This window comes from Chelmon rostratus, chromosome 21 (assembly GCF_017976325.1).
Source record: "Chelmon rostratus isolate fCheRos1 chromosome 21, fCheRos1.pri, whole genome shotgun sequence".
NCBI lineage: Eukaryota > Metazoa > Chordata > Actinopteri > Chaetodontiformes > Chaetodontidae > Chelmon > Chelmon rostratus.
In genome coordinates this window covers 18,635,822-18,924,179 of record NC_055678.1, presented here as the reverse complement: position 1 = coordinate 18,924,179, position 288,358 = coordinate 18,635,822, and the positions used below count along the sequence as shown (strand labels likewise).

Sequence of the window (288,358 nt, the reverse complement as noted above, 5' to 3'; positions counted from 1 at the left end):
ATTGCAATTCAGATTCATTCTAACCACATATCAATGAGAATGTGATACTTAGCATGTGTTTTTCTTCCATATTGGAATAATCTGAAACACAATAAATGCAATACAGAGACTACCATTAAGCATTACATTACATACTTATATTAAAAAACAATATTTTCATTTTAAAGTAATCAAATAACACAAAGCTGTGGTGAATGCAATAATTGTTTTATTTACTTCACGGGGTAACAGTGTTACATTTAATGATCATCAGCTCTTCAAACGTTTTATCATTGAGGCGGCATCGCTCTGGTCGGAATATCTTTCCACCAACACTAAATATCCTCTCAGCAGGTGCAGAGGAAGCAGGTATGGCCAGATATCTGCATGCAAGTAGAGCAAGGTTTTGGTTTTCTTTCCAGAACAACAAGGGGTTGGTACCCTCTGCCACCCCAACATGGGACGCTCAAGTAAGCTGGGAGCTCATGTGAGGTTGCATCAGTTGGCACAGAAGTTGTTTCAGTGCCCATGTAGGAAAACAGTCTGGGACGTTTGTGTGGTTGGGTATTCATGTCAGAAGTGGCTTTTGGACGTACAGAATCAACTTTTGCAGCGAGGAGGTTTCTGATTGTTTTCTTTTCTCCACCATTACACCAGTCTAGTTTAAATCTTGGATCAAGAGTTGCAGCCATCTGGAAGCACTCCATATCTTCAAATTTTACAAGTACCCCACCTGACACTATGCCCAAATTGGCATTAGCATTAGCATTTTGGGTGGAGTGTCAGGTGGGGTACTTTTCTCTAACACTACTCTATTACTACTTTATTACAACTCATTTCAACACATATGTCACATTATCTATGCAATAACTAAAGAACCAAAGACCACATTGACTGAAGATGTTAATGTTATAGCCTAGCTTAAGGAAGTGTCATTTTAAAGTATAGCTTTTTTTGGATATTCAATATTTAATATTAGAATTTCTCATAATTCATACTCAGATCCCATGTTGGTTTTTGTAATTTGTAGAATCAAAGAGCTTTCAAACAATATCAAAACCATCTCTGTGTGACTTAAATTGACTGAAATAATTAAAGATGAATGTATAGTGTCCTTCCATCTTAATTAGGACTTTTTTTAGTCTGTTTCTCCCTTAATATTGGCGTCAGATTCATGCAAATGCAGTTGTGGGGTTCTACCTTGCCGCTAAAATGCCACCCTAAGTTAAATTAAAATCATGCCGGTCGGGCTCCAAAGTGTCTGATTTCATTGAGGCCTACATATGGTACTTTAAATATACAGATGTCTCATTAAAGAGGGGGTAATGTAGAGATGCTATATGAACAATTATACAGAATTTTACAGAATTTTACAGGCCTATTACTGACTACCATGTCCCAGATGTACAATGTACTTATTACTTATTGTGTCATGGTCAATAAAAATACATCAAATGATTACAAATCTGTTACCTTGAGGTGTTGTTTGAAATTTGAGGTTGCCTTTCTGGAACCACAGACTGGGGTACTGCAGTGATTACAGATTGCGCTGTGGTTTCCATTTGTCGAAGGAATTGGCTCACCAAAGTGAACGAGCACAGATGTCCTTTTAGTTGTGTTATCATTTTGCGTGTTGCTGTAATCAGAAAACTCAAAAGTACAAACCAGCTATAGCCCTTAAATCGGGAAGTACACAACAGTCTACCCAAAACAAAATGTCCGAAATGTTTGGACAACCTTTTTGAAGACTAGGATGAAGTAAGGCATTCTGGGAAATGAAGTCTTGTCTTTTCTAATTCTGCTCCATTTCAGTGTTTACAATTTTAAGGATCAGTTTTATTGAGTATATATTTGTAGTGACAAATTGTGGTAAAAATGGGGCCATTTTCTGTTAAAAATATACAAAATTGTGCTGTGGACATAAGGTAAGGCCCAATATTAATATACTGTAGATATTAAATACATATTGTAATCATATAAGTCTGTACAGAATCTTTGTTAACTTTACTTTCATTATCATGAATTTCTTTGAATTTCATGGAATTCCAATTCTACTTCCTGCAATTCGAATTTGAATTGCAATTCCACTTCCTGTTTTGAATTTCAATTCAAATTCATATGGAAATTCAAGAATTGAATTTGAATTTGGGGGTCATTCTCAATTCTGTTCCGAATTTTGTACAAGCCTGATTCTTTCCTCCAACTGTATCTTGCAGTGCAACATTTTCCCACCAGCCAAAAGTGGATATTTCATGTTGGAGCGAATTTGTCATTATAAACCGTAGAAAAAAAAAAAAAAAAATATATATATATATATATATATATATATATATATATATATATAATTGGGCTATGTGCCATTTTTTCTGTGTTTCTTGGTGATGACTTCTTCACATGGAAGCAGAGTGGCCTTAACTCAATGAAACAGCACTGCTTTACACGGTTTTGCAGTGTAACTGGGGGCATAATTGGGTTCCAGGTCAGAAATTCAGGTTTTGGCGTTTCCTTTTACCTCTGAAGCTTCTTGCTGCAGTGCTTGGATGTAGCATTTTGCCACTAAGTTATGCTATCATGACCACTGAGAGAACACAAATGGGGACCGGCAATCTCCCCGATGCTTTTGGGAGAGTGTGAAAGACGTGAGTGAATGCTGCTGGGGGAAAGTGCTGCAGGGAGTTTCTTTATTAGGTTTGCTGATATCAGAGGAAGTTCCAAGTTACAACACTAAAAAAAAAAAGACAAAATTTAGAGCATTCTTCAGGCGGGAATACAAAGGAATTTGTAAAGGTAAACAGCAAATCCCTTGCTTTGTCACGCTAATCCACCAGGAGTGATGTGGGACTATTTCCTCCCCTCGACGCTGAACGTGAAGGCTACCTTCTCTTTTTCTCTCAACCTCTCTGTAATTTCCAAAACACAATCATCATGTATCCTCCACGGTGCTAATGAGTGATGATCAAAGTGTTGTAATCACAGGCCACAGAGCTAGGGCGGGTGGGGCAAACAACGGGATTAATACGTACCAATTACCCCGTCATGCGGGCCAACAGTCCATCCCTGTGTTAATTCATCATGTTCCATAACAAGATGAGGGTCATGTGAGGAGATCAGCGTGGCGGGCGCAGGGATGTGTTTTCATGTTGACTGTATTCCTCAGCATGATGTGTGGTTCTGGGGCTTGCTCACGGGAGGGTAGTCTGCCTTTACTGAAGAGCAAAGTATTGAGATTTTATTTCATTCTCCCTTTCTTTTATTACATAAAAAGTTCATATACTTACACAACACAACAAGCAAAAATGGTGGGTTTTCTGTTTGCTGCATAAAGTTGAAGGGCTTAACTTTCAAGTCACCTTCATTACAGTCACTCCTTGATTCAACTCCTCTGTAACCAAGACGTTTAAGGCTTTGTTTACACACTTTGCAGGGCCGGTGCCTGGAAATAAGCAGCCTTTGTTTGCCATAAACTTGGCAATTCCTAATTTCACTTGTAATGTGAGACTTGGTGGCACACATTTTGAAAATGACTGTTCAGATATGGAGGGCTCTGCTTCTCCTCGACTGCATTTGTCCAAGGACCAGACAGTGTGAGGGCTGGACTTGAATGAAAAACAGTGAGCCTGTATCAGTGTTAACAGACTCCTAAAAAACACGGACAATCCATAATGATAACTAGATGCTGAACCAGAAAATGCTCTCAGACGTTCACTAAGGAGGCAGTCAGTTTCAATACAAAACCCACAGTTCAGCTACCAATGAATGAGTCCATACCTCAACCAAAAAAAAAAAAAAAAAACCTCCTTCAGGATCCCAGGAAGCAAGCAAAAATGCTCATTTGAGCCTTTATGCTACGGTTGGCCAGTGAAAATAAACCCAAGTGATGCCTGTTGCATCTACTAGACAAGCTTTGTGATCCGAATTATTCTCTAACTCCAGGGGGTTCAGTTTTGTAGAACGGGTGAACTATGAATTACAGACTGGTTGGCTCATGGCCATGACGATCACTCTCGGGTCGCACTGGGCCTCCTCCACTGGTGAGTAACGTTAGATGCGAGCATTTTCTGAATTCATTAACATTCTGGGAAGCTTTGGCGCGCTGGATGTGATGACGATCGGCACTCTGGTGGGAGGAGAGGTGTGGTCGTGAATGTGCCGCTGCCAATTAAGTGACATTTTCATGACCTCAGAAATGACCTAGTGTGAAATTTTAGAAAAAAGCACTGAAAGTGTGTCAGCATGCCTCTGATACACTGCACATGACACACCTGAAGGTTAGTCACAATGCGCACAGCGGTTCACAAAAATGGAGGCATAAATGTTTGGTGCATGATCTTTAACTCTTTCTCCACATTTCTCCTTTTCATTGGGTTAAAGAACTAGTCATCCAACCAAACCATGACCAAAAACCTGCATGACAGTAGCATGGAGTTAGAACTTAGTCTTCTTCAAAGGAGGAACATAAGGCTCAGCCCTCCTTCCCACCCAAATTATTATTTTTTTTAACAGCTACACTTGTTACTCTAAGCATAATTCACATGTTTCCCCACAGTTAGGCTCTTGATTTGACATTGTTATTGTACTTACAGCCACGCTGTCAAGGTTTTCATGTTTTCCTCCCGTCGGGATTAGGATGCACCCGCAGAGAGCTCTGCAGCAGCACTTTCATTAATCATGGCAGAGCACCAATGAAAAACCTAAATACCTTTCAGGGCAAAGTTTGTATAATGAGAGGTGCTTTACCTTAGCAGGCTTCTTAGACAGTCAAATGAAGAGCAGAGAAAGTGGATTTGATTTATGTGCATTACATACTGGCCGGACTGGCTCGTGGGCTGAATAAAATGCCATGCAAGGTCTTACTGTAGCTTTCAATGCCGTGTTTGTGCAATATTGCAGCTGCCACTCATGCTTATTAGGCGTGTTGTGTTCTCAAATAGTCATAAAGTGCTTCACTGACAGCCGACTAAGGCCACTTAATTTCTGTGCAGCATTTTGTTGCCTAAATTTCCACAGCATGGCAGGGCCGACAACTAAAGCACCATCAGCTCCCCTCCACAGCAGATGACCTTTCCTCTCACCCAACCTGCTCTGAATTAGCAGTAAGTGGTCCAATCAGTGCTCGGCTGTCAGGTAATTGGAAGCATTTCCAAACTGATCTTCAGTTGAGAACTATTTAGTGGTCTTTTAAGGCCAATTACCTGCTCAGAGGTTTTATTCAAACTGCAGGCAAATCAGATTAATTTCTCAAATCAGTTCTTTAAGACAGACTGTCTGCACTGTTTTTTTTCTTTGCAAGCGTTTAGATCCAATTTTTTTGTGCGTCTAGATATCGCCGAGCTGGGCTGCTGCGGTTTCAGTGTTAAATGGGCGTCCATCATCTCGCCCTCCGAACAATCACGCTGTTGCTGCTATGCAGAAGACTGTTGTTCTCTGTGCTGTCCTCACACCACTCTGCCAGTGGCAGCATGGATTATGCTCAGCTGCTCAGCGCACTTCGCTCTGGTCGTTGTGTGTCATGTTGCGACAAAAAGGCACTTTGAAATCTGATTTGAGCTGCCGGAGGGTTCTGACTGAGACGCATCTGTAGGAATCCGACTGGAATCACATTTCAACCTGTTGATTTGGCCAAAACCACGGCCCAATATTCCCCCAAAGAATGCTTACTTACCAAGCAGGGATGAAACAGGCCATGATTAAACAAACAAAGGTGGCATCATTTGCTAAGAGATGAAACATAAGAAGTGCATGACACATGAATAGACAGAAACAATATGTGCCCTTGGCTCTTCCAGCAATGGCTTATGGTCAGCAGAGACCTGGAATAGCTTAGCCTGCAATAGCTATGGACAGTACGCCCTGCTTGCAATGAACAGGCTTAAAGGATAACTTTCGTTTTTTACAACCTGGACTTTATTTGTAGCATTAAATACGACCATTTACTCACCCAGACAACTTTGGTGGCATTTGGAGTTGTTTTGAAGAAGATCCATGCGCAGCCTCTATATAACGCATAATCTATTGCTATTCCCCTCTCAGCCGGCGGTCGGCTAGTTTAGCTGTAGTTTGGCACAGCTATGGTTCGTTATTGCGTATTCGTAGCCGACCGCCGCAGAGTCAGCCGTGTTGTGGCTGGCTGCTCGCAGCGCGCGGTGTTCGGTAATGACATCATCCACTTCAGAGGTAGTTGTCTAGATGTTGATAACATGCCACCACGGGCTCAGAGGGGAATAGCACCAGCATATCACAACAAAATATTGGAATATGAACAAGCTCGCCGCAGATTATGCGTTTATAGAGGCTGCGCACGGGTGCCCCGATTACTCGCATTATACGGATATACGCACCGACTCCAAATGCCACCAAAGTTGTCTGGGTGAGTAAATGGGCGTATTTAATGCTACAAATAAAGTCCAGGTTGTAAAAAACAAAAGTTATTCTTTAAGACAGCAATGGCTGACGGTTAGAAGAAGGGCTGAATAAAAAATAAAATTCAACAAATCAATCTGTCCTACAAATCCTATTCTCCAGATGTAAGGAAACATGGTTATTTGGTACAGACCCCAGCAACACACATCAGATTTCTTTCTTTTGTAGATTTTGTAACACATCATGCGGTATGAGAACTTACCAAGGCAAACTGGAGAAAATGAAAACACTAGGTTTTATGTTAGATATGAGTAAATACCTGCACAAGAATTTAGATATACAGGCCCATCTCTTGGCTGCTATTCCTGCTGTAGAGCAGGAACTGACTTGGTAACCTCCAACGAGCATGACCAGTATTAAAGTGTGCAAAGAAGGTGTGATTGGGATTATAGAGAGCGAATCATGTCAGGGTAGATGCAGAAAGCGACCGGGAACTCGCTGGTGATAGTCCCACTCACCGCTGTGATCTTTTTGTCACACAAAAGGGAATGATGAGGTTCATTAAATTGCGCCATGGAAAATTATATGACATAACAAGTGGATAATGCTGTTTCCCACCTGAGGGGCTGAGGCGTGGAGGCCCGAGCGACATATGGAGCTTGGATATAAGTGCTACTGAACATGACGCAGGCTGTCACGAGGCACGGCAGCGATCAGGGAAAGAACTAATGAAGAGAAAGAATCATGTGAAAAAAGACAGCGGCGAGATGATAGGCTAAAAGTGAAGGTGTGTCGCTCTGCTATTGGATATTTGTGACCAGCTGATGAGAACAACTGACATCTTAATTGGCAGCCCAGACAATGACTGCAAAGAAATTACAGGCATGCATGGAAGGAGTGAATGCCGGATGAATGCGAATAAGATAGAGGCCTAGGCATGCAAAAGAATAGTCCTCCTGACTAAATTTTCACTAGAGGTTCATTTCATGTGGTTTTTTGCAAGTGTTTCTAAAATCAATCTGGATACAATCTGAATACGCGAGAAAGTGGAATTGGTCAGTTGACATTTGTAGTTTTAAGTGAAATGGCTCAACTATTGCCCCTGGTATTTTGTGAAGATACTTATATTCCCAACAGGATGAATGATCAGTTTGGTGATCCCTTAAAATTCCCACCAGGTGCCGTCATCAGGTCCAAATTTCTATTTGTCCAATACTTTGGTTTTGAAAAAATACCTGCAAAAGTCTTGAAGTGCTAATCAGCATATGCCAGCATGCTAACACCCTGTTTCCCACGGTGAGCACAATAAACATACCTGCACGACATGCACTTTGTAAGCATTGTTATTGTGAGTATGTTACCATGCTAATGTTAGCTTTTAGCACCGCTGTCAGTAAGCACAGCCTAACAGAGCTCCTGGCATGGTTGTAGACTTGTTCCCAGTGTCCTCACAGGAGGTGTAACATGAAAAGCTTGTTAGCAGCGCAGCAGCAGCCCCCTTTGTGCTCCATCTGCGTCTACACGTGATGCATTCAGGGACAGAATTGAGTGTAGGTCCTCTAGTCTCATTTTTATAGCAAAAGAACGACAAATCTGAACTCCCCATCTACTACCTTTTTATTTAGCTATCCATTTATCTGAAAAGTTGACAGTTGAACCTGTAAACAGAAAATGATCTCCTTTATTGCAGTAAATGAAGCCATAGTGCTACCATGAATGCCTGTTAACTTGAAAGACACTGGTTACTGCACATTCACATTTGTGAAGTGCATGGATATAGGAATAATCAAACTGCAGCATATGAGTAGAATGTCAATTTGTCTTCCTCATATAAGATATTCCAACATCTTTTTATCTTGTAGTATTCTGCGAAATTATCCTCGTGTCTTTATTCTTCTTTTATTTTTTGCCACTATTCTGAGTTCCTCTAACAGCTCTGAACATCCCTTGTGTGTGAATACTTTCAATTTACCACCTCTGCACAAAAGCCATGTGAAAAGCAATGCAGGCTAAGACACCAGTCATGGTCGTGGGTGGGTGGGTGTGCAGCACGTGTGACTTGTATGCTGTAGAACAGACATTGTGTCCTGTCACACATACTTAAGCATTATTTTAACCACTTGTTTGTGGTATTGTGTGACGTTGGTGTTTTAAAAGGTTAGCTTGGATCCAAACTAAGATGTTAAAACACAAAGTCACACAATAACACAAACTAACTAACTGATCAAGGCAGCTGTAGACAAGCGACTCCGTGTTCTGTGAGGTAAAATGACTGTTTTTGTCAAAGGAGTCTGGTGGCTTTGAACAGGGATTTAGGCTGAGACCATCTACTGGACCATACTTATCTATACTGTAGTTGTGATAAGGTCCATTTTGGACTGTCTCATCCACTGTGTGGGAAACAGTCCCATCCATAGGAAACCATTAGGGAAGCAGCTCTTTGAAGCATTTCTTGGTTTTCCAAGAGAAATGACTTGAAGGCCTAACGCCTTGATTCCACCTGGCACGGGTCTATGATGTCTGTTCTGTTCAATCTTCTTCATACACCACCAGGAGCTCTTCAGAAACTTTGTCTTTTATAGATTTACTCAGATTTTGCTGATTTGTTCATTTTTCCTTGATTTTTGTGCTTCTACCATGGATGAGTAGGTTACGTGGTTAATATTGTCTTTTTTTTTTTTTTTTTTTTTGCTGTTTTTACAATCAGAAGGGTGTTTTATTTTGAAAATCAACCGGGTTCTCTATACTGTCCTGCATCTGACTTCCTGACAGACTCAGTTTGCTTTGTGCAGCTTGACTGGCTTCCGTACAAAATAGGCAATGCGTATCTTAATTGGAGCAGAGAGCTTCTGGCCTCAATTAGCTAAGGTGGCCCAGCTGTGCCCAGTGGAGTCAAGCTTTAACTGGTTTGGTAGACAAATACAAAAAGAGTAATCCATTTTTAATATGGGGACAATCCAGCTGTTCACATCCTTTATTTTGCTTGTGTACAAGCCATGTAGCTTGCTTGCTTTAAAAAGACACACAGTTAAAATACTCCACTGGATAGTAATTACGGGACAGAGATCTGGAGTAAAAGGAGAACAGAGTGATAATTGTCCTCCTGCTTGAACTTCAGCTAAAAACGTAATTTCTGGTATTTGTTTTGTGTAAACACTGATTGGAAATCTTTTCTGTCAACATTAAGAAAGAAAACCCAACAGAACTCATCAGGTTATTTGTCTTGGGCTTGGTGAAAAAATATTATTTGCATAAATCCTTCACAAACTGGGATCCTAGAGTTTAGAGGACATTTACCAGGCAGAGTGGGTCTAACAAAACATCAAACTGAGTTACATAATAGGAAATGTAGGATCCAGTATTTTAGGGTTTGACCTATGGTTGAGAATAAAAGAGTTTCTGCACCTTTGATTGCATTGATTGATTTTCACACAGGGCCCCTTTAAAAGACAGGGCCTCAAGATTAGGCAGCAATACCCGTCAGTCTGTCCTCACCAGACAAACGTCCATAAAGCTCATCCATGCAAGCTGATCATCACAAGCCATATTTCCTTTTACTGTTAGGCAGACCCCTCTTGTGGCCCTGTGACAGGAGCAAAGAAGGAAGTCAGGTGACGTTGTATAAAGAGCAAGAAAGTCTGCATATGGTGGAAGGTGCAGATGGATGGGTTAAATAACCACTGAACGTTGACCCACGAGTTGCTGTTTGTGTCCTGTGTAAAACGTCAACACAGACCTAATTTAAGTCAATTTAATGTCACATACATAATAGCAATTGTTACTATGATAATAATAATTATTATTACAATTATTATTTAACCAATGATCTTTTCCGAAACCCAGCCATGGATTTTTGCTGCCTTCATCGTACTGGCCTGTCACTGGTACTCTCCTGTAGTGATAAACTGAATGTTGTTTGGGGAGTCATTGGCAGATCAATTCAGCCCTATGGTATGAAGATGTGTTGACTTGCCACACTGTACCTTGGCCATTGGATTGGGACCTGGAGCCCTTGGGCAGTTTCTGGCTTTGTCTCATTGCTAATCCACCTTGCAAAGCGGGACCAACACTTTCATCCTGCTGGCATAAAGCACAGACCAAACTCCTTCAATTAAAGACAACATTCAGTGTTTACTTGTGACTGCCATTTGGAATGAGCAGTGAGTAAAGCTGCCAGGTGCAGCTTTTAAAACCTGACTGTTGTTACGGTGACTCAACTTCCTAAAGTGCTTCCCACACAGACAGGACGACCAGAGGTTGGTAGGGATAACGTGGGAGTTTCCATGAATAAGCCTCCACTGCAGTGATTACGTACCATTTTCTTTACCTATTAATGAGATTAAGGAAGATTTCATCACCTTTTAATCTGCCTGGGTTTTTTATTGGTTGGGTGGCATCACCAGTCATCTCAGTGTGATTCTTGTCCATTCCAGGTTTAACTAAAACCCCCAACCTTTAAAGGGCTTTTGTGAGATGTCATGGGAAATCAGCTCCAGTGCGTATTGTGCTCATCCATTCGACTTGCTTTCATCGCAGAGCCCTTCATCGTGAGTCTCTGCAATGCTGTTGGCTGGAACGAGACACGCGCATATTCAGATCTTGCATGGATTGTGTCACATGTTACACGGCTGCAGCAACGAGCAGCGAAAAAAGGAAGCGATCAAAGAAGTTGCACAGTCACCCTCTTAATAGACCCGCGTTTGTTATGTCTGAAAAACTCCAGACATAAATAAAGCCATGTAGGCGGCACTGCCTGAAGAGCTCCATCCTTTGGGCAAGGCATCCATGCCCTGTGGCTAGGATTGGATAACACAACCTAATTTTGCTTGAAGTGTCTCTTGACGCAGAGTAAGTGTGTCCAAATAAAGGGCCGTATCTAACATTTTCTGACACTCACTGAATGATGCATACATTTCGAGCTGCGGTGAATACATTTCGTTTCTCTGAAATGAATGTAATTAAAGTCTGCTCATTTGTGAAATAATGTTATTTGATTCTCTCAGCCTGTTCAGTTTCCACTAAAAGGAAACGGTGCACCAGGTGTAATAGGTAGCAGAAGGTAAACATGAAGTCATTAAGACGCCATATACACAGCTTACATCTCGTATGAACAAGACGTCAGATATCAAAAAAGTGCATCCGAGAAACGTTGGAGACTGACTGACATGCAAGGCGCATTTCAATTGGTGGCTGACAAGGTGTGAATGCATCCATCTCTGCAATGTGCATATATAATCTTCCATCCCCCTCAAGTGCGTCAGTAGGCTGTTACTGGAAATAGCCACCAACAGGCTCTAAACACTGTATAGCAGCGCTGATGTTGCGCTGAAATTAGCCATTTTCTCTCCATCTCATTAAAATGGAACGCCTCCAGTGATTGTACAGAGCATAACGAGCCGCTGTAGCATCGATCTGATCCCTGATCAGTGCAGCCGCTCAGTAATCTGAGGGATTGGAGTGAATAAGGATGATAAGATCTTTGTTTCACTCGTAGTTCATGTGTTGGTGCTAGTTGAAGGATAGCTGTTAGCTGGACTGTTGTTGTTGAAACTAAACTGGTGAGATACGTTCTTCTTCCTCTGGTGGTTTTGTCAGTTACCAAACAGCTTCAGGTGCATCACCACCACCTTGTGTAGTAGAGTAGGGCCAACCCTGAGTTACATGTAGCCCTGAAAGAAACAAGGTGGTAGAACTGTGATCTGAACACTGGAGCCCCACATACTGTACATTTTCAAATGATGTCCAGGGCCTTTATTTGGCAGGGGCCCTTATTTCTAATCCATCTGTCCCCCAACAAATGCAAAGTCAAAACGACCTGCATTTCTACCCGTTGTCTTGATAAAGTATAATATTCATTTCCACAGCACTAATTCCATCCATCCACCAAGAGTCTTGTCATATCTGATGTGGTTTCAAACTGTATTTTTCAGTTTTGCAAGAGTAAAGACTTCAAGGATGAAGGGGAACAGGATGTGCTTAACTTATTTACCTCTGATAAAGAGGAATGAAGAGCCACTGCCCTATTTTCATGGGAACGACACGCAGTGGATGGGATGGGGTATGCCCATTTTGAAAATCAACATTTTGTGTACACTCATTACTGTATTCTTTCATTCTTTTCACGACTTTTTGACAAACCCTTGGTGCATAAACTGACAGTCTGTCCTGTCCAAGAAAGTAGAGTTTGAGATGTAATGAGGTGGTGGAAAGTCTGAAGGTGAATTGTAAAGCATATACAAACAAGAGTGGCTGCACTAAAAGCTGCAGCTAATAAATAATACAGGAGGGACGAAGATGATTTCCAACTGACCCCGCTATTGTTCTAGTGCAGAAACATAAAAAGGTGGTGTGTTCGTCTCCTAAACAGAATAAAGACATGAGGTGGAGATTCTGCTGTTGTCCAACGACAGATGAAGAGTATGGATGAGGAGGGGAGTGTGCCAGCCAGTCTGATCATCTTTCAAATTGGGTGACCACTTTAATTAAAAAATGATCTCCCATTTATCCATCATGTTCAAAAAGCAATATATCACACTGAAAAAGGAATAAGCAGTTACAGTTATCTTGCTGTTGATTATTTGACTGTACATATTTAGATGTTTTCTGCAGTTTATGTAGTGGCCATGACTCCGGCACAAACATAAAGGTATGGTTATTAACACGCATATGCTTTCAATACTTGTTCTCAGAGAGTTAGCCAATGGACTCATGTTGTTCACAGAGCTTCAGTCAATTAGTGCATGACTGTGAATTTCAATGTTCTGACCACAGACCCAATATGGAGTGCTGCGATAAAATGCTTTAATCTGAGGTGTTCACTGGCTTTCCTCAGAGAAGGTCTGTTCTAACTGGATTATAGTATTGATTATATTATTATAGTTTTAAGCTTGTCCGGAGAAGCAGTTGCCTTTTTGTGTCAGACACGTTCTCTCTTACTGGAAATGCTCTGTTTGGTTCAGGTGAAGGGTAATGGAGTACTGGTGACTGTTTTGCATTGATAGTTCTTGCATTTGGACGTATCCAGAATATCAATGGAAGAGTGGAAAGCAACATAAAGCCAGGTAAAAAAAAAAAAGAGTATAAAGTATTTATGAAGCAGCTGCACTGAAACATCAACTTGCTTCTTCTCTTGTCTCAATCGGACGTTACAAGGACTTCGTACGAGGGAGCTGGCAGGATAAAGGCCACTTAATATCCAGTTCAGCTGACTGACATTTGCATTCACACATACAGGTCGTCTGGGTGATGTCAGGAAAAGTTTAGGGTAGCAGTGCATGTGTGAATATGGGGCTCCAGTCTCACAAACGTACGTAGTCCCAGAGAGCTACATTGGAAACTTTCCTTCTAAACTATTTTACATTCTCTCGCAATAACTTTTGCATTCCTGACCCATTGGAATAGCTTGTTGTTTATCATAGGTTATTGCTAGAGCTATGGCTGCTATGTTTTTATAGCTGTGCGTACTTCCACAGCTGTAGCTGTCACTGTGGCACTAACGTTAGCCGGAAGAGCATCATAAATCCCGACCCACGCCGCCGCATGCTTTTATCAGACGTGGCGGACACAACGTATGTTGCACCGAATGGGTTCAGGAACAGCTTCGCCACAATGCTCAGCCAGAACGGCCATTTCAGTTCAGCGCATACACAAATCCCCTGCATGTAGTTAGTGCAGCAGCCATTAAAAACTGAAGTTATAAAAGCCATAATTATAACAACCAAAGCACAGGCAGCTGCACAGAGCACACTGTACAGAAGTCATTAGTAAGTATTATGAAACCTAAATTTAATGCAAAGCAACGCAGTAGAAGATTTAAAAACAAACTTTTGTACATGCTGTGTGTATCTTTTATGGGGCAGTGACTGGTTGGCATTGTCAGATAGGCTAGTTGTTCATTCCAAATAGATCTGTGGGTCAAAATTTGGATTTGGTATAGACACTTGTTCTTACAGTATTCTTGGGCTGGGTCAAAACCGGCTTGGACCGCACTGTGAAAAATCTTCCAGCTCGTCATCTTCAGCCAATTTCGATATGGTGGCATGAATGTAATGCGACCCAGAGCGCGTCACTTGCAAAGCACTGTTACACTTAAAAGCCGCGCAGCCACTTTCCTTTTTATGTTGACACTGTAAGACATGAATAAATGAAGCAAACATGCCTCAAAAAATAAAATATTAAGTCTGGGGGAGGCTCTGCCTGCACCCTGAAGACAACTGCTGGCGTCCCATCTCCCACCAGCACAGCTGAACTTTGAGACAGGCTGGTGGATCTCCAGCACATCATGCAATAACGAACAGATACAAAGCATTCTATCACAACAACACCAAAACACTGATTTCTGAATATGATGATATAGAATAATAGCCATGCAAATCAGCCGGTATGATGCAGTCCCATAAGCAGGACTGACACACCCACTCCGAAGAAGTGCATCTGAACACATTCTGCAGATCACGGTGTGGCCGTCAGACTGACTTTCAGTTATTTCATTATTTTCAACCCTGCTGCTGGATGCATCAGGTGCATTTGGCTTCCAAACTCACCACAGGGGCTGAGGATTTACCGGGTGCGACGGGACCCGAGGTGTGATATAATACTACGACGATGTAACACTTTCCCTTTCCTGGAAAAAGATGTGTTTCATTTGCTCTGATTCATCCTCTCTAAAGATACTTTCATGGCTCATAACCACGGACGGATTATCATGAGCATGGACCCCGGGCACAAGCTCGCCACGGGGGCCCCGCCTACACACTGATGCAAGCGTTCACCGTGCATGCGCTCTCCAAGCACACACAGAGCTTGTGTTTCTTTAAAAGTATATTTGTTATTTTGACATGTTGCCTTAATTTTTGTCCGTTTTGTTCTACACACAGCTACGTAAATCATTACTCATCTTTCAGAGCCAAAACAAAACACACACCTGAATAATCGACCTACAGAGAACACGTAAATGACAACAGCAGGAAGCGTGCAGCCACAGCTGCTACCACACAGCACAACGCAGCACAACACCACAGTGGAAACGTTCTTCTGGCCCTCTTTGAAGAGAAGTCATCCACCTTAGATTCAATGTGTTTTCCTCGTCCCCGAATTTGTTTTTAAGCCTTGACATTTGCGAAAAGCTTCTTCCTCGCAGTTGCTGAAGTATTTCAACTTGTTCCTACATTAAGTAAGTGACTATAGTCAGGTGGTCGGAATTTGATTCCTGGTTGAAAGTGAAATTCTGTGACTTTATACATGCACGATGTAAATGAAAACACAACAGGGCCTGTAAATTCAGCACTTGCTTTATTTATGTCTCGCAGGTGCACACATCACTTACACGTTATGCATCTGTTGTGATTCTGAGAGAGGCTGCTGGCAGGAGAGACAATTGGTAGAAGAGGGTGATTGTGAAAATGGATGGCAGAGATAGCATAAACACAATCAATGGTGGCGCATGTTCCTGGGCCTCTTGGGCATGGTTATGGTTGGAGGATTAGTCCTGCTGGCTCACGTCCCTTTCCCTTCCGTGTAGTACGAATCCGTGTGGCACGTTTCACAAAAAGCATGACTCTGACCGGGTGAACCTCCTCCCATTTGGTGAGATACGTGCACGGATGTTGCATGTAGCATGTACTCTGCACCCACACACGAGCAGAACCCCTGATGAGCTACGTCACACACACACACACACACAGGTCAACCACAAGGCCACCAGCCTTAAACGGAGAGGCCGGGCTGTTAAGACACCCCTCCAGGGGTTTTCCTGCCTCTGTATGTACTTCACCTCCAGGCCCTCGCTCCTAACCACAGGGGTTTCACTTCAGGACCACCAACATATTACCATTTAAATGGTGCAAAACCAATGTTGTTTTCACCACCTTTGTGCTGACTTGCTCATATTTAGTGAAACCTATGATTTAAAAAAATGTCATGTGACCCACCTGTTGGTACTGTAGGTAATTCACTGGTGACATTGAAAAGCTCTTTTTCTTCGTCATTCTTGTCTTCAGTTTTTCCCAAAGGCTATGTCCCGTTTTGTTTTAACAGAAAAACAGAGCCACTGATTTATTATTTTTTAATGTTGATTCCTGTGTTGATTCCTGTCATGTGGATATTGTTGTCTATCAAATCAAGATTTATTCGACTAAAGCGCACAGCACTCTAAAGGTGAATGCACAAGCTGTGTACGTCTCGCATGCTGCACGCCTTCTCTTTGGCCCCTCTCTCTCAAAAAAAATCCAGAGGAATCCTGTCCTCTCCTGTCCATCGTCAGTTTTGTCCAGCATCATGTAGCTCTAGTTAGCACAGTCCACATCATCTCTTGCAGCACAGCCAATTATGTATTCCAGCCAAGTTCTGCAGCAGTGAATTACTGAAATAATATGCAGCCATTGCTCAACAAAGTCAATTAGATATTCAGCCTCTGTACCTTGTTATGACCTTGGCTTTTCATATTTGCCTACATATAATGTGTATGGTCTTATAGTAAACAATCAATCTCATTTCGAAGGAAACTTGATCATCGAAGCAACAGTTTCTTGTTTTCAGTCTTGCCCTCAGCTAAGATAACTTTGAATTCTTAATGAGGCAGGCCAGCTCACAGAATTAAACCTCCTGAAAAAAATCATTTATTTGACAGCCAGAGGACCTTGGCACTCTTCTTTTATCGTCACAGCAACTGATTTGGCCCTAAAGGTCTGCAGGTAACAAGGCCACTCTGTGTCAGTCTCTGATCGAGAGGTCGCCATTTATACAGCCAGGCCTGCCAGGCAACTCCGCTGACAGACACACAGCGCGCTGTTTTGGTCTCAATAATTTAGATGGATTTGCCCCAGAGTACATCTGCACTCCACACACACACACACTACCGCCACCAGCCTCTCTCAAGCTTCCAATATATTTCCCTGCTTTTCAGCTCGCATGTGATGCGGAATGATTCCAGCGGCATTCTGTATTCTATGAAATTGTGGTTTTGCATCGCAAATATGAGTAAGATCTCATGTGACAAGTGTCTGTGCTCAGAGTGGCAGAGAGCAGGCAATATATTTCCATCATCATGAAGAGGGAGCTCAATTCCCCCAGCTGAAAATCACAAGCCAGTTCCAAAACAACCCGGCTGAACTTCAGAATTGTTGGAGCCTGCAAAACAAATGCAGGTGTTTCAGTATATCTTACAATGGGTTGGACAATAATTTTCATCCGTCCCATTTTTCTGTTTACTGCTAAATTTGATCATTAATATTAAGGATGATAAACAGAGATTTCCCCAAAGTGGGAGCTGAGTATTGTCACGCTCCTCTTTGCTGTGGTGAGTTTGGAGTTTCCTTCAGGGGACTGACAAGGTCAGAGCCTGGACGTTGAACATCAAGCTGTTCATATTCATACATATTCTGCCTGATAATCTGTTCCAAACTGGTTGATTGACTGAGCTAAATATTTTGAAAGGACATTCAAGGATAAATGGCTTCAATTTGACAGAACACTGGCACAACCTGCTAGCATGCCCTGACCATGTAAAGCGATATGATTTGAACAGCTAACATTCCAAAATGTTGCTAATGAACCACAATTACACAAGAAAACTGTAAGCACACAATTGTGGTAAATGCAGCACGTCAAAGCTGACACATGAGGTTGATCTGTAAGCTGTAAGGTGTGTTTACAACGGACAGTCTGGACTGCTAACCTTTGTTTTTGCTTCCCATAAGTTTGGTTAAAATGTCCGATCATCTCACTACTCATGCTTCTGTACCTGTTGGTCTTCTTTCGTTTTGGATGTGTTCACAGGCCTGAGCAGTTAACTTGGTGCCGACAGTTCCATCATTACTCATAGGAAGGATGGCCAAGACAAATAAGTTGTAATAAAATGGAATTATCCTTCAACAAACACAGATTCATTTGCTTTGTTCTTAAAACTCTACAAAACATGATGGACACATTCCCTTCAGAGGGTCAATAAAACAGGCTTCCTTGAGCGCCTAGTGCAGATCTGTCTTTGGCATGTTCAGTATTCATAATGTATTTACAACAGAGACGCTGTTAGAAGTGGGTATGCCCTGAAGTAAAGCTGTAATGAGACACCTATCTGATCTGTTGACAGTATGAGAACCTCTGGGATGGAGCTCTGCAGTGCACAACGAGCGACTCCTTTGCATCTTTTTAATGTGTTTATACTGTATGCAGCTGAGTGGGTGCACACACAGCGCCGTACGTACACAATCCATATAGGTCAGGTGTTGAATAAATCAGCTTAAGTCAGCACTGCAGATCAGAGGGTTTCTGCGTGGGCTAATGCTTCCAAACTACACACAATACAGATAAAGTGATCAGGTAAACGCACAGTGGACCTTCACAATGAGATGAGCTCAGCTCTATTTTAGGTTTAGTGGAGGATGCTAAAGATACAGGAAACACACTGCCTGCCGCATTCGCTGAAACGCTTGCAGCTCGGAGGTCTCAAGGAGACAATTAGACCTAGATATTCACTATTTTTCACCATCATTATTTCATAATCAAACGGAGTTCTTGACAGCGTGACGCCTTTCTGTCAGTCATACTCACAGTTCACTCACACAGCTGTTGTAGGTGCATGTGAAGGAGGTGAGGGAGATTTAAAACCCCGAACTCCCACTTTCCCCGTTCTCGTTTCTCAACCAGCCAACAGTCACGCACGGCTGACTGACAACTGGGAGTAAAAACCTCCAGCTCGAAAAGTGACCTCAATTGGTCAGATGCCAGAGCCAGAACATTTACACAGAGAGTAAACAGCGGAGCAAAGGCACGAAGTCAGCATTGTTGAGACGGGACAAGTTCCTACATTTTCATGTTCGACAAACACGGGCGTCACTTTTGCTGAACCCAAAGAAATGTTAATGACATCAACCTGCAGTAGCTTGAGGCAGAAGGTCGGTGGGTTATCACGTATCATACAGTCATCAGTGGCCTACAGGCAGACAGACTGCTCAGATACTATGGTTGAGATTTGGGAAAGATTATGGTTATGGTTAACCCCTTAACGCTGATTGTTCACATCACACCGCTTTAATCCACATTGCAGCAGAATCGCGCATGCATTCCTGTAATGCCGGTTTGTGCATATTCAACACACACCTAGAAACCTTTTGCAAACACTGGTTTATCGTCGGACCCGTCAAAGTGAAAACTACATCCGTTGTGTTGTTGTTACAATGCAATGGTTGTAAGCCAATTTTGTGTCTGTTTTGATGAAATAAATGAATTTTGAATGGCTTTTATGATGCACATTTATGAATTTTGAAAACATTTTTATTGCATTTAAGCATTAACGGCTGTTGTCACTAATTTGCATTATACCTAAATTTATGTTTCTGTCCTACAGAAAAATTAACAAACTGCTCTTAATTTAGGATCAATTTGAAAGCAAAAACACAAAGAATTAATTTTTTTATATAACTCTAAATAAATTCAGGCGTCAATGGGTTAATAACTGCAGGGCGTTAATGGGAGGCAAACTCAGGCCGCCTTCACACGGCCATCCACCACCCCGACCTCCACACCCTCCACATTGTCACGTCGAGGGCACGCTTCCTTCACTGGCACTGAGCATTTGCATTGGACATAAATTGTTAGGTCTTGAATCTTCCAATATGGACGTACTTCCAGTGAATGCCACGCTGGACTGAATTTGTAATGTATATGAAGTGGACTCCGCTGCTTTTTTCCTATTTAGTTTGGTTCATTTTGGCTGGTGTCAGAACTGTCAATCAAAGTCCAGCATGGACCAAACAAGCGCACAGAGGCTGTGAACCGCGGCGCGGAATGAGTTACCTGTCAAGGGCCAGTCAACACTTTGCATTTACCTCTTTCCTGCTCAACATGATGATGTCCCTGTGGACAAGCTCAGCTCCATGAAAGAATGGCTTCCCTTCCCCGGTTTGCTGTGGAAGAACATGTCCGAACTGCAGAGAGCCCGTCCAGCACCTTTATCAGGAGTTGTAAAGCAATCCAGCATCGGTGCTGGACGTCGCTAGCGCGCGACTGGGAGCGAATCCTTACAGCCAGGTTCAACAGAGAGAGAGCGGAGGCTGTCAGAGCAGCAGATAATCCCATATGGATGTAACTGTGTCTCCACGTACCTTTGGCTGTGTCGTGTGACTGGGAATTAAAACCAATGGCCATATGTTATATATATGATTTGAGTGAACTGTCCCTTTAAGGGCAGCAGCAAATACGCTTATATCTTCTGCAGAATTATAATATGCAAACTGAACATTACTGTGTTGAGCTTTATTGTTGTAACTGTGGGTCAGGAGAGAGAGCAACCATCCACGCCTCAGAAGGAAGTGATCTGATCCCCCGCAGTCTACATGTCAAAGTGGCCCCTTGCATGGTAGCCTCTGCCACCAGTATAGGAATGTGTGTGTGCGTGTAAGACTAGAAAAGGCAGTCCATTTACCACAAACCATAATAATCCCACTGTGGACTTGTTTTTTTTCTTGGCCAATCAAATGACAGCACACTTAAATGAAAAGAAGAAATCAATAACCGTCATATTTAAAGAGTAAACAGTGCACAATAAAGGATTATGGAAGCGTGCAATTACATTTGTTAGGGACAGGCAGGTATGTAATGTGTTCAAACAGGCCTTCAGCCATTCTCTTTTAAGTCTCTGGATTTATTTGCTGCACACAACACTGGCACTATTCTGGTCATTTTGACTGAGAATGTGCATCACACTGACAAAGGGACTTCCTGCTATTAATTCATCAGCTGCTCTTGATGCTGAAAATCCCATTAGTTTCCCAGATGCAAATGTCAACTCAATTTCTTAGACCGTAAATTCTCATAATAAAAATCCATGTTGTTTGTTTTTGTAATTCATGAATGCTAACACTTTCAAGGCAAAATCTCTGCTTGGCTGCATTATTTCAAACAAACAAACAAAAAAAAAAAACATCTGCACATTAAATAAATGTCACAACACGTCCTTTTTCATTTTGCTGAATTTTATTAAATAGCTTTTTTTTTTACTTGCATTTATCTGTCATTTTGGAAGCTGATTTAAATTTTAGCTCCGCCTTGCAGCACATCCAGCCACTCACTGAAAAAGAGAGATTCAGCTCATTTTGATACACAGGTCAAGGGCTTTTTAATTCCAGCCTTATGAATAAATAATGAGCCCTGCTGTAATATCAGATTTGTCACTCTGCCATCGTGGGGCAAACACATTAAGCACTGGTCATGAATGATGGCCCACACACACAAGCATTCACTTGGCGGTTATTTGTAGGAAAATGCAACAGTGTAAACCTCAATCACTTGGCCATGTGTTTCGTCATGCTTTTAGATAAGCAAATAGAGAGTGTAATATAGAAAAGTGATAAATCTCAACCGAACAGGTTTGTCACAAAGCTATTGCAGGTGTCCTTGGCATTTAAGAAGGTGCATCATTCTTTGTTCTGTTCTGATTAGCGGATGTCCGCATGCTAACAAGCTAAACTAGGATGCTGAAGGTGGCAAACATTGCACCTGCTTCACATCCGCATGATGGCATTGGCAGTGCGAGCATGTTAGCATGCCGTTAGCATTTAGCCAGTGCCATACAGACTGTTTCTTCAGTGGAACACCAATGAAAATGGAAGAAAGTTATTGTTGTGGATTATCTGTTCAGCTCCACTGTATTGGGCACTAATTCTGAAAAGAGATGTTGAACTTTAAATGCTGTGCGCATAACAACGACATTCCATCCATCTCCAAACCTGTAAAACTGGGATAAATACTGTCTGAAATGATGGCTTACAGAAGAGGTTGTTGAGGAAATAGAAATTTTTAGGAGTAATTTGGGTAAACTGACCTTCCCGACAGCACGACAGGAGGGAGCACAGAAAAAGTTCATGTTTGTGAGGCATGAAAACATAATAATACCCCAATTAACTCACACCCCAGGTGTGCTGTCTGTGTTGTCAACAAAACCTTTTAATCGGTTTATTTTCTGATTGTCTAAGCACTGACAATGCTGCCCATGTCTAACAGAGCTTCATCAAACTACAGTAACATCTTGAATGATCAGAGAGGTCTCGTCCTGTGTCGGAGGACCGTGAGCCTTGAATCTACGCAGCAAACCTGAAAAATCCCCATGACGATAAACCTGACAGGACGGAAAAAATGTTTTTGACTTTCCAGAGTAGACAGATCAGACTTTAACTCAGTGTAAATTAAAATGTCCAGACAGTGCTGATGGAGCTCCGGAGGACAGCCGCTGTGTGACAAATGATTTGACTGTAGCCTGTGAAATTACAATCTGTGTGTGACTGTTTACCTGTCTGAAGTGTAGAAGAGTACAGGAGGTCATTTGCTGTTAGATCCTGACCCGTCCTCTTTGCAGGGTAGCGATAATTAATAAGTTGCCACTGCTGTGCCAAAATTTACCACATGTTAGAAAGGCTGGACTTTAGATTTCAATGAAAGTGTGATGTGATTACTGTTTAGAGAGTCATTGTGGTGTTTCTGCATTTTGGCTGCTTTGTTTTAAGGCTGACATGTATTTATACAAACTAATGTGATACAACCCTACACTACACGTGCACAAGTGAGCAGAGTTGAGTCAGCACCTGCATCGGGGCGGCCATGTTTCTTTAGAAGAGGTTGTAGGAGGGAGCTGCTGCAGTTTATTTGCTGGGAAAGTTTGTCTTCGACCCTTCCGGTGACAGCCTGTGCTAATCACAGTTATGTGAATTCAATAACACCAGCGACGTCTGAGTAATGAAGCAACGACAAATTGAATTACTACTACATGGTGGAGATTCACCAGTGTCCGTATCATTCATTTTCATGGTTGTGCTGAGCTTGCAGTATCATGTTAGCTCAAAATTAGCTAATACAAATATGCCGTCAGTCTAACAATGCAATCGCGAAGATAATTATGGCCGCAGGGGTTATCCGTGAACACGAGAAGCACTGAATGGAGCGATAGTTCAGGCCGAGCGCTGAGGGAACACCTGCATTCTCAGATTAGCATCGGCTGCCTCGCTCTCGCTTCACATTTAATGTCTCATTGATCAGAGTGATCGACGAGCAGCTTGTGTGCAGGTGCTGCGGTCATTTCATGTCCCTTTTGCATCCTTTTATAGTCATTTTGCATCCTCCAAAAAATCCCTTTGAACAGATGCTGGTCATGCTCCCAGTAGGCCCGCTCAGTAATCCATCCATGAATGTGTGCTACAGTCAGGGTGGTGCTGGGTGGGTATGGGTGCAGTTTGCATTCCACCAGAGACCTTCAGGATCTTTCTCTAACCTTAACTACTAGCCTAACTTTATTTGTCATAACCACATTTTTTCTTCTCGATTAGGTTAGGAATCAGTTGTGGTTGTGACTCAAAGAAAATGCTGACCGCTGGTAAAAGACGAGATGCAAACTGCAGTCATTCACAAAAGGCTTCCACCACTTATACTTTCACCCTTGCATTTGAGAGACAACAGCTGATATTTGCGCTGCCAGAAGACGCCATCTGTCAGGAAAACCTGAACACACTGAACATTGTTTGAATTATTTAACCACAGTGCGCGTCTGCAAACCCAGATACACATCGGCCCAACCCCCAAACGATGGGAGCGAAGAGACGATGATCTCGATTTCACTTCCCAAACAACTGTTTCAACTTGGTTGCGTGAATATCAAACGATGCATGGAAGAGCTTTTGATGGGTAGAGCGTGAATGAATGGATTCCACACTGAACATCCGAAACACATGACAGCCTTCATGTCGGTCTTCCGGAGTGAGGACGCCGCAGGGATGTTCAAGTGAGCGTCAATCATCTATTGTACAGCTTAAATTAAGTGACGTCTATATTGATTATAATGTTGCGACAGCAGAGGTGCAGTTCTATGTATTACATCTGATTATCTACCAGCGTCACCTGATTTCACCGTGTGACAGAGTCTTTATGGTTTTCCATTCATTATCATGATGCTAAATTAAAACACTGCAGTGTATGAGTCTCTGCACAGCCATGAGGCTCAGTGGGTTGATGCTGCACACTCCAATCCCCGCAGGCTGCAAAACAATCCCTTCTCTTTCTGGAGATCTGCCAACCTCTAATTAACACAGAAACTTTTTTCCCTCTGATTTTAACAAAGCAGCATGTGCAGTTCTTGTGCCCTCATGCAGAACCAATCAGCCAAACACAGCTTAATCAGTGAGAAAAATGGGCTAATATTACTGTACCTGTAGTGCTCCGCACAGAGCTGTGAGGTGGCCCCGTCTGATTACTGTGCGCCCCAGCAGCTAATTTGGGATGGTCGGCTGAGGCGGGATCAAAACAGCCCAGAGCCGAGAAGCGACGGCGAGGTCGCCGCGATCAAAGTGATCAGCGGTGTGGATCAAAACGTTTTAATCCAGCGATGCTTTCTCGATAAATTGTGCAAAAATCTTTTGTTCCTGCAGTCATCCTCCAGTTGTTTGGCACCTGCTCCTTCACACCTGCTAACTGGAAAAGCCTAGCAGAAAAAAAAACTGACAAGTTGTCAGACGGAAAAAAAAATTATCTCCATCGTTAACCAAGCAGTTTTTTTTTCTCCTCAGCACCATGGCAACAAGATTATGTCTTAAGCTGGAGCAGCGACTTTCAAGGACATGGCACCTTTCTGTTTGGCAAGCCACGGGATGTACCTTGGATTGAATTAAAGCAACTCCGAAGCATTGTTGATGCCAACACGTCGTGAGTCAGCGGATGTCTCAAAGAAATTTATTTCACGTCATCCTGATCTCAGAGCAGGGTTGAGCACAAACATCTAGACTCATTTTCAGTCACAGTCTCGCATGAATTCAGTAGTGCCAGGATGTCTGCGGCTTTTGTCATTGACTGTGCTGCAGTGAGGGCAGGTGAGCAAGCTGTGACCTATAAACCTGATTAAACAAGCAATCGCTAATTCACGAATGTCAGTTCTTCCTGCATTAAAAACATTGATTTATGGCTTGATCCTTAAAAACACTGTATATATTCCAAGGTAAACTGGTTACTGTAACACGTTTTGAGGCTTTGATTGACTTGTAATGAAAGGGCTCTTTGTCTTCAGTGACAGAAAGCCATTGTTTATCCGGTTTTTGTGCACCAATACTACACTGTGTTCTGTACTTCAGCATGAATAACTGGTGACTCAGCTAAGGTGGGTTTACTCTCTGCTGAAATCTGACTTTGAAGCAATGAGAGCCAACTCCTTCATCTTAATAATTAGATCCTCTTTGTGTCGGCTCTGAAAGTGTCTCACTTCGGCCGTTTGCAGTACTACCCTCTGATCGACTGGTGGCAGCGGTGAGGCTGCCCCCGCCTGTCGACCCACCTCAGGTTGGATTCCATTTGGTGTCTGTATTTCCATTTAAAAACGTGCCACCCTTGTGGATTTGCAAAGCTCCAAGGATAATCAATCTTTTGCATTGTTTATTGTGTCACCTGTATCCTCGTGCGTGTGTAAGACGCAAACAGAACAGGGGCCGACATGTGAAGACGTGGCTCCATAGTGCTGCATGTGGTCAAAAACAACACAGGATGCCTTTATCATTTTTGAATTAGGACCTCTGTTGTTTGTTGGATGTAATTATGATGTATTGCATGTCTTTACTGGTTAATCTCGTTTGCACATTTGGCTTCATTTAATCAGGCTGCCACTTAAAACTGTCTCTGCCTTCTCAGTCAATGAAGCAGATTGTGAGTTGCGTGCCCTCACTTTTGCCTCTCAGGCTTCATACAATCTATCCTACCTTATTGTGTGTGCAGCCTGAGAGGAAGACCTGCAGTGGTCCACCGTGTCTACCTGTTTTTCAGGAAAAATACTGTCAAAAGACACTCAATCAATCATCAATTAGGAAAATAAGGCAGCAAAGGATGGTATGTTCTGTGGTAAAGGTACAAATAAATTATCCATCATAAAGTGTCAGATCTCTATCAAGGAAAGTCAATGTGATTTTAATGAGGGTGACTGCATTAATAATACAGATATATTTCCAAGGGTTTCCCTCATTAACTCAAGAAATAATACAGTGGTATACACAGACTTTCTGTTTTTGTTATCGTATGGGCTCATTCACCAATTTCATCCTAATTTGTGTGCGTCTTTGCTTCACTTTGTCGTGCCCCCGCTTGTCTGTCACGGGCCTCTTAGTAACATTCCTGCGTCTTTCTATCCATTTCCCATGACTGCCCGCTTCTGACACCCCCTGTGATTCCAGATCAATTACAGCCTGTCCATCACCACTCGTCAGTGTGTTCCCGCCAGGTTCCAGTCACCTGATCCCCACACCCGACTCGGCTCCTCATTTATTCATCAGCCCCGGCGCTCGAATCACAAAGGCACTTTAACCGTTTCTTTCAGCAGGCTGCTGGTGTAACCTCTCCTGCCACTCCACCCTCGCCATGATGAGGTCTGTAACCCCGGTGGGGTCGCTTTTGGAATATTCTAGGACGGTTTCAGTCAGTACGATCTATTCTTCTCTTCCAGCAGACGTGTAACACAATTAGTTCTCAGGCTTTTAAATGTGTTAAATGGCCTAAATCTTGGTTTGCTATAAATGCCATGTAAATGTTACAGACTATTAACAGTCCAATAAAAGTCTCAGGAAACGATTCTGCAGTTAAAGATAATTTTATGAATCAGTGCCACATTAGATAAATTAGAAACCATATTTTCCATCCCTGACACTTTATTTTTTCGCCTCTATCAAAATGATTACACTGCGTAAGTGAACAGCGACTTAAGAAATGATTACCTCATACGTAGAAGTATGACTGGCTGTTTCTGTTAATTAACGGCACACACTGACGACATTAAAATGAACTATTTTAACTCGCAAACCAAACATCATTCATTTATTTAATGGGCTTTAAATAAGGAGCAGCGCCGACTCGTATTGCTATCATACTCCCTTAAACTCTCTCTGCTGGTCTTACTAGCTTCCCTACGCGCCCATAACCTCAATGGAAGAGCTCCCAGCAGGCTTCCTTCAAGTGATAATAGGCGGTGGGGAGGGCTGGCAGCGGGCTTTGAGGCGGATGACGTGGGAGGGCTACATGCGTCAGAAAATGGATGAGGGAGTGAGTGAGGGAGAGGCACTCGGATCCACACTATCTGACAGTGCCGATTCGACGGTGCTCTCCTACGAGCTTCCTCTGATCAGGCAGAGATGGGTGACAGGCTCAGCGTGAGGCAGAGCCGCGAGCTGAGGAAGCTCAGCGCTAAAACTCACCGCTACACAAAGGAGCATGGGCGTAAGCTACTGTTCTCCGCAAACATCCGGGTGCACGCGCTCTTGCTTAGACAAAAGACGAGTTGGTGAGTTACAGTGCGAAGGCTTGATGGAGGAGTGAGCGCACGCATCCATCACATAATCAGCTCCTGAGCCGTTTTCTGCATTTGGTCATATCTCGCTCATGTTAAACCAGCATCTCTTTTATTAACTTTTTTGTCGGCCCCTTTTACATTTTGGGATTTTAGAGTGTCTGAGAGTAAAAATTTACAATCATGAGAGAAACTGGCTGAAATCTTTGGTCGTAGCCATGTGGTGCAACCTGCAGGAAAATTCAGAAATTCTCTTAAGTCAAGTTTAGGGAAAAGAAACAAAACGTACACAAACCAAAACGATGAATGCAAAAAAGGGGGAAAAAAAGGATTGTGGGACTCCTGGCAGAGCTTTCTAAACATAAGAACGGTGGAGATGAATGACATAAGCTGATGTGTGTGCATCTCTATTCTACTACACTTTCTTTTATGTACATCATGGGGCTATGACTCATCACACAAGCTCATATTCCTCACACTGATGTCACACAGTCTGACAAAGATTGCGACGAAGACTTGCCACAAACGTGCACCATCATTGCTGTCCTCAGGAAGTCCCAGAGGAAGCTTCGGCACGCGGTCATCGCTGCTTCCAAAACCTGCAGGCTGCTCTTCATCGCCCCCGGCTCACGGCTACAAACAGCACATCATGAGCACAACACAGTCGGTTCTGACCCCTCATATGCTGCCTGTGAGCTGCTGCTGTTGCTCCCTTCTGGGAAACGTTGCCACTCCCTGACCAGCAAAAACCACCTGATGCAACAACACTTCCTGTCTGACAGAACTAACAGCATTGCAACACATCCTATGTATCTATGCTTGTCTTATACAAGTCGGATTACTGTGCAAATGCTGCTTAAATGGGAGGAAGATGATTTTTTTAGTCAGTAGTCTTACATTTCATTTTAAGAGGCCTCTCAGAGCTTTGAGGGTGTGACATCTCCCTCACTCTCCTGTCAGGGTGAGCACACTGACACTGTCATCATTTCAATTGGTCCCCAGAGTTGTGTGATATTGCATAACTCCTAAGTAGAGGTCTAATCAGAGCCTTTAAATGACCACTTTTCCCCCTCTCTTCGGTCTTTTGTCAGTTGGGATAGCTCCAAAACGTGACACGCACTCGTTCATGTGTAGCCTTTTTGACATAAATTGCTTGTGAGGCACATTATGCAATTGCACTCAAATTGAGACAGGAGGTCGCCCTACAACAGAGGTTAATGTGATATATGTGTTTAATAATTTAGTATGGCCAGGGGCCTCCCCGAGTGAGCCCACTCCTCCCCTTATCGCATATGCATAATAAGCTTCTCAGGTACTGGCTCCCCTGCTGTAAAACAAAAATTTCTGGTGAAAACCTCCTGCATCAACAGTATATTACGCTAACATATTCTCTCGTTTGCTTTTCAACTCTGCATTTTTTTTTTCACCGCGCCTGTTTCTCGATGTTCCCTGTCACGCTTTCCTTCAGATCGTACTGTACTCTCACTCGCCAAACTCTGCATGCAGCTTCGGTGAAAATTGTCCCTCTCTGGAGCGCTGCACCGGGGACGTGTGACTGTAATTTAATTTCAGCCACTGAGGGCCATTGCCTCTGTTAATCCCAGCGTACAGAAAGATCATTAGTGTTTGGGAGAAAGACAGGGAGAGGATGACTAAAAGCCAGAGCTGTAATTGTGAGGAGTGGGGGAAAGGGAGGGGGCAGACTGCTAATGAGACATGCTGAAAACAGCGCTGGCTGATGTAACTTCTTACCAAATCCACACTTTTGGGGTTTAGGGTTTTAGGTGACGTGCTGCAAAGGAGATGAGGTTGTACAGAGGTACCAGCGTGAGAGTGTCCTCAAGTTCACCCTGTTCCTTGAGGAACCATTTAACAATGGAACAACCTGCATTCCAATTTAGACCATTATCACACTGTTAATTTTAGGATCCTAATGTGAGGCAGCAGGATGTACAATGATGTGGATGTTAATTAGGATCATTGCTGGTTTGAACCATATGAAAACATCCAGTTGTGTTATTGTTTGTGTTTTGATAAATGGGCCATTTTTTTTTAAATAGAACAGCTAAAAGTGAAATGAGAAATAAAGTAAAAATGATTTACCTGCCCTTCAGGTAAAAGCAGTATTTCAGATGGTTGGTCCTGAGCTTAGCCATTATTAGCTGCTCTATGTCTCCTGGCATTTTCCCTGCCAATTTCTGCTCTCCCTCCCATTAATGTCCACAGCAGAATTTTATAATTTCCTTTATAACCCTTAAAGTACTAGCTGAGCCAAACATGAACCCACTGAAATCTTTCTGAAATCTGAAGGTTTTTTTTAACATCCTTTCTTCAGCCCTCGGTCACAATAGGTGCCTTTTATTTAATTTTGCTTGAAAACACCTCTGACAGGTCAGGAATATCAGATCTCCACATTTTCTAATAATAATGTTGACTCTTACAATAAAGATTCAAAAAGCAAAATCTGTTGCTCTCTCTTGGTCCAGTACTGACATGGTGCAGACCTTATAGACATTTTATATTGTATTCCAGTGAGAGTTTGAAAACACAAAAGGCCTATAGATATATAAATTCAGCACTTATTTATGTATTACTTGAAGGGTATGTACACGTCACTTACGCATTATGATTGACCTGTGATTTTATGAGAGGCTGCTGGCAGAGACAGTTGTTAGTAGAGGGTGATTATGAAAACGGTTGGCAGAGATCGTAAAAATGCAATCAACAGTGGAGCATGTTTCCGAGCCTCTTGGACGCTCTTACTCTTGGCAAATTTATCCTGCTGGCTCACATCCCATTTCCCGCCGTGTGATACATGAAAATTTCTGTGGCATATTTTACAAAAAGCGTGACTTTGACCGATGCTGCTCTTCATTAAGTACCGGCGAACCTCCTCCCATTTGGTGAAAGACATGTGTAACACTGTGCAACTCTACATGGAGCAACATCTCCTTGCAGACTTTGCACAACTGAATCGATCGCCTCCAGGTCTGACTCTAGGAGGGAGTGAGATGTGGCTTTTTGCTTTGAAAAAAATCCAAAACTTTTATTCACAAAACTTTTACTAACTTTTTTTCTCTGGTAAACATCTTTATTCCAAAGTCCAATCAGTGAAAAAAAGAAGAAGTCGTTGTGTTTGTGTGCTACCTGGGTAGTATGTGTATCTCATGAGTTCAGTTCATCTGTTTCAGCTGATGTAGCTACAGGTATGATGAAGTACGCTGAGCAGTAGATACGCACAATATGCGCAGACTAACAAAAGGAAAAAAACACAATCTGTACATGGCAGGAAAGGGAAACCATATATTACTGTACAGCAATTCTTCTACAATCTATACTTCTCTATTTTTTCGATGTAAATATTATACTGACTGAAATTACAATAGCAAAAATAAATGCCAGGACGTTTTTTCCACAGGATTCAATCACTAAACTTGTTTAACGATAATTAAACATAAATTCAAACTCATATCTTCGAACAACATATCTAACTTACAGTTCTTGCATGCATTAAAATTCCGATTGCAACAAACTATTCTATCTTATCAACCTTTAACCGCTTTAGCTGCAAGAAAAAATGTCAACCTCCTGCTTAACAGAAGTAGTAGCGTACCAGTTTTAGCTGCTAGCTTGAATTAGGATGCACAAATGGCTAACAGCTAGCACGGTTTAACTCATTCAACATTTTTTCCAAACGAAAACAAAACTGCTGACATCCAGCCGATCTTTCTTCTCAAAACACCTTAAACAATATACTCCATTTGTCTTAACATCGCTCTCTCTCTCTCTCTCTGACTTTCCTAATGTAACAAACTTTCTAGAAGATGCTTCCTGTTTCCAATAACAAGCAAAGAGGGTATTAATGCGCCATCTGGTGATCTCATAGTGTAACTGCACTAACTTAAATTTACTGGCTGGTCAGTTTATGTGGGTTACACATGCACAGACTTTTAAACGGCAGATTTTGTGCCTCCAACAGAAAGCATATGTGGGCCTTTTCTTTAAATACATTTGTTAGTCATTCATGGGTTTTTATAGAAATCCTTCATTGGATTCCTCTGTTAGAAGTAATTAAAGACCCACCTTCATCTGCCATTTTTAACCAAGATTTCAGAAATCAACTGATTTCTTTCATGAGCTACAATTGTATTTCTGAAAATGTTGGTATTTTTGTTCTCCACACAGCAGTGAGACCACTCTGCTCAAGGTCACTTAGGACTTTCAGCTTACTCCTGCAGATGCAGGCCTGTAGTCTGTTTTAATTTCCCGTGACCTCGGCTCAGCCTTTGACACAGCGGACCAGAATGTCTTAATTAGCCATCTGAAAAACAAGTGCATCAGCGATGGGGTTCTGGATTGAATGAATGTATCCTGTGTTTTGTCCTGCCATAATGAAATTTAGAATTGGGATGTTCAAAAATGTCCTGCAGTTGAATGACTGTGAATCAGGAAAAAAAGATATGATAACTCCTTGTAGCCCCAGCAAGAGCACCATTACCAGTCAATGATGTAGTCTGGATGCCTCAACTATAAGGTTAATGAAGAGGCCTGTAACCATAGATGTTATTTTTGACCCAGATTTGTCTTTTGATGCTCAGGCGGTAAAGTCCAGCTTTGCTCAACTGAGACATTTAACCAATATCAGGTCTTTACTTTTCTCTGCAGACCTACAAAAAGTTCATCCACGCTTATATTTCCTCCAGTCTTGACTATTGCTGTGCACTTTACTCTGGTATCAGCATAAAACATCAAACATCCACAGACTGCAACTTAAACACAACGCTGCTGCCAGGCTTTCAACATGTTCTAAGAGAAGTAACCACATCACACGAGTCATCGCTGCCCTTCAAAGGCAGAGTTCAAACACAGAGGAACTGAGAAACTGAGGCTGAAACTGCATGACCCGAGCAAATAGCATCCTCACATTTTGATGATCCATTGAATTGAATAATGAAAGTTTGAACACACTGGAGGAGAAACTTTTTTCGCCTGGAGAATTTTTTTTTATTTTTGTTTTTGCCAATAGATGCTTGCAGATGAGTATATCTGGCACTTATTAGGTGGAAAACACCATGAGACCACAGGGTGAAGCCTCAACAGAAAACTTTAGGTGCTATTAAGATCAAAAATGTAGCTTATTTTAATATCCATCTACAGAAATATCTATATTTATATTCATGAAATCTAAATTTTCATATCATATCATCTACGTCCATATTCATATTTAAGATTTTTTAAGATATTTTGGCTATATATGTTTTTATTGAGGCCATTTACTATGTTAATCACTTCAAACTGTATGTAATATTAGCACTGAATTCTGTCATAGCTGTAAACCTAATGCACTGAAGCGCTATATTAACGTATTCAGAATTTCATTGGCTTTTTGAAGCGTCAGTCATCTGCAAACTCGGTTGTGATTGGCTTGATCTTCAGGAAAGGGGCGGCCCTTCTGTTCAACTCAGACTGCTATTGGCTTCTCTGGTTGCTGGGCCTTCACATAGCAGCTCTGCTCGTTTCAGGAAGTTGTAGCCAAATACAGAAGAAGAGCACATGGCCTGCGATTTTGAAAGGAGAAAAACGTCTTTCTGTGGATTTTTATCATGTTTGGATGAAACATTTTCCCCACGGTGGATCGTCTGAACCTTTGTCGGTGTTACGAGACCGCTTTTGCCAGAGTGTTATCGATCTGTGGATCACTGAGAGACGTGACAGGTGAGTTGCCTAAATTTTAAATGTTAAAAAATTAATTTTGTCTGCTGTTAGCTTTGTTGTGCCTCCTGTTGTGACTGTATCTTGAAATTGCTTGAATCACGTCTCATTCGTGAGAAACATAGCTTTCTAACGGTGTATGATATTAGCATAAACGTGAACGTAGCTTTTGTGTCAATAGACAAGAAGAAAAATAACCAACAGTAACTTGTCCTACGGCCGCGGGCGGCTGCCAGACTGTAAGCCAGGGCTGTCATATGTGTAACTGCAGACGCTGTCCCATGTGCACCTCGTCTGATTATAGCAGAATAAAGAAGTGTTAGCTATCAGATGAGCAAAGTGTTTAGACACATTTGGTTAAGGAGAGATTTTCTCTTACGCTTGAACTAACATTATCCACATTATCAGTTACCGTATTTTCTGGACTATAAACCGCACCTGCATATAAGCCGCATCCGCTCTATTTTTAAAAAATAATTTAAAAAAATGATATACAAGGCGCATCCGCTCTACTTAAAAAAAAAAGATATGCAAGCCGCAGATATTTATGTTGTTAGATTAGATATTTACTACATGTACAGAACGATTTTGAACTGTAAATGTACATGTATGTACCGAAATAGATCCTTTCCTAACAGTGTCTTTTAACGTGGCAGCAACTTTGCTGATTAAAACGGGACAGAGCCAAGAGAAAATAACCGGTATTTATTTATCTTCATTTCCCCTGTGTTTGAAATCACGTCACTTTAACCATCTTCGCTGAAACCCACGAAGCCGTCTTCTTCAGTGTCGGAGTTGAACAAACTCAGCAGCGCTTCGTTACATCTGTCTCCATCAGTCTCGCTCTCCGTGTCACTGTCATCCTCCGGTGAGGTTGGCTCTGAAGGTGCGCCGCTCTCTTCGCGTAGCAGTCCAGCCTTTCTGAAAGCGTTGGTAGTTGGAAGTAGCGTATTCTTCTTTGCATTTATTTTTCCCTAGTTTTGATTCTAATTCCAGTTAGAGCGCCCCTAGCGGTGGAAGAAAAATCCACAGAATAGCCGCACCTTTGTATTAGCCGCATGGTTCAAAACCTATTAAAAAAGTAGCGGCTTATAGTCCAGAAAATACGGTACATTAATGGATCATTATACTGAGTTGCCAGCTTTGTAGTTAAACATATAGTTTGGTTGCACTGCTTGTAAAAATCGTTCAATCTGCCAGCCCTGCAGCACATTCATACAGTCTGTTGTATTCAGGCTCTGCTGACAGTCTGTCAGAGAAGTATTGATTCAACTCACTTTTGTACTGAAAAGCGTTTCCTCTATTTAATCCACCCCTGTTGAAGTACCGTAAATGGATTATGAGTAATGAAACCTAATGATTGTGTGAACTACCAATGCAATCGAAATGTCTGGTGGAGAGGATAGACGTCAGACGTGAGAATATTGTTTTAGAAAGGAAAAGAAATGCATTTAATCAAATGCTTCAGATGTTCGTCAACAACAGTGAGAAGTGCAGAGTCATCGTGTCTCATGCTTCAGGTTAATATTCGCCAAAGTTTAACCAAAAACGCCACCTTTTTCCTCACTGCAACCCCTTCACACCAGGTTCTTTAACCCGTAAGAAAACTTGAGTTTACTCTTTCCCTTCTCATGGATGGCTTCACTCAGACAGGACATAGTTTTAAATAAAGTCATTTTACTAGTTTTGTCAGTGTACATTTATTTAATTTTACAGTTGGTTTAAGGCCAATCGGTGTCTGCATATCATTACAAACATATCAGTTGGTGCACAATGCCATACTCATGTAGGTGTGACTTCATCCAAAGTGGCTGCTAACTCTCCCTGACATATTTCACGCTGATCCACTGTTTTGTGGACAAATGTTCGATGAACCTCGTGTTACACGCTGCATCGTTTTCCTGTGAATGCGCCCGTGCTTCGTAAGCCAATCAGAGTCCTGTGCAGAAATTACAGACCTGGCCACTACCAGAAAAAAACATTATATAGAATGCAAAAAATTAGTTTGGAGGCCAAAGTAAAAATTAAAAATTGGACATTTTAATTGGCTAAGACCTATAAATATTTGATGTCCATTGGGGTCTGAAGTTGGACATATATCATAACCATGAGCCCATAAAATGCTGAATGTTGTCCAGAGTATATTTGCTAATGCAAATTAGTTAATAATGTATAACTTTCCTCCATCGCAGCATGTAAAGCCCCTTCAGATTCGGCTTCATATAAATAAAACCGACTTGAACTGACTCCGCTGAGCAGGTGAATGAGACTTTCTTGTAACACCTGTGGGGGATTAAAGTCCCGTCGTTCAAGTCGAGTGTTGTTTATCAGATTGACAGATATCACTGCCAACTCTAATGTCTCCCCAAGTACTGTAATCACATTAATTTCCCAACATGCAGAAAGAAAAATAGACAGGATGTATGCAGACATGTGCGCTAAATGAAGCTGTCACAGTGAGACAGGTGCTCAGACTGTCAGTACTAATGAACAATTAGACAGAGACTTTACCAGGATGTCTCCGCCCTCAGTCAGGTCATCTTCAATGGGCTGGAACAGATGCCACGCAGGCAAACGGCTTCCTCACAGGGTTGGCCTTTAACATAATATTAAAAGCTCTGATTGAGTCAGCATTAGCCCGTGAAGTGTGTTCAATACATGAATGAAACAGGAGACAATTTTTTATTTTAAGGCTCTTCTGGCATGACTATGTTTGAGCATGTTCATCCAGTGTGACTCACACTCGGCCTTGAGACGCACAACACGTTGAAATGTCGCTGAAAGAGTACCAGGTTCACCTCAGTAAAAATGACGTATCACCAGGCTGTATTCGGCAGAAGCAAAGAGGCTGCGGCTCTTTCGTGAATGACATCGATGAGAGTTTTTGGTCGCTCCGGATTTGCCGTGGAGCCTTTATATATGAGCTTTAGGTGAGAAGACAGCCACTCAAACTCAGGTCACAACACTTGAACACGTGTCAACACTTGAAGAAATTCTGTGTTCTTGCTTCATAAAGATAATCTTCCCATATCAGTTCACCATGAACAGTTCCCTGCAATATTTAGACAAGATTTTCTTTCTCAAGCTAACAGAGCAGAGGCAATATTGCGGCGACACATCGAATCGTTTGACGTAGAATTGTCCCGATTAGGGCCTGTCTCACCGTTACTGCATGTCCAGTTTCCACATTACTGCTTGCTTTATCACTTGAACCACTCGCACGGAGGATCTGAAATTGTCGTAGTGGCACAGGTCATGAAATTTCATGATATGAGGACGACCATAATGAGTCCATCCACAGGCGTCATCTTGTTATGGCATGTGGACTTTCAGGATTACAAGGTGAATTTGACTGGAACAGAGTGTCGGAATAATCTTCCCCTCGCTTCAAATAACAACATCAATCACTTCGCTCTGAAACTATTCGTCAGTTTTATGTATCACAGAAGGCCCACTCCCTATTTGGGATACCTACAAGCCCGGTTTGTCCTCATTATAATGTGGGAATGCCTCTGTTGTATAATTTGAGTGCATGTTTTCAGCTGTGCTTGGTATATCGAATACAAAATAAAATTTACAAATGCTGTTAAAGGGACAAACTAATGATAACTATTTTGCAAGTATTTATTTTGTCTAAAAACTAGCACTGGTGCTGAACTGGAATTAAGTGTAAATTTTCTTATTCATGCTTAGTGTTTTTTTTTTTTGCATTGTTATTTTGTGGATTCTGCAGGCTGGTATTCTGCTTTACTTTACGAATAGTCATTTGATCCACTGTTGTAAAAGTATAGATAATAGCAACGGAGAACAACCCGAGTTTTAGACCGTGATTACACCGAAACCAGAGATAAATGAAACGCAACTAGACTCGAATGAACACGTGTGAGATTTGTCTCCTCAACACTTTTATTTTTTATTTTTTATCGGGCTCAGTGTCGGGGTGGAATTGCTCGACTGTCCCTGAGCTGTTCAGTGACAATAAAGGATGGCGGGATGTTGATGTCAGCTTTCACCGCTTGTTTTATCTGCGTGTTCTTTTCCCACGGCGCCTCATCTTATACCGTCAATTCACACCATCACTCCATGGCAAGCCACAATCAGAGGTTTGAGTGGCAGCCGTGGGAGCTCTCCTCGGCTCTAAGCTCGAAAAAAAGAGGAAATATGGCTTTTTGATTGAGCCTTCCACTTAAACAGCCGCAAAACTGACCGACTTTATGTCTTAATTGACTTACATTAGTGTGTTTGCAAATAATTGTGATGTTTTTAAGGCTGTGTATAGTCTGCTGTTGTCATACAGAAACACAATAATGCAGCTATTATACAATAATAGCCTCAGGTGGCTATACAGCAGGCTGTCATAATGGGCTCTCTGGATTGCTATTGCTTTCTGTGTACACTGTCTGTACCCTCATGATGATAATGTCCAAGCAGCAACTGAATGACAAACGTGCATGGTGAGCTGAATTGTGCGTTTTTTTGTTTTTTTTTTAGCAACGGCGTAGCATCTGTGAATCACATTAACGCATTAGGAAGAATTACTCGAAAGTGCCACTCCACCCATGTAATATTGCCCTTCCATGCGGTTGGGGCACTCACAGGACACACGTTTACGAAGGAACAGTCAAAATGAAAGCGGCAGACGCTGAGATGGCTTTACTTTTAGCCACGTCTGCTGTTAGACGCTCCAGGCTGACGCCCCCAGATTGTGAAGCAGGCTTTCTGATGCCAATTTGTTGCTGTCGAGACCGACCCAGTTGTGATTGTGGCTTTTGTTAAATATTTATTAAAACCAGACAGATCTTTTCCTAACTTTAGCTTCGTCTGTGAGCGCCTTACCATAACCATGGAAGTGTAATAATGCTGCGGACTTTATACGTTATACATCTGATATTCTTGCAGAAAACAAATGAAACGTTACATGTTAGTGATGTGTGGTAGACAAAAAGTTTTTAAAGGTTTTGTCCGAGGACAGCAGCTCGACGGCAGCGCCTCAGCTCCGTCCTCGGCCTCCACACTTTCTGTGGAATCCTTTGTGTGATGAATCTGTGAGATTTCGTCCGGCTTTCTGCTCTCCTTAACTCTGTAAGTATCTGTGTGACTGGTGATAATGGAATAGCTCGCTTTTGTTGTGAATAGCACTGAAGCTGTAAGAGTGAGGGACATCCTGAAAGCCTGTCGCTCCTTCTGACAAAATTCTTTAAAAAAAAAACCCCATAGAATTGTGGATTTCCAGTTACAGACTAGATTCCTTCACAAAGCATTTTGGCTCCTGAGGGAGCTGCAAGGGTAAAAAAAAACCTGTTTGGAGTAGGGCCGAGGACTTTTTAGAGGTCTGACAGTTTCTTAAGCAGAGGAAAAAATTTCAGAGAGACAAAGAGGTTGGAGAAATGTTCTCCAAGCGCTGGATGACAGTGATATAAGATTAGATCGTGCAGGGATAATGTTTGTGGTTGATCTCATGAGAGATGTGCTTACATCTCCCACCCGATGCAATAACGCTATAACACCAGCAATCAACGGACACTGATGAAAGCTGAGCCATTTCTCTCCCATTAACAGGCCTATCAAGCAGATCACGCACTAAAATTACCAGCATGCTAAACAAACAGCAAATGAATAGAACATCTATCAGTGTGTGAACAGGTTACTGTGCACATAAGGCTGTGCTTTTGAACATTTTATAGGCTACTTTTATAGTATTCCTCGCCAATGGATATTTAAAATATTTAAAGAACGCCATTTCCCATAAACCCTACACGGCAGGTCTATGGGTGAGAGATCTGTGGTTTGCTCAGATATTGCAAGTTTTCAGACAGCACTTCTGCAGCGGTGCATTCATGGGAGCTGTAGTTCTTCTCTGCTTGCTCAGTAATTGTTATCCAACTCAGGGAGGCTTCCATTTGTAATAGAAACTGCCGGCGTCGGCTCCACGAGGGGACACTGCAGTGCCCTTTCACTTCATGCACTGTGCCCCCTCACTTGCCACTAATCTCGTGCCCCCTACCCGCTATAAGCCTTGTTCCCCCCTTGGATATATGTACAACACATGATCCAATGATCACTGTACTGGATTTATATCCATGTGGCCAGAAACACTCCAGATGAATGCTAATATTGTGTTGCTGCTGTTCTGTATGTGTAAATGGGCAACTATTTGCCTGAATGTAATCAAGAATTTTGCAGACATTATACAGTTTTTTCATGAGTGAACTGAACTTAGCATGTAACGCTGATGAAGTACCCCATTAAATGCCAGGAAGAAACTATAGGGCATTCGACTTCTGATGTGATTGCATGTGTTTGTGGCAGTAAAATGCTTTAATTACATTTACAAACCAAATGTCCTGTGTTTTTGAAACACTGGTCCTATGCATTACCAACAACATCTTTTAAACAGTCTTTGAAATGGGGAAACGGGATTGGGAAAAATACGTTATCTTAAAGGAAAAAACATGTAAAAAACAATGTTTCCAGCAATTCTTGCACTACAGCACACCACATTGCAGCCCTGCCACAAATCCACTAAATAACAGCCACAATAATACCCTTCCTGAACTCCCATTGTGGATCCAATTTCACTGCAGAGTATGGCAATGCCATTAAAGAGGAGAAAGTCATGAAAATACGACACACACACACACACACACACGTCACACACGCATGGGTATTGCATGGTGAACTCTCTTGGGAGGTGAGGCAGTTCCACCTCAGGGAGCTGTGAAGGCCAACGCTCGGCAGACTCGACTGAAGCGGAGCCACAGAGGCTGGGTGCATACAGATGACTGGCTGCTTGTGTAGGTGTGCTGCTGGAGAGAGATGGGGGGGGGGGCTGCTCTATGCAGTATGTATGTTGGGGTAAAGGGCAGAGCATGTTACCAGAGGGCCTCGGATACAGATGGCGGGCTCAGCCGGGATTTGGAGCGGGCTGCAGGGGAGGCCGTGAGATGCAGAAAACAGCTGGGAGACTGATAAGACGCGTTATCAAAAACCAGCACGCAGTTTTCGCTCTGCTCAGGTTTGGGATGTGGAGGTCAGGTTTTGACACATGCAGCGCTGTCACGGATGTCCGGTGGCAGCGTTCGCTCAAACCCCTTCCTTTACCTGATGAAACACTGCTACTTTTTATGTTTACAATATGTTCATTTTAAATATATGATTTAAAAGCAATCACAAAAAAAATGTAGGGGACCAGAAGCTTGTTTTTGTCCATTAGCCCACTGGTTAGTCCAGCTATGGGCCCATGCATCCATGTTTCCTTGATCATGTCTGTCGCTGCGGAGACTACAGACCTGCATTACCAGATTTATGGACGTAAATGTAAAAACGTACTAAATTTAAAGCACGTCGTTGTTTGTGAAAAATAAATCCAATACTGAGACATCAGGTCCGATTCATGGGGGATCGGGGAACTCCTGTGAACGCTCAATCACTCCCCTCTTAACTCCGCGCTCGTTGCATTGATTTGGAAGGCAGTGCATGAGTCATCCTGGACCTTGCATTAAAGTGCCCTACAAGTAGACGCTATTAGTCATATCACTGGCTGTCTGACAAGTCATTTTCCTCCGCGGTGTTCAGCACATTTTTTAAAAATTGACAAAAGATGTTTCATTTATCTCAAAACCTTTTTTAACACTGAACTTGCCTCAAGGCTAAAAACATATATTTCCTGATACCAGGATCTGCAAACATTTGACAACGGCGCGCTCTAAAAGTCAGCTCAGGAGTAAAGTTTCCCCCCGCAGGGCGAACAATAGGTTTTAAATTGTAATTTGTTAACTGCTGTTGAGTTAGAAGAAACCAAATTATCCCCAGGGTTAATTTAATTAGCGCTTGGCCCGAGGAGAAGAAAGGAGAAGAGGCAGACACATTATCCTTTAAAGTGCACTTGAGTGCTTTGGCATCAGTGTGGTTGTCTTCTGTGGAGCAACCGTTCACCAGGTAGCATTCGCCAGCACAGTCTGTCAGCCTGGGAGTGAATATGACGGGCCACAGAGACTTTTTCCTCCCTTGTTTGTCAAAGGGGGAAATTAGTCTGAGAATGAAATCAAAAATTGATTTAAGATTTAATGATGTAATTATTTATTCATGAACACACTTTGTATGGCACAAAAGTTTAAGTTTGGAAATTCATCTGCACTTGCTTCTGTTCTCTGCTGCACCAAACTCCTTTTAAAAATCTGGCTCTTTTGTTGCAAATTAGTTTACCTTGCTCTATCTTACATATAGGTCTCCATGCTAAAACAAAAGAGATTAATCAGCACGATATACTCTCTTTAAACTTGGATAAAGCCTGAACTTTCACAGTTGGACCATGGTATTTGCTGCCCTTGTTATTGGTGGAAAGAGGCAGGAGCTTAAAGGAGAACCGACGAAAAAGAGGTGCAAAGCATTGAAATATTGGAGAATATGCACTGGATTTAAAAAAAAAAGTGCTTCACCAGATTTCCATTTGACAAAGCTGTTCGCAACTAAAGAGCCAGAATTTGGTTTCCCGTATCTTCCGCACTATAAGGCGCACCGGATTATAAGGCGCACCTTCAATGAATGGCCTATTTTAAAACTTTTTTCATATATAAGGCGCACCGCATTATAAGGCGCATAGACAGAAACTACCGTACTGTGGTGTCTGGGGTTACGTTATGCATCAATTAGATCCGGGGTCGGCCACCCGCGGCTCCGGAGCCGCATACAGCTCTTTCATCCCTCTGATGCGGCTCCTGAAAATAATTAAGGAGCATTTATTTAAAATGTATTTTATTTTATTTTGTTCGTTTTGAAACAAACACCGCGCGCGCTCACAGATGACAGCTTTTCCTGAGTAAAGATGCAGGTGACGGCGCACAGGAGCAGAAATCACATTAACCACATTTGATTAATATTTTAATTGCCTATTATTTAGCATATATCCATATTTTTTCATTGTTCAGTGAAATAGTCATTTTATTATTCAGGTTGACAGCTGACTACACGCGCCAGTAAAAGGATGACGGCATGCAGAGAGAGGAACGCCCTTTACACTTATACCGCTGTTACTTCGGCCACGCCCCCTGACTATGATAACCATAATTAACCAATATTGATCCATATAAAAGGCGCATCGGATTATAAGGCGCACTGTCGGTTTTTGAGGTGCGCCTTATAGTGCGGAAAATATGGTACTTGTATTCTGGTTGTGTAGGAACATTCTCCTTTTCTTCACTGAAGCCGATTCTTTGTCGTTCATGTTCAGTTTTTATGCTTTCTAAGCATTTTTGCGACCCCAGCTGTCGCCATCTTTCTTGCATGCAGTTACCATGGGTTACGTGTTGTCTGTAACGGGGTGAGTGGGAAAAGGCACTGTGCTCTGCGGTGACAGAAAAGGCCAACTCTCCTCGGGGAATCCTTCTCTCATTACAAACTGAACCGTTCCCGCTCACCCGGCATTAGCGTTAGCAAAGCAACGTGTCTCTCCACAGCAGGAAGGCGAATCACTCACTTCACTAAAACGCCGCTCACTGTCCGGGTTGACTTGAGGGGAGAAGCTGAAACGTCAGATAAAGTGCTGCTGTTTCTTTAGCGAGCATGTAGGAAGATTTAGATGGCTGACTGCTGACATAAATGCTGGCTCTTGCACATTTCCTCTGATCAGTGTTGGGAAACTTACTATGAAAATGCAACGTATGACATACTAGTAGTTACTTTCATTCTAAGGTAATATGTTACTTTACAATAGCATTGTCCAAGTAGAATAATGCATTACTTGTTACACTACTTTTGCATTACTTTAGCCAATATATCCATGGTTCATAATAGCAATATGCTGCTATATCGGCATTACCTGGTTTCTATGGCAACGTTGCCTTACCTTATGATTGGTTCTGACATGACTTTTGTTGACAGGCTTCATCAGATGCACTCTCATTTGAATCTATGCAGCTGTCTGCAGCGCCTCTGCGCAGACTCACGTTCCAGCTGTGTCTCACGAGCATAACCGTGACCTGTAGTGTTTCGTCACACTTCAGGTCTGTTGAGCTGACACTAGGCGTGCAAACACGAGGTTGATGCTGAACATAAGGGGACTGGATAAATAGATGTATCACTATTTTGCAACCGAGGCGGAGCAGAGTGCGCTGCTGACCGGCCACACACACACATATGCCCTTTTTGCACCAAGTTAACTGAAAGCTGGAGCTACAGTGTTGGCTGACACTTCCCATCATGCTGTGCTGTGCTGAGTAGTTTGTTAAGCTTACTGTTACGTGTTCTAAAATGCAAATGTTACTTTTTTTGTTGTGCTCAGGACGTGGTCATTGATGTTGGTCATTGTCGTTTTTTGTGCTTTTTGTCTGTGCCTTTAACCGTTCGTGAGGTGGCACTACCTTTTTAACCTTTTTATAAACATTGGCCTGCTGCTGCATGTTTTTGGAGTTTGTCTCGTTGTTGCTTCTTGTGTAATTCTCAGTGGATTGTAGATGAATTTAATCCATAAATGCTTTTCTTCTGAAACGTCACATTGCTGACAGGCAGGAAGTTACTGATTTTAAGGTGCTTCTTATAAACGGCAGTGCAAACAGGTCAAACCGCTAAATCAGCTTCTGAACTGGAGGTATTTTGGAAGGCACAGGACGCTGTGTTGCTAATGAGGAGCTGCAGATGGATGCAGGTTGTAGAACATGACTTTGCATTAAAACAGTAATTAGTTCATTTGTCCATCATTTATTATTTTTAATTTCTTGATGAAAAATGTAATACGTTTCATCACAGTGCTTGTTTTCAAAGGCTGCATTTTTAATTTTTCATCTCAATTAACACTGATACTGAGAAATTCAGATGAGCCTATAATATCTGCCAACCAATTTATTCGTCTGGTTAGAACAGACAAAAATCGAACCCAGGTTAACTAAAAGAAGCAGTTTTTCCCTTTACGAGATCACACAGGAGAACCACACATAAAAATGGTATAGGAATTCAATAACCTGCATAATACAGGACCCAGAGAGGGAGGCTTTAAAACACAGACAAAGCAAAGGTTTCGGTAGAATAGCAGCAGATCTGGCAGCAGCTGCTATATGACATAACACATTAAGGCTATTCAGGCGCAGTCTCTCTACAAACATGTTCCCAGAAATCCATGCATCAGGGCACGCCCACCATTCTGACCTGAGAGTATGTGTTACAGCCCGTGCTGCAGATATAGAAAGTGTTGGTGTCAGTGCATTTGTAAACGGCGGACTCCAAGTTAGCAGAGGTTAAGTGCACTCCTCTACCCATCCACTGCACAGCAGGTCCACTAAACACTCAATATGTGGACTGCACTACAATAATGACCCCATGCTGAAGGATGAGAGAGCGTGTGTGTGTGTGTGTGCGTGCTCATGTCCACGAGTGAGGAGCATGTCAATGGATGTTTGGGGATGGGTGGATGTATAGCGGGTGACTGTGCTGGTCTTTTTGTTAACTCCCGCGTGCATTAACATTCCGCTCTGCTCGACGCGCTCTGAACCTCACCATCAAAGGAGGGCCGGCTCCTGCCATCGCATAAGTTCTTATTGATCCTGGGTTAAGAGGGATAAACACATTGATTCATGTCATGTACTGTGTGTAAGCTTGATTTGTGCTCGGCTTGTATTGCCTCTGACCTGGACGCACGGCATCGTTTTGGCTCATACAGATGAGGTCAGCCACTCCGGAGAATGACTGAAGCTTCTGCGCTCAGGTTGACATTTTCAAGATTGAACAGCCTCTACGAATGTTTCTCCTGCCGACCTGTATTGGCACCTGTGCTTTAAATGAAATGAATTTAAACGAATATATCACAACTCTGATCCAAGGTTGGACTGCTGACTAGGAAAAGCAACTGTCCAGGGACCCCGAAGCCCCAGACGTTTGGTGTGTGCTTCATTCATTTTTGATGCAAACATGCCCCACTTTCGCTACATTCATGTCATATTGTTCGGACAGTAATTGCGAGCAGCTGAGTTAGAAAAACTGTTCTCATCAGCCTCCAAGTTGTCACTCTAAACCGGAGATGTTTGGGATGGGAAATTATATTTCTTCTTACTGGTCTGGATGAACACATCTGGACAGGTGTTTCGCAGCGTGACAGTCTGGAGGATGATGAGTTTCAGTCAGTCACCTCAGTTTGTGGTTGATTTGTCGCTGCTGTGAACCGGCCAGTGGAGGCCAGCACGTCGGATGGTTGCCTCTGCGGGGTCCGGTAATTCCTGATTATGTGCACCTTGAAGGGGCATTATCCTGCTTACGCCACGGTCACTTACCAGAGAAGAAAAATAATACCATTAATTATTTTCATGCATTCTGCAATCAAAAAAGTTTTTCACAAGCCATAACTCAGTTGTCATGGTAACACCTGAGGGTTCGACTAATACCTGGAATAATCATTAATAATCATTTCATATGGTTCATATGCAATGGAAACACTAACCTTAGATGCAATTTGGTGACGGGGAATGTTTGGAGTCTGTTCAGCTCATAGAAAGCTAACGTTACGCTAACAAGACTCTTAGTCAGTAACGCTACGTAATAATTTGACAGCATGTTTAACTACAAGACTAGCGAGCTATCCAGCATTGTCATTGTCCCCAAATCGATACCAAGATTTTCACGAACAAATGATAGGCTACTGAAGCATTGAGTTGAATAGGGAACTGGATTTCAGGTGATATAAAGCATCAGTAAGTTCAGAGGGGCAGTGTACTTCCTGCAGCTTGGTTTAGTTTTCAAAGCTGGACTCCATTCGTTATTGTCTCGCAGTGCATTAACTGCAAATTTCATTGTTTCTTGTGTGTGTGTGTGTGTGTTGATCTCATCTTTTTCATCTCGTGCTGTAATTAGCTGATAGCTTGTTAACACGTTGTAATAAATTGTAAATGGGGGCTTGAAGGCATCGCTGTATTAATCCTAACGATACAGAGGCATGCTTAGTGTTGTTCACAAGCTGTCCTGTAAAGGCTGCGGGTCAGGTGTGTGCACATCTGGATGCAAATACATATAATATAGTACATACACACTGAAGATTTTGCCCTTTCGCTTGCCAGTTTTCGCTGTAACTAGGCCACTGTGTTCCCAGATCTCAGCAATTTCTTTAGTGATTGCAATGTTATCATAATTGGTGTAAATAATGGACAAAACTAAGAGAATAAGATCAGAATTGTAGTAAATGAGAAAGGACCTGTCAGGTGTATGCTCAGAAATAAACTGCATCCTTTCATCTATCAGATCCAGTCAGATCCAGTCTCTCTCTCTCTGGCTCAGCTGCATATTAGCTGTGAAGAAAAGGCCAAAGGACAGCATGTGACAATATGTGGCAGTGTGCGAGGTGTGAAACGGCTCCTGTCACTCGGACATACAGACGCCTCTGACCCGCGGTGACCCGCAGCAGCAGCTTGTCACAATCGTGTTACGCTCTTTCATCCCAGATTAGACCTTTAGTGTTGTGAGGTTATGAGCAGGTAATCGGCTTGCACTCTTTAATCAGACAAAATGTGGGGTATTAGGGTAGATGCGCTTTACAATTCAGGCCTGCACTGGTCAATGTCACCGTTTGTTCCCGAGTGAAAAGCGAAAGCTCTTTGCCAGCTTTGTCACAGCAACACGAACGACTGGCTCGCATGAGTCTCGTGGCGTCAGAGGCACTGTCCGACGTAAACCTGCGAATGATCGTTTGCAGCCACCGAGCGTGGTTTACACTCACCAAATGGCGAGTGGGTGCAGTTTTCAAATATGCGTTCGCAGAAACCCACCACCCCTGCGGGGAAACTTGTTTATGCAGCTCTTTCCGTGAAGCGGCGAGGAGCTTTCTAATTCTCCCGGTCCTCTGGTGAAGTTCACGAAACGATAGCAGCAGCTCTGACGCCCTGCTGGAAATTCAGCAGGAATCACAAACGCTGCTTTTGCGCCGTCTAAATTGGCTGCCGTCTGTGTCAGCCCCTATTTTCTAATGAACGAGACACCACGTTTCACTCGTGGATTGAATACGTCTTAAACATATCTTCTATAATAACTAATTAATGTTCCTTCTGCAATACGTACAGAGTAATATCAGCATCTGACAAAATGCTGCCTATACATCAATAAATGGGAGCTAGACTTATTCATCACTCCACCCATTGAGCTGAGTCACTCTACTGTTTCCTGGGCTGCCACATCCGATCATCACCCTCACTCTGCCTACGAGGAGACACATCAACAATCAACCTGAGGAAGAAAAGCAGTAGATTAGTCCAGGTGGCTCGAGCCATCGCTAACACTACTGGAAAAGCTTACTCAACAGATTAGGGTACATGTCTGTGGAAAATGGATCCATCTCTCTGATTAATTTCCCACAATCCCGATCCCATTAGTCTTGTTTTTTTAAACCTAACCATATATGTAGTAGTAATATATGTATGTATCCAATTATCTGCCTTTACAAATATAAAAGATGTGTGTAGGTGCATTGTTGCAACATTACCGGCTCTCAGTCATTGTTGGAACGCACCCACTCACATCTACACCCACAGCACATCCGTATATATCATTACCTGCATCTACATGCACACATCCGCACGAGAGCACAAGTGCAGCTACAGCACAGTCGCAGTGGTTATTACTAATATCGTTATCGATTCTTGTTTATTTTGTGTGTGTGCCTCGTATCATTATAGTGGTGATGGTGGTGGAAGTGATGGTGCAGATAATTCTGACTGTGTTGCTCACATTATTATTGTTGATATTATTGTCTAATATAACAATAATGACAATAATGGCATAATTGTATGATTGCAGTGGTGAAAATGGCAATAATGATGTTATATTTTGTGGATTTATTATTATTATTATTATTATTATTGTCAGGGCAGTGCTCCATCTTGTCCCTCGCTTTCGTGGCACTCTGGCTGATCTCTCTGGAGCAGAGTCACACACACACACACACACCACAACTGAAACCGACTGCCAATCTCCAATAAACAGACCCCCTCCTCAGGATGTTGGAGTGCTTCAATAAGGGATCAAGCCCACACTGTTCCTGCTCCTCCTATAAGTTTTTGGGGCAACCTGAAGCTGGGTCACAGTCACAATAAACACAAATTACAATCAACCAGATCAATAATAACAGTCCTGCTGACCCAGCAGGCCTGACCCTGCTCTCTGAATCTCCTGGTGCCCTAATCCCTCTTCACCGCCAGGGTCCTGGGGACAGTGCTGCCAACACTCTCCCCTGACTTTTTTATTGTCATTATTATTAGGAGTAGTGCAGTAGTACTATGAGTATTAGTGTGATCATTGGTGTTTTAGTGGTAAAATTGGTCTTAGTGTGTGTTTACTTACTTTTCCCCAACATCTTACATCCCCCAATAAAGTTCACATCCCATCCGTCAATTTTTCTTAGTGCTTTCTTGTGCAACTTTGTTGAATAGTGTATTTACATTTGGATGGCAGCTGGAAACGCACTTTTGTGTAACAGGTGCACATATTAGTATGTACTTCATTGGTATCACACTGGGGTGCACATCGAAAATAATAGGGGTTCAGACGTAAGTGACTGGTCAAACGCATGAGCAATGCCTTTTTAAAAACCCTGTGTAAAACATTAGCCATAATCTACAGCTTGTAAAAAAAATATGGTGCAGTCTCCTGGTTGTTGTTGTATGTCGTGCAGAGGTGACGTTGCTATACCAACCTCATGCTGGCTTACATGGCTTCTGCATTCTTATGAAGGTGCAAATGTAAACAGAAAAACAGCCCTTGTAGGTATGTAACTCTTGATGGGAGCTCCCAGTGGGCAGTTCCTCTCAGGGGGGTCCCCAGAACTGCTTGGTCTGAAAACAGCAGTAGAATAAAGGACATGTGGAAAATATGTCAATGGGGCTTTTGGTCAAGAAGATTAAGAATATTTGGATGTTTTTTTAATATTTCAGTGCGGTACATTCATATTTGAGGTGCTGTATATTTCAGTCGCTTCATGTTTTCTGGCTCCGCTCCTCCTGGAACACAATCATCATCCTCTTCCATGTACCCTCTTTTTCATTACAAGTATGTCAGCATGCAATAGAGGAGAGTGCACTGCTTTTACAGGGAATGAGAGGTGCTGATTTGTTTGGCTATGCCTTTTGCCAGCACTTCATGCACCCTTTTCCATTTAATCCAGCCCACATGCATAGGGGGTGGTGGGCCTGGGCTGCACCTGTGCTGCCCAATTTTTTTGCAAGAGCCACTCATATGAAATTTACAAATGAAATAAATATTAACTCCGAGAGAGGAAGTGGGGGAGTGCAAGCACAGGTTGCATCAAGTCAAAGTTTACAGAAGGTGAACAAACGTCCCCCCAGCCCCACTCACAGAGGGCTGAGGCCGACACTATCACTGCCTGTAAGGCTGGATCTGGTCCAGGTGAACATAAGTCAGCCAGAACTAAAGTCACTCCCTACGACACAATCAGTAATTGCTGAGGCAAGATATTTATGTTTACAAGCTACTCTACATGAGTTGATGTAGCTGCCAGGTATATGCAGAGTCCTCTCTTTTAGTATGGAGCTTTTAAATTCTGGTATTGAAAAATAAAATTTGGCACTGAAAACAAAACCTGAGCTGAGAAAGGAAACGTTGGCATTGGAAAAAGCACCAAAAAAAGTTCCACTGAAAAACAAAACGCAGGCATTACAAATTATTTAATTTTATTGATTTGTTGAGATTTAAGGTTGCATTTTGTGGGAATTGTACAGTCTCTTTTGTGCACACTCTGCTCAAGCTCAGTGTAGCTGGTATTCAGCATGTGCATACAATAAAACCTTCTGTTGTATCTTACAGCTTTATTTAATATGTGATTGAAAAGGACAGAACTTTCCTCCTCCAATCCCATTTCAGATTTATAGCTTTATGTCATTGTGCCCCCAAATTATGTGCAAGGCCCTACCATTCAGCCCAGTATGTTCGGCTCTGAAAAGCCTATTTAGGACTCAGACTTTAATCTACCAGGACCAATTAAGAACGAGCACCACAGCCTCTTTAACCTGCAGCTCTGCCAGAGACAAACAGAATATTAACGCCAGTTGTGGGTGGCAAAGGCTTGGGAGCGACGCTGAGAACTCAGCCTCAGTGTATTAGCTCACTACTTGAGAGTGAGGAGGGATGAGCTGAAGGGTGCTCACAGTCTTTTGGCCCTCTGTCCTGCACTCATCACCAGAATTCAGCCTGCTGTGATGCTAGAGGGGCTCTTCCATCCAAAACAGCCTAAAAAATTCTGGGACTCACTTTACCACAAGCTACTGTATCTGAGCTCAAATACCCTGCAACCTCGAGCAAAAATGAGTTATTATTTTCTCCCCTTGCCACCCCTGAGACTCCCTAATAAACCAAATGTTTATTGTTCAGCTGCTTGTCTTGGCCTCTTTGCTCATGAAAGGTGAAACATCAAAACACGGCAAGAGACGAGGTGTAATCCAGCAGCTGAGCGGTAATCAGGGGGTTCGTGGCTCAATTCTGTGGGTTGACTGGGGCGTGGACTGGCTGATAAAGCCGAGTGCTGTCTGTCTCCTCGTACAAACGCACAGGAAGTCATCAACAGCCGCACCAAGTCTAAAGGAGGGGTAGATGAGTGGCCTTTTCCACAGCAGTACAGTCTTAAACAGACCTGAAATCGCTTCTTCCAGAAATCACATTTATATACCACTAATTTGTTTTACCAGTGGATATCTTCGGAAAACAAATTAAATGCGTTGCTCATGCTAATTGGCAGTATATAAACATCATTTGTAAGAGCTGCCTTGGTTACACGTTCTATTAACACGAATAGGAAATGTTAATTAATATATCTGGCATGCCACAGAAATGTTGATACAAAGTACATCAGAAAAATGTTCACTCACAACATATTTCATTTATTTTTCGTTTAAGATCGTGGTCTGGTTTAATGGAGGAAAAGCGAACCGTGACGTGAGAAGACCGTTAACACTGAACCAAAACCAGGATCTTCCCCTTACCCTGACCACACACAGGACTCTGGTGGCACAGTCCTGCACTTTGTATGGCCACTTCATAGATGCTGAACTTAATAAACTCAACAATAATTCACTATTTAAGTGTTATTTGCAGCAGACAGGGTTCGCAGATTGCTGACTTCACTTGCAATTTTACGTTATGCTACATTTCTCGTAAAGGCTTTCTTTCATTTTCATTGCATCACAAGCTGGTTGTTCAAATACGTATAATTACATATAATTGTTGTGGGTTTCTTTTGTAGAGTGGTATGAAATACTTGGTTTGGTTCACACGATGAAAAAGTAGAAGAATGAAAAGCTGCTTCTAGTTGCTCAAGTCTGAACCCAAACACAATAACTGTGGCTTGAAATACAGGCTGAAGAAGAGAGAGCAGAAGAAAGTCTGCTGATCCTTTAGCCATGTCCTATCTGGCAGAGGTAGAGAGCCTGGTGATGAATGCTAATTCATCCGACCTCTGACCTCTTCTCCCACTGGACCTCCTAAACTACAATCGAAAGGTGGAGATAATATATACACAGTAAACGACTGCCTGAAATGAAGAAGCAGGGACTCGTCTCTAATATTAAAGTGGTAAAAATGTCCCATTAAACACAGATAAGAAATTACAATTATATTTAATAGAAATGCACATTTTCATTTTAATTACTGACAAGTGATAAAATATTCACATCAAATGACGGAGCCATTTGCGTGCAGATGAACAATTCCCATTAGTGGCACTAAGCTGATAAGTATTGCCGGCAAGGTGGTTATTTTTAAACTCCATCATTTGCTGATGGATGGAGGTTAGAGGTTTTTGTGGTTATCAGGTAATCTCTTTCTGACGGACACTCTGATTTGCACGACTGAAGTTTGTGTGTGTGTTAACCATCACAAAGTGCTTAATTAAAGGGCTTAGTTTTAACTTAGTCGAAAGAGTTGTTTTAATGAAGGAACAGCCAGCAGTCTGAGATCGTCTGTACTCGGGCCGGTTTGATGTTCTAACTCATTCAAACTATCAACTTGGATGCGGATGTGACCCGATGAGAGTTATCAGACAGCGAGGAGAGCCGAGGGAGAGCTCTTCATTCCTTTCTTCAATGTCATTTGCTTCTTTTTGCAAGTAGTTTATCAACAAATAGGTCTTCACAAAACACTTTTCAATCCAGCGAGTCATGTCTTGTAATTAGATCTAATGATGAAACATTGAAAACAGAAGAAAGGCGATAAGAAAAACAAACTTTCATGCCATCAAATGCTTCATATCATCATCCCATTAGTCAGAGGAATCTGTCCGTGAAGAGCTCTCATTTCATCAGCCAATGACGACAGTTACCTACCATCCTTCAGAAGGTGCCGTTTGTTTAAATTTTGTGCCGTCACTCAACTTGCAAGAGTAGTTTTTTGATTAAACTGAGATCTCATTACAAAAAACCAGCCTCTCTCTGAAATGTAGATTTATGCTGACAGAATACTGTCCCGGTGATTATTCCAGTCACATGAGAGTCAGACGCAGTGTAGTTTCTCATCAAGAATGAAATGAAGTAAAATATGATTCGATAGCAATTGATGAAAGTAATTGCTGTAAATGCTGTGTTCATCTGGCACATAGAGGCAACTCAGAGCGAATAAATCTATTGGTTTTTATCACTATAATCAAACAGAAGTAACCACATGGGCCACATCGGAGCAGCCAGACAATTTGTGATCAAAACATGATATATTATCAATTTAAGAAGTTTTATGCCGAGTGCTAGCACACAATTACTCCTTTAAACAGCGGGTGGTCAACCTTAAGCCTTCAGGCTGTATACGGCCCGCAAGAGCATTTGATCCTACACGCAATGCAATTAATGAAAGCAACTTGGAAATGCTAAATTATTCCCTGGACAGCAATTGCCTTTTTTTTCAGCCTGTGTTAGTTTGTGGGGACGTGCTTGCAGTGATGAAAAAGGCCAATCTCAAGACAGCTGCCACCATGCTAAACTATATGAGCTGCAAGGACAGGTGCGTTCGAATAAAGTTAGTTAAAGTTAAAGTTAATTAAGTTAACGCTCTTCTGCAGAGTTTGTGTGACCAACAAGACCACATTCTGACAGAGGCAGTGTTGTGCAGGCAGGTTTTGTGGCGAGCGAGCTAATAGCTAAGAAGCCGAAAACCCCATTCAGAAGGAGAATTTGTGAACCAGAGCCTTGTTGCTGCTGCGGAGCTGCTCACACCAGACTGAGCAAAATTGCTCCAAAGTATCATTTTGTGTGGAATAGCACTGCATCTGAACATGCTACTGAGTGCAAAAACTCCTTCAGGGATTTGGTGAGAGGTTTCAGGACATGAAAAGTCAACAAAAGGAACTGAACATATGTGCTGCACCGTTTGGAACCAGCTGACGTGGCTGACAACCTACAACATGAACTGAATCCACTCCTCCAATGAAATGTTCCCCATGCCGCTGGCTGCAGCACAAGCATCACTCCACAGGACCTGTTTCCGAAATGCATCAGACTTGTTTCGGTGATCCTTTGCAAACATCCGGCGCTGAATTTTGTGGTGAGGATGTGGGAAAGGTTTTCTTCTGAGGACTCCTCCATGAAGGCCATATTTGTTCAGCGGTCACTGCACAGTGGAACAGTCCACCATCCCCGCGGAGGTCTTTTGCAGTCAAACAGGTGCTTTGATTTACCTTTCCGGCGTTCCTACGAGCAGTTCTCCGCCGTTCCTGTTAACTGTCATTTCTTAATTACATTACGAGCTGACGAAACAGCTACCTGAAAATTCTTTGCCAACTTCTTCAAGCCTTCTCCTGGATTATGGGCATCATTTATTCAAATTTTCAGAGTGCGAGGCAGCACTCTGAGTTCATGAGTGCTGTTTGTGGAACAAGGCTTGAAGAATCTGAGTATTTATAAAGCTATGAGATTCACATCACCTGGCCTTTCCTAACTCTTGGCTATGAACAAACCAAAGTCCTGACAAGCTAATTTGGGAGCGACACTTAGGTAAAAGTTAGCTGAGAGCTCTAATCTCTTGGGGTGCCATAAATTTTGAGAAATGTGATCTTGCTTAAAATATCTTGACACACTGATCTTGCTTAAAATGTTCGAGTCAACCTTTAATCGCTTCGCAGTAACAGAAATTGCAACCCAGACTCTTGCATGCCACTGTAGCCTATGCTCATTTACATACGGGGTGAGTCTGGTTAACCCTTCAGTGTGACAGAGTCTCAATTCTCTCTGTGACGGACACTTTGAATCCTCCGGGGGCCGGTGAAAAGCTGCCTGTTTACAGCTGCACCATGACTGTCACCACGAGAGAAAAACAAAACCCTGGCTGAATAATAATGAGACCTGGCCCTCTTTGAACAGATACATTCTGAATTAATCATAATTAGCCCAAATGAAATCCTTCAACATGTTGCATTCTCTCTCTCCTTTCCTCCGTGCAGCTAATCTCTCTCTCTGCCTTCCATTCTCCATCTGTTTCTGGAAAGGCAAAGTCATTGAAGAAAAATAAAATCATTTGGCTGTCCTTAATGTGTTTTGATTTTCCCATTAGCAACCCAGTCATTCTTCCTCATGAGCATAATTAGTGTCTTTCATCTGCATAAATTTGGCCTCTGAACCACTAGAATATCGATCAGGCTTGCAAGCACAGTCTTACCTGCATATTATGAAGCCTATGGCGGCGTCCTGTGTGCACAGCTCCCAGGATGCCTTTCCTTTCTTTTATCCGTCAGAAGCACATTGACAGCGCGAGCGCTGGCTGGACATCTGACTGTCACATATTGGCCTTCTGCCAGTCCTCCTACTTAATTTGACGCCGCGTCTTCTTTGAGTGATACAATCAAACCTGAGATGTCATTTCACAGAGGCACCACAATTAGCATTAAAAATTCAGTTTTCATTATCCTCCTCGTATTCATGCTCCCCCCATGAGCCAGCATGGTATAATTGATCTCGCCACAAAATCTCTCTGCTATCTCCTCGCCCGCTGAAGGCTTTTTAGATGCAAGGAAAAGGCTGGCTATAACACTCGTCTTACAAAGCCAGTATTTGAACATTTGTTTGAGGGTATCTGATATACTGTATCTCTAAGAGAAGTCCTTAAGCTGGAGGTGCAGTACATGCATAAATACACTGAGTGATCATATGCAAAAGGCTCCAAGCTGTTTAGAAGCTCCATTTAACCCAAACTAACCCCATATGTATTTCATAACCAGAGCACCAATAATTCATTCATAACTGCTCAATGCAAAAGATATTTAAATAATTCATACATACACACAATACAGTAGTGTCATACTGCCTCTTTGTACATTCACAGCTCCTTTGTTTGTGAAGCTGTTTTAATTCTGGAACAACATGCTCACATCTTATGATCTTAGTTTGTTTCTGGAGGCTTGTCATTCAAGAGTTTTTTTTCCCTTTTCCTGTGTCAATAAGAACTTCCTTAGCCAAACTTTCTGAAGAAAAAGTAAGTATGATAGCTCGGGCTGCAAGAAATCATTTCAAAGACGAAACGAAACGTGAAACCATTTAAAGGTTTTAAAATGTTGAATAGTATTTGCAGAAGAATGATTCCTGAGGTCGGGAGCTGAAGTTGGAGCTCTGAAAGAGGCTGAAGTTAAAATGGAAACACTCAGAAGAGGCTGAAGTGGAAGCAAGTGAAGCCATTTAAGTTTCAGTTTCTATGCACTGAATGGAGTTGAAGTGTAACCTCAGCGGGGAGTTAAAGTGAAAGCACTGAGGACAGTCGTAGCTGTGGTTGAAGTGGAAGGCCTGGGCTATGATAGAGAATCAGAGCCCTGATTTAATACTGTGTGATGCTTTTTCTTAGTGATTTTATAAACAGCAACTTGAGTTTTTCTTATTTGCTCATGCCATGTCTCAATTCTCCTTCTCCGCTAATGTACTAAATAAAACTAAAGCAACATGCGTCTTAAATAGAACTAGTGAAGTCGAACCACAAAGTATCTGTTGCCACATCCATCACGAATGAGCTGCACACATGTTCCGAATATGCTAATAAACCCCAAAAGACATACAGCAGCTCCAAATAAACCTGGAACTGTATCTGGGGGACAGACTGAAACACCTAGTGGACATCAGGGGTAATACTCCCCACAATCAACAGGATTTAAGTGTAACGTCTTAACCGTAAGACAGGCCTGGTCTACATCCTACGAGCTCCTCTCCCCCGCTCCAGCAGTAGTTGTGATGCTGTTTGACTGTGCCGCCTGGAAGTGTTTCCAAGACTTTAAAGAGATCATAATATTAATTGCTTTATTTACAGTGAGGATGCACGCTTGATCATGTTGGAGTTCATCCTAACATCTGCCTGCCCCCTAGTATCTGGAATAAAGTCTACAACAGGAATTAGGGAACTTCTCACTTTTAATGCAACTTTTAATTGCAAGTAGCTATGAGTGCCAACACCGAATAGTGAAATGATTCACTTACAACCCTTTTAAACTTTATACCTGTCTGATATGTTCTTGTATGTGTGTGTGTGTGTATATATATATATAAGCCTGGTTGCTGAAACCTAGCGGCTAGCTGTCACTCAATGCCGCCATGCCCATAATTCTGCATAACTTTAAGCCTTAATAGAATTTAAATGAGTGACGTACTGTATGTAAAAATGCATTCCTGCGCAGCTGTCACGAGCACAGAAATTAGCCACAGAGACCAACGCTGTTTTCTTGTACCAGGCTGCCAATATGTTCATTTCTGCTGTAAGATCGGCATTTTAATATGGGGGTCTATGGGGACTGACTCGCTTTTGGAGCCGGTTGTAGCAGGAAGTGCGTCAGTGAACTTTCCTCTTTTATTTTCATTTTCTCATCCGAATAAAACCGGTTAACATGTGGGTTTGTTGTCTGATCATCTGATCAATGTCACTGCGTTCCCAGATGTCTGCAAATTGGTGAGAACAATGTCGTTATTACGAGTAGGTGATCCACGCTTGGAAAAAATAAAATGATGGTTTGGCCCAGAAGTCGAGGCTTTGTCGAGAACAAGTGCAGTGCTCCAATCAGAATTTTTCAAGGGGGTGGTTGTGTTTGCCGAGTCTGCTTTTCTGTTTTTATTATTACTATTAATATTCAACATTATTACTGATGGTTTTTTTTCCTCTCTACACCTTGCCTATAATTATGGGAAATATATTATTCACTCCTCCGCCCAGTGACAGTAGAGTCCAGCGCACCTGCAGAGCAGCTGTCCCACGCTGATCTCCCCTCATGTAGATGTGAAATCCCGGCAGACTGCGGAGCATCTCCCCTGCCAGGCTGCTGACAGAGCAGTCCGTCCCAATCGTCCATCACACCGGACAGCAGTGGAGGAGGTTGTGTCAGTGCCTGGTTCAAAAGTAATTTACCCAACTTCACCAACATTCAGCCCCGGAGTCGGCAGCGTCGGAGCAGAGAACAAAAACGAGTGGCGCTGCCCTCCGTCTCCATCGACCTTCTCCACTTCCATTATAGTTTTGTATTTAGGTCTCTGTCGCCATGGGTACGATGATGCAGCTGAAAAGGAAAATGAAGGAAATGAACATCCTTTCATGGGGGGGACCCCTTTAGGAAGCATCGGCACTGGGCGGGAAATAGGAGGCTGTCTGTTCTGATGAATCTGAATCTGATCTACACAAAATCCTTCATCCCCTCTGCAATAGCTGTCCTGAATAACACAAAACATCAGTAAACTGCACCCTTATTTTTTTAAGGTACTTTTTTATATGCCACTGTACCGACTGTTCATTCTTTTTACTGGTACACATGTGGGTGAAGGTGTCTGTCTTTAATTCAATTAAGCCGTGACAGAAGAAAAATGTCTGTTTTTTAACTGAAACAGACAATAAAGTTATCTATCTATCTATCTATCTATGAATCCCGGTTCCGACTGTTGTTGTTATAGTCGGCACAGTACAACAGGGACCAAATTAGTTTAGCTAAACAAGAAGCTCTGAAGTTCTGAAAGTCTACAATTTAGGCCAATTTAAAGTTTGAAGGTAAGACATAATTGAACTGATATCTCCCTCCGTGGAAAACTTCCAAACTGCATTTGAATAACATGAGTCTGAATTGTCTGCCGCTCATTCACCAGATTCCTTTTTCACTCTTCTAAACACCATCCGGAACATTATTGTAATCCAGGGTCTTAATCCGACCATATTTGAAAACACATCATCAAAACATCAGTGGAAGAACGACTGAGAGTGAGCTGCTGGAGGAATCAGATTCGAAGTGAACCGAGTTGTGAGAACAGCAATTTCCTTCCTCGCGCCTGCAGCACAGAGACCATTGTTGGCTGAATAACAATCATATCTGGAGTTGAAACAGAATGCCCTATTGTGCGCTTCCAGGGGAAAGCAACCTTTGAAAAGCCCTCCTTAAAAGAAGCAGCTCTACACCACACGGGCCCACGTGGTGGGAAAGAGACACCGGGTGACACTTGATGGGTAAAAGCATTTGGATCCAAAGGGACGGGGGTGTCTGCGAGGATGTACCTCTCTGATGTGGAAAAGTGGCACTTGAGAAATCAGGCTGTGTATGGTATTGATTGCCCATCATCCTCTACCTCCTGCCCAGCCTTTGTTACTGGGAACATCACAGGGACCACAAGTGAGAGGGGATAAATTGAGGAAAATCATAGCATTAAGTCCTTTTACCTTCAAACACCACAGCACCTGACAAAATTCAGGGTTTTTGGAAAACCTGTGCCAAAGAAAATACCTGGTGAAGTGAGAGGGTTGCTGTTTTCTTATGCAAAATGTATTTTTTCCGGTGCCAGAGCACTTAGAGTGAGCTGCAGCTGGATTCACAGTATGCTTCACAGTTGCGGTTGCCATGTAAATGAACAGGAGGATCCTGCAGTAAGCTCTGTTATTGACAGGAAGGGGTCAATAGCCAGCTGTATGTGCTTGTAAGGATGTAGAATTACACATGCATGACCAGTAAGTGAACTATCCAATATCAGATCTGTTGAGGAGGAGTCTCGATATGAGTGCCAGTATTGGAAAAAGTATTGTAATATTGAACAAACCTGGTGTTATTCTGTGTATTTCATCTTGCCAACAAATCCCATCTCTCAATATTATTCAACTTCCCTAAAGCCATTTATTTCTACTGAAGACATCGATTTTTAAAAATGGGTAAAGGAGGCGCACTGTTAGCCTGGAGGTCAAAGGACAGGTTTGTCTTAAAACAACAGCCAAGTGTCCATATAAACGCTGAAAAAAAAAGTTTTGCTCACTGTCAGCGTTCATCCTCCTCATACTGGCCATGAAAGCACCCTGTCCTAGCATGATTTCAATGAATAAAAATGCGTTTATTAGAACAGAATGAGCCTCCATGCTCATATTACTCATATAGTGAAAAGTGCATTTCCAGGGGACTATTTTCAGCGGCGGATTAATCCACGTTTGGTGCTCTTGTGTGCACTTGGAGCAGTAGGACGTTGTGTGAGACTGTGCGTTTGTGCTGCTCGAGAAAGACGTACCAGTTGTCTAATTGAGTGTTGCATACACTGCATTGTGCCATTAGATTCACTGTAATTGGCTGCAATAACCCCGGAAACGCAAGTTTTATTCAACCCAGCCTGTTTTTAGCTGCGACCAGCAGCTCTGTAGCTCACTCTGTTGGTTGGTTGGTCCAGAAAAACTTCTCCACCGTTTGGCGGCCACAGTGTCTGCCCGAGGTGGCTGAAATTTGGCATGGAGGCCAGTTGTGTGTGTTTGTGTGTGTGTGTGTGTTTGTGTTTTGGCTAAAAGGGGCTGTGGCAGTGGTGGTGTCCTTTAACAAAAAGGTGCATAGCTTGGAAATGGATTTACGTAACATGACCAAACTTTGTTGACACACACGCACACACACACACACAGATTGAAATAAACATAAACACATTCAATCTTGCCACATCAACTTTTATAACTCCTGAGCCAGTTGCCTGAGACTCTTGTGTTAGGCATCACTGGCGGAAGCAGAGTTTCTTTTTCATTGGTGACTGTCGGCCCCGCCCCTGAACTTTGGCCCCGCCCCTTCCATCGCTCATTTTCCGTTTGTGAAACAGACTTCAGGAGCTGTCCACGAAGATCTGTCTGCTCATTGGTCCACAAAGCTGTGCGCACTTTACAGCAACCACGGTTTTCTATCTATGAGGCTGGAATTTGCCATGGAGGTCAAGTGTGTGTGAATGCATGAGCACGCACATTCATGCACGCACTACCTCTGATACCATGATGTGATCTGAACTGTTTGCAAATCTCTCGACAGTCACGTGTCACCTTCACGATATTACCGTCTCTTTTCCCTACTTGATGGCAAATTCCTGCCGCGCCCGAACCCGAATTGCGCCTGATCTCAGACCAGCGCTCCATTTAACACAAACACCACTTCGGCACCAAACATGACACATTTTCCTGCAGTGCGCGCTGTTCATCCACCTGTGCTCCCGCCTGCCTGCGCGCGCGTCCCCCGCATGTGTCCGCGGCCGCGCGCGTCGCTCCTCGTGAATCCTAATAGCGTGCGGAGCCGCAGAGCTGGGTGGCATCGCTGGGGTGCCCGGTGCCAGACTGGAGCGGCAAATCCACTACGAGCCGTTAGCGTGGAGTCCGTGTAGGAGTGCGCCGTCGCTCACGTTTGGATGCGGAGTTTATCATTATTAGATCACTGCTGTCCATTATTAGCAACGTTTCTTTTCTTTGAGGACATTTCGCAGATCAGTGCTGCTTTTCTTTTCTTTCGCCCAGTTGGATTGCTTTGATATTCTTCTACTTTTAGTTCTCAACACAGAGTTTCGCGTCAGGACAGATATTGTGCGGTGCGTCAACGCGGCGCGACTCGGAGTTTCCTCGCCCTTTCTGTTTGCAGGGGAACTTGCCTCCAGTCGCTGTAAGTGTGTTTCATTTTCCTCTCACTCACACACTCCCCACACACACTTTTACATTTGGAACGGCCGCAATTTCGCAGACTCCGTGTGTCGGGTTGTGGCCGGGGTGTGCGGGATGGAGAGCGAGGCAGCCCCGCGTCAAGCCCGACACAGTCAGCCACAGCGTGACCGGAAATTGTGTGGTTATGTATGGAAATTAAAAGCACAGATTAAAGAGGGACTGACTGATAAGCGAATCCAAGTGCTCATGGGAATAATAAGGTTTATAATGGTGCCAAGTATGACAGTAGTGTAAGATGTGATGCTTCAGGTGGTAAAATAATGGAAGACTTGAACTTAAGGAATATTCTGAGTACTATTAAGACCCACAATCATCATATTACCACTTGTTTCTGGTCGGTCTTCATTTGACTATTTGAGTTCCTTTTACCTGTCTCTTAAGTTTTGTCTATTCTGATTTTAATTTGAACCCTTTTCTTGTCATCACTGACAGGATAATGTCACAAAATAACGATTAAAAAATGCAAAACTCTGCTGGTATGTGTTCATATGCCGCTGTGTGCTTCTCCTTGCATAAATACAAATGCGCCGAAGTCAACAAAGCAAAGCTTTCATTTTGACAGGCTGGACAGGAAATGTTGCCTCTCTTCTCCTCAGCTTGAGGCTGGTCCCTTGCAGTGACGGGGCGAAGTCTCGATCGGAGGCTCGCCACCTGGCGATGCGAGTTTTTTGAGTTGCGAGGCGTCTCCAGGTGTTTGTCCGATCCCACAGCTGTCCCACCGCATTAATCTACGCTTTCTGTTTCTCTCTTCCCCACACAGACTTGACCAAAGCGATCATGTGCGACTTTCCGTGGTGAGAACGGGATGCCCTCTCAGTGAAACGGCGCTGGATGGATGGATGGATTGATGGATGGATGGATGTGTACCTTCTCGGGCGCACTGGAATAACACAGTGAATTGACAGATGATTAGTGTTCTGCTCGCCTCTTTTCTCTGGAGTTCATCCTTTTCTGCCGTCTCTGGATATTGTTCCATTTAGTGGTGGGAACGCGCAACATTTATTCCTCAGGCTTTGATCACCTGCTATGTTTCTGGTGTGGAAAATACCTGGTGGAAGGTGTACAGCGGGATCCGGTCTAGGAGGACAGGACATCTGCAACTGATAAAGCTCCGTTCTTATTTATTTCCCTTTTTTAACCTGTGCGTAATGTACGTGGAATGAAGACAGAGGATGGATATAATTTGGGAAATATTCATCATTCTTCAAGCCAATTTTATTGTCTGCATATCAGGTGAGTTATGGGCGTCATTTGTGCCTTTTGCATCAGATTAATGTATGAGTGAATTATCTTTAACTTTTTCCTGACATTCTGAGCCGGAGGGTGGTTGTGTGCTTTGTGGAAAAAAAATGACTCATTGACGATAAAATGCTTTCCAGGACGTGCTGTGGCAGGTTGTGTGAGAAATTTGTGCCATGGTTTGTGAGCCTGGCATGAAATAATCCTTTTATTTTAGTCCTTGGCTACCTATAGATCTCCCAGCGTGTGTGTGTGTGACAGTGTGTGTGACTCAAGATAGTCGCCGTATAGCCTCCAGGACCGGGTGCGAAGGCTTCTGACGCACGCATGACAAGGGTGGGCTTTTTTAACGCGAGCCACAGCGAACACGGTGGATTATTATTATTATTATTATTTTATGCGTTTTTGTTGCTCCACGGACACATCATCGCGTGTTTGCCAGAATCCCCGCTCCGCTGTCCTCTCTGTCAGGGACCCAGGAACAGTTGAGGCGGATTTGTTTGTCAGATAAAGCAGTTGTGCGCACCGCTGAGCGCACAGCGCACAGCGCTCTGCGGCGCTGCGAGCGGATGCGGCTCTGTGGGTAATACCGTCTCTGTGCGCGCTGTGCGGGCAGATGCATCGTCCATCATCGACGGAGAAACGCGTCCTCTCACTTCACTGCGTTTCAGCATCTGCAAGACTTTGGAGCCTCGTAGAGCCATTTTTACACCGTGCTCTTGTTCGAGTGTCTCAACTCCTCGTGAATCTAAAATCAGATGCACAGTCTAATGTAACGTGGCAACAATCACAATCTCTCCTCTTTGGACTGCACAAGTGTGTTCATTAGTTTATAATCAAGGCAGACAATCGTGGATTAATCCTGCTTTCCGCTCGCGCAGGAGAGGCTGCATTTTGGATAAAAGTTGTAGATAGACTCTGGGTGTTGTGTCATTTATGTTGAAATCAATACAAATAAATCAATAGAATAAAATAATTAAAAATAAATACAGCTCTTTGTTTCCCTGCTTGCATGAGGCGTAAATCTGGGAATTCACTACAGGATGAAACTGGTGCGTCATCCACTGTATTTACGCATTACGCACGCCAGGCTCTCCACTTTTCTCCGTACCAAGGCCCTCAGGTTGTCAGCGAGGAGTCGAGGTGTATGTGACAACCACCCTACGTCAGCGGCCTAGTCCCACCCTCCAGTTCTGATTGGTTTGTCCTTAACAATATGTTTAAATTGAGGTCAGCCAACCAGTTGGAAAAGTGATTTACGTAAATTGGCTAACAATTATGATGTTGCGTTCACGTCTTCACAGGAAAGAGGGTGGACATTGTATGTAGTTTGTGCCACTGACTTCAGCTGATTCAGTCCTATCCACAGCTAGTAATGAGCTTTCAGGTGGTAAAAATAACTGAGATATTTTTGATTATAATCTACAGTGATAATTAGACAACAGCTTTCATGTCAACTGCTGTTTCCCATCAGACTCAGCCTCTGTTGGAATGGAAATGAAATATTTAGCCAATGAAGATGCACAGTTTTTTGACTCTGACCTATTAGCTGCTTAGGTTTTTATTCAAACATGTGACACAAGACCAGCATGGCAGGCAGGCAAGGGAGCAAGTGGATTAAGAACTGACTGTAGCAAAGCTCAGTGAACATGTGCATTCAGCATCATTTGGGTCATCTTCTACCAAATCCATACTGGCTAACCGATACAAGCGTAGTTTACAGGTATGAACACTAATCATTGTTGCCCTCTGGTGGTCGGGAGTAATAATGACTCCTATCACTACAGTTATAATAGATTAAATAATAAATAATAATTTGGTGGTGGTCTTGTCCGACACTGCCTCAGTAACACCAACATAGCATAGCTATGTGTCCATTGATATGAGTGCAGACATTTACAAAAAACTGAAAGTTACTATCACAAGTAACACCGCTCCTGTGGTTCTGGCGTGAATTAGCCAAAGTCCGAGAAAACTGTTTCAGTTGGGGCTTGAAATTTTTAATCTTTTGACAGACATCTTACATTACTGGAGGTGTGGTGTCGAGGCAGGGGATTTGTCATGAAAGATGCTGTTCCACTGTTGTTGAAGCCTGATTCATGCTAAGGGCTAAACTGGCTGTGCAGGGCATTGTAAATGTTCAAATGTTCATTTAATCTGAGCACTTTTTGGAAGCCAAAAGCCAACCCATTGTCCAGAATGAATGTTGGCATTGAACGTTTCTACAAATCATGAATATGTTGAAATTTGACATTTCAACCTCTGCTTTTCCTCACATTGAAATTTTCCATTTTATGTTGTGACAACACTGCAGCTAAAGCCTTACTAGGTTTAGCAACAAAAAACGCTTTATTAGGGTCAGGAAAAGATCACATTTTGGCTTAAAATACACATTTTTGTTGCCACAAACACAGCTTGAACAGCGTTCTGCTGCTTGGCAGTGGCCTCGCCCCGCTGTCGCTCCACCACCACCCCCTCCTCCTCCTGATAAACTCATCTCAGACCAATGTACCGCTAATATGAACTGTGTCACTTTGATAGCTATCGTAGAAACGTTGACGTGGCACGTATGAAACGTACAAACTTAACACATCCCTGGTTTGTAGTCGTACAATGCCAACATTTTATTGTGGTGACTGGGCTGCGAAAGCTTGGTGGTAAAATGTGCCAGAACAAGTGAGTGAGTGCATCTTGAGGGGATGCTGTGCCTGAGCTGCTGGCTCCAAGGTCAAGAATGAATAGTAACATTCAAAAAGTTCCCCTCTAAAATTTTCTCGTCCTTTGGTGCTATGAATCCATTTCAACAAGCACGTTTTCGGTGCTCCTTATGTCTCAGCTTCTTTATTTTTTTGGTCACTTTAGGCCTTTAGACCCATGTGGTATCTATACTTGATGTATTTTTCATGTTTTTAGGAATATCTGATGGGATGGAGCTCATTTATCAGCCAGTTGCAATGACTGAGGAAGTATTTGGACCAATACATCAGTAAAATGACGTAATTAACGCTGTAATACTTAATCTGATGATTATTTTCCTTTGTTAATTTTTTTTCTTTGTTAATTAAAGATTCTTTTTTGGTTGTTCACAATTGCCCAGAGCTCAAAGTGACACCTTCACAATGTTCGTTTTATTGAACCAATAGTCAAAACCTCAACATAATTAAAAAAAAAAAAAAAAATCTGTGCCAGTACCTGAAATACCGCACTTCAATCAATGTATTTAGTGACATTCCACCATTGGCCAATTCTTACCATGTATCTTACTGTCAGCTTACACTACATGAATCCACAGCAAGGATAATGCAGCTAAATCAGACTTCATGGCAGGCTATTATCTTGCATGGTTGAGCCTGGATTGTGGACATGAAAGCCTTAGTGCCAGGGCTCTAATCTGTGATGTAATCAAGAGGCAAAGCTTGGCATCGCTCCAGCGACAGTGAACAGGAGACTGACTCTGTGGGCACGGCGACAGCGCCCTTAGGGGACTTTCTGAAGAGAAGGAGCTGCGGTCATCGTTCTAAAGCTGGGGTTTTCAATGTCCTGCCACTGTGGGCGCCCCGTCGGACAAAATCGAAACCCCCGTGCCCACCACAGTTAGCAAGATGCTGTGGGGAATGTAAGCAGAAATAGTGGGATGTCACCATGGATTCAGTGAGTGACGCTGTGGGCTACAAGTTGAGTCTGTTTTTTTTGTCTACATTTGTTTACATTTTAAACTGTCAATGTTTAAAGTGTGCTAAATCTGCATTTAGCACTTCCTGTTTGCAATGTACCCATGCATGTACATAAAACAATCACGGGGTTACTTAAAAATAAAGATTAAGATCACACAAACTTAAAAACATGGTGTTTCTCACACGTGCATTAGTGATGAAGAGCAGGCATAGTGACGTCTGACTTGAAACAAATTCGATGAGAGCTGTGAGACTCAACCTGGAAAGTAAAGCGGCAGGCCATGAAAGAGAAAGAAAGAGCAGCTTCAGCGCTCTACAGAGCAGAGAGGAGCTTCAGAGTCAGGTGATCCTTTAGGAGCTCTTTACGACAAGCAGCCATTTGATTTGTTGTTAATGTAAAAATCGAGTACAGGAGCTTCAATGAGCTACCAGGATTAGAATGATTGAAACAGCGAGTGGAGACACATCGTTTGGGAAATGCAGTGTTACAGTAAAGTGGCAGCTTGAGGGGGAAAAAGGGGGCCTCGTTGGAGCCGACTATGTGAATGACATACTCAGCATGCCCAAAACCTTCAGGGTCGTTCGAGACAAGAGAGCCTGCCTCTTTTTATCAGGGACTATTTCTTTTGTAATTTGTGCCTCTAATGAAAACTGCCCGGACTGATCTGTGGATTATCCAGAGCAATCGGGACATTATTTCCGGACAGACATGTTGCTGCAGAACTCTTTTTAAAATGGGATTTTTCAACGCCCGCAGCACCACAAACCAAATTCACCTCAGATGCATTTGGGTTGGAGGCAGAAATCTGTCCTCCCAGAAGGCCAGAGGCCCCGCGCCGTGAGCTCAAGGCCTCGGGGTTTTTCAGCTGGGCCATTTCCTGTAACGCCATGATCGTTTGCCCCGGCTGTAAATTAAAAACCTCCAGGAGGTTGGCCCCACCAGACTGATGTTAATGTCGGGTCAATCTCATCTGGCGTCTCAACTCCCAAGCCTCATGTTCAATTATGATTTGTCAACATTTTTTTTTTCCCTGCTAACCTTCTTTAGTTAAAAATGAGTGGAGCAAAAATAGTCATCTGTTGTTTTCCTAAAAGTGTTTATCACTCATGTGAGTGAAAGGTGGTTCCTCTGGTTACGGGAAGCACTGGGGTTGATGGGAAATGGTGTCCCTTTTTTTTTTTTTGCATAGTAAGTGTTCAAGGAATGCTGACGGCAATAGAGGGAGAGATAATTAAGGAATTAATCATCTTGACTACGGTGTCATTTTCATTATGGATCGCTAATTATAAACCATGGTTTCATGGTTATCCGACAATGATCCTTTGATGTTACATGGGCTACATATAGAACACTTGTTGAACCTCCTCTTCAGCCTCTATATTAAACCATAAAGTCTGTTTCATCTCAGCCGTATTCATTTGATCGTTGGACTGAGCTCGGCTGGATTGGTGCATTACTCTACTGATAATTGCCACCTAAACATCAGCAAAGACCCGTAAATATGAGCCACAGGCCTTTAGATTAAACACTCTGCCTTCTCTTTCTTATAATCTTGAACTCCAATCTTATAATTGTCACAATGGAAGAAGCCTTACATCTAACGCATGCTGGTGGATTTCCATATACGCATCCGTTTGCAGGCAATCCCACAGAGGCAGAATGTACATAGATGAAAAGCAGGGCCAGATTTACCCACTGTGGGCCCCAGGGTCAAAAATAGGCTGGTGGGCCCCTATTACCCCCCTGTTTTGTTTTGTTTGTTTTGTTTTTTGTAGTAGTTGTTTTTTGTTGCAGCTGGTTGATGTTAAATTTGGTTCTGATCAAGTAATTCCTCATCATGATTTCTGAGCTGCAAGCATCATTAACAGGCTCCTCCAGAAATTTCTATTACCGTTGATGGAAGATGATAAATGTTCATTCTTCTTATTGTTTATTATTCTCTGGACTAGCGAGGTGGCTGCTGCGTACCACAGCAGAGAATATGTGCGCTAAAAAAGTCAAATCAAGGCTGGTGGTGTCAACACCTCATCAGTCCGCCCCCTCCTACTCCACCTAACCATTGTGAAAAATGCAGACAACACAAGGCAACAGCAGAAAAAAGTGCTACTTCATAGCTCTGCTTATTACAAACCTGAGTGTTTGAGCTCTTTAACGACAAATTATGTAGACTTTACAGTGTTTGCTTCCTTTGACCGTCCCATGCAGACGTAGTTTTCATTTATTTTTGTACAGTATGAAAATCTATTAGCAGAGCTGTGAAGCTAAAGTGGTGTAATTTATCACAGTAAAAAAAGATCAGGTTTAATAATTATTTTGTGAATGTTGGGATTTAAGACTATTTCAGGTTGTTCATGTGTACGTTTTGTACCGTGTGCAGCATCTGTATACTGTTTGTACTGTATCCAGAGCACAAGGATTTCATAGTACTGAAGTGCATTGGTGGCTTTTTATTGCATGTGACAATGCTTTGTATGGATGGGAACTTGAGTGTGTTCCGTACGTCAAAGATCAATTGAGAACGATAATCAGCAACATTTACTGGCAGTGATTTAGTCGTACTTTCAGCTCCTTGATGATTAGTGCCCCAGTTCTTCAGGTTTGTAGTTTGTGGAGATCACAGGAATTGACTTAACTGTCCACCACTATAAAACTAATCTGGCTCCCTCTGGGATGAATTGGGGCCCTAATGACCAAATCAAAGATCAGAAATTCAGACTATCCAGATACACAGAAGAGTCTCGCTGTTTCAGATATTCCAGAGGGGAAAAAAAAACAGAGTATTGATTTTTTTTTTCTTTTTTTGTGGACTCCAGTTGTGGCGAGATCTATAAAAGCTTGTTGTGTGTGCTTTCACACAGTTTATTTCTTTTTATGGCAAAAGGCCAGAGCCAGGGATACATTGTCACAGCGCTGTGTTAGAGCACATATTCAGAGGATTTTCACCTTTCCTCCATTAACAGGATCTTTTCTCGTGCTGCATTTGTTTGCCTCCTCTGCCCGGAAGTGCTCAAAAAGCCAGCTCTAAACAAGATTTGACATTATGTGCCAGGTAAACGGTTTTGTCTGCCGTTCTCCATCTGTTCAGAGATGGCCATTACACTCCTCAGCTTTGCCTTAACATGTTCTCAGCAGAACCCCTCCGACCCACACACTGTGACAGATTGGTTTAAATGGTGTAAAAGCACCGATCCATTTTTTTTTCTATCCCTTGTTTCATTACATGCTCCTCGAAGAACAAGCGGAAAATACAGAGGTGGAGAAACAAGATTTATGTTGTTTTTTTTAAACAGAAACCAGCTTGTTTGAAATGTATTTTTTTTTTTATGGATAGCAGATTGAGTCTAAGATAAACACAATTTTAAGACTCTACACTAAATATATGGAGACAGGCAGTGCACATAGATCACCCTACAAGACTCATTAAAAGAAAAATCATTAGTTATTCCAAGATCAGGTTTGATTTTTCTCCTTTTTTAAGAAAATGGGATATTTATTGGTAAATCTGAGGACTTGAGACTTGGTTTTGTGCTTGACTTCAGACTTAAAAGTAAAAAAGACAGGAAGACATTTTGACATGTAAAATATTGGGCTTTAACTTGAACTTAAAGTATCTCAATCTGTTAATCTTAATGTTGCAACAATTGGTCGATTGATCAATGGACAGAAAATTAACTGGCAGCTATTTTGATAATCAATCAATTCTCTAAGCCGAGCCTGGGACGACGTGCTGGTTTTCTCTGTTTTCTGTCCCCGTAAGCTGAATGTCTTTGGGTTTTGGGATGCTGGTTGGACAAAGTCAGACATTTGTTAACACATCACATGACCTGAAGTGTCTAAATCAGGTCTCCTGTTAACAGGTGTTTCCGTCTTGGTTCAGAGATGGTCCTGGACATTCTGTTCTTGTTGGTCCTGGTGACCGCTGAGTCTCTGGTCCAGGGTTCCTCACACTGTCCCCCACAGCCGTCTCATGCGATGTCATACGCCGTCTTCCTCTGTCTTTGGGAACTAACAAGAAAAATCTTCAGCTGTCAAATGGTTTGTGGCGCTCAAAGGGCGTCAAAGTCAGCCTGCTTTGTGAATGTGATGGTGCAACAGCAGCAAAAATATGCTAATCAGTAAACTGAGGTTCAAAATACCAACAGATTGCTTAATATTTTTACTTCCTTTGCCCCCAGACCCCAAAGTATAAGAAATCTGTACAGCACGCAGAAATTAAGGGCTTTTTTTTTAATTGAGAACTTAATTAGTAGATATTTAAAAGCAGTAAAAATGACTTAATTTTCTATGCGGTCCCTAGAGAACATCTTACTGCATACATTGCTCTTAAATAATGACTGCATGCCTGATGCTAATTAATGTGTCATGCAGCTCTCTGTGCTTTCAGCAACCCCGGCCATGGTAAATAGACTTCCATGTTGTAAGATTTGGTACTATGAGGCAACTATGAGCTAATTATAGTACCGTTATATGAGCACACGCTGTGATATCATCGTCCGTCGAGATGTTTCGCTCCCACTCTGTTAGACATCGCCCACCCTCATAGTGCTGCAGCAGCATTCCTGTTCCACAGCAGCTTTTACGTCAGCTGGATGTCTGACAACCTGACAACCTGTTGAGGTGCCGCGAGTGTTTTCACCTCTTTAAACTCTTTCTTCCTCCTTTTTTAACCAATCTGTGCATTTACTGTCAGCCCACTGGAGCCAGAGCTGAAATGGAATTTCAGCTTGCAGAACGTGTTTGATGGGAGCGCTGAAGGTGTATAAAATTCAATCCTGAACCCTTTGTAGAAGTAGCATTGAGATTGCGAAGGCAGTAATGAAGTCCCCACCTCACGCATTACGTGGAATTTTCAAAACAAGCTTTGCAAGCCAAATATTGGCTCCAAGGCAAAGCAATATCAACACCTGATTGCTTCCAGGGACAGAGGCACATTAGCAGCTCTGCTTCCCCCTGCTGAACCTCATTTCGTGAGAAACTGTGTCCACCGCAGATAATCACACGTTACCTTCAGAGGAAAATGTGGCCCCGGGGAAGCTTAGAAATTCAAATGGGATGATGAAATCACAGGGTTGGGGCTTTTTGTGTATTCGTGACAATAACACGTGTCTCCACCAGCTGGCCATATGCCACCAGGCGAACATCCGTGTTACTAAGGACGCCCTGCAGTCAGTCCCTCCTCGGCTCCGAGTGGATGTATCTCATGTTGCAAGCCCCAGTGGCACATGGCGCCTGCAGTGTGTTTCTGTTTGAATCTCTGCCCACCCACTCCTGCATGACCGTCTGGTCAGTGTCAGTGTTTCTCTCTCTCTCTCTCTCTCTCTCTCTCTCTCTCTGTGTGTGTGCTGCCCTTTTGCTATACTTGTGAGCACCAACCACTGAAGTTGTGAAAGTCGTTCGGATTGGCCCTCATTTCTACAACCGTGGAGAAAAAGGAGCAAAGACTTGAAGATTGAATCTGAATCCTGTCTGGAGTTTGCTCATCAGATCTGAATCCCCTCTTGAATCCACCTGGGTTCCACTTCTAACATTTCGAAGTCAAAGTTAGAAATAACTTGAAACTCAAATATTCATTTGAGATCTGTAATTAGCTTTCCCTGACACTAAATGCGGATGTTAGTCTAATTAATGTTCACAACCTGTGGCTAAAACCTGAAAATGAGATGAGCCGCAGCAAATCTGATATCTTGATTGCACACATCTGTATGCATCTGTCGAAGGTGTCGATTGATGCAGTTTTATTCAGCAGCTACTGGAGATTTCATTTATCAATGAAAATATCGATTTATGTGTATGTTGGCGATGGCCACAGCAGCGTGTGAGACAGAAAGTGTGCTCTTGGTTGGCAAAGGCGCAAGAATTGTGGCACATGTGCACGCTGAATCGCTAAGAAAGCTGCATTTGTTTGTCTAACAATCAATGTTTTGCAGAGGTCACATTGGCTTTCAGTTTGGCTGCATATAGCACAGACATGAATTAGCTACAGCTAAAAGATGAGAGCATTGATCAGTGACGCCTAAAAATGAGAAGCTGGCTTACATTCCATTACATTTTGTTCACTGCTGTTTTGTTTAGGAAAAAGAAAGAGACACAAGATTCAAAAGGACATTTCTTAGATTCTGAGCTCTGCAAATTTTAGGCATGGAGCCAAAAATGAAACCATCGCAGGTGCAGTGGAGATAAAGTCACTTTTTCGTCACTTTTCCAGTTTGTTTTGTTTGTTTGTGTTTGTTTCATCTCAACGTTCCTCAAGCTTTGCCTCTTTGCTGACATACGTACAACGTAGGCGGCTGCTGCTTGCGAGGATAGGTCTCAGCAACTTTTCCCACAAATGACAAGCAGCTTGACATTTAGTCAAAGCACAGGAAATGTGTCTGCATGGCCGATACGTGACCCGCCCTTCACCTCCAGCGGGTTTGGCTTATCGAATAGAAAAAGACTGTCCTGACCGAAAAAAATTACGACACTGGCCTTTTGTTCAAATGCATCGCTGTACATATGTTGATGTTTTCCTGACCTTCTCTTCTGGTTAGGTTAATAATCCCTGTCCCTGCTGAGAAGCACAGGTAAAAGGTAGTGTAATGTTTTTTTATGGCGCAGCAAAGTCTCTTAGCATGCCGCGCTGATTTGCGTTTCCATTACCAGTTTAAAGGCACGAGTTGTGCCACGTCGCGCCCCAGACGCACCATCTCCAAAGTGGGGTCAAAGCGCACCCGACTGCCTCCGGGCGGGTTGCAGCGGCAGCAGATGGGCTTTGTCATCATGCGGGGATGATTCAACATCGTGTTTAAATAGCCTTCGCAGCTACTGCCAGACATAGCAGATACTTCAAGTTTCAACTGCATCTCAGAAAGAGAACTAGACAAGAGGACGGCGAGCGTTGACCAGCCTGAAAACCAATGATGATAAGTAGCTGGATGCCAACAACCGCTGCACAGTGCAACAGGAAACAACGCTAGATCAACTCAAGACTAGTGCACCATCGGTTAAAGACGCAGCTTCAAGTGAGTAGCCCTGTTGTAATGAGATGCAAATATCCATTTGGGCTGGGTTATAGTAGCAAAGTTAGCAGCTAGCTCATGAACACTGCAGAGCTTTTAGCAACTAAAACAGCCAGACGTTTTCTCAGAAGTTAGTGGGGATCATAAACATTATTAGTGGCACGAGGCAATGCACGAGCCACTCGCCTCTATAGCTCAAAGAGCTCTTCTTATTTTTCATATTCCGCCAGAATTTCGGCGCGTAACTAGTCCCGCAGCTTTGAGAAAACCCTCGCAAACTATATATCAAAACGTGCGGCTCGATCGGGAATGGTGTGCTATGTACTTATGACAGGATTCGTTAATAATTCGCAAAGTTATTCAAAAAAAAGATTTCCCATAAGAAATGAATGGGGAAATTTCCTCAAATTTCAGCCTTTTTCAAGTTTCCGCTGCCTCGCCATAGTTTCTCCTAGAGACTTCATTCAAACTTTAAAACATAGATAATTTTGTGGGCTCAAAATGAACCTTGGCTCACTTTTTGATATCTCTTACGGTTTTCGATCCCTGACCATCTGAAGACCATAAAGTTTCTCAAAAAATGCTCTGAATTTCTGCCCCTAGAGTGGGTGATGTCATCAGCTAGAGTGTGAGAGGCAGTGAGAAATCGCCTGAATTTTTTTTTTTTAATTGCCATAAACTCCAAACGGTGTATAGGAGACACATAATTTTTGGATCCTTTTGTAGACAAACGTCTCTTCTTGCCTCTGATTTCAATTTTAAAGGGTTAGCCCCACCAGCAGCCCCCTCGTGCCACTGTCAAAATTTCGGCAGCGCCGGAATTGTCTAGTTGGATTTGAATTTGCTGGTTGGCAAGAATCATGATCGCTATTGAAGAATAACTGGCGCTGTGTCTGCCGGATGTGGCACCTGTTTGCTAATGTGTTCACCATATAGACCTCTGAAGGAGATAAGATGTTAATAGGTAGCTCTGCTGCCCCCCAAGCACCAAAGAAATCAACTGATGCTGCTTTAATGTCAAACACAGACGTGGCGGATCAGAACATGTTCATATTATTATTCTAGGAATTTAGCAGACAGTAACAACCTGACTCTGAGATTAGGATTTGGATGGAGGGTTTATTTCAGGATTCAGGATTTAAGGATGTAAATAAGAAGTCCTCACAAGTATAGAAGTAGTGTGGATGTGTGTGAGAGTGACCACCTTGCTTGTCCCCGAGCAGCCGTGGCTCATCACATCTGCTGCTCAGGAATCTGAAGTCTATCAGCAAGCTGGAGCGAGACGACCTCCACGCCAGCTGTAATTTACCACGGGGAGATGGGATGGGGAGTGCTTATACGTGTGTGTGTGTGTGTGTGTGTGAAGGACTGACGCAGCCAGAAACAGCAGAATGAGTAAGTCGGTGATGGGGTCTGGCAGAGACAGCGGGGACAGGAAGAGGGAGGGAAGGCAGGGAGGTGACATGGAAGCGTCATGCTGCAGGTGGACGGGGATGTTTTCATGAGCGCAAATCACCGAGCTGTCCTGCCTGCGCCGCACAGCAGCACCATCCAAGTGCCCCAATTCACTCTCCACCACACACAGGCGCTGTCAGGGGAGCCAAATCACCAGCTGCTAATCTGATAATCCTGCGCAGATGTGTTTCCTGCTGCAGGAACGGGAATGGTGCGCTTGTGCGAGGGAGATGGAGAGTAAGTGAGCGTGCTCTACAGTAAGTGGGTGGGTGACACGGAGACAGAGAGCTGGTGTTTATCCAGGCTTCAGTTTCCCTTCTCTTATTGTGACAGTAGCACAGTGGCTGTTTGTTTTTTCCATGTCACCGGTTCTTCCTGGAAAAGTCTGCGCCGGTGTTTACACAGTCTGCCGAGGTTTTAACACAGCAGGGACACTGTGTTTGGTCAGTTCTTAAATCTGAAAAAAACTGACTAGTGACTATGACATTTCCACTATATACGGACCTGAGTGACAGTGAAGGTGTAAGCTACATTTGGAGTTTTCTAACCCAAGTGCATCAATTTGTGCCAATCTCAGATTTACATTGTGAATAATAAAGCTGAGCATCCACAGATCCTTCAATATCAAAAGTAAGGCAGGTGATTGGTGTCAGCGGGGAGTGCTAGCAGCTAATGCAGCGGGACTTCCCATCGCGCACATTCATCAAAACACAATGCAATTTGAAAAGAAAAGCAGGGAAAAGCAGGCTTATGCTGCATTCATGCAATCTTGGCAGAATGAAAGGAAAGGAAAGGTCTTGTTATTCTGTCTTGGGAGGGTTACTGCTCCAAATTAGTGCTAACCATGTAGTGACACCAGATGAGTAGCTTAAAGTGCCCGCTTTGATACTGCTACACATCTGTAGCACTCATCGCTGCAGATTTATAGGCTGTGATTACTTTCCATCGGCCTTAGAGACAAGAGTTTGAAATCATGCAGTTAGTTGGGAAAACTTTCGGAGGCTCATTCCGCTTGACCTGATGTCCAGACTCTGTATTTCCTCGGAGGTGGCAATCAATGCAACGTTATCATGACCAATAGCCAGACTGGCCCAAATTATAAAAGTTTTCTTCCAGTGAAAACACATATAAACATTGCGTGGCTCTTTTTTTTCTGCTGCTTGATTCTGTTGTATTTAGATGGAGGTTATTGCTATTGATTTGTCAACACTTCTGTAGTTTTTTGTTTTTGCCAAGTGGGAGATATTGTAACTGTCACAAGTATAAGTACGGACGTGAGCAGTTCACGGTTATGATCTGAACGATGTCATTAATAAGCTCACAGATAACTTACTGAGTCCAGGGCAAAGTTGCTCTTTCTTCCTCAAAGTCCCAAAGCTTGATCGAGACTCTGTAGCCCAAACTGAAACTTCTTCCACTGTACACATCAGTATTACGTGATGTCAAGTGTGAAGTTATGTCATTCGTTTTTATGTCGGGCTTCAAAGCTGGCCAAACTCTCTTCTGCAAAAACAAAGAGTGGGTTTAATAGCGGGGGCACCGCGGTAGACTCCATTCACCATAGCTATTCCTGGCTGTCTGTGCGTGTGCTGAGACAGAGCGCGCTGTAGCCGAGCTGTTACACACTGTGGTAAGTACAGTGTCTAGTCACTGGCGCAGGTACACGGGGTTTTATGGCTTTCAGCTCAATAGGATCAGAGGCCGGAGAGGACAAAGGTACTCACCTCCCTTAAACCCCCCTCAATTATTGATCGCTCTCTGCCTCGCCTCTCATTTCTGCGGCTCGACACAAACAAAATAATGCATTTCTTCTTTTTTCCGGCACTCGGCGGTGGAAAAATACGGGCAAAGTTTTTCGAGGGGAAGTGGGGCGGCGTGGAGGAGGTGGGCAAACAGAGAGAGTGTGTTCTTGGCTGAGGCGGATTCAGTGTGATCAGCGGTCCGTAAACACTGAGCCACTTCTCTCTGGCTCTGCTGAATACACCTCTGACACCCTCCTCATGCGATGTGTGAAAAAACACCGCTCTGTTGACCCAACTTTGCCTAATGGTGGTGATCTGATATTAGATTATGAGCTCAAAGAGTTCCATGAAACAATTTGAGCTGAGAAGACCAATTTAAGACGGTTGTTGTGACACAGAACTGCAATAGGCAACCTTTCAGCATTTAAATGATGATTCTCAGGCTGTGTTCATGCTGTATAACACATGCACGCAGTCTGCTGCTGCTTTCTGAACCACCATTGTGAAGCTCAGCGTCAGCGGCTCCGGACATCACCATCTTGGTATCCAAAATTGGGCAAAGGGGTGGAGCTGAGGTGAAATGAAACAGCTAGTTGCCATGCCCATAATTGTGCATAACCTTAACCCTTAATATAATTTAAAATGAGTGTATAAATTCACCCTCTGTAAGAGGAATTTAGCTGTTAGAGACCAAAACAGTGTTTTGTACCAGGCTGAAAACATGACTAGCTTTTGGACGCAGCCTCAAGTGGCCATTTGAGGAACTGCATCTTCATTTTTCAGCCGCGGAGGTTGCGGCTTGGCTCATGCCTGCATCTGTCTGATGCACCCTCAGTGAGAGTTGGGGATGTGTAGGGGAGAGAAGCATACGGTGTCTGGAACATCATTTACAGCTTTACAGGATTTAGGCTTACACCTGCTGCCATCTTGTCAGCGTTTGTTTTGGAGCCAGTAAACTTGGGCAAAGAGAGACGGGAGCCTCCTCTCCATTTTGAAACGTGAGAGACCTGTCAGTCAAAGCAAACACAACCCCAAACATACCACTCTTTAAGGCCTCTCACCTGCAAAATATGTTTCAAATCAATCTGCAAAATGCACGTCAGAAGGAGTTCAATTAGCAGTTCAGACCCAACTTAAGGTGGAAAAAAAAGGTTTTTCTTCCCTGTCGCTTCCAAAGGAACAGCACAGACAGAGCAGCACAGATGGTATTATACGAACTGCAATTTTAAGCTCTGGATTTAACACTCGCTCATGATTTGCCACTTGAGATATTTATAAGTAGCCCATTCCTGGATGGATATATGAGTGCAGTGAGCTCCTCCAGTAAGGTTGGGCCACATTAAAGTAAACAAAAGCAGTTTTATTTTATAGACACATGAAAAATGGCTAGATTAATCAATAATAGCTCTTAATTGCAGCTCTAAACAAAGCATATATCTCTCACGCCCCAAATCCTAACATTGTTGTTGCCTGTGATGCAAATTTTAGCTTCAGACAAAAAATCCATATTGTCTGACCCATGTGTTTTTGAGGTTAATGAAAGTGAAAATTATTCTGATGGCATGTTTTTGCTTGTAGAAAAATGAGAAATACCCAGTACAGGCTTTTTTTCCACAGTGTGTTTTTGATGCTGCCAAAGGTGCCAGAGTCAGAAATGTTCAAATCCTACACAGAGCGGCATAAAAAAATGCAGAAAATTGGAAAAGAATTCGAAAAAAGGTTTTCAAACTTGGCTGAGGCGGTGTGGTTGCCGCATCGATACAAGAAAAATGGGACAGAGTGTCACGATAACAGACTTAGCCAATCGTGACGCACGAAAAAGCCTCCGCTCCACCGAAGAGACGGAAAAAGGCCAGCAGACTGAAACATCACGTCTGTGTGGAGAGATGAGAAGACCGTGACCTTCCTCAAGTTTGCAGAAACAGAAACGCCATATTTCCACTGTGTTTTCCACATCGTTTTTCCCTGTTTGAGGTCTGACTGGTGCTTGTTGTGCCCGCCTCCTCACCTGACTGGAGAAGTAGACCCACTAACTGTGCAGCAGAGGATGGAGCTGCATCATCTTGCATTTGCCTTTGAATTGGCTTAAAATTTGCGCTGCACTTGGGTGCAACCTCTGGCCTGAGTGACTGGTGCCTGCTGAGCCATGAAGACAGAGGAGTACTGGGAGAGCACAGTGCCTTCTGCATTTTAGATGGGAAACCAATTGGTTTGGTTTGATTCAGTCTTCAGGGCCCAGATCTTTCACTTTGTGACGCAGAGGCAAATATGCCCTGTCACACACACACACACACACACAGCTGGGGCTATTAAAGAGAAGCACCAATAGGAGCTTGGTGAGAGATAATTGTCTCATAAGTCAGTAAGCACAGCTGTTGGCAAGGTCAAGTTTCATTTATGGGCGCACGTCGCCACTCAGTTTTGTTTCTGTGTCTTTTCCAATCTGTCTTTCTTCTTCTCTCGTCCTCCCCTTCTCTCTCTATCTGAGCCTGTCCTGTACCTGTCCTGCTCCCTGTCACTCCCCCCCATACCCCTCTCTTTCTGCATGGTTGGGCCTCGGGATTGCTTGTGCCCTTCAATGAATATTAATGGCGGAGTTTGGATATTATATGAAAATGAACTGTTTATTTACGGAGTCACTCTCTTTTGGGTTTATGGGAGGTTAGCGGGGGCCGGCTGCCAGACTCCCAAGTATGAGGATGAAATAGGCTGGTGCTGTGCTAAATAGGATTCAGGTCAGTAAGAGGCTGTGGCCAACCAGATCCGTCATACGGCTTAAGAAGAGCCTTCTCGTTTCAAAACAACACGACGGCAAAGCATCACATTGTTTGGAGCCGAGTGATGAATGGAGGACGTCTCAAGCGGTTCTGGGTTTGTCTCAGTGGTGCTTGTACTTTAAATTCGGTTTGGCTGGTTCTGTGAAGTCATTGAACTGCGTATTTATCAGTCGAGAGGCAGATACGGGACTCTAGACTTTAGATGAAGTCCAAGTAACAACATGGAGGATGCTGTGTTACAAGTCTAAATCCTGCTTTAGTAAAAGGGTTCGCAGTCCAAAGTTCCCAAAGTGCTTGAAAGAGAAGAGTCTCAGATCTGTTCAACAAGGAAAGTGAGGACGAAAAAACAAAGGGAAGGAACAACGGAAAGACAGGTAATAGGTGGAGTCAAGACGGAGGAAACGAAACAGGACAGAGGTAAAGAAGAAGGAAGGTAATCTGGAAAGATATAAGGAAGTAATGAATGACAGGCAGGAAACACAAAATGAATGAAGAGAATAAGGAGGGAAGTAATGGAAGTGGTATTACTCAGGACTGCAACAAGGAAATAAAGAAAGATGTAATAAGCAATAAGCAGAATCTAAAGGGCTGGTAAGACAGAAGGAAATAATGATGAAAAATGGAAGGAAAGAACTTTAACTAAATACAAATAGAGGAACTGAAGCACAAAAGGGAATAAAGTAGGAAAGTAAAAGGGAAAGAGTTAGGATATAGGAGGAGGAGGAGGAGGAGAGGGAGGGAAGGATAACATAAAGCAACCCTGCTTCCTAGAAATGACGTTTATACACAAGAGGTTTGCATTCACACCTGTGTTGTGCTGAGAAATGTTCCTGCTGTGGTCAGGTTTGGGCAACTACAGCACTTTAATGGAGGTTAGGGAAAGAAGTGTCTGCTCTCAGTCAACGTACGTTCAGTATTAACATTTCTGCCACTTGCCAGGTCCTCATTATGTTCGTGCAAAACATAATTCTGTCACCATTATATTTCCTTTAAAATGGATTTGCCTTTGCTAATTAGTTGTATGTAAACATGATTTCGAGGAGACAGGAAAGAAAGGTGATGGCAGTGATGTATTTACAGCAACTGAGAGAGAGTCAGGTAGTAAGTAAAGCCAGAAGGATGAAGGAAATGACAAGGGAAGAACAAAAGAAAGAAAAAAAGTAACCAAGAGAAGGAAGAAAGAAGGGTGAATTTGTTGATGCTTTTAATGCAACTAGAAAAGGAAGCATAGAGGAAAGTGAGGAGGAGGAGAACAGAAGGAAGCAAGAAGGAAAGAAAGGAAGATGGAGTGAAAGTGGGAAACGTAAGGAAGCGGAGAGGAAGAAAAAAAGGTAAATATAGACTGAAATGTGGTATTAGCTGCAGCTAGTAACTAAAGCTGTTAAGATGCTACAGTTAAATGTGGAAAGTGTGTCTGTAACACTGTAGTGGAGAGAGAATGAGCAGAACTGTGCTTCAGTACGATGTCTGTGAAATCTACTCTGTACCTCTGCTCACTGGATAACCAGAGACGTCAGCTGCACCAGTCTGCAGTGCAAATCAGCTCATTCCCAGACTTCTCTTCAACCGAGAGACGTTATCTTGTTGCTGTTGTCCAGACTTTCCCTTATTTTCTGCCGTTTTGATTAGGGTCAGCTTGATTAGGGTCAGCTGACAGCAGAGGCTGCAGGAGTGCACAGGAGGGCTGACGCTGTGAAACACAAAGTGCACATTTACATTGGGTCCAGTCGCAGTCTTGAAATGTGTCCCTTGGAGAAAAAAAATTGACAAGAAGAGCAGATTGTCATCTGCCGAGCCCGGCCTGTCTGTGGGTTTCTATACTTAGAGTCGAGACAGAGTTGACAGATGGCAATCTGAACCTGCGGCGTCCCAGTAACACCGGGTTTAACACTGGAATTTGGAGATAATTGATTTTTCCTCCTGACTCTCTCATCGATGCTTGGCCGTTGTTCTGTGGCCCGCCGGGACGAGCTCACGCAGGTGTCTCATGGCATTAAGCGAGCGTACCTGGTACCATGACTGCAATTATAGACAGTGTGTTGTCGGGGGCTCGGTCAGGCCTCTGCAGGAGAAACCGCACTCCTTGCATACATTTAAATGAGTGCACTGTATAACAGAGTCCATATGCATGGAACAGACTCCGCAGGTGGTTCCTGTGGCAGCAGAGCAGTGGGATGCCATCACTAAAACGAGCACCCAAACTAAAATCACACACTAAGGTAAAGGATAGTAGCCTCTCTGAGCCCAGATAAGCCGAGTTCTGCGGCTGAGAGGTTTCAGGCACAGCCTGTCCTCTCACTGTGTGCTGTTGGGAGTCTTTCACCGCGTCCTCAAACGCGTTTTCATGAATCTAATAACATTTGCTTTTGGAAGGATTCCTGGCGTTTAAGTGTTGGTGGAAAACCTGGACGTCATTGACGTTGACATTTCTATTCACAGGAGGCTTTTCAAAAATCAGTCCTATTTGACTCATGAATGTGTAGTTGGAAATATATATATATAAAATACCAGCATGTATTGAAGTTGGGGTTTTTTGTGGATCATGAGCTGACATTTTTTGCCAGTATTGATATTCATATTATATTAAATTCATATTACCGTCGCCCGGTTACTTTAGTGAATATAAACGTGTGTTCTGGTTGTGACCTGACTTCTCCGACCATCCTGCTTTCCTGTCTGCGTGTAAGTGAAGTTATCCTTGATTGATCCCTGTGGAGTAATACATTCTGTGCATTTAGCCCACCCGACGTGTGAGGAGCCCCAGGAACCAGCTCCGGGTCAATAAGTCATCGCCTTGGTCAACCCCGGTTTCTGATGGTGGGGGTAAACCGCAGCACCTGGAGAAAACTCCACGCACTTCACTGTGCTGACCGCCGAGACGCCACGCTGTGAACACACACACAGCGACCAGCATCCTTAACCCACATTTAGAGCTTTACTGAGACGTATGTCATAGATGTGATAGATGTCAGCATCTTTCCTATAAATGCTCTTTTGAAGCAGTTGACACAAAACCTAAAGGCTACAAAAAATATTCCAAACTAAAAGTGCTGAGGATTTAGGCTGCACCCACGAGTCATTTCCTGTATCTGTGTGGCGTGGTTTCACCACTGACCGGCTGCAGGCCCTGAGTCTGTTCACTCCATTGGGAGAAATGAGCATGAGCGCAGATTATGGACGATTCTTTCGCCCCATAGTGAGCAAAATGCATTCCGGGCCCATTTTTCACGAGAGACCAATCTTCCAGACATTCCTTCACTAAAATGCAATTTTTCAGACAGACATCAAGAGGAACTTAACTTTGTTTGAGACCTGTCTCTGTCAGCGAGCACGTTAAACTGATAAAAACGAGCGGCGAAATAAGGTGCAAACATTAAATTTGTACAGCAGCCTCGTTTAGACATACAAGCAACAGTCCCTCAGTGATGACTCGGTGTTAAAAATGCCCAATGGGGCTCGATGGCAGAGGAAACCGCATAAAGAGACAGGAAGTGCGTACCGCTTAATTCCATCGGAGCAGCTCGCGATGCTTGGATCGCCTTTGACGAACGCCGATCAATCGAGGGGGCATCGGTGGATGAGAGCAACTGAAAAGCCCTCAGCTCCCTTTTAGGAAGACACGTTCGATGGCGACAGCTCTGAGGTCTGTTCAGAGTTGACTCAAAGCGAGCAGCATCAACACGTGTGTGTGTTTATACTGACTGAGTGCAGCTTCGTGCACACAGCTGAGCACTCTCACAGTTGCCAAAATGGACTTGTTTCAGACTTGCAACCTGCCCCTTCAAGCCACTTGCTGTGAGTTGTTCTGAAGGGGCTTCTAGCTATAGTCATCTCAGGGGAGGGGAAAGGTCATATTAACAAATACAGAAAAATATTTGAAGTGGAGAGCACTCCACTCACCTTTTACATCACACAGTACTTAATTGATGCTTTAAGCATGATGCCGTTGTTGTGCTGTGTCTATCTAAACAGCTCTGGGAATGGAAAATGGCGATCCATCAACCCCTCCCCCTGTTCGCCACCTCCCGCAGCGTCTCATCTGTATTTCCCTTTATAGATCGGAGGCATTTCCTTTCTGCTGATGTCAGGAAATGTGTTTCGGGGCCACAGCCAGACATTGTGAGAAATGGGACAGCGCTCGTTTTGCTGCTTCTTCCCCGCTTGTTCTCCTCTGATGAGCCACAGGAAGTGATGCGGCCTCATCTATCGGCTAACGGTTGCTATCACCTCCTATCCGGCAGTGACAGAAGCCTACGCGATTATTTGGAGTCTCGAGTGTGTCACCACAATTTGTCGTGCTTCGTGAAATTGATATTGCATTGAATGCATAAAAAACAGAATACACATGAATGGAATAATTACAATGATGCATTCAGAGACTCGAGCCCACACATGACTCCTGCTAATACATAACAACTAGCCAATCAGTGCTCCTGTTGCTGCCCTGTGGGCTGGACGTTATTTTTAGGCTGCACACCGCCCACCCATCTTTAAATGAAAGGAAGCCATAAAACGTGGATGTTAAAGCAAATATGTAAACTATAAGCCTTTTTATTCTCATTTAAAGACAGATTAAGGAAATGAATGACAGATTTTCTAAATCTATGATCATTTTATTGTCTTTCGCTTCAAATGTTTTTAATGATATTGATTTGATATTTATATAAAAAGCTACAGTTAAACAGGTGCTACAGGTCAAGAAGCCTCAATCTTATACAGTGAAGCTCCCCTCAAATTAAGAATAATGAAAAAAAAAAATGTAATTACATAAACTGATGAAATAAATAAGTAGGAATTAAAGTTTCAAGTTAATGTTGGTGTCGGTATAATTGATTCATTCTTAATTAATTCTTTAAATTGCATATTCTTATTTGAACTTAATTGTTTGCTACAGTTTCAAAAAGTCTGTCCATTACTGGAACACTCCAGACAAAAGATGACAATAGCAGTTTTTAATAGATTTTAATCATGTTTTTTTTTTTTTTCATGGTCATGCTCTGCATCACATTCATTTTTTTCTTATTTGCTACATTGTGCATAAATGGGTAATTCATACATAGTCACATTTTTCAATTTCACTTTCCTCATAATATATTTTGTTGTAATTAGCGCTGCTGTGCAGCTGCTGCACCAGCTCAGCTCCCCCCACCCCCCACCCCCAGCCCCCGGGGATCACGAAAGGTTCAATTTACCTCACGTAATTTGTCATTGTAGTATCTCAGCAGCAATTTGTCTAAAACTGATGGTGATGAAACTGTTTCACCTTCCCTCTAATTAGACTGAAATAACGGGGAGAGTGGACATGCCAATCCAATGAGGTTTTTTTTTTATTCTTTTTGATTATTATTATTTGGTCAGCGGCAGCAGCTGTGTTATTATAGGCTGCACACAGTGCACATGTGTAAGGGAGAGAGCACTGTATCTGTATTGTAGTTGGTAGCTTGTAAGAGGATCATGTCCACAGGCCTCCAAATCTCCTTTATATTATTACTTACAGTAGCTAGAATCCCAAGGGCTCCCACTTACACACACACACACACACCCAATAACACTGGATACGACTGGTCACTCTGACCACTCATTATATTTCTTGCTGTATTGATATTTGCTATTCAGCATTGTTAGCTCTATGTAAATAAACTGTACGGAACAGTGAAACATCAGCCATGCTGTGTTCAGTTAGCTGCAACACTGTTCAATAAATTAGCATAAGAAAGAGCAGCGGCAGCCGCGGCCGGCCTTCGGTGCCGAGGCCACAGAGGAATTCATCTGTGCATCCTGCATGGAGTAGGTGGTGTTTGAAGCTCGGTGACTTCAACACCGCTGCCGGGTCTGAGCGCTGGCTGTGGCGAGTTCGGCTGATGATGAGACTGACAGGAAGTGAACGGCCGGTTTGGCGTCAGCGGCGGCGTTGGGCATCGCGGCATTTACAGAGCGGGCTAATGTGTTTCGGTAACGTGCTGACTTCGACTTGAGTGTGTGATGCTCTGTTGCTTCGGCGTTTTGGGTAGCGAGGCTTGTTCGCTGTCTCGCCGGGAGATGGATCGGAGGCTGATATTGATTTCAATTCGTAGTTGCAGTTTTGTGCTTCTCTCTTGCTCGCATGCAGTAATGGATGGGGCACAAATGTGCACGGCTGCCTCCAGCTGTTTATTTCTCTACCGGCCGGAGTCTGCTAACAACAGAATGATAGTCGGCCTCCCAGTTAAACGTGATATTAACACTTCTGGCTGGTTAGCTGAGAATAGGAGTGTGCCCAGTGCGACGCCACAGGGTGTAATCAACCCACTGATCAACTGGAGGACAGCGTGTTAGTGTGTCACCTACACCTTCATACGCATACGTATGAAGGTGCAGCACCAGCAGGGGCCGACGATGATGGTTGCGAAGGACAAACGTAGTGACACAGACTGAACTACGAACTGGCATGATGACCTGGTTGGAGTGGCTGGAGGTGTGGGGAGGTGAACGGCTTCTGCCCAGGAATCTGCTCTCAAGCAAAGTTGTTTGATTTGCATTTTGTGTCATTTTGTGCATTCAGGGCTCGCTAAGGGTTCATTCAGAGTCAGAGGGCGTGTGAACCCTGCAGCTTCTCTGAGTTCTTCTGGAGTGCTGTGTGCAGGCAGTGGGGCTAAGCTAGCTGCTGATGTGAGGTAATTGCTTTCAAATGGCAGGCTGGCTGATCATTAAACCGCAATGTCTGCTTTTCCATTCTGAACCGATTCAGTACTCGGGAAGATGCTACGAACGGATGCGGCAGCTTTGGAGCTGTTGAAAGGCACCTTTGATGGAGCACATGAGTGACAGACGGTAATGGTAATATAAAGAGTAATGTGCCATATTAATGTTGCTGTTAGGTAATTAGTGAAGTACTTCTTAAATTAGAGCTAACACCATTAGGGTTACATACGGCAGAAATGGATTTTCTTTGTCTAAATGGTTATTTGCGATCGGTCAACTGCCCAACTGTGTCAGAGCTCACCAGTCAAACTCTTCACCTCCTCATGAATTCACTGGTCGCAGCGAATCCATTTAAAATGAACTGATCCTGGTCCAAATGTTTGCTGTGTGCAGAAATCCACTCCACTTCCTCGCAGAGCGAGACAGGTTTCCTTGCGACCCAAAAACAAGGCGAAGGCGCCGCTTTCAGAGTGCAGATGTAAAATAATGGCGAGGCGTTCGGTCTGCCCAGTAGGCTGAGACGGTTTTTAATTTTGAGAAACAACTCCGCTAATAATTCTACCAAGACAGATAGAGATTCCAATCAACTCGGCCCAACTCTTTTTACGATAATAACTACACCAAAGCATCACAACGACTTCTACAGCCGCGGCGTCTGAAGTGTTCCACACAGCAATTATAACATGATATCAATCATGTTCTGCTCTTTCGATGGAACAGAGGAAACAGATTGTGAGAGATGGGATGGTAATGGCAGAGAGTGCTTCTGATTCTTTTACTCCTGCACTTTGTGGAAAATGGACTGTATAAAACCTGTGTAAACGATGTTGTGTTGCAGTTTGTGGGAGTTTTGTCGGGGTCCAGCAGTGCCGGGCAGGGGGCCAGCTTCCCTCTAACGGTTTGGAAAGGCTGACTGACTGCTGTTGCTCGCTTGGCCAATGCGCTGATTTAGGCGCGCTCCAATCAGAGCTGGTGTTTGCTTCCAGTTCATTTATCATCAAAAAAAGGAAAAAACTATTTATCATTTTGAGAACCAAGTCGACAAACAGGAGGCCAACTGCTGTTTTTCCCCCCTTTTCGGCATGTGGCAGAGGAGATTGCCCTCTGAGAAAATAACCTTTTCTGGACCGTGTCCAGCCGGCCCACCCCTCTGAAATTGAACCTGCTCTCCAGCGTTACTGCGGCAAGGCTGCTCGGAGGGGATAGCAGAGGGAGAAGGATTGTTTGGCCACCTCAACTTCCATTAAAGACAAGCGGGGCAACCTCCAGACCCTCAATTAAGCTCCGCTTTGCGCGTTCGGTGAACGAACGGGAACGGAAAAAAAGTTGAGGTGTAAAAAGCAATATCCCAAAGGCTCGGCGGGTAATTCTCGGTCACAACTCTTTCTTTGTACTGAGACCTTTACTTAGTCACCTCAATTATACAGTACCACCCTGCTCTAATCTGGGGCTTTCTTCCACAGCTCACGCAACATGACAGAATGCATTTCCATACTAACACAGAGGGAGTCATCACCTCGCATGAGGGAGTTTGCTTATGTGTGTTTGTGTGTGTGTGTGTGTGTGTGCGTTTGGACCGAAACGAGAGGTTAGATTGGAGGCCTGTTTGCTCCGAGGCCGTCTCCAGGGAGTCTATTTGTCGAGGCATCTTGCTGAGAAGGTTAGCGGGGCGTCTGGGAATGATGAGGGCGGTTTCAGCTGCCGGGGAGCATCCGAACGCGGCCGGACCGTGTTTTTGCTTTCTTGTCTGAATTTCAGATGGAAGTGATTGATGTCCCTGTTCCTGTGTTTCTTCTCCCCGCCTCACAGCGCAGCCGAATCCGCCGAAAATTCACGAGGGATGGTGGGCGTACAAGGAGGTGGTGCAGGGGAGCTTTGTTCCAGGTAAGCCTCAAAACCGTATGCAGCATTTTGATGCATGGAAGTTTCCCACAGAATACTGATGCTCCTGCACACACTTTAACCACAGCGCGTGCTTGATCCTGAACTTATCACATCTTTAAGATAACATCGGGCCACCTTGCCATTGGCAATAGTTTTATTTCCTCACTCTGACAAGACCTCATTGCCCTTCCCGCACAGGTGACGCTTTTTCCCCCTGACTGATTGACAGCAGCTCACTGTTCCCTCCACCTTTTCCATCATGTTGCGTATCTGCATGTCAGGCCAATTATTTTCCGGAGATTGTGTTTTTCTGCTGAGCCGAGGTGCTTTTGATAAAGCCCGCGGGTGGCTGCGTGTATGAGTGTGTCAGCGCCAGGTAGCGCCTGTGCTTGCGAGGACCTGTTGTCTGCATGTGGATGGAGCAATTAGAAAAATTCAAAAAGGGGACAATTTGCTGGTGCTCGCTTCTGGAAGCGTGGAGGCTAGCTTTAAGGATAGAAGTGAGGAAGTGAATCTCTAGTATCAAGTGACAATGAGAGGTGAAGATTAGGCTCAGAGCTGCTCTCTGAAGATTCAGACAATACTCTCAACTGTAAGGTCGACCATAACAGCTTTCACCCCAGATGAGCAAGTCGCAAAGATACACAAAGCAAGCCGCTGCTTCCAATAAACTGTAGCTGCCTGAATCATAGCGGAGCACACTGCCCTGATTTTGCACTAGGCTTTGAAGCTGGAGTGCCAGTTTCACGACAGAGAAGAAAGGAGGAGTAAAATTGTGTATCTCTGAATTCCCTTGGTAATGCAACACCGCACTCCAGTCCTGTCCTGGGAAATGCATTTTTTTTTTATTTTTTTTATTTTTATTTTAGTTTTCCACCCGAATGTGGCACATATTTCAACCGGATTTCCAAAAAATCAGCAAAAGAAAATGCAGATGAATGCCAGCCACCACGAGTGTGTGAATTTTAGGAGTTTGTTTGAGCTAAACAGGCGGTGGCTCTTAATACTGCAGCCGGGTGCCATTAAACCACTGAAGGACAAGAGGGGCACGACGAGATGACATCAGTCCCAGAAACCTTGAGGATGAAAAGTCTGTTGTCATCAGTACTTTTAGTGATATTTGGAGCTTTTTTGAATTGCAGCTGCTTCCATGCAAGTATTTTTACTTGTTCATTGAAAATGCTAGCTGCCTTTTTGGGAGTAGTAAGCTTTAAGCAATGCTCTTCATCCAGTTTTATCCTTTGCTGCTTGCAAACTGTGCATGCATGTGCATTTGGTGAAAGACCAGGTCTGCATCTGTATTGGACAAGTCTGCGCCTCATGATTAACATCCACGTTCAGTGCGAATGCAGGAAGCTGGGCGCGCTTTAAGAAGTGAAGCAGCAGGTAAGGGTGTGGAGGTCAGGGGGGTGGATGGGCATGTAGCATGAGTTAATGATGATCTTTCCCTAACTTTAACCTTTGGCTAATTTTAACTGTGCGGCAGCTGTCACATGCAGATATTTCATAAAGCGATGCAAAGCAAACCCTTTGTCATTGCACATTATCCAGGGTTTTACAGGACTGCCTGGTGACAGGCTTCAAAAAATAAAAGGCCATAAAAGGGTTCAGCCTTTTCGGATAAATCAGGCTTTTTGTGCACAGAGTGCTCACCAACTGCTGTTTGGGAGTGCGTTGGATTTTGCTTTTAAGGTCTGGTTTGACACTTGCTGACGGGGCCAAGGCAAACAAGGTGAATCTGCTTAGGACAGGGTGCTCGCTTCTTCAGTGGCCACAAATCATGGAAAATATGCATATAATGTCTTGGAAAGCGCAGCTAGAAATCTGAACGGAGGCACACCGGTTCACAACTTGTGGGGGTGTCATTTATGGTGCTTTTCAAATATGGTGAATTCAGATGTGGGCAGAGCCGCAATGTGGGGAGAGAAATCAGAAGCCGTCAGTGTGTTGACAGCGTTCACCCTGAGACCTTTCAAATTCAGGCCAGCACACCTGTCTTAAGTCTACATACCTTCTTAATGGAACTCTCATTTTCATAATCCCCACCAAGACACACATTAGAGGGATGGATTTAGCTGTTAAACCTCCATCAAAAACCAGTGTTTCCTCATTGACTTCAATACAGCCAGTCTGAAGACGCCTCCACATCGTTTGGATGTTCAGCCGTATGCAGTTTCCGCCAGGTAGAGCCCGGCTTTGGCCAAATATATTTTGACATGAATGTTTCTCAGTGAGTCTTGACATTTCAAATAAGGGCTGAGGATGAAACTTGGCATATTGTTGTGAAGACTGAGGTTGGGGGAAGGGCCTCGGGGGATAAAAGCACAGATGCGATGTAACACAGCGAGGTAGGGCGGCGTTGCGGTGTGCACGCGGTGGATACGGACGTATGTTTCCCAAAGCAAACAGCTCGGCTTCCCCCCGCATGTCCAGGCATACATACATAAATAAATGCCTGTTTGTCCTTCCCTCTGGTGCCAACCACTTGGCGGTTTGCTGCCCCGTTTGCATCTCAGCTATCTCTTCGGGCCGTTCTCCACGGCCCACTTGCTTTACTAACCGCCGTACAACAGCTGGAGCAGTTAAACACTGTTCATGATCCTCCTGTGGCCGTGCAGAGAATCCTCAACCCTGGTTACCTCGTTCTTGCAGCCGGCAGGATTTCATAGCGGGGACATAAAAGGGAAAGGAAGGCTTTTCACTGCAAATGAAGCCCCCTTTAACGATGCACAGAGAAATAATGTTGATGGAACGTGGTCTCATTGTACTCTGCGTACGTGGACAGTGAGTGGTGATAGAAGATTTCATTGGAAATTGAACATTATGTGATATGCACATAGGTGCACATCATTCACAAAAGTATTATAACAGTTGCTCATTTCAGAGCAATAATATACTCCCTTAGAGCAGTAATCCACTACAGTGAGTATTATGCAACTTTTCCCCATCTGCACTTCAGCTATTTCATATATTGCTTATTAGAAATGATCAGTGTAACGACTCAGGAGAGGGCTGCCGGGGCTAGTTTTTAAATATTTTATCATCTGCCAGTTACACTGGTTCTTAACAAAAGTTGCAATTTACGTATTTGACTGGCAGACAAAATAATATTGCAGGAATGGAAATGGCAACGATTCTTGTCCCTCTCTGGGAAAAGCAATAATCTCGTTGTAGGGCCCTGCTCAGCCCGGGTACAGGAGCGCTATCAGAGCTCCGAGCCGCCTCCGCCTCTTTTCTCCTGTTAACGGCCCATTTCTCTTCCCCGAAACATCTAGGTCGAAAACTGCCGCCCGCCGTCTGAGAACATTTGCGCCCCAAGGTTAGCAAATCAAATGTAATCGTGCTCTCAGGCCTGTGTCCCTGTGGCTGACCTTTGGAATATTGCGTAACCTTTCTGAACTCTCTCATTTAGCTTTAAATTTGGGAAAGGTCAGATATAACTCGGAGTGCTGCGTCAGTTTCCCCTTCGCTCTCACCTCCTCTTCCGCAGCCGCGTCTTAACTTTCGCGGTCAGGGTTAAAAAGGTGTGCAATCTCTTCTCAGGTTCATCCGCCGCTGGGCTTCTTCCTCCCGCACAACCGCGCTGATTCCAGCATCAGGTCGTAGAAGTGTGTACTTCTTCATTCATTTCGCTGCAGTTTACTGGAAGCACACGCGACATGTGATTTATTTAATTTTAATTATAATTCATTAGTTTGTGTCTGGTGTATGATTTTATAATTCAACTGAACTTTAATTAACGTTGCAGTGCAAATACACAAAGAAATTATCGAATTTTCCCTAACTTACAACTGCCTGCTGCGTTTTAAAAGACTGTTTAAACCTATTAAAATGTCAAAGGCATAAAAATAGAATGGAGCAGGCTCATGAGCTGCCACAGTGATGCCCCAGAGGTATTTGATGCAACAACATTACCAATACAGATTTAAAAAAGGTGCATTTTCTGCATGTTATACACCGAGACATGTCCTGAGCTCATGTACAGGATCCGGAGCTGGATCAGTATCGGCCATGTGAAGCCTCATTCATATCCTGACCCTCCGCCTCTCTGGGTCTGTTGAGTTGAAAGTTTAGCGGCCTGCACATTGGCTCTTCTAGCATAGAAGTCTGACCATGCAAGGTGATGCATGGAGAATAATGGCAGAAACCGGTCAGTATAAGTGACCCGGCTATTTATTTTTATGTCACTGTCTTTTGCTGATTGCCTGTCTGTGTTCATTGTCGTCTGCATGCGTTGCAGGGCCCTCGTGTGATGGAGACGAGATAGGCTGAGACGAGATAGAAAGGTTGGCTTATAGATGGAGAGCCTCTGAGTGCCTCGGGCTGTGTGTGCATTTCTTAAAGGAATGATATTGTCACATTTCTGAATGTTTGCCTGCTGCAGATGGCGTTATGTACAGTGGGAGAAGGGAGTCTGGCTGTATTTAGATGAGGGTGTACCAGGGAGGACTGCTGGTTGATGTGATTTTAGACTCTTTCTTACACCCTTCCTCATTTTGTTTTGTTGGGAATTCTTTGTTAGTTTGAATAGTAGTCTGAATTTTTTTATTTATTTATTATTTTTGGTTTGATGAATGGTTATCATCAGTAATAACCTTTTATTGTGACCGCTTCACAATAAAAACCACCAGTTGAATCATTTCAATATGAGCTAGCATGCAAATACACTGAAGGGCTGAAACATCTCTTTACGTCCACACGCTTTTACAGGATCTTATTCTCGCTGCCAGGAATGAAATTCTGGTGGGAAAATACTGCATCATTTATTTCATTATTTATCCTGTTGGCATGAAACTAGACAGATTGAAGCGTATTGGGTCCAGAAAATGCTGGCACCGGTGCGCAAACCGTTGTAGGTGTTAGTCTTTGATTGTAGAATGTGCTCTGAGCTCCTGCTGGGTCGAGCCTGACAGCTGGAAACAGCAGCAGAGAAAACGGTTTCAATTCAAGGTCCGCTTACTCACATTTCGAAGAGCTTTTGACCGTACCACAGGGCCTTCATAAGTAAGCAGAGCCTGAGTTAAGATTGTCACAGCCCTGCTATGTTCTTCCCGCTGCCAGCTCCCTCCTCCCATATGAGCCATCTGATGGCCTCTGTGTGCCAACAGAACTTAGGGTTTGGGTACATTTGTCCCTCTGTGTGGTCATAATCCTGCTGCTAGTCTCCCATTTGGGGAAATGTAATGGGGCATCAGCGCTGTGGCTGCAGCAGCAGGGCTTTCCCTGTGTTAGCTTCCACCCGGGGCTTATGACAGAGCTGTGGGGGATGATGGTGGTGGTGCTGGTGGTGGGGCGGCAGGGGAGGAGAGGGAGAAGCTACAGAGAGGGTAACTGCAGGGCAGAGAGTGATGGGAGTGCTCAGAGAGACTGACACGAGGATGCTTTTATGGAGCCAATGGTGTTACAGTGGAATCGTGGCTTTCAAACACATACACAGACATCACAGACATCACAGCCACAGCCCTCCGTTTGATAAGATTCGTCCCAGGGACCCACATTAGGAGACTTTGCTGGTGTTCATTTAGGATTAAAATGTTTAACTCCCCACTAATACTGTATGCGTGGAAATAATCATGGATGAGTGATGCTTATAATTCTATTAGTCATTGTTACACATCCAATAATTAGGCTAATTTCGAGCAAATTAAAGCTCTTTCATAACTCAAAATAATTGGAATTTACAACTGTTTTCATGGCAATTTACGAAATACAGTCAGTTCAGTGAAATGGCTGATTCACCCGAATGACGAACCAGTTATGACATTTACTGTTGGGTGTTGGCAGATAGTGGTTGTGGCTTTATGAGATACTGTGCCTGTCTCTGTGATTTCTGCCTCTGCCCCAGTGCAGTGGAAGTGCTGTAAGTGGAAGTCAAAATTCAATAGCTACTCCTCTGTCCGCAGTCATGGCACTCGTACCTGTACATGTAATATAATGCTGAAATCAACAAAAATAAATTAACATAACTTAATAAAATTAATTCCTAATTTTCGTTTATTTTTCAATTAGTATTTGTACATGACAGCTTTTCAGTTTAGTAGTGGCTGGAACATTTTCCCACTCCAACAGCTGCCTCTTAGGCTCAGGATAATAATGTCATATATAATAAGAATGTGATTCAATATAATGTGACAAGCTCTGGAGCTCAAGACACAAAACACAGGAACAAAGGAGGTAGTGCACGTAGGCTAGTTTTAAAAATCCAAATATAAATCAGGTTTTTTCAATGGTAACAAAAAGGCGCAAGGATCTTAACAAGGTAGCAAAAAGGACTCTGGGTATTTCTAGGCAAAGCAAGATTTTCAATAGTTATCTTTTAGTAAGGCAAAGCACTGGCTGGTTCACAGGACGTGGCATATAAGACAATCCGGCACAGGACGAAGGGAGACGCAGACTATATATACACAAGGTAACAAGGAACAGGTGGAAAAAAGGGCGGGGTTGACAATCAGACAGGCAGGAAGGACACCGGGAAGTCAATGGTCTGAAGCGAGAGGAGAGTTAGGTTTCACAATAAAACAGGAAGTGCATGACGAGACATGACGCCTGTGAACAAAGCAGACTAACAGACACGACGAGACATTGCCATCCATCCCTGTGACTCTCACGTCCCCTTCACTGCCTCCGGTAAGTTGTGGACAGCTCTGATTTTGTAATACCTTTTAAGGCATCTAACACCATGTCAAACCATTCCCTTTTTATTTCTGCCACAGCACAGATATGATATGGCACATCGTTGGCAACTTGTTAATATTTTCAAGTTGTTTTAGGCCCCCAGTGCGCCTGCCGACATTTGCTCTCATTTCGTTAGCCTTTTTAAAGTGGTCTGAAGTTCTCCTTTTAATCTTACCGGACATTTTTATGAATGAAACATTTCCACAGTCGAACAGGCTCATATAGGAATTTGCCACACGTCCTAATACCTAAACCACTGAATGGGTCGATTGCCAACGACTCCCAAAGCGACATGTGCCGCCGTTGGAGATGGTGATAGGCCAACATGACAAAGGCGGACCTTCATCATCACCATGTTAACATTTTGTAACATAGTTTGCTTATGCTCAGAAAATGTTACTAAAGACGACCACAGGCAACCTACAACGGCCGTTTTTTCTGGTGATGACGGGCTAGAATTTGGGGGCTCTGATTTGCCAGTAATGAAATCTCACAAGCGTGCGTCTCCTCATGAACAGATGGCATCCATCGTGCTGAAACAAGCATCTCACGACAACCCCTGTCCAGTGAAGATAGTTGGAACACTCGTAGGAGCTGGCGTCACATAAAGAGAGGATTAGGATAAAAATGCAGAAATGTTCTTGCATGACACCCAATGTACTTACGACCCTGGCCCATCCACAGAACACATTATCAGTTCTTTTCATAGGGACTATTACTGTGGCAGAAAGTAGTGCCAAAAACCCTGTTGAGAATGTCGAGTATGCAGACAGAACACTCTTTATGCAGAGATACAACACTGCTGATTTTTGCAATGCTGTGTGCACCACAAATGGCATTTAGTTCATCTCAATTTGGTTGAGAGGCGGCCAAGAGACAGAAAACCCAGGCAAATAAAACCAGCTCTCGTCAGAGATGTAAGCCATGAAATTTAGGTTTTGGGGGTAATTTGGGTGAAATGACCCTTTAAAAGATGCATTTGCTGAATTTGGAGCCCGGCTGTTATGTCAGCCACTCTGCTGATTTCAATGGGATGAAACCTGTTGGCACAAGTGTTGAGTAATGTGCTGCAGTGCTCTAGTTAGGATTACCGCGCTCCGCCGTGAACAAAGCGTGGAGGACAGCTCTTGATCTTGAATGTGCGAGCGTCCGATCTAATCATTGAACCTTATCGTACATCTCCACATCTGATGCTCGGTTTTCCGAGGCCCTCAACCCCCCGTCAGAGCGTTTTGTCACAGCTTCTTGGCGCCACAATTTCATTTAATCCCGTGTTTTCCCCTCCTCACGCTCTTGTTTGATCGACACTTTTGTTTCCAGCAATCAAACAGGCGGCTGCTGTTTTTCTTGCGGGCTTGTGAGCTGATTAACATTTTATTTTACATCCCACAAGAGCCGAGCACCATTTATAGAATTTTAGCCACCAGTTGTAAAGTCCAAAAAGCAGTGTTGTGAAAAATCCTCTTCATTATTATTTTTTTTTAATACTCCAGCAAAGCACCTCCGTGAATCAGTTGAGGAGGCTAATTGGCAGGTCCTTTGAACGTGTCTGGCCGGTAGCGAACTCTTCTTCAAGTGACAATCGCTGATCGAAAACCAATTAAATGCACAGACACCACCGGCGGGGCCACGCACAATTTACCACCAGCAGGTTTCTGGGAGGAAGATAGATATTCAATCGCACATCGCCAGCTTGTTTCGAGTGTACCGACGCCAGGCGCTGCACTGGAGCTGGAAATAAGACTGCGGAAGCTGCTGTGGCGTGGGGGCAGGCCTGATGAGACGAGGTCTCCCAGTGGTGGGATCAGTGCCTACAGAGTGCGGGTGATGCTTTCTGACAGCCAGCACTGCACACCAGAGGCTGTTTGATGGGCCTGGAGCATCTAACTAAACAGATTTGGCCCCAGTGGAGATGACAGTCGCAGGAAAAATTTCTCCTACCTATCACAGTGAAATATTACCTTCTGCGCTGATATGCCGCTGCACTGTTTTTCCACTTTGGTAGACAGCAGCACCATCCCAGTCTTTTTCCTCTCTGCAGGTTAGTGTTGAGGTATCCACGAATGGAACGGGTAACACTTGGGCTTGACACATTTTAAAAATGTGAAAAGAGGAAAGGATCTTCCTGGATATTGTGGCTCCAGTCCTTTTTCTGAGGCAGGATTTTACTCAGTGTGTGTGCCAGCATTGTACATCCAATGAAACACTCACTCGGCTTCTCTGAACTCCAGACTGCAGTTGCACTTCTTCTCTCACTAATCGCAAATTAGCTGTACCGCTGTGTTGTTGTGCTCCAAAGTTTTCCCCGGCTCACGTACATTAGCACATGATATTTTGTAATCTGAGTTCATACAATCTGATGAAAATGGCAAAGAAGCTCTAGCTAAAGTTCAGTCATGAAGACTGTTCTTCTGCATGTTCAAGCCTGTGGTTTATCTGCTCTCACGCTTGCCCATTCATAATTTCCTGGCAGTCATTGTCTGGGGCTGTCAGTGTCCTCACCACCTGGTCACATCTATCCAATAGCGCAGCGACACACCTTCATTCTCAACCTATCATCTCGCTGCTGTCTTTTTAAATATGATTCTCTCCGCCTTAGTGCGTTCATGCTGCAGTTACATGCACGCCTCCACCTCCCCATCACCGCCCAGCCTCAGCAGAGTCATCGGCCACCACCACCACCACCACTTGTGTCTGCACTCCACTGGTGGATTTACTTGGCTGCTGTTCAAGGCGATGCCCACGATTACAAAGAGTCTCCCTGTAGAGTCTAATTTCACATATCATCTGTATGATAAACAATTGTCTTTACTTCTTTCAGTTGATCCTCTTGATTGAGATTTAAATACAACTTAATTTGCAACTAAACACAGTGAAAATGATTTCAGATAGAAAAATAGAAAAACATTAACATAACTCACCTCATAATTTGACGCACAGGGACAGTGTACATAGACAGACTGATGTATGATGCATGCTGTATCCACCACGGTGTCTGAAGCTCTTTTTATTCATTATTGGTTATGTTTCCTTAAGTGTAGATTTTGTTACATTTGTGCTCTTTTTTGATTAACTGAACTAAGCTACTGTACTGAAGGTAGTTGTAAATTCATGAGGAGAAGGCTGTTGCTTGCAAAGGTTGCACAGTTCCCACATACAGAAAAGAAATCTGGTTTGCACCTGTGTGGCTGTGTAATCGTAGCACTAAAAACTCTCCCTGGGAATTATGTTCCTATTGGACAACTTAACAGCTCAAATTTACATCCAGTTCCATTGTTGAGCGACATGTAAATTAATGTCATTAGTCTGGGTTGTTTTTTTAACTCATGATGGCTCACAGTTTTTCAAGTCTGCCTTAAAATCAATAGTCAGTTGCCTGTATGTACATTGAAAGAGGGTTTGCTAGCTGTAATCATCCCTCCTGTTCATACTGGACATTAAGGGGCGTATTCCTAATGCACTTACAGTGTCTGTGATGCCCACGGTCCCGGTTTTGTTTAAAAATGCATTCTAAAGCCAATATGATGCTGCAGCAGTCTGAGTTTATCAAATCAAGTTGACGTCTTGAGTTTTCATGTCAAATTTCCTTTTTGTGTTTCCTGTTGAGCCTCAGTGCAGGGATGTAACAACATAAACACATTAGCCTCAGATAAACACGGGGCCGCATTTTTGCTCATAGCCGGGACTGTGGATTTTGTCCCACGTACTCTGAAAATGCTGTAGGAAGGCATCTTTTAATGGCCAGTGTAAACAGGAGGAATGATTAAACCTGTTTCAGCGCTCGTATCACAGACTCCCGCCAGGGGCGAGCTTACGGAGCTTAAGCCCTGAATGTTTTCAACAAAGCCCCGAATCTCTGCTGTTCATCATGCGTGGCGATTTTTTTGTACTAAACCCCCGATCATAGCTGAGCAGGAACCCATGCGTTTCAGACGGAGCGGAAAACAGATGAGAGGAGGACAGGAAAGGAAAAGAGAATAAGAATAGATGAAAGGAAAAGAGGAGAAATGCATTCATTTTACCCTCCAAAACCCCATTTCAGTGTACTTACACTGAGCCAAGGAACTCTGGAGCTCCTCAGCTGTTCTCACACACACACACACACACACACACACACGCACACACACAGCAGAAAATAATTCCAACAATTGTAGCAGAAAGGAGGAAAACATGTGGGGCTGCTGTTTCGTCAGTGTTCACATTTTTGGTAACCGTCTGTCAATTTCTGATGTGATCCTGTGCGCACACACTCTAGCTGGCTGGACAACACACACATGCACGAAGGCACACATTTGTGTACACACAGTGACAGCTGTGGGTATTAAGTGGCAGTGTGATGGATGGGGTTCAGACAGGATGGCCCTCATAACCTCCCCTTTATTTACCCTCGACTGACTGACAGCAGGGAGAGAGGGAGGAAGGAGGGGAGAGGAGAGGGGAAGGATGAGGAGAGGAGAGGAGAGGAGAGGAGAGGAGAGGAGAGGAGGGAACGTGAGAGAAGGAGACAGGAGAGGAGAGAGGGAAAGGAAAGAGATAAAAAGAGGAGAGGAGGACAGGACACAGATGAAAAGATCAGAGGAGAAAAGGAAAGAAAATAGGAGGAGAGAGAAATAAAGGGAACATAAAGAAAAGGAAAGGAAGGAATTCTCATGAAAGGAGGAAACAGGACACGAGAAGAGATAAAATGGGGAGGAAAATCAAACAGATTAAAGGAGGACATGAGAGGGAAAGGAAAGAAAGAAGAAGAGATAAATGAGATGGTGGAGGACAAAATAGGGAAAGGAAATATCGTATATAAGTGAAAGGAATACAAGAGATAAGGACATAAAAGAAGACAATGTTAGTGGGAGGCACAGTCAAAGCAAGAGAGAAGGAGAAATGACAGCAGAGAAGGAAAAGAGAAGAGGGGAGGAGGAGAGGGAAGATGAAAGAAAGGAGATGAGAGGACGGGGAAGATGGTAGATGGGCATGGAAGGGTTGAAGAGGGGTTTTGTGAGGAGAGAAGTCAGGTCTGAGTTAGACCAAGCAAGGAGATGAAAGCAGAGGCAGCCGAGTGGAGGTTAAGAGAAAGAGAGCGGCGGGATGAATAGAGTTGAAGGTTGGATGGAGGGGTGGGGGGATTTTCTTAAAGAGCCACACAAAGCAAAAAAAAAATCTGTTAGAAATTGAAAAATATTCCTTGCGGTTGACAGTAGCCCTGTGATGATGGGTGCAGACACTCTCCTCACCTCCTTTAAATCCTTCAATTCCACAGGTCAATGTGAATCTGTGGCTGCCTGTCAATCACCCAGCCTCTGTAAGCACCGCCGGCCTCCAACTTCCACCGACGAGAGGAAAACTTTCTTTTCACTCGCTCCTTCTTTTGATCTGCGCCGATCACTTAAGATATGCTCAGCCCAAACTGGCTGTCTGTGTTAGTCTGTACTTTCACTCCAACCTTATTTAACTCAAATCTGCCTTTTCTATGATTCTTTTGCTCCCCTTTTTTTTTGCTCAGTTCCTTGATGTTTTTTTTTTTTTCTGTTTCTGCTCTATGATGATCAGTCGGTTCGGCTTTCAGACATCAGTTTTCTTTACTCTGCCGAAACGAAGCAGCCGAGGTTGAGGTATCCTGGCTTTTGAGCCATGGTATTGATCAAGCTCAAAGAACACTGGATCCTGTTTTTCCAATAATTCAACCGACAGGAGCTTCAAAATTGACCTGTGTTGTGTAAAAAATGTGCGGAATTTCCCTTTATTTTCCCCTTTAACCCATCCGAATGACATTATCAGTGAAATCTGGTGACTGTGAACGCCACGACATCTACTTCCTGCTCATCCAACCACTCGGCGAGCCTTCGTAACCTGTATGGAAGCATCTGCATTTGTCACCTGGCTGTATTGGTGCAACAACAAATCTCTTACAGTCAGACTCTGCCAGTGAAGCATTTCCACCTTTTGCATGTGTAAATTGTTTCCTCTAAAGCCAGCGCAGTGCCCACTTAGAGTATAAATGGGGCTCGATTCTTTTGGTTGCGTTTGCGGGGCGGTGATGAAGAAGAAAATCACAGATTTGACGTATTTTTAGCTATTTATGTGGAAGTCTATCTGTTCATTTCCAAATACTCGTACGTGGTTGAAGCTCTGGTTAATATGTCTACCCCCATGCCTCATCACAAGTGTGAATTCTATCGCACTCTCCCTTTCAGAATGAAAATCCCTTCATTGCGATGTGTCAGCTGTACCCGTGATTCAGCATTCAGTTCAGGGTCTAAGCAGCCATGTGGGTCAAAGCTGTGTTTATTCCACAGATATAAAAACCTCCGGAAGACAATATCATATCAGCGAGGATCCACTGATGGCCTGTTTTATATCACACCGCGGACATCTTTGCCAAATAGCATTTCCTTTTACTGATAGCGATACTGTGTACTGAGGGGATTACAAATTGTGATATAAGTCAAATAATCTGTCGTCGTCTGAGCCTGGTGCAGGACAAAGAAGATTACAGAGGAAAGTACACGATTACATCTGGTTCCCCTCATCTGCCCGTCCAGTCTATTATAGGTTATATGCTCCTCTGTCCGTGGCTGTTGTTTGTTTAGCTTCTCAGAGTGGCATTTAGGAGAATTAGCACCCAGTGTGTATGTGTGCAGTGCAGCTGTGTACCTTCAGTACAGTAAGTTGCTGATGCTTGTACTCCAGCCTTTGCTTTGATTTACATCGCCTCGGTAAATCGTGTTGTGTTAAACTCCTTACATACACCCCCAGAGGGAAACAAATTGCACGCAATGCTGTGGACAGATTGCCTACAGATGCCACGAGGTGCTTTATGATTCACCTCTGCTCCTTCATACATCAGTTGTTTGGTAATGTGAAGAAAAACAAACCAGTAAAACACATGTCACGTTCTTTAGGTTGGTATTGTTTTCCCGGCTTCGGTTGGAGGTTTTTCAACAATAACCGAACCCGCAGCCAGAGGCAGGTGGATAAAACAATCGCTACGGAGAGACTCGCTGTTGATAAAACTTCTTTTTGTCTTCGAGGATCAGCAGAGAAGTGTCAGCAGAATGCAAAAGCTGAGTATTATATCACGGGTCCGTGTTGTGGCGCCTGCCGCGCTCGGAGAGATGTAAAGATTAAGCTGCATCCTCCGGCTCTGCGTTCTCCATTTTGCTTGTGAAGGCAGAATAGCAGCTTGCATAGTAAGTGCGCGGTGGCTGGCAGAGGGAGAGGGCATCTGGAGACATAATGCAGAGTGCACCGGCAGACACTGATCGCTTCAAACACAGACAAATCAATGATGGTCAAACACTCAACAAACTCCTATAGCTCCTATACCGTCTCAGGGAGTAGCGGCAGAGTACAACAGCAATCAGCCCAACCCAATGAGCATGAACGTGATGATCAGCAGGTCAGAAGGTCATTCTTTCAACTTGGTTTGAAGTAGCACTTTAAGGTAAAAATGTTCATTCAGTGTATGAGGATTTCACGACGCTTTGTGTGTCCCGTGTTAAAGCGAAAGTCAAGTTTTAACCCAAAACACGATAATTTCCCAAACCTTACCAAGTAGCTTTGGTGCTTAAAGCTAAACAAACTCGCTTTCACAAGGTAAAAACCATCTGATGACAAAGGTCTTGCACGTGTATGACTGGTACTCTCCACCAGTCAGATGTGTCATTTTGGGAATGGTCATATGTGTTAATTATTGGCAATCAACCTATTAAATGTAAAAATGATCACAAGCTCCCCAAAACAATATTTACCAGCCCAGTTACATAAAGGTAGCCCAGTATGACAGGAAACTGCTAGAGACAGTAACAGAGTGACAGAGTGAGCTGTAGCGCCACATGACCCCTGAGGGCGTCATGAACACAGTTTTCTAACCTGAACCACGTAGTTTTATTTGCTTGAACATCACCACACCTGAACAATTAACGTGGAATTTCAGAAGGGGCTCAGATGAATCATTTTTCTGACAGTCTTTTGTGACTCTATTTACTAGTTACTAGTTAGTAAGACCTTCCTCGCAATGGAACACAAAAGTAACTGGACATCCTTTCTAAGTTAGTATGTTCACATGACTTGGAAACTTAGAAGCTTCCCTATTCAACCATATTTAGCCTGGTTTTAACCTAGACACTCAGGCGTCCTGTAAAAACATGTGGTCAATTTCACAATAAATCTTATATGGTTGGTCCCACAGACATGAAGAGCTTTTCTGCTGCATAAATTTGAGTTTAAATTGTCTGTCACAGCAGCGGGGGTGGCCTGAACATCTGGACTAGCAGGAGTTTCACTGGTGATCAGGTGGACCTGATGGGCCCACATAAAAACTTTCAAACACATCCCATGCTGTTTGATGAGACAGGCTCGAGTATATATTGTGAGCTCAGAAGTGAATCATTTTTCATCACGCTTTCATCCCTCTTTTCCTGCCAATTTCACTTTGGTGCGTTCCACCTTCACTGTCCTGAGCAGGATGATAATATCACGCATAACTTATGGTCATAAAAGAAGTCAAGCCGATGATATAATGAATATCTTCCCCTTTGAAACATCCCTGTGCGACTGATCCTAACCCATTTTCTGTACAGATCAGCATCTGAAAACCCTCAAAATCCTGCAAACCATTGCTTTCATAATTATATTTACCCCTTCATTTTCACTGTTTGCTCGCTTTCTCCTGGATCCACAAAATCGGCCTTCCTCATTCTAACACATCAGTCAACTGAGCTAACAACCAAGTAAATGGGATTTGCTCCTCGCCCACATTCAGAGGTGAGATTTGTTCATTCCTCAGTCCCATTTTCTCCTCCGACCCACTTCCGGTGTGCTGCCCTATGCCTGACATTGAGGAGCAGATAACCCCGTGTAAATACACGAGTTGCTGAGGGCTGGGCCGGGGATGGAGTCTCCATTAAGTTGGGTAATACAGCGCAACGCTGTTTAAACAAAGCTCCTCAGTGGGACTCTGCTGCAGTTCAACCCCAGTGCCTGTAGGATTCCTCACTGGACTGGACTGTAATGAGGAAGGAGTGCCTCCGAGGCGGGTGACCCCCCCTGCGATAACCAAATCTGCTCCATAGATCTGAGCAAGGACACAAAGATGAATTAGCAATGTGGAATTCACAGCAGGGACTGAGTGAAATGGGCAGATAATGACATAACTATTCATTTGCCCTCATCTTTGGCTTTCCTTTCATCACTTGTGCCCAGCAGTGATTTTTTTTAAATATGTTCTACCATATGTGGAATGACATTGTGTTAAACCTCCTAGGGAAAGCAGCAAGATAATGATAAAGGAGAGGTGTGACATGTGTGTCAGAGCGAGAAAGGAAGGATGAGATGTGTACAGTTTACCATTGATGCTCTGTGGCAGCCTTTGACTCAGTCTGCTCTTTGGAATAACCTCCTCCTCGCTCCGTCTGATTGAGAAATGACATCAACTGCACGAGATACTCGACATGAAAATCCATTCAAACCAGGAAATCGTTTTCATTTACTCGTCCATAATCCTTAATCCAGCAAACCTCCACTCCCTGCTCACAAATATTTCACTAAGTTGGTTTCGGTGTTTTCCCTCACAGGTCATAAACAAGCCACCGTCTGCGATTTGTAACCAAAACCTTGTTGACTCACCAGTTTTGTAACGTAACACATTTATAAGATGTTGACTTGAACAGAATTAATGGTGTTTTTCATGCATGGCAAGACAGATTACTCCTTTTAGCTTCACTGCAGCCTTCACTGTAAAGTTTTCGCACCATCTTTCATACGCTCTCCTCGCTATAAACTTCTAAAGTCAGGAAGCTGTCTGCATAGCAATGAGCGAGTGAATCAATGGCAATGTGAGGCGGCTGAAATTATGATATTATCTACAAGCGGGCAATTGTACCGATCCAAATCAATCAATCATACAGCGGCTTCCAAAGGAAACGACTCAATTACTGCACCTGTCAAACTCACCGCGGTCAGACAGAAAACTAGTCGCTTTTTAAAGTATTGAGGGCTGTGTTGGATTATCAAGGCTTGTGCTCAGGCTGCAGCTTTGATTTTCAATCAGGAAGAGATAATGACATGAAGTAATATGGCAAAAAAGTCCTAATTTGATATCATTGTGATGCTTCGGGTGTTGCAACATGGTTTGACCTATAGTGGTATCTGTTAATACAGATCAGTTGCTTGAATCGAGTACTTGAGATTTTTGCTAGGATAGATTACTGAACACTACAAATGACGCTGCTGTATCTTTTGCACTTGCTTGGTGTCTCTTTCTGTCTTGGTGTCTTGGCGGAGTGAGGGGGATTTGCCCAGGGCCCATTTTCTCCTAATCTGTCCTGGTGAAGCTGCCAGGTCAGATCTGAATATGTCCCTGCTGAACTGGATTCAGAAAGCCTGAAGAGAAGACTTTAAAGAGAGTAAACTGCATCGCTTGATGAAAGATCCTTTCAACTTCAGGTGCTAATTGCAGTGCAAATCAAACCGAGGCTCAAGGTGTCGTGCATGGGTCTGGATTTGCAAAACCATAGCGGACCCATTACCTGCAATCGTCTCTAAATCAACTTCAGACCTTCTGACCTCTCCAAAATACTGCATACTTTATGCCCAGCTGGCACAGCATGCATGACCTCCTTCATTATTCAGATTTTCTGACACGGCGCAGGGTTTCTATGGTAATCAACCGTCCATGCGCTGTTGAGCTGTTTCAGAAAGGTTCCGAGATTTACAGTGAGATCATTTGGAGTTTAGCAGCCACCTATTTTACCTTAAACAAGCCTCCAAACCCCATTTCGATGCCTCACCAGCGTTGTGCAAGTTCACACTTGCACACACTCACACAGTCTAGTAAGTTATAAGTCTGTGTACAAAAAAAAGAATAAAAAAACATAACAACATAACAAATTAGCAAACAAATTGCTGTAGATGTGGCTGACTTTCCAGCTTGTTTTTTCCAGACCTGGTGGACACAAGTTCAAAAGCTGCATCTGAGTTGCCACTTGCCCCATGCCGGCATGGCAATGTCATGACCCCCCTACCGTGCTACTCGTTGCTTTTAGGTTGGGTTGGTTAGGGTTAGGTATGAGGAGGGGGATTGGTTAGGATTTGGGTAAAAATATCAAGGTAAGCCGATCGGAGGCACAGTAGGGCGGGCCACGCCTTCACCACCCAGCATGCTGCATCCCATGAATCAGTGCATGAGCGTCGTTCTCCCGAATTCATGCACAACACTGGGCCACACAATGGTCAGTTGCTAACTGTTAGAGAAGTAAGAATGAGCATAAAAACACTGCAACACCATCTTATTATATTCCTCTCTTTGTTTTTTTCGTCTGTTTTTTACCTGTGCCCATTGTTCACCATCTAACTCGCAGAACTTCTCTCCACTGAGGAAATAGATCCTAGTCTGTACGAAAAGTGCGAGACGTCGGTGCACTGCCTGGAGTAACAGGGACACTGTTTCTGAAAACCGTGTGGCTCTTTAATTTTTTCATTGCTTTGAGCACCACAAAGAAAACTCCATTCATCTCCACTGTGCAGGGGCAGAGGCAGGTACTCAGAGACCTGGACAATTAAACACCTGTAAAAGCTGCATGCTCGTGATGAGTCAATCCCTTAAGATGTCGGATTTGTGTCAAGACACAAATTTGACTTTATGTCCCAATCCCAGACGTCAGGGCGCTAAATGTTTTCCATTTAGCGCAGCGTCGCTGTGTTCTGTAACCTAATTTTAACTCTGAACAAGAAAAAAAAAGAAAACTTCTAACAAAACAACATCTCCTGTTGTTCCCTCTGTCCCCTAGTTTTACAGCAGTTATTTAAAACAAGTGGCAGTCTCATGAATCAAAGTATAATCAGGCTCAAAAGATTTACGGTTTTCATTCTAAGATGAAAACAGCATTTCAATCAAGTGAGCTTTTTTTGAAACCTGATTGCATAATCAACCTGCTCCCATTTTCTTATTATTTTTCTTGCTAATTTGCAGTTATAATGTTTCTCTCGGCTATAGCCATCACATTATTCCTCTCTGATGGTCGTAGCCCACTTTCTGCCCACGGATACGCAGATAGATGACTCTAACCATTCCACACGGCCCACAGGAGGCCGCCGCGGGGTGCTGCCCCCCCCAGCTAAAGGTTAGCGGCGATAATATCGGTTTCATTATAACCCTCGCTTCATTTGATTTCATCCACTTTTCCCTCTGAGCGTTAAGGGGCTGCGTGCCGGCCTGTCAAGCCTCAGACCTGGGAAGGAATTTACGCCCCAGACGGCCTGATGGAAATTCAGCCAGCATTTTTATGAGCTGTGGAGAGGCGTACCGAGCTGTCCTGTTGCTGGGGGAGCCGAGAAATGGATGAAGTTGACCAGCATCTGCAAACAAATCACAGTCAGGGAGGGCCCGGTGTGATTTGTTTGCGTGTGTGTGGGTGTAGTCAGGGTAGAGGAGGATTGATGAATATTTCATTCATTAGAACTAAAGCAGATTGAGAGGAGAGAGCTCACGGCGAGCCTCGTTCTCTCATACACTCGGCTCTTGAACCGCAGGCAGTCTGGACAAATGTACTGTGAGATGCCTTTCAGTTCATCTTGGAATCAATGTAGATCAAACATTCTGCACGGCTATAAAATAAAATGCTGAAAAGAGTTAAAAGCTGTGTATTGTGCAAATGCATAAGATACATTTGCGAAGCCAACTCATCAGGAGGTCAGCAGTTCGATCCCCGGCCCCTGCAGTCCACATGTCCAAGTATCCCTGGGCAAGATACTCAAATGCCCCTGATGCTATGCCATCCGTGTGTGTGTGTGTGAATGCTGGCTTGAGTCGTAAAGCACCTTGAGTGAGCAGTAAGACTAGAAAAGCGCTCTTTAATACAGTCCATTTACCAATGTAGCATGTAATACTTTTGAATCCCGTGTCAAATCTAATTCTTCTTGGGAGAAGAGTCACCACTCTGCTGGCCTCGTTGAACTACAAAAACACACAGTTCGCTCGGGTTGTAGAGAGATGATGGAACACACACCAGCTTGCAGAGAACAGCAACGGCCATCACAGAAACAGCTTCCATTAGCAACAGATGATATAATCTGCTGCCTGCGATCTTCGTCAAAATCGCTACCTGAATGTTTTCTACATTGCTTTTTTCCGCTAATTAAAACAAATTAGGAGATATCAAAGGCTCATCAAGAGATGTGTTGGAGCTTAACAAATGCAGGAATTTTTCCAAACCACTTGCTCTATACGTGTTGATCCTGTTGCAGGGTCACGGTTGGCTGGAGCCTGTCCCAGTATTCACAGACCAGTGATACATGTTACAGTAAAGTCGAACCAAAACGCATGCAAAATATGCTGCATGGATGCAAACCCACCGTACTGTATGGAACTGTGGCGAGTGTTCAAATGCTGTCGACAGTGTAGGAAAAAAAAAGTCTAAATGAACGGGTTTAGAAATGCAATCACTGCTGCGCTCTGCCCTGCTCGATGATGTCGTACCACAGATTAGACATTACTAGCATCTGTCACAAATAAACATGCAGCCACAGTTTACCTGCGGCCGACCCCGTTTCCACTTCCCATATTCCGAAGTTGCTCGAGACTTTCAAACCGGCTTCTCAAATCTTCTGCGTAGCTCTAATCTCTGTTGGGAAATAGTGCAAGTGAGTCTTATGACGTGATGAGGCACTGGATGAGAAGGAGATGAAAGACTTGGCAGGGAAAGCACAGAAAAGAGCAAGGAATATTTCACTCTAAGTACTACTATCAGTAGGCCTCATTAGTTCTTTTGGCATTCTTGTTGTTTGATTTGAACGTGTATTATCTCCAGGTAGCACACTGCTGGCAGGGTTTTATTCAAGACGCATTCGTGTTCATGGACAAAGTTGAATTCTATTTGTTAATGCAACAGCTCATTATTCATCACAAATTATAGCACACAAACAGCTCCTCTTTTACTTTGTATCAGCGATGCTTCAAAGCATCCGTTTAGTCACACAGTTAATAATATCAGTAGCAATAGCAAGAAATAACATTAAAGCATAACATAACCTGTTTCCTGCCATATATGAAGCATTAAAAGATTAAGTGCGCAGTGTATCAAACACATGTGTGGGTGTAGTTCATCATATCCTGACATAAATACATATGATTCCTATAATCTCCTTTACTGCGACTGTTTACCAACATCTGTCAGATGACGTCCCCCCTCCCCCCGTGCATTGAGACCTTGACTCGCTGAACACAAGTTTCTGTTGGCAGATGGATTAATAATGTCGACGTTTCATTTAGCAGCGATCGTGTGTGTTCAACGAGAGGTAGCGCTGATTGAATTGCCACCTACAACATTCTGTACAACGCTTCCTGTCAAACACAGGCTCTCGTATCGGTGCGAGCTCATGGCGTCGGAAGGATATCCAGCGTGTGTCCAAGAAGAAGCTTCACAACGCGCCCCTCTCTGCTCATTACCACGGAAACATCATTAAATTGACACTGCGGGCTTAAGTGGATTCTCTGGTCCGCGTGCATCTGCGTTGTTATGCTTGTGTACGAGTACGTGTGCGTATAAATGAATGTATGAGCTCATCCCATGTATGCCTGCGCTGTTTCACATGTGCTAGCGCATCGCTAATGAGAACATATGGCGGAGGAGAGCAACCATGAAGTAATTGTGTACTTTACGAGGACGTCATCAGCGAGCTCCCCCTCCTGCTTCACATCCTCTACATCTGTCGGGGCTCAGCGTGCACATGGTTCCCCTGCAGTACGTCGCAGATCCAGCGGATCTCCCTCCATATATTAGTTCCTCCATTGCTTGTTCCCAGTGTGTAATGTTTGGATAGATTCATTATGCCGTCGTTTGCCTTGGTTTCCCGTTGTGGACCTACTTATTTATTGTGGTTGATTTAGTTTCTACACGTCGCAGTGTTGTTTGTCTTTCTGCCATATGTCTTCTACCAACTGCAATTAGCTGTCAGTCCTTCACTTTGTCCTTCTGCTTTCTGTGTCTTTTTCCGTCTTTTAATAGCTACAACCAGCAAATCACTCAGTTGGGCCCGAAAATGTCAGAATGGGCTGTGCTTGTTTCAGGACTTCTGCAGAGATACTGTACTTTAGGCCTGCATCACTTTGAGTTTGTGACAAAGCACATCAGATGTCCAGCGTTCTGAAGAAAATCAGTTAATTTAGCGCTCATCTGGTTGCAGTTTGTGACAAACTATGTGCTTTTCCTCCAACTTTCCTCATCTAGCCATTACTGGTTGATTCCATCAGGGTGATATGTGTGATAATTATATTTCCCATTTAACCACCCTTTGTTGATTTCAGTGTTGGTCCTTTGTCAGCAACCCTGTCTCCATTACACTTATACATTACTAAATTTCCAGGAGACAAGGCTGTCATGAGTACCTGTCGAATAATTTGAAAGTTCATTCTTGACCTTGGAAACGGTGGTTGACAAAAATGTACTCCAGAGCCTTTAGCTCTTAAGTTAGAGGTCGCAGGTAATCAGCATTTACCACAAACTGATTAACTCTTTAATATTTCTGCTGGTACACCCTGAAGACCTTTATGCTGGCGATTTCTTTATTGAATGCTCCACTCCCAAACTCCACACATCCCCTTCAACAAAGGATCATCTGAGATCAGGGCGCTCAGTAAGGAAATGGTGGAATGCCAACTTCGGGTTGAGAATGAGTTGCCCAAGTGAAAGAGTTCAACTGTCTTGGGGCCTTAATGAGATGGAGCACAAGAGAGGCGACATCAGTACTCATGTGTCCATCGCACTGGACAGTAAGGGGGAGCTACTGTTTTGACCTTTACGTCCACCGTGAGGACAGGGTGAGGAGCTGGATGTCTAGAAGGAGCTTGAGGTAGAACTGCTGCCCCTTGAGTCAGATGAGGTGGTTCAGACGTCTGATTAGGATGCCCCTTGAATGCCTCACTGTGGAAATATTCCAAGTACTGCCAACTGGGACCAGACCCCAGATCAGACCCAGAGCATGCTGAAGGGATTATATCCCATCTGGACTGGGAAATACCTGAATTTTAGCATCGATTAGAAGTTAGTGATTTTCCTTCAATGCCAACCTTGAATGAAAGCAAAAACAGTCTTGCACTTATTTATTCCAACTCAGTATCCCTACAAATTGCATCTCTGTTGGATGATTCCTTGGCCTTTCCCCAGCCTGAACCACATATCTTAGTTGCCTAGCCCTCACAAAACTTTTCCTAGTTTATCTGTCATAACCGCGAGTTTACCGTAATTTTAACCACACCAATGCAATGTGCACATTTTAAATCAAGCAAACATGCTTAAAGGGTTGGCAATTGACATTGTCATTCAGTAATTTGAATATGATATGGTTCTTGAAGGGAACACAGGGTTGTGTCATTCTGACCCAGACCCAGATAAGCACCAGAAAATGGATAGAAGAAAAATAAAGATATCTTATGATGGCTTGATGAGAACAACTAGTCGCGTATTCTTGCCTCGCTGGAATCAGATGAAAACGTCACGCCAGAATCGAAATGTTAAGGGCTTCCTACAGACAACCTAATCAGTATTGATCAATGACACCATAAATATATACTCACACAAACTGCATCGCATCCATACTGTCAGACGGAAATGTGGCTGACCGGCCCAGGTGCCACTTTTAATGAAACTCCTGTACTGACCTTATCGATCTAACCCCAGCCATCCGGGCAGCAGCTCCTCACTGGGGGGGGGGGTCAAGAAAAATGACCCAGACAGAACAGGACTACTGGCATGCCAGAGCGATCATGTCTGAGCCATGCTGGAAATCAGAGGAGTAATCAATTCAATCTGGGCTAGCAGCATGTCTGGAGGAGAGACAGAGGGAGACAGCGGGGGAGGCAAGAATAATCAACAGAGATGAGGCTCCCTTCTCGGCCTCTATGAGCCTCCATTGAAGTGGTGCCCCAAAACATTGATCCCTTGTATCTGCCTCTGGCAAAACACCAAAAATTATGATAAATAAGCCCATTAACCAGCAGGCTGTGCAGAGATCTGAGGAGACTGTGGACCTCTAACTCCGCTCTGTTTGTTTGTTCACTGAGGGTCCAGCAGCATCTAAATGTGCAGACCTCCAGCCTCAGCGAAACAACACGCTGATAGATATCCCCTGCCACCGCCGCTGCTGTTGTGATTGCCGTTGATTTGTATTCAAATCAGCCTGCCGCGGAATTAAGATGAGATTCATTGTATATTGTGTTGTTTCATTTTACAGCCAACAAATGGCGCTGGGCCGCTCGCCGGTCCTCTGCAGCCCGCCGCCGCCGCATCACTGCAGCTCAGAGGCTTTTAGTCGAATGCATTTGCTCAATTCCACCAAGTCAAACAGATAAACTGACAGCAATTTGAATCAGAAAGGCGGAGAAAGGAGAAAACCAAAGCAGGTGTCTCAAAAAGGAAATTCAAGAAAAAGGTTGTGGTGTGTGTCCACCTGCTTTTCTAGGGGAGTGTGTGGTGTGCACAAAAGCCTGGCGATTGTGAGCTTGTGCGGGTAAACAGATGTAGCTGAAAGTGTGTGTTTCCGCATTTGTATGTGCATATGCAAGTAGGTTTCTGTGTGTTTGTGTAGTTCTGGGAAGTGATGAATCACCTCAGGCCCTGGTGTGCAGTACCTGGGAGTAAAACCACAGAATTTGTTATGGTTGTGCATATGTGTGTGTGTGTGTGTGTGTGCGTGCGTGTGTGAGAAAGATCCTCACTACGTCTCAGTGTTTTAATAAGATGACCCAGGGAGCCACAGAGGCTGCCAAGGTGGAGCTCCTCTCCCCTGAGATGGTTGTCACAGATGGAAATACAGAAACACGGGAGGAATGCCAAAACCGCAAGAGAGCCTCTGCTGTCTATGTGTTGTGCGTATGTGTGTGTGTATGTGTGTTTTTGTGAGGATTTTTTCCCTCACCAATTTTCTCCTCTGCCCTTTCTCCCCTTGAAGAGGCAATTTTTAATCAGCGTTGTAGAGAGAGGCACTTCACTTCTCTACCTATCAAATTTCATCACAATGGGGAGAAATCATTTCTACAAATGATGTCTGGTCTTTATTGAGCAGTATCTACGGTAATGAACAGAAAGAGCAGTGAACGTGCTGTTATTTTCGAAACTTCTGACAAGTGTTGAAGGAAACTTGGGGCCAGTTTATTTAAATTGCAGCATGGGAGTCAAGAAAATCGTACAAGGATGAAAATTGCAATGATGCAATAGCTTGATACTGGTGATACTGTTGGTTGTAAGTCATGGCTTTAGCACATGAGCAGAAAGAAACCAATCCAAACAGTATTAAAAGCAACAAAACATACATGTACAGAAAAGCTGAACACATCTCACAAGCTATAATATATTCAGTCCACTTAGTGAATAATTGAATGTGAAAGCATATGAGTAAATGAAATTATCAGTGGTTAATTTACACATGTGAGTAATTTTGATCTCATTTCTATTAAAACATCATAAAATAAAGCCTGTGTCCAAAAGGCTGAGCTCAGAGTTTTCAAATAAGTTGCTTAGTAGTTTTATTTGTGTTTCTTGCTTCCATTTCCTGCTTTTACAAGAGGAATCGTCACACTGGCTTTTCTAAACCGCTCCCACAGTTCGTTCATTAAATGTGAATGAATTTACATGCAGCACTTGTGCTTTTCGTTCCGTTGGGAAGCACAGGCTGCTGTGATTCAGGACACTGGTGTATCGTAACATACAGCTCACAAAGTTGCATTTTCTGTCCTAATTTCTATAGAACAGGCAGCATGTTGTTGCTTTCCTGTACATGAAATACTGATGCGCATGTAAAAGCCTTCACAACACATTCTCCATCCATGTGGGAAAAGATGTAAAAGTGTAAAACATGCCATCAGCTCTGTGGGGTGAAAGACTCCAGTCGACCAGCATCCTGTTGCTAAAACTGCTCTGCAAAACCCCTTCACACTTTGTGTGCTAATGTGAAGTGTTGAACAGCGTCACAGTGTGCAATTGTCATTTTCTTGACAAGGGTCAGCATGGCGAGGAAGTGTTAACCACTTACATCGACAGGAACATTTACGCTTTCTCTTTTGGAAATGTGCATATCTGGAACTGAAGACCTTGGGAGTTGACCCATTGGGCAACATACAGGCTACATGTGATGTGCTATAATCTGCAGCATGGATGCCAGTGGCTCAGTTGCTACTGTAATGTGCATCAGCGAGACATCCAGCTGTTGCAGCTGTTCAATTTCAAACATTATGCTAAGATAGAGTTGTGGGGACTACAAAAACACATGATTGTAAAGCAGTGCAATGCTTCTTTTACCTCATAGACAATCTTTGGCAGAGAACAGTGCAGATCCCTTTAAAGGTGCAGCACAGTCTGCAAGAACTGACCACCTGCCGGGCCAGCATCACCAGAATAACTGCTATCTATTGCACGCTATGCGCTTTGCTGTAGCTATATATAGCTACAAGCTACCGTTAGCTAGTTAGCCCAGTTAGCAGTGGCCCTATTAGCTATTGTTGTGCCCAGACTGGGAGCTTGGCGCGCCGGGGAATTCTTGGTGTTTATACTGCAGGCAAAGGAACCAGGCTTTGAACTGCTTTTGTATGACACGGTGCAATACAAATTTGAATTGAACAGAACTGAATTTAAAAAGCCAAGAGAGCTTGGTGGGACACAGCTAACTCACTGCTTGCACACATCTGAAACTAGAGGCTCCAGTCATAGCATCAGACTTGCGCCTCTTGACATACGAGATCAGCGTCTGAGCTTTGAGAATCTGTGTATTTTGCCAACCGACCACAGTGTCGTGACAAGTTATTTTTCACATTCACACCCTATGGACCCTTGCATATGGAGCAGAATGTCCACACCGTAGAGCCCAGCTGTCTTAAAACCTCGTAACACTCTGACGGTATACGCTGGCCAGCAGATCTGCTAATCTTCCATGTACATGCAGGCAATATGTTGGTTTCAAAATGTCTGCTGCACTCTGACCTTTGGATTGACACTTCACTTCCATGTCACATTCACAGCCTGCAAAGAAAAAAGAAAAGAAGTGGCTGTCCATCTTCTTTTGCATAGTGATTGAACCAGTTACAACCAGTTTTTTTTGTACAGCCCATGCAATTTTGAAAACAAGGATATGTTGTTCAGTGGATAACTTTATAGCCAAATCAAGGAAATCAGTGTAAATAGGGATGTTACACTGCGTTAGAAAGGATATATTTATTTAATAGAACATATAGTATGTATAGTAAATGGCATTTTTTTGGAGAACGTCTAGATATACAGTTGGAAAAACGTGTAAAATGTTTATTTTCTATGATCCATCCATTATCTATACACCGCTGAATCCTTTGCAGGGTCACGGGGGGGCTGGAGCCTATCCCAGCCGTCTCTCGGGCAAAGGCAGGGGACACCCTGGGCAGGTCGCCAGCCTACCACAGGGCTACATATACAGACAAACAACCCGCTCATTCACACCTATGGACAATTTAGAGTTATCAATTAACCTCAGCATGTTTTTGGACTGTGGGAGGAAGCCGGAGAACCCGGTGAGAACCCACGCTGCACAACTCAAAAACGAATCCCAGGCGGGATCGAACCAGGGATCTTCTAGCTGTGAGGCAACGCTGCTAACCACCGAGCCACCGTGCAGCCCATTTTCTATGATATTGTTTTCAATTTCCAATGAACGTGGACTCAGGTCAAGCTTCATGCTATTGTACCATTGTGTACAATACACAATACTCATCTGCAGGCATCTTTCTGCAAAAAAACAAAAAAAAAAAGTGTGTTCATACTTCTATTACTCAAGGCCAGAAGCACTTAAAGTGATTCTGACTGCTGGGGAGTATCATGCATGTACTATAAATGTACATAATTCACTTTGGGCATGCCTTGGATCGGTGTTTTAGGCTAATTGTAAGAACTGCAACACCAGCACCAACATCACCCAGCAGAGTGCAGAGAAAAGATGGGCATTTTGATTGGGTTTATTATCACTGATACCGATCCATTAAAAATGCCTGATGGGCTCAGAACATCTATAAACACAGCTGCTAACGTAAAAAAAAAACAAAAAACTATATGTTTTGTCATCAGACCACATTTGTCAGAAGCTCTCCTTGTATGTTGTGCATTGCACCGTAGGACAAAAATGTCCAAGCACACCACGTTAGCTTCTTTAGATCGGCTTAATTTTGTCATTTCACCTGTTTGAAGATGCTGTGAATTTAAATCACATTCAGAGTTAGCAGATCATGTGCATTCAGTATACAGTATAGACTTTTCCAGAGGAGCTAGTCATACTTAATCAACCAGGAAGCCAGACAGGAGTCATTAATCATTAATTAACCTTACAGTGAAGTATCAGACTTTTCCCAGTCTATGCTCGTCTTTATTCAGGTTGCGTCTGCTCTGCTGCTGATGATCCACAGAGCTGTGTGTATGCATGTCTGCATGGTGTGTGTGCTTAAACCCCAGGACATGGGAAATGATTAGAATAACATATTGACAAATGGCAAACTAATAATGCACGTACATGTACATGTGCTTTAATACGTCAGTGAACATGCATTATCCTTCTCTGTATTATCAGCATGTCCTCTTGTTTAAATCCTTTGCTACGCGCTCTGTAGTTGTTCTGCTCTTATCGCCATCATTCCCTCAACAACCCACACATGGATCATGTGAGTTTCCCTAACGTTATTTAACCTAATCTTATGACTGATATCGTTGAAGATTATGTGGATGGATTTGAATACTGCAGCAGAGAATATTCTTGCAGCTCAGCCATCTGAGCCAGGAACATTTCTGTGGAACCTCTGAGGTGCCAGATGGCAATAACTCAGCTTCATCATACAGTAATTGGTTAGAAAGCACAAGGAAAGCAATGCACCCTAGATTGGTAAAACCCAGGCAGGAAATTCAACAGGAGAATTGTTTTGCATAATTTTCATTCTATAAAGCATTGGCTGACTTAAAGCCAAAAACAACCCCAATCAGAGAAGCTATCAACTCTTAAACACTGTTATCAGAGGCATTGTTTTTTCTGATGAACAGTAAAATCATGTAATGTTGTTGTCTTATCCCACTCATATCTTTTACTTAAATCCTAATCCTAAACCCTGAGCCTGTGTCTCCCTTTAACATGTAATTGGGTTTGTGTTTGTACTGGCCTTCTAGAATCGCTTTGCAACAGTGTCGACAGCAGCTCCCACACCTCCAAACAAAGCAGCGTGCGCTGCTCTGCTCGTAGTGCTGAGGCAGCAACTAATGAAGAGGAAGAGCCACCAGTCTATACGCAGGGTTTTTATTCATCCGTCACAGCGACAGGATAGTCTCTTCTTAAAGCTGAATCGCTTTTTGTAGTATTAACAATGGATCAAATGATTATGTGTAATGTCAAAGGGTTCACTCATGACAGAGAGTTACCACCTGACTCCTGCAGCTCCCCTCCACTTAACAACACTTTTTAGCTTCTTTTAGCTCATTGTTTTGGGTTTCCGGCCCCCTTTCTCTGCTTGCTTCCAGCAGAGCGTATGATTTCACAGGCAAAGCTGGAGACTACTTTTCCCGGCACCAAACAGCAGACAGACAGTTTGCCACTACCTGCTGAAAAAGTCAACACGAGCAAAATATTTTTTGGTGGAAGGTGGTGGAGACCAAAGCAAAGCTAAAACAAAAAGAGAGTAAATGTCGGAGTAACATCGATTGTCTGAGATGAGTTACAGCAGCTAGTGGAACAGCGGCGAGACAGCGAGTGATGTCAGGCCTTCAGGCACTGACTCAAAGATAATAAAGACAAGCTTGTGGCCGATGAGTGATAGCGAAACCCATGCTGCTTCTCACTGTCCCTTCTCGTCTCTCAGCCCTTTTCGGCTTGTAAAGGTAGTTCCCATGTTCGCTGAAGCCTTCCCGATTAGCTAGTGTCGCGTACCAGACTACCTTTTGGCATGCCTGTCTTCCTCTGACTGATTATTCGCACTGTTTTTCTTTAGATTTCATGCTCTTTAAGTCTATTTTAGCAAAGTGGCTCTCGCTGCTCACACAGTCGCGCTCCATTCTGCAATTCAGTGCAAGCAAACTTCTGCTGCTGCAGCTACAACAAACACAGAAGTTTCTGTGTTTCTTTTATTCAAGGAAAAACCAACAGTGGGAGCTTAGAAGAGCAAATGGAAAAGTCTGACACTTCTGGGTATTGAAGTCCTTGGTTTCCCAATTTTGCTGCTATTCGGGTCTGGTGGCACACTTTATGGCTGATTGCAGCTTTAAGTTTTTGGTCCCTTCTTGAACAAACACGGCTGTACATTCAAAACTATAAGTGAAGAGGAAAGCTGAGAAGATGCAGCATGAGCATGTGTTGCTACATGACCTGCTAATGTATACTGGACAGCGTACATAGCTAAATTTCTATATAACAGTTAAAAGTAAACACTATTTGTCATGTGCATAGAAAATTGCTTAAATTTTGGTTTATCACAAGAGCTGAAATAGAAAACCACCAATGAGCAGCTGGGCAAAACTGAAATTATCCCCCCTTTGTAAACCCCACTGCTGTCTCACAGCGGCTCCTCTGGTAAATCACAATCCTTTTCGGTTCCTCTGATCTTTGAAGCAACAAAATGAGTAAAGACTTGAAGCGGATTTTGAAAACAGCCAGAAACAAGAATAAAACCGAGCACTCAGAGGAAGCAACAAATGAGTTCTCACTGAGCTAAAACATCTCAGCCCTGATGGAAAGTTTAGATGGTGCCAGGGCGTTGCATCAGCTTTTTAATTACGGCGCTACAGTATGCTGGAGTAAACAAAGTCGACGAGATTAGGGGAAGAAAACATTTCCGAGTGGGTACAGCCTTCAAAAACATTCAATTTCAAATTAGCCTGAAAGCCTGGCAAGTGTAGTCCCACAGGGGCAACAGCAGTGACTGCAGCAATAAGGGGTGCGTCTCAGACGTGCACACACGTTTGTGCAAACACCTGCCTGTCAGCTAAAAGCTGCCCTTCGACTCACCGATAAAGAACAGAGAAGTGGCAGATAATCGCGCAATTTAGGGACAAAGCTAACTTGAGAGGGAGTGAAAATATGGCAAATGTGATGGAGCTGATCTATTGTTAAAGCAGTTCAAACACTGCATCTTTGGAGGAATTGCTGTTTCTCTTGATTATGAGGCAAATGCCATTAAATCAGGGGTGTTGTAACAATAGTAGCTCTTGTTGCGACGATCGCTGTACTCATAACACAATTCTCAGGTGGAGAAAGGCCGAAAAAATTTTACATGAAGACAAGAAGCATCTACACACGTCCTGTAGGTCCAGTGCATTTAATGATAAAGCAAGCATACGGCAGCCTGGTTTTGTGCTCACTTGCGGCTGTTTCCCTGAGCCAATCAGAGGCTGGTAGGTGAGGAATGAGGAATGGAGTCATCGTGTTCCTGTGACTGAAAAATTCCTGTGAAAATGGCGACAAGCGTGCCTGAAAATGACACAGCTGTACCAGGCCTCATAAGTCGACTTACAGAAATAACAACTCTTAAATCTGCTTATTCCCATTAGAAAGCGAAGCGCTAACAGCAACCACTCCACTGCACCCTGTCAACGAAAGTGCGACGCACATTGCGCCACATCTCGCGGCGCGCTGTCCATTAACATTCACAGCTCACACCAAAATGCTCCATACAGACACAAGATGCAGGCAATGGTTCAGTGGCCCGGATGTGCCAATCAGCCTTTTCTGAAGAGCTGGCATGCATCTGCGCTAGAAAATAGGAAAGCATCGTTTGTTGACAAGTTCACACGTCAGCCGCCGCACCAACCTGCAATAATGCGTATCAAGATGTTGCAAGTGTGTTGGCCTACATAGGCCGCTGAGTGTGCATATCGCTGGTGTGTGTCCTTGATATAAAGACCTCTAAAATCCCGAACAGAAAGAGGTTTATAGACTTGAAAATTAAACTTGTGCAACACTACATCTGTCAGTTCACTTTTCAGTGTGCAGCTTTAATGAATAACTTTTATAACATCTGCATTTCATTCAGTTTCAGTCATTCCCCTGAATGGAACTGTGCATGATGGCACACTGTGGCCATCCTAACAGGATTATTTACACCTCTGCTTTTCCTGCGGTCGACGTTCGAAATGTCTGCCGTGAGAAATCCCAGAGCATGAAGTGACATCAAATGCAGCACGGCTACGATTATCATGCAAGGGCACGCGGGAAATGCAGTTTGCCGTCGTGGTTCCCGAAGTCCAAATGCATCTGTGCGACTCTTCAAACGCGACATATCACAAAAACTGGGCATGAGTCAATACAAAAAATAATCAGGAAGGGGTATTTTTTTATTTTTTTATTTTTAATGTCTGCCTCCTCTGTGCTCCTGTGCAGTCGCCTCCATTCCACACTCTCCTCTTATTTCTGGCTACTTTCAAAATCCTCTTTCAAGTCTTTTGGCTTTTCATTTGCTCGGAGCTCACGCTGCGCCCGGCCTTGCTCGCGTGATTGTGGAGCCCGGCTAAAAGGCACGGCTCAGTCACTATCCGCTCCTGTTTCTCTCCGACACGTCTGACACGCCAAACACATGCGCCGAGGATGAAAGAGAAAGGACAGGTTGCTGTTTGTCAGAATGTTTTTCCTCGATTAAAGTCGTAAAGTTCAACTTTTAAGTTAACTGGGCTGTAGTCAAGGATAAACCCTCAGTTAACCCATTTTTTTTAATTCTGAAAGAAATCCTCCACAGATGCAAAGTCAGCATGTACCATAATGAGACTAATATGTCTAAGGCTACGTGTCATAAAACCGGCACAGCGAGCTAAGAGATGCCGTGGATCTGAGTGGAAGAGCAGAGCTGGGAGGCAATTCTCCGCGCTTTGAAGACTTGACACAAAATATTTGATTTGAGTCCCCCAATCTCTATAATTCTCTCCCAACACACTTAAAATTCTGCCTCGCGCACTCGCACTCACTCAACCCCAACCAAGATTAAGTCACACACTAAGCCACTTATCGCCCTTTAATATATTTCTTTCATATTATATCTATACTGTATTCTATTTGCCACGTCTTCCAATTGTCATGCAGCATCCGCCCTGTTTTAACACCCTGAGATCGGCTAATGTCCGTCAGCTACACCCTGTTCCACCCACATTATTTTCCTGTGAGATTTTACTAAAGCGACAAGGCGTGTTCATGAAACAGGATTGATGGAATTGACACTGAGAGTGTTTTTATAAAAAAAGCTAGTCTGGGAGCAAATTATATCTACCACAGGCCATGGATTACTGCAGCGTCCTCCATTCAGCAACCCCCCCCCCCCCCCCCCCCCCTCCTTCCATCCCCCGCTTGCCTTGCGCCCATAGCACAACTTCCACAACAATAAGGTAAATGCGCTGCGAGCGCTGGGAGAAAACGAGGGGCTAAGTGCAGCCCGGGCCCTTTGCTCTCGTACCTTTCCAGGTCACGGAGGCTCGGGGGATTACAAAAGCAATTGTGCACCTATAGCCCAACATCAAGTGATACAGCCACGTTTGCTCCTGCAGGCCATTAGCCCCCAGCGTGTTCGTGGCTTTGCACTCCCCGTGTAATAATTGCTGAGCTCGCTCCACACCTCCGCACACTCTCATATTGCTTCAAAGCAACTTCATGTAGTATGTAGCGGTTTTTAGACGTTTTGTCTCGATTAGTGGGAGTATCTGAAAGCAGAGGCGGGTGATGAACAAAAACTGCCGACATCATTCGGTTTGTCGCGGTATGTTTGGCAAACGCAGATTATTTAGATTGAATTAACCTATATTGTTAAATATTTTCACTTTATTACAAAATGAATGTTATTTTTATGACTCTATATTAGTGTGAGAGACCCCTAAAAAAAATAAACCCAAGTGTTGCCTCTTGCCTCTAATGGACAAGCTTAGTGATTCTCCAACAACTCTGGAGTTACCTCCAGCAGTCCAGCAGTGCACACCCTGCAGGCGGAGCAGTTTGATGGCGGGTCCACGTCGTAGAATAGTCTGATTCTGCAAAATGGATGAACTATTCTGAATTCTGAACTTTCTGGCTTCTGGTCAGGGGTTGGTAGGCAGATCACAGGTCACACTGGGCCTCATCCGCTGTCAAGTAACGTCAGACGCAGGCGTTGTCTGAATTCACCAATGTTCCACAGGCCAGATGGGAAGCTTCGGCATGCTGGGTGTGGCCCGCGGGCCGCCCAGTTGGCGATCGCAGGGTTGAGATAGTTGAATTTACAGTTACGTACTGGAGAACAGGAGCATATTGTATACTGAGCAGCTGCAACAACATTTTTGCTTGATAAATTGTCAATAATTCGATGATTATGTTCACAAATTGTTTCAGCAAGCAATGCAGCAACAAACCCTAACCAGAGTTATTTTCCTGCTGACAGCCCCCTTAGTCACTGTAACGGTGGAGCACCAGGAAAGCCTTATTCTTCCTTCATGCCAAATACAGCTAAGCATCTAAGCTCCTGTTATAACTTGTTGTTGATTTAGGGCCCATTCCTGTGCCTTTTTCTTTATTAGTCCGTCATCTCGTTTCTCTCTCTCTCCCACTATTCCTGTCACCTTCCACTCATGCCAGGAGTGGTGGCTGCTCTCAACAGGACGTCCATTCTGTAAGTGCTGCAGGAGTTTTGCGTAGAGGCGGCTCTGCCAGTGGAGCTGCAAGGGAAGAGGCGATGGTGAAAAGAGAGAGGGATCCAGCGCCAGGAGTAGGAATATGGACGAGGCGAGAGTCCAGTGTGGAGAGAGGGAAGTGAGGCAGAGAACGATGCATCAAATCAGAGAAGATAGGGGAAGAGGAGAGAATGAGGTGGAAGAGATCTGCTGTCACAACGTTGGCTGATCAAAGGCCCTGATGCCCCCATCAAAAGATCAGCTCATGTTCTACACCATATTTCAGAAATCTAATTTAGCCGCCGAGCTCAAGTGTCACGTTCACGCCATGAGTTACTGTATGCCGGTCGACTTTCTGTTTCCTTTGATATATATATTTGAGGAATACAAATTCCCACATGTTTGATCAAATCTATGACTTAAAGTTTAAGTGGGTTGCAATAGGAGGAAGAAAAGAACAGGCATGAAACTTATATCCCCTATTTGTTATTCATGCATAAGCTCCAGCTCCTCTTGCCTCATTCATATCATACTTCAAATGATTTGGCAATCAGGCCTCAGGGGGTGTGCTGGAGAGGAGGGGAGCAGAGACAGGAGAAATATTGCTCGGCATTTCAGCTGTTCAGTAATTATTTCTCAGGCAGTAGTGAAGACGCCCAGAAGCTGATGAAAGACCAGTAGATCTTGGGGGTCCTCTGAGAGCCTCAGTGCTCCATGAGAAGTGCTCCATTGATCTGAGGCATCATGGGAAATCTTGCAATCTGAGCTGGACAGTAGCCCAATTTGAATCCTCTCACCAACCAACATCTAAATATATGTTTTTTTTTATTGTCAGAAATGGATTTCTTTCAGCGCAGCAGCCTTTAAGAGTTTCTGTTGTATTGGTCAATGCGAGTCATTTGTCCAGAAGCTGTCCATTTTCTCATTATTTGACATCTTAAAGTTGTTTCTTAGCCATGCTAGTGGAATAGATAGAGTACTTTATTGATCCCCTAGGGGGAGTTGCAGTGTTAGTGTAACAGCAACTCACATATCACAAAACACACATAATTTACACTAAGCTGACCTGAGGTAGGTTAGAAAGACACTCATTCTTCATGTGCATGGAAACTACTGTGCTCGATAGAGCAAAAATAAAATAGAATTAAAAAAATGGATTAGAATTAAGATAACATAGAGCTCTGACAGTGCAAATCCAAGTGCAAAGTCCCTCAGAGGATAAGCTTCTAGCACCACATTTGAACTGGTTTTGGTCTCTTGCCAAATACCTGCAAAACATTCTTATCTGCTGCCGCAATCACTTAATGAATGTTTATTGCCAGTTAGCAGCATGCTAGCATACTACACTAAGATGTTGAACACTGTAAACACTATGCCTGCTAAACGCCATAATGATCGTATTGTAATTGTGAGTGATAATGCTAACATTAGCCTTCTAGCATGCATCCTGGAGACAGACGTAGCCTGGTTTTGTTCCGGCCCGTGACTACTCCGTGCTCTGTTGTCGCATGAGTAGCCTACCCATGGGTCGGACCACACCCATCTTCGAACTCTGCCTTCGTTTTGATCTCCGCTACGCACCTGTAAATAGCCCAACAACTTGGCTTTGATCAGCGCATCAAAGAAGCAGCTACAGACAACAGAACTCTGATTGATCGCATCTATTACGACAGAGCGTGTCCTGAAAGCCTCACAGATGTTCTCAGCACCTACTGCTCCGACCGTGATCTCACAGCGGTGTGTGTCACGTTCTTGTCAAACAACTGATCTTTTATCTCTTGGCAACAATCACACATTCTACGCTCACGTCTAAGCACATTTAACGTACCTTTCTTGTGGGAATTTTTTTTTAGCAAAACACACGTCTATGTCAGCACTAACAAAGGTTCAAAGTTGACTATGCGAGGATGGTTCGGCATATTGAAGAAATTTGGCACAGTTCACCTGTTTGGCCAAACTCATTGATCTGTCATGTGTTCCATTGCATCGTTGCACCGTCTCTGGTACTACCCAATGTCACATCTCAAAATCTGGACAAACGACACCAAAACTATCAGCATGGTTAGATACCAGCGACTGAGAAAATATGTGTTATTGTAATGTGGGTTAACTGACCCTTTAAATCATAGATTGCTTTGAATTCCTTCTGCTTGGTGTTACTTTCTTGTAGGAATCAAAAAAAAAAAACATATTTACTTCAAACAGAGTTTCAATCTGTTTGGCCAACGGAAATACAGAATAACCTGCCAGACACAAGCTATTCCAAAACACAGAGAAAAGCCGGACCTGTGTCGTCTGACGAGACTATTTGATTAAGTGAATGCCAAACGATATCTGAGAGCTAATAATTTATCAGTCATCAAGACATTTCATTCAGTTTTTCAATCTCTTTGGGTCTCTTTATTCATTACTCACTTAATGTCTTCATTTTCAATCTTGGGCACCCTCTATCTTACCCTCATATCCGTCCTTTCCCCTATGATTTATGCAATTTGTGGCAATGATCTGATCATGTTTTCCAAAGCCAGATGGTCGGTAAGCAAGAAAGTGAGTCAAGCTTTATTGATATAGAACTTTTTAAAACACACAGTTCCAAAGAAAATTTTAAAAAATGAATAAGTTAAAAAACAGGGTCCTGTTGCTCGCTCTGAAGTCCACACATAAGATCATAAAGTTCAGAGTCTGAAGGGTTTAGCCGCTGACCAGAGCTGCAGATGCTTCTGTCAGATTACAAGTCTTCATGAACCACGCGTTCGTTTAATACTCCGGATTAGTGCCGACACGATCGAACTTCGCCAGCACGCTAATGAGTGAATTATAACGCTGTCGCTTTTGTTGTGGATACATATACACAAAACAGCTCATCCCGAATCGCACGTGAGCCGAGTATAAAAGGATGCCGCGAAGATAAGGCGTCCATGCAATTAGGAAGGGATCCGGAGCGGGAGGGGCGTGTGAGATATGCGAGAGTGGTGTACAGTACGAGGGATTAGTTTGGATTAAAGCAGTGGTAAAGGGCTCTGCTCTCTAACACTGCTCCCTCGTTTACCACAAAGGACCGAACACAAGATGTTCAGAGGCACAAAAATTACACTATTTCTATCCCTCGGCAACCTGAATAAAGTCGCCCCTGTTTTTATCTTTACAAGCTCCTGCAAATGTTTGCTTCAGTGAAAAGGCTCTCCCACACTGCCAACGTGCACCAGCAACGGCCTTTAAATAGAGTGAGAAGATGACAAGCATGTTATTGCAGGTTTTAAGTGTTTTTGTGCTACGCCGTGGTAGCTGAAGAATTTTCAGATTTTCCTGCTGTCATGGCCGGGCTTCGCTCCCGGCTGCAGTGCTGATTTTGCGCCTCGCCGCCTGTGACGCCACAGAAGACCGAGTGAGTTCGAAGCGTTAAAGTGACCTGAATAGCAAGATCCGAGACGCAGCTTTGTGTCGGCCTATGGCCAACGTCAAGTGTCTTTGAGAGGAAAAATGGGAAAAACAAGCCCTATAAATAAATCATGTAATGTGAAGTCAATAAACTACAAACAGCATGCCCGCTGTTCAGTACTCTGTGAGGGAAGAAAGAAGAAAAATATACAGTCGATGTTGCTCTTTATTTGTATTTTACCATTGAAGGGTCAGTTCAGCCAAATGACTCAAAACTTTTAGTGGTGTCTATCCATGCAGATGGTTTTTGGTTTTGAGATATGCGCCTCCTCACCGATTCAATGGAGGTGAATTTGAAATTCATTTGTTAGTGCTCAAAACACTGAAAAATGACTTTTATAAAATCCCACAGCAGCTTTATCCAAAAAAAAACAAACAAAAAAAACAAAAAAAAACAAAATTGAATTGAATTGAATACACGAATACAGTTAAAACAGTGTTGGAGTGCAATGGTTCATTTTAATGGAACGGCCACGATCAGAGGATTTACCCACCTGAAGCAAATCCGTGTCAGTCTTTTGCTTTTTTTTTTGTTTTGCATTCAACTTTGGTGAACTTTGACAAGCGCTGTCAATTTGTGCCTCTGACTGACGCCGAGCCGTCGTGACAGCGCCGACCTTTGAGGGAGCAGAGAGCTGGCCGGAGGATCCAAAACAGACGAGCAATCATAGTCCTTTATAGCCTTTCATTGCACTTTATTCAACCTCCCACACGATGAATTGTTTCAAAACAGAAGCAGCAAGAAGGTCAAGGGGCGAGCTAGTTAGCACGTGAACTGACATTTAGAAAGCGTAGTAGTTTGGAGAGCTATTATGAGTAACCGGCGGCAGCGTGGTCTCGGCTGGCTAGTGGTTCACTTGCTACGTACAATACTTCGTTAAGCTTCTAGTGTCACCTTTTTTCACATGCATAAAACACGCACAGTTTTCATGGGGACTAATAAAGATAACCTTGAACCCTGAACTGAAAAGAGAAGCCAGGTAAGCGCAGTCGGTCCAGGCCCACACGGTTCTATTAATAGGTCGAATCAATCAAATTAAGTGAAGATGCCTGTGAGGGTGGACCCACAGTGTGTTGGGGCTAAATTTAAATCATTCTTTTTGCCAACAAACCCCATGAAAATCAATACTGTCTGTGGCATTCAGCCCCGAGCCCACTGGTTAAATGTATGGTTTCATTTGTTTAAAAAAAAAAAGGCAAAGTAATTTCCTTGAACAGCTTGTCGCTGGTGTTTTTAACAAATGTGGCTCAAACAGGAGGAAATAGTGCATTGGTTGGGGTCTATTTTCAGCGGCGGATTAGGGAGTAGCTGAGGCAGCCGGATGGTGTGTGTGGGACTGTGTCAAAATAAACTGCAGTGTGCGCGTTCATGGTAGTGAAGGAACGCATCACCCAGCGCGACAGTGTGGCTCATCGAAGTGTTTTTAATAGTTAGACAACAGTGGAGCTCTGTGGCACAGAGGAAGAAGATATATTGGGCTCTGGGACACACGCAGTGCTGTACTTTTTACTAAGATAAAAACCGGACCTTAATTAATATGTCCAGCGCACTATTTATGATAAAATGTGGTCTCATTCTGCTGTAATTCCTCTCATGGATATACATTGTTAAAGAAGATGCAATGGCACCGTCCTATCAGAATGTGCGACCATAGGCCCGCTGCATTTGGAGAGGTGCTCAGTAGAAAACATGCATTAACATTACAGATCTGCACGCCTCTGCATGGCGAACGCTTTGGGTGTGTTTGCAGAGCGCCGTGAGTTGAGAAAAAAAGATTCCCAAAGGAAATAGGACCTTATTTGACCTTTTTCCGGAGACGAAAGGCGACAGCAGAGACGACATGTGACTCCGGCGGAGTCCTTTGTAGCGTCTGACATGAGCGCCTCACGTCGCGTTCAGATGTGTAATACTTGCTGAGGAGAGCAGGAGTTTCTTCTGCATCTGCTCAGTATTCCCCGCGAAACCTCGCTGCCAGAGCCAGCCTTAAGGCTCGCCCCCAGCCTCAGACGCACAGCGCACTGCTGAAGCTTCAAGTTCTGCTCAGGACACGGGAAGAGGAGGAAAAGCACATGCGCTTTCCCTGATGCCCTGCAACCCTGAGCTATGACTCATCTGCTTTACTTCATGATTGGAGTCATATGTCATGGATTTTTAAACGCTCTTCGGTTCATGTTGTGGAGGATTCGTCAGTTGCTTAACTTTTTGGAGCAAGAGAGTAAGGGGAAACGGCAAAGCCCGGTGCAGCTGCGAATGCTCTCTGGGTAGAGAGTATCAGATTAGGGCTTCATTGACGTGTCTGGCTGCTTGCAGCCCCGGGAACACATGACACTGTGGATAATCTGCTCAAATAGCTCACAATAATTAGAAATATTCTGACACGCATCAGCCCCTGGCCTTCATTTTCTTTAAGCATCCACGTCAACATGTGCCAACATGGATGGAGCACACACACACACACACACACACACACAGACTCAGCCTGACAATTATACAATGTCGCATAAGGAGCTTTGCACTGCATTTTAAGCTGAGTCAGTGGTAGCATTTTTGTTCTTATTTTGATTCTGACTAACTCGCACCGCTCGCGTGTATGGCAGCTGCGGTTGTACACAAGCTCTGCGACATTAAACAATTCTAATCCTCGGAGAAGGATTTAAAAAAAAAACAAAAAAACAAATGTGATACTGCTATTTTTGCAATGCAGGTGATGCTGTCTTTTTATCCTGGCAGCATTACACAGCCCGAGCTGCCTCGTAGTCGTGAATCACAGCGTTGCCTGGCCGTGGGTTTTTTAAACACCTAACTCTCACACAATAGTCTGGCGAGGCGAGAGGGGTCAAGTCATTGAAGCAGGGCACATACAGGGACGGTGGAGATGTATGGGCTGACCCTGCAGCAGAGGACAGAGACTTTTCTATCTTGGTGATTGAATAGAGTTCTGATTTAACCCCTCTGATCTGGACCACTTTTAGTGCCCTTTATAAGAGGTCTAGAAGCTGTAAATAAAGGCTGTAGTAACAGTAATAAATGATTTACCTCATGGATCAGTTAAAAAGCATTAAGAAGAGCAACCTTTGGGTGGTCCGGTTGTGAATGTGTCCGTCTTTGCCTGGTGTTTATGTTCCTCTGTAATTCCTCCCTCGTTCATTCATTCTGCCCCCCCCCCCCCCATAAGAGACACTGTCGTTTCATCAGATGTGGTGCTGCTCAGCTGTAACGCTCACACATTGCGTAGCTCTTAGCTTCATCGAGAAGACCCTTCCAATTAACTTTGCTGTCGGCGCATTAGAAAGTGAAAAGATGACACCCCCCCTTTTAACTACCTGCTAATGAACGGCTCTGCTCAACGTATACACGGAACAAAAATGGGGTTGCCCGTTTAAAACTTTTTACTTACTGAGAGTGCATCGCTCTTTTCTGAGATTCCTGAGATATCCTTGTCCTATTTTTTTTTCTAATGGTATTCTTTCATTTTTTAATGTGGTAATATTTTCAGCAGACTAGTATTTCCTCTGAAAAAAAACACACTGCCGCTGATACAGAATGTATCACACAGAACGATTGCACATTCACAACCACTGCAGCCGCAAAGCCGGTCCAGCCGGATCACAGCGAGTTTGGACTCAAGCTACAGTGTGCGATCGTGTTAGCGAGATTGGAGAAGATGTCTTACATTTGATTGCATGTGAGGGATGCTTCACACAGGTTCACACTCTAAAAATATCCTTTTAGTGTTTGTTAGTGGCAAACTAGTGCAAATTCCGGCGAGAATTCACAGGAAAATGTCTGGATCCCTGGTACTGTATTACAGTGATATTACAAGGTTGGCCTTGAGCGCTAACAGTTGCGTGGTTGCTTTAATGAGGTTGGAGAAGGTGTCTTTGCCTCTGCATACACAATAGTCTAAATCTACATACAAGGACCTCAATTTGCGGTATTCGACCCTGGAGCTGAACACTTAAAATAAACAGCCGTGCTTGTTGTGTACACATCCTGAGTTCGCCCTGAGCCTGGTGTCAGTCAGGCAGCTGAGTATTAAAGTCGCTCAGGATTGCACTCACAAGTCAAATCTGCACATCTGCTGTCGTCTCTCCTCCGTTCGCCCAGAATTGACTCTTCTCTTCAGAGCTGATTAGACCCCCCCCACCCCCACCCCCACCCCATTCTATCCTTCTCTCTATATGCACTGTGCATCTATCCGCCCCCTCAGCCTACTGTATGTGCAGCTATTAGCTCTTTACCCTGCATCTTCGGTCCATGTGCGTAATCCACACGCTTAGCTGGTGAAACCAGGAGAAAGAGGGCATGCGCGCTCATGCACATGTCACCGAGCATGTGACCCCCGTCTCTGCAACGACCTTTACGCTTCAAAACCAGGCAAGCGCACATTAAAGAAGATCTATGCAGGCGTTTGACTTTATCGTCAGTTTATCTTTTTGCGGCCGCTATCTGGATGTGATTCACATGCGTGCAAAGAGGCGGCTATTTGTGTGATAATGTAAAACAGACTCTGCGGACCGGCTGCTCTATGTGATGCCATGCAGGAGACAGCTGACATAAGCACTTATTGGATCTTGCCAACAATTCAGTCGAAATGTAAGTAATGCAGAGGCATTGAGAGGGAGAGAATGAGAAAAATAGCTGGCGCTGGTGGGTTGCCCTGTAAATGTCAGCTTCACGGGGCCCCTGTCTGCTTTCTCTCGGTCCTCTTAGCATTTAAAAGAGGACGACTACAATCCCGTACATGATGTGAGTCTCTTCTGCGTGTTTCAGCGCTGAGAGTCGACGGCGGTGACCAGATTAATGAGCAGCCAAGTCTCCATCCACCCACTCCCACTCCCACGCTGTCTTTAGAAGAGGCTTCCAACACATTGTGCATGATGTGACATGATATAACACACTCTCCCACCTCAATTCATATCTCTTTGTTGAGGTGCCTTTGAATAATGGGAATGAACATTAGTATACTCAGGGCTCCGAGAGCCTGTCTGGAGACATTACCGACAAAATGTTTCATCCAGAGATAAAACACAAATGCACAGTGAGGGCTGGGTGAGCATGTGCCATCAGTGGGAAATATGAGGCATTGATTAGCTGTAAATCCATTGTAGCAGGAGGGAGCAGAGTACAGTAAAAAGGGATTCTGCTCAGAGTCAGTCTAGACTGTTTATGGCTGCAACAAGTTTAAATTCAGGAATCTTCGAGTATTACAACCCCAAGTCCAAAAAAAGTTGAGACATTGTCTTAAACATAAGTAAAACAGTGTGTACTCAGTTGAAAACAGTGCAAAGGCAATATATTCAATATTTTACATCATTTATTAACCTGCAAGTATGTCTCACATGAGCCCCCGACAGAAATGAACAGGCAATTATACATGTCCATAAATGTCACAATGGCAGTCTTGCGTGAAACATGGTTAACTTTGCCATAACTTCCAGCCTGACTCAAGCCCTAATTAAAAGCTGTCAAATTAACATTAAGATATGCAAATTCTAAATATAGAGGCAGGCACATATGCGTTAATGCTTCGCCCTCCTAAAAGCACTGCAACAAAGTTGTCATTTAATTATCAGAGAATAAAATCAGTTTAATAAACCATCAGATACTTTCATGGGTCCATTTTAGTTTATAATAAAATATTCCAGACTCAAGGTTGACTTTGTAGCTTTTTGCTGTGACCTCGGTGCGCCATGTGATGACACCTGAGCAAGTTTGCTGCAGAAGGCCGTGAGAAAGGGTCAAAAGCTTCAGCAAAATCTGGCAAGTAAACTTCGAGTTTTGAATATTTTATCGCTAACTTGTGTTCCCAGTGTCAAGTATGAAGCTCCATGGTTAAATGTAGTATTTAGTCTTTTTTCTTCTGCAAGAAGATGTTGAGGACGCAACGAGACCTGTTGATCTCTGTGCCCTGAGTTTTGCTTCACAGGCCACATGCAGCATTGGGCCCTGGTGGAGACTGATGGGAAGAGCTGCATACACTACTCCGGGCTGAAAAAAAGCACCTCACCCCTCTGCATGTCTTTTTGAGCAAAAACAATGATCTAATCTGTATTTTTAGTTATACTTAATATTTCCCTAAAAAGACACTAGAATTGAACAGAAAAATAAAAAATAAATAAGGCAGTATCGCCCTTGGCTCTTTATTGGCACTATGGGAATGCAAGATTTTCTATATAAGGCATCCACTGAATTGAATAAAAGGATAGATCATTGGAGACTGACCACAAGGTCTCTGCTGTGTGAAACCTTGAATAGACTAGAATGTCTTTCATGAGGAAAAGACAGGCTCAAGGCTGACACACATGATGCTGATGTGATCCCTTTCAGTGGCGGGGCTCCCGTCCTATAGCCGCCGCTGATCTCTGACCTGTCTTTCGGAGGAGAACCTTGCAGGGATGCAGAACAAATCACATTATTATTAGCTGTATGTCGTGCTCACCCACGGTCCTGGAAGAGGCTGTGTGAGACTTTCATGTCACCAGTGGGAGGGAAGAGGTTTTTAAAACCGGTGACAGCAGCGAGCAGCCTGGGCTTTTAGCTCTAATACTCTCCATCACTTCATTAGCAGGGACAGTGTGTATATATGCGTGTGTGTGTGTGGGAAAGAGAGCGAGGGAAGAGCAGCGTTGATGCTGTCACTCGGCTGCCATTATGCTTAAAACAACCCACGCAGTGGCAGACACAGTCAAAGAAGAGCCATTATTAATATTTCCCCTGTGAAATGAGCCTAAGAAGAAGAAGGAGCATATGGACGCTCATTGTCTGCTGGCATTGATGTCCCCTTTTTGAGGACATGAAAGCGGACACAATGATTTCTATTACCGGACCTTATCAGGCGCTTAGCCAAGAGATTAGCAGTGGTAATTCTCTCTTTTTTAGTGTAAAGGTCTTTTTTTTGAAATTCAGAGCTTATGAGTGAGAGGGAGGCAGCTAAAAGTGGGAAATGGATTCATTAGCCTGGAATGGGCCCTTCAGTCAATAGCCACATTTTGAAGACGCCTTTATTATTCGGGGTGTGTTTGCTCTGCGTTGCCAAATGAAATTCAGCGAGTGACTTATCAGCGTCCTTTCAGAAACAGTGGCTTTACCAAACCTTCAGAGGACACCGGTGCCTCTGTGCACCGGGTGAGACTCTCTGTGGTTTGAGAGACAATCCAGCCACTATTGAGTTGGGTTTCAATGGCCTGGATTTTGTCGTCCCTGGCAGCCACTCCGGGGACGGCGTCGTTCAGGCTGAACAATGAAGCGAAGGTGTAAATACAGGGTGAGCGTGGAGTCACTGAGCTGTGAGCTTCTTCCCCCCTGCTTATTAATTCTGCTTCTATTCTCGTTTTTTCTCATTTGCTCTCTTCAAGAGACGTTACATCTTGACCCCCGAAGACTGGAGTCAGAGCCTCTGTGTGTTTTAATCATGTTCCTCCTTCATCCGTATGGACTAGGAGTCCAATTGACGGCTAGACCGAGAGCAGACCGGAGAGATTACCCCCGCACATTCTCCCGGGGATTTTGAAGCTACATGTAAGACCACGTCCATGCTTGGACATGCTCGCCACGTAGTCTAGCGAACCACAATAAAATGTAATGACATGGACTGTCGAGGAGGCCCGAGCACCCCGCCGTGATTGAAATGGAGACACAAAGCTGTGGGAAATTGAAAGAAAAGGTAGCCCTCGGTCTCATTCTGCCGCATGCAGCAAGGTTGTTACTTATTTCTGCTGTGTAAACTTCCCCCCTCGCAGTGTGTTAAGCCAATAACACAAACTCCTTTTAAGAAGGACCATTAAACATTTAGTCCATTATTTTCCTTTCCCCACAAGACGTCCACCTGTTTTAATACAGACGGCTTCACAGCGCAGCTATCTGTAAAAAGCAGATTATCCCCAGGACAGATTGGCAGAATCGCGGATCTGTTACCTTTAGGTAATTACTACTGCAGTTGTTTTCTGATCGTACCTGTCTTTAGTCTCCACGGGGGCCGAGTCGGTGACGCAAAACTCCTCAGGATAAAAGTACATTCGCCATGAGTCGCAAGGTGTCTATCAGTCGGGGGTCGGGCTTCCAAATGGAGTCTGCAGCCTGCCCTCAAAAGATCTGCCAGTAATTAACACAGCGAATGACTGACACTCTCTCTCTGTGGCTCTCTCTGTCTGTGAGGGATAAGACTATTTAGCTGTATGAGAACTCAGATAAGGACAAGTTGCTAATGTAGTGTGAGAAGCCTGACTGCTGGGCTCCTTTGCATTGATATTTTGTCACTGGTGTCGGTTTGATTTATTGAGTTATTGAACCAGGTTCAACTGTTTTGCAGGATGACACTTCTTTTCTTAATTATTGCTATTTGACAGCTGAGACCTGGACCCATGCAGAACTGAGAAATGCTGGAGCCAAACCCGGCTTGGAGGCGCAGACCCAAATCAGGACCGAACTTCGCATTAATTTGCAAGTTAAAACAGAGCTGTGTGTGTTGCCTAATGTAATGTCTCCCCTGTGCCTGGCTGTGACACATAATCCATTCTCCTCGCCAAGGAAGTTGCTAAAACACATCCAGGTTTTCTGTCATGCCTCTCTTGCTGATTGAAACAGCGTGGCTAATCCACTTGTTACTGTACTTCATCTTAAAAGTCCACTTGCTGTCACTGTGACAGATGGCGACCGCAACTCATTTCGGATCAGCTTTGCAGTTTTGTTGCATCTAGCATAATAAAGATAACTGACTGTTTGATCTTTTCAACTGTAATGACGATTGCTCATTCGTTGCCAGCGACTGCTAACGTTAGCATTGCTTCTTTGCCACCATCTGTGCTCTGCAAGGCAAGTCTGTTGTGGTTTTTTTCACCTTCTTTCCCAGCCACACTTTCTCATTCTGATGTTGGCAATTTTGAAAGTTACAACACACACACACACACACATGCACACAGCACCTCCATCATGACCAGTACTGTGTGGTAACAACCACATCTTCTTGAATTCACTCCGGTATTAAATGTAATGTTAAACAGACCCAGGACCTGCGCTAATACAAACATACCCGAACCGGACCTGATTGACCTAATGAAATGCAGATCTGAACCGTACAGGACCCGGGTCGGTTCTTGAGTCCTTCCATTCAGCCAGACCCGTGAGTACCTCTACTCATTAGCTCAGTTGCTTACCAAACAAAAAGTCTGAAAACTATTGTAGTTTGTTAGCTAGCATGTTATCACTCGGCTCACCAGCTACAGTGGCTTACCAACTAGTCCAACAGGTGGTAACTAAATCATCAAACTTCGTGCACCACCTATCTTATGAAGATGTGCAAATTAATTTTGCTGTACTACTTCATGGTCTCATCTGTTGTGAAGATTTATTATTTACCAAAACTGCAGAATTTATGATGCAATAAAACTGGATGTAAAGACTGGGGACATTTGTCACGGTCAGTGTCAACATAGCCTGCCACAGCAGTCATGAGGGTAACAAAGGATGTAGGGGATCCACCTGGAATGTGCACTTGCACAAGTTTGAATGGTCACTGCGGTGCTTTGCTGGATGACTGCATTCAGCATTTCCCAGATGACCTTTTTCTGGTTGGATATTTTGGAGGTATTGCTACTGCTGGTTTGAACATGGACTAAAGGCCTCGATATGCTGCAAACAAAGTGCTCATCGGGTCATCGAACAGCGTCTGAAACCCCGAGTGGGCTTACTTGGACACTACTAAGACACATGTAAAACACAGTAGTCTTGTTACTGCGTTCTCGGATGTGTCGTCCAACGTCAACCAAACCAAGTTCATTTGAAGCATAGTGACCCATTAACACACAGAGAAGCACATTAACATCTTTGGACAATTTCTACCTTTTCACCCAACAAGCATGTCTTAGGATTGCTGGAGGAAACCGGAACCCAAAGCAAACCCAAGCAGAAATAGTGAGAACATGAAACCTTTTGAAAGGTCCCAGCCAAAGGGTTGGTTTCAAACCCGGGATGTTCTTCTAACCGCTGACACACTTTGGCACTCCTGTCTGCTATTGGAGGACACACTTCCTTTCGCTTACTGGGAAATGTGTTGAGACACCCTCGTGTGAACCTCCAGGCAACGGATCCCATCCACTCCCACTTCCCATCATGCCTCTGCTTACAAAACAGCTGACTCAGAGGAAAAATCCCCTCCTCTCCTCCCCCTCCAGAGTAGTGCTCCGTATCCTCCTCCTCCATCACTGCCCCTCCACATCCACCACACCCCACCTCAAGGGATGCTGTATTTGTTATTCCACCCCTGAGAGCGAAGGCCTCTGCTGGCCGCCAGCTTGTATCTCCCACACCATTAACAACATGACAGGAGGACTTAGCCTGATTGGCATGTTTATTGTTCTGTTGACTGGGCAGTGCTAATGAGGCCTTCGTGCTGTGCTGGGCCAGCAGGATTACCCCAGCATCACAGGACAAGCACAAACAAGACCCACTGTCACTGGCCATTTCCCTGAGAGCGCCCAAACACACACCCAACACAGGCGCGACAAACATGAACACACACGATGGACTCCTCCTCCTGCGGGTGCTCGCACTGCACTCCGACCCCGAAATTCAGGAGTTGCAAATCCAATTTCTTTATGCATTTGGTAATAACAAATGCAAGGTGGTGCAAAGTAATTTCCTGGAGGCTTTTCTATCACAGGTCAAGCAGCTCTACTTTGCACTGCAGCTAGAAAATTAGCATTATGCATATAATTGATGTTTTAAGAACTCATTAACTTGAAAAGGCATGAGCACACAGCAGTGTTGGAAAGGCAGTGACTTCCCCACAGCAGGTCAGCAATGAGTAGGAAAAGGCACAATGTACTCCAGTCTCAGTACGTCGTGCATTTGAAGTTTAAGTGAAATGGCAATTAGAGTGTCCTTAGCTTTTGCAATGTGACCTATTTCCAAGTGACTTATAATATGTGCGTCGGGCGTAATGTTGATCAAGCTGTTCGGGGATTCGACGTGATTGCTCAGAGATGGGTGGGACTTTGCGAGGAGTCCCCCGGAGGAACCACAGCAGCTTGAAGCTGTGGAGGAGTGTCTGGCTCCATCAACACCAACAGAGAGCTGGAACTGTTTTTTTTTGTTGTTTTTTTTCCAAATGCAAACAAGCTGATATGGAACCATATACCTCAATTATGGAGCAAAGCTTTATTTTACTGCATCATATTTCCGGGATAATTCCCTGCGCAGAACTGTCCAATTTGGTGGTGATTAGGGAAAAGAAACAGCTCAAAAAAATCTCAAAAAGGTCTTTATGCATAGTTGTGGTAGAAAAGGTGGTGTATCAGTGAAGTCAAATGCAATGGAAATAAACACAGGAATACATCATGATGTACATGAAGCGTGTGACTCAAACGTCCAGTGAATGTTCTGCTCCACTGAAGAGATGAAAAATGGCAGCACATATAAACATCTGGCTTTAACCTCCCTCAGATGAATACACGAAAACAGAAATAGCGTATTTCCATTATGTTTTCTACATTTTTTCCCACCATTTGAGATTTGACGTGATCTCGTTGCATCATCTTCTTCTGCAGCGGTTTAAAGGCACCTGACTAGAGTTAGCGCCACCTACTGCTCAATAAACTAAAAAACCAGTGCTCACAAACCAGAAGTGGATTGATTTATGTGTTTATTTGCGTGCATTTTTTGCAGATTTGCTGAAACTCTGGGAGAAATTTGCACTAAACATGAACGGAAACCTGACTACAGACTCTGCAGTCCTCAAGTAATACCGACACTTGCTTTTTTTCCCCTGGCCTCCCTCTGTCTCTCTCTCTCTCACACACACAGACACACACATAGACAGTCGAGTGCATTCACTCTACATTGCTCAATACATGTGCACCTTGAAAGACATTTAGGCAGCAGCACCCTGCCCTTAATAGCAGCCTGGTGATTTACGGATTGTTCTGCTAATCGCCAGCAGCGCCAGCGTTAGCCCCATTAGGGCTAATGCTACAGCTGATAAAAGGGGCTATTGACGAACTGTGCTAATGAGACGACTGTGGACCAGGTGATAAAAGTCTCCACCACGACCTGATTGTGCCTCATCTGCAGCACCAACTGTTAGTGCGAGTGTTAGTATTTTCTGGTATTTATTAGAAGCAAACGTCCTTTTTCAAGTGGCTGATGAGTGAAGTGTCGCATGACTGTCATCACAATTACTAAAACAAGTGGATGCTGCATTTTTCTTTATGGAAACACATGGCAGCACAATAAAGCGCGTACATATTGCCCTTGGAAAATGTAGGCACTCAAACCAAATCAAATGGTAGAAAGTAGACGCAGGTGGCACAAAGGGAGCACAGTCCTGATCTCTGTGTGCATCTCGATAACTCCGATTTCTGCATGAGAGTGTTGTGTTGCCCAGTCACTCACTGTTAAACACTAATTATAGACGCATTGCTTATGCCTGTAAGCTTGTCTAATGGCTATACTCATTATTATGAACTTGAATGTATGTAGCGCTTTCACAAGCACAGCTGAGGGTGCCTCGCCTTTGCCGCTGTCTGCCCTCCTCCTCTTGTCGAGCAGCTCTTTTTATCTTACCCAAGTCTTGCGTAGCTGCTCCTGTTTGTGTGTGACAGCTCTGGGAGTTAAACAGCGAGCTAACTTAGTCTGTAGTGTTTGCTGTTCGCCTCCTCTTTATGTCTGAGTTGTGTTTATCTGGATGCCATTAAATCTCTACCTCCTCCCCCGAACGTCTCTGCGCCGTTGTCCTGTTCACAGAGCCCCCGTTACAAAAATATACTTTCTAAACACCTTTCGCACGAGCCAAAATCCGCATGTAGAGCCATGCAAAAAGTGTGTTATATACTATCCCCCGCACATGTTATTTTTACCCAGAGGCCTCTCAGTTTTACAGTCTCCAAGTTCCCTCAGCCTCAAAAGAAACAATGACTTTTTCATAAATGTGCTGCACCTGGTCCCTGTCCAGAGCTTTTACATAAAGCATATCTCCTTCTGTTCACAGACGCACCAAAATGTCTCTTAAAATGCCCCCCTAGTGTGTATACAAGATGGAACCTGCAGTGCTGGAGCAGTGTTTCAAATTGAGAGCTAGCACAATATGACAGCTCCTTTAAAGCTGCTCTTAGACATTCATTATCATTAAGATGTTGGTTTCCATACTTGCTTAAGTAAGCATTTATCCCCAAGCTGTTGGGCCTCCTTCAGCGCTCTCTCTCTCTCTCTCTCTCGCTCTGACTCTCTCTCCCATTGCGGGCGAATTTGCAACCCGGCTTTGCATCAGCAGTTACAAAAGGGAGGCACTTTTTATACTTTTCTTGATGCTCATCCAAGAGATTGATGTACAGGATGCATCTGGGTCTCTGGGAGAGGGAGGGAGCAGGAGAGGGAGACAGGCTGCGGGTGTCTTTGTGTGTGTGTGTGTGTGCATGTGTTTGCATTTCTCCAATTCCAGCCTGTTTCCCAAAGACTATTACTCTAACTTTTCATCCATATCCAGTTGACAGAATAAAGACATTTCATTAAGGCTATCTCTGCGCCTGGGCCTGTTTAATGAAATGCATACCTCTGCAGCCAGGAACATTGGTCTTTGTGTGTGTGTGTGTGTGCATGCATATGTGTTCTTAGATGTGTATGCGTATCTCACTTAGTGTAGCGTGGTTGCCTTTCATTTTTGTAGCTGGCTTGGGTGCAGCTTTAACCTCTTTGGGTGTGTCTTCGTATGTCCATATAATGCGTTTTGATGCTAGCATTCCCCGCGCTGCGCTCTATAATGAGCGACTATGTCTCTCCAGGCTTTGGATTTACAACTACATGACTAACTATGAGATACTTGGCCGTGGAAGTAATTAATGTAGGGCTTAATTGTCCGGTGAGCGTCTCCTCAGACCTCGGATCCCACCTTCACCACAACCCTGAACTCTAATAAGCCCACAGGGACGACCCAGCGTGCACCTCTCACCCAGCCGAGGCAGCTGCATAATTAGTCTGCAAACATGGCCTCACACGCCCACGCAGAGGACCGAGCTTGTATCTGCAGTAAGGCAAGATTGTTTTAATGTGGAAAACATTCATTCTTTCAGACCGAATAATGGCGTGTGACCGGAGTGGACGGCAGTGTCCCATCCCTCCTTTTCATGGATGTAGATTCTTACTTAACCGAGTGCAGTTCAGATGGAAGGTGCACCCCGCCCTGTCTCTTATGAGCTTATGAGTTCTGTTTCGTGGTCGCTAAAAGTTGATCTCAGCTGCTTTGTGAATCTCGCTTAAGAGGAAACTTTTCGTGAACTGCACAGAACAGACCAATGAGAAATGAAAGACAATAATACATAGCATAGCATAGCATAGCACACATAGCAAAACTGTGAAGGGTTGGATGATATGATAGTATACTATACATCTATGTGATTGGCATCTTTAGATCATGGATCAGGGTTGTTTTATGGCAGTAGTGCATACACTGTGCAGGATGTTTGCGTTATTTAACTCATTGGATGAGCCACAAACATCGTCATATAGTAATATCATGATGTATAATTACATATAGCATTAGAGCATCCTTATCGCTTGCCAGTGATGTACAGTATTCACGATGACTTTGCAAAGACACTGTAATGGACCGTTAACTGTATTCTCCTGTGCATTTACTAAGTACTGTTTGAGAGAGAGATGACAAATCGATGCAGTGAACTGGAAGAAGCTGGAAAGAATATAATCGTTGTTTTAAGTTGGCTGCTCAACTGCCGTGAACACCACCCACTGTCTTTTTTTTTTTTTTGCCAAAATAAGCCCGAACCATATGAAGTCCTAATTGCTGAGGCCCCTTGATAAAAAAAAAAAAAAAAAAAGCGTGATGAAGACCAGCCCTGAAACAGAGGCCTCCCACCCCCAGTTGCCCTTTTCACTTGCACATTACACATCTACTCTGTCCGACATCTGCAAAAGGCCACACCATATATCCCTGTCCACTTTTACAGCTTGCCAATAAGACATGGAAGTGGCTCTAACGCTCGCCAGCAGCCCAAGTGAAATATAGGAGTATCAGTGCTATAGGAGGGTGTGTGTAGATTATTGACAGAGCTGCTTGTGCCTCTGTCAGCAGTGAGTGATGTCCCTTGCCGCTGTAGCTGCGTTCAGGAATCTATCAACGGCTAATAATTATGTGTACATTTACGACAAGGGGCCCGGGTTTAATGGATCGATTCGCTCACACTCCAATTCCCATTCTGCACATGGATTTCCTGTCATTTTCATGAAGGATTTTGCATCAGAAGAGCTCTCTCTCTCTCTCCCTCTCTCTCTCTGTCTCTCTCTGTCCTCCCCCCCCACCCCTCTTCCCAACCTGCTGCCTAATGCTACCTTTTAAAACATGACTGAACCCATCTTTCATGCGTTTCTGTTCTGTCTTGCTGTTTGATAGACAGATTGTGATGGGAATCCCGTCATTTCTATAAGCAGATATCTGCGTATGAATGCAGAATGTGTCGGCGAGGGACAAGATTTCCTGGGATTGAACTGGATGGCTCTTTTTTGCTTTGGTATTGTGTGCTAACACAGTGGCTACAGTAAAAGCAGTAGGGAGTAAGGATTGTATGCACCCTCGTACAAAAAGGTTTGTTGAGCATTACCAATAACAATTAAAGCTACTCAAAACTGCATCTGGTATAAAAATCAAGATTCAAAGCATTTGTCACATCCTCTGACAATATGTGCAATGAAATGCAAGCTGGACTCATAGAATTAGAGGAATAAATGCAATGTATAAAGTTTCAAAGACTGAAAAATAATGACCAGTACTGCTAAATTCCAAAGTGTTAATTTGTGTACTTATTTCTACATTTTTTTCCAGTTTATTTGTTGAAGAAATTCTTCTTGTAGATTTGAGAGTGCTAATTCTCTGAAGACTTACAGACACGGTGTGATGAATCAGATCTCTTTACTTCATGCAGCATGGAGAGAAGACTAGTCCACAGCGTTCTCTGCCAGACTTTCAGAGCATTCACCTTATATAGTGATAGATCAAAATGCAAATGACAAGATTGACCAGTTCCTGGAAGTCTTCCTCAATCAACCATGGCCCGAGTGTTGTTATAGGTGTCATCTGTCAGTTGGCCTTCAGTGACCTTCCCCTCACAAATAAACAGCTCTGGTACAAAGAGTCTTACAAAGGGTTAACCTTATCAACTATTGTGTAAAAAGATAATCAAAGAGTTTGCAAAGAATTAATCCCTCTCATATTCAAATTTAGTGTTTGTGCTTATTTGCCATAACCACAGTCCTCCCCTCATCCTAACCCTTCCACAGTTGCCATGTGCAGAAAATGTTCTGTCCCCACATGCTGGTTCTCCGCCGCCTCTCTGATGCCCAGCATCCCTCTCGCTCCTCTCCCGGTATTTTCACGTCTAGTTTATTTTTCAACCAAACCAGAGTTGGTGATTGTTGGATCACAGTGGTGAGTCTAATCAATATGGTTTTGTTGAGTTTTATTTTGCTTTCTGCCGAGTTTGAATGACGTATGTATGACGATCCGCAAGGCAAAATGACTGTGTCTGTCAATGGCTTTGAGGAGAGTGATGTAATGCCTGTGTCTGGTTACATAAAAGTGATCGTATTCTTAACAAAAAGGTCTGTCTCTGTAGGGATCCTTTCCATAATGTTGCCCGACATTTAGAATGACAATCTGAGCCTGTCAGTGGCGACAGCAAGTATTTTTAGTGGATGTGCACTGATGGTGGGCAATTCCCCCAAAAGATAAGATTGCAGCCTGTTTCCTGGCTGCCGGCGTCATCGCTCATGCTCAGTACTGGACCAATTTCAAAAAATTGTTGTCCCCATTAGTCACTAGGACACAAAAACATGGGAAAATAGGTTCCAGGTTGAAAAATGCCAAAGTCTCCCTTTAAGAAATTGGCCTTTACACACTATGAAGTATATTAGCTGTATCTGTCACTGACATGTTCCACAGAGCTCGCCAGAGCCACGAGGGGCCGCTTCTGCATCTCGGTCAAATATTGCAGTTGACTGGCCTGGGCTTTTGTGAGCGTCAGAGCTGGAGAGGCCAGCCTGCCACAGTTCATCAATCTCCTTTACAAATGGCAGAAACAGAGAAAGACTCATGTTAGTGACCAGTGGCCACGCGTCTCGTCCCATGCTGCCACGGCTGCTGCCGCTGCTGCCGGACTGGAGGACAAAGCTGCCGTCACACTCTGCTGACATAAATAAAGGCAACAACTTGCCTCCTGGTACGTGAGGACTCAAAGTCAGCATAATGTCTAACATTGCACTTGAGGTCAAGTTTAGAGGCATATAAAGCTACAGTATTTACCGTTTTACTCTAGTGTAGTGCGGGCCAACATTTTTTTTTTAATTTGTGATAAAGTCAAAGTATTGACAGTTCACAGCAAGCAAAGCTTTTTATTGCACTGTGACTCAGTGTTGTGTGACTAAGGTCTTGCAGTATGCCATAACTTATGTCTGTAGCACAGTCACCACTCTGAGTCTATAGTGGACAGCGAAGGAGTGATGTCTGGATGGTTATTTCAGAGTGTTTTGAAAAATAACTGGGTGCAGTCACCATAAAGTGGCATTATTTTGATTGTAATATTGCATCAAGGTACTTCACTCGGCTAGATATGTTTGGATAAATAACAGAAAAGCTGCAGGTAAAGTCTTCATATGAAATGAAAGGCCTAAGCTGTCGCTCTAGCTGCTGACTTACTGTACTGGGGTATGATGAGCACAGCCTTGTGACCTTATGACAAGGTGTAGGATTAAAGATTTAAGAAATAAAAGGTTTTTATGTTTTCCATACGCCCGTCCCATTGTTGTGAACTTGATATCTCAGGAACACGTCGAGGGAATTTTATTTAAATTTACCACAAAATTAGACTTAATGATGAAGTGATAAAAATTTTAGTGGTGAAAAGGTCAAGGTCACTGAAACCTCAAAAACACATTTTTGGCCATAACTCAAGAATTTGCATTAAATTTCATACAAATGTTTCATAAGATGAAATGATAAAGTGATGGCATTTTGTATACAAAAGTTCAAAGGTCAGCTTCACTGTGACATGGTAATGTTCTGCAGAATTGCTTTTCTGGACGTTATTCAACACCATAACTCAGGAACAGGAGGGGAGGTTGTGACCATGTTTCTCATTTGGTCAGATACTCAATTGGTGACGTCATATTTTGGTGTCATTCTTGTTGGTGATACTAACTGAAGTTACATTCTGTACCTCCAGATTCTATTACTATAGGTGTAGCCCTCTAAGAGTTGTCACTTTGGGGTTTTTTCCTGCTCATCTGAGCAGTGCTGAAGATTTTCTTTGGCACACTACACTTGACGCTCTCAGGTCCACATGTGCAGATTACAACACAGTCAGGACCTGAAGTCTGCTGCCAAAGCCGGTATTTTTGTTGTGGCCGTGGAGCAGGGGGCCTAAACCTTCGAGGGCTACCCCTATACTCATAGAGTACAGAGTTACTGAGTGTAACTAGCATTCTATTTCCTAAAAAAAAATAGACTTCTAAATGCTGTCGCTGTTGGGCAAAGCTGATGTAGCCAGTGTCCACTGTGACACCAAGGAGATAACGTACACAGTTCAGATCCCTGTTAATGTGAAGCATAATTAGACTGGGAGGCACCAGCTGTGCCATGGATGACACCATGTCAGCCCTATGTGAAAAGAAGTGGGCAGGGTGGTATTACACTCCATCCATACAGTACTGCCACTGCAGAAGTGTGAGATATTGATTACATACCGTTATAGTCGTCATGCAGCCCACTGATCTGAGCTGATGGGATTAGAGGCGCACCTTTTGGCATGTGCGTAAAAGTGGCAAGTATGACAACACATCATCTGCCGTCTAGCATGTTTAAAAATGAATGAGTCTGGGAGGACCCAGACACATAGTGCAGAATAGAAACAGATGAAAGGGCACGGAGAAGTCCAAGATGCACTCGGACGCTGCAGAGGCTGCACTCCCACTGCACTCCAGGCTTGTGTGATGGCATCACACAGCCAGTGAGACAGATACTGGTTTGGCAGAGCCATGCCTTGTGCGTGCCGTCTGTAATGACAACAGCTGCTGTGTCTGCCTGATGTTAGCTGTGCGGAAAACATACATGCTTCTTCAACCTCGTTTCTGCGAGGCATGGAGGAGAACACCTCGAGGGAAATGATTCTGGACCAAAGGGAGTTTGCTACACTATAATCATAGATGAAGCCAAACTGTTATCAACCAACATCTGAAAATTGGTTAACACGAGAGGTGGAGGAAGAGGCATCTGAACTGCTTTCCACACACCAGCGCCGAAAGTTGGACAATCTACCCCCGTAACGCGCAGGCAAGGCCCACAGCCGCTGGCCTATCACCAGGAGGTGGAGGATCATGCTGTCCAGCTGTTGCAGTGCGTTCCTGCGCCATGGGAGCTGCCACAGTTTCCCTGCCAGCAGCTGCACCACGATGGGGAACCAAGATGTGCTCGTGTGTTCTGGTGCCACCAAAGTGACAGCTAGATTCTCCTCCTGGGTGAGGAATCAGTGGAACTGAGGGAAACACGCAAGGGGAAGCTCTGTGCTACGGTGACAGAAGGCACACACTCCCAGCGGAGGCCTGTCTCGTGCATTCACGGAGAGCCACGTTACGCATTGTGCTTTATTTCGTGAGGCGAGCAGATCCACCTTCACCTTCCCAAAGCTGGTCCACAACATCTGAACGAGTGCGGGACTCAGATTTTCAGTCATTGTGGGAGGGTCCACATCAAGTCCACAGCGCGGTTCTGTGCCCCCGGGATGTACACTGCTCTGATGGAGAGAAGATGCCTGTATGACCACAGCAGGAGGCTTCTGCCTGTCTCCAACAGCCGGGCCGAGCGCCCGCTGCCTCGCCGGTTGATGTATGCCACCGCTGTCATGCTGTCTGTCCTTACTACGACATGCCTGTTTGCCTGCATGCAGCTCCATAGACAGCTCCAGACAGTTAATGTGGAGGGATGGAGGATTCGTCATGAACCATGTTCAAGATGAATCCTCTGCTTTTATCTGAACAGTGATGCAGTGCTTTCTCTGTAGAGCATATCTTTAAGTACCACACACAAAGTCTGTGGCTGCAAGTCTTGTTGGACTTGTTGACTCGCTGAGGCTCTGAATTCACGCTGTATCGTGTCTATTTCCCTCTGAATCATCGTGAATTTGCATATTTTCAAATTATCTTGGCTTTTGTTGGAAATCTCAGTGGAATTTGCATAGCACAATTCCAGTGACTCATCTCTGTGTAATACTCTGTGCCTAAATAGAAAATGCCGCTTTAGGCTCCGGCAGATATTGCAGCAAAAAACGGCCTCTTTCCAGAGTTGACGCTTGATAAGCCTCTGCTTCCCACCCTGTTGAAGGAATTGAATTCTTGGTCCCGGTGGCCAAGTCTTACATAATAGAATGACTAGCTGAGATGCCTATCACGCCCACAGTGCTGACATTCCCTCACTGTGCCATCCTGTCCTCTCAGTCTTATAGTACATGTGTTAGCTGATTATAAGCTTCTCTCCCTTCTGTAATATCTCCTCTATTCACACTGAGAGTTGGACCAAATTGCTAAAAGTCAGTGCAGATTAGTTTTCGCCCACCGAGCCTCATGATTCTCACCTCTGCAATGCCTGCTGCAGTACGAGAATAGCAATCCATGCTGCTGTATCTTCAACATTGGTGATGTGGGGGCATGGGAACCTATAATGTTCAAAATTAAAACATTTGCAGTGTGATCCTCCAACAAATTAGTGAGGTATCCAAGGTAATGTTAGGATCTGCCTTTGCTGCTTTGGTTTTGATCAGTCTTCCTCAGATCTGTCTCCCGTGAGCGTCCCAGCTTCATGGAAGTACAATACTCGATTACAGGAATGCCCCTTTAACTTAAACCCGTTGGAATATGTCAACTTGATCTGGTTGTACAGCAACATTTATGGAAAACAAGTCAAATCAGTGCATTTATTTCATAGTATAATAAGTTGGGGTCGGTGCTTTTATTCTCCTTTCTGTATCTCAGGATCTTTTATTCCCTCTTTTTACTCCTTAAAAAAAGACCCTGGAACTTTTATTTTGAAAAGTTTGCTTTCTTGCATGGCAATCATTTGACCTTGCTTATTTTAAAGTTAAAACAACACCTGTGTACATTTAAAAAGCTATTGAAATTAGCTCCAGCTCAATAAACTACAAGAGTAAACAGTTTCACATTCATAGAGTAGTCATTTTATAGGCAAATCATTTTAACTTACTTCTGTGACGACTGGCATGGACACTAGTTAACATCATTTCCTGTTTTATTTTGGACTTACTTACCTTCATGCATTTCAGTATGTTTTACTTCCTGCCATTTTTCATTTTACCTTCATTTTCCCGCAAGTTTTATCTGTTTTCACCTGTTCTCCATTGTCCAATCAATCCTCCCGGTACTCCTAACTGTTCGCTGCCTGTTTGACTGTTTGTCATAGTTCTCCTCGCAGACTGCCATTCCAGCCATTGTTGTTGTTCCCGCTTTACTATTTGTTGTTCCAGAGTGCTTGATCTCTGCCTGGTTTTGAGTTTAGATTCTCGCCTTCTGTTTCCATTTTTGTACGCAGCCATTTTGCTGGCTCCTTGTCTGCCTAGTTGACTTTCCGTTTTGTTTTTGACCTTGAGTTAGACAAACTTTGGAACTTTGGATTTTTGTGTGATCTTACATCTGAGTCTTTTTGGGTTCTGGCCTTCACAGCTACATGACTCTGGGAGGATTCATTGGTAATCAGGTCATATGTGTTTGCAGTTTGAAAGTTTGCCTTGATGTATGAGTTTTGCCTTTGCTTTTATTGTCCTGTGCACAAAGGGTGTCCACACAAATCAGAGTGAACTGGAACTGGAGTGAAGGCTGAATGAATTCATGAAAAGCAAAGAATGGAGAGTGGGGATGGAAGCTGGGGAGGGCGGGGTATCAACTAGAGTTTTGCTTTTGCTATTTGTTTATTTAGTATTTATTTGCAATTCTTTTCATTAACAATTTGCGTGTACTGTATGTATGCCGTGTATACTGTATGTGTGTTGCATATGTGCATGTGTGTCTGCATGTATTAATTCATGTATATCTAACTGCTCCCTTACACAAGCACATGTATAATATAACCAAGATATTCTACTGATCTGTCTTCCAATTCTATTTTGTTATCATGTTTTAAAACAATTAAAACACTCATCATAAGAAATGAGGTTTGATGATGATGATGATACATCAGGAAGGAAGAATACAAGAACCAAATCCCTTGAGAAATTCCTGCGAAATGCAGGATTTTAAAAAGATCCCAGCATTAAAAGAAATGTAGTTTAGGAGCTGTGTGCAGGTTCAGTCCCAGAGTTTTGCTCCAGGCTATCAAAAGCCCACATCAGTTGAACCCTGCTAATTACATTTCTCCCACTGTGAGTCTGACAGGTCTGAATTGAAAAAAACGCTCGAGCACAAACTGTGCGACCTCATGGTGGTCACGCGCTCCTATCTCTTCGGCGCAGACGCTCGCCCTTTTGAACACCCGCTCTACCTTTTGTGTTGCAGTGCCGTCATTCTGGGGGCTGGTAAACTCGGCCTGGAACCTGTGCTCGGTGGGGAAGAGGCAGTCGCCAGTCAACATCGAGACCAGCCACATGATCTTTGACCCTTTCCTCACGCCCATAAAGCTGAACACAGGCGGACGCAAGGTAATGACACGCAAATGCAAACACGCTATTCTCCGCCGTCGCCTTGACGTTTGTTCCTCTTTGCTTTTGCTGCGAGTTGCAGCTCTAAGACGTTGCACCACGCTGCTGTAGTGTGAGTCGCCACTGTGTCGGTTGTTGTTTCAGTGCTATTGTGGTTTGATATGGTGTGTATCACTGATCGATGCTCCTCACCGCCATTTGTGTTGCAGACAATGTGAGCTATTTGTCCAAGAACACTCTTCCTGGAGATAGAATACAGAGCAATTCACCTATTCAGAGATGCACAATGGTTGTGTTCTGGTTCAAGAAAAGCCGTAGCATTATTTTAAGGGCTTTACAGATGAAATCCTGCAGCCTAACAGCGGATTAGTCAAGCATATTGTTTATTATTTTCTCCTGTACGGTGGTGTACCAAGGACAGTGTGCATCAGAAATCTGTTCCATCCTTTGCCATATGACAGCAGCTAATTGGGAAGCCTTCACAGATGGGCTGCTTTCAAAAGTGCACAGTTGCATGGTGAGATTAATGCTATGATTAGTTTATGTTTACATGTCAGCACTGAGTACAGGGTTAGCCTTGGGCAATGATAGAGCATATAGGACGCATTGCAGTTTACCACCTATGGAACACTGTTACAGTAGATGTTTTCATCTAACAGATCCTAAAATAGACCCATGTTGTGTCCTTGGACCCATATCTGATCTCATCTGGTCCTTGGGCCTCTTATTGGAGGACTTCAGTGATTTAGAATAAAATTGCAGAGCTGTCTGCACTTGGAATTGGTAAGGCAACCCGTGATTAGAAAAGGCACTCACACATTCTCTCACTGGTATAATTTCTACTTGAAATGGAGAATTAAATTTAACAATTCCTCTTTTTGCAAGGGCTCCCCTGCTGCTCCCTCAAGGACTCCACTTTGAGCGCAGCTACCCTGCAGTGTGTCCGGAGTAAGGGCATCACTCACAATGGCACGATTTTATTGCTGTGCTGGGGGGGTGCACTTTGTTATTAAGTGCTGCATCCCAAACATGAAGGGATAATGCTCCATTTCAGCGCTCTAGAGAGAACAACAAAATGCAGATCCATGTATGTCAGAGTATCTCCAGATGTATGCACACACAGATTTCTATACAGCTGCGCAGGCACCAAAGCACACGATGTGACCTGCACAGCAACGTATTTACAGTGGTGCAATCAACTAAACGGTATGCAAATGCAGAAATCATGTTGTGATTATTTTGACAGATATTGCTGTTGTGATATGAGTCACAGTTCTAGTGAGAATGGTCATTTTTGCATTTCATTTTCACTGCAAACAAACACCAAAATGACGATGATGGGATTTCTGCTGGGGTCTGTACCAAACAAGCATGCTCCCTTCCTTCTGGAGGATATGGTTTGTATGCAGGGGCGTCTCTGTGACACCGCAAAGCTTCACCTTTTACCTTTGTCTACTTCATCTACTCTACATCTACTCCAGTATATGCATGTGAGCGCGTGCACTCGGAAGAAGTTATTTTGAAAATGCTGTAGTCCAGCAGTCCAGGACTGTAGTCCTGTAGACCAGGACCACATCCATAATTCCTCCACGTGCTTTAGATTCTGTCGTTTTTATTCATTTATTTATCGTTTCTCTTTAGCGCCATGTTTTCGGTAAGCTTGAAGGACCACCACGCACTCACAGCACGTTATCACCCCCACAAACCGGCCCAACTTTCTCATTTATCTCTGAGAAAAGTTTCACAGAGTCCAAAAGCCATTTTGGACCCTTTCTTTCTCTCTTATCTCGCCCTCTCTTCCCTCCTCTTCCTCTGCAGTGGCCTAAATGTAATCTGTTGTGTCTCCATCTCTCTGAGCACCTGAGCTGTCAGCCGGCGAACACGAAGCTGGCTTCACCTTGTCAGTGCTGATTCATCCCCGCTCTGTCTCTGGCTGTTTGGCAGCCAGTCAGCCTTGGCCAAACACGCTACAGAGACCGGTAAAGAGCTTCTGCTTCGGCTCGCCACGGCTCAGCTCGCCACCTCGACACAGAGAGAGCTTAAGCCCACTTTCTGCCCAGGAGGAAAGCAAAGGGAAAGATTAAACCTCCCCAACCCCCCCCTCTTACAGCACACACACACACACACACATTAAAACGGCGCAGGGAAAATGAACTCCTCTTTTAATAGATTTCTGTGCAGCCCTGCATTGTGGCTAATGAATAGTTAAGGGAAATTTAATTGACCTCCAAAGAGAAATTTTAATTAATGACGAGGAGACATGCAAGGCTACAGTATGTGCGATGGATTGAGGGAATCATAGTTATCAAGAAGGCACTATTAATTCAATATTTACCCTGCCATAGACGAGCTGCAATTACTTGAAGAGATTTTAATGAATTTAATCACTTTGGAGCCGGGGAGGTGAAAAAAAAAAAAAGATTTCCGACTCCTCACTCTTCCCGTGAAGTGTTTCCTACACATTTATGAATACTGCTTATGAAACAGGATTAGATGTCTTTTGTTTTTTTTGTTTTTTTTTTTCCCTGCTTTATTTTTCAAACTAGATGCAGAGGGAATCTGTTAGCGCTGTGAAATCGGTGGCGTTCCTCACATTCGGGGACACGGGGCTTTCTCCTGCTTTTGTTCTGGCGCTTTGAAGTCAGGTGTGTGCAGAGGAGCGTTGTGAACATCAGTTGCGGTCGGTGCGTTCCATAAAAAGGGATATTTGGTCATGACATCTTGTTAAATGGAATTCTGAGTTCGGCAAAAGTTTCGCTTTTAAAGTTTTTAATCATCTTTCGGTTGCTAAATAAGCCGCAAATGCTTTTGTGATGATCTGCGACCCTGCTGAACATTGGGGGGGGGATTTCCTGCCTCAGCGCCTGTCTTGTTTCTTCTTCTGCTGTTCGTGAGGAGCATCTTCCTGTAATCCTGATCAACCAGATGAGGAAATCTGACAAGCATGCAGGTTGGCGTGTGTGTGTGTGTGATGTAGCGTGTGTGTATGCCACTGGCAGCCCTGAATCTGCCTAATTACAGGGAGTGTTAGGTAGAACAACAAACAGCAGGCTCTTGGATGGCAGCTGTACTTTCACTCTGGAGAGAATAACCACATTCTCAGATTTGCCCAGATGGCCAGCCAACCAATCAGATGTCAGCCAGAGTGCCAGCCAACCAGTCACTAAAGCTCTGTCTGCACATGGCTTTAATATCCTGTGTTTGAAAGCAGGTGTGTGTACCTGTGTGTGAAGCTGTCCGCAGGCCGGTGCATTGGGCCTCTTCCAGGTGGGCTTGCTGCTGATGTTTACAGGTAGCTGACAGGATCCATACAGGTGCTCCTGGACCTATTGATTATATTTTTTGGCTGTAATTCACTGAAGTGTATGTGCACTCTAACCTGTGTCCACTGAGGTTTCACAGCTATTTTCACCAGTTAAGCAAAGTGTTAGCTTGTCGAGGGGTGGAAAGATATTTCTATATTTAAATCCTTTTAACCTTAAAGATAACTGTCAGGCAGCTGTCATCCTGTAAACTTTGGGCTTGTGAGAGAAATCTAACGGGATAGAGCAGCATGAATGTGTTTTATTCATTCTTAGAAGAAAATAATCGCCTATAGGTTTAACTGGTCACATGTATGTAGATACCACATACAGCTTTTCTCATATTGTGTTGGAAGGTGAAATATAAATTATATGATGTAGCATCGAGGTCCTAGTTAGTGATGCTGTTTTTCTGCACTGCGTTATATTGAGAGGCATTTTTGTTATTCTGCCTCCCTTGTCTATGCACATGGGAAGACACAAAACATAATCCAACAATGTCACCAAAAACTGAACATTATAAGCTTCATAAATGTTGATTTAACGGCAGGGTCACTGTATTGAATTGCATTACATTGTACTGGTGTGCCTGATAGCCTTCGTTTCAAGGTGTTATTCGTCGGAAAAGTTTGGACCCACTGCTAAACACGTCACAGACAGGGCTGAGCTGTCTGCACTGCAGATGGTGCTCTCCACAGGACAGGTGCAGGACATGGACAGGAGGTGCTGCTCGTCCTCGTCACGCCCTTTTCTTCCTATTGTGCACAACTAAACTGCCTTTTAACTGATGGGTGTGGTCAGAAGTGTGCTCTGCTGAACCTGTAACCAGACCCAGGTGTTGGACTGACATCACTGCAGCAAGTTAAACCACTGGAGCTCTTATTTTATATCTGTGATCTTCTCTCTAATATCAGGCTTTGTCAGGGATGTAATGATTTTTAAATCGAATATTAAATTTGATATAATATAAATTTCTATTTGATCCATTCAGTGTTTCAAAATGTTCTCCCATCACAAACTGAACTGAAAAATGTTGTTTTTAGGATAAAACTTCTCTCAGTGGTGAGTCAAGCAATCATCAGCGCTGTCAAGACTTCCTGTGGTTGTTTCACAATAAAGGCCGACCACTGCCTTCATATTAATGCACTAGATATATGCTGGATGTGTATATGTATCATTATAGAAACCTGCAGTGTAAACAGGCAGCGCCTCACCCATAAGAAACTACATCAGTGCAGGGTTTGATAAGTGTTATTGGTAGCCCACAGAGGAGGGTGGAAAGAGACTCAGCACACCTGCTGCTGATTTCGCTTTTCTCTGAAAAAACATGGAAGTGTAATAACGTGTTGCAGTTCCTCGTCCGGAGCCATCAGTCTGCAGCTCCGTCAGCTGTCACACTAAAACTCGAAACGCACATCAAACTGATCACCTGTTGATCGGAGCGCCTCACCTCTCTAGCGCCGTAACACATACGCAGCGTGACCACACACAAACAGCCTGGGCTGTTCTTCTAACACCCAGTTCCTCCTGCAGCTTCACTGCAAAACCATCTACCTCCTTTCTAAAGTCCAGGGCGCTGACAGGGAGGTTTCCTTCAAGGGTATTGAACATTTTCCACCCAGATCTTTGCAGTTTGTGCAGTTTGAGGCACAGAAACAACTTGTGTTGACTTCCTCATAAATTCTCAGTAACTACACACACAACTCACTCTCACTCATTGCTCAGAAACCTGCCTCCTGTGTGGGGGCACCACACCTGAGTCTGGTGAAGCCTGGTGAAAGTTATTATGAACCACTGCCACGGCATCAAGTCGTGGTTTGAACTGGTGCAAACACGAGTGTTCACGTTGTCTTTCAATGCTAATATCAACTCAAATTTTACTTGGAAGCGAACTTGAGTCGTGAGTGTGACGGGGTCACATTTAGACTCCTGTCATGTACGAGTGTTTGCTGCTGTACACGTCAGAGTCAATGGCCCGACAAGTATGAGCCTGCAAACACAAGCTGATGTCAGTCGCAAAAGGTGGGGAGCGCATTACAATAACTTAAATATTCAATTATGCAAATGGAGGATTCAAATTAATTAGACACAAGTTTGGGTTGGCTGAACCTGCGAGGTTGTCGCAGCATTACAAAAGGGAGCGGGCCGGGTGCATGAAAACTGCAATTACCATCATTTGACTGAGGCCGGTTCTCGCTTCTCAAAGCGGGAGATTGCTCTAATTGCCTCTGCGATGCAGGAGCCTTGTGGCTGAGGGATTCTTCTCATGCCTCCGGCTCCACAAATAGCTGGACGTGTATCAGCGATGTCGGAGCCAGCGTCCATGGCATATCCATCTGTGGGCCTGAATCTCAATTACAAACTGCTCGACAGAGGGACATAAGAAAGAGGAGAGGAGGGTGAGGAGGGGGGGGCGGTGGGGCCAGGAGGACAGAAAAGGCAGGATCAGGCGATGGTGGCCCAGATGGCTTCAAGAGATTGCTGTCCTGATGCTGAACACGAGTCGAGGCTGCGAATGCAAAATTCTAAAATCCTGTCAAAAAAAAATCTTGAATTTGTGGTTTTATGGCCCCCAGCTCTGCCGCTCAGGTTCGCTCCCACTGCTCTCATGATGTTGCTCAGCAGCAAACAGCAGACAGACAAAGTTAGTGACTAGCTGGCGGAGTATTTGGCAGCTAAAGACATTTTTCTGAACTGGGTTCAGACCAAAACAGAGCAAAAAGAGAGGGAATATTTAGCCTTCAAAAAACAGGACTCCAAATGAATGCTGACGCTGCTCCGTCACTGCTGGTTATATAAATAAACAACCACAAACTAAGTGCGCCACATGTCAATATTGCATTTGCACCATCTCATCTAAATGAACTATTGCCGCTTTTATAAGTAATTGAACCATTATTTTCTGTTACATCATTAACAGTCCATTAACAGTCCACAGCCACGGAGCACCACTCTAACTGGGTCACCAGCTCTGTGATAATTCCTCCAAATGCTACCTGTCTGAGATACACGGTATCTAATCTAACCAAATCAGGCTGGTATAATTGATGAAGTCAAGCCAGCGCCGCTGGGACTGTCTGTGAGTCTTTGTCGCTGATGAAGACGGATTAAATAACCTAACAAGGTTACTAGACTTCCCGGAACTTAAACGTGCAAGTCAGTAATTAGAGCGCAGTTACTGGCAGGCCTGTCACACCAGCGATCCCTCACCGACACACACACACACACACAGATGTGCACGGTGGGTGCGGTGCGAACATTATTTTGGAGGGTGGCGAGGGGGGGGTTGCTGGTGGCTGGCAAAGAGCAGACAGCTCAGAGCAGGAGAGGAGTGTGATAGAAACAAGCTCCACTGTAGCTGCAGATTGAAAACATTTCAACCTACCACCGCTGCTGCTAATAATACCACATATTATACTGACAAGTACAATCTGCAGCTGATTGCGCAGCATTGAGCATCTTGTGAGGTGGATGATCTAAAGGTAGGAAATCAAGTTTTCCAACATTTAGGCTCTGGACTTATTTGGGGATATCCAGTCGACGGTACTCAGACTTTTTATTGCCATGTGGAAACAACAATTTAGAAATGTAGCGAGTCGCTTCACCAAGTAGTAGCCTACCTGATTGAAATTATTCAGATTTAATTCTAAAATCCAGCAGTATCCAGTGGAAAGAGTCTAACACTGGACTAATGTGGAGAACTAAGCCCGCAATTGAGAACTTTGTACCACTGCATGACGAGTAAATCCCCTTGGCGGGAGCAAAGAGTTTATTCCTCATACACACAGGATCTTCAGAACAAATTGAGAGTGCATAAAGGAATACACCGTTTAAACTTTTTTCAGTTTTCTTTTCCCATGCAGCCCAGATCAAATCACTTCTACTAATACTTAGAGCAAGTCCATGGTCACCATGTTTGACTAAAAGTGAACATGCAGTTTCTAACAGTTCATCAAAAAACATCCAAATATTCAGTTATGTTTTGTTTTTTGGGTTTTTTTTTTCTAAACTTGTTTGTTCTGTTCAGGGTTGCAAAGAACTAGAGCCTATCCCAGCATGCATTGGGCGAAAGGGAGGTACTCTACGCCCTGAACAGGCCACTAGTCTGCTACAGAGCTAACACATTTTAAATGAAAATTCTCTCACACATTAGGTCCATTTAGAAATTTGTAGCTCATCCGACTTGCATGGCTGGAGTGTAGAGGGAGGAAACCAAAACGCCTGGAGAAAATAGACGAAGACGGCCTCAGCCAGTGAGTCCAAACCCACAACCTGCTGCTACATTGAAGTGCTAACCATAAATCATATCGCCCTTTAGAGAGTTTGATTGTTAAGATAAATTTGGAATATGATGAAACCCAAAAGAATCCGTTCAAGAGTTAGGCCAGTGTTCATGCCAAGTATGATTTTTTTTATGGTAAAATGCATTGCTGAGTACACTTTGGATTATTCATGCTATTATTTAAATTCATTTATCACTCATCCAACCGGTATTCATGAGGTCCTTCTCTGCTATTCTTGTTCCGATGTCGCCTTTTAAAGGACACTTCACTGATTTTACATGTGAAAGGTGTTTATTAGTAATTCTTAGTAACGACTCAGCCTGTGAAAATGGCTGTGCAATGGCTCCTGTGGCCCTGCAGGAGCTTTGTGAAGCGAGTGCTACACCTATTTAGTATTGCACTCACATCGAACTCAAAGTGGACAGTCTTTAAAAACTAAATTGATGCAGCAGTACCGGAGATATCATCTCTTTATTCCACACATTCTTCTTCCTTGTCAAACGAGGCTCCTCAGTAGTCCACAACGCATCCCGGCAGTTCAGCTGGACGTGTTATGCTACTCGCGGCTAATTTTGAGCCGCAGGCCTCAAGCAGACAACACCTTTTTCTAAAGCTGCATCTTTTTTTCATGATGTGACTCAATTTAATAGATCAAATGCAATTGATCGGATTTTGCTCATCTTCCTCTATAGCTGCAAAAGGCTTTATGCAACCTTCTTCACATATGCGATAGCGCCTCCTCAAACAATGTGCATCTTTCTGCCCGAGAAAGTAATCCTGATGATGTAAAGGTGATGTGACCGGGGTTATCTCAGCTTGGGCTGTGAGACTACAGATTTAGAGCAGAAATTCAGCTTTACAAGCTTCGAATGTGTAGTTTTTTTTAAAGACGATGGCATTTACCAGGCGTGGAGGATCTAATGAAAATATGCTAATGCTTGCATTATTAAGGGGAATGTTGGATCCAGTGTCTTTGGAGCTTGACCCATACAGAGGCTTAAAAGTCAGTATATCTCAGCCTCTATTCCACTCTTTTTAAAGTCTCCCACCTTTATGAAAGCACAAAAATAAATCCCTGGATTGCCCCTTTAAACCAAATGTCCCATCTGCATATGTTTTATTTTATCTGTAGTTTGCCTTTCAGCTTGTGAGTTCAAGAGATGGTGAAACGGTGCCTGCAGGAGCTTCAGAAGCTGCTTTTATTCTGCTCTCTGATTGTTTTGGTGTGAAGGGTATCACAAAAGCACAAGGACAAATTTCATGTCCGTGTTCTCATCATGCCACAGGAAAGTGAATCATTTAACCTCTAAATGTTTATTAATGGTATGTTTTAGTGGATATGACCTAAATGTAGCTGAGTTATTAAACATTGGGGCTTTTCTAAGCTGTGTCCGCTCACACTTTGCCTGCAGCCTGAGCGGCTGTCATCTGAATCTACATGTTTTTCACTACTTATCTCACATCCATCACAGCGGCTGACGGCCAGCCTGAGGCCCCCGCTCATATATCCGTCAGCGGGGACAAGATGGATGAGAGTCCACCTGCTCCGTCACTCCTCTCTTCCTCTCTCACACTCCCTTTTTTTTTTTCTTTTCGGTCCCCCATAATCTCATATTCTCATCAGTCATTTCACTCGGGTCTGGAGAGCCTTCTCAGACCCTGATGGTGGAGAAATAATGGTCCTGTTTGTATGGGCTTGGCGTTTCAGTGCGGGATACATAATTGGGAGTCATTTTTTCGCAATTGCACCTGATTATGTCTGAATCCTGCTCTCTGTATTTTTAAGATAGTCAACATTACAAAACACATATAAGCCAGCATTTAGTCTCAGTCCCCTGATGCATTACAGTCTTTTGCAGGGAAGGTGAAATGCTTTAAAGAAAGAAAGCTCTACTACCTTCTGTCAGCTTGTCTTTCTGGGTAACCGGCCCTTTCTTCCTCCCACAGCTGCAAACAAGCAACGTGTTCATCTTCTGCTCAAATCCACATATTTGATACACTGAACTAATTAAATTTCTGTTTGCCAAAACTAGTATGTCATTTCACTGACGCCAGCTCTGCGGTGGAACATGTGTATGAGGAATCAGCCAGGATCTCCAGCAGAGCCGACACAATGGAAATCACTGCGCAGTGTGTGCGCTGTTGTTGTTATTACGAAATCGGAATAATTCCTCTGGAGCTCCTCGTACATCGTTCAGAACCGGCTGCTCTCAGGTGTTATCAATAAATCCTAAAAATAATCATAAAATGTATGGCAGTGATGCTCAAATCTGCTGCTGGCCAATTTTAAAACTGATCAGCTAAATAAATCTGTACTGTTGCTATTTCTGACCCTCTTTGTACTGTGACTCCTTTAGTTGACATTTGCCAAAAATGTACCCAGCTGACTGGAACCTGGGCGCACTGGAATCCTACCGGGGCACACCATAGTGAGTAAGTGAACAGCAGAGCGGTACAAACAAATGAACAACACCTAACAGTCTTAATGAATGACACTGACAGCAAGCGAATGGCAGCGAGCAGGTAGTAATTTCTAAAGAAAAAGAAAAAAGAGATGCTGTCCAAACTAGATGTGGACTCACACTCCCCACAGAATTGGATTGGGATCAGGGATCAACAAGTTTTGCATGGTTAGTAAGGCTACTACCACCATCACATTTTTCTTCTTCACCGGAAGGCTGCTGAACCTTCTGTGGCATGTAGAGGTCCTCACAGGTCCAAAGTTTTAGATCCTGCCATAATTGTAATATTGAGTAACTGGAATCAGAGTGGTAGCCAGTTTGCTTTGATCCACTTGGGCATCAGACACATTGACACACTGTTCCAAGACTTGTGGTAATAAAGTGGGACCCTGTTTGGACCTCATAAGACTGTATGTAATCAGGTCTCTGAGAGCCACTGGGATTCGGTCTCAAGGACCTGAGTGGAGATGTCTAGTGGCATGCACTGTTTTCATGGAGAAGCCACGGAGTGTACTGTGTCCTTCAGACACTATTTTCTGAAAGTCCATACATTCAGTTGCCATGATGGCTATAAAAACACCGCCTCGCTTCTTCTCGCCCCTGTTGCTGCTCCAGTGCGTGTCCCCTTGAACATTCGTGATACCGAAGGCAGACATTTCTGAATGTTTCACGGCAGCAAAAGATCTCAAGCAAGGTCACCGTCTTCCTGCCCAGGATCCGTACGAACTCATCCTGTCCCACGAAGTTGCATTTAGCAATACTGATGACATAATGATGCATTTGGCAATGCTATCGGAGTTGTAGGGATGCACTTAAGGGACTGACACAGTGCCGGAAGGGTATTAAATATGAACGCTGCTGTATTGCTAAAAATAATGACATTCCATTTACAATATATAAAATATCGACTTGGGTTCAGATCTGAGGTCAGAGACAGCTCTTACAGGCATTACCAGAACTGTAAATACTGTAAGTGTTGTCTTCAAGTCACTTCAGAGATTTCAGGGAATGTTAAATCAAGCATTTTTCTCAGGAAGTCAAACCTTAAGGTTCACGTACTTGTAGTGTGGATGAATGTATCGATTCGGTAAAGAGAAATGATGGTTGTTTGCCTTTGCTGATGTGATTCACTCAGATTCTCCTGAATGCCTCCACGTCTACCTTTTCTTCACACTCCATTCCTCTTTGTCACTCTCTATTTGAAAATTTTCAGAATAATTATTAAATCTCGACAGGCTTCCTGCGTTTCTCTACCAGTCTCGGCTCCTGTGCTGTCTCAGTGGATGGGTTTTTTTTTTCCCCCACAGCCTCTCTATCAGTTCAATAGTTTTCCATTTTATAAGGTTAGGGCTGACGTAGATTGAAATACATTGCAGCAGCTCTCCAAATCCAATTGCGTGTGTCCATCTTTTTTTCAACCCTTATGCACAAGCAGAAAGGGATTCATAATGCCTGATGCTTTTATCTCTGCCAGAGTTTTACCATAACTGAAATGCAGCGCGTTACGCCTCCCTAAATGCACATCCACTCTGGTGTTATCTACCTTCCCTTTCTCTTTATCCAGTGTACCTGACTTCGTCTGCTCCCTCGAGGCGCTCTCGGCTTGCTGAGGAGCGAAATATGTAAAAATTGGAGACCCATTTTTCCGGTTCTGGTTTTTGACATTTTGTGCTGGCCCTAACAAGCTCTTTCCGCTATCAAAATGGCTTCACTTTGCACGTCAGCTTTAATATTTATTCAGCAAGACGTCACAGCGACACGTCAACTCCAGCTGCAGCTCCGGCGGACTTTTCTAGTGGATAGACTGTTATGCCAAATGGTGCAGTGTTTTGTCATTGTGTGGCCTTTTCAGGGCAAGAGAGCAATACTCGGCTTGATCAAGATGTAGATAACTGCTGCACTAATCAGCACTCTTTCCTCCCCTCCCTCCGCCTCCCCTCCTCCTATTCTCTCGCTCCATCTTCGTTCATTCTAATGATGCCCAACCTGAACCTCTCCTCTTCCCTCCCCTTTCATTTAAGCCCAGGCCATTATGGCAGACAGTGAGTTAATGAACAGCAAATGGGAGAGGAGAATGGTATTAATCATCTCTGGGCCCACCGTGTGCTCTATTATCATTCAGCTTCTTTCATCTCGGAGTAACCTTTCTGCTCCCACCACCTCGTCTCCTGCTCATCGCCCGGTGCCTGTGAGTGCTTTCAGGTTCCCACCGGTCATAGAATATTTCTGGATATTAAGGAACGTTTAACGGGAAGGTCAGGGAATTTGATATGTTGTCTTGGCGAGTCTGGAAATATTGAGGAATGTTACGAATATTCCTCAATATTTTTTTCTTTGCAGGATTATACCAGAATGTACAGCAATTTCAGCCCAACTGTAGATGAAACGAGACTTTAGATTAAAGCAGCGTGATTGATGGTGCCAATGTAAAAATACACCCATCATGGAGCCACAGCAGACTGCAGCAGAGAATGTCTCTGGCTCCTTTTTTTCTCCATTCAATGCCGCTGTTGGTTTTTTCACTATCTATTATTACAATTACTATTTCCACATGCAGGATGTGACAAATCGAAAGTGACAACTGAAATATAGACTGTCTCCTATTTTCACACCCTCCGTAATTTCATCCAGAATTAAGACTTGAAATTCAGCACAGCTGCTGTTGGCTGTATTTGGACCTGACAGCATGTCTGATGCAGCTTCAACAATCAAGGAATTCATGCAATTTCATTTTTAGTGTGATTGACCCATCCCAAGTCCCCCCACACTATATCAACCAACTTGAATTGGCTTAGATCATTTGTGAAACACACCATCGTCCAGTAGCCCAGAGGAAGGGCTTCAGTGCATCATTAAAGGTACAATGTGGAAGATATGGCCAGAGTAGTGCAATAGTATCGCCCCCTGTAGCGTCAGCTGGGACTTGTGTGAGTTTGCTGTATTTCACAAGGGGTCTTAGCTCCAACAAATAAACAAAATAAACTCCAGAAATGTCAAGAATGAAATACTCTTACACCCGTTTTCCTCATTAATCAGAAAGATACGGCCGAACGCCTTCTGAAGTCAAGTTTCTCTCTTTTGTGGAAATAAAATTGCCAAGTTAACCCACATTTCATTCAAACTGGACAGAAACAAAATAGAACTCACCCAAACCCTCTGGTGTTACAATGACCAACCACCTGGTTTGCATCTCCAAGTCAGATCTGAAAATATTCAGGCTGCAGACGCTGGTGACGACCCACACTCCGTCCGCCGCTCTCCCGGGACACGCTTCCCCCGTCCCAGCCTGCCACGTCTTCATCGTCATCGTCACAGCTGCTGATCACCTCAGCACCGTTTTCCCCATCGTCAAACTGGCATCCTTCGGTCTCGTCCAGCGGTGTTCACCGGAAGGCTGCCGAACCTTCTGATGCTGCGTTTGGAGCAACCTTCAACAGTTGGCCACTTCTTACACGTCGTACCTCTAAAGGATTTATCCAAAATGAAAAATCACACTTGTGAATCTGACCCAAAAAATATATATTAAAGTAGTTCCACCAACACCAGTTCATGGCGTACTGAAGGTCACATCCGCTACAAGAAGTAATAGTATTATCCTGCAATAGTGCTCAGAGATGTGATGCACATTTTTATATCGTATCCAACATTCACTTGCCGATCACGAGTCTTTTGGCTCAATAATATAAAGTAAACTGCTTTTCTTTTAAATGGCGAGCAAACAATCCATCTCTTCCGCCACAAGTTATGTTAAAAGGAGAACCGCTGTTGCAAATTTTTCATTATGTTTAAGTGATGGTTAACCCCTTAACGCCGATTGTTGCGAAGTCGCATCATGCCGCTTTAATCCACATTGCAGCCGAATCGCGCATGCATTCCTCTAATGCCGGTTTGCATATTCAACACACACCTAGGAACCTTTTGCAAGCACTGGTTTCTCGTCGGACCAGTCAAATTTAAAGATCCCCTGTTCCAATTGTTGTTACAATGTAATGGTTGTCAGCCAATTTTGTGGCTGTTTTGATGAAATAAATGAATTTTGAATAAAAAAAGAATTTCAATTGCATTTAAGCATGAATTTGCATCATACCTAAATTTATATCTATTGTATGTGTTACAAAAAAATTAACAAACTCCTCTTAATTTAGGATCAATTTGAAAGCAAAAACACAAAGAATTAATTTTTTAATATAATTCTAATTAAATTCAGGCGTCAAGGGGTTAAGCTAACATTTCCTGACGGCCAGTTTAGTTTAGCTTCCCACTGTAAGTTGTAGGCCTACCTAATAATTAATCAAGTGAAGACACGGTAGCTTTGCCTTGTAGTCAGAGCAATGGTGTTGACACGCTTTCATATGTGGTTCAGTCACAGATGTTAAAGAATTCCTGTGGAGTTGGAGCAGCTTAATCCAATGTTAATTAACTTAAGCATCATCGCAGCATAACAGCTCGGCGCTGGAGACGTGGGTTTTCTATTCCACGCCCGCGTCGGAGAAAAGAGCAGACTTACAATCGACAGCCAAGGATCTTGCTTGTCTAGGAGGACCGCTCTTACTCCCATCACCAAGGTCCTTCAAAGCTGAATTTAATGCTCGCTCCTCGGTGTGTGCCTGCGTGTACGTGTGCGGGAATGAAACCTGCGCGCCCTTATGTGTGTCTGAATGTAGCCCGCCAGCTCTCCATCTCCAGGCAGGGGAGGTGAAGGACGGGGTCGGGGAAAGAGCGAGGGGCCTCGGGATGGACGTGATCCCGCTGCTAATGACGGGCGGGCAGACTCATACCAGTCTGATATCTATAGTCCTGTCCTGATCCAGCTCCTGTCCTTGGTTGGCCTACACTCCAACATCCCTCAACTCCATTTCTTTGGTATAATGATATCCTCTGTGGCTCTCAGACACATGCAACTGTTTCTGTCTCTTTTTCTTTCTGCATCTGGCAAACGGTCAGGACCCACATGTGCCAACTCACTGCATGACTTACAATATACTATACACTGTATGTCTTTGACTTCAGTATAACTCAATGAAGACTTCATAACTCATATTGCTCTTCAGTTTGACGGTTATCTGTCCTGTCACCTCATATCAGTTGCTGCTCAGTAATCTGGTCAAGCTTGGCAAAAGAAAAGTGCTTGCATGGCTGGAAGGCAAACACGGTTAAGGTGGGAGTCTGTTAACTTTATTTAAATGGCAGAGTTTTGAAAGAATAACAAAAAATGAAGTTAAGCGTTCTAGTTTCTAGGAGGCATCACGTTTTTACAACACGTGACACGTCACACAGACACAGTCATGTATAGAGCCATGACTTAATAGAATTAGCTGCCATACCAAATACTGTACATTCATGAGACACTTCCTGACAGGGAGGGGCTCCTAATGCATTATGGGAAATGTAGTAGTTTTTATGCTGACGATGCTGCACCAATTTTGACCATTCTTCTTTTACTGTGTCCCCAAACTTTAACCAACACAATACTAAAGTGCTGGATTACCTGTTTAACATCCTTAGGTTTGATCAGGATGAGCAATGACTTCTCATATTGGTTTTTTTTTCATGCAATTTCATTGTTTTGACCATGGGTTGGCAGTAGTAGCTATTTTATTTACTTAATTTAGTGTGAACAATTTTTAATATACAGTTAATATATTGCCATAAAATGGGGAGATAATGGTGATCCAGACAAACAAGAACCAGTCGTTTAGTGGCTTTCAGTTACAATGAGATTGTTTTGTACATAAAAAATGGAGCTGCTCATGTACAATATGCAGAGAACTGGCAGATACACCCAGTAAACACATGTTGAAATAAAATGTGAAACATGTGTTGCCTTGTTACCAATCTGTAATTGTTGTCATCTCCTCCTGTGGAGACGCCGAGAGAAGCGAGCACCATCGTGTAGACATGTATCATTAATGACAAATGAAGGACAGGAAGCTGTTCGCTCCTCCTGTTCCTCCCCTCCATCACACCTTGTTTCTGCCGCTACAAAATGGAGGTTTGTTTTCCTTCCAGTCTCCACTGTCACTGTTAGATCCCCCCCCCCCCTCCCTCGTTTCTGCCTTGTGCATTTTTAGCGCAGCAACACAAAGTGGATAACTAGTCTTTTGAGAGGTAAACAGCGAGAAGAAGCATTCATTATATTCTCGTGACAGGAATTCATTCCACCTGTGACAAAAATCCGGCTAAAAGCAAAGCCACCGCGGGCAGAATGCCGACATTAGCCATAAGTGAGCGCCCCCCTGCTCTGTTTTGCCTCCTGTGCTGTATTTCGTGTGCAGGGAGCTTCTCTCTGTGCAGTGTACAGTGCATGTGAAGTGTCAGCAGTTTGCAGAATATACAGTCCCCCTCTATAAAGGAAGGCTTGAAGATCACAGGGATGTTCCCTGCTCCTTGATGTTTGCTTAGTTCTGCCCTTTTTTTCTGTTTTTCCTCAGTAATAAAGTCAGCCCTGCGTCGCACAGTTCACCGCAGTCTTATCCCTCTTCAGTAGTTTAGCATACTTAGCTCTGACGCTCCACTGTGACTAGGTTGCAGTTCTGTCATAAAAAGTAGCTTTTAATATTAGAGGCCTTTACTGGCTGCAATTATTCTCAAATTACACAAAGTGCATGATTTTCCCCTCCCATCAGTATTGTTTATTATAGAAGATCATTAATAGGCTTATGATGATGATGTAAGTTATGTGATCTGGTTTGACTAATGCTGCTGAGACTTGATTTACTGTATTGTTTGCAACATGCTGCTGTACACAGTATGTGGTGTCTGTAGTCTATCCAAGAATAACACAGCCTGGATGTCAAATGGGAAAGCCATATGCGCACTGTTCCGGAGCAGTGCATCAACCCACACTCTTTATTTGAACTATGTTTAGCTTTGGAAAACACAATATCCATGTGTGCTCGGATACATTAAGCAGGACGCCAGAGAAGGCGAAATGACGGCGCTGCAGCTCGAAAGGGAGAAGAAAGGAGAGGAGGCAGCAATCAATTCTGCTGCAGTGTTTTAATTTACCCACATATTCTACATTCATTCATTCATGATGATCACTTGTTTACTTGGCAGTTAGTCTTCCAGGAATCGTCTGAGAGACGACACGGTGGTTAACAGATCATAATGTAGCTACCGGGTAGTTACCGCGTGCAGAGGGGACGGGAGGCGCACGTAACCCTCATTTTTTAAAATCCCATCTTTGCCACCCTCACTTTTTCTGTAGATTTTCTTGCTAAAGTCTCTCTGAACATTGTCCTTTTTGAAATGAGAGGTGATCTGAGCTTCCTTCAGTTATCACCATTTCCTGAGCTTATGAGTCGTAGCGAGTGCTCTCCCGATGCTAACATGCTGACGTTAAGCAGGTCTAATTTTTACTATGGTCACCGTCTTAGATGCTGCTGTTAGCATTTGATAGCATGCTGATCCAAAACACAGGCGAGGTTTTTGATCTAAAGTGAAGTACTGGACCAAATGAAACTTTGACCTGTTGATGGTGCAAGATGAAAAGTTAGCAGATCACCATCGCTGTCACAATTTACCTTGAGGGGGAACATGAACATACCACTCAAAGCGCTTTATAACATAAGCTATCGTTCACACACCGGTGGCATGGTCCCACCTGGTCATCACGAGCAGTAACCATTCACACGCACACACCGCATTACACAGCATAGAGGGCAATTTGGAGTATCCTATCCAAGGATTTCGATATGTTCTGTATGCTTCAGGGGCCGGGGATCAAACCACCGACCTTCTGAACCTCCTGACTCACAGCTGCCCATAGGTGTCAGCGATCCATCACACATTTCACTCAAATTCGCAACTGTCAACCTCTCGGTGGCACTTGGGGAGAAAGTAGTGGATCGTCGATGTCAGTAGGATTCATCCTCTTGAAACCATGAATGTCCGTACAATTTTTTTTGTGCCAAACCATCTAAATGTCGTTCAGATGTTTCATTGTGGACCAAAGTGGTGGAGCAACCGAGCCAGAGCCATGATGCTGGGACAGCTCTACCATGCTGTTGCTGTTTCCCGACAGCGATCTGTTTGACAGTGTCCGTGGTCGATGCATTCATGTGGCTTTACTGAAAAACACTGGCCTGGAACCTAAAAAGACACTCATGCAGCAGTTTTGTGGTATTTTGTTCATCTGTATATAAAGTACACCTGTTACATGTTTTGCTTGTTACTGAATTTTATCTCCTTATATGCATTAATTTATTACTTACAAGAACCCCCCAAAAACCAAGACATGAAAGCTAAAACTGCAAAAAGAACCAAAGTAAGTAATAAACAGGAATTTTCCTTTATCATCACACAGCTTCCAGTGCTGGCACTGAACGCTGACACTCAATATATATACTGGGCTGAAATGTGGGCAGAAATGTGTCTTTGATGTTACGACAATGAGAGTGAGATGAGCCATATCACCGAGGTTGTCAGGTTGTTAAGGTTTTTCGCTTACATTAGCTCACAGCTGCACCGACGGGAAGACCCGGCCACTCTGCACTCAACGCCACTCAGCGTGAATTTAACACAACGCGCACAAAAAATGTACAAAAGGAGGGGAAGGAGCATGACGTGCAGGCTGCCATCCCATTTAGCCGTTTAGGCGGATTATCAGCGGTGAGGCAGGTTTGATAAGGAATGGTGTCTGTCCATACTGTAGAGCCCAGTGGCTTACATTGAAGCCAGTGTCAGCTGTGAAGCATCCTGCTCCGTCCCTAATTAGATCAAACCGAAGGCATAATGTGCATAAGTGTGTGTGTGTGAGAGAGAGATGTAAAGGTTTCTCTAACATCCAGATGAGTGGGCATCTGTAGCTTTGACCAACACCCGGTGTAGCACGGCTCATGTTGTACGCTATTATGATACGTTACTGATGCTGATGCTCTTCCTCGTGTCTCCTTCTCATCAGTCCACATGTTTTGACAGCGTTAGTCATCCAGCTGTGCTGCACAGGCGTCAGAATGTCTGACAGTGCAGCCGGTGCCAGTGTGGATTCCTATGGGTGGAAATGTTGTACATAGGAAGATAAACATATAAGTAGAGCCTGTCAGTGGTTTATCTGTCGTGGTTTGTCCTGGTACAGGCTGTGCCAGTGTTTTCAGGCCAGTCACCTGAGAATTTGGAACATCAGTGCAATTAGGAACCTGTCAAACTGTCACGTTGATTTAAGCACAGCATAAGTTTGTGTTTTCTTTTTGAATGAAAATAAAGATTGCTTAAAATATGATTTGATCAAATGTTTCCAGCTGCATCTGGCAGCTCTACTGAGTGAAAATGCCTTTATTATAATAATAATAATGAACAGAAATGCAAGCTACCTGTTGAACACCACACAGCAGACAGAAGAAGTTAGCTGGCTGGTGAACATAATAGAGCCTTTCGCAGCTTAAAAGGCAAATATTCTTTTCTCGGGAGGAAAACAGACCTAAAAGGGGAGTGGAAATTAGTTTGAAATTCAACGGGTTAACACAAACTCGACAACAAATGAATACTAATATTGCTCTGTGTCTGCTGGAGGTGCCAACAGCAGGGCTGAGTACCATTCAATTCAACTTGAATCGACACTGGTACCAGTACCTGGCATTCAGTACCAGCACCTTTTTTCCTGTACTTAACGCTCTCTGCACTAACAATGACACATAACCCCGATTCCGAATGAAATCCTTCTTCTTGTTCTTGTGTGTTCAGACCAAACTTCCTGCAACAACTCACACTAATGGCTGTACAGGCTTGTGAAAGTGATGAGTAGATCGCAAACTGGAATCATTTTAATTATAATGATAAGAAAAAGACTGATATTATCACAACGCATCCAAAAAGTAATCCATTAATCACACGTCAGCTTCTGGTGCCACAGCCATTTGGCCCACTCTGCTGCTGTTGCAGATTTCCTGCAGCATCGATGCAGCAGAGTGCACCCATCTTCAGAATTCACAAGATTTTGCTAATTTAGCATGTAAACAACATATGCTGCTCTGTCAGACTGAGGCGAGGCATAAAGAGCCTCTGTCGGCTTGTTTGGTTAGAGGCTCAGTGTATTCTTTAAGGCAAGTTGTTTACCTTTCCCTCCCTCTGCTCTGCAGAGTGCATTACTAATGAGAGAGACAGGGGGGTTGAAGACGCAGCGGGGAGGCAGGGAAATGCGACCTTTACCGGCATCCCACCTTCTCGCTATCTCGCTCACTCTTCATGTTTGGCTCCATCCGTCTCCGTAACCTCCCCTTGCAAGCTGTGCTCTACGGGGGGTTGGCCTCTACGGGTTGGGTGTTAAAGACATGGGTGGGGAGAGGTGTAGGGAGACGGTGCACAAAAAGTCATAGACACCTCCACAGTCAGCTGCATATACAGGAGAGTTACATAAACGGTGCATAAGAGAAAATGTAGTTTGGATTTAGCTCCAGCGAGGGAAAGCTCGGAAAAATCCGTGTTTGTGTGAGTGAGTTTCAGCCCAAGCTGAGTGTCCCATTAGTGCTCTGACTTCCCAGGTTTGACCCCAGCTTTTGACCCCCCACCCCTCTCTGACCGCTCCTCGATCTCCAGTTAACTGGTAGCTGCTGACCCCGGTGCTAACAAGCTCACACCGGCGGTAATGACAGTCCTGACACGTGCTCTTCAGCAGAGGGCAGGTGCAGGAGTAGCTGCGGGCAACTCCAAGCCAACTCCTCGCTCTTCACTTTTTAATTACTTCAACTGCACCGAGCGCTGCACCGTCAGGTACAGTCCGACGAGGCTGACATCTTCATGTATTTATGATGGAAAATCCAAGATACCGTGAACAAAACAATCGCTCGAACCATGAAGACTCTTTGTTTCCCTCAGACCTTAATTCCTGTCAGGGAGTTAAAGCTTCTTAAGATTCACTCAGACGATCCATCACTGAAGCTCTCCGCTGAATTCCAAATGTTTTTATTGGGTGAGCAGCTCCTTCAGGCAGGCTGAGGCAGGTTTGGTTGTGGGTTTTACAGATCGACGCCCCTGCAGCCGCGGAGTAAACACACCGCACTGGAACGATTTACTGGAATCAATGATGGACCCTTTGACAGCCAGATTTTATTTTGTATTAAAAGGCTGATTGTTCATATAGGTAGCTGCAGTTTGGGATGAAGTCTGAAGCCAGACTGAATACTCCACCCTATCACTGAGCACTGGTGTTGGAGGAGTTGCTCCTCTACAAACAATATCCCCACAAAATCGAATCTACGTGAAAGAATAACGTCAAAAAGTGAGAATTAACATCTTTTCACGATAAACAATCTGCAGTTCCGTGTTTAAAATCAAGCTCCTGGCACGAAAGGAAAAGAGGAAGCGACCGTTTTGAAAACGCTCAGCCCCTGCTGCTTACCGCTCGCCCATTCGCAGCCACTCGCGCCCACGAGCGCCTGTGTGGCATCAGCTTGCAGGGCGGTGTGTGCAGCGCCGTCCCGCTCTTCATTTGTCACACTTAAGAGTAAAACCTTGAGAGTGCAGCGTGCTTCAGGAGCCCAGGAGGAACCACCCTGGCTGCACTTTACCGCAGATTAAAAGATTGATGACTGGAGTCGGGAGAAAATGAGCAAAACATAAGATTTCCATTTGACTCCATAAGACTCTATTTGACTTTGGCACAGGGCCTGGACGATTACACCCACAGTAGGTGTCTGGCTGATTCCTGCCTCCGGTAGTGTTTTGGGAGGGTTCGCAGCGTAAAAGTCAGCGAGGAGTGAAAACCACAACTCTGTTTGGGGGATGATAGAACCCTCCTGAGGTCTGGAGAATAATCTAGTGAGTAATTAATTTGGAATTCAGGGCTTAATTCTCTGTTTGACCAGAGGCTACATGTCTTGGTAAGCCCTCCGCCAGACCAATGTGGCTTTTTAAGGGTGTGAGTAAACAAGGTCACTTTCCCCTAACCGAAGAAAATAGCACTAATCCTCTTTCCAACAGCTTTGAGCACTTTCCATAATTTCAATACCATCAAATACTCCGTGTGCATCCAACCTTAAATCAATGCCCAGAGAACGAAAGACCTCCAAATCGAATCTAAACCCCCTTTTTTTTTTAAATGTTGATGAAAGCTGAAATTACCGAGAACTTTTCTTTCCAGCCTTCTCTATCTCGTCCTCCTTCCTCCTTCCGCTGTCACTGTTAATTGCTTCCCCTCCACCTGCCCATACTTGATTTCCACCTGTCTTATTGTGTGATGTGATTAAAATGTAAAACGCTGCGGTGGATGGGGCTGCTTGTGCGCTCGGCTCCTCCATCATTCCTTATTGCGCTGGGCCTTGGCTGTTCGCAGGCAGCACTCGGGGAGCGAGCGGGGAAGATTGAATGATTCTGTGGCTTAGCGCGCTATTTCCTCTAATGCACGGCAGGCATGAAGGCTATCGGGGAGATTAATACTGGTTTGGGCTGTTTGTAACACTGGCATTTATTCTCTCCAAAGTCCCGGCCACCGGAGGGCACTTCTTCATTCCAGCCTGTGCCAGGCCTGTTTACCCATCAGCTATCTGCTGTTTGCCCCGCCGCCTCCTTCCATCCTCTCCTCTTCTTTCTGTGTCTTCCCTGCTCTTTCCCTCCATACGTCCACGCTCGCAGTCCTCCGATCTGATCCCTCCTCTCTTTTATCTTTAACTCTCTCTCTTGAAATCTTGTTATTCGTCTCCGCCTTCAGCACCCTCTGCAGCCTGATCTTTGGGAGAATGCATAAAATAGTGAGAACGAGTTCAGGAAATCCAATAAGGATTAAACGACGCAGGCCGGTCATTCTTGTGGATCTAGCAAGCCCCAGATAACCACCAGTAAACTGAAAACCTCTATTTTCATGATAGGGAATTATAGGGTAACTGGGAAATGGAGCAAACCTCTCTGTCAACCCCCTGAGTCATGAGAGGTGGAACACTCCTCATGCAAAAAGCCTCCTTCATCCGCACTTTGCATTGCCCGTGTTAAGAATGGCAGCCTCCTCTGAATAGGTAAACAGCACAGAGAGGCCCAGCTGAGTTTTAATTCAGACTGCCGAGCTAAATAAACTTGTCTGTAGAGGTGTCAGCCACATCACAGCGTGCCGGTGGGGCCAGAAGCTGTGGAATCAGTTCCACACACAAACCCCCAGACTCCAAATCGCTCCGTTCATTTTCATTTCTCGCCCCCTACTAAGACCTATTTCTTTCTGCAGCGCAAGCATCCTGCAAATTGTATTTCCCCCCCCTCCGAAAATGAATTTGGGGAAGGTTCAAGGGTACCATATATATTTTGTTTCCCCCATGGTTTCAATTTCTGGTCATATTTTCCTGGGTGCTGACGCGGGGGGTAGTTTTGGCATCAGGGCGCAGTAGAGGAGGCATTAAATCCCCTGCCGTTTTCTCATCAATCAAGTGTTTGGGCCCTGCCAAGGAGGCACATGTTAACGGATTTCACAGTAAACCTCACTCAATATTGCCTCGCGCCCGGGGGGGTGTGCTCACACTCACTATAGAACTTGAAAAAGCATCATTTTACATTTTGGGAATGCGGATTAAAAAAAGAAAAAGGACATACACAAATGCCTACAAATGCAACACTGTACATTTGCTGTCACAGGCGCTGCTGTACAGTGGGTGGTAATAATCCGTGCCACTTTACGCGCTGAGGGATTCTGGTTGGCTCGGTAGACCAAGGCTTTAAAGGGAAAAAAACTTGTCACTTATTTCCATAGTTGAGCCATCACTTCCCTGTTGAAAACACCGCACTTGCCAAAGTACCATCTCATCACAAGTGATAGATTTGCGAGACCTGAGAACGTGGCAACATCGCAATTGCATCCAATTTGGCAGTAGACTTCCGTCCGTCAGACAGGTGAAAAGGCTTACCAAGTCATTGCACAAACAGTGTGCACGCACAATCATGCCAAGACCAGTAGCCCAGAGGCTTTTTGTGCACTGGGATGAATGGTTCCCAGTTTGGGTAATCATTCTGCAGGTCGCTCTGCCCTCCACGTCGTACAACCCAGTTTTTTTTTAAGCATAATGAACCTTTTGTGGTTCACACCACTATTGAGTCATTCCCCCTCTTCCAATGCGAGTAGAGAGACGTCCCCAGCTTCCAGGATGATCTTCATTTCTCAGACCAAAAATGTCAGTGGACTGACATGATTAGAGCTGAATTCCTGCGACGGACTGACACAGAAATCAGACACAGAGGGATACAGTGAAGGAGATGGGGTGATTAGCGGTGAAAAGAGGCTTATGAAAAGAAGCGAGGAAGATACTTCCCCTCCGCATGAAGGTTAACAGCATAGAGAAATCCTCGACATCCGTCCGACTGCGCCCTGTCTGGCTCTCTCTCTTCCTCTTACGTATTCCTCCCACTTCGGCAATGGAGTTAATTGTGCGGAGGTTTGCATGAGAAGAATGCAGCGCTGCAAGGATTTCTTCCATTCTCTCTCATAGAATAGACAGCCTGAGTCACATCTCTCCAGCTTAGCCCTAACAGAACCCCTGTGGTTGTAGCATCTCACTCTCATTGTGTTTCTCCCCCCCGGCACAAGGCCACGCTGCTTCCGTCCGGCCATCCTCTTCCTCCATTTATGCTCCTTACCGTTAGCTCATGTCTTCTTCTCGTTTATGTCTTCCTCCTGTGTTACAGAACTCAAGGTTTTCACATGACGGCACTAATTAACTCAGACAGTTCACTTCAGTTTTGTCAGGAACTCTTGGAGAGAGAACATGTCTTCAGTGGAACAAGAGTAAGAATAAAATGATAATTAATACAACCATGGTTGACGTTTCAGCTATTTGTAATTTACACTTTACACCACACATAGTGATACTCTCATCTGGAGCGACTGACAATAAGTAGAATAAGTCTTCCAATTAGGGAAACACTACATAACAGTGCTACCTAACTGTGAGGAGAGACATCACAGTTTTCATCCGAGCGTAATTATTATGTTTGAGGCCCCTTTTGCAAGGGTTAGGGCAAAAATAGTCTCCCTACAGACAGCACAGGCTGTGCTTTAGTGCATGCATTTTGTGTCTGCTCACTTCTTAGAGGCAATCATTTTTACACTCTTCACTCGTTTTTTTTTTTTTTAAATCAATGCACTGTTGCAGTAGCAGTAATCCCTTTATTTTATTTCTTTCCACTCTGAACAAAACCAACAATTATCTAAGAGGAGAAAGGGTGTGCTGAAAATATACTCGAAGGGTAGGAGCTGCTGCAAATAGGCCCTTAATTTGAACAATTTAAAGATGATCTAACCTTTTGTTATGTGAACAAATTATTATGTGTCATTTGTTGCAAATTATCCCCCAACTCTGCATTTTGTCAGGTGTCCTTCAGCACATTGCTTTGGTTTTTACAGCCCCCGTGAACCTCGCCTCCAGCAGCATGCAGCTGCTTTCAGAAAACCAGCCCTGCGCACTGCCTGCCAGCACCAAACAGCAGCAAAATTTAGCCGCTGAAGAGTCAGACATTTTTGTCAGGTGGAAACAGGCAACTGGTAAGATGTTCGCAATAACAACTTTTAAGACTATGATATGTCACGTCAGCACTTTTTACTCAGTCTCACTGCTCTCGTCAACATCACTTCAGCTGGAAAACACGAGTAGAGACATGGCCACCGCCAAGCGGACAAAGTAAGTGAGTAGCTGGTGAAAAAAAAAAAAAAAAGGAGCTTAAAGGCAGGTTTAAAGCTGCCTTGTTAATTTTTTGTTTTGTTTTGTTTGGCCAACAGAGGGCAGAATAACTTATGCACATCCTGAAAAAATCACTCCATAAAGTTGCTTGTTACGTGCCAGTTTTCTCATCCAGCAGACGCAAGTGTTAATGTGCCGTAAAGCCAAAACAGTGAGCCGGAATCAGCTGGATGTTAGATATTTAGACTTTCCTGGCCCTTTAATCATCTTGCATTATCTCGAGATATGAAACTGTTATCTCAGGATCCCAGTTAATTCTAACGCTAGTTAGTCAGCTTAGTCGGCACACCATTATAAGATGATCATGCGGTAAACAGATTTCTCAAGATAATGAAGTAATGGTACTAAAGGCAGAGCTAAAAGGTTATTAGCAACCACAGGTGGCCTCTGCGTGTGCGAGGAGAGTAAATTTCTTTCCCTTTTTAAAAAACAGTGTGCTTTCTCTCTCTTTCTGATGTTTATTGTGTGTAAAAAGAGGGGAAGGGGTGAAGGGGGTTTTGCATTTGCCTGGTTGAAATATGTTATGATTACACATTTAAGAAGCTAAATGATGTTTTCCTGCTTTTACTCACCCTCGCTCGCAATTTAGCTGCTTTATCGGACTGTGAAAAAGAAAATGAATGTCTGTAGATAACAATAACCTTCAGCTCGTGCCGCTTGTTGACACTCCTTGTCGAAAGCAGCGACTGTGGCACATATATTGATATGCGTACGGCGATCAGAGTGACATCATAGGTTGGTCTATGACCTCATATGGCCGCCAGCAGCCACAGAGGTAGACGGCGGCAAAGGGAACGGGCAAGAAGAGGTGAATGGAAAACACGTCTGTGGTTAAAGTAAGCGTAAGCGACTGTGACAAGAGAAATTAGGACATGAAGTTCGCAGTCTGCTTCAAAGCACAAGGTGAACAAAGCCCAGGTTGGGTTGAACGTAAGCAATGTGAGGAGAAAGGAGAGAGGAGGAGGAGGAGGGAGCTCAGAGAGACTTCGTCCTTCACCTCCTCGGCAGGGCCAGTCTCCACTGCCAGAGGCCATCGCTCCGCTTGCCTTTGATCTTCCCTCTCTCTTCAAACTGGCTGCTCGGTGACAGTGACAATGATGTTCGCTAAAAATCTGTTTTTTTTGTGTGTGTGTGTGTGTTTGTTTCTCTTTTCCAAATACCGTCTCTGTCATGTGTTCAGGCTGCAGCCCAAAGTGCAACACACCGTGTTCCAGAATAACTGGATCACCTCCGCCTGCTGTAATAGAAAAATGATGATGCATGTGTGGCGGGTTTGGTGTGTGTGTGTGTGTGTGAGAGAGACCACATGTCCTCTCCGGGTCATTATTATTTTTACTGTCATCTCTGGATTGTTGAAAGACCAGCTTTGAGCGATGACGGAGCGCAGCGCTCGCTCGCTCTCCGGCCGCAGTGATGTGTCGAGGTGGGACAGGCCCAGGGTGAGGTAGCACTTAACGCCGCGGCGAAAGTGGAACGGCATGCACTCTCGGTATTCAGTGCATCGTCGCCGGACACGCACACACGCATGCTGCAGAGGAGCTAACGTCTCATGTGTTAATGGTTTGTAATGTATGCATGTGTGAGGCGAGGGAGCCGTTATAATGAAGCATCCATAGCAGTGAGCATCAAACTTCTATGAATTCTGTATGTAAAAATGAGGTCAAATCAAAGCTTTTCTCAAACTAGGGCCGGTTTTCACGACTCTCGTACGTCTGGTTGCAACAAAAACAGCTCCAAACTTTCCTAATTAATTAGATTAGATAAAAAATGTGTGAGTAATTGATATGCTGTTCAAATTCTAGATAAATAAAAGCATGCGAGGAACGCTTCCTGTCAGCAAGTTTACTGCGAGTGCAGCATTTCCATCAGACTGAGCCGCACGCACCTGGCCAACAGGTGTTCATTAGATATCACTTACTTCGACATTTTGACGAAAACTATAGATGATGAGTTAAATTATGTTTTAAGGTAACAGCATGTTGAAATGCAGTTGGAGCAGCAGTCTCGGTGGTTGAAAGCGACCTCAGGGAGAGGAATCGTGGTTTTCGGAGGCCACGTCTTGTGGTACAAGGACCGGCGTGCGTGTGTTTCACATCAGCCACTTCTGTGACCTTGCCGCTGAGAAAGACACAAGACAGAAATACTCGTGCTTTCCACCATGCATCAAATCACACACCATAAGACAGCCCTCGCATCCACTCTGATATGAGTAACAGATCCAATGTAACAGATATTTTATGGACCCACTACAATCCACTTCCCCACCCAGACTTTCAAACGAACCTTTGAAATGTGAGAGCAGCCCGCTGCTGGTCCTCAGCGCCGCTCTCTCTTTGTGTATCTATTGTGTTTGCTATTTATCGCTCCTTGTAAAGTGGCTTTCTTCGGCAGCGGTAACACAAGCTCGGGCAGTTCTCTCGTGCAGCACGCAACCATCGGAGAATGATAGATTGGCGTAATACGAGCTGGCAAATGCCTCCTTGGTGCTCCTTTTAAAGCTTTTACCCCAGATTTGGCACGAGTGTGCGCTCAATAATCAAGCGGACCATGAAAACATGTTTTTCACCAGATGCATGACTGATACCTGCTCGACAGCTTTCCGAGCAACAGGCCGAGTCAATTTATGGACCTCTTGGGAATGTGTACAGAAGATCCCTTCAAATCAAATGCAGTCAAATGGGGGTTTTGTTATCAGGCCCGTTTAATTGGATGATGCGTGTACGCCAGCAAAAGTCTGAAATATCGCCTCCTGCCTTGAAAGAGCGAGGAAAAAACACTGCCCTCACCTTGGATCTGGCTTTTTCTCTGGTTGTATAACATGGGGTGGGGGGCAGGAAGAAAGGTTGAGATTTGTGTGCGCGTGGGGGGGGGGGTGGCAGACAGATAAATGGATGGTCTTTCTGGCAGTCAGCCTGGGCAGGGAAGGCTCAGGCTATGGATGACATTTTGAGCTCTGATTGCCTGGCAGGTCGCTGACACTTGGAGGGGCTGCAGTCCCACAGGGAATGTGACAAAGATGGAGTGAGCTCACGGTGTCACATGCACACACACACAGCTCTGCTACGATCACCTGTGTGTGTGAGTGTGTGTGTGTGTGACCTACGTGCTGCGGGCATCCATTACCAATCTTGGGTGTGATTGAGGGGAGATCCAGCCAGTGAGCATGTCTAGGCTGTTTTATCCCCGCTGCCTTACCACCTGCCTAACCTCCCGCCTAACCTCCTGAACCTACAATCCTCCCACAGCTTTGAGGGAATTGCAACTCTCCACCACACAAATCTAAGTAATACAATATACTGCAGCCAGGGTCAAGAAAGCACTGAAATCAGCTTTGAAAGAAACTCTACTAAACTTAATTAGAGGTAAAATTACAGCTGTAAACCACAAACTGTACTAATGACAGAGAGTTATAACCTGTGCACCCTTCCAGCAAAGTATTAGAGACATTGCATTTGAGCTAATGCTTTTTGCTTTGAAGGAAACTTTAAAAATGGCGTGCACAAACAAAGGCAGCATGAATAAACAATTTTAGCGAGGTGCAAGTGGCAGCCAAGGCCAAAGGCTGATTTGGATTTGATGACTTTCATTGACTTTCCATCCCTTTGCTTCCCCCTTTCATTGCTCGTAAATTGGTCTGTGTTTGGTGAAACGCTAATGGAGAGGCTGCGAAATTTGCACTTGGATATAAAACGCAGAAAACAAACAATATGTCAATCAAAGCATGCTGAAAGCTGCGAGATGGAATTTGTTAGGTGACCTTGTGAACTGCATACAAAGTGTTCATGTTCTCCAAGCCAGAGTCTTTTTACACTGGACGGCTGTGGGCATGATGTGGATATGTCTTTATTTATCTCTTTATTTCTTTATTTTAAAGACACTGGTAAAAAAAAAAAAAAACAAACAAAAAAACTAATGTTTCATTCTTGATTCATCAGCTTTTCTCATGAAGAAGTTTTACCACTAATCCATAGGGCAGATGTAGTTTACTGCTAATGGTTATTTATAATGTTTTATTGTGAAGGTGGGGCTCTTATTTTGAAAGTAATATACGATTACAATCTGTTTGTCTGTCTCAGCCTCAGCGTGGGGGCCGTGGGTTCCTCCTGCCGATGTTCAACAGGCCACAGATGTAAAGTTTACAGCTGGTCACTGTAGTTTTTAGCAAACATTACTCAAACTGGAGGAAATTCGGTGGGGACTACTTTCTGCCGTGGATTAATACTCAGTTGCTGGGGCAGCAGGATGGTGTATGTGCGATTGAGTCAGAATAAACCACAGTGTGTGCGCCGTCATGGTAACGAAGGAAGTTGTCACCCAGCGTGGCTCATTGATGTGTTTTTAATAGTTTTTGGACAACCATAGAGCGCTTTAAGATTTCCCTTCAAGAAGTCACCTCACCGTAAATTGAGTAATCAATCATAGATGTTATTGGTGCTCTGGCTGTTTCAGGACCTTTTTGTTTGTGTATTCATTTAGCGTTGCTGCCTTTGGTGTTTCTGACAGTTTTTCTATCTCTTGTGGGTTTCTGTTTACTATCATCAACCTTGTCTTGTAAATCTGCATTTCATGAATGATTTACAGTAGCTACTTTGTGCTTCGTCTTTTGGGACATTACAGGATGGTCATGCTTTCCCTTTTCTTCTCCTTTTTTTTTTTTTACATTTATTTCTGATATGAAGCTGCAATGTGGTGCGTTGCATACAAATATTAAAGCATCTGGGAGATGTTAGACGCTCAGCTGGGGATGCTGAGTCTGGAACACGTTACCACACTTTTCTCTGCTGCTGCTGCCACACTTTTATTTAGGTCAATAAGATCAGCCTGCTTTTGCTCTGAAATCTTAGTTGCTGCACCGGGTACGGCTACAGTGGATAGTGTCGTCCAATTACTGACTTCAGAAGTACTCAAAATTACACCTACACAAAAATCTGCTTATGTAACCATAACTGCTCACTTCCATATGACCTCAGGAGGACCATATATACCTAATTATCATGCACAACTCTGTGGAACGCTGCTACATGCAGCAGAATGTACCGCTCCCTTCTCCTGCTGGACTGTGCATGCAGCAGAGTAAAGCACAGCACGCTGAATGTACGCAGACGCTGGTGCATTTCCAGCTCATCATCACTCTCCCTCTCCTCAGAGAGGCCCGTGAAGTAAGAACAAAACTGTCTACAAGAGGCGATGTGTTTACACGCCGCTATAAAACCGCTTACACCGAAGAATGAAACCTTTATTGACTAGCAGGTGTCGAGCAATGATGCCTCGCCTTATTTCGAGGGCGGGTTTTAGCGCCGGCGTCTACGCCAGAGCGGGGATACGCAGCCACAGTTGGAGGGAGCGAAGTGGCGGATAAAAGCCACTGTTAATAATTTACATGCGTTCTCATTGACGGGATGGATCAGCTGCGCCGGGGCCGACGGATCCTTGGATCTACCTCGGATTTTCAGTATTCCAACACACACCCGTTATAAAAGCAGCATCCCGTAAGAAGATGTAGATGCATCTGCATTATCTGTATATGCCGCTCTGTAAATCATTCATACATGGCTCTCCCTTTTCCCCTGTTTGGATGTCCTATTTTCTTCCTGTGCACATGTGGCCTTCCATCATAGAGCTCATTAAAGACTAACATGTTTATCACCCTTTTTCCCAGCCGGCCTTTAAATTAAAGCCTACATTATGCATTCTGGCTGCTTTTGTCACGTTCTGCCTGGTATAAAATCTCACACTTTCCTTGCTCTCGCTCCGCTTCTCTTCCCTTCCTCTCGGCCGGGATGTTTATGGACCTGTTTAGTCCCACTTCTTGGGTTTTACGGGCCCAGTGGGGAATCTCAGCAACAGACTGTGATCAGGTTAAACCATTAAACAGACGACGGTTAGAGTCGCTTGAAAAGGTTAGGAATGTCGCCGGGAACAGAACATCTAAAATTGCTTTCCTTTTCATTTTGTCTCAAAGAAATATTGCATTTCTCGAAGTCTTAGCCTCCTTTCATAAAATGGATCAGTTATTTTAGTTTTTCAGGTCAGTTTTAAAATATGTAGCCATTTTTCTTGTGATTTTAACTTGATTGTTTGCTCCAGTGCATCAAAAGGTTGTAGAGGACACTGCTTATACCATGGTCTGGGTGAATACTCCATTCTGATTGGCTGCAGGGTGTCAATTAATTCCTGATAATGGGCACCTACTAAGTAGTTCCAGTAAAACTGTCAGTTCACTCTTTTAAATTCATGTGCAGCCTCTATCTAAAATGAGTAACCATTCCAATTCCTCTGATGACTGGGATGCAGCTGAAGAAAGACAGGAGTTGACACTGAGAGAATTAAATCAAATAGAAGAAGAAAAAGTCGAGATCAGCACACACACACACAAAAAAAAAATAAAATAAAAATAACCCCCAACAAAATTGGCAGTTAATACACTGAAAGACTTCCTTGCACAAAAATGAATGGAGTCCAACTTTGAAAACTAAACCGCCGATGCTCTGAATGAGACCCTGTGGGAGTTTTATGGCACTGTCCAGTCCGCCGCGGCAGAGGAGGAGCACAGCGTTGCCAGGAAGGAGTCTGAGGGCCGGAATTAATCTGCGTTTCACTGAATTCAGTGTCAAGACTGAAAACCAGAGTCGAGATAATTCCAGGTATTAGCCAAACCCTCAGGTATCACCAGGGAAACTGAGTTGTGGCTTGTGAAATATGTTAGATCTTGATTGCTAAAATATAAGTGAGTGTAGTTTTTTTTCTTTGACAAATGACCATGATATAAGCGAGATATGCCCTTCCAGGTGTCCATAATCCAGACCCACGTACAGGCAACTGTCCTCCACTTCGCATCGACGGGCTCTGGCCTCCCCGTTGTCCATTAATTGCTGATAATGAACACCTCGCTGGGCATTATCCTTTACACATCAGACTTCTTCTCAGGGCTGTGTGGGCCTGCACAGCACCTGTTAAAGTGGGATTAAGGTGAGTGACATTGAAGGGGGGCAGTGTTGTTTAGGTACCAGTGAGACAGTGGAATACAATCCAGGAAGTCCAGTATGAATGTGTTCGTTTCATGTCCGTGAAGTGGTGAAGTCACATGTACATCCATGTGTCAGTCTTTTCATATTTTCTTTGCATGCATGATAGCTTCTAATCTTTTCAAATCCGTCCCACTTCTCCTTCTTCTTCCCTGTGGCCAAATTTTGCAGAAGGCAAGAAATTTAAATTGAAAAAAAAAAAAAAAAAAAGTATATCTACGTACAAGCGACCGGTGACTTTAAATTTACAGATGGGGTAATGCATAAAGATAGACTTGAAAAAATCTGAACCTGGTCTTCAGGGCTGCAGCCTATATATAGTCGTTTGTCATCTCATGTTATTCACTAGCTGAAGGGTTCAATTTCCCTCCCTTTGAATGTCGCACATCCCTGATTACTAGCCTACTCTATATCATTGTATTCATTTCATCATCATCATGAAAATGCAACAGGTTGTGGAATTCTAACAAGAGACCCGCCATACTGTAAGAAGCGTTAATGCATATTCTTCTCTGCCTTGCAAAAAGAGCCACTTAAAGAAAAATCTCCGTGCACACACACTCGAGGCTCCAGGCTCACATCGATACTGAAATTATTATTAAATTATTGCAGAGGAAGCTGGAGAGGATGCGTGCTCAGTGGCTGTGCAATTCAGTGCAACTCTGTTGTTCTGCAGCTCTGAAAGGAGCCTCATGGCATTAGGTGTAAATGGGAAAGTAATTAGCAGAGCATATGCACTTGGACCTGCAAGAGGACGAGAGGCCTTTGCGCTGCTGTCTGCATGCCCACGTGGGTCCTCGTGTGTGTGCGTGGATGCCCGTCTGTGTATGCTCGCTGTACAAGGCCACCCACAACAGGAGAGCCTGATTGACAGCCAAAGAATCCGGAGAGAAGCAAACACTCGGGCAAACAAATGCCCACTTGTACAATCAGAACTCCATGTGTTGACACAGCTCTGCCAGCAGCTTTGCTCCAAGAGACGACTCCCTCTTGGCTCGCCGGCTATCAACGAACAATCAAGCTGGAAAGTAAACAAAAACATTGCTATTTGCTCCTGCTTTTTGACTTCATTCCATGTTCCACATTTTTCTCATACGTGACCTGATGAACCTGCGTCTTCAGAGAATTATCTTTTGCCTACAAACCCAGAGACAGCGCGCTGATTAGTTTCCTCACACGCAGACTGCCTGCTCTCACCGAACAGGCCCACCGCCTCCCTCCTCGGCGAACTCCCTATGCATTCAAGACAGCACACAGTGCAGCGTGATGCAACGCTGCAGCCTGCACCAGCAAGGCAAAAGGTTACACAGCGAGTAGAGCTGGGTCAAATACTGCTGGCAAATAATTCATACTGGCGGGCTCGTTTTAACCCCTTGAATGCTACGTGAACTGACATTTTCAGGATAAGCAGGGTCACTCAGAAATGCTATTAATTTGCTTGTGTGTTCTGAACATACAGTAATAACACTGATAAATGTGTTTCTAACCTTTAAATCGAAACTTGCATGTAAACAATTACAGCAGGTGATGAATAATGGTCAGATCTTTCTTAGATATTCAGACAGCCGATGCCTGCCCCATGGAGCTAAGCTGTTCTAACTTTCCGCATCAAAACATGTACTTATTACGGTTTAAGAAATATTTTTGTCTTTTAAAGACATGGCACACTATGCGTCAGACTCTGATCAACATCTTCCACAACCTGCGTGATGTGCATACATGAGTGATTTTTGCTCTTTTTGCATTTGCTCTCACAAATGATTACATATGCAATCAGAGTTTTAAGAATGAAAGTGAAGCCGGAGCCTTTAATTACCACTGGAATTAAAGATGGCCATTCGTCTTTTCCTTCCCTGTTGGTAGAAAGAAGATGAGTGTGTGGGTGAGAAGCGCACTTGTGTGTGCAGAGGTTGACACTGCACCCACAGGTGAGATTAATGTGGTATAATGCTCCTGACCTGAGTGTGATGCTGTAGTTGACTGAAATTAAATCAGTGCCCCAGGGGAATGTACTTGACAGGTGCAGCTGGAGTCTCACAACTGGACATCCTCGTGTTCCAGCTGCTTGCTCGCTTCCTTCGGTTGCCTCTGGATTACTCTGAGCGAAGACATGCACTTTTGTTTTCTGCAACATTCTCAGCTTCGCTATAGCCAATATGTTTGCTGCCATTCAGCTACAACCCTGCCCTCTGACCTGCAGCGATGGCAGGATGCAGTCATGTCATGTTACTTTGGCTTTTTCGAACTGACTTGAAGGCAATCCACAGAGCCTTGTCAATGTTTCGTTGAGAGTAGATATGGTTGTGCTCGCTTACAGTGTTTGTGCTCACTTGACTGACAAGCTAACGGATGACTTCAGATTTGTAGTCATGCTCATGTTACTGTAAGGCAGTTGAAATTTTAAAAATGACGTCTAACACGTACACATGATTTTTTTTGTCATTCTGTGATATTCAATTTAAAATCCTTTCAGACATGATTTGTCAGGTGGGCTTGTGTCATGATTATCCATTCAGCTGGGCTCAACTGAGTTTTGTTTTGCGTTAACGATGAGCACAATAGCCTCACTTGCTAAGGGCAAACAGAGCATGCATTTGATTAGAGTAACAATGTATTTTACAAAGGCCCAACAGGAGTACAAGGTAATCATAACAGATTTAATAGTTTTTCCATAGTGTCAGTAATCATAAAAATGACAACTTGTAAAACATATGAGATTGATAAAGAACAAAAATCAAAGAATAAATACAATATAAATAGATAAAATATGACAAGTTTTTCCAATGTGCAATATGCAGTGTTCCTTGATCTCCAGTTTCCTTGGTGGTTATTAGGGCCACGAGGAGTAATCTACTGTTTGATTTGTTCAGGTTGATTGTTGAAATGTCTCCTAGTCAGCAGAGTGAAGGGCATAATGAGATGAGGCAGTGCAGGAAGACAGATAGTGACTCTGTGATTTCTTTCCAGAAGTGTTTAACGGGTGCCAGGTGGTGTGAATATAGTCATCCGGGGTATTTTGTGTGCACTATGAACAGATATCTAATGATCCTTTTCCATTTTAAATATTTTTTGGCAAGTGAAGTGAGTTCTGTGGAGTATCTCACACTGTATGAGTTGTAGGATAGCATTTTATGTCATGAGGTTGATGATTTTACAAATTTGATTCCAGATGTCAGCATCAGGAATGATGGATAGGAGTCATTCTGATTTTATTGATGATCTGGACAGTGTTTTGTCAGACTGTGATATTATTCTGTGTATCTTGGAGAGGAGTTTTTTATGGAAGAGATGTTAATTAACTCTGATCTTGAGAGAGCAAGTTAAAGGTTGGTGGCCGTAATGTTACACTTTTTTTTGAATGGATGATTTAAGATGGAGATATTCCAGAAACGGAATGCTCCCGATGCCGTATTTCTGGACCAAGTGGGGGAATGAAACCAGTGTATTGTTATGGAAGATGTGCTTGATGTGTGTGACGCCGTTTTCGGACTCTGTGTGGAAATTAAGTGGGTTTTTTGTTGCTTAGAAAATCAAGATAATACAATATGGGAGTCAAAAATTGATGGTGCAAAAGAGGTGTTTGTGATTTTGTGGAATTTCCACCAGGCTTTCAGAGATGCTGCTGTTGTTAATGTTTTGCAACAAGGATGGTGCTAAGAGATTGTCTGAGAAATGGTAAATCTGAGGTCTAAACATCTTTACAAACTGTTCGTTCCATGCCTAGCCATGTGTTATCTGATTGATTGGGGTGGATCTGTTTGAATATGTAGTGAAGTTGATTTCCCAGAGAGTAATGGTCCTTCCTGTTTTTGGACTGGTCAAAAATGTTGAAGTATGTTACAGTGAGTTTAATTAATTCTTGTAATGATGAGTGAGGGTTTTGTAGGAACAGTAATATATCATCTGCATAGAGACTGATCTTACGATGTGCGCTGGGTGTTCGGATTCTTTGTGTGTGTCTGTTCTGATGAATGGCTGCAGCTAAAGGTGTAAAGGGAGGGACAGAGTGGACATCCTTGCCTAGTCCTCCTGTGCAGTGAAGCTCTGTTAGCTTTGTCAATTGCTGATAACAGTGGCTGAAAGTGAGGTGTACAGAATCTTGACCCAGTTAATAAATGATTCCCCAAAGCCAAATCTTTGTAATGTGGTTGAGAAGAATGGCCACTTTGCTCTATCAAAGTCAGCTGGGGTGGCTATGATGGTTCCTGCTTGTGAAATGATGAATAATACATCAAATTAAAAGGTGTTACAGGAATGTGTTACTGGATGAGTGTCTACCTTTGATGAAGCCAGTTTGATCTGGGTGAATTATGGATGAAATGACTTTTTCTATTCTGTGAGCTAGTGCTTTGGTGATGGGGAATTGGGTGCCGCCTAGATGGCACTGTTGGGTGTATATTAGCTTTCAGGAGGATTGAAACTGTTGCTGTGTTCATGTTTGCTGGAAGTCTTGAATGCTGTTTTATTTCAGTTAAATTTCAGTCTGTTGAAGAGCGGCGCTAGAATGGACCAGAGTGTTTACAGAACTCAGCAGGGATCCTGGTGCCCAGTACTAGTCGAGAGTTCATCTTGTGTTGCTGGTGAATCAATAACGTTGTTTAATTCTGTACTAAACTGCAGCAGATTAATGCTGTTATCCTCTTGGCTTTTTCTGACAAGTATAGATTGGCATAAAAATCTTTTATATATCTCTTCTGGTGAATGCGTGGGCATCTCTGCTGCGGCCTTAATGGTGGAGATTTTAAAAAAAATTATTTTGTTTAATTTGATTTGTCAAGTATTTGCATGATTTATAATTATGGTGGAAATTTTCTTATCATATGTAAGTTGAAGTTTTCTTATTCATAATTTCATGTTTTTTTATGTATCCTTATCTCAGTTCAATCTGGGTTTCCTCTGTCGGGTTACTTGCGTTAATTTCTTCAAGTTGTTTGATTTTTCGTTCCTGTTAAGCTTCTTGTTCTTGTTCTTTCTGTTTTTTTAAAAAAGAAAATACATTTTTTTAAAGGCTTTTGCTGTTTCCCACAGATGAGTTGGTGATGACTTTGGGGAATCATTTCATTCGAGGAAGGATGTCCACTCCTTTTTAAGGAGACAGTCAAGGTCAGAGTCTTGGAGAAGAGATATGTTAAAGTGCCATCTGGTGTTAGGTTTATGTCGACTGAATATGTTCCATGTAAATGCTCATCAGGGCATGTTCGCGAACAATGATCGGGTGGATCTTTGAGTCTGAAATATCAGATATAATTGAGTTGCTGGTGAGGAAGAAGTCAATGTTTGAATAGGAGTGGTGAACCAGAGAAAAGAATGACTATTCTCTTGCGGCTGGGTGCTGCAATTGTCAACTATCGCCGAGACCAAAATCGCTCATGAACTGTTTGATTGTTTCTGTGGACTGCCAGATATGATTGTTGTTTGAAATAATAGCTCTGTCTACTGAAGGTTTGATAACTGTGTTTAAGTCGCCACCGAATATGACGAGGCAATTGGAAATATTTGAGACGGAGGGAAAAAACTACAAGAAAAGGATGGGTCATGTCATATAATTTGTTAGAATACGACAGTGAGGATAAATGTATGGAGTGAATTTCATGCAGTAATATTTGAGTAATAATCCCTATTGAGTATCGTAATTAATGCGTCATTGCATGGTGTAATGGGACACGCAGACTTATTTAATGCATCGTAAATAAATAACCTCATATAAAAAAAACAGGAAAAGGCAGAGAACAAACAGAATTGAAGGATGTTTTGTTTTCTTCATTTTTCGAGTGCCACTCTCTCAATGTCGCCATCGCTCACCGTGCAGCCCTAATACTGTATATTGTCTGAAGTGCTGAGTGCTGGCACAATGTTATTGCATGCCACTGGGGCCTCTCACCACTGATTGATGGGTAAATACTACTCATGCATCTCAACTTCCATCTTGTACAGGATGGAACAGGGCAGCTGACTTCTAGTGTCACTTTGTAATAATGGTGAGTGCCAAAGAGGAGGCTGGGATGTGAGAACAGATCAAAGGGAGAGGAATTGAAGGGTATCAGGCTGGACTGATGGACTGATGGATGGATGGATGGATGGATAACAGGAAAGCTACCCAGGTCTGAAACAGTGACACCAGGTCAATCTTTCACTTTTTCTTTCTTTGAGACGTTTCTTGACATGTTTCTCAGACTCCGGAGGCGTCTCAAGGACGGCTAATTGTGCCGTTGCTTCTCTTCCTCTGCTCGTGGGTGCCTTTCTTTTTTTCTTTCTCATTCCTCCCTTCGCTGTCTCCCTTTCTTTATCTCTCCTCCTTTTCGATTTTTACGCCGCGCTTAATCCCACAGAGCCTTCCCACCTAGCCCACGTCTGATAATGAGGTCATTTATCACCACTATGTAGAAAAGGCCTCTTTTTAATGCACGTGTTTTCACCTTCCTGGAAGAGACATGTTTTCGAACAAAATTGCTTTTTTGAGTCCTGATAGCGTTAATCCCCCAGAACAGTCATTTTAAAGCACCAGACGCCTCTCCATCCTCTTTCGCGGAGTGCAAAAGCCATTAAAAGTTGCGAGTTTCCTCGTAATGGCATTATGAGTGAATTGTGTGGCCTCTGTCAGCCTGAGCCTCCCTCAGGCCATCTCCCACTCTCTCATGTTTTCTGCGGCTTATGCACTCTCTCCCCGCATCGCCCCCACACATGCACAGACACATTTGTCCACTCTGCCCATACGCCAAAGATTGCAAATTGAAAAAAAATACATCTAATTTCAGTAGCTTGAAAAGTGATTTGCTTAACCAGTCTTTTCACTACTGTATTTGTCCTTTACTCCTGGTGAAAATGTCCTCCTTTTGAAATAAAGACTACCGCAAGAGACAGGCCAGTCAAACGTGCCTGACAAATACTGGTGGAATAAATAAGATGTGGTTATAAGCTCCAGTAACTAGACCCTCAGTTCAGATTTTTGTTTTTTCTTTAGTAAAAGGTTGTCTGGTGACACCCAGGTGCTCTTGTGCCCCCAGTTTTGGCGCACTTACACTTGCAAACACTTTCCAGAAATACTGTAGAGCCCGTGACAGAACAGTCAGTATCTCTCCGAATGAAACAGCATACAGTAGAGTGGTTTTAAGCCTTGTGATTATGCTGAAAGAAGAGTGTTTTTTTTCCACTCGGTCCAGTTGTCTTTATTTGTAGTGCAATAACACACGAACGGCAGGGTAATAATAATTCATTGCACTTCCCTTTGTGCAATTTTGAAATGTCAAACCTCTTGCGCATGGGCTGGACTAAAAGGAGCTCAGGAGCACCTGACAGGCTGTAAATGCACTTCATCATGAAGCCGTAAGGAGAGACTAATGTGTCTTCTTGATGTTGATGTCAGGGGCTCTTCGGTAAATTCCAGCCATTGCAGTTATTCCCAGAATGAGTATAATGCTAGTCTGCTTTACTTTGGGGATCCGCTGTTTTGAGAAAATCCCATCCTCGCCTCTTGAGAGAGTGAAGTAGATTCATGAGGAGCCAAAATGATCTGATTAATACGTGATGAAAACTGGTCATTATCCAAGTCAGAATCCGTCACTCATCCCGATGCAATGCCAACGCTGCTGCAGGGGAGACTTTAGATTGCCCAACTTTAACCATGACTTCACTATCTTCTCATACTCGGCATAACTACCTCTCCTCAACTTCAAGCAGTTTCCATGCACAGGAATGTAAATCATCAAAAAAATTGTTGGCATCGGACATTAAACAGATATTGTCATTCAGGGTAAGAAGCTGTGAAAAGTTTCGGCTCCTAATACAGTGAGGAACTTTCCCACTACACCTTATCACAGGGACCTTTTCACAGACAGATGACTGCAGGGCCACATTTGTTATCCTTAACTGAATAAGGTTTACCTGACGCCTGTTTTATGAGGATTGTTGCGTTGGGCGCAATGGGCCCCAAGGATAGTTACCGAAAGCTCAAAGGTGCCAAAAGAGTGTGAACATCAGCCATCTGTACGCTGGCTGTGATCAGCCTGTAATAAATGAAGTCCTCACGCAGTTAAAAGCAGAGGATCAGTGAGCATAAAAGACCTGTCAGGGTAGTGAGTCTAATTATCCTGCTGCTAATCACTTGTTCCCACACAGTATTTACTTTAGCATTTATTCAGGAGAGTTTCAGAGAAAGCCTGTCTTTTGCGGGAAAGCCCTGATCCCATTCACACCCGGAAGCTGCCCAGTGCAACCACAGCTTCGACCGCTGGCCTCTGAGCAGCGTCACTGGGGCGGCTGGGGTTGAGAGTCCTGCTCAAGGGCAGTGGTGGTGATGATGGAGGGGAAAGTTTCCCTGAGACAGTCAAGAGGATGGCTGTACTCCTGGATGGCTTTCCTGATGCTTGTGCGGTGTTTTCTACTTCTGTTACCTCTGACAGGTGTTCATAATATTATCTGGACTTCCTGGTTGCTTTCTGTATTGATTTATTCTCAGTTTCTGTGATATGTCAGAGCCGTGGAGCTTTGGGGCCCCGAGAATTACAACTCCAAACTGCATTTCCCATGTAAAACGGCACCGTCGTGCTCTGCTTGATGCCTCTAAAAGCTCTTAGATTCCCTTTTGTCAGACGATTGCGCCAATGAAGGTCCAGTGACCCAAAGCTCGGCAGTGTCATTTAAGGAGCTTTCCACAGATTTTACTCATGGAAATCAGTTTAGTCGTCATGAAGAGCACCACTCAGCCTGTGAAGAAAGTTATATAATGTCTTGTGTGGCTCTGAAGGGAGGTGGCTAAAATTATATATATATTTGGGCGTGTAGTTCGAAGGACATTGACATTTACCAGGCACCACACCCACACCCGCACACCTCTAGTGCTCCTCTATAACACTATCCAAATACACACACACACACACACAAGTGCTCTCCGGCTGACCAGAGATCAACAAAGAGGGGCGAGACGCAAAGAGTTTCACAACTCACTTACAGCTGGGCTGAGTGATGGCCAGCAGGGAGGAAATCAATAACAGGAGGGGAGACACCATCAAAGCTGTCCATGGACCAACATCCCGTTACCGTCGACAGGTTTTAATCCATAAAGCTCGTGTCTCCCCCGAACAAAGAGCGAGGCAGGAGGCGCTTCTCTTATCTCTATCAGGGCTTTGAATTACAAAGGCCTATCACTGCAGAGTTAGAGGGGAACTTCGTGGAATTAGACTGAGGCTCAGTCTCTTGTGGGAAAAGCAGAGGTTTCGTGTTGTCTGGCCTTTTTGTAAGAGGTGAGACTGTTTGTTGTAAAATTCCGACAAATTTACAATGCAAAGAAATTTAGCCAATAGATTTTATTAATGAAAGTGTTTGCATTTACTTAATGTGAAAGTAGAAGACAATAACAATAACAACAAGAACAGCGTCCACAAAAGACAGTAAACAGCATCATACATATAGAATGTCACCAACAGCTTCAACTTTAAGACCCTCACTGTTCCACCCACGCTTTTTGATTGACAGGTGCTCTCTGATGGGGGAAGATGAAGAGCTGTTTTCAATAATACAGCAGATTTATGATGAAGTTCATAGAGTAAGCCTTCGAATCAGCCGTTTTTAAAGGGTCAGTTCACACAATCTGCAAAAAAAAAAACATCTCATCATCACTGTGGCACTTTCATTCATTCATTCATTCATTCACTTCACATCTGAGAATAACAAATCAAGCAGTTATTCATAGAAAGTGACTCTGTTTAAAGCAGGATGCAAAATCTGTGGTGCTCACAGTGTTAATGATAACAATAATGAACAAGAAGATGCAGAAAAGGGAGAAGACATACATGTATTTTATTCATAGAACACTTTTTAGATAGACTTCTGACAAGTTGTGTGTGTAGAAAAATGAAGCACATTCGGTGAAAAGTGAGTTTCTTGAACATGGACAGATTATTTCACATGTGGACACATTTGAGCAGGGAGTCCCAGAGGGAGGCGGGAACAATGGAGAAGGCCAGATCCAGTACTTGGTCCTGGCGGAGACGGGATGTTGGTGTCTGACAAATTGAGGCTGTGGGGTGGTGCCCCAAAGGGGTGGAGTATGGACGGAGACATGAGGCAAAAACACTGTGTGAGCAGCTGTGAAACGCAGCTCATGGAGGCAATTAAGGTGCTTTAAAATCCTTAGTGCCCGATCGCTGCGTCAAAAATGGCACTTCCTCTGTCGAGACTCAGTCACATCTGAACGCGCAGACGTGACACACGTATTTTCAGATTCAGTGTCACTTACTCTTCACAAGTACATCATTATCTTTGATGTCCGAGGCGAAAACAAACATCCATAAGCCTGCTTAGAAATCAAAGAAAAAAGACAGCCCGTGTGACTCCAGACTTTGGCTGAGAATCATCACATTTTTTAGGTTTTTCTCCAGAATCAAAGTAATCCAGTGGTAGTTGTCTGCACATCCATGGCTGCGCTGCAAACAGTAACCACTAAGGGCTAATTCTGCATGCTTTTAATGTTGACAGTTTGACAAAATGTGTGCTAAAATCCCCTGTGATCCCATGATTCACGAGTGTAAAATGAAAACAAGAATATGCACCTGTTTCTTTCCTGTTTCAACCACCAGCATGTTGACGACATTTCTCACATATGTGCATGTATAATGGATGAATATTCAGTGTGAGTCGGAGCAAGAGCAAGGTGCATTGATCCAGTTCAAGATCCCGGCTGACTCCGGCAAACGCCCTCCCACCTCCCTGAGTTGAGCCCTCTGTCTCTCTCTTTGGGATTTAAGTCTCTTTAGATCAGCTGGCCTCACTGGCTTCATCCACCCACTCCCACCCACCTCACAGTGTGTGTGAGTGTATGCATAGGCTCGCATGTTCATCTTGAGACATCCACCGGGGCATGTGTGTTTATGCGTGTGTGTGTGTGTGTGTGTGTGTGTGTGTGTGTGTGTGTGTGTGGTCGTAGACAGACAGCCTCATGTAATATTCAGAAGACCCCGGAGCCCCTGGGTGCCACTGGTCTGACCTGTGCTGGAATAGAGGTGTCTGCCCCCGTCTCACCTGGTGACTGCCAAAGGAAAGACTAGCGCCATAACCACTTTACTGCCTCCTACCTCCTCCTCCTCTTCTTCCTCTCTCTCTCTCTCCCCCGCCTCCTCATTTCCCCCCAGGCTCTCTCTATCATCCTGTCCTGTCCTCTCTCCTTTCCTTTCCCTCATCTACTCTATCATCTCTCCTATATTTGTATCCCGCTGCCACTTGGCTGTCACCCCGCCATCGTGCCCTCCTCCTTTCCCTCTGTCTCTTCTCTCCTTCTCCACGGCTCAGTCTCCACCTTTCCCCATATCTCTCCCCTCTCCCTCCTCACCTCCAACCTTTCCCGAACCTCGCGTCTGCCCGTTTGCTCTCAGAGTGGCGGAATTAGCCCCGTCTTCCTCAATTCCTTCACTTGATCCTGCGGGAAATGACAATGTTGCAGTCTGCTGCCATTATTTCACAGATCAAAGCGTTGAAATTGAACCTGGCTTGGCTGAAAAAATAACCGGGGCTCCTATCGCGTCATTCACCTTTGCATCAGTCTCACCACTGTGCCAAAAGGGGTGTGGGACTCTGTACTCATGTGTGTGCCAAGGTGTCTGTGTGCTGCTCCATGCCTGCTTGCATCCACAAAATGCTGCTCGTCTGGGTTTTTTTAGTCTCAACACTCCCCCTTGTGGCCGACACTGAAAGGGTTGAAAACATGCATCTGCAGCAGCTACAGCAGGAAGCAACAAGTGTCTTACAGGCTACAAGAAACCTCTTTGGCATGCTTTAATGTGATGATCTTAACATTTGTTCAGATGAAAATGTTCATGATTATGGAAAATCCGTCTCTTTTGAAGTAGTATGAATTATTGCAAGGGGTAATGATATTATTGTGGTGGTTAGGGAAAATCCAGTATTAGCATATCATGCAATGAAATAAAAAATGCACCATTTCTATATTCAGACCAAGGTCTGTTTTATTTCCCCTCTTTCAACCCCCACCCACAACCATATATTAGCCAGCAGTAAATAAATATGTTGTAATGCATGCAACTTTACTTGATTGTCATTGCACAAAGTTACCACAAATTAGCATCTGCCACTAAACAAATGCATAAACATGAATGAATAATATCATATATGATCATATGAACCAGCATAGTATGTACAGTATATATAGTGAATGTAACAATGTTATGTACAGTGTAAACCAGTGGTTCCCAACTAGTGGGTTGCAGTCTAAAGGTGGACAGCAGGTCCAGTCTCAGGGCTCTGTTGTGGTGTCTGCTCAGGGCACAAAATGCAGCAGCAGACTGGTATTTTCCTATGGCTCGCTTGGTCGTGATTGGCCATCGAGCCCGGTCCCTGAACACGCATGCAGCACGCTCTCATGCGCACCACGAATGACACAGGCGGGGCCAGTACAGAGAAAGACCAGACTGAGCCGACGGCTTGTAAAAACTTTATTAATTTTTTGACAGCCCACCGATGCGGCGGCCCACCGGGATTTGTGCCGGTATGCCAGATGGCCAGTTCACCACTGCTTGGTGCCAAGAACGAGTGCATCTTGCACAGTCTGCCGCCTGCCTGCTCAGAGCAGGTCGACAGCTCAGTGCACTTTTGTTCCATAATATTTTGGTCCCACAAATATCTCCTTTATTTGTGTTTATTTTGGTTTCATCTTTCCACTTTCCACTTATTCTATACCAAAGGTCTTTCCTTTACTCCGGTGACTCTCTTTACAGCCGTGGTATGCAGCAGGTATGTAAGGGGAGTGACGCTGTGCTCTGTCAAGACACACTTGCATGCTGGTGATGTTTCATGGATCCAGCCACACACAAAAATAACCCAAGGACCATCTTTTTCCTGCCAGTCCTGCCCTGGCGTTTCCATCCAAAACACTGGGTAACTCGGGCTGCACGCCTTTTAACGAGCCTGGACTAGTAAATCTAGTTTTACAAGCTTTTTTTGTGCATGAAAAACTCACATGCTGCAGGCAGGTAATATTATTCCAGCAGAGGAGTACTGGTTGGTTTTTTGGGTGTTGGGGAAAAGAATAAAGCCGCCATGTATACTCTGCTGAATGTACCGAGGAGGGGTAGATGCTATGAAAGACGCTTAACTAGGAGATCTGCATTTTTTTTCCTATGATTATGCAGATTCTTAAGAGCAGAGGAGCTGATGATACCACCATTTTAATGATACCGCCATTATGGTCCAATCAACTGGCCATCTGGATGCCCGTTAAACAGCAAATCACGGCCACCCGCAGTGTAGTGTGCCGACATTGTCTCCGCGCTGCAGCTCGATGCCTCTGTCGCTGCAAAGGTAGTCGCCACAGAGGCTCGGGCTTGGTACAACAAAAATCTGACTTTTTTTTTCCACAAGACAACAAGGAAAAAAGGAGCAAATTATGTGTGATCTCGCAACAGCTGCAGTTGCCAATGTAATATGGAAGCAGACAAGGATGGGCGGGACGTGTCAAGTGCAATGGGAGTTTCAAGTCAAGTGGGTAATGTTCTCACCAGCCGTCTCTCTCTGTTTACGTGTGTGTGTGTTGAGGTGTTGGGGCTGGGTTGGGTGGTAGATGATGTGTGTGTACGCCGCGGTGTTGAACATCTGGGCGTCTTTTTGAAGTACCCAGGTGGATAGTGTAGCGACAGCTGCACCGCTTCCCTCCTCGCCGCTCGGAGAGACGGAGGGATCTTGACAAGCTGAAAATCCCCCTTGATCTACAACACCTCCGCCTCCATGCCTCACCCCCAAAACTTGTCTCTCTTCCTCTCGTTCTTGCGTTATATGCCAGCGCCGCCGCCACCTCCCCTTAATCCTGGCAGATCTGCGCAGATGGACCAGCTCCACAGGTAGATAAATGCCGACATGATCCCCGAAGGAGCTCTTCCCATCAACAATGGTCAGATCGAGGGAGAGGAAACAAGCTGCTGCTTTAGCCTGGTTGAGCATGTCAATGAAAGGGAGTGTGTCGTCCAAAGGTTAGGTTAGGTAAAGAGGAATGGAAAAAGACAAGTAGGCAAACACCAAAGTGGCAGAGAGCCTGCACCTGATATTTGCCACCAAAACCTCTGGGGACCAACGGAAAAAAAACAACTCACAACATACATTTTGTTCAAAGTAATAGATTAGTGGACGTAGCATGTGGATTAGCGTCACCAGTTTTAGAGGGATAAGTGATCCCGAATGCTTCTCTGAAGTAAACATTTTAGCTTCCAAATCAGTTTCTAAGGGTTTTTCTTGATCTTTGCTCTCAATTATAATGATAAAAAACCCTTTTCTCCAATGTGATGAAACCTCTGGTAGTGTTTGCTGCAGATAAAAAGACTGCTGCAAAGTTTTCTCAGCAAGCTCCAAACTCAGAAGTAATTGCTTATTCATTTAACTTACCAAGTTTTTTTCTTCACTTTCTCTGCAGATTAGAGGTACATAATGGAACTTCTGCAAGTTCTGTAGTTGGATTTCTTTCACTCCATGGCTTTTTTATTCATTGCAATTTTATTTTTTATTGCTATGATGTATTTTAAAGTTAATGAAAATGTAATATACTAACTGGTTTGAGATGTACCAAACCAGCAATATGCTGCAAGTGCTCTCACCTGGGTATACTCATTATCAGCATGTGCAAAAGAGCCAAATATATAGAATATGAATGCATGTGTGTGCATGTGTCCCCAAGAAATGTGGAGCAAAGTGCCTCCTGAAGTGTGGTCCAGAGTCCCAAAGTGTTTCATTCCATCTCCTGCACAGCATGCACCTCCATACTCTAATCTAATTTACCAATCAGCCGGCGTAATTACGCCCTAAGATCTGCTCCGCTGGGCAAAATGGCTTCTGTCTTCTGCTCGAGTGGCGCAAATAAAAGCGCTGCCCCGTCGCTCCTGATGAGCAGAGAGAGAGACAAACCTGAAGGAGGGCAGCGGTGTTACAAATGAAAGTCTTTACAGATTAATCAGGGAAGCCTCAGTTGTGTGCCTCTGGTAATTAAGGCTAAGATTAATGACAATGTTAATATGGTCTTGTTGTAGCTTACGAAATGCTATAAATGGTGATTAGAAACCTGATATAAGTTTTAGAAGGAGAATAAAGTAGATTAAAACTTCAGCGTCCCTGAGAGGCAGTTTGCTTGCTTCCAGCGTGCTTTGTTTAAAAAAACCAGCAGATGGAGCAACGGGTAATCTCTGTGTGTTAGTGCTGCCTTTGGGGAGACTAAACCTCTGTCCTGATGGAAGCATCTGGACCTTAACATGTAAAGGGTGTTGAGCAGACGTATTCATGCCCATTCAAGATGAGGCCCCACAAGACTTTTGTATTTTTATTCTGTTTTATATTTTATTTAATGTGGTATGTAATGTAGTTATGATCATTTTATATTGTGGGTCAAACGTATTCTTCTGATTGTGTCATTGATCACACCTCAAAAAGTCACACACACCCTTTCCCTTTGGTGTTGGTCTCTTCCAAAAGGTGCAGAATGTGATTGGTTCACGTCAACACGCAAGCACGCGCACTCTGTTGTGCATGTAGGCGACAGCTTAATGGTGTCAAACGTGTGAAAATGAAATGCAGTTAGTTAAAAACACTTAAGTGCATTCAAGAAGCAAGGGCAAAAGTTAGCAGCCATCCCTCAATCCAGCTGTCTGGCCTTCTGCCTCGCTAGCTAGCCGCGACCAAGCGGCAACATCTGAGGCTGAAAAATGAAGCTAATGCTGAAGTGCCAAACACTGCAGTTCCTTGAAGGGCCACTAGAAGCCGGATCCTAAATCCAGTCGGTGCCCATAGACCCCCATGTTAAAATGTTTACAAAAAAACTGCATGAAAGGCATGAAAATCCAGCTCTTGGCTATTGCTGCCCCCTCCCTCTATTGTGTGCAGATATAATTACAGGTTATATGTACTTCAGCTAGTGATGAGGATGGATCTTTCAAAGAGGCCGAGCCATTTGGAAAACACTACAGCTCAGCCTGAGCTTTTATTGGCAGCGGAGCAGCCGTTACAATGTGATGTCAGCGCAGTCTCATCTGTATTGTGTTTGCATGCATGCACTCTGTGTGAAAATACAGCTATTACTGCGTTGGCAGGTTCCTTTCATCTGTGGTTTTATTATCCGTGTTCTCTAAATTAATTTGCATTGTGGATATCGTCTTTTTATGTGAATTCGTGCCTCATAACATTTTTGGGTGAAGCAGAAAAGATTTCGTTTTTTCAAGAGAAGTGGCAGCAGTGTAGAGGCTAGTGTAGAAGTGAGTGAATAATAATAATAATAACCATAACAGCACAAATAATTGACATGGAAATCCCCATATAAAAAAACAGTATTTAAAAGTTTTAAATAATCCCCCCAGTTCTTTGACTATATCTGTCAAATTGCAAGAAAAGGACAAGAAGAGTTAAGATTTTCATCAGTGTCATGTCCACACTAAAACTTTGCAGCTTCTGTGAAAAGAACAACCATTGATTTGCCTCTTCACATACAGGATCTGTGCATGCATCAAAATGAATCCTCTTGGTTAGGACATCGCCCATGCACTCCACTGCTGCCGCCGGCTCACTCTTAATCACGCACGGTGCAGGGCCACAGGGAAGCTGCTTCCTCCGAAAATCAATGAACATTTCTTTGGTCTTTTTGGTCAAATTCATCAAGGACCGGGCAAAGCGAAACTTTATCGCCGTGGCGCGTTTCATTCCAGGTGGAAGCTCGACTCGCGGAGTCGTCCGTTCTTAAGGACAAATTTTGCTCTGGCTCTCATTTGTATAGAAAACGAACAAAAGCGGTGAAAGCACACAGCCCTGAGGGGATCCAGCAGAAGATGAGCGTTTACTGGACAGGGTTAGGAAGTCAGTGAGCCAACATATTGTATTAAAATGCATATTAAGAAAAGTCAATGAAAAGCAGACGTGCAAGGTTCATTATTTTCCTCCAGGTGCCCTGGTACAAGATTTAATAGAGGAGCTGTAGCATCTTCCACTTCACTCGTTGCCCTGTAGGCAAACTAAGGGATCCAACATGTCGTGAACTGTGTGTAAAATTTCACATTTGACTTAACCTTTGTCACTGGCACCACAGTAGGTACCGTACAAGAGCTAGGAACTTCCTGTTGACCCAAGCATGACTGGAAAATATATGAAAACATGCCACACAGTCGCCAGGCACAGCTCTTCAGTAGTTCTCTGAACGCCCCCAGGATCAGGACCAGTCTTTTCCTCTCTTTAATACGACCAACAGATTGACACACAATCGCCTCATCAGTTTTAATCTTACTGCCTGCAGGCCCATGTCTAAAATTACCAAGCTCATAATTGAAATATAGATATCAAACCTAGACTAGAAGTTGTTTAATTCTTCTGCCAATTCAGCATCAGGCTTTTCAGGATAAAATACTCCTCTGTCTTTGTTCTGCGTCCCAGTCGTGGACTTGATTCCTTTCCAAGCCGGACTTGAGTACCCTGTATTGATCTCACCCTCTGCTTTTCCTTTAAAGCTTAATTTCAGCTAGCTTTTGCTCTCTTTTATCACGTTCATGTGCCTCCGTCATTGCTATCTCCCTCGTAATGAGACAGCTTCTTCTAATTAAAGCATGTTTAAGCAGTTATTGGGGAAAAAAGCACATGTTTTGCTTGGAATTTTAACAAAAATGATGTAGCTAGAAACCGTGTCGGATCATCCAAGTCCAAACATGATTCTCTGAATAGATCCAAATGAGTACATTCAGATCAGTCCCTCAGTTCCAGTGTGGAGCCTTCAGAACAGCAGTGCTCAGTTTTCCCTCTCTTCAGGACCGATTGATGAGTGGGAACCAAACGAACTGCACTGTGGTCTGACAAACCCTGAGGAGCCATCACATAAGATTTATAAACTCCCCTAATGGTGCCATAATACTTTACCCCGTCTTGTTTGACAGGTGACGTACTACAAGAAATGATCCAGGGGCTCAGTCATAAAGCCATGATTAAAATCACCCATGATAAAATTGGGTGCATCGGGATATATATTCTGTAGACACTGCACAATTCCTCCCGTCCCGCTCCCTCAGCCGAACAGTCCTCTTCCTATCAGTGTCTCCAAAATGTTTCCGGTGCCAGTGGACTTACAATTTCAGGCTCCAGCGCTGCCACGTTACCGTCGCTGCACTGGAGAGGAAACTGGCCATACTTCAGTCCACGAGGCTGGCCGAACGCAGCCTCCGAAAGTTTGAACAACCCCACGAAACAATGTGCGACACCCAAAGTCAACGGTGCTGCTTGGGCAGCCGCCAACTCCGCGTGGAAAGAGCACACAACGTGGATTCATCAAATCTGCATCCTGTGTTAGAGGTATGCCCTGCAGTGGACTGGACTGAGCTGGAAGGCACTCGGGTTGGGCACGGTTGCCCTCCTTTCCTGTTTGCATTCACAGCAGGCTATATAGCACATGTGCTCACTGATTTGTTATTTAATTAGTTATCCCTGATTGTGACCGTCCTCAGCACCGTCAGCCTCCCTCTTGTCCGTCTCCTACCTTCTGATCAAAAATGCAGAGGGCGTCTGCACTGAACAAATGTTGCAATAAACATTTCAGTATCTTACAAGCAGGTAGAGGTTTGGCATTTCGCTCTTGGACGGACGTTTGTTTTGGTTCAGAGGTAATAAATCATGCACCACGGGGCTATTCCAGGGGTCTAAGGAGCGTCCGGGGGGACCTCACAAACTGCTGCTGCACAGTAGTCTTTCATGACTCTGTGCTCAGCTCAGACAAATCCACAAGGCATTGTTACAGCCCTGAAAATGGATAATCTGATGTCTGTGTGTTGAACTGCACAGAGTCACAGGTCAGCTGTTATCAGACCTTGAGTCGAGCAGACTGCGCCTGGTGTGTGCCCTTCACATAACCTCCAAGGGTTGAACACACGAGGGATCGGGATGGAGCACGTAAGCCTTTGCCAAAGGTCAGGATGCAACAAAGATGCGATTATAGAACTGAGGTCATAGAATCTCACTGTGACTTTGACTTTTGATCTCGACCTTTTTGACTCGATTGATTTTGTCCTCTTCTGCGACGGTTTAATGGCACCAGGCTGGAGAATTAGTCTGACCCATTGTCCAACTCAATGCATCCAGATATTAGCATGAGAGTGGTGGACGGTAGCCTGCATTCAGTCGTATATTTTTAAGACATTCACTAAAACCCTGGACGAACAGAGCCATGGGATCTGGTTAGCCATAGTGAGATGCTAATAGAGGTAAGTGAGCAGATATTTAATTTATTTTTTGTGTAATTTGGCCGACCAGACCCTTAAAGCAATTGGAAGTAACAGCTGGAAGAACAGTCGTGTGGGCCTGTTGTCAGACATGGCTAATCGAAACGAACTTTTCCCCCTCCTCTTCAGATCCGAACACTTTCCACTACATTGATTAAACAAGAGGCAATTTCTTTTAGACTCTCGCTTAACATTCACTCACTTACACCTAAGTGGGAGGGATTGACAATTTCTACAGTCTTACAAAATACCTTCGGCGAAAAGAGGATTTCGAGCCCAAAGGTCACCCCGAGAGCTGAGTCATCGCTCGGATCAAACAGGGAATGAAACACTTTCCGCTTTGGGTTTGTATGTTTTAGCTGATTGAATTCTGGAGGTGGTCACCGAGGCGCGCTCTCTGTTTGTTGCATGTTTCTGCCTCTTCGCCGCATTCGTCTCTGACACACCAGGCCAACATCCCGTCGCCCTCCTCTTCCTCCTTGCCTCTCCTTCCCTCTCGCTGTCTGTCTCTTATCTCCCACAGCTGTCCTGTCGTCCGTCACATCAGCTTTGCTCTGTCATCTCCTGTGCCGCGCAGATGTTTCATCCTCACCGCTGCCTCCATCTGCCTGCCTCCCCCTTCTTCCTCCTCTTCCACTCGACCTCCTTGCCCTCCGCTAACTCATCTCTTGGTTTTTTTGGCCCATGCTGAGGGTTTGACTGACGTGTAGCACTGCTGTGTGAAAAGCTCTCTAACATGCACACAAAGAGCAAAGCGATCCAGCAGTGAGTTAACAGCCTCCGGTTTTTACTTACACATGTTGCTAGCATCAGCAGCAACAAAATGACTTCATAATTGTTCATAATTACAACTCTTATTGCTTTTATTTTGTCATTTGTAATTGTTTAATGCACCAGTACCCATTACCTCAAATAAAGAGAGGGAAAACTCTGGTTTTAGTATTTTTAAGTGTATGTTGAAGGAGACAGGGCTTTTCAATGTACCATGATCAAACGCTACATTACTATATTTTATTGAGATCAGTCTCAGACAGTCCGCTCCACCACAGATTCTGAACCTACACCTTTGCATCTTCTTATGATTAAAGCACGCAGACTGAGAGTATGGAGCTGAATCACACGGAGACCGGCAGCCGAGCAGCCTTGAAGGGCGCATTTGGAGCAGGTCCGGCACCGCTCCTTCACTCGCCGCTCCATGTTGTTAACCTCCAGTCCGTCGTTTAGAGCCAAAAACACGGTCTTAACGGCGCGCGCACGCACTCTTAAACTCATTAAATGAGCCCGACATTACATAGTTGTAACCCAACTCAAACGACAGAGAGAAAATGTGCACACAGATGGAAGGAGAGAAGCAATAAGAAGTACATTTCACTGAAATGTACAGAACTACGCTGCAGACTGGAGTTTCTCACAAGCAGATGTTTCTAGATGTGAAGTGCTGTGTGGTGTCCGTACAGACAGTTTTGCTGCTGCCGCCAGCCCCCCGGCCCCGTCTGCACTGAGTTTGCCTTTAATAATGGCCATCAACAAGAGAATGTTTCATTTCATTTCCGACTAAATTTCATTTATATAACCCTTCATACAGATACAGGAACTCTTTTTTTCATGTCTGTGATATGCAGTATTCTACAGATGCAGGCATTGAAACAGTAGAGAAAGGTGTGATGCCGTGTCGGTTGCAGTGCGGCTTGCTGCTTTCAACAGAAGTGTAGTGTTGTTGTTCAAAGCAGCCTCCCCAACGCTGGCCCTGAGTTTCTTTTTTATAGCAAATTTTTCCATTCAGTAACTCCACTTGGTTCTACTCTGCTGTTTTTGTGTTCGGTGTAAGGCGCTGTCAATAAAAGTCATCACTCATCACTCACACACACAGAGATGTTACATGTTAAAAGCCAGCCTCTCAGAGGCATACAGGGGTTCCTCTCAAAAACCTGGGCCTCTGTCTGAATATGTGCTTCTGTCGTGGTTATGGGTGGTCTGTCATAAACTGCTGATCATCATCAGTTAATGTCAATTTTAATGTTGCCGATTGATTTTCCAGGCTTCCTCTTGCTGGCCCTGGATACCTGCTTCCACTACCCCCCTCACTACAAGGCCCCTGCATGTGAAATGTCTGCAGGAAGTGGTGACTTTTCATTGACAGCGGCTTAACATGGATCAACAGCATGTGCAACGTAGAAGTGTAATTAATAAATGTGTCAGAGCAGCGACCAAGTTAAACAAAGAGACTCGGAGCAGCCGAGTGGTGAGTTTAACCTGACAAATAGCGTTATGGAAATGTACATTATGCTGAATTTACCATGACAGCCACTGTAGAGCTTCCTAACACAGCAATCCTTTATAAGAGCCTTCATGCTGATCTATAAACTTCAATCTCATCATGATTTTATGACTGTATTGTTAGTCCATCGATGTGCGCCTGACGCCTACTTGTCAGGTATTAGCCGCGTGCCGTGGCATCACATGGATCTTGTTTATCCATCAAGTTTTTTTCTTATTGCAAATCTCCTGCGAAGGGGGAAGTTCACACCCGTCAGAGTGACACCAGACAAGCTATCTTGACATGCTCCCGCTTTGACTGTGAAAGCCAATATCCTCTGTATTTGCCCAATACAGTTTCTCATTTCGAGGTCAAAATCACATTATGAAATCGCGACGTGTGACAGCGGGGCATTTTGCGGGGCCCGGGAAATGAGCGAGATACGCGTACATCATTGGCTTTCCCCAGGTGAAGCTGTCAGTCATCCAGGCTAATGTACAGACATGGGAGGCGGTTTCTTTTAATGTATCTGTCTATCAGCGGCCCTGGTGGGTTACTCGTGCGCTACATGAGAGTAGCAGCGGGACAGGCGACCAAAATCCACCCCCACGTCCCAAAACACAGACGCTGCTCGTGTCATTACGTGGCGTCTCCGAGTCTCCCTCTGTGTTCCCCCCTCTGGCAGACACGACGGTCCTCTAATGGAATGGCGGGGAGCTGCTCGAGTGCCTGTGCTCGTGCAGGGAGACATTTGGGATGTTGTAACGCCCTTGAACAGATCAGATTAACACTGTTGCCTTGGGGAGATTTTCTCAGAAACACATGACGACATGTAACATAAAGATTTGGAAATAATGAAAGGAAAACCCGTGTCGTCTCAGCGCGAGCTCCGTCGCCGCGATGAAGACATCTCAAACTGCGTGAGGCAATTTCCATGGCACCCATGCGGACGCAAGATTATGCTTTATCACAACGAAGAGTTCGGAGAATGTGGGTTTCCTGCAGGTTTGACGAACTGAAGTCTGGTGCTCTTTTGAGATCTAGCAAACCTTGCTGGGAAGACCCTGGGAGTTTTTTCTTATCTAATAATGATACAGGGTGTTGGATGTTCTGCAGATCGTTACGGTCTCTGGAAAAAGTGATTTCGAGCTGTCGGAATAAAACTGACTTAACCTGAAAATTCATAGCTGATGCGACATAACCTGTTCTCAGATATAAGATCCCACCTGTAATGCCTAGCATTACGTTTGGTTTGTTTTCAGTATTTGGTTTAAAATCATTTCTTTGTTTTAAAGTTATATCACAGCAAGAAGTCCATACTATCTCAATCTCAAAAAACACTGGATCCTACATTTCCCATAGTCCAACTCAACTCCCTGCACGTTAATGTCCCAGTCATTTAGCACAAGCTTCTGTTGTACTTGTAGTCTCCAAGCCCATGCTAAGACAATCCCTGGACAGTTGTCCACTCAAAGTCCACCCTCTTATTTTCCCGTCAGACCTTTGACTGATCAGCTCAAGAAGTCCTCCTGCTGCTCAGAATCATGGGAAGTTTGACCGTCTGCAGGTCCATAAAAGCTGAGCACAAATGATCTGCTTATGATGATCATGTGATATGGTCCAGAACAAGCAAGCTGGACAATACTCCTCATGATGAGCAAGCCGGTCTTCATCTGTAACATCAGTGGAGTTCCCCTTTATAAGTTATAGAAAAGTAAATTTAGTCTGAATCATGTCCAGGTTGAACTTCAGATCTGGTGACACACAAGCAATCTTTTTCATCACGATGAAAAGGCTCATTTTACCCTTAATGAAAGAAAACGAACACACAAACAGAAACATTCAGTTACTCATAGTGTACTGCTTTGGTTGAAAGTAGCTCCAATGAAACAACCTTGTAGAGCTGGACGAGACACGGAGCGTATTAAACTTCATTTATTCAGGTAGTTTCCTGGTTTACTGAAAATCGAGATGTCTGTCTCAAGAAAGACATGTGTGCAAAAAACATTCATACTCAACAGGTCAAAAATCGAAAAATCAACAAGTAAGTGATAAATAAAATTTTAAAAAATCAATGACAAGAATCATGTGCTGGTGTTACGTGATTTAAATGAGAGAGGTCATTACCAACATTATTATTTCACAACAGTTGTTTTTTACTCACATGTCTGAATCCCATATAATTAAACTGCAGCAACCAATCACATCTAACCAGAGGTTTCATCGGCCAATCAGCTCACAGTCCTGTTCAAAAGTCCAGAATCTTGAAGTGGACATAAGACGATGAAATAAATGTGACGATATGTAATGCGATATGTATTAAACATTGTATCTCCATCCCTACAACCTTAGATAACTTTTGATCCCAGACTTGACCTCAGTGGAATGTGTTTTTTTTTTTTTTTTTGGATTTACACACTGCTGCTTCTTTTCAAAATGTTCATTTTTTCGACGCTGTGAGCACCACAAGCAAAATCCCATTAACCTCCAGCCCACTGGAGTGAAAGCAGAAATCTCAGAGATCTCAAAAGCGAGACAAGTACAACCAAAAGTATTTGCATCGCTAGAAGTGAGGAAATGTGCTTTTTGTGATTTGGCCGAACGTAAACGTCAATTTATTCCACGTACTGATTGCAGAATGTGCTGGGAATGTTTGTTTTTCCTTTTTGCCGGCAGCGCTTGATCAGAAGCATGAGAAAAGCCAAGCTCAGTTGCTATTTGATATATTTGCATGAAAATGTCTGAGCTTAGCAGATGTCCCTGACTTGAGCCTACAACCACCGTCTGTACATACCAGAGTTGATAGATTTTCAGAACCAATGAAATCTTGAAATATTGTTTGTATCCATTGCCCTTCTGCTGCCAGCCCTTTGACCCTTTGTTAGACTGCAAATCTATGGGCCTCCGTGGAGCTAACACGCAGCCACATTCATCATCTGCTTATGTAAGAGGCAGGCCAACAGGGAGCAAACCGGAAAGAGTGAGAAAGCAGGAGATTATGAGTGTGCGAGTGAGCGATGGCTTGTGTTTGTGAGTGTAATTGGATGCGGCTGTGTTTGTGTATACGCGTCCACATGTACATAAATTCATGGTCTGTGTCTCCCTCCCTCAGCCTATCAGTCTCCTCTTTTACTGCCTCTGTCTCCTTGAGGGATAAGATAAGCAGCTGAAACTTTTTGGATCCAAAGCAGGGAAGGGAGAGGAGGATGAGAAATCACCCTCCAAATCCTCCCCGTAATCCCCCGCCGGCTCATTCTTTAGCTGTAATTATGTATCAGATACAGAGACAACAGGCAGGCCACATCCAGGACCACGAAATATCACAAATTGTTGCTTTTCACAGACATTTCGCAAACACTTGTCTGCTCTCTTGATGAGCGCGCCGTCTCTGCAGATTTGCCCGGCACCTGTTCGGTTGACTCGCTCGGCCGTGCTTATTGAGAGCTGTTCGCCACCACTGAGCGGTTTTGAACCTGTGCCTTTGTGAGAGCGGTTGAGTTTATAGGTGATTACGACGGCGTTTGTGCAGTAGGAAACATCAGGCCAACGGGGGGTGTTCTCAGCGCCATATGCTTGCACGCTTGCATCATTGCTGTAGGAACACGACGCAGCTTGTTTTGGTGCAACCTTATCTGCTGCAAAACAGGTTCGTATATTAGTGCGAGTAATTTGCTTCGACAATTTCATTTTGGAGGAAACTTAACGCTTGCACGTTCACTGGCGACCTTTTACCAACTCCTCGAAGTGTGTTGTTTTTATACCACAAAGAAGCCACCGGGAGGAGTCTGGGGTGGAGGATTGGGCATACAGGACCAGGGTTTGAATCCTGCACCCCATGTGGGGTTAGGTTTCGGCTACTCAAACACGGTTCTGGTTAAAGGAAAACTGTTGCATTGGTTCTTACTCCTCGGGTTTCACAGAAACTTTGCACTACCCAAACTATTTGCTCAGACCTCGCAATATGCTCACTTCATAAAACAACGGCAACGGGCAACAAAGAGGAGCGTCAGACAGTCATAGAGCTTGTAAGCATGCTGTACACCACTTTTAGATTAAACAACATAAGGTAGCACACCTGCAGTGTCGCTTATAATCCATCATTGCACAGGTAAACCGCTATGACAAGCACACTGGTTGAACTAGGAAGTCAGGCTGCAGTGATGTTTGCATTGGACGGTTTGCATCATGCATTATGATTTTGGAGTTCACATTTGTTTCCTCACGGGGGCTGCCTGACCACTCATACTTTTTGGACCACTGGACCAATTTTTGGCAGCGTTAAAGACTTCTCAGTACTTACATTGAGGTGCAAAACTGGTAATATAAAGGTATATAAGTAAAAGTTGTGAGTTGTAATACACCAGATATTACTTTCAAATATCAGAAACAACCAATGGTTCCTGACAGCACTGCCAAAAATAGCGGGGCGCCAGAACACAGGATAACACAACGTTTCCCCAACCTTAACCAAACAGTTCAAGTTGCCAAACTGAACCAAACCTGAATTACAGAGGTGACACATCAGAAAACAGTCATATAAATCATTTTTGCCACCACCGTTGTAAAAGTTTTGCAAAAGCTGTCCTAACAATTGCTTATCAACACAGCAGAACACACTCGAATGTGTAAGTCAGTGAGAATCAACCCATTTTGTGTTTTAGATTAGTCTCTGCAAGCTGTTCCCAACCAACAGAAAAGTCTCTACTGGAAGTATCTGCAACCGTTTTCACACAATATCCACTACTCTTTATATTTATAAAAACATTACCTCACTAGCTTTATGCTGCCTACAAAGTTTGTTAACTAATGCAAATGAGTTGTATATGAACAGAATTTTTCGGAGGCAGGGTTGGTGCGTGTGGTCATAGCAACTCAACTCCTTCAATCAGCTCCGGCCACTGCCGCAAGGTCTCTAAATGTCATGAGCACTCACTGTGAAATTGCAATTAAGTACGTAATAAATAAGTGATCGGGAAACAGTCTCTCACAGGCCTGGACAGACAGAGGGACATCCAGCTAATTAAGATTTTATGATCAGTCAGGAGCACTCACGGTGAGGGAGAAGAACCATTCAGCACAAAGCAGCACATGGAAGTTAAAGAGTCACTCATTCGGCTTTTCTTCTTCTTTCCGGGATTTGCTGTACATTCCGGGAGTGTGACTGTGTGTGTGCATGCATATTTCCCAAGGAGATACTGCCCCCTTCTCCACACACACACACACACACACACACACACACACACACACACACACACACACACACACACACACACACACACACACACACTCCCCGTGGCGTGCACCTCCAGCCAGGCTGGCGTGGGAAAGGGCTGCAAAGTTCACCGAGCAGATTTAAAGTGGCTGAAAGAGTTCCCCGCCGTGCCTTTTCTATGCCTTTCACGTGAATGCGGGAAAGCAGAGCTGGAATTACTTGCCTGTTCGCAAAGAGCCAGAACAGGAGGTGATAGAGAAAAGGATGGAGGGGGCGAAGGGAGTGGTCCTCGGAGGCTCCACACTGTAATGCATTTCAGGTTGAAACCAGATCATGGACAATTAGAGGAGAAATGGCTGACTTAGTTGGTAAACAGTGGTCCTCCACGGACCCATCTCAGATGGAGACTAATTCAGCTCGCTGCGTCTGAGAGGCAGTGTTTTCCTCTTGCTGTCATTAGTGGCAGCGGTTTGGATTGCCCCAAATTCCTCCTTGATCGTTTTAAATCATACAAAAAGAACAAATTAGATTCCTCTACCTTTCTGTCTGGCCCCCTTTCCCCTGTCCTTCCCCGCCTCATTTCCGAGTCCAACACCCTCTAAGTGTCTTTCAATATTTCAGCCTGCTGTTTCCTCCTCTGTCACATAGTCCAGATATATATGCAAAATGCCCCCTCCTGTCCTCCACCCTCCGTATCTTGAAGCGCCAGAATTAGTCACAAAAGCACAGCAGAGGTAGGAAGGCAGAGACGAGCGGGGAGATAAAAGAGAGAGGAAACTGAAGCATTCAGGGGGATGCAGTTCACTGTAATGAGCGTGACAGATTGGCCTCTAAACAGACTAATTGTAATAAGGCATATTCCCTTTTAAAAATAGATGAGGAGTAATGAGGCAGGGACACAGAGGACAATACAGAGTGTAATGGCGTGTGTGAGGCCTGGATGAGCGTCTCTGGAAGGCACGCCGCAATATGCGAACATGTTGTCTTTTGGCACAAAACAATCTGTGGCCTTGGGCGGGGTATTGGAGCGTCTCGGGTGGATTAAAGTCATAGCGGGGTGTCGAACACAGGCGGCTCGTTTATTTACTCACCGCGTGAGTCTGTGTACTCCGTTTGTGATCCGTTGTGTATATCTACAGGTTCCGGTTGATGGGTGCATAACTGTTTCTGCTGTTTTAATCAGCGTTTTTCGCTGATTGTGTTTCAGTAGTGGCGGTTGTGGTGCGTGCTTCAAATAGTCAGCGTGCATACTAAAAAAACACAATGCAAAGCACAAAGGAGATGGAGGACATGCTCACAGTTTTCAGTAAGTGTGCAATATGGACTTGGGACACAAGCTAAAGGCTTAAAGCCACACTAGCATGCTAACAATAGCATGCTAGCATCTGCATGCTAACATAGCAGGAATAGTCTTTAGTCTTAGTTAAGTGTTATGGCATTCTAACATCTGCTAATTAGCATTAACACAAAGTACAGCTCGGGCTGGGTCAGTACAATGCATCCTCCGGGCACCATGGATACCGATAATTATTGAGACTTTTCACGCAAAAACCACAAATGCCAAGCTTGTGGTGGAGCTAGACAAAAAAGGGGATTATTAAAGTCAGTGAGAGTCATCATGCAGCAGCTGTGAGTGGCTGATTTGTAAATGTTGTATTATTTCACTCATTTACTGGTGGATTGACAGACATCTTGACGTAGCCCTCTCTAGAAGTGTGCTAAAAAGTCATGGCATGATGTTCATATAGAATCAGTATGCATACACACAGGCAAAACTCATGCTGACTCATATCAATTAGGCCGATGTCAAATCACAATATCAAATACTCTATATTTTGTCAATTTTATTTGTTCAGAGTGGTTTTTCAGTCCAGTCAGTGAACGAGTTCTTTGCCTGAAGTTTGTGGTGACAACAAGCACAGAAGTCCAGTTTTTCTCTGTCTCTGACGTTCACGATCATTGAAATAACTCAGAGTAGCCACAAATTTTTTCTCTTAAGTTGGAACATTTTAACACCTGAACAAACAAATCCCTTATATTGACTTTGTGTTGTGAAATGCAGCCGAACGGCATCATTCTCCGAATTAACACTGGCACCTGGAGTTTTTGGCGAGGTGAGACCAGAGAACTGACAGACATTTGCTCTTTATCTTAACGAGGACATTCTGCAAAACAGGCTGGTTTCCTAATTCATATAAAGTGTATGTAACCTTTGCTAAAATGTATAATATATTAGCATGTGCCTCATTATGCATAAGTATAGAAGAACCATGAAGTATCTAAATAATGTGTCTTTGACAGCAATGTCTGTTTTAAAGCCTGCTAACATTAGCCAGCATTATCTACTGATCATACCAGTCTAAGTAAAGCTGATTCAGCAAAACTCCTGAGTGTATTGACCTGAGCAGCCGTGCATTTTATTGCTAAGAGGGACTGTGTGTTATAGCTGCTTTCAAAAGTTTCACTTTAAGCTGGTATATTCACTTTTTTCACTGGAATCTGCGAGGAAAACACTTTCACAAGCTATGATGAGTGAAGCTGAAAACTTTTCCCCGCACGTTTTATGCCTCCATGGTTTATTGCGGTAAAAGTATCATGAGCACATCAGACTCCGAGACTGCGTATCATGCATCAAACTGAATCGACTGTACTGTTAAACCTCTAATGTGCAAGCATTTTTATTTCATTTCCCTACCTACATTTCAGTGGGTAAAATCAAAGTTGTGCAAAGACGTCCACCCTCAGAGAGCCAACTTTAATGCCATATCCAATAAAGCCTCTCTCTTTCTTTTGATATTTTTATCATGATAAATCAGGCGAGTATGGAATCTACAGTAGATTTTTAGGCTAAGTAATTAACTTCACAGTGACAGGGGTGATAACAAAACAGCCACTTTCTGAATGCTGTAATGTATATGTAGTTTGCGCACAGTTTTCTGTCTTCCACACCAATTTCAGCTCGCCTGCAGTAGCTCGTAGAGACTGGATTATCGCCTCTGTAAAGAACACTATATGCGTGAAAAATAGGCTTAATGAGGTGCCAGCCTGGAGGAGGTGGGTGTCACAACTTATGTCACACTGCGTCATCAGGGGACCCAAATGTTTTCCTTTCATGTCGGTCCCCGCGTTTCACGACGGTGGTCATGAGGAGGCAGCTTTATAGAGCAGGGATCAGTGCAGTGACTGCAGCGTTCGTACAGGACTGATGTCATGAAGCACACTGAAACAGATGCTGTTACACACCTGGAATAGTTTACACTGATTTGCAGTATTTGCATGACTAATGATCGATGTTCATTCATGATTTCATAACTCTAAACCCCATAATTCCAGTCTGATGTTTATTAAGAGTATATTTGTATTTATTTGTTAAATGGGAGCTGCCCTTTATTTGAAACAGGCTTCAATCACATTATTTTTCACGTACATCCCGCTGCACTGTGACTTTGAGAGTGACACCTGACATGATCATTTAGGTTCTTCCATGTCATGTGCACACACCCAACAATTGCCAACTAGATGATGCATTGACAGGAAGTGCCTTGTTCTCTTCTTTTGTGAAAAGACTGAGCCAATTGCAACTGATTGGGCAGATATGCTGATTGAATCTGCAATTTCCAGCCAAATCAAGGAATTCAGTGCAAATAGGGATATTACACAGGATTTAAAATGACAAAATTGTCATGACCCGTGCCATGCACGTCAATTTTTGCCAAGTTCCCCATTCTGTGTTGTCTTTGTCTAGGTTTTGTTACTTCCTGTTTTATTTTGAAGGTTCATGTTATGTGTCTTTGGTTTTCTTTACTTCCTGTGTTTTCCCTCCCGTGTGATTGTCAGATTGTTTCCACCTGTGTGTCATTAGTGTTCCTCCTTTGTGTATTTAAGTCCGTGTCTTTCCCCCTGACTTTGTCGGGTCGTTGTCTGTGTAACCTTGCTGTCTACGTTCTTCACCATAGTCATAGTTCTAGCCATAGTCCCTTAGTGAGTGTTTGTCCTGTGTCTTGTTGCGTTACCTTTGTTCATGTCCGTGTTTCTGTTCAGGTCTGAGTTGTTCCTTGTTTCGTCTTTGTCTTTTAGTTGCCACAGTTCTGGTTTGTTTATGGCCTTGTTCTTGTCTTTGTTCATGTCTTGTTTTATGTCCCCGTCCTTAGTGTTGTCTGCGATTCCCTCGTTAGTTCATGTTCCATGCCATGTTCTTTTCATAGTGTTATTTGTTTGTAACATTATAATTTAGTTTCTGTTTTCTTGTCATAGTTATAGTTTAGCCGATTTGTTCTCCTCGTTAAGAGCGATTTTCTGTTTGATTTCTTTTGTTATTTAGATTCTTGTTCCTCAGTTTGCTAGGAGTGTATTTTGAGTTGTTAGTTTTTTATATCTAGTTCTTTTAGTTGGTCAGCTCCGTTTTTCACACCCCTTTGTGTTTTCCTTCTTCGGGAGCGTTTTTGGTTTTCTTATTTTGTAGCGTTTTAGTATATTTGGTTTTTTTGTTCTTTACCCACGCCACTGCCTTAGTTTGTTCCAAGTCTTGTCTTAGTCTGAAGCCCGGTTGATTTCGGTGTTTATTGTGCTGTCCTAGTCTTGTCTCTAGTTCTGTTGTGTTGCTTGTTTGTGTTTGCCCAGTGTTTCCCGTTGTCGCCCTCATGTTATGTGTAATCCCTTGACCCTAGTGTGTTTCATAGTTTCCTGAGTTTTGGTGTTCCTTTGTGTCCCTTATTAAATAAATACGTTATATTATTTCTGCGTCCTTGTGTCTGCATATGGGTTCAACCCATAGATCTCCCTCATAGATTCCCCCTTAGTCCCCCCTCCTTGACAAAAATATGCTGAATGGCTTCAACGCAAAAATGTAAATATACATAAATATGGCCGTAGATACCCGACATATAAATATAGATAGCCTAAACATAGATGGCCTGCATATAAATACAGATATTTATCTTGATAAATATTGTAAACAGGCATACCAACGGACATATCATTAGAAAAATATAGGTAAAATATGAATTTTCTGTGGTATTGTTCAGTTTCTATTGAAGTTGGACAAAAGTAGCTTCATGCTGTGGTCCCATTGTGTTTTCCAGCTAATAAGGCTCAGATATAGTCATCTGCAGACATCTACTTATTTGCCAAAATAAAATATTGAGGTGAGGTAAGAAGAAATAAAAAAAAATCAGTGTGTTCAAACTTATATAAATTAGCACTTACACTGTTTCTGACTGTTTGGGATAAAACTGTGCAAAAGAGTGTTACATAAAAAAAAAAAAAATCCAAATGGTTCAAGAAGAGCTTTCAGATGACTTTGGGTATGACTCGGAGAGGCGTTCATTTTAGGCGGGGATCAAAAATTAATAGTGATTGCAAAGTAATGTGATGGAGAATTGATTGGTCATACTCACACCGGCAGAGTGGTAACATGACTCGGTTGTTGTGCAGATGGGATCAGTGCTGTGCAAATGTACTTTATACTGAATTTTCTGTGTGAGCCAGTATAGTGCAGGCAATTTCACCCATCCCATTGTTCGTTAATTATTAGCAACTGAAAAATAATTCCTCAGTCACTGTCACAAATCTGCAGAGACATGAGCTCCATCTGAAAATCTGAACTGAGTTTGAAAATTTTCAAATTTGTGCAAGTAAAAAACATCTTAGTGAGTCACATGAAAACACTAGAATTCAGTTTCAAGAATCACACAAACTAGCTTTTCCTCTAAGGACACAATGCAGCTGTAGAAAACAGACACACACACACAGGACACGTACGAAGGGACCTTTTAGTCTTTTAAGCATCCATCAAAGAGAGACTGACCTTGAAACTGAAGCAAAGCCTGTGATTACGATCACAGGATAATAAAACAACACAAGACATTGTGCTTGCCATCGTGCCAACGGGATAACACACTGTCACTGTGAACTTGTCGCCAATGAATGTAAATCCAAGCTGAAACTTTTTGCCAAGGCCAATTACCCGGCCCTGCATCCAACTGCCTAATTATCCCAAATTAGCTGACTCAGTGGATTATGAGATGAATTAGTTGTTATCAAAATCATGCACCAGTGCTGAATATTAACAGTGTAATTTAAAGCAAGTAATTTTCAAGCTAAATTCAATGTACAGGGGAGGACAGAGCAGGGACCTACCTACCCTACCCTAGTATAATGCAGCCTCATACTGCTCAGCACTGCAAATTATATCCACATTAATTACCAATTAATCATCAATCTCAACTAAAATGCAGATGTGGTTTGAGATGACTTCATACGTTATGACATGTTGGTAGAATCCTGAACTAAATACAAAGATGGACGACATGACAGCTCCCTAAAAGTGAAGCCATAACGTCTCGATCTCGCCCTGGTGGCCGGCTGCAGTATAGGTCATCGTCTTTCCCAAAATTTGGTGTTTGCACATGAGACTTTGAGCGTTAGCAACGGGTAAAATAACAACTAGGGGTTCAGTTAAAAGGGAAGTGACGTATCATGGCATGTTGCCATCAAGGTCTTTAGAAATCAATAGAAACCAATGCCTGTCACGTATTCCCGTTGGAGATGCCCGCCCAACCTTTTCATACGAGATGCAGTGATGAGTAGAATAATTGTCAGCGGTAATGAGTCTTAGGGCACAGTGATAAACAGAATCTAGGGATTTAAGAGTGGAGGCAGAGGCATGTCTACAGATAACATCGCCATAATCCAAAACAGACAAGACAGCCTCAATTATCTGCTTCCTAGCGAACACAGGAAAATTAGCTCTTTTTCTTTAGGAAAACCCAGAGTTTTGTTGAAGCCTGCTGACAAGTGCGGCAATGGGAAATTTGAACGATCCAGCCAGATGATGAAGATATTTATACTCTGAGACCCTCTCAATAGTGTGTCCATTCAGGAGGGGGGAATATGCAAACTACTGTCCACAATATCTCTGGTTCCAGACAATAGCACATATGTAATCTTGCATTCAGGACTAATTTCAAATATGTGCATCTTGCAATTTATCAGATGCTTTTAGGACTTCCGTGGCTGAGTGTGCAGTATGAGCAGAACAATGCAGAATTGGATCATTTGCATAAACGTGAGTGTTACAATTTGTCATAGAGGGCGCAATATTGTTAATAGAAATTGTGACCAAGACAACCCAGTACTGAGCCTTGTGGAGCCCCCTTTGATGGTTTTAGTGGTGAAAATGCTGGACAATCACTTCCCCAAAAGACACGTTGCTGTCTATGAGACGGGTAGTCCTGAAACCATTTGCAGGAGTCGGAATCAAACCAGTATCACAAAGCCTCTGCAGCGTTGCATGATCAATAGTGTCAAATGCTTTCGTTAAATCTACAAAGATGGCAGCACAATGATTCCCTTTGTCGGCAGCAGATACAACATCATTTGTAACCAAAGTCATAGCAGTGAGCGTTTAGCTCTGAAACCAGATGGCTGTGTACTTAACGCAGCATTTCTTGAGAGGAATGATTTGAGCTCATTATTAACTAATGACTGCAGGACTTAATCAAAGACATGACGGTTTGGAAATTGGCCGAGAATTGTTAACATCCTTTTCGTCACCACCCTTTTGCAGCGGGACTACACGCGCTGATTTCCAGACCTCAGGGACAACTCCAGTGGAAATGGAGAGATTAAATAGTTATGTAATTTGTTCAGTAATGAGGCACAGAGTTTTTAAAAAGAATATAAGGGTCTAATTTATCCTCCCCAGTTGCTTTCCTGCAGTTGATAGCTTGCAGTGCCAGCGCTCCTAACAGCACAGGAAGTGAAGGCCTGTGGGGTGAACTGTCAGTGTAGGTAGGGCACATGGTCCAACAACTGACCAATAAGAGCAGATCCTGGGAAGACCAAAGTAACTGATTCCCAGAAGGAGCAACAAGTGAGCGGAAAGCATGAAAAACCTCTGATGACTTATTTATTATGCAGTCGTTAACTGTAACAGAAGGAGGGATGGATATGGAGGATTTGTTTTTTTGTACATATTATAAGTATTTTTCATAACTGAATAGTGGCAAAAACAACAAAACTATGACCCAGGATGCACATTTTATGGCAGGGGGCACTGACAGGAATGTTTTTGCATTATACATTTTACTTATTTATTTTATTTGTAAGGGATCGTGCACAATATTAAAAATAAATGTTCAAGCTATTTTCCACCAATTGACCAACTTAGCTGTCGAGTCATAAACGCCAAAATAAACGCCAAACTCTCTCAGTGATATTACACAACATTTGAAATAATAACTATACAAAACTGTCCCAATCTCAACATGTAAATATCAAAGAAAGTAACCATAGATACCCTCAATATAAATATAGATATTTATCTAGATATTTATTGGAGAACGCTTCAACATACCATTGGAAAAACATGTTGAATATAAATTTTCTAAAAATAAATACATACATAAATCAATTATTATTATTATAATTAACATTTTAACAGTCTTAAGGTATAGATATGTTTCAATTACAAGACATGTAGATACTGACACAGGTCACTAACACCTGCGCAGCACAATGACAACAGAGGCTGCATTTTCCCATCATCCTACAGTAAAACATATAGATCCAGTGTTGAAACGGCGTCGCCCTCACGGTGACCTGTAGCTTCACATCAGTCAGAGAGATCAAGGCAACTCAGCTATTTGTGAGTGCTTCGATGGACCATTCAAATTAAAGGTCAGCACGGCAGCTGGCTTTATCAAGGTTGTTGATCTGAGCAGTCAATTTTCTTCTTGGAAGTAAGAGGAATCAAATGGTTGAGAGCCAGTTAAAAAAAGAAAAAAACAAATCATGTGAATGCTAATGAGGCAGCCTCTCTCTCTCTCATGCGCGCACACACACACACACACACACAGGCAGTAAGGGAGATGCCGATTTTAGTCACTGATCATTTATTCATTTGTGGGTCACCTTTTCTATCTCCGAGATTCTGATCCCTCGCAATGAATCAGATGTGATCAGATTCCGGTGATTCACACATTTGACAGGCGGAGACCTGCGGAGCATCGCGTGCGGAAGGAAAACACCACTATGATTATTACTATTCTGCATCAGACGGTCGGCACGAGGGAGAGGAAGAGGAAGCAAGAGGCCACATCTCCCCACGCTAAAATCAATCTTCTGGAGGACTGTGAGACCAGCATACTTATGAGCCTTCATTCATATGTATCCCCCTTTGTTGCTCTCTCGGCCCACCCTCTTGCAAAAACTGAAATTAATATCAGATTTATAGAAACCTTTGATACCACTTTATGCATCTGAATCAGGATCACAGCGCTGCACGTGTCCATGTACAGAATCTCTCAAAGTGTGAGACATGCATACAGTAGATGGGTACACCAGTGGAAAGTTCCACTGCACTTTGTTGCCTTTGTTTTCAGTGACACAGCGACTTTTCTACCTCGGCCAACATTTGCGATATTTCCACTCAAGCTTTTCATGCGGGCATTGAAAACCAGCATTAAAAAATACAAATGGAAATGCATTTAATGAGTAAGTAGTAATTCACCAAAGAGGTGTTGCACCTCTAATTGATGCCCAAAGAAGTAAAAGCATCCAGCAATTTCACAAAAAGGGAGGAATTAGAAAAAAGTCCAAAATTAGAAAAAGAGAAAAAAAAATGTGCAGAATTTATCTTTTTTCTTCTTTCCTTTGCTATTTCTCGTCTTTCCTCTCTGTGCGCAAAGGAGCTGAAATTAGCTCCAACATGAGCTGCAACAGTAAATTTCTTCTTACACATGAATGCATCAGTATTAACAATCCAGTAATCTCATATATAACAATACATCAGTCACAGCTACATTTTTTAAAGAACCATTCATTTTAGTTTTGATACTTTAAGAACATATTTCGGATGATAATAGTGAATTATAATACAGTATAATAATGAATATTTGGGGATTTGTATATAAATGACTGAACAGAAATATGTTTCACTGCACACAAACATAGCTGTCACTGCATTTAACTGTGAAACAAATCCTTTTTTAAAAAAATGGTTCACAAATGTTTTTTCTGACGCAAAACCCTAATATTTCGTGTTTTGAATAAATGTAATAGAAATACACAAATATCACGTGTGAACTTCACTGCAACTTCACACAACTTCTGTGTGCATGCATCAACATTGAGACTGGTCTGACCCCAGAGAGTCATACTTTGTCTTGAAACATACTGGCACTTTTTCCACCCCTGCATGATATGTAGTACAACAGAAAATTTCAATGGACACGACAAAGTGTGATCATATCTTTTATCCTTCCTCTGGCCAGGCTTAGCGTAATCGTCTTTTACCTAAATTGGCACGCTTCCTACAGTAGCTGCAGCGTTACTGTACATACATTATCAGCTCTGTCCTGGAATGACTCGCTTATGAACAAAATGTGTATATATATATATATATATATATATATGTTGTTTAATCCACGATCAAGACCATAAAACCTTATTTTCTTGTAAACGAGTCAAAACAGGGCTGCCAGTGCAGTGCGATAACACCATTCAAGTCAACTTGAATTTCCTGGATGCATGGCGTGTTTTGATGGTGTTGCTGTTAGCGGCTGCGAGCGCTGATGGGCCCGGGTTCAAGAATCGTAAATGGGCCCCCGTTCAACGTTAGACATGCAAACAGACACACACATCAGAGCCGGCTGCTGGCACAGGCAGCATAGGGAAATGCAGGGGGTGCGCAGGGAGGAGAAACCGTGACGCATGCAGATAGCTGAAGCAAATGCAGCCTCCATGTTGTCATAGATTTATTTGCTTGTATGTCCGTCTGCTCTGGCCACCTCACAGCGAGACATTTTGGCTTGTTGGTTGAGATTGTGACCTTTTTGTGTTAAACTACGACCTCCAAGGTTAGAATATTAGGCGAGGCAGATCCGAAAGCACATGAATCTTTTTGTAAACTGATACTGATACAGTTGTATGAGTTATTCTGGCCAAATGCGTGTGTGGCTGCAATAACCCTCTCTGGGTAATTTTGGAATTCACAACGTGGACCTTAAAATGCATTTTGGGTGATCAGGTTGCAGTCGGATAGTGCTTGACCACATGACAAGTGAGTAAATGCTCCCAAGACACACTGAGGATGGATTGTGATCCAGGCGGCCAAACCACCTCCGGGGATGGTCAGGAACGCATGGTGACCTCATTGAACACAACCATGAATGCAATTACCCAGGCAAAAAGTTTGGCAGCTCATATATAGGTCTGACACCCAGTCTTCATCCATAAAAGATGACTTTACGGGTCTCCCACCGGTCAAGGCTGGTGGGCGATCCGTAAAGTCAACAGTCTCGACTGCGGTCCGGCATCCTGATGGTCAGTGGTGCCACTGACCACAGCTGAAGTAAAAGCAGCTGCATAAAACAACATTCTACTCTCCTTTCGTCCTCAGCATCCCAGTTTCGATTGCCTCTGCTTCGAAAAAGCAATCAAAAGCGTTTTTTTTTTTTCTTTTTGGACCTGCACAAACGAGAGGAGTAATGTAAACAGGTGAAATCGTACCAAGATACAACCAAGGTATAAACAGGCTATTATTTTGTCATTTATTTTGAAGTACTTGTTGATGAAGTGACCTCCAGCCCCATTTCAGCTCTGCCTGCCGGACTGCCTTTATTTACCTCACTGACAGAGACCAGCATTAATTTAGCCAGGTCTCAAGACGCTGACACAAGTGGCTGCAGTGGATGAGACAGAGTAGTTTTGATAAAACAAAGATGTTCAGCGAAACAGATTTTGCATCTCGCTAATCATCTTGCTGGGGGATCTTTGCAGAGTGAGCGGGCGACAGCCGCAGTCACTGTTACAGCTGCTATTGTGACACGACAAAGGAATGAGACGCTATCACAAAAAACTCATCTCCAACCCACCAAACCCCCAAGACTTCAGCTAGGACTTGATTTAAAAACGAAAGAATAGAAAGTGAGAGGCGCTGGCGAGTAGAGCGCTGAAAAAACGCTCCGAAACAATGAGTACAATTACTGCTATAATTAATCAAGCATTGGAGGGAAGACGACGTAAAGCACACAGCCGAATTTGGCTGTTAATAGTGTTAATCTGGTTTAGAGGGTGCAAAACAACGCAAAGCAAACCACTTTGACGAGGATCTGCTTTGGTTACCCGCCCTGATTTACGCTCACAGAGCCAGTGGCAGTCGACACCACAAACGAGCGAGAGCTGGCATTGAAATATATCCTGTCTCCGTGTTCTTTCCACACCGCACACATTCTCCCGCGCCCGCTCTCCCTTTCTCCCCGTTTTTCCCCCAAAGGCAGAATATTGGAGGAGTCTTTAATCATCTTTACTGCCCACTCTATAATCCCTGCTAAGAGACTAATCCATGATCTGTCACAATGGAGACCAACCCCACCGAGTCAAGGGGAGGAAGGAGCGAACGGAGGGAGAAAGGCAGCCTCAGTGCAAAAAAATACATACCCTCAGTGATGACTTTTATGATTCTGAATTTGCGTGTGGGATGAGATTCATATTCTTTTGCCGAGGAGGAAGGAAACTTGTTGTAATGACATTTATATGAATGAGGATTTATCGTAATCTGTATCCCCGCGACACAAGGAGATACTGTTTTTACTGCTCGAGTGCTTGGTCTTCAGCCGTTATGCTGATGAGCCGTCGGGTTAAACGTTCACCTAAATCTCTGAATCTTAAGAGGAGGGAAGTGGTTTGAAGTTGACAGGCAGAGAACGTCATATCCTGCAGTGAGGAGCCGATTAGCCTAGCTTAGCATAAAGGCTGTGAGCAAGAGGAAGCAGCTATCCTGACTCCCTCTGGAGTAAAAACAGTACATCTGCCAACACCTTTAAAGCCAAGCTAAATGACGTGAATTTCGTAAATTACAGGAGAAAATCAGACACGGTTGTTCAGCTTTACAGATCGGTTACTTCACAGGAATGAGCCCTAATTAATTATCACAAGCCAAATTGAATAAAGAACATTAGGAACAGGAAACAATGGACAAATTAGTCATATGCATTTGTAGAAAGTAATTGTAATTGAGTTTAGATCCTAGTCACACTGTGAAAGGATCAGTGAGCAGAGCTGCTTTTTCTCAGTAGCTGCCTACACAAATTCTCATATATCTCCTATATAATTTAACAAAATCGTTGACATCGCCTTTGAATTATTCTGGGAAATCACATATTTCCATCACTTTGGTACGTATGTGGAATCACACTCGGAGCGCTCTGTTGTCCTAGTCAGCAACAAAACACCACACTGCAGTCACAGAATGGATTCAAAATTGATCCAAAACACAACATGTCTGCTTTTCTTTCCCCTCTCGGTGCAGTGAGCTATGACTTAATGAGCCTGAGTTATGTTCACTGACAAGGTTTGCTTCCACTCCGGGAAGTGCTGTATTCCTGTGCTGCACGGATCGAGGCGGTCAGAGCGGACGCTGAGCGACCAAAGGAAAATCAGATTTGTCTCTCAAATCGGATCTTAAACACAGACTGTCCGCACTGTTATTGGCAAGCAATCAGGTCACAGGACATCACCAACCTTTCTGCATGAGCGACAATGTAGGCGCCAGCGACGACACAGGCTGGCGATGCGGCTTTCCAGCGTGGAAGCATGAGATGCATCATCTCGCCCTGCAAACGTAACGTTGCAGAGGACCGTTATTCTCCGTGCTGTCCTCCATACTGCTCCGTTAGTAGCAGCATGGATTTGATACGAGTCTGAAAACATTGGAGCACATTTGCTAGAATCTATCTATCAGTCCACAACTGGACAATCTGAAGACATGCAATGCATTTTGGGTCAGATGAGTATGCTCAGTAGTCTCACGCTGCATTCTCAGAAACTCTTGTTAATCTAGTGTAGTCGTCTAGCATCAGGGCATTCCTCACATCCACATAATCCATATATTATGCAGTCGAAACTCACTACTTATCAATTCCTCGTCATATTTGGAATGAATAGTATGTTTGAATGCGATTCAGTACGCCACTGTCTGTTTCATCAAAAACAGACTGCTGTCCTTAAAGGCAAACCTTGTTTGGCCTGTAGTCCCATGGTACCACAGCTCAGTCCATGCATATCATCTGGGCTGCCCTCGAGAGCAGTGTAGCACACATGTGGTGAGTGAGAGGGTCAATGTGTGCTTCTACAATACATAAGTGTGTGTGTGTCTGTGATGGTGAAGGGCTGACCGTGACAGCTGGCTGGTACAGAGGCCAACCGATGCAGCGGTAGGCGCCTCGGCAATGAACGGTCTCTCTGTCTCACACATGAAAGTAGAGCTTCTATAATGCAAGCTGCCGCGCCGTGCTACAAAGCCGCAGAGACAGGGCTGATAAAGTGGCTGGGGACGGTGTGAAAATATGCATCCGCGTACATGCTCTATTTAGAATCGGGAGCACGCGCTGATGTAAGCTCGCAGCCGCTGCAGCAAAGAGGAAAGACAAGCACTCTGATACTGTACATGGGTGAGCACCGAGACCACCTGTTAAACTGGAATGTCTCCGGATCCCCCCCCGGGTGCAAATGTGTACATATTTGAAGATGTGATGGCACTCGTGGAAAAGGTGGTAAAAGGCTCTGCTGCTCGTGGTACATGACAGCGGAGAGGTGCATGTGTGTGTGTGTGTGTTATGTGTATGCATGTGTATAGGCATGGGTGATCGCGAGTCATAGTTTTGAACTCCCTTGGTCCCACTAGTGCACACGAGAGTCTACTTTTGAGCGAGCAGCGTGTGTGTGTGTGTGTGCCACACATGTAATGATGAAAATCTGCAGGGGCAGAACCAGATTTCCCTCAGGCTTCAGCGTGTGGCTTGCTTCTCCCTCTTTCATTTCCCTTTCTTTTTCTTTTCATCTTTCTTTCCTTCCTTAGTGATTGGCAGTTGGTTGGTACGTTTTACAGGGACGGCTCACATCATTCATCATCCTCACCGACTACGTATTTACATTTTTTCTCAACTTATTCCGGAGTTCATATGGACACATCTGTCACAAAGCGATGGGAATTTGTTTTTGGGGTTGCCCCCGCAGGTAGGTAAAGAGTAAAAACATACTCTGCATGTAGTAAAAACACACACATAGAGTTAGAGTTGGGCTGCAAAGTGCAAACATGCAGGTATTGGAGTGCTAATTCCTTCATAGCTGGCCTATCATGTCAGTAGAGCAGCAGAGGGTTTTAATAAAGGAGGCATGATGGGAGGAGTTAGACTGAGCTATGGAGAGGGTGCGAAGGGTCCCCTGTGATGAGGGCTGATAGTCAGGACTGGGTGGTGCTTGTTATTGTACTTGCACGGTTCATCATTTGCCAAAGTTTAAGGAGATGACAGAGACAGCTGTTAAAAAGTCTTTCCCAACATTAAAACTCTTCCGTTTCCTCAGAAGGAACACAAACTCACCTGAGCAAAAGCTTTGCAAGTATGCCAGGATTTCATTTCAGGGAGGAGGGGAGAGACTGGAGGGAACACAAAGAACAGGAGCATACGCACAGGCACCCTCCACAGGTGCGTGGTCAGCGTGTAACACCTGTACAGTAAGTACGTTGACTGTTCGAGGCAAATAAACAGACGGCTAAAACAGCCTCGTGCTCAGATTTGCGTGAATGATGCAAAGCAGGAATTCAGCGTGCCTTCTGCCAGAACTTTCTGTTCCCAGTCTTTTGCTTTTACGGATTGTAATTGCCCCAGCAGTCTCACTCTCACTCTGCTCAGTCTTTCTTTTGTCGGAAGGGAAACGGCTACGCTGGCCCCACAAACCGGAGGTGGGCATTTTGCGTGTGTGTGGTGATGATTTCGCTTTATCCCGCTGCGGTGAGCATCTCTCTGCAGGTTTAGCACCCTAGTGTGCATTTCTGTATGCGTCTGGCAAGTGTAAGTATATGTGTGTGTGTATGTGTGAGTGCGTGCCGGCGTTGGGATCTCAGTGTTTTTCGCAGGAAGGTTTTAAAGGTTCAAAGCTCGCTCTGGCACTCACTCTGTGCTCTCCCCAAAGACGAGACATTGATGTTTCACTTTCCAATGAGTTGTTTAGGAATAAAGGCGAAAAAAAGAGGTAGAGGTGTGCTAAAAAGGATGCTTCCCATCAGAATGCCAATACGCTGCAGGAGTGGAGGGAGTTTTACCCTAATGGATTTGAGAGGATAGACAGAGATATAGCTCAATACTCTCTAAAGCGCACTTCTTTCTGCTCTGAATGAATATTGAAGCATGAAGTTGAGGCAAATCAGTTCTTCACAGTCTCTGAGGCTGACAGCGCCATCCTGCATAATGATGTCACTTCAATCTAACGAAGTTAGGCACACGCGGCGGCAGATGCGGCGGGGTGAAGAATGTGCTGTCAGACGTGTCCGAGTTATCTTATCTGTTCGGACGACCCGCCTCTTCCCTCGCTCCGCCGGGATCATTTGAATGCACGGCGGGGCCACGCTACCCGCTGCTAGTCAGCGGTTGTAGGTGTTTGGAGTGTCCGTCGGCCGCCGATCAGACGCGCCTAATGACAGTCATCGCTTCCACATTACAGATATGTAGAAGTGATTACCAGGATACAGCTGCCGCCCAGCTATCCCCATTGACTGACATTAGCGCTGCTAGTCAACTCGGCTCGATTGCCGCGATCAATTAGCGCCGGCTCTCGGGGAAGCTAGGAATGCCACTGGCTATCGATCCGGCATTAGCACAGCCGTTAAGGGATATTGACCCTGACCATCTCACTGTGTCCCATGGATCAGTGGTCAGTGGCCCCGGGGTGCTGGAAATGCAGCATTATGATGTCTCAGTCACCCAGCAACAGCCTCACAATGTGAGAATCCATGAGAGCAAATATATTTCAGTCTGTACAATACATTGGTATTAGTCTGTGGCTGTAACATACTCTGACTCGTGCTTTTATATTGTGCACAAAGCATTTTGATGCTCCCTATTAATGATTCTTCTATTGTTATTATTATTATTATTATAGCTATCTATGAATCTATGTTGTATAGTGATACCTTCTATCTCTTTATCGTCTATCCTTCATTAATAGTTAATCGTTAACTACTCCACACAAATTAAAGTGGCAATAATTAACTGTGTTGTGCGTTTGAGGGCAGCAGAATAATCTGTAAACACAACATTGACTTTTACTCACTTTATAAAGTTCGTATTGCTAACATTTCAGAAGAGACACATCCAGCAGCCATGGAGCAACGTTAGCATTCATTTTGAGGTGTCCCTCGCCTTTTAGCTCTGTTTTGGTCTCCACCAACCCCCAGGAGCATCTGGCTTTTTAGCTGCTACTTGTGTTCACCAGCTCGTCATTAACTTTGTCTGTCTACAATTTGGTAGTGTTCGGCGGGTTTATCAGAGCGTTTTTCTCTGAAAACAGCTGCCTGCTGCAGGTGGAAAGTATCATAATCATAATCATAATCATATTTTTTTGTTTATATATTTTGTATTATAAAAAAAATACTGATTAGTGCTAATGTGTGTTTTGTGTTCACTAGCTAGTTGCTGATTTTATCTTTCTGTCGTTCAGTGCTGGGCAGGTTGCATGCAATGGGTCTACCTGAGCTTTTCTGCCAAAAACAGCTACCTGCTGCAGACTTTCGCAGGTCTCCAGGTGTCTCGACACTGTTTCATTTTGTGATTTATGTTCATAACTTGGTTGCTGCGACAACAACCACCGGGGTTAATAATTACACTTATTTTTGTCTGTGCAGCATGCAACACAGACATAAGGTGAAATTAGCATAAAATGAGCAGGTCCATGTGTTGCGTACATCTAAAATGCTTCCTGAAAGCGGCAAGTCTCGCTGCAAGAAACACGCCAACCTGAAGAGCTATTTTTCAAGCCTTTTCCTAATGTTGTGTTTTTTGTGAGAGACTTTCATCTCTGCATGTGTTACAACAGTCAGAGGTTTTGTTTTTTGGACTATATTAGTGCTGCAAACATAAGCCTCCGACCTATTTCAAATAGGGCTGCACCGGATTACTGCACTGCCAGTATTTGCAGTTTTTTAAGGTACACCTACACAGCTCTATAAATCCAGGTTGTTATTATATCCTGGTGCGACTGCAGGGTTTTTCATGTATTAACCAGAAATATAAGCCTGCTGTCTATGTGGAAATCCAGGAATTCATTTGGGTGATTATTCCTATCTTCCTCTCAGTTTTTTTGTGCAGCCCAGATTCTGGTGCCGTATTACTCACATTGTTCTTGGCTGCAGCACAAAATCCCAGGTAGCTGGGGATGCTCGTCCACGAGAGGATGTGTTGAAAAGGAATAACTAATCAGGGACTGGCAAGGAGGTAGACTGAGGTAGTGAGGTAGCACTAATGCAGTAGTTCTTCAGAGGACTTTCACTGTTAATAAACCTCCCCGGGGTACAATTATAGACTGTATCTACTGCATGTGTGGGCATCAGATCACATATGGATTGGATAATATGGGAATATGTAGAGTGGCAACAAAAAAAGTGCTGTATAAACCAAGACATTGAAGTTTGGACAAAATGAATCAGCTCCAAGTACGTCTGTGTGATCTTAATACTACTGCATTCAGTTTTTTCCACAGACTATTGTGTTGCATTTCCTTCACTGAGTGATGGAGGCCGATACGATTCAGAATCAGAGGCTCCTCATTGCCCCTTTAAATGCACTGAAATGGCATCTTTACTTTCTTACATACTTTTATGTCATATGTATTGACAGTTTCTTGGGACGCAACATTGAAGGAGGAACCAACTGAATGGCAGTTAAGAAAAGAAAGGCCTTTTGTTCTGATTGGATAAGCAGAAGCTGTGGACTCAGATCACATGACTTGGACACAATTCAGACTCAAGACACAAATCTTAAGACACTAGACTGGACTTGGGAAAATCATAAGTTTAAGTTTAACACCATTGCCTTATGACTTTACTTGGACTTCATTCTTTTGACTTGAGATGACTTGATATTCTGAATGTCAAATGTTGAGTGTGAAGCTATTTTCCTGACAACAGTATACTTTGAATCAATCTGACCGACACTGTTTGGACTTGCTGGTCTTGACTTGGACTTGACTTGGGACACAAACATGTTTTGTAGGGTAATCTCTGCAGAAGAGAACCGCGTGTAGAATATTTACTCATGAAATCAGTATTCCAGCAGGACTGCAGCGTGGCATCTACAGAATCAACTTTAAAACGGCTGAAGAAAAAACCCACCTGGCCCTTTGCCACTGTTACTCGTTTCAAGTGTTAATGAGTCGAGGACTCCGCAACAAGCCCTTCAGCTTCAGTGTCCTGACTTCAATCGGCGAGACGATAGATAGGCCTTTGCTTTCCAGCCTTCCTCCCTTTGTTTCACTGATGCAGCTCTAAGTCTTTGATTCCGCTGTGTTTTGAGCCGTGCATCCAGCAAGTTGAGCCGTATCCCTGAACCTCATCTTTCATCTCTCCCCCACTTAGTGCGCGCTCATTTCAGAGGCTATCTGACTTCTTTTTCTCTTGTTTCTGTATGTCGATGATCCTAACCTTGCCAGCTCGCTCGCCTTTTTCTGTTGTAGCCCCGAGATGTGAACACTAACCGTGAATCCGATACAACTCACTCTGGAACTTATTGTCCACAGCCTTTGCTCGATCAGAGCGCGGTCCCACAGGCCTCGACCGTCCAGGCTCTTGACGCAGCTCAGGATCCTCTGTGGTTCTGAGCTTTGAAACACACTCCAGCCACTTGGAAACCAACTCCGTAGCTGTTCTCAGTTCACACTCTGAGAAAAAAGGCAGAGCAATAATGATGTGAAAAATTGAGGGTTTAAATTTATAAATAGCGTTACTGCTGCCTTAGCTGCATAAAGTGAGCCTGAGGGCCAGGCATAGGGCTTTCCCCTTATACCATGCCCACTGGATCGTTCCTTACCACAAACAAAATAAATAAATCAGAGCCAAGTACCCAGGAGCAAAGTGTCTGTGTGGGCGACCTACCCTATTTTAAGATGCATTATGAGGACAAGTTTTCCAGTTCTCCATCTCTTTGATTCACTCTCTTCATCCCCACCCTCGCTATTTTCATCCGTACCCCTTCTCTACTTCAGCTCTCCGTCTTCTCACCGAACTGCGGCGGAGCAAAACGTTATTTCTTCATTTTATGTAATTTTTGATTATGCGCAAAGCTCTCCAGCTGAGGTGCTTTGTGCATCAAGTTAAATCCCAGAAAGCGTGACGGTACAGAATGTCAGCGCCATAATCTGTTTGGGTTTAATGTCCCTCATCTTCAAATGTGTTTGTTAAGTTGCGAAAGTGATTTTTAAATTAAAGTTACTCTCTTAGGCTTTGTTCTGCTTAAGTGCTTTCTAAACCACTCAGAGCACCAAGCGCAGAACAAAACAAGAAGAAAAAAAATATATGGGCCTTTCCACTTGAAAAATGGCCTCAGCATTTTCCTGCAGGAGAGCAGCTGGAGCCGTGGTATGAATCCAGATCTTCGCGGAGAGATAAGATACAGTACGTCATGCAGGCTGACGCTTACATATGGCTCTGCTTTTTAACCACCCCGCAATGATAAGTAGGCCGACAGTAGCTTTGCAGTCCCGCACTCTGTCTGATTGCTAATGAGGCTGCCAGTACAATCTGAGCAGCTTCCAGAGCTCCAGCAGCGAGCTGCGAGCGAATGAGCACTCTGGCGCTAATTTAATTTCATTTAATCCTGACCTCCTTTCCTCCTCCGAGCTGTGAGGTACGTTTGAGGGTTCGAGACCCCTGTGTGGATGTCGCACAGGTGCGTGCAGGATATCCAAGCCGTGACCCGTTCCTCGTGGCCGCAGCATGCGTTCATGGTAATGGAAGAATTTTTTATCTGAGAGCATCCTCAAAGGGCTTACTTTAAGGATCATCACATGTTGCATCGTAAGCAGTTCTCCATATGAAAGAATCTGATGAATTTGTATTTGTATTGAAGGTTAAGGAATAATCAAGGATCAATTTTCTTGGGCAGGATGAACATAAATCTTAATGAGAGCAAAATCAAATACTGTACACAACATATTATTGGATTATTATTGTTGATGCTTTAACGTATGAGCAACATTTTAATGTTTGAATGTCTTCTGAAATGTAGAATCTCAATTTAGATTTCATTCACATTCAGTTCAGAATTATTAAATAGCATAAAGTGGAAATTCTCGAGTTAAAATTGTACTATTAATTGATTTTCTTTGGGCCACTTTGGAGGGCAAGCGTGCGTTTTGTTGCAAAGCATCCAGCAGACAGAGCAGCATTAGCATCCGTGTGGAGTCCTGCGTGTTCAAGTCCGACATTCACTCCCCTTTCAGCTCTGTTTTGGACTCCTGAGGGAAATAAAGTGCAGCATTCAGCAGCTATTCTGCCTGCTGTTTGGTGCCGGACAGGTAGCGTACAGTGGGTTTATCAGAGCCTTGTCGCTGCAAGAGCAGCTGCCTGACGCTGGAAAAGAGGTCTGACTGTGACTAAAACGGTGAAGTTACGGGTCGTAACACCAAGACAGTGAGCGGGAAGATGCTAAAACGCTCCTTAGAGCTGAGGGGAACTTCAGAGTCAGGTGGTATTTCTCTGTGAGTTTGTCACTATGAGCAAACCCTCACTTGATCCATTGTTAATATTAGAATCCTGGTAAGAGCAGCTTCAAGTAGAGGATTTTAGTTAAGTCACTTCCCGCTACTGCAATCATCCATGTTGAAATAGTCGAGCAAACTTTGTCTTTCTAACACTTATAATGCGAGTAGCAAACAGGCAGAATGTCTCAGGTCGCCTTACTGTAACTGTAGAAAGTCACTGAAAAGGTCTTTTACGTTGCAGTCATGGTGTGAACCACCCACTGTCTGCACGGGTTTGCATGCATATAAGCACAGGTCTGCTTTTCCATCAGTGGCGTGAACCTTGCTATTGCTCTACCTCCGTCTACCCTCCGTGACGTGGCTCACGAGAAAACAGATGGCATTGCGGGACGGGTTCCAGAGCGTCGCTTCCTATCGGGCCTGTGCAGCGCTGTCATCTCGCTGGCATGGCCTCGGTCTTAATCAGGGGCTCGATGGATGCCACTTTACACCTGCCCGCTGTCGCTCAGCCAGAAAGCACTGATGCTGATGAAGTTGATGCAAGGAGCAGAAGGCTAGGAATGCCTCATCTTCCTCATCTCCTCCTCTGCTTTGTGCAGCAGGACTTGCTCGGAGGGAACCGGCATCTATACGCCTGTGGGAAGAGAATCAAAGTAGAGAAAAACAGCCAGATGGTTTCAGAAACTGTTTGGGGCATGATCGTCCTGTTTTTATTTCCATATTTGTTAAACATGAAGGTTGAGTAACCATTTCTGAGTTCTGTTTTATCCTTGTTCCATTTATTTTAAAGGCTGGGTACATTTTTTATGCAAATAACGTGCATTTCTGCAGCACACAGTAGATTCCATCTCATTCTCAAAAAGTCTCCGAAGCATCTGTCAAAACCCTGATGTACGCAGCTAATTGCATTTAAAAGGCTCTTCTTAGTAGTTGATTCAGCAGGTTCCCAAAGTATTTCTGGATCAAAGTTTTGAGTCAATATTAGCTTTTGGACCTGATACCACCTCTTCCAATGATACAATACACACAGATGCAGAGTCAGTTTGCTGGCAAGAGCGTACCCTTTATTATGTTAGGGTGTACTAGTTCCATAACTCTCATTCTGAGCACAACAACCCGTCAATAGCATCAAATATTTATCGTCGTACCTGTCTTCCATCAAAGCTATTGGCTGCCTTTGCCTGTCTTTGCCCTGAGGTAAGCACTACAATGTCAGAAAAGTGGGAGTGAAGAAAAAGTCTATTATTTTTATTCACCCTCTCGGTACTTGTGCACTATATGCGTATATATGACTTTGCCAGAACTGAGAGAACTTTTAAAATTGGGAACAAGCTGAACTCCCCTGTACCCTTATTGAATGCCAAAACCGAGCCCTTGTCCAGTATTTTGATAGCGATCGACTTTCAGATAGCAAAGCTGTGACATCACGCCCAGCTTTTATCCGTCTTCCGCCTCTCCGCCTTATCAGCCATTCAAGTTCCAGTGGTGGTTACAGACAGCTAATCTGTCCGGGCGGCTCGGGAGTGAAAGCCTGTGCCATGGCAAGAATGACAAAGAGAGTGACGGGATCAGGAGGGGAGTCGGACCTAGCAGAGGGCCAGTGGACACTCGTCACCAAACAGTTAGGCTTGGTGGGAGGAGGGAAATCCAGCAGTGATTCTCACAGGAGCAATAATCTGGGTGAGACGCAGAGGACAGAACTGATTTGCTGAGAGCGTTATTCAAGTACCTATAAGGTATTTTCGCTTTAGTTCAAATCAGCAGACATGACAGCTGAGGTAATGTCTTTTTGTTTTGCAGGTATTTCAGTCATAAACCAAAGTGCTGGAAAAAGGTCTTGACCTGATCACGATGCCAAAGGAAAAGTCAGGGGATCGCCACAAGTATTGCACTCATCTGTGCAATAGTTGAGGCATTTTGCTCAAAACCTAAAATTTCCACCTGCTCATGGCTCATGAGGAGAAGTCCGGTGTTCACTGAAGTCAGCTAAATACACCGTCTCTAAACCACGAAAACCGTTCTGTTCCAAATTTCATGCCAATCGATATTTTATGATTTATGATCTGCTGGTGGCATTATGTGAAAAGTTGGAGCGTCACCAAAGTAATTAGGATTCATCCTCTGAAAACCATTAATAACTGCAAGATTTGATGGGAATACTTCCAATATAGAATAAGTCAGGCTGCTTGCGATACTTTGTAATATCCAATACAGTTTGATAAGATTTCATGAGCAGATGAATGTCACGGTAGCGTTTGACAGCACTGAATTTAATGTCTTTTCACATGAAGATTAAATTGCAGTAAAGTTCAGAGAAGGCCTGGTTGAGGTTAGAGTTAAACATCAACATCTCTATCTAGATAGAGGTGAGCTTTAGATCTGTTATATAGGCACATATTTGAACTTTGGACAGCCCCAGGCTAGCTCTCCCCCACTGTTGAACTCCAGTCTTTATGCTAAGCTAGGCTAAACACACGCACACACACACACACACACACACATTGATTTCCTAAAATGTTGATCTATTCCTTTTATATTGCTGTTAAGCTTTTGTCCAGCTATATAAAATGTTTGGATTGCCTGTACTTCTGGATACGGTTGATAGAAACTTGAAAAACTTCTTGGCACCAACTGGGATCTGAACCTGAGCTATCAAAGCTGTGCAAACTCATCCACCCTCTGACCTTCACACCCTCAGGCAAACTGCCAATTTTACTTGTGTCTTCTTCGTGAGCATAAGGGTTCTGCATATTTCATACGTTGAGTATATCATTTTTATTTTAAGGCGGAATCCAGAATTCACAAATTGCGTGAGGCCGAGAATCCGCATTCGGATCACGTTCCCAGACCGAACGACGCTCCCGGCTTGGTTTGGAAAGGCACCAAGAAGCCTCCTCGTCAAAAAAGGAGCTTGATCCAGCTGATTTTGCTCTGAACTGGGCGGTGATTGCTGTGTTCTCACAGGTCCAAACAAAGCCTACAAAGGGAGAAGCTGCTCCGGGGTGCCCTAACAAAGCAAGGTGTAGGATTGAGGAAAAGTTAAAACACACTGGGACCGAAGAAAAGAGAGAGCAGAAAGCGAGATAATACACCTTTTGAAACTGATTCTCAGTCTCTCACAATGGACTTCAGGTGATGGTGTCCTGATGACCATGATTTACACAGACATTCATCAAACATACCTTAGACCGGTGTATTGAAAAAGCCTCCTTCGCTTTTTTTTTCGTCTTTGTTTTGATGACATGAGCAGTTATCTTAAAATGCCGTCATCTCGATGGCCAGACGCAGGACACGGCCCAGCGGCCCTTCGCCATTCTGGCACATCCGATGTCTCAGGATAATCACGAACACAAAAACAAACACATGCTTCCATCTGGGCAGCAGAAAGAATCAGCTTGCAGCTTTAAAGGCTCAGAGCGGTACTCAGAAGTAAAAATGTACCATAATCACTGTCTATAACGACAAAGTCCCCGACCACTTTCTTCTGATGTGATTAAAGGGGGAAGGGTAGTCCCCTGTTTTCGAGCAGGCTGTTAGGCTGTCACGTTACAGAAACACTCCACGGCAGCATTCACAAGCCGGCTTTTCTCAACAGCCAACAATTTAGAGAATTACTGAAAGGAGAAATGTTTTATCTGGATTTTGTGCTTTTTTTTTTGTGCTTTCGCAGCGGTTTGTGTGCGGTTTAGTTTTTGCCACTGCCCATTATACTCTGGAGGAATCCTGCTATCAAATGTGATTATGCAAAAGTGAATAGAGAGAGACAGGCAAGGAATCTTCAGCTCTCCTGCCCGGACTAGATATTTCTCAAAGTGGGACAGAGAAATCACAGCGGCGTTTGTTGAAAGCATGCTGCGTCACGCAAGGTAGCCCTCAGCTGAGAGGCGTGGCAAAGCCTCAGAGAACAGATTGCTTAAACAAAGTTATCATCGCCCACAATCACCTATACAACCAATACACAGTCAGAAAGTCTGGAGATCTCTACACCCAACCATCCTTCCCCACCTTGCCCCTGTTAGATTTTAATGGTGCTACAGGCCTTAAATATGGTTGTTTTTTAAAGCTTTTGAACCACCCCGGCATCCCTTGGAACTGTGTGTGTGTTTTATTGGATGACACATTTCACACTTTATGTCCGGTGCCAACATTCAGCGCTAATGCAAGAAGTAGTGTTTCTCTCATGCTGTGAGGTGAAAAGTACGGGTGTGGATGTCAAAGTGGTGGATGGGCCTGTCGCACCATGACCACTATCTCCTCAACCGTAACCACGTGCTTTAGCTGACCAACCCTAACCGTGCTAGTTCATTTTCCTTAACTGTGACCGTTCCCCAACATCACGACTGCCAGCGTGCTTCACACCAAGTGCCCGAGGGATCATCGGCATGTAAATCCCGCAGGCGTGCCCTCTTCATGCAACAGCTGTGTGAAAGTAGGCGGGGTTCGGACTTCTCTCTCAAGCTCTCGTGTTTTTCCTTCACACGGCTGCTTTTGTCACTTTTCCCGTGTGAAACACCATGAACGCCTTCGAGGAGAGACTGCCCAAAAGCTATCGTCCCTGTTTGCATGATCCATGCTGTCTTGTCCTTTGTTTCTGATGACAGGTTTTAATGCCCCGCCTCCAGAAAAGGTGTAAGTACTCGTGCTTTTAGACGTGGTCAGAGGTTTGTTTCAAACATATCCGGGCTTTGACTGGACTGAAAGCGCTGTCAATGAATGTAATGGGGGGGATTTTCAGAATCGCCCGACGCCAGCCTTCCTGTCTGGTGAACAGTTGGATTTGAACAAACTACCAGCGCTGTTGTTTTTCCGCTGAGGACAGAACAGTCTCTCAAAATCTCTCTCCAAACGCCTCAGATCTGTGTTGAATCTCTCTCATCATGTAGCATTACTGGAACTGCAGCGCCGAAACGCGTGCCCAGAACTTCACGGAGCACCAACCCACACAGCCCCGCTTCTATTTAATTCATGGCGGCCGGTCTTTTTAAACCCCTTTTCTCCTCCGTCTTTATTTCCGTCCCTCCTGTGTTCTCTATCCGTTCCACTTGCTCTCCACGTCTGCGCACCTTAATGAAAGAGCGCCAGTCAGCTTGTGTTTGAATCAAACGCGTTACACTTTTGCCATGATTTAGTGCTTGGAGCTGCAGGCCTTTGGAGAATACATTAAATCCCATCTGATGGTTGCGAAAGCGCGTGTGCATTTCACACTTACTGTCTGATATATTCATGTCGCTTATCACCACTTCCACTGCTTAACTATTTTATCCTGTGTGGTGGCACGTACAGTACTCGGACATATTGAAACTTTTTTTTTTTTTTGCTGAGGTCCAAGATTTTCTTTCAGCTAAAAGCCTTTTTCGCCAGGTGATGCTGGCTTTTGTATTTAAAACGTTCTGTCTAAACATAGCAATGGTGCAGTCTAATAGCTGAACATATGCAGTAGTTAGTGAAGACTTCTTTTTGTAACAAGGGGTAATTTGCTCGATCGATCCGTGAGCTCGGATAATTATGATGTTCCTTGTGTTTTCTCATTACCAGCATGCTACTGATGTTTTCTACCACCGTACCTGCCCGCTACTGCCAAGTCTGCCCCAGACAGTCAACAATATCCTTTATGACTTGTTTACGTTCGCCGAGCTATTACCTCTAATGTGCCGGTGCGTTGTGATCATCACTATCTGTTAAGGGAGAACCGGCCCACAGTGCAATTGTCCTTTTCAGCTGCATCGCTCCTGGAACCTTCTCTGAGCAAATTAAAAGTGCACTTAGGCCGCTTGAACGAAACGAGGAGACACACAGCAGTGACATATGACATGATACAAAAGGTCCCACTTTTTAATTTACGCTAATCAACCGAAAAATCCTCAATATTCTTTATACACATGCATGCACAGGCCAGCAGTGCGCTCCTCTATGCTGCTGATGGCTCTGATCTCTTCTCATTGCTGTGCATCAATTAATAGGAACTGTGTCGCAACAGTGTGTCTGCGTGTGATGTTGCGTCAGCTGTCAGGCTCGGCGCTGACGCCGTTTGCTTGATTTCAGCTTCTGTCTAAATCAAGAGTGTTGACAGCCTCCTCTGTCTTTTTTGATTTGTTTTTGATACGCTTGTTGTGATGAGCTGAAGTCGCTGCCGCTCCACACTCGACTGTGTGTGTGTATTTCTGAGCTTGAGTATGTTCGTGTGTCGCCTAAAGAAGGAGAAAGCTCCAGAGGGGGGACGTTTTTCCTCTCACCTGGAACAGGTTTGGGTTTTGTTACAGGGCTCACGGCGGCCATTTTTCTCTGATGTCACGCTCTAATGGGTATCAAAAGGGTGATGTCATACTGCTGCGTTCAAGGTTGCAAGTCGTATAAACGCGGAGGAATCCGACAAATTCTCATTTGACCACTTCCTGATTGATCAGCAACTGCAAAGACAGAAAAGTCAGCTTTTGAGCCTGCACATATTTGTTTACATTTTGCGAAGCTGGCACCATTAAAAGTTTGCTATATTAGGTTTTACGGTGCAGCCATGGGTTAGGCAATCACTGGATTATTGTGACAATGAAGAAAACTTGTCTTTCTTCTATGATTTCTTAGCAGTGCAGTTTATTCTGAGAGAAATCCTCAGAAAATATGAATCACAGTTAATATAAATCTACATGTTTCGTGTCTTCGTGTTCAGATTTGACTGAGTTATGACTCCAAGAAGGACTCTGATAACAACATTAAGTGCGGCAGTCCGGTTAAAGCATCTTAATTGCATCAATGAGTTGTGTGTCGCAGCCGGTGCTGCTGCTGCTGCTCTAACTGTTGACTGTTGGTAAATGCTCCAAAATCATCAGTCAAACCACAATAACTACCTTAAACCACCATCACCTCATGCACCGTCATTGCCTGATGTCTCTCTGTCCACCCAGTTTGTCGGGCCTTCTTCGCCGAGGACATTTTGACATGACGCAGTGGGAAAAGCACAGGTGTAAATCAGGGAAAGAGGAAGCGCTGAGGAAGTTTCAGTGTTCGGGTACTGTTCATTCTGGCTCAGTGTCACGCTGCCATGGCTTACTGGGACACTTCAATAGAACAGAGCCGACGTCGATGTGCTAATTAGCAACACCTGTGCTTTTCCTATATGACGAGACAAGGTGCAAGATGTCATTCAAGCTCGGTCTGAAGCTCGCTGTAAAGCTGATGAGGCCAAGCGGAGCTGCAGATTCAGGTGACGAGTCTGTGTACGTTCATCGCTATGAGCAATCGCTTTCACGTTGTCACGTTGCCTTCACATTACCATGATGAGAACATTCAACAGCTCAGAAACACATGGTTTCAAAAAGGTTTCCTGAAACAGCTGTTCACTGAAGTCCCTACCAAACCAAGTTACTACCAAAAACGGCTCAAACAGAAAGAAATAATTGCTTTTGTTGTGGGACTATTTTCAGCTGTGGATTAATCCACATTTGGCGCTCTAGTGAGTATTTGGGGCAGCGGGACAGTGTTTGTGGGGCCGAGTCAAAATAAACTGCAGCGTGTGTGTTCACGGTAACGAAGGAGCATGTGACCCGCGGTGAAACGGCGGGGCTCATCGACGTCGGTTTAATAGTTTTAGGACGACAATACGGCCTAGTGACAAAAGCCTCAGTTTCAGGCCACGTGAACAGTGGCACAGACTTTTTTGAAGGGGCAGGGGCGGAAAAGAAAAAAGGGCACATATAGCATGTCCTCGCCACTGAAGAGGGCACTTTAGCACGCGTTTTGGTGTCCAAGAGGGCACTTTAACACACGATTTGGCGCCCAGGGGGCACTGTAGAGCGCGTTTTGGCTCCCAGGGGGCACTTTAGAGTGCGTTTTGGCATCCAAGAGGGCACTTTAGCACGCGTTTTGGCTCCCAGGGGGCACTTTAGCACGCGTTTTGGCTCCCAGGGGGCACTTTAGCGCGCGTTTTGGCTCCCAAGAGGGCACTTTAGCGCGCGTTTTGGCTCCCAAGAGGACAATTTAGCATGCGTTTTGGAGTCCAAGAGGGCACTTTAGCGCGCGTTTTGGCTCCCAAGAGGACAATTTAGCATGCGTTTTGGAGTCCAAGAGGGCACTTTAGCGTGCGTTTTGGCTCCCAAGAGGACAATTTAGCATGCGTTTTGGAGTCCAAGAGGGCACTTTAGCGCGCGTTTCGGCTCCCAAGAGGACAATTTAGCATGCGTTTTGGAGTCCAAGAGGGCACTTTAGCGTGCGTTTTTCAAAAACTGGGCCACCTGCCCCCCCTCTGTGCACGCCACTGCACGTGAACCTGAACGTGGATCACAGTATGAAGAGCTGAGCAAGTTGTGCACTGTTTACGGCAAAACTCTCAACAGAAGACTGCACTGCAGAGAAGCATTTCCTGATGTGATTTTCAGGCCATTAGTGTAAAAGCGGAGACAGCATAATCAGTGTAATAGTATAATGTTGAGACATGAGATGAGTTGGACAGCTGAAAGTGTTTTTGTTGATTGTCGTACAGCCCAGTACACAAGCAACACATAGTCCTCTGCTTTTCTGACAGGCCGCCTTTATTTTCATGAATAGAGCGAAAGCGCCAGTGATTTTCACAAATACATTCAGCACCGAGCACGAAAATATGAAATCCACAGCCCGCTTGTAATAATTACTTCACTACTCGCAGAAATGTTGAGACTCCGAAGAATAATGAGAAAGCAGATTGGAATATAGTGCCTTTGCTTTGTTTGCAACCTTTCCACCACATTGACTGGCTAGTAATTGTTGCAGCAGAAACATGACAAATGAAGTAAGCAAGTTTTATTCAAGTGTGTATTCATTTATTCTTTAAGTCTGGCCCCCACCAGCTGGCTAAATGTAGCTAAATGTGATCTCTTTCAACCCCGTCTGAGAGGATTCGCTATTTCACTTAAGATGTGACTGATTCTTATGTTTTTATTCTCCTTCCGGAAAGCGCTTTTGTGCTTGTGTTTGTTCCTCCCTTCAAAATCGCCGTTTTTAAAGTTGATCATTTGCATATCTGCGATTGCATCACGTACAGCCTCTTAGTCTTTTTTTTTTTCCTCTCAGCGTCTGAGTTTCTACCATGGTGTTTTGCTGTTGCGAGTATTTCACTTCAGTAGCCGGGGATTATCGATCCCAGGAGATGAAAGAATTACCAATTAGAACAGAAGTTGCCTTTTTTTTTTTCTTTTTTTTTTACTGTACAGGCTCTCTTAGCGGCCGCTCCATATCTCAGTCTCACTGTAAGACAAACATGATTACTCTCCTCGCCTTTGTCATTCCAACCACACTCCACTACCCGCGCCTCCCAGCCAGCCTCTAGCCATTTACCCTGACATGAGCGATCAGCCTGAACAACAGATATTGGCTGGGAGGAAAAAAAGGCATCCTGTGCACGGAGCGTACTCTGTTTGAAACAATAGTGTGAGGCTATAAGGCGGAGGAAGCTCAACATTCCGGCTGTGTTTTCTCCTTTTGTGCGTCATAATTCTGCCGTGTGGCACGAGTGTCCACATGCTTTTGTACATTTTTGGTCTTCGGTTTTTATCATCACCCCTCACCGATGCTTATGGGAGCAAATCCCTGCAGCCACATGGCGGAAAGCCATGACACCAGAGGAGGGGAGGCTGTTAAAGCACCTCATGTCCCACCTTCAACTGATTCAATTTAATTCAATTAACTTTTTTTTTTTCTGCTGTTCTCCACTTTTTTTTTTTTTTTTTGCTCTGTTTTGGTCTCCACCAGTTCTTGAGAAAACTAGCCCTTTTGCTCCTAAATGCTCCACTGTGTCTGTCTGGTAGTGTGCAGTGGATTAGACCTTTCTCATTGAAAGTTGATGAGCGCAGTGACATTGAACCAGGATGTTGCAGCAATCATACGGAATGGGTTTGGCATTGACTAAACAGGCGTAAAAGAGTCATATTTCAGATGGCAGGGATAAACTATTAGGACTGATAGCAGCACATTAATGCCCGTGGTTCTGAGATGGCTCTGGCATGCAGGTGTAATGTTCTGTTTATTGTGTCGGAGCTGCATATTTTTTATTTTTTCGGGCAGCCAACAGGCCTCGCACCACTTCTGCCTTGTGAATAATAGCCAAAGGAGGTCCTGAGGGAGATAAGATTTTTCTGGCCTTTTCAGGGGTCTCACCTCGCTTTCGTCGCCTCGCCAGGAAACCTAAAAGACTTCTCTTCCCTCGCTACCTTTTCCTCTTCGGGCGCCAAATCCGACACGCCTCTCTCCCCCTGCTCCTCATGCTTGTCTCCTCTTTGCATCGCTCCCTCTTTCCCTCTCTTCCTCCTTTCAATTCATTGATTTTTCTGAGCTTCTATAAAATATTTACAGTGTGTGGGCTGACTTCTTTCTCTGGGATTTGGAGTGGGGGTGGGCTGATCATTTTGAAAGCCAGCGGTAAAGGGAATGAGGGAGAGGGAGAAGAGGGAAAGCCGAGGGAGTGGAAAGAGGAGGGAAGAGAAAGAGGCAGATAAGAGAGATGGTCGTGGCGTGAATATCAATGCTTCACTTTGAAACAACTCCCGATTATAAATAAATAAGCAGGGCTACCAATAAAGATTGGTATTCATGGCTTTTGCGATACCATGTTTCCCCTTAAACCTCACAGTGCATCAACTGTGAGCGTTTTCTGATGATTTCAACATTTTTTTTACCTTGACCTGTCCCTTCTTTTCACTTGAGGCGCCACTCTCCCCTTTGTCCGTCCGAGTGTTGTTGCATTTCACAACACCGCCTCTCCCTCCTGCTCAGATTGCTGCCTAATTAAATAAAGCCCTCGGGACTGTTCCTGCGTAAGCCCCGTTGATGATACAGGCTCCCACCAAAACTTCAATTCCTAAGCTGTCGGAAAATGCAAGACAACGGCGTTAACTCATTAGCGAGAGCTCGCATAGCTGGAAAAGACTCCAAGCCTAATTTTCCTTGCTTGTGTTTTAAAGCTGTTGCTAAACAAATGATTCATGACTCAGTCAAGTCAATCAGGAGACAGAGACTGAAGTAAACCTTCCTTCAGAGAAACACCAATAGCCTCCAGTAATAATTGTTCCACAACTACAGATTTAAAAAGATTTCTCTAAATAGTTGACATCCCTTCCAACAGCCTGTAAGTCTTCTCGTACCATTTTTGCCAGATCTTGTCAACTTTCATGCTTGTGTACCAGCAAACCTTCTGTTAAACAGATGTTTTGGGATAAACACATATTGTATTTACACATTTCTCACCTAAATATATCATTTGAGCGATGTGTTTGTGTTCTCACAGCTTTGTCTTCTTGAAATGATATGTTTGCACAGCGGCGAATGCCTTATGCCTTAGGTAGGACTGTAACGCCGCCTGGAATCGGCTTTAATCAACATAATGAGGAAACAGTCTCGCTACATATATCTGCAAAACTGCAGAATGTTCATACTGCGTGTGTCAGTAAAAAAATAAATAAAAATCTTTCATTTTGTTTTCCTATCCGGTCAGCAAGTGAAGCATAATTTAAGTTTGTGGGGTTGTGTTAAAGCCACATTCCTGCAGCTTCATTGTGGTACAAGAATGTAAAACGTGTCCAGGTATCAAGGATTTGCAGCGAACAGAGAAGAGCTCAGGGTGCTTGAACAGCTGATCTGTTTCCTTTGTGGCGTGAAAGTGAAGCAGCCGCCGATCGAAAGAACTGTCCAAAAAAAAAAAAAGCAATTTCCCAATTTGCTTTAATGGTGTGTGTATTTATGCAAGATAATTTGGTAACCATGGCAACATTTATGTGGGTCAGCACTTGAAAGCAGGAATTGTTTCCTGATGCAGAAGAAAAACAGAGGTGTGCTGTATATTTTAGGAGCGTCACAAACACAAGTCAGTCTCCAGCCAGTTCATGTTACTTCTTTTGGGTCATTTGGAATAGCATTCGCCGATATGAAAATGTGCCACACGTCTCCCTTTGGGAGTACGATTGCGTTGCCACGTAACCAATTGTGCCTCGTCTGTTCTTCTCCAGGTGGGAGGGACGATGTACAACACCGGCCGCCACGTGTCTCTGCGACTGGACAAGGAGCATCTGGTTAACATTTCCGGGGGGCCGATGACGTACAGCCATCGTCTGGAGGAGATCCGGCTACACTTTGGCAGCGAGGACGGCCAGGGCTCCGAACACCTGCTGAACGGACAGGCCTTCTCTGGAGAGGTGTGTGAATTACAGCACGGCCGGCCAAGAGAGCTGCAGTGAACACTCCATAGTCACCAAACCTGAAAATCGGGACAGGCGCGCTGGTGTTCATCTCTTTTCTGCAGAAGCCATAATGAGTTTGCTTGTCAGACCGGGTTTTTGAAAAACATCAGGGTGAAAATGGAAGTGCTTTTGGCAGTGGTTTTGATTGTGTTCGTTCAATGTTACACCACAAAGCTTTTGCTCATACTCTCTGAAGAGACAAGGAATTGAAGTGAACCATCCCTTTATCGCTGGATAGCATTACAGCAAATACGCTCCATTGAAAAGTTGGGGCAGCTGTGTAATAAAATACATGCTCTGATCTTTGGTAATTAGATTAAACTTAGGTTTAATGGATGGCAGGACCTGCTTCTTAATATAAGAATATTCTGCCAGAAAATGTGACCCTAATCATTTTATGTTAAATTCATAGTAGTAATAACATCAGCATCAAGTAGCACTAATTGTTTTCTTTTTCGGTCAAAGTGGGACAAGCTGAGAAGCATAGTATCACCTTATAAAGCTGATTTTAGTGGCTATAAGCAGACAGCTGCTGACTTACACATCCTGCAGACACAGAGCAACATTAGTATTCATTCAAAGTCACGTTCCTGGCCGGCTGACAAGTGTAGGGCAGGCAGGGTACAGGTCATGTATGGTGGGTTTTTTGTTGGAAATGAGGGCATGGCACCACAGACCATAACCACAACAATAACCACGATTGTTCCCAAACCTTAATCAAGCCTTGACCATGGTTTATCTGTAAGGTACAGTTATTAGGCAAATCGAAAAGACATTGTCAGTGGACTTAATCTAAGGTCTAACTGTAATATTATAGCTGTTGTCTGGTGATAGGGTTGTCAGTGGCTGCGCACAAATCAAACTGTTTGCCGAGTTTATGAAACTGAGGCACACGAAATGCAGATCTATGTGCAACAGTCAGAGATACACTTTTAAAATGAAAAACGTTCCCGCAGACCGGGCTTAAATTATAGGAGGACGAGCAGGAAGCAGGAGGGAAATGGGGTGAAAAGTCTCACACATTTTCATGGCCTGGATTGAAAACACTGACCAGCACGTGTAATATTAGAACACCCCACCCCCCACGGGACACATATCCTGTCTGAGTGCGGTTCTTGTCTGTTTGAAAGCAGGATTTGACACTCTGAACCGAGCGGGTTTAAATGTTTGGTTTTTAAAAGGCGACGGCATAAATTGGTCCTTGAATCTCCATTTGCATTTCTTTGATTTCAGCTTCCGCATCGTGCGTTTTCTTTAGTTAATTCTGGAAAGGTTTTCACACACCTACATAAATGAGTCCAAGTTTCTCTCAGCCTGCAGAGATTCTTGTGGCACTCGGAAAAAAAGAGTTTTTCACACGGGCGGCTGCGGCGATTTGCATCAGGTCTTTCGGCGAGAACAAACTTGTCTCGGAGATGACAGCCGAGCGTTTGACGCACACACATTCGCCGTCCCTGCACGCGCCTGTGCGTGAACGCACACTGTCACACTCTGCTGTTTCCAAATTTTGACAAGTGAAACAATTAGCTCCCCTGACTTTGATTGTTCAACAAAATCATGAGTCACTCACGCCGCTGCATTCCACCACCGCCATTATATGAATAACCAATTTGTGTGCAACAAAATAATTGCAGTCTTGACAGGCAAATTTATTATAATTAATGATAATCATTTATCCTCCCTCAGAGCCTGAGAGCTGATATTCAAATCGTAATAAAACAAGTGTTTACTGCGTCCTTCGGGGTGGAGAGAGCTGTAACCCAATCCTGAAAGGACCCCCCCCCACCCCACCCACCCATGCACAGACACTTTACTGTACTGTATCACGTTTTATTTCACCCCTGCCTTCAGTCACTGATCTGCCCTTTATGGCTTAACACTTTGTTTGAGGAGTTCTTTTGTGCCGAGCAGAGAAGATCTGCCACTGATATCTGCCACTGATGTCACACTCTTGCCATGTTGCACACAGCATGCCTGAGGCAGGCATCGCAGGGGGAAAAGGGTGCACATATGGCCAGTAATTGTCACTGGGAATAGGGGAGTGACATGCCTTTAAAATACTTGCCATGTGTATGTCTTTAATTGTAGAATATAAACTCCCCAAGGTCGCTAGATAGAGAGGGCATCACAGTAGTGTCTTCATTGGTAGCTATACGCTTGTGAGTAGCAGCAAGAACGTAGATGAATTGGTTGTGCCCTGGATTTCGGTTCTCAGGCTATATGCCGGCTGCCTCGCCCAGCTGATGTTGATCTGTGGGTTTTTTTGGGAAAAAAATCGTTAAATTCACATTTTGATTATCAGATCATGATGTGTAACCATATTATTTCAGTAAAAAACACGCAAGAATTGAACATCAATCAAAGCTAAGGCAGCAAAAGAGCACGATGGATGTAAATGGCTGCAATTAAAATGAAAGCACAATCTAAATCCATTTGGAAATGAAATGTTTCACAGCGATGGGATTCTCCCACACATTTGTCACATACACTCATACAAACAGTACATCATAGTGAAATTTGATCTCTGCATGAGAACCCATCCCTGAAGACCATGTGGACAACCATTGCATGGCGCCCAGGGACCAACTCCAGCTCAAAGCCAGTGACTCGGTCAAAGGCGCTGACAAGAGACTTGACCTAATATACATGTTTTTGATGGCGGGGGAAATCGGAGGCCCTAGAGGAAACCCATGCAAACATGGGGACAACACGCAAAATGACTGCCCCAGCCAAGTCAGATTTCAATGCAAAAGTCAGCCGTGCAATTTCATTTTCAAGTTTACATCTGCCTATTTACTTTCCATACATTTATCTATTATTTTACAGGAACAATGCACATGAATCAGATTAGCCAGCAGAGAACAAGCAAAATGGGAGAGGGCGACACGCAAAGTAGGACGTGTGCAAGAACTTTAAGCAGCAGACAAAAGCAGTTTAACATGACAAACATAAAAGCGGACTTTTTGAACATGAAAAGTCCACTTTACAATCAACTGCAGTGTCATTATTGCAGCATCATCCTTAATCCACTGAGAAAGACATTTTTCTGATTCTGTGGAGCTTTCATCTTCATTTTCATTTAGGCACTAGAATGAATTTTTTGACATTAAAACGAGACGCTTTCACTTTTTAATTCCATTTTTGTCACACATCATAGGCGCACAAATTGAGAATTTAATCTTAATTTGTTTAAATGATTTCATTTGAATATTAGCCTGCGCAGACTTCCATAGGTTCCGAGAAGCGGACTGATTTGGGGTGATAAAAACTATTTTGCAGTCTTGAAAGTCTGCCTGCAGCCTTAAAGATTCTGTGTTAATTACATGTTTTGTAGTTTTTGGTTGAAGATCTTAATACAGGCGTATCGCAGTTCTCTGTACCTAAAATGTAATTTCAGGGTTAGTGCAGTAATGAGAATAGAAACTAACACAAACACAAATTCCTTTGTTAGGCCTCTGGAAAGAACAATGATCAATTTTGGTAGAAGTTGGGGGATTTGTTGTTTTCTTCCCCACTTATCAAACCAAATCTACATACGTGGATAGGTGGCCGTGCTGCTCACATAGACAGAGAGTTGCAGCTATGCCAAACCATAGAAAACAAGGCCGGAAAAGGCTTCAACAAATAGCTTTTTACCATCCCATTCCCTTTTGCCGTGTTCTCCCGACTCAAACCACCGTCTCTGAGTGAAACGGCATCTCGACAACATCCCCCTCATCCTCTGCCACCTCCCCTGATAGCCCTCCCCATTCTTTCCACAAGCCAACGGCGTGACTTCAAGGTCCAATAAGATGTTTCATAATCGAAAATGCAGAAAATTCTCTCTCTGTTTCTCGCTCTCTCGCTCTCGCCGGCTCCCTCTCGCCCCCATCTGCTGATGAGTGGTGGCTGTGCATGTCCTTGAAACGTGAACAAAAAGAGAAATATTCAAACTTTTTAAAGCAAAGCATCCTTCTGAAATGGCAGCCTGTGGGAGGATGGGGGTGGGGTGGATGCAGTGGTGTGTGTGTGTGTGTGTGCTTGTGCATGCGCGTGGGTGCATTAACACTCCAAAGCTTTCGTCTTGAAATGACCCCTTTACACTTTATATCTCCTAACTCATCGTGCCTTTTTCTCTGCCTTCCATTTCGCTCCGCAGTGCGTGTGTGTGTGTGCACGCATATGTGTGTGTCTGTGAGTGATCATGGTCTATGATAATAAGAGATCAAAATTCAAACACTAAAAAAAACAGCCATACAATGCCAATACATCTCCCATACAGTACAAAGTCCAAACACACACATGCATACACGGATCGCACAAAATAAACCTTGTTGGTGAAATATTCAAATATGTGACTATACATAGGCTTTGCTCGGATTAACCAGTGCATTAATGATGTTATCCAATCAGCGCATGCATTTGTATTCATAGGATTTACTATCAGTACCTCACACGTGGGCACATTTACATTGATGAAGCTATGCCTGTGTAAAACCCTAGCTTTATTTTAGGTGTATGACGGCAAACAGTGGGCCCTGACACACGGGCCTTCACGTCAGATGAGCGCATATTAAATTTGCATGCGAGCACGTGGTTGTTTTTGATAAGTGGGGGGAGAAGAAAGAAACAACAGCAACCCCCCAGTGTATGATTTGTGTCAATGTGTATTTCTATTATCCATCAAAGGATGCTTCAAAGTGTCTTTCGTTGTAATGTAGCTTTTTTCCTCCCTCAAACAGAGCAGCACTGCAGCAGTTACTGCTGATATTACGAATATTACGTTATTCCGCTTTACTGTAACAAAATGTTATTTTCTCAGTTTAGTTCTGTCGACACTGTACTCTCCGAAGCAGTCGCTGATATCTGGGAGATCTAGCTTGTCAAAAATAATGCGGGCCAATCAGGAGGCTACGCCTGTTGTTTCAGTGTGTGGAATATACACACAAGATTTTGAAGTTAGGTAAGCATTGGGTCAGTGGCTTCATCGGGACATCACTCGTGCTAATCTTCCTTTTCACCTTGCTTGCTCTGCTAAAGAAGTTTGGCTAACCTTTGTTTACAAACCTACTGATGATCTAACTGTTCATTTTCTTGCCTGATCTCATTTCTTTTTAAAAGCCTGTGAACATAAGCACAACATTTGTTGTATGAAACCAGAGTCATCTTCGCTAGAGCGAGACAGCAACATACGCGTTTGATGTGACAAGAAGAAACTGCACGGCGCAGTCAGTGAATTAAAGAGAGAGATAATTCCACACGAATGATCTCACCCTGGATGTTGGCGTTTCCCAACTAGCTTCTTTATCTGGATATTTTGTGCCGAAATCTGGGATGTGAATGCAGGTGGAAATGCACGTAGAATGCATTGTATTATGATGCTAACATATGCTAATGCTAACAGATAGGCCAGACCTATGGGCCCTATTTTGGAAGAAGGTGGAAGAAGATGCATTTGTGTTTTCTGTCATTTTAAAATCTACAAAATAGTATTTTACATTAAACTCTTTGATATTAAATCTATGTGTCAAAATCAACACCATGTATAAAATACTATGATAATACTACAGTACAATATAGTGCTTGTACTACTGCAGCTTTTGAAGACCAACACTGCAGAGACAAGAGAGAGCCAAATCATCTGGAGCCATGAAGAAATCAAATATGAGATTACCAAAAACACTGTTGTGTGTGTTTTTATGGACACAGCCTCTTTATTTAAGCCTGCAGGTGTGTGTGTGTGTGTGTGTGTGTGTGTGTGTGTGTGTGTGTGTGTGTGCGTGTGTGTGTGCGTACGTGTGCGGCGTGTTCGGCTCTGCTCTCCTGGAGCTGCTTCACAGTCTAATCTGAAAATGAAACACCTTGGTCTTTTAATAAGTGCTAAAATATTCCAGATATTATTCCTCCACCAGGTTGGCCCATGTTTTTATACACTCAGAGAACATTCAGCCAGCCTATTATCCTCTGATAAAAACACACAGTCTTCAGATTCAGAATAAATCAGGTCAGAATTGCTGTTTAAAAAAAAAAAAAATTGATCCACCGAAGTGCTGATAAAGTTCTAATACTAATATCTTTCTTTAAAATACTGCCAATCATTTTCTGAAGTACACCATAAGTGGGTAGATTCATTTGTTTCTTTCCAGGCTGCTGCCGCTTTGTGTTTCTTTCGGTCCTCTGCTGTAAAGACTGTAAATGTAGGTGGTCGATCACAGGGAGGAAGTCGTCTCTTTTATTTTCTGTCAGAGAGATGCTGAAGTAAGGTCACATGGAAACACTGAACAGACTTTCTGTTTCTAGTGCAATGAAGGACACTCAACCATCAACTTTGGAACAACAGACAACTACATTTATGTTAAATCCTGGATCTCCAGCTTTGTTTCTAGATTTTTTCTAATTTATTTAAATGTTAAATTGAATAGGAACAAGTACTCAGCAGTTATGGCCTACTGTGATTTGCAGTGCCAGCCCTCTATGGGATCCTAGAACCCCTCTGACAGCGTGCCTATCCCATCCTTTGGAAAATAGTTGGCCATAACATAATGTGTACTTTGTACGTTTGTAGTCAATTGGCCAATCATTCAAAACATTTGCTGTAGGGTCTTTTTATATACAAAAATAATAGTTTGGCTCAGTTTTTTTGCAAAAAAAACATGCAATCAGCCAAACCTTCAGACAGCTTTGTATCCATCATGTCGGTGTTGGACTGGACGGTGTCTGATTGTTCATAGTAGCAACTGTATATATTGTATTTTAAAACCACCACAGGCTGACGACAGGACAGAAAAGCACAAGCTGTTCGAGTGAGGAAAATAGTCTGAGTAGTTTCTGTCACAGGTGACTTATAGACACCGGAAAGAACAGCAAGAAAAAGATGAAAGAAGACAAATCTGAGAGCTATCATCTTTTAAGGAGCTATCATCCTTCAGTTACAGTAGACCATGAGTGAGGAAAATAACTCTATTATAACCCATTATAATACCGCCTATAGTTGCTATAGTGGGGAACACTGGACTTTCTATTCCCTCGTTTCTATTCATTCATATTCCTTTGCTTTTCACATGCAACCAGTCGAAGTCTGCACTCTGGAAAATGATTGAAAAGCTGACAACAAAGAGCAGCTGTTCCCTTCAGGACCGTTTAAACCCATTTACACCCATTATTTAGATCATCTGATGAAACAGCTATGGAGGACTGAAACTGCCAAAATTTTGAACAAAGAAAGAAATAAAGAAATTGCTTAGTAAATTGATGTGCCTTTAAATACACCAAAAATAATACTGAAAATAAATGTAGGCATTAAAATGTGACATAATTCAAATTTCTGTCTTAGTTTTTGTTTATTTACCTTTGTATCATTTCCCTTATTTATTTATGTCTTTTTTTTTTTTTGCTGTTTTCTATTCTCTTTATATTTTCCCCCCAATTTATTTGCCCGAACTTGTTTATTTTTGTACTTTCTTTTTACATCACATCATAAATCTCTGCATTCAAACTGTGTCATGGGGTAACTGTAGCTGCTGTCAGCTAGTTAGCTTAGTCTGCCATGCAGCTAGCTGACTCTCCCTGCCACCATTTACCATCACACCTACTACTGAGAATACCAAGCTGGCTTCTTCTAAGCTGACATCACGAGCCTGGGGGGAACAAGGCATGCATAGTCGAGTTGTGCACCCTGATGTTGATCAATTAAAAGGCCCCTGACACACTATGAATGACATGCTAATGAAGACAAAATATATAGAGAAGTGTTAAAAAGTTGAAAGTGTAAACGTTTTGGGAAATAAATAGGGGAGAAATGCAAAGGAAAATCAATACATAAGTAAATACATTTAAAAATAAACAAATGTACTATAAATATATTCAGTGGGAAAGTTAATGCAAAGGTTAATAAATACTAGACAAAATTAAGACAAAAATATCAATTTATGTCACATTCTATAAATGATCTAATGCCTGCATTTAATTTTAATATTATTTTGGTTAATTTCATGGCATATTGATTTAGATGTAATAGATATTAAGATAGATAGAAGATATTTTTTGTTGATTTTAGCAGTTTTGATCCTCCATAAACAACATGAGGATGGACAAAAAACTTGTATCATAATGATTAGTGTCCACAGAAAAAATCCGGATTATACCTAATAAATTAAACAGAGCAGTAGCCCCTATAAATTGAAGGAGACACTGCTCATGCTAAAGAGAGGATCCAACTATATTTAAAACAAATCTTATTAAGTGTTTGAGAAGGATTCGCCTTTGGCGTCTTAAACCCCTGTCAATGACAGACACACACCTCGAATGTCCTCTTTCAAACACAGTCACACACATGGAAAATCACATTGAGCTAATATCACTGCGGCAGATTATCGGTCACAGAGCTGTTCATGGGGACGGTTGTTCTGTTTTATTTGCTCTTCCCCTAATTATCATTAATCACTATTAAACAGCACATTTCGCCCACATCTGCACTGCAGCATCCTGATTGTGGTGCATCTTGGATTAAAATCGCATCAGAACATCACTGCACAGCTTGTTCTGAGGAAAGCAAACATGCAGAAATAAATAGAGAAAGAAGAGAAAGAGAAAGAAGACAAAATCTGGGATTATGTTCAATTACCAACGTGACATGATGAGCATGAACACAAATGATGATTGGTTGATTTCTACTGCTCTGGTAGTGCTCTGTCGTGCCAGTAAAGGGCCTGGATTGAAAAACTCTTTAGGTCCGTGTGCATAATCATAGTGTGATTGTTGTAGAGGACCTTATCCGTTTGTTAGCTTTATGGATCCACGCTCCAGTGAATCTGAAGGAGGGAGGACGGATGGATGGAAGTTGAGATGGAGAGCGTCATTTCCAGCCCAGCGCTTTAAAACCCCCTCTCACTGTTAGCACTGAACACCTCTCTTCCGCTATCGACTTGCTGTCTTCATATTTCCCTACCCCCGGGGCCAGGCCAGCCATCATGCCATAAAGAGGCTGTCATGACCCCCAGACGCACGCGCTAATACACACACATGCACACAGGCTCACCGCAGAGAGCTGGCCAGCCAAGCAAAAGTGACCCTTCACACCTAATTCAAGTGTTGTCTGAAACCCCTTGCACTCAGTGCAGCTTTCCATGCAGGTTTCATTGCAGGTTTAACCAACTGAAACCCCTGAAGCCTGAAAACCAGTGTCACTGCCAAAGGAGATGCTAACACACTGAAGAGGCAGCAGTATTGCTCTCGAAGGAAAGTTTTGATGCGCAGATGTTGGTCTTTTCTTGTGTGGAGGCTTGGAAGCAAGCAAAAAACTCCTTTTGACACAAAGAACCCTCTTGGCATTAGCATGTTGGCATGCTAGCATTTGGTAATAAGCATTAATAGATAGTATAGCTAAAGCTAATGGGAATATCATACACTGAAATGGACAAATATATTGGACAAAACAATATTTTGACTTGAGGATGGCGCTAGCTGAGTAGTCAGAGGATCATCAAACTTATTACAGTTCATCCTCAGGGTACATGAATTTCATAAAGGTACCAAATTTCACAGCAGTCCATCTAATGGTTGATATACAGTGCAGTACAGTACAAGTCTGAACTACAAATGTTGTCCTCATCGTGGCAATAGAGGAAAAGTCAGTGGATGGCCACAGGCAGCAGGATACATCCTGTGGGGACCATGAATGTTGTAGCCTCCGATCGAACAGCTGTTGAGATATTTCAGTCTGGATCAAAGTGGTGGACCGGCCAACCAACAATGCCATCTTTACAGCTACACTAGTGATGTGGCTAAGAGCGTTCAGCATGGAAGCTCACCTTGGAGGCAGCTGTGCATCAACAGGTAGAGCAGGCTGTCTGCTAGTCTGGCATCGGCAGTTTGATCCTCAGCACCTTCTGTCCAAATGCCGACACGTCCTTTACCGAGACGCCGAACTCCACGTTGTTCCCAATGGTTGGGCCAGCGCCTTGTGGGAACACGTGAATGAAGAGGCAAGTTGTGCTTTGCAGTAACCGCGTTATATAAATCGAATAGTATATAAAAAAACATGTTGACTGAAAAGTCCATTAACTAACTCTCGCCACAGCTTTCAACCCCATTTAAGTCTTGGCTCATGTGCCGTCACATGACCAAAGGCTTACCATCTCCCCTCCATTTACGACCACTTGTCACCGTGTGACCGTGATTCACAGCAAACAAAAATCTGAACGGAGAACTCAACTGAATCTCTGACAAATATTGAAAGCCACTGATGGACTCAGAGCGAGAGCCCCCATGTTTGTGGCTTCTGCGGTACATTAGATAGAACAAGTGCTGTCTGCGGTGCTCGTCCTCTGGAGGAAGCGTGATGCAGTGCCATATATAGGCTGCCCTACATGCTGAAAAATTAGATGGCCTTTACATGCCGCTAAATGGTTCAGTGTGGTTCTGTGTGTCCGTATTACAGAGGTGTAGAGGTTATACTTTAAATCACATGGTCACAAAATAAAATCTTAATCTCAAGCATCTGCTGCCCTTTTTATTTCTGCCCCCCTGCCCCTCAGACCGCCTGAGTCTGCCGCTGTTGAAAAGTGAACCTAAATAGATTTGATAAGGCATTTGAGTTTGATATGCAGATTCAATACTGGATTCCAATTAGATGAAATGCTGTTGAACCCCAACCTTACTTAAAGCGAACTCTGTAATATCCATCACACCCCATCATACAATCTGTCCGCGTCTCTGTCATCATCGCAGTCTGTTCAGCAGACACCAGGAAAGGCGTTATGGCCGAATCTTACCAGACTGTACCTGTGAGATGGGTGGAGGTGTGACTGTATTCAGTGTGTGTTTGAACAGAGGGACACCATGACAAATGAAGCAGCGCTGCAGGCTCACAGGCCTGGCCAACATGCAGCGGCTCCTCTCTCCTGCTCCGTCCTCGGCTGTTTCTGTATCTAATTACGACATCTATTTTCTCCCTCTTTCGCTCGGTATCGCCCTCTTTTTTCCTCTCAATTTGGCAGACGCTCTCACTTTATTATGGCCCACACTGGCCTTTTATTGCCCACCAGCAGCAAACTTTGTGCAATTTGTCATTGAGGGGGTATGGATGAGTTCTTTTGGCTGCCTCTGCCGCTCTCACCTAAAAATCTAATCAGATCAGCGTAGGGCCCTAATCACTTCCTCTCTCGCCTTGATTGCATTTATAGACGTTCTGTCGCTCTGTGCTCCCCCAATTGAGCATTTCATAATTACTCTCCTCTTACATTTGTTTATTTATACCCTCCAGTACAGTACTTGCCAAGCCCTTTGCCAATGAGTGAGGATGAGAAGTTTATGGAGGTGGGGAGAGAAAGAGTAAGAGCCTTTGGGGAAAATCTGAAAATCATTACCAGCCCTTTGTGCTTGAAATAAGTGCTTTACTGCTTTTATATTCTTAGCAGTTCATTGTGCATATTACGATCAACCCCCCGGGGTCTGAGGCTAGCCGGATCCGGAGGCTGATCATTTCGGCATGCTCTGATGTTGCTAATGTCAGTTTGAACAGATAAAAGCAGTAGTTTGAATCACATGACTTTTCTGCATTCAGCACAAGTTCAGCTACAATAGCATTTACTTTTTCAAATGAACTTGTTGCAGAAAGAAGCTTTAGAACTGTGCAGGACTGTGCAAAAAACATGACCTTAACCAAGATGACAAACCATCTCAGTCACTTGAGGTGATCTCTTTTGTCTGCTCCGTCGATCTGGACAACTTGGCCATCTAATCGTGCGTGTCTGCTGTTTTGGGATCAGTGGGAAGAGCAATGCCTTTTCACGCTGAATATGTAAAGAAGCTGTTCACAGGTCAGCCCAGGTAAAGGCACCCCCCCTCTCTGCATGAGACTGATTCCTCTCATGTTTCAAGACGTCGGCTATATATCTCGACAGTCTTTGAACTTCCTATTCATTTTCTCTTCGTCAGAAAAAAGGGGTTTTAAAACTGGGCTCCTCTTCCAGCGATTTCCACTTTTATGAGCTGGACGTGGAACGGCGCCGCCTGCCCACGCCCAAACATCATTAACAGGCAGGAATATTGAACAGCTGGAGTGGATGAAGCATCTGCGTCAGTGAAACATTAACCTCGTGCCGGGAGATGGTTTAGCCGCGCTCACCTCAGCCTGTGAGCGCAGGCTGGCCTCGGATCAAATGATGACAGAATCCTCGTCTCTTTATGTCCCTCTCATTACTTCTATCCACAACCGTGCCAGGTATAAAAATGTTCCGATCGCGAGCTCCTCGCATTACATCGAGTGTCTCGGCGAATCCACGAGAGAGATTTCACCCGTATTGATTTTGCCTTTTAAATCATCTAACATTTTGTAGCAGGGAGGAAGGTTTAAAGGTGAACGAGGAACTCTGCAACAGAGATATAGATTCTGTAGAAGGGTTTTCATCTCTAAGGTCTCCACTATTTTGCACTCGCTGCGGAGATCAGCCTTGTGTCTCGCTATCTCAACGTTTGAAAGTTGACTCTCGGTATGTGCTCTCTATGTTCCAGGTTCAGCTGATCCACTACAACCATGAGCTGTACACAAATTATACAGAAGCTGCTAAAAGCCCCAATGGACTGGTCATAGTGTCCATATTCATGAAGGTAAGTCTCATACATATGTTTAATAACTGCAGATAACCAGAATTGTTTTGTCATGACCCAGCAGTTGCTATTTTTAATGGGTTACACCGTGGACATCCAGCACAGTACTAATCATTGCATTAGACAGGAGTTTCCGACATATATTACCTCTTTAGATACTGATTCTGGGTCACCAGAAACAATGGCTGTGCAAGCAACTTGACTCGGTTTAATCAGTGTTTAAGCATTAGAAGACAGCTTCAGTGTACAATGCACAGGTGGAATATGTCGAGCAAAATGGAACAGGACTGATCATTGCATTCAGTGCAGATGAGGCTCAATTGAAGGTGGACCAAGTGTTCGTTTGTGTGTTTGCGTGCAGCAGCGCTAAGCTGACATGTGGGGTTTTGTCAAGCTGGGGAAACATTAAAAAAAAAAAAAAAAACGCCCGGTCTCAAAAAAGGAGGCGGTTTTGAGGATTTGGTGGAGCTAATAGCCTATCCAAGGATTTATACCAAGACAGGTAGTGTGTCTGTCTGTGTAAAAATGATGTCAAGTAATGTCAATAATGTGTGTGTCATGAAAAGGTCATTTTATGTGCTTCACATTTGTCTAATGTGTATCAGCTTAACTGTATCATGATTGATTCTGCTTTGTTTCTAATCTCATGTACCCTTAAAACACCAAAGAGGCTGATTGTCCCTGTTTGCATCTGGTAGCCACAATATTGGTTTAAAAGAATTCTGTCAGGAGCTGAATTATCCTTCAGCACGGCGGTCTCAGCGCTCCCACCCCTCCACTCCCCTGCTCCCTCTTTGCCTGAAATCTCCTAAATGTTCGACTCAAGAACTCGCAAACAATTAGCGATCCAATTATCCCTCAGAGCGAAACGTGTGCCTTGGCTTTGTGTCGGCGGCGGCAGGGCTCCCCTGCCTCTGCCGTGTGTGAGGGGTCTCCATCTCGAATGAGAGGCTTGGAGATCAAAGAGGCAGCCGACGTCCTCAGCGCTGTGCGCACTCGGCTGAAAAGTTCAGTGGCTAACTGCTAATTAGCTCCCCAATGTCAACGGGACCATCATTCAGTCTTGAAGAGACAGAGGAGATGCTGACCGAGGTCAGCCCTCCTCGACTCCCCCCATCAACCAGCAGGAGAGTGTGTCGGAGGACGTGGAGGAGCTGGGCTTGAAAGTGGAGTGCGGCAGGTGTGGTTGCTGTGCACGGCAGCCAAAGGAAGTGACCTTGTAACAGCGGCACACAGCTCTGCAATGCATTTAAATGCCAAAAAACGGATGTGTCGCTATTTAGAAATATACTTATTGCTAGGTGCTGTGCATATTATGTAAACCATAGAGTAGTCAAGCCAGGAAAATTTTCTTTGATTCAAAAAGAAAAGAAAATGGGGAAAAATGTGTTAAAAAAAATCAGTTTTTTAATAAAAAGCCTCAGGTGCAAGCCTGTGTGAAAACTTTAAGCAGATAATTCAGCCACAGCTTCCAAAAGCTACCATGTTTCGGTAAGTTACAGCTAATTTCTGAGCTTTCTGTTGTGTGCAGCGCTCATGCAAGCTAAAGCTAAACATTAGCATCAGATTTGTTGAAAGCTGATGATACATTCAGCTATTTAAATCACTTCACTTCCACTTTCTCAGCGTTTGGGTCCCTTCTGAGCTCAAAAAGCTCTCTGAATGTGCAGGGGCTATGATTCCAGCCTCTAGCTTGCATCTTCTCTGTAGCTGCAGCAGCGACAGCTAAATGGTTTATATTAAGTTGTCTTTTACTGAAGTTTTCTTCTGCTGAAAGCCTCAGTTTTATTCAACACAGGAACACGGGAGTCGCCCAGATAATATAACGATGGTATACGTGTATGTTGTGGCCCCCAGTTTTGATTATCCCTGCTTACTTCCAGAGAAAGCAGTTTGGCATGGCAGATGGCTCTAAATACTTTAATACCCATGAATGTTCAACGTCGCTGAAGAAGCCAGTCGGAGTCGTGAATCAGATGTCGTGAATTCAAAACCCTTCATCAATTTTGAAAAGTGTAATCTCCGGCTCCCACTCAGGCTGGCACAAAGCAGAATTTTATGCTCAGTGATTTGATATTTCTTAACGAAATGCACTTTAGGAGTCATAGTTCACTCCTTTATTTGTGTTTTTTTTGTGAACACATGCTTGTACCTTATTTTCTTACGCAGGATTTTGTTCTGTTAATTCCATTAATAGAGTTTTATGTCCATCCAAGCCTTGGATGCCAGTCACCTGACATTTACTGTGCAGAAAATGAAAGAGCCACAGGCACACATAACAGCTGCCACTTTGCGGCTTTCTTAGGGGAGGGATTAGGGATCACGGTCTTTGTTTCGAGCTGGGGCTCTGCACACAAAAGTCATATTATAGTACTTCCAAGAACTCCTTTTTTAATGCTGCACAGAAACAGACAGAAACTTTCTAATCAGTCAAAGTCAGTCAGAAAGCAGAGCTGCAACAGGCTCCCACTTGCAGCAAAAAGAGACCAAACCTTTGCTCCACTCTCCCAAATATAATTGTGGTGTCATTGCTCGGAAGAGTTCATCAGGCTCTAGTTTTTGACCCCACATCATGTTATGTGCTTTATTTTTGGACTGTTTGTCTCTAAAGTAGTCGTGGTGCTTGTGATCAGCAGCAAAGATGCAAAGATGTCCAAAGATTAAACTTCATTATACCAAAAGGGTCCTGAACCGTTTCCAGGTATTAGATTGATCCCTTTTCGTTAAGCTTAAGCGACATTCTTTAACAGACACTGCAGCAGTGCTAATTCAGAGGTAGTGAAGTCCAGGGGAGGCAATTTTGTTAATGCCCACGTGTCGAAAAGTTTCGCTAATATCCAGAGAGATTAAACGATCGCGCTCACACGCACGCACTCACCTGCCGCCCACTCACACACCCACCCGACTGCACTCCGGCCGGTTATCTGCTAACGTCTCTCCGCTCCCACTATCTTAGGCATTTTTCACCAGGTCAGGCTCCTCAGTAGTAGCACTGAGCAGACAGGTGCTAATTAGCCACATCTCTCTCACAGCAGAAGCTCGATTTTCTCGCCTTTCGGTGACTCATGCTTTCCGAGGCCTTTTCAGATTTTCGATCCCATCGCTGTGACTCAGAGTTCCAGGAAGGGCCCCCACTCCGGGCGTGGAGTCGTGAGGCGCCATTAAGGGCAGCAGCGGGTGACTGCAGCTATGCAGGGACCTCGGTGAAAACCAAACCCACAGTGGACACCGACGCAGGATTTTAGAGCGAATGCAAGGCCATTCCACTCATCTGACTGTCGATTAATGTAAAAGCAAGAAATATGTGAATCTGCGTCTTGTGGTTATCTGTCTGATCGACATTCAGCCATATGGTGCTAAGTGTGTGCTCTTCTCACACCTAATGTGCAGACATTCCTGGAAGCGAAGAGACAGATTGACTGAATCCCCTCAGGTGCATTTCTAGGAAAAGATTAAATGAGAGCGACAGAAAGTAGGGAAACTAGTGAGCAGCATGAGTGGCTGGTAAAGGCATATTTCCTGCCTGAAGAGCACAGGGAACAGGTCAAAGACTAAGTAATTTCTGTTGCAGTGAAGGGAGGGGGAGGGCGAGCACATCTCTTTTTAATCACTTGGCCCAAAGACATCTCGACAATTAAAGTTGTGAAGTCCGACTGGCGTGAGCGAGGGATAGACGGAGCGGAGAGAGAGAGAGGCAGCGAGGACTCAAAGAAGGGCGCGGGGGTGGACAGGAAGTGCGAGGAGCTTGCCTCGGCTATTAGCGAGCGCGTCTCAGAGTCGGGGGCAGCGGCGCACTTCTCAGACTTCGCTGAACAATGGAGCCGGTCAAGCAGAGCGGCGCAGTCGGGAATTAAAAGTGGCTCTCAGGCGTTCGGCGGCAGTTAATGTGGTGCGGTTAAGTGACTGGTTTCAGTCGATTTTCAGCCAAGTCTGGACCGTTTCGCACCTCGCAACCGCCACGCAATGCTAATGACACTGTCATTCAGGCAATACAGGGTCGATTTCACCAATCCAGCTTCATTGTGTGATTGAATACAGTGAGTGAAACAAGGCTGCAATGTGACTTCTGTATTACCATATACTATACACTACCATCGTCATCAACCCCTTTTCACCAATTCGCTGCATGCTTACTATAACTGTGTGCTCTGTAACAGCCTTCGTGTCCTAATGCCCCGCGCAGCTGTTGAAAAGAAATGCCGTCTTAATGCTTATCAGCTGTTCTTTCAAGCATCCACTGTTGGGGAAACTGTAAAATGTTGTACAACCGGTTACAAGCGGGCAGAAAACCATTTGTACATCAGTGAGCCAGATGGCTGAGTCTAAGAGTCACCGTGGTGTGACATAAATTCAGGTTAGTTATGTACTCCTCTTTATAAACACTCTCTCATCAATTAACAGCAACACTTATGTGTTGGACGTGTACTCGGCCATATGGCGGGAATCAATATGACAATATACGTGTGTGTGTGTGTCTGATGTATGAATGTAAATATGTACGTAAAAATCACTGATAAGTGTAAGCAAGTCAAAAACCTAAATCACATGAAATAGTGATTTTGACTGAAATTCATTGTTCTGAGAGCACTGAATGAAAAGAAATAAGAAGGAAAAGGGCCCAAATGCAGACACAGCAGCAGAGCAAGTAGAATGCATTGACTTGACCAGGAGCAGCGGTTACAAAAAAAAAAAAAAAAAAAAAAAAACAAGTTTGCAGTTCAGCAAGATAAAGGGAGTCCTAATCATCAGGGTTTGGCAGGAGGCAGGTAATAGACAGGTAACAGGTAGCTGGCAGGCAAGCACGGAGTCCAGAGAACGGGCAGGAACAGGGAAGTGGAACAGCTGGACTACAGTAGCAGAACAGCAACACTGACAATCTGGCAGAGAGATGAGAGGAAGTAGCTGGTATCTACGTGAGCCGGGCGGGGGAACGCAGGACAGATGTGGCTCAGAGACAGAGTCAGGGATGCAGGGTGTGTGTCACTCGTTTTCCCGGAGAAAGACGCAAGCTGTTTTTAGGTTTATTAGCAAAGAGTAGCACTGCTACATGTTTAGGAGATGTACTTTCAGAGGCTTGAGAACAACAGTGTGCTTTATTTATCAGTGAATCATCAGCCAGTCCTCCTTCTGTGACCATGTGTACAACTGCAAATTACAGTGTGCAAATGAGCTATGAGCTATAGACTGAATTACTACTGTATTAGGATTGCTCTTTATTTACAGGGAATGCCAAAGTAGCAGCTATCATGCATCATGCTTGTCATAATTGCTGTGCTGCTTGGTTATTCATTTTTCTTTGGAGTGTCATTTGTGTGCTTTAAGTATGGAGCATAAGCCCGGACTGACTCTAGTACCAAAATATGTCTGCTAACACCTCTGAAGCTCACTGCTTAACACATTGTATTTGTTTTCTAACCTGTTCGCAAAGAGAAATGTAGACATTAATTAAATCTGTGGTTTAGGGGTTAAGAGTTACTTGGAACTGTTAAGCTGGGCACTTAACGTACTGCATACAACTTGAAAGGGGAAAGGAAATATGTCCCAAAATCGTCTTTCCCGTAACACGACTTAAATACACAGCTAATTGTTCACTTTTTTCGTTACTCTTACATTGCTGGGAAATCTTACATTCACAATGATCTTCACGCGTTCAGCTCTGATAGAACAAAACTTGTTGTGATCCATCACAAAGTCACGTTAGGACGAGAATACAATGTGTTCGCTATTTAAAAAGATGGATTGTGTTTTGTCATGGCAGCAGTGTGTGTCTGTGAGCTGTTTTTAATGGTTTCCTGAAAGCAGTGGGGGCCTTTGTTTTCCAGAAGGCAAAGCAGCAGTACAAGAGAGTGCAGGAGCTCCTGACTGTGCAAAATACATCAGTGGGTTTTGACATTACATGGGCATTAAAGGTGATAGATTAACTTGCATTATCATTTAAAGTACTGAACTGAGTAGATTACATTTTTTTTAATTTTTGGATGGGCTCTCAATTCATTGCATGATCAGTCCTTTTTTAAAAAAAAGTCAACCTCACCCTGTTTTTCTCTTTCTCTCTTTCAACCCAGATTGCTGAGACATCAAACTCATTCCTGAATCGAATGCTGAACAGAGACACCATCACAAGAATAACATATAAAAGTAAGTGGCTGTGAAGTCATCTAAATGTCCAAACATCTGTGGTAATTAGGTTTGAAACAGCATAAGCCGAGCTCCCCTTTACGCTACTCCTGTCAAGCTCGGCATTCGCAACTATCGTGCTAACAGCGACAGACTTGCTGCCCGATATTCGTAGTCATTTTTTGAACCAAAGGCTCTTTTATTTCAGACGAAGCCTCTCGTTTCTGCTCTGCAACTGTCTGAAGATGTCTCCAGTTGTGTTTTTAATGTTTCATCCTGGCTCGTTTTAAAACCAGAGACCTGCAAAGTGGTCTTCAAAAGCTGACGATTCATATAGAAGACAGAGATCAGAGAGAAAACAGCATTGTTCTTGTATTGCATTGCAGAGCTAGTTAATAACCATATATAACCAACAACAACACAGGCCTGTTTCACTGCTTGGCTTACGCACTTTGATGAGCAATACAGAGGTTAGTTTGAACATTTATTTCTTTGTATTGTATAGTTTAAGGATGAGGACAGATCAATGTGTTTGGCTAATGTAACGCCATCTGAGATCACTGAGTTCGGCTGTGGTTGTGTGAACTTCCTCAAATGCAACATAGCAGGACGGCGCCGCTAATGTTAGCTTCCATTTATGATACAGTGACCTACAGGACAGGGTCAGACATTGTGAGGAAATACTACACACTGGATGTGCTGGTCATGATTTTTTTTTTTTTTTTTTTTTTTTATAGTAACCTCTAACTCCACAAATTAGCTTAGTATGAAACATCTAATGTTTTATTCCTTTATGTATTTATTTATTGTATTTTTTTGGCGAGCCAGCTGTTTATGGTAAGCTATGACTGGTCAAATGCAGTTGAGACCTTTTAAAGGATCGTTATTTCATTTCAAAGTGGTTTGAATTGAAGGGATGCTGCAGGACGGGGACGGTGAGATGCCTGCATGGCAACTCTTAATAGCCGGAGGATGCTGTTGGTGAGGTAGCATGTCTAGCTCTCCAGAGGTTTCCCTCCGCCGGGCTGCCATACTGGAAAGGCGGTATCGGCACGGAGATTGCCCGAGGCCGGCTTGGAAAAAAAGCGACAACTAATTGGATTAATAGGGGGAGCAGTGAGCGGCTGGGTAAATGCACTGACCCCTTGTGGCTTGGAGGAGTCTCAGAGGCTTGAGGCTACAGGCTAAAGGCAGTCAAGGGGGTTCCTCCGGGTCCAGCTGGAGTTGCTGGAGAGGAGCATGGTTTCTGACAGCTGTCAAAACTCCCTCAGATACACTGTGTCACACATGCTGTCTCACGCACACATACACACACACACAGTCACACACCACCCTCGTGCATGAGGATTACCAATCCTCAGGCATATACCTCTCACAGCCAGAACTGCTGCTGGGCTGCTGCTTATATGTACACACATGCAAACACTAGAATGCACACACACCATCCAAAGAGAATTATTTATTTCAACGGCACGATCAAAGACGAGCGGCAGAGCTACTCTTCACATGCACATGTTGTAGGTGGAATGGTAATAACATATATAGAGAGGATCAGAGAAGCTTCTTATGGGGATTTTCTCAAATTAAGCCTATCACATTTTTTTTATATTTCTTTCCCTATTGTTTACAAGATGCGGTTTTTAATAGTGAGACAAAGCACAGATGAATTAGCATTAAAGCTGCAGCCGTCCGCCACGCTGACCTCATCACAATAGGTATGCCATTCGTCAAAGGAGGCTCAACAGATGACAAGTTACTGAGATTATGCTACTGGAGTGTGAAGAGGAAGAAAGAGAGAGATGCAGGCTGTCTAATTAGTTAGAGTCCTGACAAAGGAGACAGTTTAGATAAAAGAGGTTTTGTACAGTCTGCCATTCAAGGAACAGTAAATGATATGTGAAATAAGAAGTGAGAAAAATGTGTTATGACAGATGAACTCAGTGCTTGATGAGTAGCCGGGGGAGGGGGGGTTGAGTTTACAGCCTGCACACTAAGAGGAGGATGTGTCTGGTAATGTGTCAGCGATCTACGTACACAGCAACAAAAATCCTAACTCAACATCCACTTTAAACAGCAGTCGCTTATATTTTCACGCATGAAATAATTGATCAAATGACAATGTGAAAGGTGTCGCTGATAGTGATGAACCCACAGAGAACCATCACCTGAATCTGCCGCTCTGCTCCGCTTTAATGAGCTTTGCAGCGGCTTTCGGCTCGTTTTTTTTAGGTGTCGGTTTCGCAACTTTGCTGATTTGGTTCGCTCTCGCCGCTCTCGCGATGAGGCCTCCAGTAGCAGCAGGCAGCTGTTTTCAGAGGAAAGCTGCACACTGCCTGCTCAACACTGAACAGCACACAAACGCAGTTAGAGAGCAGCTAAAGAGACACATATTCCCCTCAGGGGCTGGAAGAAGAGTGAATATTGGATTTACATTCATCAGGTGGAGTCAGAGACGCCTCCAAATGGGTGATAACGTTGCTGCGTAACTGCTTCATGCACAACTGTTTGCTAACAAGTTTGCCTTATCAAGGTGATGATGACTTCTGTTAAAATCAGTTACAACATCATAATAACACACAATTACAAAAGTCACTCGGAATGCAGGATGTCATATAAATACACTAACGACTGGCATCACTGATTGCAACAGAAATTAGTCACTGAAGCTTTGAAATGTGTGGAGGTGCGACGGTGGAGCACAGTTCATTACGTTCAACATGAGTGTGGTTATTCGCCTGGTTGAGGTGAAGCTACCTCTTCTCTTAGACCAGAGAAGGAACACATTTTTTAAAAATCCTCACCAGAAAAGGAAGGAAGGAGGAAGTCAGGTGACGTAGGATAAAGAGCAAGAAAGTCTGCTTATGAAGGAAGGTGGGGTGGATGGATGGGTCAAAGAAACACAGGGCTCGGAACCGAAAGTCGCTATTGACCTATTTTAAGTTACATAACGTACAAATTTACTTCACAAATGGAACAGAAATGATTTTGTTTTAACCCAAACGATCTTTTCCCCGTGTACCTGTCGCTGATGCAGCTGCTCTTCTTTCTGCAGATGACGCGTATCTACTGACCGGCCTGAACATCGAGGAGATTTACCCGGAGACAAGTAGTTTTATCACATATGATGGATCCATGACCATCCCCCCGTGCTTTGAGACAGCCACATGGATACTGATGAACAAGCCTGTGTACCTCACGCGCATGCAGGTGAGCCTAAGTCGCCAAGCCCCAACTCCCAGAATTCACTGTCTCAGCTGAAGATTTTCTCATTAGCTATTGGTCCGCCAGCTCTTCTTTTGTCTAATCCTCCATACAATCCCGCCTGCAAGGTAAAATAACGCAGCGGATCAAAATGCCTGGTTCACATTTGCACCATGCTGTGTCCAGCTTGTTCTCAATGCCTTCTTGTCTCTCCCCCCGTCTCCGTCGTCCTCTCAAGATGCACTCCTTGCGGCTGCTGAGCCAGAATCAGCCGTCTCAGATCTTCTTGAGCATGAGCGACAACGTCCGCCCAGTCCAGCCGCTGAACAACCGCTGCATCCGCACCAATATCAACTTCAGCATGCAGGGCAAGGACTGCCCCAACAACAGGGCTCAGAAGCTCCAGTACCGAGGTGCAAATGATTACTCAATGTCCTCTCTCCCCTCTCCATCTCAATTCTATTTACCTATTCATTTCTATTTCATCCGATCTAATCATCCAATCATCCAGGTTCATCTGTATTTCCATCAGGCAACATTTTGCTCATAATATCAACAAGTTTTATCAACATTTTACTATAAGAGGAAATTCTGGTTTACAACAACTTGGGTCTTATGTTATATGGCCATCATTTTGTTTAGTTGTTTGTACTCAACAAAGTATTTTCAGCAACATCGCTACTAATCTTTTAAAGGGGCGCCAATGAGGCAAGAATCATGTCGAGGAAGTCAGCAGTCAGCTGTGAATCGGAACTGACAAAACGACAATAAATCAGAGGAGTCAAAGTTATATGAGAATAAAATGCATTCACATTAAGTTTTAATTTATTTTATCTACTGACTATATGTAAAGAAAAAAAATATTTACTAGTTTCTCACGTTTCTTTAAAATGTAATTTTGTATGCAATTGTAAGAACCATTTTGTTTCAGAAGATTTTTGACTCATCCAGACCACAATAACATGGCAGCCGTTTTCCTCTGACATCACTCTCGGGGTGGGAAGCTCAAATGTTATCAGAAGGATAATGGTGCACTGATGGATTCATTTAAACGTAAGGAGTCTGACAATCGGTCTCATTTCACTGCTTCCTGATTGATCAGCAAACCAAAAAGACAAATCCACGGGAACATCTGGAAGACTGTGAATATGGTCTGTGACGTTTTCTTCCTTTTGATCAACCTGGGGGTTTGTTAAAGTCAGTCTGATGGTCTGCTTGTCTTTCTTACCCCGTCAAACTTCTTTTAGTGGTGTCAGCCTGTGAATGTATGGAAGTTCCCATACAGTAATGGTGCCTTAAAGGCATCACCATACGAAGTACGAGGTTCGTTCGTTCATTAAATGCTGACTCCTAAATTTAAGTTTGCCAGCCTGAGAGAATGGCCAAAACGAAAGATTCTCATGCTTCGAGGCCCCACCAAGCTAAACAGAGACGGCGAGCAAGTCGAGGTCTGCTCGCTCATCACTGTCATGGGCAGCAAAGCTGGAAGCAGGAAGATCATAGAATGATGGCCAAAACTCCACAAAAAAGACCCGACTTGTAATAAACCAGAATAAAACTTTAAAATACGTCGCAGGTCTCACCTCAATTCCCTTTAGAGGCGTTAATTTACTAAACTCAAAGCTGTGGCGGTCCCTGCAGCTAATGTCATTCTGAATTCAAAACCGTTTTCATCCCGTAAACGTCTGACAAGCAACTGACAAGATACAATTTTTGGTCAGTGAGCGTGATAAATTATTACTCACCGAACTCTCAGCTTCAGGAGGCGATATTGCTCCCGAATGCCCCTGAAGTAATTTGTTTTAGATACGACATCCACATAAATTCCAGGGGATTATTCCTTGATCTACGCTCACCATTATGATTAACAAACTTAATATCAAATGCCGTGCACTGAGCTGGGGCTCGGCAGAAGGTTGATGAAATGTGGAGTGCAGAGTGAAGCACTAAAGAGAAGGGGGGGGGCAGGAAGCAGGAAGTGAGCTGGCCGGGCGGTCCGAACACCTGTTTGGCCCTGACTGACAGATCTGGCGGTTGGGAGGCTGAGAACTGGCGTGTCACAGCTCACTGCAGCCTCGGAGGTGTTGCTGCAGTCTGTCATCTCCTCTCCTCTGTTTCAGCCAACATTTCATGGGCAGCTGCTGCGTAGAATGTTGAATTTCGCTCCTGAAGCGTAAATATGTTAAAGGCGAGAGGTGGCCCCAGTCCCTGCGATTCCTTTTTTCTTTTTTTTTTTTGCTTTGCTCGGGATTTACTGTACTGTGGCCAACACACGCCATGATTGTCTTTCTGTCTGCATCTCTCTCTCTCATTCTCTCTCTGCTCGGCTCTACTCCGCCCCCCTCCCCCTACAAAGATGAAATTCTTATTCTGCGCTGCAGTTGTGGGGAGATTTCAACCCTCTCCACCCACCTCAGACCTTCCTGATCGCCAAAATAAAAGCATTCACCAGGGACCCAAACCCAGAGAAGCAGACTTGCTTATTTAATTGTTCAGATATTTAAAGACCTTCAAGATAAAGTGGAGAGATGGAGGGAGGGGGCGGGGGGGTCTCATTAAAAGGGGAACTACATCTGCTTGGTGATTTGTGTAAGGTCAACCTTTAAAGCGGGAGCAACAAGACACACTCCCCCCCGTCCCCTGAGAGGCAATCATCAGGGTAGCTGAATGGGAAATCAGGAAGGCTGGGGAGCGGATCATGCCGTGCATATGTGTGTGTTTACTTTTTTTTATTTTCAACACCTAATTAAAGAAATATGATTATGATAACACACTCCAATAAATTCCTCCTCTCGCATAACAGCGAGGCACTTTTTGTCGTGAATCAAATTACAGTGTTTACTCGTGTTCTTGGCACCTCCTTGCTTCGCGTATAATTTTCTGTCAAGGCTGCCACTCAAAACATAATGCCTCCAATTCATCCCCCGCTCCCCCACCACCCACACACCACCACCCACCCAGGCACATTCACTCAAGTGCCATTACTTGAAAGTTGTATTTTATGGCTAAAGATGAAATATGGTGCAGGGTAGGGTGGAGGTGAATAATCCCAGAGACTAGTTGAACTGTGGAGAGCGCTGCATATATAAATCAGAATTCTCACTCCTGTCCTTCTCCTCTCTTCCAGTGAACGAGTGGTTGCTAAAGTAGCCTCCCTTGGATGAGCATGGAGATGAGTGTCAGAGATGGAGAGCGGGAGCGGGGCGAGGCGAGACGAGGGGCAGGAGGGGAGGATGGAGGATGGAGGGGGCAGAGATGTGAAACCAGGCTTGATGCTGCATCTCATCGATAACTTCATGGCATTGTATAAAGACAAACAACACTGGACATTATACGAATTACGGGACTTTGCGCTGCAAGCAAAGAGATTCTTTTCATACATTGAGAACAGTTTGAACCCTCGATCTTAACACATGCTAACAAGCCCTTTCCCCCCACTGTACAACTATATCTATATGGACATTTTGATACCAATACTTTTTTGGGAGAAAACCAAAAATAAAAAAAGGACACTTGGAAACAAACTAAAAAAAAAAAAAAAATACGTGGAAGCATTTATTTGATAGCCTCCCAACCAATAGGACAACGTTGGGACTTTAAAGCCTTTGTACATAAAATTGTTGCTATCAGTGGGAAAATCCAAGGACTGAGTCACTGCCCCCATCCTGCCAGTCGATGACGAAGCGGTCAGCAGCACTCACACGGACGTTTCATTCCAGTCACCAACAAGGCATGCAATCAGCAAAACCAACAGAGAGGGAGCACAGCCTTACCTTGTCATTTTCCAAAACTAGAGTCATGTCATGGGAGACGAGCAAGTATTTACAGGCTTTCTTACGGCCTCAGAGCAACCAGTGTCTTGGCCTCGTTTGTACATATTATAATTATCAATATTGCAGAAAAATTAACATGTAAAGAAAAGTAATGAATAAACATTCAAAAGATATATACAGAGGATTTTAAAAAAAAGAGAAAAAGTTGAGAATTTTAAAAGCTTGGCGAATTTTGAAGTCTGGAGCAGTTCTCAGTCTGAGCTGATGCCTTTTTTTCTGTTTTATTGTTTACAATGGTCATACACTGTGTTTGAGTAATGTTATCAGCCCAATAAATGTGTCTGGAAAGTTAATTTTGGAAAATGCTTCACTATATGAGGATCTGACTTATTGTACCAGTTTTGTATCGTTCCATATTAAATGTGCTGATATGTCAATATTCCTCCTCAGAGGCATGCTCAATAACACCGGCGTCACAGAGAAAGTGCTGCTCGGAGATCACAGTCGCATAAAGCAGATATCAGGGCGGCGTTCGCTTGACGGAGCCTCGAAATGCATTGCCTCCTGCTGAAACGGACGCAGTGCTCCGGTCTGGCTTTCTCTCCATTGTTTGCGTGACACAGCTGAAGCTTATCAGCCATGAGCAGAGGAAGCTCCGTCAGGCTTGCCGCGGCCTGTCAAAGTCTTTCAGATCACATCGGCGGTCATCGGGGGACTAGGACGAGAGGAACCTCGTCCACGGGGAGCTGAAGAAAAAATTAAACCCTGCCACTTTATGGGCAACTGCTTTCTGTTATTATGTTGTTATGTTCTCGGTTTTCCATAAAACAGCAGAGGGCAGTGATAAGAGTTGGTACTTTGTGAGGATTTGGACGCCTGCTGCCTCTAGTCTGCAGCTCGCTGAGGCTGCACATTCATGTTCCATTACTCCTTACAATATTTAAAACTGATCCACTCTCAAAAACTACCCAAAATGGCCATATCTTGTATCACTCATGCATTTTTGATGACAGATCAGCGCTTACCTCGGTGACAGATGCTGTACACTGCATCTACTGTCATAAAAGCCACCCCATATTTTGGTAGTGGAATGTTTTTAATGCTAACGAACATCAAGGAACTTTGAATTCTGCGGTGGAATGGCGGACCCTGCCACTGACAATGCTAAAATATTATATAGAAAGGTAATTACAGAATGTAAATACATTTAATGGCCAATGCTGTAAGAATAACCATAAATAGCATTTAAAAGAGGGTTTGATTTCATGAAAATGAAACTGGGTTGAATGACATGTCTAAAGGCAGGAGTGTTTATACTTGAATCACAGGGAGGCACGAGATGCAATGATTCGTACAAATGGGGACAGCAGTGGACTTTTCCCGCAGGCTCTCTCCCTGATTTATGGTGTTGCACTTGGTTGTCACTCACAAAAGCGATGGAAGTAGCAGCTCCAGACTCTCGCGCGCCTGGCCAATCCCTGCATAAAGACAGCACGAATCCCAGACGCTTTCAGAAAGTTAGAAAAATGAAAGGATGCACCCCCCACGATGCCCCCGCTGGAAAGGGGGGATCCAGACACTTCACCTCCATTATCACCCAACCTCACCAATGCTGTTGCGTTTAAATGGGAGCAAATCCCTGCAAAGAAGTTCCAAACTCTTTTGAAAAGCCTTCCAGAAGACATCGGGATGTAAGAGCAGCAGATCGCTCATGGTTTTGGAATGTCATGTTCAACTATCACATGCGGGTGTATTATTTTGGCGTCCATATATTTTATTCAAATGTCCACGTTCAGACAAGGCACACCAGCCGAACACTGGAAAAAATTTCATATATACAAATAGTGCAACTTTGGACATGTTGTTGGGGTTATTTTATCTTTTGCATGCATAGGTCCTGACTTTCTTAATGCAACATTCCTAACAGGAACATTAGTTTTATTTCAAATAGCTGGGAGCCTGCAAACCTGCAAAAAAAGCCTCCTTAGCATGCCATAAGGGGCTACTTAATCTTATTAAAAACCTTTATTGGTGTGCTTTTCATTGCAGAGGTTTAGTGTTCCAAGGTGGTGTACAGTAAACACCTTTTCAGAGCCCCAGTTAGAGGAAAGATCCTGGGGTAGTCATTGGATTCTTGGGCTGTTTTCCAGTATCAAAATGCTCAAATTTAAAGAGATTCACCACAGCAGGGAATATATATCAGACGCAATCAAAATGCCATCAAAACTTAACATGTGAACATGAAATGTGTCCAGATCATGATAGATTTTGTATCCAAGCCTGGCCTTGTGTGTAAGTGATGCACCCAGCCCCCCGTTGTCTGTTTATGTCAACAGGGTCCGGCTGCATCGACCCCTCTCTCCCCGCCCTCCTTCATTATCTCCCAATCAATTCAGGATGCCTCTCCTTGTAGCCCTGATGTGGAGAGAAATACTGCCTTAAAGCATGTGGGAGTGCGCGCACACACGTGCGTTTACCGTTCGCTATCTGATCTGTGCCTTTTTTTTTTTCTACAGATCTGTAATGAAAAGATAGCAAAGAGAGGAGGCTGAGGAGAGAGTGCTCAGAGGCCACCAATGCCCAAGGTTATGGAGGCCATTATTCTACCTGATGTAGGAGATGCAGGATTGAGCCAAAGCTAGAGGACGGATAATAAATACACCAAATGATTCAATGCTCCAACCCCCCAACCACCTACTCCAACTCGCCCTCGCTCCACCACATCCCAGCAAATAATCAGTTCAACCCTCGTGACTCCGCAGTAGATCTCTCCAGACTCGGCCCTGTCTGGCCCTGCCAAAAGGAATGAACGTTACGAGGCGCGTATAAATTGCTGCACTCAGATGTTCAGGGGGACATTTAATGATATTACATTAATAAGAGCGTAATAAGGCGATGGCACGCAGGGAGCCGGAGTGGAGCAGAACAGCTGCTGAGCCAAATCGAAAATGTGCAAATCTCCGTATGTGTGTCGACTCTTGAGACACACCTGTCCAGATGTGTTTGCAGCAGCGGGGCTTTCAATCAGGCCCGCTGCAGCGGAGTCAAACTTTTCTCCGTGATTGAATTAGGGGAATACTTGAGTCAATGCCTGTGGAAGTGAGGGAGCTCGATATCAATTACACCAAGTTCATTTTTTAAAAGCCTCATTTATCTGGAAAGACTGATCAGGCATTCATGCTCTTTTTTTCCCCACCAACAACTGTCTTCACACTCTCGATGTTACACACATCTATATCTGGGCGCTGCCCAGCACAACCACAGTCGGTCATTAGCACGACTGGCAGTTGAGTGTCTTGCCCGAAGGCAGCTTGATTACAGAGAGAAGAGCTCCCTTTTTCCCAACCACTTCCAAGCCCAGTACTTGAACCTCAAGGACCTCCCATGATTCTATACAAGACATTTTTTCTCACTGTGTAATCTGGAAGCAGCCACTACTCTGAGACAGCTACAGCACCACCTGTGAGAGCAGTGGTTTGATCTGGACGGGTTTGGTTCAATCGCAGATCATTGTCCTGATGATGATAACGGAGCTTTGAAAACCGCAGGTGTCGCCATAATGGGGACTCAAGGTCAGGATATCTCATTCTCTGCCCCCCTTTGACCATTCTCTTTGTTTTTCCTTTTTGTAGGTCCCCCAACTTTATAGAAGCACAATATGAGTACCTCAATAAACAAAGCCATTTTACTGCCCAGCTGTTATACTTGCCAACATTTAATCTGTAGTGAGGAAGTTTTGAGGTGACTGCTGAACCCAGGTTACAAAAATTATTTAGCATTGCTGACATCCCTGATGCTACACCCATGTTTTTCTACAGTCTGCAGAGATTTGACGTTTGCATCCAGGTGAGAACATCAAAAAACATTCAGTTCGGGGTGGAGAAAACCTTTCTTTATGGAAGAGAGACCCAGGCTTTATGCAGCCTTATTTTTGAAAATTACAAGCATTAAGGGCTGGGTTATGCTTCAAAAGAGTAAGATAAAAGTCGCGGCGCCTGGGCACGCTGGAAATCACGGTGTTTATAGTTGTTCCAAGCGGCTAAGCAGCGGAGGGCGAAGTGACTCTCTGAGAGTCTGCCATCACGGGGAGATGGGAAACGTGATATCATTCAAATGCGGGGATTAGGTCTCTCCTGGAAGACGCTCGCGTTGCACTCGGTAGCTCACATGAAACGTGACAGCGACTGTTGTCAAGAATGAAAAAAGGGAGAAGCTCAAACCCTCCATTCGGCCGCCCACGCCAGTCACGTCGAGGAGCGGGAGAAAGTGTCAGATGTCAGTTGCTCTCTGAAAGAAAGTGTCAGATACAGCCCTGACAACTGGAAACGTGTCTTAAGGATACTACTGACGTGAGACAGATGCTTACTTATAAAGCACCTTGTCTGGTTATAAATTACACGCTATCAAGGTGTGTCAGTGCGTTGCTCGTCTTCCTCAATAAACTGTAATGAGCCTCCAATAATATATATGGACGGGATTAACAGATAAAGAAAAGGATGGATGTGTGTTAGTGTCAAACTCAGTAGCAAATGTTTCAGTCCTTATACATAATGCATAAGTGCGACTTGAAAAACAGCACTTAACAAGATAAATATGCTATATTTAGAAGTGTTGGGTACACTGCTGTGTACTACTTACACTGCCATGCTTTCTTGTATGATTACATATTCATCAGGCTTGCTGAGATGACTTGCTGGTGAACTCCTCGGCTGTTTAGAAACAATTAACAAGAAGATGATGTTTCAGTTCTGATTGTGTGAATTTTCCCCACTCAGAATTTTCACATGGAGTGCTGAGTGCGGATGAGCTGCATAATCTACTTATTCCATAATCACCGGCCTCTTCTCAGGCCTCCAAACCTCTGAGAGCCACGAAACTCCGCCTGGACTGACACCACACTGTCTCACAGGATGCTAGTTAATTTTACCATTCATGTATTCTCACTCCCTTTGCAGCTGGGTGCTATTCAGACTTCTCTTTATCCTCCAAGACAGTCTTATTACATACATGGTTTCCTTAATTTGTGCGTAGTGAATCGTGTTCCCGTGGTGCAGCTGCCTGGTGGTGGTGTGGCACCTCATCTTCAATTAGCTGGGACCCAAGTTTTAGGACCATGAAAGCAGGGAATCTTTAAAATCCATTAAAACATGACAAATATTAGCTTTTCTGGGTGAATAATTGTTAATGTTGCTTATAAAAGGGGAGCTTAAAAAAGTGCAATGAGAATACTGAGCTTTCAAGTTTCATCTGGACTCAGTAATAACACCATCAAACACATCATGTTTAGGAAGGTAGTTTAGGAAGTTTTAGAAACTGAGTCCAGTTAGCTCATAATTAGCTTTATCAGCCACTGTCAGTCCTCAATACCAACACGCTTTATTAGACTGCAAACCATTAATCAAACTGATGTGAGTGTTAGACAGCATTGTCATACTTTACTCCATTTACTGCTGAAAGATCAAGATTTCTGACTAAAATACGGGACCAGATACAATCAAACACTGACTCATGGCTGTTGATTCACTGTCGGGGATAAAATAGAGTGCGTCCCCTGAACGCATCGATAGTTAGTTTAGTGCGTCCTTCTGAGTCAGGTCTCACTCTATATGCGTTCCCAGCTAACACCATGCAGCAACATGCTTGTTACCTTTAAAACAGCTAGCGGGTTAGCCACTAATGTTTACAGAGTTTGGGACGGTGGGAAACGTCTATTGATTTGCTGCATCACGCTGTTTTGAATGAGGAAATCCGCAACTCTGTTTTAAGGGCGAAACCAGTTCAAGACAGAGCATGGCAGACTGGCTGTGTGGTAAAAGAGGCATGGCGGCCACATCCCAGGAGAGCTTGTGAAATGCATTGATTCAGTTCAGTCTGACCACAAGCAGTGATGAAGTGATGAATCAGGTAAGAGTTTGTATACTATAGGCAGGATTCCCATGGTCATTGGTTGACATTTTAATAGTGTCAACAGTGGGTCACCTAAGAATAAAAGAATATTTTCAATTGGAATTGCTTTTTAGAAACATGAAATGAATCTCCCTGTCTTGGTGCAACCTGAAATAGGAGAATGTGCTTTTAAGCAAAGTTTGTGAGTTATGTCTACAAGTATGGCATGAGCTGCAGGTTGGGCCTCTTTTAACATGCTGCTAATAAGCACTATTGAGCGCAAAGATATATCTTATTAGTCTCAACACTCTTACCAGCCAAATCTGAGGGAGACACACAACAGAGTTTTTAGTGGTTTAAAGAATCTCCTTGGTTACATCGTGGTCAAAAGCTCAGAGGCTTAGAGGGGTTTTGTGTTTCCATTGAATGAATGCAATGTTAAAGCATCGATCAGGAAGTGACCCCATTCCCTGTAGTTGGCCTGAGTAGGGCAGAACACCCAAATATGCCACAAATATGGCAGACAAGAAGTTGGGGCCACAGGCAGTTATCAGGAACAGCTAGCTTTGTTCATACACCGCGGGGCACTTGAGGCCGCCTGCAGGTAATGGCCTCTGATTTCCGACTCCTCGCAGTGGGTCTATAAACTGGGAAATCTTTTGAACGTGTCGGGGCAATTCAAGACTGTATTCGTAAAAACGGCCAAATCATCAAAAACTGCACAATACAGGACACTCAAGTCTTTGTGCCCAACAAGCAATAAGGAAAATGATAAGCAAAACAATAAGGAACGTCATTGCCTCAGTCCCTGACTAATGCGCTTCTGTGCTGAACAGTGTAGTCGACGGCTTTAGGTACAACAGATATATCAAGTAAGGCCAATGCAGGTTGTTGGCCCTCTTTATATACGGTTGCCCTACTTCATTCAACAATGGGCTGCTCCTGTTTTATTGCATAATAATTCTTTACTCTACTTTACTCTTGATCGCAGGCTTAAGACTTGTTAAGATCTCTCGCCTGCACACACTAAATAATATTTAACTTTGAGTCGTTTATTATAGGCTACTTCTGTACTTTTACTTCAGTAGGTTATATTTTTACTTTTACTCAAGCAGTTGTTTATTGGAGCAGTTGTACTTTTACTCGAGTAAAGAGTTTCAACCCAACACTGTAAATCAGTGAACTGTCTTTTTCCAAATGTGAACGCCCAGCCCACCTTTTCAAGGCTGGCATTAGGATGACGGACAAAATCACAGCGACACTGTTAAAGACTTTCACTTTGAAGAAGTTAAATGATATTTTCAAAGGGAGCTACACCGGAGAGTCAGTCTGCAGGACTGGCAGACATCGCACAGTGATCACTTTCATGTGTAAATTTTCAAAGCAACTTAGAGTCACACATTTAAACATGGGCTTTTTGTGCAAGCCGTTGTTTTGGGTTTTTCTATTTACGCGGCCCACATCCAGCGTGGTGGAGCGCGGAGGATGAGCCGAGGAGTCTCACAGCCTGAGGAAAGACGTGTCCTGTAGTCTGGTGGTGCGGCACAGATACGTCTGTGCACATTCAAAACCGTGGGCGTGACGGAATGTCACAGCGGAGGACGCAGGAAACACATCTGTAATGAACTGAGTGGGAACTCACATCTCGTAATGAAATGAGCAAACGATGTCAAAAAAGCAAGACTTTCACCGAATCCCACTTTGCAGCTTCTCTGCAGAGTCACTTTCGCAGAGGGTTAGATGAAAGTATCGACGCCACTCTCATGTCTGTGTGTTCAGTGCAGAGCTGTAGCTGGCTAGCCTAGCTTAGCATAAAGACTGAAAGCAGGCTGTAGACTTAGTTCTAAATGGGCTAAGTGTGTTTTGTTACATATTTCCATTGGTTCGTTAACTAGCTGTCATGACCCGTGCCACGCACGCCGGTTTTTTGTTTAGTTTTCTCTTATTGATCTCTGCCGTTGCCCCATTCAGTTATTAAGTGTTTGTCCATGTGCTGTCTTTGTTCTCATCCAGGTCCCATTTCATGTTAGTGTATTCCTAGTGTTGTCTCAGCCATGCCTTGTTCCTTGTAAGTGTATTCCTGATGTCTTCTAAGTCATGCCATGTTTTATGTAAGAGAGTTTTTGTATTGTCTTAGTCTCAACCCTTGCCCCATCGTGTTTGTATTTTTTTGTTAAGTTTCCCATTGTGTCTTGTCTTTGCCTGGTTTTTGTTACATCCTGTTTTATCTTGAAGGTTCATGTTATGTGTCTTTGTGTTGCTTTACTTCCTGTGTTTTCCCTCCTGTGTGATTGTCTGATGTGTTTCACCTGTGTGTCATTAGTGTTCCTCCCTTGTGTATTTAAGTCCGTGTCTTTGTCTATGATACCTTGCTGTCTACGCTCCTCACCGTAGTCATAGTCAAAGTCTGTGTTACTGTCATAATTCAAGCCATAGTCCCTTAGTGAGTGTTTGTCGTGTTTCTTGTTGCGTTACCTTTGTTCATATCTGTGTTTCTGTTCAGGTCTGAGTTGTTCCTTGTTTCGTCTTTCTCTTTTATTGTCCACAAGTCTAGTTAGTTTATCGCCTTGTTCTTGTCTTTGTTCATGTCTTGTTTTATGTAGGGTCCCTGTCCTTAGTGCTGTCTGCGTTTTTCTTGATAGTTTAAGATCCATGCCAGTTTATAATTTAGTTTTCTGCCTAGCCGATTTGTTCTCCTCGTTGAGAGCGATTTTCTGTTAGATAACTTTTGTTATTTAGATTCTTGTTCTTCCGTTTGCTGGTAGTGAATTTTGAGTTGTTAGATTTTCATATCTAGTTCTTTCAGTTGTTCAGTTCCGTCTCAGCCCTTTGTGTTTTCCTCCTTCGGGAGCGTTTTTGGTTTTCTGGTTTTGTAGCCGTAGTGCTTTAGTTTTGCCATGTTTCATGTATGTGTGTTTCTTGCCTTGTCTTAGTCGTGCCATGTTTTATGTTAGCACCAGTTGCTAGTCTCTGTGTCTTAAGTTGTCTCGTTCTAAGTTAGTTAGATCTTGTGCTGTCCCTGTTTCATCCATGCCCCGTTGTGTTTAGTGTGTGTGTCTTAATTATAGTTTACTTGTGGATTTTCGTTGTGTCTCAATAAAATTATTAATTTGAATCTAGTGCATCCCTTGGTTTGTCTGTGTTCATGTCCTGAGTGAGTTTTCCTTTTATTGTATTGTCCATAGTCTTGCCATGTGTTAGTGAGTTTCTTGTGTTGCCTTAGTCTTGTCTCTAGCTTCGTTGTGTTGCGTGTTATTGTTAGTCTATGTTCCCCGTTGTGTCTGCATCTGGGTTCTATCCCTCACAGTTCCCCGTAAATCCCCCCTTCCTGACACTAGCGAAACCAACAGTGTATGTCCCATTTTAAATGTGCTCAATTGAATGTAAAAGTATTTATTTATTTATTTGAAAGGGACAATACACATTGTCTCTCGTAGTCGAGACGCTGTCCTTCCTCCAACAGCAGGTACCCACACAGAGAGTCTCTCAGAGGGCCACGCTGTCAATGTGCTTCAGAGCTCCACCAGACCCCCCGTCTTTCCAGCGGTCTGACAGAAGCTTCCCATAACTCATAAGTTTCCCATTGTGTGTTGTCTTTGCCTGGTTTTTGTTACATCCTGTTTTATTTTGAAGGTTCATGTTATGTGTCTTTGTGATGCTTTACTTCCTGTGTTTTCCCTCTCGTGTGATTGTCTGATGTGTTTCACCTGTGTGTCATTAGTGTTCCTGCCTTGTGTATTTAAGTCCGTGTCTTCCCCCCAGTCTTGGTCGGGTCGTTGTCTGCGCTACTTTGTTGTCTGTGATTCCTTGTCCCATGTTACCATGCCACAGTCATAGCCCTAGTCCTAGTAAGTGAGTGTTGCCACAGTTCTAGTAAGTTTGTTTATTGTCTTGTTCCTGTCTTTGCTCATGGTCATGTCTTGTTTTATGTAGTGTTCCGCCGTCCATAGTGTTGTCTGTGTTACCTTTCTTACCCTGTGAGTCTTTATCCTGGTATTGTCTGGTCCAAGTACGTGTTGTCAAGTTATGTCTTTGTCTCTGTCATACCTCAGCCCATGTTAGAGTTCTTGCCACAGTTCATGTATTTCATGCCATGCCATTGTCCATGTTAGTGTGTGTTTGTCTTTAGTCATGCTCCAGCCCTAGTGTGTTCTAGCATCGTCTTGTCTAGCCACCTCACGTTCTTTGTCAGTGTTAGTTCTGAGTTTTGTTTATTCAAAGTTTCCCAGCGTTGTCTTCGTTCTCTGTGTAACCCTTAACCCTAGTGTGTGTTTCCCCTAGTAGCAAGAGTTTTGGTTTTCCTTGGTTTTTGTCCTTGAGTTAAATAAATGTGTTAAAATTATATCTGTGCCTTGAGTGTCTGCATCTGGGTTCAACCCATAGATCTCCCTCATAGATTCCCCCTTAGTCCCCACTTCCTGACAGTCGGTCAGTAACATGGTTACTATTAAAAGGCAAACAAAATACATAACTAAGATTACACCTCCACCTTTGCAACTGTTACAACAAAAGCACGCAGTTCTGTCCTCACTTCACTACACGCATTGATCACTAACAGTGACATAAGCTATCCATGCTTTACACAAATCAGATGAGTTGCCATGATGGATTTCCAGGCAGCCATAACTATACATTAGACCAACGTTATAGGCACACAGCACTGCAATGTTCAGAAAAGCCATTAAGCTCCTCTGGGATATTTGACCTTATTAAATTATTCTTATGTGTGTTTTATTACAACACCAGCTTACAGCAACTCTCATAACAACATAATGCTTTATGTATGTGTTATGGTGCATCGCTCAGGCGTAGATTCGGGCTGAACTGTGCGTATCAGATCCAGACCTCATCTCTCCTGTTCCTCCTGCCTCCACAGATGGTACTGGATATTTTCAGTGTCACGCCACATCCAGAGGGACACCCGGATCCGCCTGTAATGAAAACACTGGATCATCCCAATGGACTTGTAGAGTAACTACAGGCCGAACTAATGACACATGTGTGGTCTGTCCTTCAAAGCGACGCGTAAAACACACGTAATGGGTTATTTCACACACCCTCGCTCCTCTGTGTCTCGCACACACACACACACAGACAGATAACAGCCTTTAGGTCTTTAAAACGAGCCTGTTCTAGCATGGCGCGCCGTAAATTTCCCCCATCGCGTGTGGCTGTTTTAACAGCTCGGCGAGTGTCGCTGGCCTGCTAGTAACCAAAGGTATAAAGGCTGCAGTGGGGCAGTGAAGCATGAAGGACTGCTGCCTATATTATGACCTTTCTCTCTCTCTCTCTCTGCCTCTCCCGCTTGCTTTAACCTGGTTTTATTAGCCACCAGATGGGCCGCCCTCTCTTTGCTGTTTAAATGGCTGTGGCCTGCAGCTACGCAGAAAATGCACATCTCCTGTGTGCCGTTCGGCTTTGACGCCTCTGCTGAGGACGGAGTTCATCGAGCCGCTACACCTGAAGGTGTGTTTTCGCTTTGTTCAGACATTTCTTGGAAATCTAGCCGCGCCGAAATAACCTCATCGTCACTGACACAAAATACTTTTGTGTGACAGGTGTGATTATCAGGGTCCTCGGGCACCTGTTCAGCCAGCAGCGTTCACATACACCGTAAATTCTGCTTTTCTAAATCCACATGTTTGAAGTATATTTGTATATTTTTTAATGTTTGTTAAACCTCCTCCATGTTTAAGAGCTGTCTTAATAAATCGAGCACCATGATTGTTTCCACAGCACTAATTACACCAATACAACAACGTCATTAACTAATCCCTTTCAATTGCCGTTTTTTCACGTCGAACCTTGCGCTTTTATTCAACTGGAACATGTTTTGTCCAAAGTGAGGTCAAATCAAAGCCACAGCAGATCAAGCAGAAGCCATAAAGCATAAGAGCCCCAACGCTCACCTCCATGTTCCACCTGTCAAACACGCCACAAGCCTGGAGGTGTAGCAAAGCAAGGTAAGTAAGTAGCAAATGAGAACTTTTCTTTGAGAGCGAGAGAAGGGCGGAGAAATTGGCAACTCATTCCACCTCGGAAAATAATCGTGATTTTTGGATAATTTTCTTTAATTTGCTGTTTAGATATTACCAGTGAAGGTCAACACAGCCCGCACAGATGTTTCACATTAAAAGCTGCGCTCGAGGAGCAGAATCTGTCTCTTTCCCAACAGGCTTCCATTTGAAGCACATGCAGGAAATGTTGAGTTTTATTAAAAAAAACAGAGGTGATGCTTTTAAATTACAGAGTCACACGTGATTCCCCTCCAACATAAGTTATTTTACTTACTAGCTATTATCTGAAACTCATTATTAATTAATAGTAAATATTTCTTGTTTATGACATGAAAAACAAATGTTTTGAGGTCCTCCTGTCCCTGATGAGCTTTGTCGGACCTGTTGAGATAAACTAAAACTAACCAGAGCATGTGCTGTGCGTACGTTTATGGCATGTTCAAGATTTGTCGTAACAAAGCAGAAACAGTACGACGCACCACTTTGCTTGAAGGGATGCAGACAGTGACGAATATGCTCATCACAGGGAAGGAACGGTTCGTCGCGCTCATGTGCAGTTTAGCAGCTGTTTCAGAGTTAAACAGGAATAATTCGCGAGGGAGCCGTTCAGTACGTTGAGTCCCAGACATCCAGGGTTTAATTATTAGATACCACTTCATCAGTGCACCACCCAGCAGCCTGTTTCCTGATCTTGCTACGACGATCCATCCCAATCCTGTGCCTCTTTCTAATAAGGCACATGGCTTATTTAAAGTTGAATAAATCATTGGAAGCCATTATTAAGAACAGCAACTTGGCTGCAAGGTTGTGAGAAATCTTACTTCTACTTCTTAATCTCATTATTACCTTTAAAGGATGACTTACGAGCATTTGCAACTGCACCAGTGATGGTTGTTAAGAAAAAGAGAGCTGCATGTTGCTCCAGGACTGCCTGCTGTTAATAACACCAGGCACTGATAAAGGATATCTAGTTTCTCCTGGTTTATAGCTGTCAGAATAACTAGGTAACAAACAAAACGTATATAAAAAAACAAGAAGAAAATATATACATCCATATATATGTATTCTGTGTATGCATGCAGTTTATTTATATTTACAGGACTCTGTGTCCTTAATTATGTGTAACCTGGACAATAATGGGCAGTTTTTTGCTTCTGAACTAGCAGCTGTGGCTATACCTACCACAAGGGTACAGGGCTCAGTGCAAACCTGAACACAGACAGCTCTGCAAAGTGATCCGGGGATTTAAAATGTTATTTCCTTTGCACAGGAGAGGCCTCAGAACATGACAGACACCATGCAGTAATGTAAGGTTTACTGAGGGATCCACGCTACAGCACAGCTCCGCAGCTCGAGGTCAGCCGGTGGACAGCATGTCTTTAAAAGGATGAATAATTAAGGCCATACTGACCTTACTGTTACATCGCTGCTTTGCCAGCAGCATGAAAAATAGTCTCTTGATTTCTTATTTTATTACCTGTTTCTCTGTTCTTTTTTTTCCATGAAATCCAATTAACAGAAGGAAGGAGCTCTGTGGCACCGCACGCATCAATTATTCATTGTGGGTTTTTTGCAGCGGATTCCTGGGAGTTCCTGTGAATATTAAAGACCCGGGAGCAGCCGACAGGCCAGATGTGTTAGATCGCTCTCATCTGACAGACCTCTCCGGGACTGAACCGGTTCCTCCTCCTCTCCACACTCTCATTCTCCGACTCGCCACCTCTGCCAGGCAGCTGTGAACTCTGAAAGTTTGCTCAGGTCTTGTTGATTTGTGATATAAACTGCTGCTGCTGAGAGACAGCTGGATCTGAGAATGAGAATGTCCACTCCATTGTTATTTATGTTATTCAAAGTGAGGAAAAAGGGATTTTTGAGTTTAATTGCTCCTCTGGCTCTTGCAGCGTTGTGTTACAAATTGGTATCCATGCTAGAGGCTAAGTAACTGTCAAGTATGTTGCATGTCTGCATGCAGTGATGTTTTATAACGTGCCCTGTTCTGCAGTGAATCCCAAATGGGCATGGAGTGCCACTAGTTTATTATTTAAAGGGACAGTGCAGAGCAGTACATGACTTTTGCATTTGCTATATGCTGGCTTGATTCATGTCTGCTTCATGTGCTGGTTTTGGTTGCTGACCAGCAGCCTCTGGATAATCAATTATGTAGCTGAGTGCTGGTCAGGAAGAGTCCAGGGTCCCTTTATGTGTGGTTGGAACTGCAGCTGTGGACTCGTCCTGGCTGAGGCAGGTCAGCAGGGTCATGAACATGCTGGAGATGTGTTTTGGTTCTTTGTTTTGGCTTTAATTAAGCTTCAGTAGTTTTGGGAAGGGTGCCTATTGCTTATTTTTGCATTTTAAACCAAGATTTTTGGTGCTGTATGACGAAATTCTCAAATGAAAGTTGGTGTCGAGATAATAGCCTGAACAAGCAAAGGTGGTAACAAAGGCCGGATAAAGAATAATCTGAAATACTGCTTTCTTTCTTTCACTAATTAATTCCTAAATGGTCTGCATTTATTTTACATTAAAAGGGAACCTCACCAATTCAGCATTGGGCTGCTGTAAGATTGTCTGACTCGTGATGGACAGTTTTTTTTTTTTTTAAAGGATCAAAATGAGGGAGCAGCAGCAGAGATATCGTCCTTTTTCTTCCACACAGTCTTCTTTCTTGTCAAAACTTGGCACCTATGCGCTTATTTTACCTTATTCTAACTTTTATTACTTAACTATCACATTATAAAATCCCATCTGTCAGCGCTGGTATTCACTTTCTTTCCTTCTGTACATAATTAGTGATTTCCAACATGTTGCAGGATGCCTTGACTGGCAGAACACCTGGATATTCCCCCCCCCCCCCCCCGCCGCATCAAATCAGTCTATATTATTAAAAAGAAATTTAAGATACTTTCATTCCTTTCAGCTTTCCATGCTAACAAACTCACATTGACACAGAGACTGTCTCTCGTTCACCATTTTGGCCGCATTAAGTCGCCGAGATGTTTGCGTTCCTGCTTTGAGGCAGCAGTGCTAACCGCGGCGCCGCCAGTTCATTCCCATTTATGCTTCTGTATTCGTGATTCAGTGGTGCACGGCATTAAACACAGTCACAGGAGTAGCTCCAAGCATGTAGGACATGGAGATTGATTTTTGGGGCACAGCTGCTGCACAGCTGGAAACGAGGTGGATTCTGTATCAGTCGCGAGAAATCGGCGTCTCCTCTCTTTGCTGCTCTTCAGACGGCGCTCTCTCTCTCTGTGGCAGCTTGTTCGGACTATTTTGTGACGGGCAGAGCAACAAGGAGCGGGCACACCACAGAAACTTGGCCCAGAAGTCATGTCCTTGATGGAAGTGCATAATTGCTGCATAACAACAGGGCAGCTTAAATTAAATTAGCCGTGAAGGTGATTATTTGCTTGGGTACAGTGCTGCACTGATTCTAAGAGAACTACTGGCCATTAAGAAAAGCCATTCAGTCGCGTTGAAGAGCTAAACAGATTGTTTCAGTGAGGGGGGGGGGGCTCCAGACAGTCACTGACACTGAACATGGCTGCTCCCACACGCGACACACGCTAATGGTTCCACTTTGGACGACAGCTGTTTAGCCACATGTGTATTGAATGACAAGTGCTGTCTCTCATTCATCTGCTTGAGTGATTTATGTCTCAGTCACTTCTGTCCAGCGCACCGTTGCTGCCATCGGTAACGTGGTGGTAATATCTATCGTTGACTGCAGCTTAGCAGCAGAACTTCACACCGTGTGCTTAACTAATCTAACATGAGAAGAAAAACGAAGCAAAGTAACAGTGGGATCGATTTCAGCGTTTCGTAACACCACAGTGTGCTGCTGCTGTTTGATCTTGATCCCAGGCTGTGGCCATCTCTCCACTTTTTGTACTGTTAAGTTCATCGTGAGTTACCACACTGACAAATCGGTGCTGGGGAGATAAAATATCAGGCACAAAGCCACAGAGATGCAAATACCATCTGTCCTCACCTGCTGCATTTGAGTCCCTAACAGCAAACTGAAAGCTCCTCCTGCAAGTTTTTCTGCTTTTAGATGTTTCTATTGATACTGATAATGCTTTTTTTTCCATTTTATATTCTTGTGCCACACAAAGGCTGTAGGAAGGTGCGCCAGAGACTGGAGTTCTTCCAGTGGTTTGCTGATACTTTGGTTAGGGAGAGATCAAGTTACTATCACCTAAGTGTCATTTTAAGGAGACAGACAACCTGGCTGCATTTGCAGCCATTTCAACAGCCACAGCAGCACAGCACTAAATCCAAACAAGGATACACTGAATGGACGCCTTGTTCCTCCATCTGGTGAGGTAACAAATTGGCCACCTAATTATTATCTCGTTCAGGCAAAGAAAATAAAATCAGTTTGATAAAGCAGGAAACGCTGTGAATGAGCTAAATTCAAGCAGAGCATATACATATTTATCATTGATATACAAGACAAACAGGCTCGATGAGGTCTCTTTAAGTATTGTCAGAAAAGAGTTACTCTCTGATCGGCCGCCTGAAAATATCTGAGATTTCGCAGCTGAGAATTCAACTGGTGGAAAAACCATGTTATGACTGTTTCTGACGACAGACGTCTCTGCAGGTTCGATGCAGGAATCCTGGGATTATATTTAACACCTTTAAGACTTTTTTAAAACCCTTTCCATACATTGTGAGACCTCACCGCCACTTTAAATGACATTCACTAGGCAGTGATTGCAAGATAGCATAAGTTTGTTCCACTGTATCAATACAACATGATTCAGACAGGCGGGGTCTGAACAGCGGCGATACCGTCGCTCCAATTCATCCTCCAGCCGTTTGTTTGAAAAACCACAGTTCCCCATAAATTAGGTTTTTCTTTATACCCCCAGGCGTAAAGGGACCTTCGCGTAACGTTATCAAGCCGCCGCTGGTCAGTGAGTCAGTAACGCCTGTCCTTTTCAGATGATGTTAAATCGAGCAGGATTCAGTAAGCTACACAGAATCCCAGTGCAGGCCTACGCAGCGATTAAGTTCATGCAAACATAAGCGTACAACCTCTTTGGACAAATCTACATATTGAAAACAAACGATGTAATACCTCAGAATATGGTAGTAACTTCATTGTCAGCAGGAAGGTAAATCTCTTTCTTTCATGTTACTGGAAGTTAGTCTTTAAAAGGGAAAAACAACACAAGACAAGTGTACATATAGCGTCATTCTGCCCCTGGGTGCTGTGGAGCTATATAAAGTGAGATTCTTTAGAATACTTTCAACTAAGTACACAATGAAATTCATGAGAACATTTATTAGATCAACAAGTGAGAGGAGGGAGGCTTTGTCCTGCTCACAATGGTCATTAATTAAGGCTTTAATTCAAAAATAGGCTTTATAATCCATCAGCGATGAACACTTTGTGCTCTGACAGATATTTTCCAACCCACCAGTGATCTCCGCCTCCTCCTGCGCACCTGATCCCACCTGATATATACGTGGTAAAACAAGTATTAAAACGGTAAAAGCGCTTCCATGTTTCAGTAAAGCCATTACAGCCTTTCCATCTAAAGCCTGATGAAGCCCGTCTGAAAAGGCCTTTATTTCTCATTTCAGGCCTACTGTCTCTGGTTGAGCAGACACAAATGCCAAGAAGAAAAGCAGGAAATTCAGCCCGGCAAAGTTCATCTTCGCTGAATCCTAATGGCTCCTTGCATCGCTGTATCACACCAGCTGTCATTGAATCGGCTTGACCTGAAGGACAAACAGAGCCATTATTTCCATCTGTTATCAAAGCAGATGAAGCTGTGATTCATCGCAGCGTGAGGAAAACTGTATAAGAACTGTACAGCGACAAGTTCGTGTGATGATTCCACAAAAAAGTTCAACCTAAGCATTTATGTATGAGCTGTTATGTTTGTCCACCTGCTACCCTGGCAACAGTACAAACATTGTATTTTTCTTTCATCATTATTCATATGCACAGTTGCACTTTTAGCTCGGGCTGCTGAGTAACTTCCAATGTACTATACAACAGCAGCGCTCGAACGGGATGAGAGTGAAGTTGCTTTGAGTAGATCTGCCGCTGCAAAGGTGAAGTCATGTTTGCACAACAAATCTGTGAAGCGTTTCCTCTCCAAGGCTTCACTGGTTTGTGCTTATTCCGTAATTAGTTGTGCACCTGCCCTCTTTTCCTAACCACATCTTTGATGGTATTTTTTGAAGGTGAAAACCGGAGCTTGTTTTTGTGCTTGTTTATTATGTATTGTTTTAAATTTCATGAGCATGCAGTCTATATAACGCCATTTACCCGCCCATAACTCTGTGTAGCTGCTTGGTGCGCTTCTGCCGACAGCTCCGATAAAGTCTGTTCAAACCAGCGTTCTCCCACAGAGGGAGACGTGTTCATCTTTTCTAAAGATCAACAACAAAACTCTGGCAGGAAACTTCTCAGCTTTTGCAACGTCTGATTCAGATCAACAGCGGAAAAAGCACGGAAGAGAATGAGCGCTCAACAAAGAGGCCGGACGAAGGGGTTCAGAAGTCCTCGCGGGTGGTAACGACTAGCTAATGGAAGATAGGGGATTCAAACACGATGCAGCTTCTTCTAGACAGATAAGTGCTAATACAATCTGCAGCCAGCTGTTCAAATAAACTCATCTTGCTATAAAGTCACCATCTGCGGTTGTATATATTGTGTTCCGAACTTTATATGTTAGTGACTTATCTTTATGATACAACAAGTAATGGAGCCTGGTCTCATTCCCAGAGCGTCAAATACCAACACTTTGTCACCCCCGCTTCTGTATGAGATGCACCCGACTTGCACCTAACTCGCGCTATAAACAAATCCGTGGCTGCATCCTCATCATTCAGGGTCACCCACTCTTTGACTCGTTTACTTAGACAACGGCGAATGCTCAATGAGCAGGTACCAAGCTTGCAATTACACTTTGCATAATATTATTAAAAATGTAGCAAAGTTGGCCGAGCATGCTTATGCAACTGTCTGTTGACCTTATCAAACTGAGCACGCTGGCAAGGGGCAGGGCAGGCGGATGGGTGTGCAGCTAAAAAGCATTTCCAGCAGTACTGCAGCAGTGCAGCAATGGTTGGCCACTGTGGGGGCCGGTGCAGTGGCCAGGCTAGCCAGTAGCCACCCCTTGGCTCTGCCACAGCTCCAGAGAGACAACATTTACAGCATTATTGTGTCAGTTTACCAACCCCACTCTCTCTCACAGTTGAATAATATACTTTGCATTATTATTCTTTCCATAATTGCTTCATTTTCAAGTAATTTGGTTTGTTGGCAATAGATATGAATATAAATGCACTTAGTGTGAGCAAGGCTATTGTGCATTCTGTGACTGCAGCATGTAAACTCTATATAAGTCACAATTAGCCTATCATTTAATAGAGATTGGATGTGTGAACAGGCCCTGCTGCTTACCAAAGTGTGAAAATGTACCTTGTCTGCTTGCCAACATCTACCAGACAGCCTTGCAATCCATGTTTCTTTAAGTGTGACTGCTCCCTTTGTTCAGCTTTTCAGAGTTTCATTTAACTTACAGTGATGAATCCATGTAGAACCCGACCTGCTAAGGCCTACTAACTAGTCGCTATCTGCAGAGTCTGCAGCGTTTGATAACGAATTCCTGCACTTTTTAAGCATTTTTAATGCCTTAAGCCCTGAATCTTTTCCTGCATTACTCCGAAAGACACATTGCGCCCTAGCCGTAAAATAGCTGACTGTTGGCCCAGAAGATCCATCAAAGTAATAGAATGAGTAAATGTAAATGTGCAGCTCCATTTCCCATAACAGTAGCTACTGCAGCTATCAGAGACCAGCTCAATCTGTCCCTGTCAAGCTGAGGCACAGGGAGAGGGTACAATAATATATTCAGTCAGGGAAATGGATAAGGGTGGTGGTTCCCATCGATGTGGGTGGGTGTGTTTACTGTATGTGTGTGTGTGTGTGTGTGTGTGTGTGTGTGTGTGTGTGTACACATCTGAGACTGGAATGCAGGGATCACACAGGTCTTTATGTGCCGGGCCAAGCAACATAGATATCACGTGTGTATACGAGCAAAAAGGGAAGAATGCCTGTCGCAGTAACAGCTTGGGACAGGAACAGAGGGGAGATCAGCAGTTAGGATGCTGTTGTGTGCGTATATGTGTGTGTGTGTCATAAATTCCAGCACAATTAAAGCAAGCCACATCAAACATATTCCAAATGCCATCCTATGAAATATCCTCTGTGATACCAATGGTCTGCACAGCCATCATTCAGAGCAGACATATTTGCCCCAAGATTGTACTTCATTTGCAAGCCTTTAAAGATGTCCTCTAAAGGACAGGAGGCATACAGCTGACCACACAGAGAGCAGCCGTTCATTAGCCAGGGGTGATGAAAACCGCTGAGAGTACAGGATTGAAGATAAGTAGTCCCACTATTTGGGTATGTTCTGTAATTTAGTACAGTTTATGTTTCTAGTTTTAACTTTGATTTATCCTCTGCAATATCCTACCATACAAACCCCATAGCTGTGCTGCTACTTCCAGACAAATTCAACGATAAGGCAAACAATTTCATTAAAGGGTTTCACATTTTTCATGAGCTGCAATTTGACCCTTGTCAAATGATGATGATTTTACACTCAAATGGGACTTTCTTTTTAGCAATTTCTGTCACCGAAGGTCCTAAAAGGAACAAACACACCAGCATTTAAGAATGCAAAAACCGGCAGCAAAATCAATTCACTTATCACAAGCATTGGATCCACTCATACGGGTGAAAGAAAAAGCAGCTGGAAGTGTCCAATTTTGTGAGACAGCAGTCAGTGGTGCAGCAATGTTTCTTTAACAAACTGTGTGAACTTATTGTCCAGGTGAGCGACTGATCGAGCCTGGTGGCTGGCTCGTAGAGCTTTTGTGAAGGGCTAGCGTGTTCCTGTTTTTTTTTTCAAGTCTGTCAGCCACTAATTCGCTTGCATTTTGAGAACAGTGAACACTATAACAACAAGCATGGCGCTTAGATCTGATGGACGATGATGACCCTGGGAGCCTCTTCATAATGAATAATAATAATAATGCATTTTATTTGGATGGCGCTGTAAGGTTCTCGAAGGCACTCGTACCTGGCGCCAGATGGGTCGGCAGATCTGAGGTCTGTGATTCTTTGCAGGAGTGAGCAGACATTTAGCTAAGTTTTGACTGCACTGTTGTTTCTATTCTGTCACTGAATATGAGCGCAAGGAGAAAAAAAATCAGTGTTCAGCTCGGGACACATCTCTGGGATTGTCTTTTATTGGGACAAGTTCAGACAACCCCAGAAGCACAGTTCCAATAATACAAAACCTTTCAAATATAAAAGTCTTTTGAATAACATCTCATAGAACAAAGTAGACAAGTCTGGAACAGCTGAAAGCTTTTACGTGGCTTTAGAGATATGGCTTTGAACTGAAACTATCTCTCAGTTTATTTGCACTGGACAGATATCCATTTACTTCTGCAGGCCATCAGTCACTGCCCTG

The 288,358-nt window shown here is 43.8% G+C and overlaps 1 protein-coding gene across 1 annotated transcript; it reads left to right on the top strand.

Moving 5' to 3' along the window:
- Positions 1-62,348: 62,348 nt before the first annotated feature.
- On the top strand, positions 62,349-266,320 carry ca10a (carbonic anhydrase Xa). The gene is made up of 9 exons (XM_041963175.1): positions 62,349-62,482; positions 87,626-87,700; positions 147,971-148,113; positions 241,034-241,219; positions 253,757-253,852; positions 259,918-259,990; positions 263,022-263,176; positions 263,409-263,583; positions 266,298-266,320. Exons 1-9 carry the CDS (start codon positions 62,422-62,424, stop codon positions 266,318-266,320), a joined length of 987 nt encoding a protein of 328 aa, XP_041819109.1. The 5' UTR covers positions 62,349-62,421.
- Positions 266,321-288,358: the final 22,038 nt, after the last annotated feature.

Bases quoted from the DNA above. Each gene is read 5' to 3' on its own strand.
- ca10a (XM_041963175.1), top strand. From the start codon at position 62,422: ATGGATATAATTTGGGAAATATTCATCATTCTTCAAGCCAATTTTATT. The intron at 241,220-253,756 runs GTGTGTGAATTA...TCTATGTTCCAG, and splicing joins GACAGGCCTTCTCTGGAGAG to GTTCAGCTGATCCACTACAA. The intron at 259,991-263,021 runs GTAAGTGGCTGT...TTCTTTCTGCAG, and splicing joins CACAAGAATAACATATAAAA to ATGACGCGTATCTACTGACC.